At 36.0% G+C, this 288,358-nt stretch overlaps 2 protein-coding genes, 1 long non-coding RNA gene and 3 other non-coding genes across 14 annotated transcripts; 3 read left to right on the plus strand and 3 right to left on the minus strand.

Annotated features, from left to right (window-relative positions):
• Positions 1 to 18,913: 18,913 nt before the first annotated feature.
• LOC124962979 (uncharacterized) lies at positions 18,914 to 54,282 on the minus strand. Its single transcript, XR_007104624.1, has 3 exons — positions 53,976 to 54,282; positions 31,405 to 31,463; positions 18,914 to 19,532 (listed from the first exon to the last, which is right to left on the minus strand). It is a non-coding gene; the product is annotated as an uncharacterized LOC124962979 (long non-coding RNA).
• An 832-nt stretch (positions 54,283 to 55,114) lies between these two features.
• Positions 55,115 to 153,344, plus strand: Vps54 (VPS54 subunit of GARP complex). 6 transcript variants are annotated; one of them, XM_047522267.1, is made up of 23 exons: positions 55,115 to 55,248; positions 75,511 to 75,666; positions 77,200 to 77,441; positions 79,195 to 79,273; positions 82,077 to 82,111; positions 84,877 to 85,008; positions 88,912 to 89,297; positions 108,042 to 108,168; positions 109,096 to 109,203; positions 111,280 to 111,335; positions 114,742 to 114,838; positions 123,036 to 123,376; positions 126,263 to 126,392; positions 127,192 to 127,373; positions 128,155 to 128,267; positions 131,272 to 131,329; positions 137,399 to 137,504; positions 138,400 to 138,487; positions 139,048 to 139,169; positions 139,280 to 139,360; positions 148,174 to 148,281; positions 150,070 to 150,164; positions 152,711 to 153,344. In XM_047522267.1, exons 2-23 carry the CDS (start codon positions 75,531 to 75,533, stop codon positions 152,814 to 152,816), a joined length of 2,928 nt encoding a protein of 975 aa, XP_047378223.1. In that variant the 5' UTR covers positions 55,115 to 55,248; positions 75,511 to 75,530; the 3' UTR covers positions 152,817 to 153,344. The 6 variants fall into 6 exon arrangements, 5 of the variants coding, with proteins under 5 accessions (XP_047378223.1, XP_047378224.1, XP_047378225.1 ...); XM_047522268.1 differs by having other exon boundaries at positions 77,236 to 77,441; XM_047522269.1 differs by lacking the exon at positions 79,195 to 79,273 and having other exon boundaries at positions 77,397 to 77,441.
• Positions 57,835 to 57,908, minus strand: Trnap-cgg (transfer RNA proline (anticodon CGG)). The gene has a single exon. It is a non-coding gene; the product is annotated as a tRNA-Pro (tRNA).
• Positions 127,695 to 127,798, plus strand: LOC124963787 (U6 spliceosomal RNA). Its single transcript, XR_007104823.1, has one exon. It is a non-coding gene; the product is annotated as a U6 spliceosomal RNA (small nuclear RNA).
• A 1,256-nt stretch (positions 153,345 to 154,600) lies between the features above and the next one.
• Ugp2 (UDP-glucose pyrophosphorylase 2) lies at positions 154,601 to 206,417 on the minus strand. 4 transcript variants are annotated; one of them, XM_047522274.1, is made up of 10 exons: positions 206,242 to 206,417; positions 191,677 to 191,804; positions 190,715 to 190,822; positions 164,430 to 164,615; positions 163,104 to 163,237; positions 161,454 to 161,751; positions 160,330 to 160,527; positions 159,516 to 159,758; positions 156,794 to 156,898; positions 154,601 to 155,073 (listed from the first exon to the last, which is right to left on the minus strand). In XM_047522274.1, exons 2-10 carry the CDS (start codon positions 191,788 to 191,790, stop codon positions 154,966 to 154,968), a joined length of 1,494 nt encoding a protein of 497 aa, XP_047378230.1. In that variant the 5' UTR covers positions 191,791 to 191,804; positions 206,242 to 206,417; the 3' UTR covers positions 154,601 to 154,965. The 4 variants fall into 4 exon arrangements, with proteins under 4 accessions (XP_047378230.1, XP_047378229.1, XP_047378232.1 ...); XM_047522273.1 differs by lacking the exon at positions 206,242 to 206,417 and adding an exon at positions 205,260 to 205,765; XM_047522276.1 differs by lacking the exon at positions 206,242 to 206,417 and adding an exon at positions 205,026 to 205,047.
• On the plus strand, positions 182,296 to 182,369 carry Trnaa-cgc (transfer RNA alanine (anticodon CGC)). Its single transcript has one exon. It is a non-coding gene; the product is annotated as a tRNA-Ala (tRNA).
• Positions 206,418 to 288,358: the final 81,941 nt, after the last annotated feature.

A 288,358-nucleotide genomic window follows, 5' to 3' on the forward strand; every position in this document is an offset into this window, starting at 1 on the left:
AGGATTCTCCTCTCTTGAATGAAGGACTATGTGAGAGAATGAAATAACAGGAGACAAAAGTTTGATCTTTCATAAAACCTAAGGAGAATCTGAAAAGGCAGAGGATGTCTTGCATACAGTTAGCCTGCAGTTAAATATTCATTGAATATTTGAGCAGATTAGAGCTGGACCCTTCATGCTTCATGTGCTAAAGAGCTGTTTCTAATTTTCTTGCAACCTTGAGATCACAGAATAGGTGACAGAACTCTACTTTCGAGTAGAATAAGAAAGTAATAAGTGTCCTGGCTATCGGTTGTGATAAACTTCTCTCTCCTTGTTCTTGGGACCCTTGGGCAAACTTCAAAGAGGAGGCCCATTGGCACCTTGACTTGGAAGCCAAGAGTTGGTTTGAATTTGATCTTTTTCTCTGCATGAACATCACAATTTACAGTGCTCTGTTAAAATTAGCAGTAATTTTTAAACATTAACTAAAGATGTCTGGAGAAAGGAATTCTTTCTTTTCACTCACAGTGAGAGTGGTTGTTACACTGAATATCACATAATTATCTGACTAGTCAGACATGTTTATCCACTATGAAAGGTAAGCATGTATTGAATACTGAATACCTACTTTGGATTCATTTACTCAATAAAAATATATTGAACTAAGTGAGAGGCACTGGAGATACAAAGATTGATAAAATAAACATGGTTTCTACCCTCATGATGCTGAAAATTTAATAGTAAATAATTACAATATAGTATAGTATAGTAAGGGCTAGGACAGAAGTAAAGATCCTTTGGGAGCACTTAGGAGGAGCACTGAACAAACTCAGAGAAGTCAGAGAAGGGGCTCTAGACAGAAGCAATATGAATCAGGGTCTGAAGGAAGAAGGAGGCAGTCATGGGTGGAGGCAGGGTGGCAAGGGGTATGATGGGAAAAGGACTCCCAGCAGAGATCACAACTTAGCTAGCGGAGTCAGCACCAATGGAGAGTAGTGCATATTTGAGAAACCAAAATTGAATGTGTCTAAGTGGAGAGTAAAAGGAAGGGAATGGCAAGAAAAGGGGCCAGAGATGCAGGCAGGAGATAGGGTCTTTTGTTAGCTTGAATCAAGATTTTGAGCTTTAACCTAAGGGCAGTTGGGAATTAAGGAATGTCAAGATCAGGTATTTAATTTTATAAGATTGTTCTGGATGCTGTGGAGAATCAGTCTGCAAGTCTGCCCAAGAGAGAGAAGGGAGAGGGAATGGTGGGCAGACCTGAAACATATTTTAATACCTTTAAGAGTACACTTGGGGGGCTGGGGTTATAGCTCAGTGGTAGAGTGCTTGCCTAGCACATGTGAAGAACTGGGTTCAATCCTTGGCAGCACCACATAAAAATAAAGTAAAAGGGTTTTTTTTGTTTTTTTTAAAGAGTACACTTGGGGCTGGGGAGATAGTTCAGTTGGTAGAGTGCTTGCCTTGTAAGCACAAGGCCCTGGGTTCGATCCCCAGCACTACAAAAAAAAAAAAAAAAAAAAGAGTAAAGAGTACACTTGGTAGGACTATGTGGTTGGTTGGATGAAAGAAGAACCGTGATTCTGACTTGGATAGCTAGATAGGTTTTTTATAATAGGAAAGGGGAGGAGGATGCATACAGTTTGAGATCATTATGAGATATCCATGATGATGTTTGGTCGGCAGTTGGATATATGCATTTAGAGCCCCCAAAAGAGATCTGCCTTAGAAATATGAATTTAGGGATCATTCAAGCCTAAGATCCTACAAGTGAGTGAAATCTCCTAGGAAGCCATAACCTAGAAGGACAGAGATTAACAGGAGTAGGGTAGAAGAAGAAAAGCCCATAACAAAGAGTGAGAGAAATATGGGAACCTGGAGATGGGGGAGGTATCAAATCAGAAGAGATCAATGGCCCAGAAGCCAAGAGAAAAGAATGCTTTAAGGAGACATGATCTACAATGTTATATTGACTATGGAGAAAAGTAAGTTAGGGCCTGAGAAATGTCCATTGGATTTAACTACAAAGAAAGTGTTATGACCCTCATAAGAAGAAACCATATTTCAAAGATTTTGTGAAGATCCTTAATTAAGGACAAAGAAGTGTACTCAACAAAGTCAAGTAGATTGACTATAGTCAAAAAGAAAAGGAGAAGGAGAGGGTGACGAAAAGGAGAGAAGGGAAGGAAGGAAGAGAAAAACTGGAAGAGGATGCAAAGTAGAATGAAAGGGTTGGTTGATTGGTTGGTTAGTTCTGTTTTGCAGATGAGAGCTACTTGAGGATGTTTGAAAGCTGAAAGGAAGCAGGAATAGGGGAGAGAAATCATGGGTAGAGAGTAGTCCCTGAATAGGACGGAGGAGAGAGAATAGGAAGAAACAAAATGGTGGGATAGAGTAATCTTGGAGGTGGACAGTGGAGGGACCCCCCCCCCCCCAATCTAAAGGTAAGTCCTTATCTAAAGTTTTCTTTTATTTTCCATCTGAGATAAACAGAGGTCAATGCTAAGAAGGAAGGTGGGAGAAAGAAGAGTGTAAAGTCTGAGGAGCATGAAGAAGGCCAAAAGTGTTTACTGGAAAAAAATTGTAGAGACTACTGGGCAGCCCTGAGGCCCAGTTGAGGTTGGAGAACATACTTGATATTGGCACTGACCTGCTTAATCATGTGCTTTAGGATCCCCAATATAAAGATGGATAGATTGACTTCTTATTATACCAGTTATGTTTGCCTACAAATGACAGAAAATTCCAAATAACAGTTGCTTAAACATGAAAGAAGTTGATTACTCTCTTACATAAAAATCCAGGTAGATGAATAAGGCTGGAATAGAACTTCATGGTATTAGGAATCCAGATTCTTTCTAGTCCCTTTCTTTGCCATCCTCAGGACTTGGTTTTTGTGTCATGGTTCAATGTGTTTTATTCGGCCCCATTTATTTTGTTTGGATTCCAGCTATCAGGAAGAAGTAAGTACTAGGAGAAGGGCGTATGCCAGTTCTACTTAAATCCATTGACCTAAGCTTAGTCCCGTGGGGAGGCTGACAAATGTAGTCTTTCTTTTTAGTACCAAGGATTAAATCCAGGGGTGTTTAACCATTGAACAACATCCCAAGCCCTTTTTATTTTGAGACGGGTTCTCACTAAGTAGCAAGGACCTTGCTAAGTTGCTGAAGCTTGCTTTGAACTTGTGATCTTCCTGCATCAGCCTCCCAAGCCACTGGTATTACAGATGTGCACCTCTGTACCCAGCATAAATACAGTTTTTATTATGAATGACCATGTATTCAGTTAAATTTCTGAGCCCCTATTTTCAAGGGATCTAATGGTAGATAACAGAGTCAAAGCCACAGTAGGGTTTGTCAGGATAAATGCAACAGAATAGGAGTACAAAGTAAACAATATTGTTAAGAGGTTAGCTAAGGTAATAAATAATAGTCTGAGTTGGGATTTAAGTAAAGACAGGATTAAATAAAGATTAGAGAGGAGCTAAGTGAGCTAGTCATTTTTTTTTCCAGATATCCATCATATCCCATAAATGTGACTTTCGTACTTCAGGGAAAACTGAACCCCCAGCCTCAGGAATGTGTGATTATGGTCTAAGCCAGTGTTTCTTTACAGGGGCAATATTGGCATTTGGGGAAAGCCAATGGGACCATCCTGTGCATTGCAAGACATTTGATGCTCCTAGTCTCCCTACTGCCATCCCCTAATGCCAGTGGCACTCCTACTAGTCATAACATTTGCATATACAATCATGTATCATATAATGATGTTTCAGCCAACGACAGGCTACAAATATGATGTTGGTTATACTTTATATCCTAGTATGAGTGGCTAGTGTGTAGTGTCCTAAACCATTGCTATAGTTTGTTGAATGTCCCCCAAAGGCCCATGTGCTAAAGGCTCGGTCACCAGGGCAGTGTTATTGGGAGATGTTTTGGACCTTTAGAAGTTGGGACCTTATGGGTGGTCCTTAGTCATTGGGTATGATCTCAAAGGGGATTGTGGGACTCCAATCTCTTTGTCTTCCATTTCCTGGTCTGTGACATGAGCGGTTTGCTCCACCATGTGCTCCTGCCATGATCTACCACCCCCACCAAATACTCAAAGCATGATATTGGACTGGAACCTTTATAATCATGAGCCAAAATAACACTATTCTCTTTATAAGTCGATTCAAGTATTTCATGGAGAGCTAACTAATACAACCACCTAGGTTTGTGTAAGTACATTCTGTGATGTTCGCATAACAACGAAATTGGTGTTTCTCAGAACTACCCCCATTGTTAAGTAATTCATGACTGTAGGAAGGAAATCATACTGCTCCCAGTTAAGAACAAGTATCTAAATTAATCATGGCAATCCCAGCTCCCTTGCTATTGTGATTGACTTAAGGGTGGATAATTAAGTCCAGAGCTAAGGGAATTAGCATGCGGCATTCCCTTAGTCACCACGACTGATTCAGGCTCCTCCATTTAATGAAAGGTCAGGTTTTTGTTTGATGGTTAAAGACTCACTCCTTCTCAGCCCCTCTGAATATAATGAAGAAGCAGGTAGGCCTAGTTGCTGCTGACATCCAACCTCCAGGACCACTAGGGGAGCCAATCCCAGAATGAAGCTGACACTGAGGGTGACAGAGTGGAGAGACAAAGACACAGCGTCCTTGGTAAGTCTGAATTGTAACCAACCCCAAGGTCCTTGCCACTGTGAACATTTTTAGTTATTTGAGCCAATAAATCCCCTTAGTGTTTAAAAGAGTTAGACTGGAGTTTCCTGTTACCTGCAAATGAAAACATACTCATTAATAAAAGAGGGAACTGAGAGTGGTCGAATCAAAGTAGTGAAATACACACAGTGGGTTATGGAAATGAGAGTAAGGGATATCACCAACAAATGAAGGGGCTTAGATCTTGGGTAGAAACTGAGGGAAACAGGGAGAAGAGGTATGCTGAGTTTGGCTGGATGCAAGAGTTTACAAAAATTAGTCTCTGTTCTCTTGGACTGGGAGTTGAAGGTAATCAGAACAGTTCTGGCATTGTGCTCAGATAACTCAATGAGCTTTATATTACTCCAGTGTGTGGAAGAAGAAACTTGAAACCCACCCAAGGACCTCAAGCTAGTTGCTGGCAGAAGTAAGTCCTATTGAGTTCGACCCCAGAAACCAAGTTCCTTCCACTACCTCCCCATTGCTGTGTGATGCCAGAGTGGGGACAAATACCCTTATCAATCCTTCCCATGATTCAATCCAGGACAACAAGAAAGACTGATTCAGTGGGCTTGTTTTCCCATGTAGAAAGGATAGCTCATCTGCAGGATACGCAGTACTGTGCTTGGGCTAGTTGGAGAGGCAAGACAGCTTATAGAACAAACATTAACAGAGGTGAAAGGAATAACCAAAAGGTACACCAAGGAGAAGAAATCAAAGATTCTGGTGAGATGAAAAGTATTTCATTTTAATTGTTAAGCATTGAATATCAGATTATGTGCATCTGCTTTTTTTCATTTCAGAAACTTATTTTTCCTGTTTTAATTTCTTTTTTACATAGTTAATGCATGCACATAGAACAAACGCAAAAGGTACATAAGGTATTCTATGAAATATATACTTACCTTCCTCCTCTGTCACCCTTCCTAGAGGTAATCACTATTGACTGAATTGATCCCCCTCCTCCTGTCCCCTTCCTCCCATCTCTTCATCTTAGGCAGAGGTACACCAAGCTGACTTCTCTTCATCTGGTAACAATACAGACTTTCCGAATGTGGCAGGGTTTTCAACCCATTTCTGTACCCACTAAAAATCAATTATGCAAAAACAAAGTCACCTTATTATTTATGATGACTTCTTGCTGGAAAGTCCCCATTCCACATGCAGGTGGAAAGACTTGGTCTTGCCAATTAAAGATATCTGAGTCTTTTTAGAAACTGGGAACTTTGTCTCGTGGGAAATCACTCAATCTTTCAAGGTTTCTCCCTCACCCAAGGGTTCTCCTCCCTCCTTCCTTTTCCCAAGATGTCATTTAGGTGCAGGAAAATCTATTTGCCGTTCTCTAGGTCCTCCCACCTCCCTTGTTGAAGAAATTGTTCTCTCTGGCCTTTGAGCCAACACTGATTTCAGTTTCTGATGGCCCCATCCCTGGCCCCAGCCCTAAGGGGTGAACAGCATAAGCCTCGCACCTCCTTGGCTCAAGGCCAGGCCTCTTCCAGCCTGTTCATCCTGTCAGCCTCCATCATTCTCCCACTGGCTCTCCTCAGACCATGCTCAGACCCCAAGGAACTGGAAGCATGATCTCAAGGACTGTCCTTGTCCGATCACAGCAATTCTGCTTCTCTGTAGTTGCCTCAGTTCCAAATGGAAAGTGGGATACACACTTTTTCTTCAGGATGCTGTCTCCACTCATCTGGGGCAATCCTGTGCTTCTACTCCCCAAATAGCCTAATTTCCTGCCTGTTGCTTTAACTTTTATCTTCCTTTCCAGTTTGGGAAAATGGCTCTGAGATCATATCCTGTGTTCTTCTTGGCTGTACCTATGATCTACTCAGGGGCAGTCCTCCAGATCTTCTTCACTGGTGTGTACACATGCATTTTTTTTTTCTTTCAACCAGAGTGTGACTTTTGCCAACTAAAATTACTTGATTTCAAGCTATTGTTTTGCTATTAATTTTTTTGATCCTATTTTGAGACTCTAAGTGATGATTTACCCATTCTTGGCTGGGTTTTCTGTCTCCATGATGCAATGCCCGCCATTGAATCAATGGGTGGGGAGCCATGAGGACAAGGGTTTACTGGGAAGGCAAATATATTGGTTTAATATCTCACAGGTGTTATCTCTGTTATATCAGTATAATGTTTCCAGTGCCAGCAGAAGAGAAGCCAAAGTCAGCATGGTAAATGCTACTGAATTTTCAAGTGCTAATACAGGTACATCCACTGCATGTGAAAACTTCACGTCCTTAAAATTTGTCACCTGGACAGCTATACTCTGTCCCGGATCTCTCCACTTCTTTATTCGACCTTCCTGCAGTCCATTTCCCACAAAGTAGGCAGATTCTTTATTAAGTATAAATCAGATCCTATTGAGGCAGGAGAAAGGGTTAAAACAGGCAGAAATTGGGCTCCTTCAAAGTGAGGTCTCTGTGTATCAGGATTGAGAAACTACAGACGCAAGCCAGGCCTTGTCAAGGTCAGGCTGACTCCTATATAGGCAGAGAGAGAGAAAGAGAGAGAGAGAGAGAGAGAGAGAGAGAGAGAGAGAGAGAGAGAGAGAGAGAGAGAGAGAGAGAGAAAGAAAGAACTAATCAATGCCTAGTACCCAGACCCCCACCAAAAATACAGTACATTGGACCAAAGTGGGCACAAAGAGCTCCTGGACACTGAGTGCCTTACCCAGCATTGGGTAGGGGGATAATTTCCTTCTCCCTGTAGATCCATATAAACCCCTAGACAATTCCCACTCTCTGGTATCCCTCTCTTGGGACCCTTCCCCTTTGGGAGCTCTGCTTTCTATTACTCTAATAAATTCTGTTACTTTGCTCTCATCCTGTGTCTGTGGATTTCATTTTTTGAATTCACAAGACAAACAACCCAACCTCATGCTTCATGTACATTATAACTTCCCAGTTTTTCATCATTCTTTGATCTGGCTCTGCCTCTCTCATCCTTGCTCTTATTTAGCCTTGTTTCTTCTTCTCCTTCTAAGCCTTTCCTCTTACTGTGCTCAGCCCGCCTTTCTGTCCTCAGACATATGAGGCTCATTTCTGCCACAGGTCCTTTGCACTTACTGTTTCTTTGATCGCAGATTGTCACTCTCCTGCTTCCTTCTCAGTCTTCAGTTCCCAACTTTGAGGTCACCAATTAGTCACACCACCCCCTGGTAACATCTGCCATATTGTTCCATTTTATCTTCTTCATAGTCCTTAGTTACTGAAATTGCATTATTTGGCTTGTTCGCATGTTTACTAGCTGTCCCCTCCTCACTTGGAATGCAATCACCTTAAATAGGGACTCCGTTTGTCTTCTGTAGCACTATGTTTCTTTCCTGGCATATAGTAAACACTCAGTAAATATTTGTGGATTAAAATCAATGAATTTCAACCAGTGGCAAAAAGAAGGAACTGTGCAGGGGAAAACCCATGGCCTCACATATGCTAAGCAAGAATTCAAGTGCTGAGCTGCGTCCCCGGCTAAAAACATATTTTTTAGATCCACAAGCACTAGTGTATACCACTTTATTTCTGTGTTAGAGAATACTAATTTCTATGTAAAGGAATCATAAGACAAATCTGCCTTCTAGTGAGAAATTTGGCTGTAAGACAGAACTAGCATCTATAATTATGCCACAGAAAAAAATCAGCTTTTTTCAAATAATCAAGTCAGATCAAAGTATAAATTGTTAGCTTTCTTTGCCAGGTACACAATTTGAATGATTTGCATGTGTGTTGGTCTGAGTTTAACCTGCTGCAGATCACCAGCTATTTTAGGGTCCCATGATTGCTGCAAGTTGTTTACTTGATTTCTTTCATTTTAAGTGAAGTAGAGGAGGGAGGGCTGATCAGAGGGAAGATGCAAAAAGAGATGCAATGTTGATGGTTTTTCAGGCATACTATCAAACAATCACCAACAAATTTTAGGTATTTCTTGTACATTCAAGACTAAAAGCTAAGCTGTCCTTGATATGTGCTTTCAAAAAAGTGAGTAAATGGTACACTGGAAAGTCCTGAGCAGCTGCACAAACCCTGAGACAAGGGTTTAGATTCTGCAGTGAGCCATGTTTTTCAAAAGATGGAGGAAAATAGTCCTCATTCTGATCGGAATAGATGAAGTCAAACATCCTTCTCCAACCCCCGTGTCAGTGTCCACAGTTTCTGCCACCAGGGTTTCATCTTTTTATTCTGGAGTTCCCTTTTAAAATGTACACATTCCTGACAACATATTACACTGATTCATGAAGACATTGAAGTTAATTAGATCCATATTCCTCCCAGTGGGAGAAATTACTAATAACAAGAGCCCTGAAAGAAAGAAAAAAAGAGAGAAAGAGAGATACATTGGGAGAAGTGCTTTCTGAACCTAGAATGGGTCCAGTACAATAAAGTATAATACAGTAGTTGACAAATCACTTTGGATAATAATATTGTGAGGCCAATGATTTTTGTGAGTAAATTTTGTTATGTGAACTAATTAATCTGAGAAAATGGATTTTTTTTAAACTTCAAGTGTTACTAGGTAAAGTGAATTTTGATTGATTTTTTTTCCAGTTAGGGTCCCAGTGAGGAGAAGGAACTCAAAGTATAAATGCCACTGATAGTGGGTTGAATTTCACCCAGAAATGACCACATGTGGGCTGGGGCTGTAACTCAGTGGCAGAGTACTTGCCTCGCATGTGTGAGGCACTGGGTTTGATCCTCAGCACCACATAAAAATAAACAAATAAAATAAAAACATGCTGTCCATCTACAACTTCAAAAAAAAAATTTTTTTTAAAGAAATACCAACACATACTAATAATGATTATGACCATCATCATAATAACTAACATGTAAAGGGCATTCACTATGTGCCTGCACTGTTCTAAGCTCTAGCATGCTGGCAACAGGCCAGAGAATGAATAGCAAAAAGCCAAAAATACTAGCAAGGTCAGTTAGAAAATTACTCCAGAAGCTCAGGCATGAGATGATCCTGGAGTGTGGCAGGGAGATACTGACTTACTGATGCCCTCATCAAAGAGGGTTGTCTAACCTCTTCAACCACCAAGCAGTCTGCACCAAAATAGTCATTCAGTTCACTAACAGAGACACAGTTCTCTCTGTAAGAAAGTTTTATTATTTGTGAAGTTCTTCCAATGTGGCTGGTACTCTTTTAAACAATGTTAGGGACAGCCAATAATAATGTCACAAATTTTTCATATCTTATAACCTCTTATAAAGCTACAAAAGGATAATGCTAATAGAGACATAGGTAGAATATATTTGAGACTTTAGAGTAGGAAAGAACTTTGTAAATCAGGCCAAAAAATAAGCCATAAGATAAAATGTTGACAGATTTGACTGTACCAAGATTAAGAATTTCTGTTCGATGAAGACCATCACAGACAAATTCAAGTAGATAGAGGACAGACTGAAAGGAACATTTAGAAGATATAGCAAACCAACAAGGAATTAAAGCCTAGCGTGTATAAGGAGCTCCTGTAAATCAGATAAGGCACCTGACGGAAATACAAAAATATGAAAACTCAGTTCTCAGAAATGGAAACGTAATACCTACGAAGGATTAAAGAGAAGTTCATTGTCAGTAGTAAACAGAGGAATACAAATAAAAAGTCTTTGAGATAGCACCATACATCCCATAGATTTGTAAAAATTAGAAATTTGGGCAATCTTGACAGTCTTGGCAAAGCTGTAAGAAACAAGAATCCTCTTGTGCTGATGGTGGGACAGTACATAGATACAGCTATTCCAGAGAGCTCTGAACAATATGTAATTGTGTGTACATGTGTGTGTGTGTGTATGTGTGTGCATATACACAACCTACCACCCAGGAATGCCTCTTCACACAGGTTCATGAGGAGATCTGTACAAATATGTCTCCTGCAGAGTTAGTGCTGATACAAAAGAGTTAGAGACTGTCTGGAGGATCCAAAACTAGGGGAATGGATATGTTAAAAGTACTAGACACATAATATAGAATCTTATGCAGCAGAGAGAAGACATGAGCTAGTTGAGCTAGACATGAATAGAACTTAAAAACAACTCTGCATAAAATATCAAGAAAAGACTGAAAGCCATTGAACATTACAGAATTTAAACATATACATTCATAAAATAACATTATATTAAAAAACAAGAATTTGTGCATATCCAATCACATATTTAAATATGTTAGAATGGTTACCAAGGCTGACAATGATGGGGGTGGGGGTAGGAATAACAAGGTAAAATAAAACAAAAAAAGGCCTGGTATGAATAATCATGTAGCATGATCTGACAAGGAGAATTAACTTCAAGTTTTTGCAGCTGAAAAAAAAATGTAAAAAAAGGTCTAACCCCAACTTTCTCTCTTGAATTTTGTTCATCCCACAAATGAGAGGTGATGCCTGCTTTTTGAGATCATTCACATAAACAGTTGTGTGAGCAGCAACTCAAAGCTCATCCATCTAGCTGGTACTTCCAAGTCTCAGGACACTTGAGCAAAACACACATCTACGAAAGTCAAAGGGTGAAAATAAAAGAGAGTGGAGGATATGCTTGTAAACTGAACTCCATAAACCAAGCTCAAATGCAGTCTTATTTATGAAACTAGAAGTGCAACATGAGATCAAGAATAAACATGTCACAGTGTCACATCAGTGACCCTAACTTGGTTATTTCCATCAAACGAAAAGTTATTTGAAATATTATCCAAATATGAAGAGCAGAAAACAGGAGACAAATAGGTAGCTCCAGGCCATTTGCAAAACCAATTTAGTTGGTAAAAGTGGATTCTTTGATATCATCAGGCAATATAAAATGCCTGTTTGTGTGTGTGTGCACATGTATAAATTTTTAAAATTGATTGATCTCAGGATTTTGTTTGCTTCAAATTGCTCTCAACCAAACAGGAAACACAAAAGAGTCTGGTTTGATTCCAGGACTCTTCCTTTTTAAGGCTGCCAGGTCTGTACTCTTGCAGGGAATCAGAGTGAACCACGTTGAATATTTCTGTTTCTGAGAGGGCCTCTCTGACCCGAGTCCTTGCAGCTGCATGCTCCACCTGTAGAATGAGTCTGTTACCCTTTTCCAGTTCATTCTTCCTTTTCAGCTGACTGCCTGGGCAGATGACTGCTGGGAATTCACATTATCTTTTATTTTCCATAACTTCAGGCTTATAACCACCTCACTTAAATTACTCTCTAAGCAGGAACTGGTTTTAAATGGAAGCCTGAGTGGTGGGGGTGGGCAGTGGTTCTTGATTCTTTGGTTCTATACTATCTTCCTCTGGGTTACCTCTTGTGCTTAAAATTGCTTTCCTTACCATTAAAATGAACGATTCCTTAAACTTTACTCAAGATACTTAGATATTTGAAAACATTTTTAGCTGATTTCTCTCTCTCTCTCTCTCTCTCTTTTTTTTTTTTTTTTTTGGTGTGTGTGTGTGTGTGTGTGTGTGTGTGGTTCTGGGGATCAAACTCAGGTCCTTGCACATGCTAGTAAGCACTCTACTACTGGGCCAAAAACCCTGGTTACTACTATCTTACTTGGCTATCCTTTCACAGTGAATCCTCCTGCAGGTTTTACTAAAAGTATATCCTTTAGACACACACCAAATTTAATTAAAGAAATCTAATTTTAAAATGTATAGAAACTTCAAAGTACATAACTTTTTTAAAAGCACATAAAGATATACTCAACTGAAACTACTAATCTAAAACTAGTTAGAAAAAATCTTGAATTTTGTAAGAGAAAAGAACCTTAGCAATTACCAGTTCTCAATTTCCTCCTTTTTAGACACCATAATTCTAACAGAGGATAAAGGCTGTGAGAGTCCCAGCCTTTCCCTGTTTTATTATCTAGCAGACAGCACCTCACTTTGAAGTGTTCAACACAATATCGGACCATGAACACAAAATAACTGAGTCCTGATCTACAGAGAATCACCGAGCTCCTAGACATTGTTTAGCATCCTTTTCAACCTTATAACAAAATTCTATATTTCCTGTGCTATTGGTTGAAGTGTCTAGCGCTCAATTATAAGTATTTTCATTGACTATTAGCATCAAATAATATTTATAACATTTACTACATTATTGAAAGACTAGTAACAAAACCCAATTCACAATTTTTAGGAAACAATGACTGACTTTGAATTTTTAATTTTACTATACATAGTCATGTAGAAAAGTTGCCAAACACAGATTAACAGAAAAATTTTCATAATCTCACCAGCGAGAGAAAATAGCACGTACTCATATACATTAATCTTCATTTTCATCTTAAGCGAAAATTTTACTTTGAAATTTTCACCCAAATAGACTTGTTTCTCCTAAGGTGAGCTTCTGAGAAACCAACTTCCCTTGTGCAGACAACAGATTCTGCTCTGGGGGAAGGAAGTGGCTCACATCCTGGCTAGCAGGATCATTGTTACTCTATGGAATTGGAAAAAAGCTTTCTTCAGTCAGAAAGACAATTATGTGATAGGAAGTCTAAGAGTTGGGTCTGTCTTGGAGCAGAGTGGCTCAAAAGCAAATTTTACTCACAGAGAGTGAGCTAGACATTTTCCTTGCCTTTAATTATTACATTCCAGAAAGATATGGGTTTGAATTCTAACTGTTCCTTATGCTACATACCCATGGCTAAATTACTAAAGCCCTTCTCTGCACCAGTTTCCTCATCCATTGAATAGGAACAATAATAGTACTCATCTCACTGGGTCCTTGCAAAGATTAATGAGTTGTTGACAACAGATAGTGTCTGACCTGAAGTAAAAAGGTTTCAACCAATGTTGGCCACATCAATGTGGGTTAGCGTGAGGATTATAAGAAATGATTTGTAACCCCTGCCCCACTTAGGAGTTATTAGTACAATAATTCATGTAACAGGAGGGTTTGTTCTAAACTGTTGACCTTTTGCTTGGCAACAAGTGGTTTTCACCTCTAGTCCAGTGCTATTTGGTAGAGCTTCTGTCAGTAATTGTACAATACAATATAGTAGAGCTTTTGAAATGTGACTTATGCAACTGAGGAATTGAATTTTTCATTTTAATTTTATTTAAGTCTTACTAATTTCATTAGTCAGAGCTATTCTCTTGACTTCTTTCTGCTTTTCTCCTTGTCTAATCACCACATTTCCTTCAGGCACTAAGTAACACCATCTGTAGGGACTTTAGTAAATATCTCCTCTTTACTCTAGGTTTTAAATGACATGATTTTCTCTGTAGCACTTCCTTGATATGTGAGAAGTACAATCGTACCATTAAGAAAGCAAGAAACAGCCTGGTGCCGTGGCATATGCCTGTAATCCCATCTACTCAGAAGACTGAGACAGGAGGATTGCAAATTCAAGACCAGCCTGGGCAACTTAGTGAGACCCTGTCTCAAAATAAAAAACAAAAGAACTGGGGGTGTTGGGATGTGGCTCAGTGGTAGAGTGCTTCTGGATTCAATCCCCAGTACCACAAAAAAAGGAAAGAAAAAAAAAAAAAGTAGAAACAAAGTGGATATATTTCCAAGGTAAAGTTTCTCTACTAAATATGACCTTCCACCAAGCACTTTGCAAATGTGTATGCACATAATTTAATTTTTTAAATGGCAACTTAGTTTTTAAAGTGGTTTTATGGATTCGGAATGAAAAGGGGACAACTTCTACTATCAAATTTCCTATCTTGGAATACATGGCAGGGTAATTCTTTTTATTTTTATTTTTTATTTTTTCAATATTTTTTGTACTAGGGATTGAAACTAGAGCCTCAAGAATGCTAGGTAAACTCTCTACCACTGAGTAATACTCCCAGCCCCAGCATGGTAGTTCCTGATTTGCTCCTTTCTGTGTGTTGGTGATAGTTCTGTGCCTTCCTGTAGACTCATGCTCAGAGCCTGTTCTGAGCCTCAAACTGACACCTTTGCCCACTATGCCCAGTGGTGTCTGAACTTGACCAGACTTGCCAAGAGAGCCACTGAGCTCCTAAGAGCTAGCAGTATGGGATTGACCCTGGAAGCAAGCTCACACTCCCCTTTTCCAGGTCCAGGTACCTGCTTCTCTTTCCCTCTGTGATAAAGCCAATCTCTAACTTCGGATCCTAGATAAATCACCTGACACTTATGTCAGGGTAAAGCTATAAAATTCAACTATGAAACCAAAGCCAATTTTGCATTAGCTCTTCCTTCTCTCCCGGGGAAAGGCTGCCATCTGCTGTAACACATTTGCATTGGACTTTTCCAAGATCACTGAACAACCACTTCCTCCGAATAAAACTAATGTAGGCACAACACCACCAGCCTTCATCTTTGCGTGTCAGAAGTATAAACAGGAGGCAAAGCAGGAGGTACTAGCCAAGGGCAAGAGGTAAACTCATCATAAGAGTGATGCCCAGAATGCACTGGCTTCACTGCAACTGAACATGAAAGCATCCTTAATTCCATACTCATATTCAGGGCAGCACCTCTAAGCCTTAATCCTGACTTCTTACAAGAACCCCAGGTTGTTCCTTAGAGGCCAGGATCAGCACTGTGCCCATCTCATTAGATAAAAACTCTGTTCTCTGTGTTCTTGGTGGGGTTAGTGTGCCCCAAGAAAAGGATGAATATTTTCACGGCTCAGCAAAATAAAACTGAAGGAGTTTGGGACATGCTAAAATATGCCCTGCTGGTATGTCAATTATTTTGAGCTGAAAGGGTTTAAAAGACAGCAAATGAAGGGAGAAACTGCATTTTTCTGTCTCCCTGATCCTCCTTATCTGTCAATAGACACATCTTCCAAAAGGAACTCAGTTGTCATAAATCCGCCCCCTAGGAATTTCCCCAACCAGCAAAGATTGATTATAGGAGAGGACACTAGGAAGTACACCACACCAACACAAACTTTGTCACAAACTACCGTCTCTCTCATCTGTTCTTCTTAGGGTCCCTTTGTCTTTCCCCAAATCATTTACTTTCCCCTTTATCCCTTCTCTCCATCCCTCTGTGAAGTCATTATAGAAGCTCCCAAATCTGCTCTCTTCAGGTCTTCACATTTTTTTTCCTCTGATGTTCCCATGCAGATGATAAATACCTTTCTCCTGATCATCTGCCTGCTGACAGTTTATTTCATAGACTTAGTTATGCAATCTAGGAGGGCAACGGGAAAATCTGTACCTCCCCTACAAAATCATGACTGAAGTACTGGCATAGGCCCATCACTTTATTCCCCTGACCCCTCTCCTCTCTTCTCCACTTTCTACTCCTATCGTTGAGGCATTCATCACCTCCCAGCTGCCTGGGAGGTGCTTCCCTCTACACACAGATCTCTAAGATCAGGTTTTGCCTACCATTATCTTCTTCCAAGGGTGTTCCCGCCCTTACCCCATCTCCCTCTATGCCTTTGTATCTGTGCCTTTGTAACTTACCAAACTTAAAGTATGATGTAGGGATTCTTTTTGCCCGTTCTGTAATCTGTCATCTTCAGAGAGGAGCACATAGCAAACATTTTTTTGTGTAAGTAAATTACTTGTAATCAATGATCAGGATTGAAAATATAGGGTCAGACATTAAGGCAGTTTTGATATAAACAAAATCTGATTATACATATTACCAAATCGATTTCTAAAGAAATTTTACTTAATTACAATGTCAACAGATAAATAACACATTTTTCCATTGATATATCTTTTAAATCTTGTTAATTAACAAGAGGTCAAGGTGTGGCAACAGTATTACTGAAATCAAAGGACATGGAAAGTCTGAATTAATATGGAGAGTGTGGGTCACATTTTGGCTTGTTTTTAAAGTCCATATTTGACAATAGTGTGATTTTTTATTTCCTTAAGTCCTCATTCTAACTTTGGGGGCAGAACATGTAATAGAATCAGATTCAAATATTGTAGCAGTTTGAATTTATTGGAATTAGCTCAAAGGACTAATGTGTCACGGAATTTCTTATAAGGTGAAGCATAAGCTAAAGAGGAAGGAAAAGGAATCCTTAGCTACTCAAAGTGTGGTTCCTAAACCAGCTGCATCAGCATCACCTGGGAGCTTGTTACAAATGCAGGGGGTGGGGCGGGGACATGACCAGGGACAGGAAGGGAAGAAACCAGCCCAGACCTATTGAATCTGAATCTGCAGTTTAACAAGAGTACCAGGTGATTCTTCTGCACATTGAATTTGAGAAGCAGTGCTCTAGATAGAGAAAATTCCTACCGCCAGTTGTCTATGGGCTTTTGCAGAAAAGAGAACCCAACATGAATTTCAAAAAGATAGCAAAAAGCCTTTGTAATTTTAATTTGGCTGGTTCTGTTACAAACATAGCTTGAGAATGTAGCCTGACTTTTTTAAAAAGTCAAATGTATTATGAAGAGTTTTACTTAATTTTATTTTTTATTTTGAGACAGGATCTTGCTGAGTTGCTCAGGCTGGCCTCGGACATGCTATCCTCCTGCTTCAGCCTCCCAAGTCACTGGGATTACAGACGTGTACCACCACACTCAGTAAGAGTTTTAAATATGTTTAGTTAGTGTCTCACAGCAACTCAGATTCATATCTTTTTTTAAAATATTTTTTAGATGTTGCTAGACCTTTATTTTATTCATTTATTTATATGTGGTGTTGAGAATCAAACCCATGGCTTCACACATGCTAGGCAAGCACTCTACCACTGAGCCACAACCCTACTCCCAGACTCATATTTCAAGTAAGATTTCATTTAAATCATCCTAGCAGATTATGGATTATCTGATTTCTAAAATCCTCTAAAGACAATTTTTCAAAAATGCTAAAATTCCTCCTGCCACCAATTAAAATAATTTATGCTTCTATGAGATTTCCTTCTTGGAAGCAAGGAACTTATTTTAGATTTTCTCCTAGCTCTTTGATCCACTCACATCAGAATCAAGTTACTGTTAAAAATGGGTAACTTTTAAAAATGCAAAGATTTGGGCCTTGACACGGTCCTCTGAATCAGAATCTCTGGAAGTGGGGCTTAAGAATCTGCATTTTAAATAAGTTGACAAGTTGATTCTAATTTACAACCAAGTTTTAGAACCATAAAATAACTGAACCGTTCTTTTTTATTTTATTTTATTTTTTTACAGCTGCATTTTGTTTCATTGTACACAAATGGGGTACAACTTTTTGTTTCTATGGTTATGCATGATGTAGATTCATACCATTTGTGTAATCATACATGTACATAGGGTAATGATGTCTGTCTCATTCCACCGTCTTTCATATCCCTGCCCCTACTCCCTCTCATTTCCCTCTATGTAATCTAAAGTTCCTCCATTCTTCTCTCACCCCACTACCCCTTCACCCTCATTATATATCATCATCCACTTATCAGGGAAAACATTCAGCCTTTGGTTTTTTGGGATTGGCTTATTTCACTTAGCATGATATTCTCCAATTTCATCCATTTACTGGCAAATGCCATAACATTCTTCTTTATGGCTGAGTAATATTCCACTGTGTATATATACCACAGTTTCTTTATCCATTTATCTGTTGAAGTGCATCTCTTAGCCTTGGATGAACTATGGTGTCACCTAGAAATCTTAAAAACAAATAAAAACACTGATACCTGGTTTCTATTCATCCAAAAGTTTTCATGTAATCAACCTGGGTATGTAGCCTGGCATCGAGAACCACCGAGGTGCTTCACTGTACTAGTCATCCACTTTTTGCATGGAAAGAAAAGTGGCCCCAGGTTAGCATATGAACAGAATTATAAGCAGTGGCAAGGGTTTGGCCAGCTGGTCTGGGCCTGGAAGACAAAATGCTGTAGATAGGGGCAAGTTTTTCTAGGGTAGGGTGGCCATGTGAGAGGAAATACAAAGTGGGTATGAAAGTTGCATGTTAACACCCACCAGAGAGTTTCTGCCACAGACGTGGCCCCAAACAACCAGGAGGCAAAATGACTTGACTGACTGATTTTCACTACCCTCCGTCATCTGCTTCTGGCGATCTCGTAGATAGAACAGCATACCAGGGTGGAAGCTTTGCAAGGTTCCAAAAGCATGGACTCCCCAGGAGCTCCCCTGAAGAACTGGTTAAAAATGTATCATAGCCCTGCATCTCCTTCCATCCATTTTTGCCTCTGTCTCTTCCCTTCAACAGGTGTTGATCCCAAGAGCACCTCCCAATAAACTGCCTACATTATGATCTCTTTCTCAGCGTCTATGTCCTGCAGGCCCAGGAAGCAAGGTCCAGGGCTACAGCAGTTGAAAAAAGATGCAAGGCACAGTTGGGATAGCACACATTCTTTATTTGGAGGTGGAAGTCGCCCCTCACCAGTCCCATCTTGCTCCCCGAGTCCGTTCATAGGTCTTTTTTATGTGTAGGCCAGACAAAGAAGGCTCATTGCCAACAGGTTACATAAGTGGGCACATGCTCATAAGCAAATGTTTTTGATCTTGAGTACATATTCTGAATCCAAGCGTTCATAACCTTGACTACATACTAAAATATAACTGGCCAGAAGCCTCGGGGAGGGAGCCTAACTATAGCTCTCTTGGGCCTGCTCAACAACCCATCCTTTTAGGATTCCTTGCCAAACAATCTACATGATCGAGGTCTTCAGCAATGATCCTTCAGTGAGGAAGGCAGAGCTCTACATTTACAGGCCACAACAACAGTATAAACTGTAATAACACACAAACAGAAAACAAGCCCCGCCACCTAGGATTACCAAAAACCATTGCCAATTTAATCCCATATTGAAGTGGTAATGAATGCCTTTCTCAGCCATGTCCAATTGCCCATGGATGTAGTCTGGATTCACTAGGGCAGTCCAGCAGCAAAACTCATAGGCACTTTGGTGCACACCCAGCAGGAAGAGGTGTTTATACTCTGGTGTAGGTGTGTGCCCAGTTCACAATGGTATTTGCAAGGACACACCTATAAATAAAAGAACAAAGCAGTTACAGGCACTAGTATGGGTAAATCTTGTCCATCCAGGGGAATACATGCCAGCTTTGAATCCCAGGAAAGCACAGTGGCCACCTGTGGCAGCTTCCCTGGGCAGTGAAACCACACTCATACAGCTTGGTCCTACACTTCAGCAGGCTCTGTGTGTATCAGCACTGGAGAACTCATAATTGGCTAAAGGGAAATAACAAATATTATTGGTAGGATCCAGAGCTTTCACTAGTCACCCACTTTATCACAAGTAGATCATGTTTCAAACCTTTTCTCCATGGGTATAACAGGGTTACCCAACAAAGGTGGAGAGCCTTTATTGTCCAGGACCAAATCTAATCCACAGTTTTCCCTATATTCAATTCTTTGGGAGCAAGCAAAAGAACATCCCTTGTTTCCTAAACCCAGACTTAAGTACAACATCCTTTGTTGTCCCCTGGACCTGTATTAAGACTGCTCTGCAGTGCAACAAAGCCTCCATAGGAGATGATCCCCCTCATTGGGGATGTTCATTCAGGGCTCTCAGAACTACCCACAGATGCTATGCCCACCCCTTCATAGAAAGCGGGTTGCCTGCAACCTTAAGTCCTTGCTTAAGCAGGCCATTGTATCTGTCTATCATGCCTGCAGCCAATGGGTGATATGGGACATGCAGCTTCTGTGGAATCCGTAACTGAGTTGCCTTTGGCTGCACATCTTGACCCATGAAATGGGTGCCTTGATCACTCTCTATTATGGTGGGCTGGCAGGACAAGGTTGTTAACACTGTCAGGGTATGAATCGCAGTGTGCTGATTTGCCTGACAACTGGGCCAGGCAAACAACAAGCCTGTAGACATATTATTATTGTCAGGATGTCCAGTTGGGGTCCAGGTCCTTGATGTCCTGAACAAAGAATTGAGAAACACATGCACAAGTAACAGGCAAAGTACAGATTTATTGAAGGTGATGGTAGCACTCCATTAAATAGAGCATAATGGGCTGAGCAAGAGAGAGGTTCAAGGCCCTATGTCTGAAATTAGTGTCTTATAGTCTGGGCTGTGAGGCATTCTCTTCCCTAAACGGAACTGATTGAAGACCTTACCCCATTTCCTCCCACTTGTTACCCTATGATACCTGATTAGAATATTGTCCAATTTTCCCCATTGGTTACTTTAGAAAAACCTAATTAGAATACTCCCCAATTCACCCCCATTGGTCATTTTAAAATACTGAACTGTATTTTAAATGTGTGGGAATTGTCATGGTAATGGGACTTATGGAAAACAGGGACAGGATTCCTCTCTGTCTTGTCCTCCAGTAGCATCTTTCTAAACCCTGCCTCCATGTCTTGGCATCCTGAACTCCTACCTGAACTCCTACAGTATCAGTTGCTGTCAGGACAAACATGGTCCCCTCTGCAATATAGGGCCAATGTCAAACTGCCATTGTGTGAAGGGGACACATCCATGCATTACCTGGCCATCCATGGCTCCAAGGCATCAGGGTGTGGATACTCCTGAGTACAAACCACACACGCCTGGCAGGCATCTACCAGAACATTCCATGTTAAACCCAGACCCCATTGTTTGACTCCATCCCACATAGTTTTCACACCTGCATGCTGTGGGCAGTGGTGTAACCAAGCCACCAGGTTGGTGGGAGGTACCCACTCTAACCACCACACCCTAGCCAAAGGATCTGTTTCATCATTTCCTGGGCTTTTGGGGCATGCATGGTCAGTAACCTGCCCTATATTCACCTATTCCTGGTGGCCTGGCTTCCAGAGCTCTTGCCACAGAACTTGCCCCCAATACACAACACAACTGTCCTGCATATCACAGTGGGGATACCTCATTTGCTATTGCCATTTAGCTCAGCCCACTGGCTATTTTGTCTTTTACCAATATCAAACCAGACAGTGTCTTCACACAGCCAGCTCTATACAACTGGAGTTATCAGTGCCAAACACTGAACAATATACTCGCCTCATTTCCAAGGTATGGGTTTGTTTATCGTTCACCTACATAGATAACAAACCCTAGAATCTCCTGAGGTCTCTTGTCCCCAGCCAGCTCCTAACACATCTGAGTCGCAAGGTTGTGCAGGGTCAATAACATGAGGCACATAGGATGTCTTACACCCGTGTCAGCTCCTGGCACCCGTAAATCTCACAGGCATAACAATAAAGTGGCCAGGGGCTTTCTTGGCCTTTGTCCAAATTATTTTCACAAGTCCACCAACTCTGCTTGACAGGCAGAACATGGTGAACTTAGTTACCTGGCCCAGCCCTACTGGCAGCTGTCTATTGAGCCAGCAGCTGCTGCTCTTTCATTTTCTGCTTTATCACTGGCTGAGCTTTCAGGTGTTAATCCTCCTCCCCCTCTCCCCTCCTTTTCCTCCTCCCCCTCCCCCCTCCTCCTCAGACTTCATTAGGACTATAGGAGAGGCCTCTGCACTACTATTTTTAAGGTACGGAGATCCTCCTCTAGTGACTGTACTCTGACTTCCAAGGCCTCTTTCTTAACTTAGAACTCCCTCATCTCTCCTAAAGCTGCACAGGTTTTTCTTCCTTTTTTCTTTTCTTTTCTTTTTCTTTTTTTTTTCTTTCAGAGTTATAAGAAACATTCATCCCGAGGGCCATGTGCGTGGCTCCTCAGCCTCTTTCTCCATCCAGTCTATACCGCCACTGCCACCTTTCTCACTGACTGTGGGCCAGTGCCTGGGCTTCACTGCTCAATTCACAGCCCACCTCACCAGGTCCATGTTCATTTGTAGGTCAATCAGAAAAATTCGACCCTCTTGTCCTATTGCATAGTGAGTGCACACTTTCATAGATAGGAGCTAACAGCATGTAAAGCCTTCTCTATGCTCACAGGGAACCCATCCACCATATTCCAACTCTCTACAGAAGTTCATACTAATAGGACCATGGCACAGCTGCGTGGTGTTCACAGGTCCCTCCCCTCCACCTCCATCTAGCAGGGTTGAGGCACCTGTCACTTGCAGAAAATCCCATTGACTAGGCCTGTTGTCCTGTGGCAATTGTGGCTCAGGCCCAGGAAGCAAGGCAGTTGAAAGATTTGAGGCACAGTTGGGATAGCAGACATTCTTTATTTGGAGGCAGTAGTAGATCCTCGCCAGCCCCATTTTGCTCCCTGAGTTCTTCCATGAGCTTTTTTTATGTGCAGGCCAAAGAAGACATATTACCAACAGGTTACATAAGTGGGAACATGCTTACTAGCAAATGTTTATGACCTTGAGTACATACACTGAATCAGGGTGTTCATGACCTTGGATACTACTAAAAACATAGTCTGTTGGAGGCCTCAGTGAGAAGCTTAACTATAGCCACTTTGGGCCTGCCCTACAGCCTATTTGCCAGAAACCCAATTCGCAACAATTGATCACGTCAAGTGTTGTTGATGATGATGATGATGTGGTCTGGTTGTATCTCTCATACACTGCTTGTGGGGTTGTACTTGGTACCACCATTTTAGAGAACTAACAGAAACTTGCTAAAACTGAACATAGGCATACCCTATGATCCAACTGCAATTTCTAGGTATATATAGAACAGATATGCAGATATATGTGCAGATATGTGTAGCAGTACTATTTGCAATAGGCAAAAAAATGGAAATAATCCAACTATCAATGTTACAACTGAAAACTTTTGGAATATTCATACAATAAGAAATAATGTATAAATTCTCTATAGTATGTAAATAACCCATATACCAGAGTAAAATTACTGCTACACATGGTGATATGGATAAATCTTACTAGAATAATGTTGAGTAAAGTGAATCTGACACCAAACTATATACTATTCATATATGTAAGTTGTGAAGTAATTCTATGTATATAAAGTTCAAAACCAGGCAAACCTAATTCAAGCTGATAGAAGTAGAGAGAGTACTTAACTTTGATAGTGACTTGGAAAGGACAAAAGGGGGAGTATTGGTAACATGATTTTTTTCACATTATTTTTCTACTTATTCTTTTTAGACATACATGACAGCAGAGTGTATTTTGACACATTATACATACATAGGTACAACTCAATTCTAATTAGGATCCCATTCTTGTGGTTTTATATGATGTGGAGTTACACTGATTGTGTATTCATATATGAACACAGGAAACTTATGTCTGATTCATTCAACTATCTTTTCTATTCCCAACCCCTCTCTTCCCTTCATTCCCCTTTGTCTAATCCAATTAACTTTTATCCCCCCCTACCACACACACTTATTGTGTATAAGGTCTTCATATCAGAAAGAACATTCAGCCTTTGGTTTTTTGGGATTGACTTATTTCACTTAGCACAATAGTCTCCAATCCCATCCATTTACTGGCAAATGCCATAATTTCACTCTTCTTTATGGGTGAGTAATATTCCATCATGTATATGTGACACATTTTCTTTATCTATTCATCTGTTGAAGGGCACCTAGGTTGGTTCCATAGCTTGACTATTGTGAATTGAGATGCTGTAAACATTGATGTGGCTGCATCACTGTAGTCTGCTGATTTTAAGTCTTTTGGGTATATGCCAAGGAGTGGGATAACTGGGTCAAATGGTGGTTCCATTCCAAGTTTTCTAAGGAATATCCATACTGTTTTCCAGAATGGTTGCACCCATTTGCAGTCCCACCAGCAATGTATGAGTGTACCTTTTTCCCCACATCCTTGCCAACATTTATTTTTGCTTGTATTCTTGATAGTTGCCATTCTGACTGGAGTGAGATGAAATCTCAGTATAGTTTTAATTGCATTTCCCTAATTGTTAGAGATATTGAACATTTTTTCATATATTTTTTGACCATTTGTATTTCTTCTATGAAGTGCCTATTCAGCTCCTTTGCCCATTTATTAATTGGGTTATTTGGCTTTTGGTGTTAAGTTTTTTCAGTTCTTTATGTATCCTGGAAATTAACGTTCTGAGGTACAGGTGGCAAAGATTTTCTCCCATTCTGTAGGCTCTCGTTTTGTATTCTTGATTGTTTCTTTTGCTGTAAAGAAGCTTTTTAGTTAATGTTGTAATTCTTGATGAGTGTGGTTACATGAATTGGGCCAGTTATTTATCTGTTTATTTTTGATACAGGAGATTGAACCCAGGAGCGCTTAACCACTGAGTCACATCCCCACCCTTTTTACATTTTATTTAAAGACAGGGTCTTGCTGAGTTGCTTAGGCCTTTCCAAGTTGCTGAGGATGACTTTGAACTCACGATACTCCTGCCTCAACCTTCTGAGCTGCAGGGATTACAGGTGTGCACCACTGCACCCAGCATTAGACCATCTATTTTAATGTATTAATTATATGCCAATAAAAAGTCTTTATCTTTCAGAAAAAACACACTAAAGTATTAAAGAGTGAAATGATATGATACTCTGGATTTTCTTTAAAAATTCTGAAAAAAATAATTAGGTGTGTGATAAATAGATGAAAGTTTATTATTCTGTTCTCTCTACTTTTTTGTATGTGAATCTTTTTATCGTAAAATTTAAGAGAAAAAACAAACTATTAGTGAATTTTTAGTCTTAGGGTGGAGAAGGCATAAATACCAGGAGTCATAAATGAAAAATATGATGTTGGCTTCAGCCCTCTTAACTCCCTGCCTTCACTATAAAGGCCAAGGAGTGAAATGCTGGCATTGCTCATCCCTGGGCACTGAGCCCATCCACATGACCTAACACTGATGGATGAACAATGGAATCATGGAAAACTTTTTTTAAAATGCTAATACATGGTTTCCACCCCTCTACCCAAAAGACTTTTAGTTAATTGACTCAGGGTATATAGCCTGGCACTAAGAACCAATCATACTCTGTTGGAGTGCATATGCAAAACAAATGAAAATAACAATGAAGTGCCATCCATTTTTTACCTCTTATATTGCTAAAGATTAAAAAGTTAATCAACACCTAATTAATACCAAGCTTTGTTGACAGTTCAAGGATGCAGTCATTCTCCTATACTATTGGTAGAAATATGTTTATATAAAATTGTTTAGAAGAATAATTTGGAAATATCTCTCAAAATTTTCCTGAAAACAAAATCAACACTTGAAAGATAGGAGTAGGCAGAGATGGGCATGGAAATCAAAAAAGGGTCAAATTTAACTAATTCGACTAAATATGGAGAAAAGTATCAAACATTACTAGGGGCATTAATAGAAATAGGAAGTCATGAGGCACTCATTTGGGCAAGTGGATAAATAATTCAATTTGGGATATGTTATGTTTTCTGTTACTTCATGCTGAAGGCAATTTTTCAATCCCTTTAGGTCCAGAATCTAGATCTTAGTACGTGTGTTTATAAAGAAGATTTGTAATTCCATGAAGTTTTAATCAATAGAGAGAAAACAGAAAATGCCACTTATCCTCAGCTACAAGTAGGACCTACTCAAAGGACTACTTGAAATAATAGTGAGAAACTTTTTCTTCTTGCCTAGCCTAGTAGGTTTGTAAAATAACCTACGTTAGCAAAGATGTAAAGAAATGGGTACTGTCATACTGCTGGTGAGACTGTAAATAGTTACAACTTCAGGAAGATGATTTTACATTATTTAACAAAAAACTTTAAAAAAAAGTTAGATCTTTAGATCCAGCAATCCCAATTCTATCTGAAAAAGTATAAGCAAATATTTAGAATTTTTTATTAAAACAATATATACACATAGTATTTTAAATTATTCTAAAAACCATCTAGCCTCTGCTCCATCTCTTACCCATACTTCTTTCTACTCTGCCACTTCCACAAAAGTTTTAGTCGTTATACCTACTATTTTATCTCTTTGAGTTTAAATAATTTGCTCATTCAATCTTTTCTTGATTTATCAATTTATGATATTGCCGCCAGACACAGTGGCACATGCCTGAAATCCCAGCAGTTTGGGAGGCTCAGGCAGGAGGATCATGAGTTCAAAGCCAGACTCAGCAACTTAGTGAGCCCTAAGCAATTCAGTGAGAACCTGTCTCTAAAATAAAACACAAAAAAAGGACTGAGGATGTGGCTCAGTGGTTGAGTGTCCCTGAGTTCAGCCCCCAGTACCCCTCCAAAAAAAGATATTGTCTGTTGACATCCTGTTATGGTAGTTGAGGTTGTAGCTCTTTCAGTCAGTCTCCACCTCTACTTCACTTCCCCACATCCTCTCACTATAGTTTTATCATAATCTTTTTGTGTCACATGGCAGGAATTTTTGGCAAAAACATCATCGGGCAACAATGTTTTGATTAATTTGGTAGTTAATATTTATATAATTATGACAAGTTTTCTAAACATCAAAGGGCTAACAATATTTTATCCAAATCTTGAAACACAAAACTAACAGTTCTATTCCCCCAACTCAGGACTCCCATACCCTCTGTCTCCCCTACCTCCTTTTTTTCTTTTTTATTTATTTAATTTTTTTCCCCTTTGGTACCAGGTACTCAGAGGTACTCAACCACTGAGTCACATCCCCAGCACCTTTTATTTTTTATTTTGAGACAGGGTCTTGCTAAATTGCTGAGGTTGACTTTGAACTTGGGATTCTCATGCTTCAGCCCCTGTCCCATTTTTACTGTGTTGAAAATCTAACCCAGGTCCTACCTTGGCAAGAGCTATATCTCTAGACCCTTTCTGTCCTCTTGACCTAATCAGGACTGGTGTCTCCCTAGGCTTGGGACGTGGTTGTCATTAAAGAATTTCCCTCACCACCTTCTATGTGACTCCCCCATTTCTTGGACCCCATCTTCTTTCTTGGTTTATTCTCACATATTCTTGAAATAGTAATTTCCTAAGAAAGGGTATGTAAAGGTAATATTTTGAGTCTTTGAATCTCTGAAAATGTATATATTTTATTAGTGATTTGGCTGGATATAGAATTCTTAGCTAAACATAATTTCACTTCAGAATGTTGCCCTCTAGAATTCTGTGACACTTGAGAAACCTGAAGTTACTGTTTTCCCACTCTTTCAATATAATCATTTTCTTTTGTTTGGAAGCTTCTGGTCTTTATTCCTAGTGCTCTGCTTCATAATCATGTGCTTTGTTTATTGGGTTGGATATTATGACCTAGAGACCTAGAGTGGCTTTTTTTTTTTTGCTGAGCTGGGGAGCGGACCCACGGCCTTGTGCTTGTGAGGTGAGCACTCTACCAACTGAGCTATCTCCCCAGCTCCCGGAGTGGCTTTTTAAACAAAAATTACACTAACAGGTGATTGTAAAGGTACAGAGCAGTTCTCATACATTATTGATGGGATGCAAAATGGTACAGCCACATTGCAAAACAGTTGGCAGTTTTAATGGAGTTAAATACACATTCACCATATGACCAAATAATTGTACTCCTAGGAATTTACCTAAGAAAAATGAAAGTCTATGTTCATACAAATATCTGAATATGCATGTGTTCATAATATCCTGAACCAGCCAGGCCTTGTGGGACACACCTGTAATCCTAGTGACTCAGGAGACCCAGGCAGGAGGATTCCAAGTTCAAAGCAAATCTCAGAAAATCAGCAAGACCCTGTCTCAAAATTTAAAAAATAAAAGTAATAAAAAGACTGGGGATGTGGCTCAGTGGTCGAGTGCCCCTGGGTACAATTCCCTGTACAACAATATGTTTTTTAAATAATATCCCAAGCCAGGGAATAATCTAAATCTCCCTGTACCTCCATGCCATGAACTCTATCAGCAATGAAAAGAAATTAACTATTGATACATATAACAATATCAAGAGTCTCAAATGCATTATGCTAAGTGAAAAAAGCCAGACTAGAACTATATACTATCTAATTTCATTTATATGACATTCTAGAAAGACAGGAAAAAGATTGATGGTTGCCACTGGGTCAGAGGTGAGGGGATAGGCTAATAAACAGATGGAATGAGGGAATTTCTTGGGTGATGGTACTTTCTGTCCCTTGGTTATGTGATTCTGCACATTTGTCAAACGGTATAATGCTATATACTAAAAAATGCAACTTCTTGTGTATAAATATTTTTAAAGCACAAACATATTTTTAAAAAAAACCCTAAAGACCCTCATGTGTAGAATGCAGAGATAAATCATAAATCTTTTGCACAAGATCTAGTAGGGAAACTAACCACAACAGTATACATCCATATTACACAGCAGAAAATGACTAGTTCTGCATGAAAAGTATAAAAGACTGCTTCTTTTTAAAATTTTTTTTTAGTTGTAGATAGACACAATTAGCTTTATTTATTTTTATGTAGTGCTGAGGATCAAACCCAGTGCCTCACATGCACTAGGCAAGTGCTCTACCACTGAGGCATAACCCCAGCCTAGACCACTTTTTCTTGGTAGTGAGGTCAGAGATTGCTGCCAGGATTAAACTGCATTTTGAAGAGTCAACTTTGATCATGGAAAGGTGGGAAGAGTCCAGGGAAAGCAATCCAACCAAAGGAGAAAAACACAACAAAACAAAATGAAACTTAAGAGAATTTTTCTTATAAATAATACAGAAATAGGGGAAATCACTATAAACATATCAGCTATTATCCATCAGCATCATCATTTATTATTTGTATGTTAGCTGACGGATCAGTCACTTTGTTCAACATGCTAATTTGCTTATAGCCTTATTTATTCTAAAGCCATTACATTCTTCCAGCAGAATCTTGAGTGTTAGCCCAAAAAAGATCTTGGGTTCTAATCACCTGAAAATTAATTATGCGAATTTGTCATTAAATGCTAAAATGTGTGATTACTCAGTTAAAATCAAATCTTAAGCTGGGCATGGTGGTGCATGCCTGTAATCCCAGCAACTCAGGAGGATGAAGCAGGAGGATCACAAGTTCAAAGCCAGACTCAGCAACTTAGTGAGGCCCTAAGCAACTTAAAGAGACCCTGTCTCTAAATAAAATATAAAAAAAGGGCTGGGGATGTGAGTCAGTAGTTAAGCACCCCTGGGTTCAATCCCAGTACCAAAAACAAAACAAAACAGGACAAAAAAACAAAAAACCATATATCTTATGTCAGTTTTTTTCTCCATGACCTCTTTGTCATTGTAAATAATAAAATGCCACATTAAATCATATTTCTCTGTTATTCGCATTAATATTAAAATTTATTTTAAATTATCTTATTCCTGTATTGTTCAACCAGATAAAATGGAAGAACAAATCAATTTTCATGAGCCTTCTGTAATTGCAATCTTCAATACCTCAATCATACCCCTTAATACTCTTTCTCTTTTTGCAGGCTAAATAATCACTTAGAGTCAGTTGCTGCAGTGAAACTTGAAACCTGATCTTTGAGGAAGCCTGCAATCTAGCAGAAAACAAGGCACACCAGAATCTTCTGCTTCAATTGCATGTTAAGGAGTCCAGTCTCTTTTTAAAAATACTCTTACACTTGTAGTTAGTTTAGTTCTACAATATAATTAATTCCTTAAACAACTTTGCAAAGTTTTTTTTTTTTTTTTAAGAATATTATACATTCCTACCTACCCACAACTGCTAGATGGTTCACTATGGTCTTACAATATAATGCTGCTTCACCATAATTTATGGGAAATGACATGTGTGGGTTAAAGGAATTTTCTAGTGACAATTTTATCTTTTGATCTCATTGCATGATTCAGAATTCTGAGTTGTTTCATTTCTGAAAATCATGCTGTTATTGAGAACAGGACATGGGTGGCTAGTTGCTGTTTCGATACTATTTTGTTGCCATTATCAATTGTCTTTATGCTAAGAGCAAATCCTTCCTTGCTCTTCTTCTCCCATCCCCACCTTAAATGTGTGTGTAACTGAAGATGCTAATTAATGACCACTGATTAGGTTCTAGTTAATTTGGGGCTTTACTGTCAGATCAGATAACCTCTGCTCTAAAAACACCTGGAATAAATTCCCTTATTATTCTTCTCACTAGTCCTTCTACACTGAAAAAAAAAAAAAAAAAAAAAGAAAGAAAGAAAGAGTGCACAAAGTCATATTTCCCAACTACTTGTGAAAACATTGTTAACAGCTATCACAGGTGCCTCTCTTCTTAAATTTGCCAACTTGATATTTAGTAGTTTTGAATGTACCAGATCCCTTTGATTATCAAAAGAGAACACAGGGACTGGGGTTATGCCTCAGTGGTAGAGCACTTGCCTAGCGCATGTGAGGCACTGAGTTTGATCCTCAGTACCACATAAAAATAAATAAATAAAAATAACGGTGTCCACTTACAACTAAAAAATATTAAAAAAAAAAAGAGAGAGAGAGAACAAAGCCTACAGGATATGAAGGAGGAAGGCAAATCTAATAATGATTTCACAGTCCTAGGCCCTAGTCAGTGGGACAAATGGATGGTGTACCAAAAAGGTACCACTGCCACCATTAGTTCATTCAGCAGTTTTTTTTTAAAGTCAACCATATGCAGATAACCATACTATAGTCCAATAGTCCAATATGGAAACTAAGAAGCCCACTAGTAGCTTGAACAGAACCATTATGTCATAAATGCCATGTTCATGGTTCAGGAGATAAATGACATGACATTTCAGAGGAGGAAGATGTCACTTTTGCTTACATGATAAGAGAACATTTCCTAAAAGAGATGACATTTGAGATTGAAGAGGGGATAAGATTTTAGCAGGCAGAGTTGTTGGAATGCAGCAAAAATAAAGAGATAGGAAAGCCCAGGTCTGCTCAGGGCTGTGAAGAAAGAAAGGTAAACATCTACAGAAAGGCAGATAAAATATCCAATTAGGGTATCCAACCTAGGGTTTAACATGTATTCCAAATAAATGAACACTTTTGACCAAAGTAGTGGTCAGGAGCCCAGGTTTAGCATCATATTTGAGCCTGAATCCTGATTCCATTTACCAAGTGTGATCTAAGCAAGTCACTCTGCTTTGCCTTACCTCTCCAAGCTTCAGGTTGAGCGTCTCTATCTCACAGGTGTTATCACAATTAAAAGTGACTGGAAAAAAAAAAAAAAAGTGACTGGAACATATAGCACTCACTCATTCAGAAAACATTCATTGACCCTCCACCGTGTATGCCCCAGACACTGAACTTTGTACTGGTGATACAGAGATAAAGGCAAAAGCCCTGCCCTCAAGGAACCCATGGTTAAAACAGGCAAGTACACAGAAAATCACAATACAGTATAAGTGAGCTAAGGGTCAGAGGAGCTTAATAACTCCAATCAGGGAAGGGGATGGTAAAGAAATCCTACCAGAGGAGGTAGACCCAGATGCATCTGAAAGGAGACATAAAGGTAGGTAGAAACAAAACTTATTTTCCAAGGTCTGATTTTTAAAAATTGTTTATTTTTTAAAATTATATATTATTTTTATAAAATTATATATATTTTTAGTTGTTGATGGATCTTTATTCATTTATTTATATGTGGTGCTGAGAATCAAACTCAGTGCCTCCACATGCTAGATAAGTGCTTCCACCACTGAGCCACAACCCCAGCCCAAGTTCTGATTTTCAAAACAACTTAATCCTTATGATACATTGTAGTTTGCAACAGAAACAAACATTTAAAACTCCAAGGATTTTTGTTGTTATTGTTATTTTTCATTCATTGATTGATTATTTGGGGGCTACTTCAAGTTCAGAAAAATAGGAGTGAAGTAGGGAGAGTATTGACTGAAAAAGAGAAGAGCTTTGCACTTATAATAGCAGTGCGGGAGGTGAGCAAATCAAATCCGTAATACGGTATGTAAGGAATTAAAGGGAAATGGCAAATCTGGGTTCTCACTCGCAGGAGACCTGTTAGAGACATTTCTTGTGTGTTCAGCTCACATTTATTCCTTCTTCTAAAATGGGGCCACAGTTTTGTTTTGCTTCTGAAGAATCATCTTTCTCCATTCTAATTTTTTTGTGTTCTGATGCAATTGACCCCATTTGATTTTGACTTCAGGGCCTGGCTGTGATTCAGAGCTGGCCAATTAGGGCCTCACATTGATCCAGGTGACTGAATCAGGAATCTATGTATGACCCAGTCAGAACCAGTGAGAAGCAATCTGGGACTTTGCTGAGCTTGTAAGATAAGTATGCCTTGGCTTCTACTGGTTTGAATATGGGAAGTTATAGATGAGGAGCTCACTTGAAAACTGAGACTGAAGCCACCCAGTGGAAGAAAACAGGAATCCCTACAGGAGACTATAAAGCCCATGAATACAGGAAGCTTGGTTTTATTCTTAAATCTTTTTTATTGACACATCACTCACTCACATAGAGAAAAGATATGCACAGTACAGATGTTTGGGTCAAAAGTCATCATTAAGTGATAATCCATTTATTATCACCAAGATGAAAAAATATTACCCTCTTGACTCCCTCCCAATCACCATACTCTGTCCTCTGAACTATTAACAACATAGTTTTGACAGTTTTTGAATTTATGTAAATGTGTATCTGGCTTCTGTCACTCAACATTATTGTAAATGTCTTGGTGAACTTATACTTGCATTTTTATTGGCTATATTCCTAAAAGGAGAATCGATAGATCATAGAGTATCTGTAGATTTAGCTTTAGATGACACTGTCAAGTTATTTTCCAAAGTGTACTAATTTACTCTTCTACTCTAATCTATATTTGTTGCTCCTCATTCTAGGCAACATTTGGTATTTTCAGTCTTTTAAATGTGGATGTGCAGTGTATCATGTTGCATTTGCCTAATTATGAATGAGACTGAATACCTTTTCATGTTTACTGGCAATATGTATATCCTTTTTCATGAAGTGCCTATTTGAGTGTCTGGAGAATTTTTTATTGAATCACCCATTTTTTCTTTTTTGATTTGTAGGAGGTCTTAATACTTTTATCTTCTGAAATATTTAATGTATAAATCCTTTTTAGCTGCATGTGATGCAAATAACTTCCCCCACTCTGTGGCTTGCCTTTCCATTCTCTTAATGCTGTCATTTGATGAACAAATATTCCTAATTTTAATGCATTCAAATGCACCCAACTTTTCCCTTATGGTGGTTATTTTGTGTCCTAGAGTAAAATATTCCTTCTATGTTATCATCTATAAGTTTCATTATTTTCCCTTTAACATTTAGGTCTACAATTCATACGGACTTAATTTTTTTTTTGTGCAGAGTATAAAGTAGGGATCAAGTTTTATGAGTCATCACTATTTATTTGAAAAGACCAATACTTTTTTACTGCTCTGCAGTCATGTTTTTCATAAATCAAGTGTTTATACATTCATGGGTATGTTTCAAAACTCTCTATTGTCTTTGATGAGTCTATTTGCCTATCTTCATATTAACACTTTTTTATGTTAATACCATGCCATATTATATTGTAGTTTTATAAGAAAATTTGATGACAAGTAATCTTCCCACCTTTTAAGAAGAGCATTGTGGCTATTTTTGACTGCATGCATTTTCATGTACATTTTAGAATCAGGTTGCAGTTGTCCCCACACACATACACACAAAACCAGATGGGACTTTCAGTGGGATTGCATTGAGCCTATAGATTTATTTGGGGAGAGTAACCTATTTATAGCACTGACACTTTCAATCCATAAACACAGCATACATATCCATTTACTTAGATTGTCTTCAATTTCTTGTTCTATGGTTTCTATATAAAGGAATCTTGCACTCTTTCATTGGGTTTATTTTATAGGTATTTAGTATTTTTTGTAATTGTAACTGGCAACTTAAAGTTTTTAAAATTTTTTGTTGCTAGTAAATTAAAAAATTAAATTTTTGTATGTTGATTTTATGTATTATTGTTCTATTGCTGCGTAGCAAATTATCACAAACTTAGTATCTTAAAGAACACAAATTTATTCTCTCAGTTTCTAGGAGTCAGTAGTATGGGAACAGATTACCTCTGTCAGATATCTGCTCAGAATCTCACTGAACTGAAATCAAGGTGTCAGGAGTGACTGTGATCTAATCTTGGGCTCAGAATCCTCTTCCAAAGCTCACTGGTTATTGGTGCAATTTGAGACCTTACAGTTGTAGAACTGAGGTTCCTCTTTCATGTTGGTTATCATTTGGCACCTATAAGCCAGGAATTGAGCCTTTGCAAAAACAGACCATGCTGAAACACTGATCTCAGACTTTCAGCCTTTAGAACGATGAAAAATAAATTTCTATTGTTTAAGTCACTCATATTATGGTAGTTTGTTATGGCAGCTCAAGCTGAGACATTTGTCTACAACTCTTAGTTTTTGCTGACACCACTTTGGTCTAACATCTAGACCACTTGGATACTCTTAACTGCTGGTGCCACAATTTCTCATGGTCACCCTCATTGATTCATTCTCCACAGAGTGGTCTAATTGATCTTTTAAAAAACATGCTCGTGACATCTTGCCCAAAGCCCTATTATATCTTATAATAAAGTTCAAACTTCAATATGATCTAAAGCTCCCCTGTGGTCTGGTTTGGGTCTACTTGTCTCCTTACATGCTGGTCACACTTGTCCTTTCCCTGTTCCCTCTGCTCACCGAGCTCCCTCATGCCTCAAAACCACTTTCTGGGAGTGGTTTCCTCTGCCTGGGACTCTGTATCACTACTACCCTCTTCCCTTGCCAACTGTTCTTTCTTCAATTTAAATGCTGCTTCTTTGGGCAAGTGTTCTCCATTCACCTACATGAAATTACACTCATCCTTAGAAGCTTTCATCACTGTTACCTTTCCATGACACATATCCTACGGCTGTCAAACAATTCCTATAATTGTTTTAATGTCTCTCATCTCAGTTTGTGAGTTCCCTAGGAACATGAACTGAATCAGTCTTGCTTACAGCTGGTATGTAGGACCCAGAAAGTCCTTGATAAATATTCATCAGATATTCTGGATTTCTATTTGAGAATGAGAATGTGTGCCAGAGGGGTAAGGAATACTACTGCAGGAACGTTTTTTCTAACTCTTCATTATGATAAGAGATTTAGAGTCAGAATCAGAATGCTGATTCCACTATTAAGAGGAATCATGATTTTGACAAAAATTTGCCTTATTCTGGGGGTAAGTAGTGAGTGATTGAAGTAGTCTCTAAGACACTGGGGCAAAAATCAGATATTTTTAGGAAGACAGTAAAGAATAAGTTGGTCAGAGCAGAGAGCATTTCCCTCTCAGATGCCATTAGCCAGAGATATGTGCTGACATCCTGGAATGGAAGCAGCACTCATTGGCACGAAGCAGTGAGCCAACTTAATCATAAAGACAAAGCCATTTATACAAGCTTTTTGTTTGCTCACTGATTTGATATATGCTTCTTATAGAGATTTGTGGGGGGAAAATCCTGACAGTAGTCTGACCTTCCATTTGTTATAGATATAGAAATACTTAGGCTTTATAAATGTGTCTCTTAAGCTCATTTTACCTCTTTTTTTAAAAAATATTTTTAGTTATAGACAGACACAATACGTTTATTTATTTTTATGTGGTACTGAAAATTGAACTCAGTGCCTCACATGTACTAGGCAAGTGCTTCACCACTGAACTACAACCCCAGCCTCTCATTTTATCTTTTTTTTTAAATTTTGCTATGCATACTGATTTGCAAAATAAGTTGAGATAAACTTAGAAGAATAGAAATAGGCTTTTACATATTTATAAAGGAGAAATTCATGAAAATAAGCTATACATTTTCTAAAAAACTGGATTCTTGCAACCAAATATGGGAACTGTCACTTGGATTTGAGAACTAGTAAAGAGGACTTAAAATACCAAATTAATCTACATCATTATTTCCTGAGTTATTAAATCCTTGTTAGCAAGCAAAATCTTCCCTACAAGATTTTTTTTTAACAAATGATGAGATGCTTCATATATCACATTTTATTGAAAGTCCTAACTTTTCCTTGGGAGTTGGGAAAGGACCCTGATAATTTTTGGAGTCAAATAATGTGAATGTTCACCAAATATAGTTTTCTACTTTTTCAGTAATTTGTTGAGGTAGCATTCTCTCAGTGGAGTGTGGGACAAAGAACACCGGACCAAAAGTCCTTAAACCTGGTTTCTGATTGGAAATTGACTTTTTTTTATTTTAATTTTTTGTAGTTGTAGATAGACAGAATGCCCTTATTTTATTTGTTTATTTTTATGTGGCACTGAGGACTGAACCCAGTGCCTTAGATGTGCGAGACAAGCGCTCTGTCACTGAGCTACAAGCCCCAGCCCCCTGGAAATTGACATTGAAATGTTATTTTTCTCAGCCTTTTGGACCTTCTTTTACTCAACTATTCCAAAAGTCTGATTTCAATGTTCTCCTTCTTTTATTATTTTTATATTATATAGAGCCTTAAAAGCTAATAAATGAAAGTATAGAAGAGAAATATGTGGTTCTAAATCTAAAGTTAGATTTTTGGAAGTAAGACTTCCAAATTGAAATGCGATTCAGATTGAGAGCTTGTTGTTGTTGTTGTTGATTTATTTACTATAGCTCAGGAATTCACAGAAGTAAAAAAATAAGAATAGAAAATGCAGATATTTTATTGCTTGGTGGAGCAGGAACCCAAATGATTAGTAGCTTGAGAATTAAATGATCTTTATAACACATTTAGGTATCCCAGGAAAGTCATTATGTAATTGCAATTCATTGTTATACTAATCTTTTATTTGAATATGTTGTGAAGTTTTCCTGGTTTCACAATGCTCAGTATTGTTTTGTCTATTTTGCTTGTAAAATATTCCCACACTGTTTGATATTTTTTCTCTATTTACACTTAAATAGTGGAGTAAGAATTTGTATTCATACTGCTTAGGAAGTTCTTTCTGAGCAATGACAGGTGTTAAGTCACATATACCATAGCAATCAGGTATAAAGGGGTTCTTGTGGAAATCCCTTGAGAGGCTTTAACTTTCCTTGTTTTTTTTTTTTGGGTGCTGGGGATCGAACCCAGGGCCTTATGCTTACAAGGCAAGCACTCTATCGACTGAGCTATCTCCCCAGCCCTTTAACTTTCCTTGGATACCTAAATGCATATAATTCTCAGGCCACTGATCAGATTAGTTCCAATTCCACTCTATATTTTGTTTTTCTGGAAAGGTATGGCTTTTAAATTATTCATAATTTTCTTAGAGAAATTTTATATGAATTTTCCTTTTTCTAGAGAAGTTTTAAGTGAAAAAATTTGTTTCTATAAATGTTTGACTCTTCTGTCTTGACAGTTCTACTTATAGAATTGCATATTTTAAAAATAATTTCAAGTGGTTATTACATCAAATATTCCAATTGTATATAGAGTGTTTGCCTAGCATGCCCTGGGTTTGGTTCCCTGTACTGAAAAGACTATCATCTTTATCACAAATCTTATGAATGAATAGTGATTTGTCAAAATCTTGAGCCCTATAATATCATTAGCAAGTTGTTTTCAAGTCACTAGACTAATCTATGGAAGAAAGTAGTTTATATTCAGAAGAGCCAGTATGTCTTTATTGTTTATTCATTATTTCAGGCAGTATTTATTGAGCATCTTGCATCAAGCATGGTCCAGGTGTTGGGGGTAAAGTGTTAAACATAAGAAAACAACTCCCTACCTTGGTGTGCATTCATATGGGGAAAGACAGACAATAAGTATGTAATACACCGTGGGTGAGATAATAATAAAAAACTAAGGTGTAAAGCATACAAAGCATGGTGCTGCAATGAGAAATATGGGTGTCAAAAATGCCTCACCAAGAAGGTGAGGTGGAGGCTGGGGTTGTAGGTCAGTGGTAGAGCACTTGCCTAGTACCTGTGAGGCACTGGGTTTGATCCTTAGCACCACATAAAAATAAATAAATAAAATAAAGTATCGTATCATCTAAACTAAAAAAAAAAATTAATAAAAACAAATAAAAAAAAAAAGAAGAAGGTGAGGTAGTTTTTTTTGTTGTTGTTGTTGTAGGGGATTGAACCCAGGGCCTTGGGCAGGATCAGCAAGTGCTCTGCTACATCCCAGTAACCCCTTACCCCATCCACCCCTGCTTTTTTTTTTTTTTTTTTTTTTTAAAGACAAACTCTCCCTAGACTACCCAGGCCATTCTTGAACTTGCAATCCTGTCTCAACCTCCCAAGTAGCTGGGATTACAGGTGTGTACCTCAACTACATCAAGCAGAAGGTGAAATTTGAATAAAGACCAGAAGGGATTAACCATGTGGATATCTGCGGGGGTGGTGGATGAGATATAAGGCAGAAAGATGAGCAAATGCAAATACTCTTAGGCAAGAGCATGCCTGGCATGTCCCAGGAAGAGTGAGGAGCCCAATGTAACCTAGTAGCAGAGTGGAAAATGGAGGAACAGGAGATGCAGCCAGAGAGGTACCAGAGAGGTAAAAAGTGAGATGGGAGCTTCTGAAAGATTTTAAGCAGAGAAATTACATGATATGACTTAAGTTTTAACAGGATCGAGCTATTGTGTTAACAATAGACAGGTAAACTGGGCATGGTGGGGGACACCTGTAAACCCAGAGACTCAGAGAGTTCAAAGCCAGTCTCAGCAAAAGCAAGGTGCTAAGCAACTCAGTGAGACCCTGTCTCTAAATAAAATACCAAATAGGGCTGGGGATATGGCTCAGTGATCGAGTGCCCCTGAGTTCAATCCCTGGTACTGCCTTGCCGCAAAAAAAATCGCTGGTACTCCCCCAACCCGACCACCCCCCACCCCCACCCCCCCAAAAAAGAATAGACTGGTAAGGGACAAAGGCAGAAACAGAAAGGGGATGTGTTACGAGTTTTTGCAATAATCCAGGCAAGTAGAATCATTGCACTGCACAACTCCAGGAAGCACCATTCACCCTACCTTTTCTGTGAATGGTGCTTCCTGCAATGAGCAGAGTTAATTATAACCCAACAGCTGCAGTTAAGAGTCCCTGCAGGCAAGATGACTTGGTTCAGGGTGGTACTATATGAGAGGTGAGAAGTGTTTACTTTAGATATATTTTGCAGGTAGAACTAATAGGATTTGCTGACCCATTAGATGTGGTATATGAAAGAGTCAAGAAGGATTTCATCAAGGTCATCCATTAATTTCTTAAATTATTTATATTTTTTAAACCAAAAACATTTAATAAAGAGGATTAATTAATATTTATTTCTAATTCAATAAGCATTATCAAAAGTCTGTTATGTACTATATTGTTCCAGATTCCATAGGGAATCTTTTAAAAAGTACAATGGCAACAATAACAGAAAATCCTATCCTGGAAATATTTATAATTTAGTTTGTTAGAGAAAGTCTTCATAGATCAAAGAACTAAATACTGTGAAAAGCAACATAAAGCAAAAATATGATAATGATTAGCAAAATGATATATAAATAATTCTCTAGGGAAATGGTCCAATTTTATTTTATTTTTAAATACTGAGGCTTAAACCCAGAGACACTTTACCTCTGAGCTACATTCCCAGTCCTTTTTTTTTTTTTTTTAAACTTTTGAGACAGGTTCTCACTAAATTGCTGAAGTTCTCATTAAGTTGTGGAGGCTGGTCTACCAACCTGGGAACCTCCTCCCTCAGCCTCCCTGGGATTAAACCCAGGTTTTTTAGTATGCTAGGCAACCACTCTACCACTAAGCCACATCCTCACTCCTTCTGAGAACTTAAGATCTTGTGGTTTCATATGCCTTACTTCACCCACTTCATTCATAGCTATATCTCTCCACTTCCTATTTCATTGGGTTTGCTAATATAGCCTTTCTAATAGTAATGAGATAGTAAAGATTATAATAGTGATTATGATCATTACCACTTAAGTACTATGAGTTAGGTGCTAAGCTATGGCATTTAAGTAAATTTTAAACATAATCCTCACAGCTCTCCTATCAAGTGGGTACTATCATATCCATAAAGAACTCAGCTTTCGAGAGCTGAAGTAACATGCCCAAGGTTACTTAGCTAGAAAGAGGCAGAGCTGGGATGCAACCCAGAGCTCAGGAATAATATTATGCCATAACATGTTCTTTTGTAGCTTATGCATACTGAATATGATTGAGGGAAAAAGTAAAGTTAATCAGCAATGTTTTCTAAATTCTCAAGGACTCTATGTCTAATAATTATCTTTCTGATGTTATGGATTTATCATTTTATTAATTTTGCCAACCTCAAGTTGAACATGACATTTACAATAATATCAGTCTTGCTTTGTCATTGTTATTGCTATTCTGTTTTGTTTTTTATTTTAGGCTTTTTGTGGTGCTAAAGATCTAACCCAGGGCCTTGTGTTTGCTAGGCAAAAGCTGTACTACTGAGCCACACCTCCATCCCTCAGTCTTGTTTTAAAAGGTATTGAATCTAGAGTTGTGGGTTTTTAAAAAAATTTTTAGTTGTTGATGGACACAATACCTTTATTTTATTTATTTATGTGGTTCCGAGGATCAAACCCAGTGCCTCATGCATGCAAGGTAAGTGCTGTACCACTGAACTGCAACCCAAGCCCATAGAGCTGGTTTTGAATGACCTTCAACACCATTGTATAACACACACACACACACACACACACACACACACACACACACACATACACCAACCCTGGACACAGAATAAATAAGAAGTTAAGAGGTTTGAAATGCTAATGGGGACTTCTAATGGATCAAGACCAAAATAAAAGAAAACAGGAAAGGGTTGGGGGGCCTGTAGGAGAAAAAAACTAACAAGTGCTTATTGAGCATTTCATGTTATCAGTTATTACTCTATTATGAGCCTTATTTTACATGGGAGAAAAATAAAGCATAAAGAGGTTATTTCCTCAGTGGGCACGGTAGCACTCATCTGTAAGGCAGGAGAATTGCAAGTTCCAAACCAGCCTCAGTAATTTACTAAGGAGGCTAAGGCAGGAGAATTGCAAGTTCCAAACCAGCCTCAGTAATTTACTAAGAAGACCCTAAGCAACTTATTGAGACCTTGCTTTAGAATAAAAAATGAAAAGAACTGGGGATATGGTTCAGTGGTAAAGTACCTGTGGGTTCAACCCCTGGTACCAAACAGGCGGGGAGAGGTTATTGCCTTTATTCACAGATAAAGAAACTAAAAGTGAAGGACTGATGGGTGGGGTAGCACACACCTGTAATCCCAGCGGTGGCAGAGGCTGAGGCAGGAGGATTGTGAATTCAAAGTCAGTCTCAGCAATTTATCAAGGCCCTAAGCAACTCAGCAAGACCCTCTCTCTAATAAAATACAAAAATGGGCTGGAGAATGTGGCTCAAGTTGTTAAGTGCCTCTGGGGGTTAATCCCTGGTACCAAAAAAAAAAAAAGAGTGAAAGACTAAGATAATCAAAGTCACATAGCTAGAGTATCAGAGTTGAGTTGAAATCCAAGGTTAGCCAAAAACCTGTGACATTAGTCATTGCAGGTAATAGACAAAATTGAGCATAGCCCCCCACAATTCCTACCTCGTGGTGTTCGCACATTTGTATAATCCCCTCTCCCTGGTGTTCGCACATTTGTATAATCCCCTCTCCCTGAGTTTGAGTGAAATTTATAATCTGCACAGACTAAGGCAAAGATGAAAGGATATCACTGTTTGGCTAGCAGATTTAGAGATGTTGGAAACACTCCTCATTGGGTTGCTGAAGAAGTAGCTATGTTGGAAAGACCCATAGGGCATGTGCCTGCAGGTGGCCTCTAGGAGCTGAGGGCAACCTCTGGCTCCTAAGAAGCCAGGACTTTCAGACCTACAAATGAAAGAAAATAAATTATGCCAATAATCCGGGTGAACTTGGAAGGAGATTCTTCCCCAGTCAAGCTTTCAGATGGGAGTATACTTTTGACTGTTGCTTTTGCTTTGTTTTTCTTTGCAGTGCTGGGGATTGAACCCAGGGCCTCACACCCAGGGCCCCACATATGCTAGGCAAGCTCTCTACTGCTGAGTCACATCCCCAGCCCTTGACTGGGCCTGAATTACAAACTTGTGAGATTTTAGACCCAACACAGGCTAAATTATGCTTACACTACTGACTCACAGAAACTGTAACATAATAAATGTGTTGTTTTAAATTGCTAAGTTAGTAGCAATTTGTACATACCAACAGAAAACTAATACACCATTCTACCTTGATTTTCCCTATGTTTGAAGTACAGTAAATTCTTAGTAAATGGTAGTTCCTATTATTATGATAATCAAACAGAAATTTGGCAATATCAGAGTCAAAGAGAAAGAAATTTCAGAGTTAAATAATTGCTTCCAAAGCAATCAAGCAGCTCATGTAGAAGAGAGAAACAGATGGCATATTGAAAACAGAATTATTGAGTGTATTGTTATCAACTGAAATATTTTAGAATTCCCAGTAGTGCTTATAGCCACATTTAGTTTTAATATCTTACACTATACTAAATGTAAACTGGAAAGTTCCATCTTAAGATAGTCCTACATTATATATAAGGGAACATCAAAACATAGTTTCATGTTAATCATACTGTTACAAATTATGTTTTAAAACATTGTATCATTTAAAAATAGCTTAAATATGATAGATAAAACAATTCAAGACATTGAATCAAAAAACCAAACCCTAATGAAACAACTATCAGCATAAAACTTTTAGTTCATGAATACATGTAGATTTTGCTTACCAAAGATTATGTATACTAAATGTATAAAATAATTATACGTATTTGGCTGAGGAATAGGTTAGAGAACTTGAATGAGTTTCCATCTGATAGATTCAAGGTTTGTTGTGAAAAAAAGAGGGGCTAGTACTTACTAAATTTAGATCTTACTAAATTACAAAATGATTTTTCTATTTGTTCTTTGTATCAGTACCTTCTTTGTCCTCTGTATTTACACTGGCACATGGTTATATAGTTTCATCAGTAGTTTCTGTCAAATGAATCATTAAAAATGGTAGTGTTAAAAAAAATGGCAGTGTTTGGGCTAGGGGTGTAGTTCAGTGATAAAGCACTTAGCATGTGTGAGGCTATGGTTTCAATGACCAATATTGCAAAAAAATTGAGCAGATGATTGAGCAGATGTGTTAACTTCACTACTGTCATACAAATATGTACCAAACATATAGTAAAAATATTCATAGGCCCTTTATAGTATTATAGCATTAAAAATCATGCTATTCTCCCTCAAATGAGAATATATGACTCTGGGGATTATTGTCTTTGATGATTATTAACAGATATAATACATATGCCAACTACAGAAGTATAGTATTAGTAATGCAGCAACTAAATATTTTCTTCATATTTGCTTCTCGTGAGGTCAGTGATAGAATCTTCTATCAGTTTTTCTTAACTTTTATGTCATCCATAATTTCTGGAAATGAATACTAATAATATATCTATCCATATTTATTTGTAATTTGGCATTTCTTTTTACTATTGGAACAATTCAAGTGATAGTAATTGAACCTATTATTTTGAAATTTATCTACCTTTAAATAAAATTGTCTAATTTACACATTTTTTTCTGTTTTGCAAACCTTGTCAACATTTGCTTTTCTGTTTAGATTCAAGATTATGAATTGTTTGTGGAAAGGTAAAAGTAGCTGGGCCTAATGGCCCATGCTTGGAATTCCAGTGATTCAGGAGGCTGAGTCAGGAAGATTGAAAATTCAAGGCTAGCCTGAGCAACTTAGCAAGACCCTGTCTCAAAAAAACGAAAGAAAAAAAAAAAAAAAAAAGAAAGAAAGAAAGAAAAGTAAAACATTGTGCTAGAACTAAGTTCAATACTCAGCATGCATTTTCTTCCTATGGTATGTTATCAACAAATGGATAATGAGGAAGCAAACCGGTTTGTCTTGTTCTAGTGTCTTGGACACATGCAAGGATTCGAGTGCAAACTAGAACAACTTGGAATCACTTTGGAACCCTACCTTGTTCTAAAAGTGATTCCAAGTTGTTCTAGTTTGCACTCACATTTATACATGTATAATTTTTGTGTCTGGTCACGTTGGGGATTGAACCAAGGGACTGTGCATGTTAGGCAAGCAGTCTACTGCTGAGCTACATATCCAGTTATTAAAAAACAAAACAAACAAACAACAACAACAAAAACACATTATCTTGAAACAAGATCTCACTTGGCCTTGAACTATGTTAGGGTAATCCAAGGCAGCTGGATGCGGGCAGGGCATCAAGCAGCCGGTGTGTGCCAAAGAACAACCATTCAGGCACTGACAGATAAACCCTAATGACTTCTCTAACTGCCGGACATTCGGCAAAGTCCCCAGTCAATCCTAGAAGGGCACGAGTCCCTGCAGGGTCTGCAGCCAACCCCAGGAGGACACTAAACCCTCAGGCCTTCTCCCTCCTATCCCGGACTACAAAAACGCAGCCCGCCAGAGCTGCGGTGCGACTTCCAGGGCCCTTCACTCTCGCTGACTGGTGAACCTGGCCTGAGAACCGGCCCAATAAATTTCTTTTTTAATCATTTCTGGCCTATCTGTCCTTCGGTTACCTCCATCTGATCTTACAAACTAGTGATCCTCCTGCCTCAGTCTCCTCAGCCTCCTGAGTAGCAGGCAATGTAAGCGTGCACTAAACCCAACTTCACAGTGCTTTTTAAAAAGTCAAACCAGGCAGGCTTAAGGCAGATTTTGAACTATTGTTGACTTCCTGATAAGGTTCAAAATAGTAAGTAGCTTAATACATTTCTTAGTATAATCTATGAACTAATTCTAGACATTAAGTGAAATTATTTTCGTCTTTGGCCTTAGGTGAAATTTGGTCAATCCTTTCTTTAGTATTTTCTTTTCTTTCTTTCTTTCTTTCTTTTTTAAACCAGGGATTGAACCCAGGGACCCTTAACCACTGAGCCATATCCCCAGCCCTCTTTTGTATTTTATTAAGAGATAGGGTCTTGCTGAGTTGCTTAGGGTCTCACTAAGTTGCTGAGGCTAACCTAGAACTTGCTCCCACCTCAGCTTCCCAAGCAGCTGGGATTACAGGCATACACCACTGCACCCAGCTAAAATGAAAATACTTATGCTTAAAAAAATTTTAAAACTATTAAATTGACAATTACATAAAATTATGGAATATAATAGGATATTTAGATGCGTGTATACATTGAGGAATGATTGAATCAAACTAATAATCTGTCACTTTGATTTATTTTTTATGGCAAGAACATTTAAAATCTACTTTTATCAGTTTTGAAATACACATTGTTATTAACTATGGTAACTATGCTCTGCAACAGGTCCCTAAAATTTATTCCTTCTAACTGAAACTTTGCAGTTCCTCCACCCCCCCACACACCCCCAGACTCTGATAACCATCATTTGGTTCGGCTTCCATGTAAATTCATCTGGTTTTATAAGAGATAAAAGCAGGGACTTAAAAAAACTTTTAAATTATTTTATAGATATATTTTCTTCATACTGGGAGTTTTCTCAAAAGCAGGGACTTAAAAAAACTTTTAAATTATTTTATAGATATATTTTCTTCATACTGGGAGTTTTCTCACAAGAACTGTGAAGGGTTATGGAAAACAGTATTCCTATAAGACAGCTCCCCAAGAAAATGGAGGGACGGTGTGGTGTGGCTCGGAAGTTGGGAGGGGAAATTGGTCAAACATTAAACTTCTCCCAGTGCATTCCTGATAACAACGGGCCCTTAAAAGAAAGGGGCGGATCCGGAATGCCAGGCCCTAACCCTTGACCTTCCCCCACGTCAAATTAGTCCTGAATGACTATGGGCAAGATTTGAGTACTCATCCCTCCGGTCTGGTTTTAACCTGTACAACTAGCCCCTGAAGGTGCACGGTTTCCAATGATTATAACATCCTCATTGTACCCTATAAAACCAAAATCCCCTCTGTAACTGACATCCATTTTCCCCATGCGGAAAATGGGTACCATAGGGCGAAGGAATAAAGGCTTCTCTGAATCTGTTGAGGTTTACCTCCTGTTCTTTTGCACTTATGAACTGAATTTAGAAAATTATAATGTATGACTTTCCTCTCAGTTATTTTTGTCCTTTACATCCCCCAATTTTACCTCTTTGGTGAGTAAACCGCAGAGTTATGTTTGCAGTTTTCAAAAGTGACTTCTTAGAAGTGAAACTTGCACCAGTTTTTGTTTCGTTTTGTTTTGTTTTTTTCAATCTCCAACTGCAGGAGTTACATTTTGACTTTTGATTTGTTAAAAACATACTGAGTGTCTGATAAATGCTTGGAACTTGTTTTTAGGGAAAGAAATACTGTTGAAATGGAACAAAATCTTAAACTTAAGGCATAGTTTGAGGCCTTTTTAAAAATATTCTAAGACATTCCCCTTATGTGAATTGTATTTTGTTTAGTTTAAGATTGAAAACCCTCTGAAACCAGGAAGAATGTTAAGAAACAGAACTAGAATAAATTTTTTATTTACATACTCCAAGTTTCTATCTTCAAATAGCAGGAATAACTGATTTTAATGCCAGGGAAGTGTAATGGGTGCCTGGGAGAAAGGCCTGGAACTTGGGGAACACTTGCAAAGGCCTCAGAGAAACAATGTACTATTTTCAGATTGGGTGGGTGGTTGTTGTTAGAGGGTAAACTTGAACATTTGAAGGGCATGTATTTGGGAAATTGAACAGCATTTCCTCTGAGGGGGTGAAAGGAATCTTGTGGAATAATGTGCTTAAATAGATGTTGGATGATTTAGGGAAGATTAGAGTAAATTGGTCTGTAAAGTGGGCAAGGATCATGCAGAGGGATTGTATCCCAGACCCCACGAAGGTGGAAGGTGGCAACTGGGTGTTCTAGACCACAACACGGGGTGGTGTTACTGGAGGACGGTCAAGATGATGTCCAGATCCTTGGCATTGGGAACAAAGAATTGAGCAAGACATACAAGAGAAGCAGCTACAAGCCTAGATTTATTGAAAGTGAAAGTACACTCTGTAAAACAGAGGAGGCCCAGTAAGAGAGAATGGCTCAAGGCCCCAAGACCAGGCTTTTTTCTGCCTTCAGTAGGAGATTTACAGAAGGGGTGGTACTTGGTCTTACTCCTCTTCCTTTGGTCTTACTGATGCCCAGGGTGGGGGATTCCATAGAAATATGGGTGATCCTATTCATGCTGAGGGTGGGTGTTCCCATAGCAATGTGGGTGACTCAAGTAGTTACATAATCTTGAGACCTGGTCTATATCTTGGCATATTCTACCATCTTGTTATCCCTAACCTCCTGCCTCATTTCCCCCAAAGAGACATTATCCCAAAATTCTTTAGAGGCAGCGGAGGGCCTGGAGATCTTGTTTTCTGTAGTTGCTTCAGGCTGATGGTGGACTCTTGTCCCTACTTCATTGGGTATGATGAAACTCTTGCCCTGTCTGATCAGGATGAGACAGCAGAATGCCTCTAGTATCTGAGATGTAGTGGGATCAGGCTATGAAATAAGAGATTGATACTGAGCCTGTAGGATCATTTGGGCATGGACAGCCTGCAGTCTGGAAGAAACAAATTTAGTCCTTAATAGTGAATGACCAAGATAATGATTATAGGAGGAGCCATAAAAGGGAGTAGTGCGTAAGAAGCCAGGAATGGTCACCCCACACCCCTTATGATTGACCCTGCATATTAGTGGCTCTAATATTTGTTTGGTTTTGTTATACTTGGCCAGATTTAGTAATACAAAAGTAGCATTCTTTTTTCAGGTACAGGCAAGTTCCACTTTCAGCAGAAGGCAGTACGTCTAAGATCCTCTGTTTTAAAATGCCATACTGGCCAGTGAGTCAAGTTGCTCTTGTAGGAGTTTTAGGGTTTTTTTCATGTGGACAAGAGCCACTGCAGAGTCCTAGGAAAGTTGTGTCTTCTGTCTGAGGAAGGTTCTCCCTACCGTAGTCCCGGTGGCTGCCGTGAGGCCAGTGAGGACCATGGTTAAGGGGACTAGAAAGGGGGGCCATATTTTTATTAAAATATTTTTTATTCCTACAGACACACTTTGATTCACTGTACACAAATGGGGTACAACTTTTCGTTTCTATGGTTGTACACAATGTAGATTCACATCATTCATGTAATCATACATATATATAGGGTAACACTGTTTCATTCTGTTTTTCCATCCCTATCCCTTCCCACCCCTTTTTCCTCTACACCATCCGAAGTTCCTTCATTCTTCTCTTCCCCCCATCACCCCCCCCCCGTCATTATATATTGTCACGTACTTATCAGAGAAAACATTCGGCCTTTGGTTTTTTGGGCTTGACCTATTTCACTTAGCATGATATTTTCCAACTTCATCCATTTATCAGCAAATGCCATAATTTTATTCTTCTTTATGACTGAGTAATATTCCATTGTGTATATATACCACAGTTTCTTTATCCATTCATCAATTGAAGGGCATCTAGGTTGGTTCCACAATCTAGCTATTGTGAATTGAACTGCTGTGAACATTGATGTGGCTACATCACTGTAGTATGCTGATTTTGAGTCCTTTGGGTATAAACCAAGGAGTGGGATAGCTGGGTCAAATGGTGGGTCCATTCCAAGCTTTCTGAGGAATCTCCATACTGCTTTCCAGAGTGACTGCACCAATTTGCAACTCCACCACAATGCATGAGTGTGCCTTTTCCCCCACATCCATGCCAACACTTACTATTGCTTGTGTTCTTGATAATAGCCATTCTAACTGGAGTTAGATGAAATCTTAGGGTGGTTTTAATTTGCATTTCTCTAATTACTAGGGATGATGAGCACTTTTTCATATATTTGTCAATCACCTGTATATCTTCTTCTGTGAAGTGTCTGCCCATTTCCTTAGCCCATTTATTGATTGGGTTCTTTGTATTTTGGGTGTAAAGTTTTTAAAGTTCTTTATAAACTTTGGAGATGAGTGCTCTGTCTGAAGTGTGTGTGGAAAAGATTTTCTCCCACTCTGTAGGCTCTCTTTTCACATTATTGTTTTCTGTGCTGAGAAAAAACTTTTTAGTTTGAATCTATCCCATTTATTGATTCTTGCTTCTATTTCCTGTGCTATGAGGGTCTTGTTAAGGAAGTTTGGTCCTAAGCCAAAGTGATGGAGATTTGAGCCTACTTTTTCTTTTAATTGGTGAAGGGTCTCAGGTCTAATTCCTAGATCCTTGATCCATTTCTAGTTGAGTTTTGTACAAGGTGAGAGATAGGGTTTAGTTTCATTTTACTGCATATGGATTTCCAGTTTTCCCAGCACCATTTGTTGAACAGGCTATCTTTTCTCCATTGTAAGTTTTTGGCAACTTTGTCTAGAATGAGGTTACTGTACTTATGTGGGTATGTCTCTGTGTCTTCTATCCTGTACCACTGATCTACCTATTTTGGTGCCAGTACCATGCCGTTTTTGTTACTTTGCTCTACAGTAGAGTTTAAGGACTAGTATAGTGATACCTCCTGCATCACTCTTCCTTGCCCAGGATTGCTTTGGCTATTCTGGGTCTTTTGTTCTTCCAGATGAATTTCATGATTGCTTTTTCTGTATCTATAAGAAATGTCATGGGGATTTTAGTTGGAATTGCGTTAAATCTGTATAGGGCCTTTGGAAATGTGGTCATTTTTTTTCTAGATGATTTACTGGTTTTTTAATCGATACGTAAAATTATACATATTTACTGGGATTTATGTGATGTTTCAATGAATGTCTATATTGTTGACTGTTCAATCAGTGTAAGCATATGTATCTCTTCAAACATTTATCACTGTGGTGAAAACATTAACAATTATTTATTTTAGTTTTTTGAAATATATGGTACGATGAATTTTTTTTAACTCATTTTTATTGTAAACAAATGGGATACATCTTGTTTCTCTGTTTGAGTATGGCCATGTTGATAATATTAATTCTGACTATCCAAGAACATGGGAGATCTTTCCATCTTCTAAGGTCTTCCTCAATTTCTTTCTTCAATGTTTTGTAGTTTTCATTGTAGAGATCTTTCACCTCTTTGGTTAGATTGATTCCCAAGTATTTTATTTTATTTTTTTGAGGCTATTGCGAATGGATAGATAAAATTTTTGAAGGTAGTTATTTTCCCTGCAGATTCTATTTGGCCCCCAAGAGCTCTAAGAAGTATTCCATAAGGGTGGTTGTTTAACTTGGAAGGTATATGAGCAATGTTGGGGATCTAAGGTTCTGACAGGATGAGCTTTAGGGTGGGAAAATTTACAGAATATACAGGTTGGTCAATGGGATTATGAATTAAGTGGGAGAAGAGTGTGCCTTTAGGTGGTAGGTGGTCCTGGGTACCAGTAGAATTGTTTTTATATGCCATAGTCTGTTCATTGTTTGAAGGGTAGTAATGGCTGCAACAACCCAAGGGTCATAGTCAGTAGTAGCGTGTTGATTGAATTTTGTGGAAATACTTCCCCGTAGTTGTCACATGGCTGGTACAGGGTACCCCCACATGTGAGAGGATATACATAACCACCAAGACTAGTTAAGTTTTAGGGTTCATGCAGTAGTGTTTTCCAAATGTAGGTTCTCATTGGCCAGGGTTGGGATAAAAATGGGGAAAGGAACAATAAAACTTAATATTGTAGCAGCGCTCTGGGGAAAGTAATCCTATATTAAAGAGACAGTAAAGGACCTTATTCTTGAGAATACAGCCTCAAAAACAGCAGAACCATGAACACAATACACAGAGGAAGATAAACCCTAGACTGAAGTCCACCAGAATTACCAGGGGACCAGAAGTTATTTACTTATCTTTCAGGTAGCTGCTTCTTGAAGAGTCTAAAATTTCCCATTTGTTTACAGAACAAGGTCTCCTCTGACTGATCCAGGATTGGGTCTGGATCTATGCAGGGAGGGGTAACACCTTCACTATTTTTTTTTTTTTTTTTTTTTGTATCTACTCTTATTTTTTTGTTGTTCTCTTTAGCTATACATGACAGTACAATGTATTTTTTTAATGGAAGAAAGCTCTAATTTTTTATTTTCAAATTATAGAAATAATATATTAATACACCGTAGAAGATTCACGTGATAAATATCTAAAGCAAAGTGTGAAACCCTCCTTGTGTGCCTTTTTCCGTTCCTGGGTTCCTTTTGCAAAGTCAAGCACTGTCAATAATTGTATATGTATCCTCAACACCTTTTAAAGTAGAATGTATTTGACATATTATACATACATGGAGTAAACTTCCCATTCTTCTGGTTGCACATGATGTGGAATTACATTAGTCATATGAACATAGAAAACTCATGTCTGTCTGACTCATTCAGCTATCTTTTCTATTCCCATTCCCCCTTCCTTCCCTTCATTCCCCTTGATCTAATCCAAAGTACTTCTATTCTTCCCTCCCCTCCCCTGCTTATTGTGAGTTAGCATTCGTATATCAGAGAGAACATTTGGCTTTTGGATTTTGGGGACTGGCTTATTTCACTTAACATGTTAATCTCCAATTCCATCCATTTTACCAGCAAATGCCATAATTTCATTCTTCTTTATGGCTGTGTAAAATTCCATTGTGTATAGGTACCACATTTTCTTTATTCATTCATCTTTTGAAGGGCACCTAGGTTGGTTCCATAGCTTATCTATTGTGAAGTGAGCTGCTATAGACATTGATGTGGCCGCATCACTATAGTATACTGTCCTATATAAGTGTCCTACTTAAGTGTCCTACACTTAAGTCCTTTGGGTATACGCCAAAGAGTGGGATAACTGGGTCAAATGGTGGTTCCATTCCGAGTTTTTGGAGGAATCTCCATACTGTTTTCCAGAATAGTTGCACCAATTTGCAGTCCTACAAGCAATGTAAGAGTGTATCTTTTCCCCCACATCCTCACCAACATTTATTGTTACTTGTATCTTGATAATTACCATCTCAGTGGAGTGAGATGAACTCTCAGTGTAATTTTAATTTGCGTTTCTTTATTTGCTGGAGATGTTGAACATTTTTTCATTTATTTGTTGGCTGATTGTATTTCTTCTTCTGTGAAGTATCTGTTCAATTCCTTGGCCCATTTATTGACTGAGTTATTTGGGTTTTTTGGTGTTAAGTTTTTTGAGTTCTTTTATATCCTGGAGATTAATGCTCTATCTGAGGTGCAGGTGGCAAAGATTTTCTCCCACTCTGTAGGCTCTCTGTTTATGTTCTTGTTTCTTTTGCTGTGAAGAAGCATTTAATCTGATACCAGTCCATTTATTGACTTTTGATTTTACTTCTTGCACTTTAGGATTCTTGTTGAAGAATTCAGTTTATAAACCAACATGGTGGAAATTTGGGCCTACTTTTTCTTCTAACAGGTGCAGGATCTCTGGTCTAATGCTAGGTCCCTGATCCACTTTGAGTTGAGTTTTGTGCAGGGTGAGAGGGGTCTAATTTAATTTTGTTACATATGGATTTCCAGTTTTTTTCTGGGGTGCTTTTTAAAAGAATTTTTGTTGTTGTTATAGATGAACACAATATTTTTATTTTATTTATTTTTATGTGGTGCTGAGGATCAATCCAGTGCCTCACGGGTGCTAGGCAAGTACTCTACCACTGAGCTACAACCTCAACCTTGCAGTGCTTTCTTAACCATAAGGATAAGGCAGAATTTTTTCCAAGGGTGGTGGTCAACAATAATGGTGGGGACTCCTAGAGGTATTTCCGGATTTAGGGCATCCTTAAAGCTATTTCCTGAGTCCAGTGAAATTTGGCTTCCCTACACGAGAGGCTAAGGTGGACCCAGCCTGGTTTATCAGCCAGGGACTGCTTGGCTGTATTCCAGCAATCCAAATCCTGTTTCCACTTTTCATCAAATTAAAGTAATAAAATGAACAGCAATTTTCATCTGGTCTGGTCCGTGTTTTAGTATGCGAGAAAGAAACCACCATAGCCAGTAGGCCCCAAGTGTCTAAGAGAGGTAGCAAGGTGCTAATAGTGCAAAAGGGGCAGTCTGTTTCCAAGAGGAAGTCTTGAGCACATTTCAGGAGAAGAGGAATTGGGAGTTTTGAAGTAGAAGTATGTAGGAGGCAAGAGAAGAAAGAGTATGGAATCAGGGCTGGGCTTAATGCCCACAACAGAAAGGGAGGTCTGACATTATTTGCCCTGGATAGCTACAGGGTTGAGGTAGTTGGATGTGTTTTTACTATGTGCCTATGATGGTGAGCTTTGTCTGGAGTCTGGTACAGGTTAATTCTGACTGTGGCTCACAACTAGGTTATCCTGTCACAGGAGTCTTAAAGTGGCAGGCACCCTACTGGCTCTTAACTGCCCATCTGGTGCCTAATGAGAGTGTGGCCTTAGGCAGATCACTGGGAGAAACAGGTGAAGTAGCATTAATACAGAAGTAATGAGGAAAAGAAGACCTTCTGCCCCATTGGGCAAATGACAGACGAGCTCCCTTTCCCCTGGATCTCAGAGTCATCCCAGAAAGTCACCCTGGGATATCACAATTATCTGGGGGATGGGGTCTTCCATTCCAGGGTCTAGCAGAGTCTCTGGTTCTCCATCCTATTGGGCTAAAGATTTTCCACTGTCTCTGATAGAAGTGCCTTCTGATTGTCCTCGGGGGAAACTGTCAATAGCTCCTCAGTCGGGTTACCATCAGAGATTCTGATAGAAAAACAGATAAAGCAGAACAGTGAAACATTAAGGCCTGAGAGGGTTTCAGGGGGCTTACCTTCTAGTTGGCTTGCCAAAACTGTTACGGGAGGAAGGTCAAGTCAATGTCCAAGTTTTTGGGGTCTGCAACAAAGAATTGAGCAAGACACACAGAAGACGCGGCGTGAGCTAGATTTATGAAAGTCAGAGTACACTCCATAAAACCTGCAGCAAAGTGGGAGAGAATGGCTCAAGGATCCAAGAGCAGGAGACCAGTGTTTCATATCTGCCTTCCCTAGGGATTTCCAGAAGGGGTGGCACTTGGCCTTATTCCATTTCCCTTGGTCCTATTGATGTCCAGAACGGGAGTTCCCATAGCAACATGGGTGGTCCTATTAAGCACAGGGCTGGGGAGTTCCCATAGCAACTGTGGGTGGTCCTATTGAACCCAGGTGTGGAGGGGGTGTTCCCATAGCAACTATGGGTGGTCCTATTGAGCCCAGGGCGGGAGTTCTCTTGGCAACGTGGGTGACGCAAGCAGGTATATAGTCCTGTGACCCGGCCGACATCTTGGCATATTCCGCCATCTTGTCATCCTTAACTTCCTGCCTCAGTTGGGGGGAAGGGTCGTGGGGAAAAGTAGAGTTCAGCGAGGATTTTTGTCTTTGTGTGTAGTACTATTAGAGGAGGCGCAGAGGAGCCGCGCGGGGTATTCCCCGCCCGGGGGAAACGCGGCTGCGCCCGCGGAGGGCGCGCCGGCCCGCGCCGCGGCCCCTCACCGAGGCTCCGGCGCTCCCCCCCCCCCCCCCCCCCGGTCCGGGCCACGGTCCTCCCGCCCCGGCGGAACCGCGCGGTGGATTGTGGGCTGGGGGCTGCGGCGGCCTCGCGGCAGCCTCCGGCGCGATCTCCCCGGACCCTGCCGGGTCGGGCCGGCGGGGTGAGGAGAAGCAGTGGAGCAGGAATCAGAAGCCCCAGGGGCAGTGGTCGCTGCGCGGCAGCGGCGGCAGCGGCGGCTCCCCTGGAGGCCGGGGATGTGGGAGAGGCGGTGGCAGCAGCGGCGGAGGCGGTGCTGCGGACCCGGGGGAAACTGCTGGCTGACAGGACACCCGGGAGAGACGTGAGGGAGCCGCCGCTGCCGCCTCTTATCCCGAGCGGAGCTGGGCTCAGAGAGGGCGGCCCTGTGCTCCCCCGGCTGACGGGCCAGCAGGCGCGAGGCGGAGGCGGGAAGCCGGGTTCGGCCCGGCTGGGCTCCGGGTGGCAGCGGCCGCGGAGCAGCCTCGGTGCGACGTGGAGGGCCGGAGGCGGCGGCGATGCACTAGGCCTCGCTGTGGGGCGGCTGCCCGGGACCGCAGGTAGGTGTCAGGCCAGCCCCCCGCTGCCCACTGCGTTCCGGGGCCCTGGCTCACCCCGACCTACTGCGGAGAGTGGGACCGAGACCCCACCCTCTCTGTCTCCTCCCTGGCCCGAAGCTGACAAGAGTTTCGGTCACCAGTGACCGGCGCCGAAGCTTCCATTCTCCCTTCCGCCACCTTCTCTTCCTTGTCATTCTCCCTTGGGGATCCGGGCCAGTAGCTCTGCTCCTCTCCTGTCGGCGGCCGCAGACGCTGAACTCGCCCCTTTCCAGGATCCCGACTCTGGAACTTCCATCACTCCTCATAGATACTGATTCCAAACTTTTCTTCCAGCCCGGCCCTTAGCCCTTTTTGGAGCCTACTGGGATAATTTTTATTTTTCTGTTTTAAAATTTCTCCCAGCTCTGGGGAAAACTCAAGACTAATTCGATGTTTTGCAGTTAGGTAATTTAGCTCGCAATAATTGGTTCAGTGGTTAATTTTCTTCAGTTGTACTTCTTTCTATCCCTGCATGATAACAAAGGTAGGCCATCCCTGCCTTCCCTTCGTCGTTTGGGAACTTTTGCCTGACCATTATAATTAGCCACTGCTCTGCCCATGTGTTGAGTTCAGGATGGTATTTTTAGAATTTTGACCGACCAGAGTTACAAAAAAAAAATTTTTTTTAGAATTCCCTTTTAGAACTTTGGTTTTTTGTATTTTATAGAGGTTCCACTTTTGAAGAATTGTTTTTGTTTCTAATTGGCTCTACTTCTGATTTGTCAAACCCAGGGCAGTCTTAAAAGTAAATGCTTACTTGGCAAGTGACATCTCGGTAAATTATTTGTAGTATACCGAAATATATATTGTTATAACTTTACCTGTAGATCTTGATGGACAGTCACTTTTATAAATGATGGGGAGTTCTAATTGATTACTGAGCAGTTATGATGAAACAGTTGGAATGATGGGATTTGTTTGACTCTATCTGTAAATCAGAGTCTGATTTCCTAGAAATGGGTATTGTTGGTTCATAGTGATCATTGTTCCTGATAAGTGGATAGATCAATATATGTAAATGATAATTTGGTCTATGGGTTAGATGTTTGCAGTTTTATTGTGATTTGGCTATTTTAAAATGTTCTGGTAACTTTAGAATTATTACATTTCCAGTCTGTTCACTATAAAACTGTAAAGCCTATGCTTTGTTGGAGATACTCATGTATCTTGTTACTGTAGAAGTATTGTTACTACTGCTTTTAACTTTTTGAAATGTTTTTCATTGTTTTCAAAATCATGACAGATAAAATCATCCAGTTTACAAGAAAAGATGATTAAATTTGCATATATTTGTTTTCCGAAAAAGTTACCATTTATTTCTGGATAAAATAATGTTTTTATGTCACAATTCAAATCAAATCTTATATAACCCATGAAATGGCAAACTGCAGAATTTGTTCTTAATCACACTCCTTTTTCCATCAATAAAAGTTGATTGAAATTCGTTTTTCCTACTTTTAGCTTTTTCTTCTTTTTTTCCTTTTTGGTCCTAGTGATTTATCCCAGGACCTTACACGTGGTAGGCAAGTGCTAGTAGCTTTGAACAGCTTTTCTGAGTTATAATTAACAACATATCATAAAGTATACCTATGTAAAATGTGATTCAGTGGGTTTTAGCATATTTACTGAGTTCTCTGATCAGCACCGTAATCGAATTTTAGAAGTTTCATCACCTACTACCCCCCAAAAGCCTGGTACCCATTAGCATTTACTCCCCATTCTCCTCATACCACCTGCAGCTCTAGGCATCCACTAATCTACTTTTTATCTCAATATTTGCCTAATGTGACCCTTTCATACAAATGTCATTAACTCAAAATTTCTTGGAGTTATGCTTTTAGAAATCAATTTACTTGTTTTAAATTATTTATTTGGGTCAGGGAATAAGCAATTGATCACCCAGTATTTAAAGCGATATTGTAAACAACAGATAAACTGTTTGGTCATCATAAATATGAAGTTTGAAGAAAGAAAAAAGTATAAATGACTTTGGTGACCTCAAGAGGTAGTTTGGTCCACTGGGGGTAAGTTAAAGTTGGAGGAGGGGTTTTGCCATTGAATATTAGGGTATCAAGTTGGAAAAGACCTTAAAGGTCATCAGTTTACTTCCTGCTTACTTCACAAGTTGTTGGCAGGAACCAGATGAGGAAATCTGAAGGGTAGAAACTTGAATTTCCAGGATGCAATGTGTCCATGTAAAACAAGAAATGGGGAGTGTGATTAGGGGTGGGTTGGTTGGTAGAATTGTTTAGATTCTCATGTGTATTTGACATTTTGCTAGCAGAGCTTGGAAAGAACCGACTTCTTCCAGCTTTGAGGACAAGGGGGTAACTAAAGTATCCATGTAAATGAAATACTTTATGTAAGTGTCACAAATGTATTATTTAGATAGCTTCTTGTACTATTAACATTTTTTAAAATCCAAATTTTAAAAATATATATTTTTTTAAAAATTGTAATTAACAAATGATTGAAATCTTTTTCAAAGATCCAGAACCCTAACATGGTTCTCCAAGGTCAGTTTTGCCTCCCAAGGAACTTTTTTTTTTGCGGTACTGGGGATTGAACCCAGGGCCTTGTGCTTCCGAGGCAAGCACTCTACCAACTGAGCTATATCCCCAGCCCCCAAGGAACTTTTGACTGTGTGTGGAAACATTTTTGGTTGTTAGAACTGAAGGGAGTAACTATTGGCATCTAGCTAGGGGTGTTGCTAACTATTGTACAAAAGTAAAAGACATACCCCATCCACATAACAAAGAATTATCTGACTCAAAATGTCAATAGTGCTGTTATAAATCTGTTGTTTCTATGATTCTGGTAAAGGCTGGAGATGGTGTTCGTGACCTTCACCCGGTGAAAAAATAGTCTCCACTTAACACTTGAAATCCTCTAGCAACTGGGCTGGGAGGGTAAGGGAAGTCTATTTATGATGTAATGCATATTCTTCACTCTGTAGTTGTCTTCAAATCTGAAGAAAAATACAGCTTAATATTACTACTATGGCAGCTTAATATTACTACAGATTTGAGCTACTGTTATGTTTTGAATTATTGGTTATTGTTGCATAGGTTTTTCAAATTCGAAAAAATCTGATAGTATCTTCTTTAGCCAGACTAATTCCCCTCCACCCCCAATCCACCTGCAGCTTCAACTGCCAAGAAAGAAGTTAGCTAAGTGTTTTAATTAACTAATACATGTGTGCTTGTGCATATATATGTTGTGAATATCCAGAAAAGTTCAAAGTTTATACTCAAATCTCATCTTAATTCCCCAACAGGCCCCACTTTTGATTCTTATTTAATGTTTTTAACAAGTTTAATTTGGTGATGAAAAGTGATTGACAGTTGGGATCAGTTTTGCTACTTAGGATCCATTTCTTAGAGAAGTCACAGTCTTTCTGATCCTTGGTTTCTCATCTATAAAATAATGGTAGTAATGATTCCTGTATTACAAGATTATTATAGGAATTAAATGAGTTAATGTGTAGTAAGATGATATGTTAACTATGTTATATACCATATGTATTACTTATTTCAGAAGAATCAAATTAAAAAGCAATATTGAAATTGCCAAAGATGAGAATTGAGAGATAGCAAGGTGGGGAGGTGGGGAACCATGACTGATCACAGTTTTTTTTTTTTTTTATGCTGGGGATTGAACCTAGGGCTTTGTGCATGCAAGGCAAGCACTCTACCAACTAAGCTTAATCCCTAACCCTAATGACAGCTCTTAAGGAGAAGGATATATTACTAAGGATATAATACTAAGTATATATTTCCATCTGTCTGTCCATAATAAGTTTATAGAAGAATTAGCATATCACTATAATCCTTAATACAAGTGCAAACTGACGACTTTCAGTAGTACCTGAGGTTTTCACTCTTATAATAACTGATTAATATAAATGGTGAAATTAAGTTATCAAGGAAGGGTTAACTCGACCAGGCAAGGTGGTGCACACCTGTAATCCCAGCACCTTGGGAGGCTGAGGCAGGAGGATTGCAAGTTCAAAACCCGCCTCAGCAACTTAGTGAGGCCTTGCTCAAAACTTAAAAAAAGAGCTGGAGATGTGGTATAGTGGTTAAGCATCTCTGGATTCAATCCCTAGTACCAAAAAAAAAAAAAAAAAAAAAGCGGGGGGGGGGTTTAACTGTGTTTTAAAATATGTATTTGAGAAGACATTTTCATGTTTTTGAAATGTTATTTCAGAATTTCAGAGTTTTTTTGGGGGAAGAGTAAGCTATAGTTATTTGGACTAATTACTTTTTTGAGAACAATTCCTTTTGTTTGCATTTAGTATGCATGACTTCTTTTGTATTTGAAGGATTATTTTGTGGTTTTTCTAACCAGTGATAATTGCTCTTCAAATGGGAGAATTTAACTGAAGAAATAGGAGTTTTAAGCCTCCCATCATTTGTAAAATTCTCATCCTGTTAGATTTGTTTCTTTTTCTATTATTTTCAACATCTCTTCTTGCAGAGAGTTACTTTGATTATTCTGTATGTTCAGTAATCCATAGTTGTGCTGTAGCATTTAGAGTTCATTTGATTAAAATACTTAATGGGGAATTTTATATAGTTTTGTTAACTGGTCAGCTTTCCTTAATCATATAAAAGTAAGGTAAAAAAGTAGACAAAGCTCTAACTATTCAGTAAGATTCTTTCAGGGAGTAGCTTAAAGGTGGAATAGTTTGCGATAATATTCAGAGTAAGCCATGTGGTGGTATTGGTAGGTATTTTTCTTAATACAATGGACTTTAAAAATTGGATTTTAGAAAATGGAGTAAAATTTTCATGGCCAAAATAATCACGTGGATTTGGAGAATTTTATGTTCAATAGTTGACTTTTTTAATTCAAAGGAAGTTTAAGGAGTAGGTATTTGCATATGAACATTATGGTGACGCATCATATTTTATGAGGTGTTCTTCTATAGAGTGAACAAAGTATAATTTTGAAATCATAAAAATTATGTCAAGAAAGTTCATACCCTGAACTTGTTTAAATTTTTTTTTGTCGTTGCAATTTGATTAAATGCAAGAGCATGTTGGGGGCTGGATTGTAAATGGGGTTTATGCCAGAGATTTTAGACCTAATGAGAGTAACTTAAATGAATATGAATTTTAGAAAAAGTGATTCCGAAGTTGAATGAGATTAGGACCAAGGAAGAACTTATGGTACAAGATTCTAATAACAATAATCTTCATATAAAGTCCTTAACTGTAGCATGTCAAGTGACATGGAGAATTGAGGGAAGGATTTGTGGTGTGTTTGGAGGTAGAATCCATAGGACAGTCTGACCTCGTATAGAAATTGAAAAACATGGAAATGTGAGGGAGTCACATTGACTCCAGAGTTCCTCCTAGTTTGGGAGACTACATAGATGGTGTTGCAGTTAATTAAGTTGGAGAAGGTTTAAAATTTTGGCAGGCGGAGGAGATGGATGAAGATGGCAGATAATGAATTAAGTTTTATATATTTTGAATTTTAGGTATCTATGAAACCTGTAGTTAAAGGTGCCCAGTAGGCAGTTAGAATGGAGTATGGGACACTGAAAAAAGATTATGACTGGAGAAACATCTGAAATCTTGGTTTTCTCCCACTCCTCTAACACTGAGACAGTTTTAATGTACCTTTCACCTAGATTATTGCAAATTTCCTATCTGGTCTTCTAGTCTTGCTCTCCTTCAGTACATTTTCTGTGCTATTATCTGGTTTTTCTAAAGGGTAAATCTGATTATATCATTCCTCTGCTTAAATTATTTGTGACTTTCATCATCCTGATAAAATACATATTCTTTATTCCTTTAACAGATTTGTAAATTCCTTTAGTTCTTTTTCTGCATTACCTTTCTAGCCTTAATGACAACTTACCCATTCTCCAAGTATATAATTTTCTCAGGCATATTGAATTATTTGTGGTTTCTGACAGTATGCTTTGTTATGGTTTGGATTTTAAATGTCCCCCAAGAGCTCATATGTTGAAGGCTTTGTCCTCAGCTGATAGAGCTATTGGGAGGTGGTGGAAAGTTTAAAAGGTGAGGCCTATTAGGAGGAGGTAGGTCCTCGGGAGTGAGCCCCTGAAGGCTATGTTGGGACCCTGGCTCCTTCCTCTCCTTTTTCACTTTGCTTCCTAATTGCCATGAGGTTGGCAGTTTTACTTCATCATGAGTTCCCATCGTGATATTCTTCCTCACCCAAAGACCCAAAGCACTGTGGCCAAGTGATCATGGACTAAAACTCTGAAACTGTGAGCCAAAATAGACCCACTGCCTCCCTCTTTTTGTGAATTTCCTCCTTTGAAAAATAGAGTCCATTTGTTCCAGAGTATTCTCCACATTCTGTATGGTCTCTTACCTTACAGTTAGATTCTGTGAGACATTTCTGGCAAGACCACCACAAAAATGATGTGTGATCCTCCTACTGCATTATAGTATGTATCAGCAGGCGCATCATATCAGGCTGCCCTCTGCCCCCATTGGTAATGCACACTTGTCCCTTTGGTAAAGGTGGGGCCTGACAATTCTCTATTGTTTAATAAATAAGTAATAGGGTGATACTTAATGGTCATGTAGGTATTCTGTGCCCTAACCTTTTTTCCTTTTTGGTGGTCCTGTTGCTTGAATCCAGGACCTTGAGACTGCTAGGGAAGTGCTCTGCTGTTGAGCTGTATTCCCAGACCCTAACAACTTTTTTTTTTTTGTAAACAAATGGGATACATCTTGTTTCTCTGTTTGGACATGAAGTAGAGGCATACCATTTGTGTAATCATACATTTACCTAGGGTAATAGTTTTTGATTCATTCTGTTATTTTATTCTGCCCCCTCGCCCCTCTTTTCCCTCTATACAGTCCCTCCTTCCTCCCTTCTTGCCCCCCTCCTATCCTCCCTTACCAGTGAGATCATTTGTCCTTTGGTTTTTTTGAGATTGGCTTATCTCACTTAGCATGATATTCTCCAATTTCATCCATTTGCCTGCAAATGCCATAATTTTATTATTTTTTATGGCCGAGTAATATTCCATTGTATATATATACCACAGTTTCTTTATCCATTCATCCATTGAAGGGCATCTAGGTTGGTTCCACAATCTAGCTATTATGATTAAGCTGCTATAAACATTGATGTGGCTGTGTCACTGTAGTGTGCTGATTTTAAGTCCTTTGGGTATAGGCCAAGGAGTGGGATAGCTGGGTCAAATGGTGGTTCCATTCCAAGTTTTCTAAGGAATCTCTGCTTCCAGAGTGGCTGCACTAATTTGCAGCCCCATCAGCAATGTATGAGTGTACCTTTTTCCTCACATCCTCATCAACACCTATTGTTGCTAGTATTCTTGATAATCGCCATTCTAATTGGGGTGAGATGGAATCTTAGGGTAGTTTTGATTTGCCCCAACAACTTTTTAACCAATGGTTTTGGCATACACTAATGATCCTTGCTTGAATAAAGCATCACTTGGAGGATTACAAATGGTTCTCCTCCCCACCCCCCCTGCACCCCCCGCACCCCCGCACCCCCCACGGTGCTGGGGATTGAACCCAGGGCCTTGTGCTTGCAAGGCAAGCACTCAACCAACAGAGCTATATCCTCAGCCCCATATGGTTATTTTCTAACTCCCATTCCTTATACATTTATTGCTTTTATTGACTTTTGAAAGGTCAGGTTAGATGAAAATTGAATAAAGGTTTGCTAATGAAGGGGAGGAAGAATGCTCTCTGAAGGAGATAGGGTTGAAGGAAAGAAGTTTAATTTGGTACTTTTTTTGTTTGTTTGGTTGATGAAGGTATTGAAGATAGGGAATAATGAATAGAGTAAGGTCCCAGAGGAAATGGGAATAGGTGAAGTTAAGAATAGTCAATTAACTCTGAAAACAGTAGATACCGATATTCTGCTTCAAAAATTTGGGAGTTGTGTACAGGTGAGAATTAAGTACATTTGAATATGGGAGAGAAGTCATCTGAAAATTTGCTTTAAGAAGTTACTTTTGAGCTTAGAATTTGATGGAGGTTGGGTAGGGAACAGGAGGAGGGTAATAAAAATGTTACATATACTGAGTGGAATGGGAAAGGGAAATGTTTCAAAATAAAGGATTACAGAGCAATATAAGCTTTCATCCGAGATTATAACTCAAATTTATAATTAGCACATTTTATAGTTTTCTCTGGCAGTGTTTTACAGGCAAGAATAAAGCAAAGAAAGATTGTATTGAAAATGGATGAGGGTGAAGAGAATTGAAGATGCAGAGGAGTCTGTTGAAGTAATTGACCGTGGGATTCAGGCCAAGTAGAGAAACTAGTAAGGCAGAACTAGGCTAAGACCCAAACAATGGAGAGGAATGTAGAGGTAATGCCAAACTCATTGATTCAAATACTCATTTATTGTTGGTTTGGGGTTATAGTAATAATGGACCTTGTTACTTTTTTCTTTTAACATTTTACTATTTTTATTCTTGAACTGTTTACTGACTTAATGCAGATATTTCTAGCTATTTTACTTTATTTTTCCTAAAATGAAAATTCCTTGAAAGCATCATACTTATTCTTACTTAACATTTATTGAGTACTTATTTAGATTATTTGAAGACTTGCCCATTAGGGATCTAGGTATAAAATATATTTAATTAATAGACTGTTAACACTAGATTATTTCTATTTTGAAAAAAGCAAGGTAGAGAGCTGTTCCAAAACTGGATAAGTCTGTGTTGTTTTTATCTTTGGGAATATATTAATACATGATTTCTTCTAGCAATTATTTTCAAAGCAGAACAGAGTATACAGATTTTATTTTAACTTTACTTTTATGTAGGCATTTTAATAACTATCTAATGGTTTGTGTATTTGAAATGTATTTTTGTTCTTCAGTAAATAAATGAGTGATTTTAGGATTTACTTGTTCATCTTTGACCAGGATACCAAAAACACAATACCAGTGTGAATCTGGCTTACTTTATTGACAAAAATTTCACAAGTAATATATCCATGGCCCAAAGGGGTAAAGGTATCTATACTATTTTTGTTTTTCATTGAAATTTTTACATGCTAGACACAGTGAGACCTCTGACCCTGAATTCCTGAATTAATTTCAAGGACTTATATAAAACTACAAGTACTGGGGGAAAATTACATTTATTTTGAATAATACTTAGATTTTGAAATTAAATGTTATTTAATGAGCATATTTGTAATTTTTATTCCTTATAAGGATGTCATATGAAATAGCCCTTATTTTATAGGTTATTTAAAAATATTTAAATCTAATGTTAAAAATGGTTATAATTTTTATCTTCCTAGCCAGCATTATATTTTGCTGTTCCTTGTTATCACTAAATCAAAAGTAAGTAAGCAACTTTAGGAAGTATATGCATTCAGTTTCTGACAAGACTCAGGGTCAAATGTCACATGGGGATGTGAGGAAAAAGCAAAGTAAGTTACTAAAACTTTGTTCTTATTTCTGGGTTCCTTTAACTTTTTCCATATTTCTTTAATGCTCAAGATGAGTATACAAATAATTATATGACTGCCTAAATTGGTTTGTATTTCTTAAAAGCTCAGATTGTTATTTAAGTTTAAATTTTAGCTTTATTATTTTTTGGATTTAATTTATATATTTTTTATTCTAATTTGTTATACATGCCAGTAGAATGCATTTTGACACACCATACATAGATGGGAGTATAACTTCTTATTCATCTGGTTGTACATGATGTGGAGTTACACAGGTCATGCAATCATATATGCACATAGGGTAATAATGTCCCATCCATTCTATTATTCCTACCCCATCCCTCTCCTTCTCCCTTCCCTTCACTCCCCTCTGTTTAGTCCAGATTACCTCTATTCTTATCCCCACCATTGTGAATTAGCATCCACATATCAGTTAGCTTCTTTATTGACTCATGAGCAATATGTGATAAGCAATTAAAAAAATTCTTAAGTACTTTAAAATTATGATTATTTTGTTATGTGATAAATCTTAAATAGTGTTGAGAAGTATATTATGTCTAGGTTGTATGAAAGAAAATTAACTACCATTTACTAGAGATTGGCTCTTAAAATTCTAAAAATATAGAAATGCTCTTAGAACATGAGGTATTGGAAGTCTTTTGTAGGCAAACAGCAGGAAACCAACAGAAGGGTGAGATTAAAGAGAAACTATAGTTAGAAGTTTTTCTATGGTAAAAAAGAAACCCTCTTTTTATCAAATTGACCTTTGGTAGGACACTCCAGTATGGTTGTTTATGTATTTTTTTGTGGCATATATCAGTTCTTTCTAATTTGGGGAAATAAAGTTTGCTATTTTTTGTTTGCTTTTATTGTTAATGCAGTTAAGTATTGATTTTTCTTTTTTTTTATTAAATTTAAATCCGAAATTGTATTAAAAGAAGTTCTCTTTGTCCAGCTCCATTGTGGAAAAACTTCCCACTTTGTCCCCATTGTCTCGTTACAAATAGACATGTTATGTGATCATTTATAAGTCAGTTTGGAATTCAGAGAACATGTTTCCTGTTGAAAGCACTAAGATGATGGCCCATAGTAGCCCTTTTATCCCACATTCTGGACGAATAATTATCCCTTTACTAAGAAAAATGTAGTAAGTTACATTGATGAAAATGTATAGTACCTTTTTTCTTAAGTGATAGTTATAGTCTTATAAAATGCTTATCACAGATGTTAATTCTTCCTATCATTTAATAGAATATGTCAGTAATTGATCTGATAAGGGAGGAAAGAAGAAAAAAGAACTGGATTTCAGTAATGGGTGAAAGGCAATAGCGAAATAATTTAGATTTTTTTTTGAAGAGGTCATATGGTACAGAAAAAAGAGTAGGATTTTGAGTCAGAAAATCTGAATTCAAATCCTATCTTCACAATTATCTAAATGTTCTGTGTTTTTCATCTGTTTGCTGTAGATCAATGATGCATTCATGAACTAAGTCATTCAGAAATATTTTTCTTCCTAGATTGTTTTGAAGACCATCAAAACAATCTGAATGGAATCAAGCAATTATGAACTATATATAGTGTTTAGCCCAATATTATTGATTACTACTCTTGTCTTTATGTTGCTCCCCTCTCTGCCATCTTTCTCTTTCATTGATAATGTATTTTCATTTCTCTGTTGACTGTAACTTCGGAAAACCATCAGAATTAGTCATGGGAGTGAGGCAATCTGTAGTTTTACCCAAGTTCCAGCTGGTCCTCCCTGCCGGCCCATGCTCCAGATGAGGACATTGGGCACAGGAATACGATTAGGCAACTAGCTCTTCTAGGTCAGTTTGCTTATTTTCTCACTGTTGCCTGACAAAAGTCTTTGTTTCTCAAGATGGAGCACAAGACCAAGGTGCCTCATAGTCCCTGGACTTGATATTCTTTCTTTTTTTCTCTACCTTTCCTTTTCTAGCTTAATCATCACTTTCCAATACCCACCCCTCCCATCCCCATCCACACCCCTTGCCACACAGGCTCAGTCACTGTTCTCTGCTTTGAGTACTTTTCTCAAAGTAAATTGTATCTGCCCTTATTGGTTTGCTGCTTCCCACCTCCCTTTTTCTTACCTATTCCCTCCTCTCCAAAACTAGGACTAAACAAAAAACAAAAAAAGACACCAAAAGCGACAGCCCAGGATCCTAAAGATAAAATTGATTTTAAAAATTTGGCATAGTCCAAATGTTAATCCTAGATGTTTATAATATTAATAGTAGTTGTAATTGCTTATTGTCTTAATATGTACTAAGTATTATGCCATGAGCTTACGTAAGTTTTTTCATTTAACTCTTACAACATTCCTATGAGGAAGATGTCGTTGGTGTTCCATTATACAAATGAGGAAACTGAGACATGTGAAGGTTAAAAAGTTGTCAAAAGTCATAAAACTTACAAATGACAGATTTAACTACCTGTAGATAGTATTCCTAAACAGTATATTATGTTGTGCTTTAAGAAACGTAGAGATCTAGAATTAAATTTTAGGAAGTCAAGTAATGTTATACAAATAAAATATATTTGGGACTTAGGTTTTATTTTATTTTGAACACATATAAACTTACATGAGACATTGTGAGTGGCTTCTGTGTCCTAACCTCCATGCCACAGTATTTGTTCATTCTGTGACCGTTCATGGAATTTATTGAATGCTCAGACTATGTTTGATATAGTATAGGACAGTAAATGACATAAGTATAAGTTTACAATATAGTGGAGGAAATGGGGAACAAGCAGGTAAATAAATCACTTGTAATTTGAGAAAATAAAGATTTATAAACTATAATGCTGTGATAGAAAATGGGGGTATGTGTTGGGTTGGGAATGAAGGGAAAGAATATGTTTAGAAACAGTAGTCAGGAAAGAGTGGTTATTCTAGGCAGAGCTATAACCACTGTTAACATTTTGCTGTATATTTTTCTGTACATTATATCGTTATAAAAGTTTTTTTAATCAAAATGAGATTGTACTATGTGTTCTGTTTTATTAAGTCATGGTTGAGTCTCTTGAAAAATGACTGAACATTTTATTTTTAATTTCCTCACTTTCTATTCCAGTTCAGCCTCTGCAGTCTGGCTTTCACCCCCATAACTGGAGTTGACATTGTTTTCTGATATAACTGATGAATTCCTACTTGCCAAATCCAAAGGAGCTTTTCTTTCCTTATTATTTTGTTTGTACATTCTGGGTGGATATTTCTCTCCTGCTCTTTCCTCTCACTCTCTTGGATGTTTTTTCTTTTATTGCAAACTTTTTTTTTTTTTTTTTTTTTTTTTTGGTACTGGGGATTGAACCCAGGGCCTTGTACATGCTGAGCATATGCTTGCTCTATCACTGAGCTACACCCCTCCAATACCACAAATTTTTATTACTGCCCCCTTCTTTCTTTTTTGTGTTACTGGGGTTCGACAGGGCGTTCTGCATGCTAGGCAAGCACTCTACCACTGAGCTACCCTTCCCAGTCCTTCATCATTTTTTTTTTTTTTTTTTCATTTATTTCTTTAGAAATGTTTGAGTCTTTTTGGGTTCTGTACTTGGCCCTCATCTCTTACAAATACTCTCACAGAATGATGTATTTGGCACCCAAATTTTAAAGTATATAACGACTCACCACAATCTTGTGGGTAAAGTCCAAACTTATTTGTAAGGTATCATCCAGTTTAAGTTTAACCTTCACTAATTTGCTATAAGGATTGATATCAGCACTTCCAGTCAGTCCATATATCCATTTCAGATGGTTACATTTCATATAAGCAAATAAGCACAAAGGGAGTAACACTGGTATCCTTCACTTAGTTCATCCTGTGATGTTATTATATAGTTTACATGAGTAGTTAAGTGGGTTTACAGATTGTCATCTGGTTTTAATTAAAGGGAAACCTTGAGTGAAAGGTGATACTAATAATGGAAGCACAAGTAAATAAAGTGCAAAACTAGGTCTTCTTCCTACCTATAGACCTCATTAGGCTTATAAATAATAACTTCTTAAGAGTTGTCAAACTTAATTTTGCTGTGTGTTGGATTTTTTAAAAATATTTTTTAGTTATAGATGGATACAATACCTTTATTTTATTTATTTATTTTTATGTGGTGCTTAGGATCGAATCAAGTGCCTCACATGTGCTAGGCAAGCACTTTTCCACTGAGCCACAACCCCAGCCCTGGATTTGTTTTTTAACAGCAACCAAAAAAGTTCCAAATCTGCTGATCTTTTGAAAGACAACATGTGACTGACTGTAGGATTTGGTCAAAGAGCTAAGTAAACAAAGAACAATGCACTTTCTCTGTTCCTTCCAAGTGTTTTATATCTTTTTTTTTTTGTTTGTTTTGTTTTTTAAGAGATAGGGTCTCATTATGTTGCCCAGGTTTTACCCAAACATTTGAGCTCAAGCGATCCTCCCATCTCGGCCTCTCCATAGTTGGGACTATAGGTGTGTGCCATTATTGCCCAACTTATTTTAATCTTAAACAGAAAATAGTTAATTTTCTAAAGACACTTGTGCTGTGGTGAATGTATTTTGAAAATAGATGTTTGGAAATAATCATGTGATTTTGTTGCTGAAAATGATACACTTTAAAAAAATAAAACAAATGAAATTTTCTAACCTACTTAAAAACCCTCCAGATAATTGGTTTAGAAATTGTAATCAGTGATGTGGTGATGTATTTTTTCCCTTTGGTTCCATATACACTTGTATGATACTCTTTTTACCTACAGCAGGCTTTAAACCCAGGCATTAAAATAAATGGAATTGAGAACCATATCTTTGAATCACTAGTTCATAAAGTATTAAGATTTTTGGACTGGGGATATAGCTATGTATATATATATATGATTTTTAATAATGCATAACGTCAAATTGTTATCAATTAAAATTGGAGTAAAAGGATTTTATACATTAACTAATATAGGAATATTTTAAAAAGTCCTCTTTCTCATCTTTTAAATTTACATTTAAGTTTTATATTGTACATAATGTAATAAGATAGTGGTATGCTATATAATTTTTAAATGATATTTGCTTAAATATTTTTGCTTAAAAGATTTTAAGTTCATGGGTATATGATCAATATGTTTGTAGATTGCTGGTACAGATAATAAGCATTCAAAGTTCAAAGGAAGGCTAGTTCTCTTTAGGTGATAAAAACAAAGATTCATGGTAGAGGTAGGTGTAAGTCTGAGGCTGAACTTGTATAGTTTAATAATAGTGCTTTTTATATATTGTTCCTGATTCAGAGTTCACAAAGTAATTCACTTTCATAGGAGAACATTTGAAAAATGTAGAAAAACACAGGCTAACAAAAATTTAAAATGCTTTTAATTCTGTCCTTTGAACTTAACTACTATTAATATTGTGGTTAATACCTTACAATTTTTTTGCTAGTACATATACTTATTTTAAGTTAGAAAATCAGGATCATACTTTATTGCTTTGAAAACTTTCTACTTAACAATATATTACAAACATTTTTATGTAATTAAATACCCTGCAATTCTATTTAAATATTTTAAATTATATTTAAAAATATGCAAAATATATTAATACACATAACATGCCATCTTAACTGTTTAAGTGCCTGTTAAGTAATGTTAAGTATATTTACATTGTTATGTACCCAGTCTCCAAAACTTTTTTTTTTTTTTTTCTTTTTTTTTTTTTCTTTTTTTTTTTGGCAGTGCTGGGGATTGAACCCAGGGATGCTTGGGAGGTAAGCACTCTACCAACTGAGCTATATCCCCAGCCCCTCCAAAACTTTTTCATCTTGTAAAACTGAAACTCAGTAACCATTAAATAATGACTCCCCATTTTCCCCTTCTCCCAGCGCCTGGCAACCATCATTCTTTTAGTCTATATGAATTTGACTATTAGATACCTCATGTAAGTGGAATCATACAATATTTGTCATTTTGTTTGACTTATTTCACTTAGCATCTTGTTCTCAGGGTTCATCCATATTGTGGCATATGTCAGAATTTCTTTACTTTTTGCTGTTGCCTGTAATACCAGCTACTTGGGAGGCAGAAAAAGGAGGATTGCAAGTTATAGGCCAACCTGGACAATTAATTGAGACCCTGTTTAAGTAGAATAAAAGGACGAGGAATGTAGCTGAGCAATAGAATGCTTGCTTAGCGTACACAAGGCCCTGGGTTCAGTCCCCAGTAAACCAAAAGAAAAAAGGAAAAGAATTTCCTTCCTTTTTAAGGCTAAATAATATTCTATTTCATGTATATACTGCATTTTGTTTATCCATTCATCTGTGAACACTTCAGTTGTTTCTGTTCCTTAGCGATTTCAAATAGTGCTGCTATGAAGTTAGGTGGACAAATATATTTTTGAGATACTGTTTTCAATTACTTGGGGGTATATACCAAGAAGTGGAATTGCTGGATCATACAGTAATTGTTTTTCATTTTCTTAGGAGCTATATATTTTTTCCATAGTAGCTGTATGATTTTACATTCCAACCAATAATGTTCAGAGTTCCAATTTCCACATCCTTGCCAATACTAGTTATTTTCTCATTGTAGCCATTCTGATCTGCATGAGGTCTGCAATTCTATTTTTAGTGGCAGTATAATCCATTATTTGGTTGTATTGTAGTTTATTAACCATTTTTTTTTTCCTTTTAGAAGAAAAGCATCAATTATTCAGGGAACTTTATTTTTAAGTGATAGACAGTTTTCATTTACCCAAACATGCATAATCCAACCTGAATATAAAACACACTCAGTTGTCAAATTACACATAAAATACAAAGGGAATGCAATTTTACATATGTGAAATAGTTGCTGGCTATAGCAATTTAACAAAAATATTGTACATTAAAAAACAAAAGCCACCTTAAAGCCAATTATCTATAGTAAACCAAGGGCAAGTTTGATATGGAATGATTTGATTCAAGCAAAGAGTAAAGCACCTTCTATGAATTTAGAGCAATAACTTTCATTTTTAAAGTTATAATAAAATAGAATTAGGTAACCAAGACTTGTTTAAAAGAAGAAAACAAGTACAGGGATTGATTTACTGGATGAGAAAGGCAGGTAACAGTTCAGCTAAAAATCTGCTGGTCCAAGGTTGGCCAATTCCTTTCCTATGGGAGCAGTTAAGTTCCTTGACACCCTTAACCACTCAATCCCTCTTATATGAGGGTATGTCTAAAGTCCCTATGAGGTTTGCACTGTGTATATATTAGGTAGCATATTTCCCTTCTGTTTCTTTTAAAACAACTTATTTTAAAAGAGATATTCTGAGATGATTAACAAAGCAAACATAACTTTCTATCAATTCTTTAATAGACATGCTGCTCAGGCTTTTTGCACCAAGTTATGACTAAGTATGGCCAAGACTTGCAGTTTTCAATAGTACTTGAAAACCTCAAATCTGCCTTAATCATTCTTATTTAAAAGTTGGTTTCAACTTTTTCACTCTTAAAAATAATTCTGGGATTGTTTATATTTGGTTTATATTTTCAAATATGGGGTGTATTTGTTAGGATATAAAATCTAGAAATGAAACAATTTAAAATCACTTTTGAAGGGAGAAGAGGTATTAGGTAGCATGATGGTATAAACATTCTAGGACAAAGCATCCAGGATAGCATGATAAATTAGAGAGACAATTAGACCAGTCGGTCTAAAGTAGAGCTTATCCACAAATAATAGAAAATAAGACTAAAAAGAAGATTGTAAAACCTTCAAATACCAGCTTAGGAAGTTTGGGATTTGTCTCGGAGGTAATAAATAATCACTAAAGATTTTTGAGGGACTGGGGACATACAGTTCAGTTGTAGAAAGTTAGCCTAGTCTATACAAGGTTGTGTGTTCAATCTGTAGCACTGCAAAAAAGAAAAAAAAAAAAAAAGGGGGGGGGTTTAGACTGGAAGCAGAGACCCCAGTTAGGATACCATAGTATGACAGAAGCATGATAGAGGGTAGGTAAATTTAGATTTTTAAAGTAGGTTACCACTTATGATACATAGGAGGAGGTAAATAAAATGACTAGTTATGTATCTGTAATGTTAATCACTCTAGTAAGAACTTCTGTGTGTATTAAAAATAGTAGACAAAAGAAAAAAAGACTTACCTATAATAAACAATCTCACTGAAAATCCAGTTTCCTATAAGTGTTTTTGTAATACTGATATTCTCTGTAATAGTAACTATTAGAGTGTAGAAGGAAGGGAAGAAATTTTTGCATACTATTTGGGTAATGCCTGTGATAAGTTTCAGCTATCTTTTTATCAGACTTTATCAGGAATTCTGGTTTCTATGAGTAATATTCTGCAACATAAAAATTTGAACTCTATGGTTTTTCTACATTTGAAGTTGTATATAATGCCATCTTGAGGTAAATTAAAACAGTTACAAATGGAACGTTCTTTTGTTGGATAATTGTCCTTTTGTTATATTTTGCAATATTTGTAATATTTGACAAATGTGTAAAATGTCTTTTCCCTCAATTTTTATTGTGAAAAATTTCAAACCTTTAGAAAAACGAAAGCATAGAAGGTACAGTACTCACATACATTTCACTTACTGTTTTAAACATTTTGCCATATTTACTTAATGTGTATTCTTTGCTGAATTGTTTGAAAGTAAGTTGCAGATAATGACATCACCCTTCACTTAAATACTTCATTATTCTTGTGCTAATCGTAAGGACATTTCTTGTAGTCTCAACACCACTAATACATCTAAAAATAATCCCAAAATATCTAACATTCAGTCCATATTCAAGATTTTCCAATTTCCCCAAGAATGTATTAAAGTCAGTTTATTCTTTTGAACCAGGATTCAGTTAAGTCTAACAAATTAGCTTAGCTTTGCCTTGTTATTTAATCTAGAAGAACTCCTTGCTGAACTGAAGAAATAGCCCACTTTGGAGGGCACTTTCTCAAATCCCCAGCTCCTCGAAGGGGAAAAACAACAAAAACAACAAAAAAAATCTCCTCGCTTTATTAAAACAACTAAGTGACCAGGCCAGTTTTCTTATAGAATGCCTCATATTTTCACTTTGTCTGATTGTTTCCTCCATATTTTGGGTTAAACCTTTCTCTCTCAGTCCTGTTTCCTGTAAACTGGAACGTAGGTCTAGAGCTGGAAGGTGTGTAACCTGGGGTTCACAGATTGCACAGTCTGTGCTATTTTCTTAGCAGCTTTTTTTCATATAGCCAGAGTAAATGTTTGGTTGTTTCCTTTGCATTGAAAGTACTGAGGTAGATATGCAAGGAAGTCTGATAAATGTAATTTTTCAGCAGTCCTGAGGAACGTTAAGAGTAGTCATGAGGTGCTGGGGTTGTGGCTCAGTGGAATAGCACTTGCCTAGCATGTGTGAAGCACTGGGCTTGATCCTCAGCACCACATAAAAAATAAAGGTGTCCATCTACAACTAAAAAGATATTTTAAAACATTTTTTTAAAAAGTAGATGAGCTATTTGTCATGGGTTCTACTTACCTTGTATCGCTCTGCTTCTTATTTCCTACTTTTATTTTTCTATTCACCATATATCCTAATTTGGCTCTTTCTTTCTAACTTGTTGAAGCATATAATATTTCTGGGCCTTGCTATACTTATCTCTAGTATGAGGTAACTTAGATTAAGTGATCTCTAAACATTTCATTAAGAAAATAATAAAATAATACAGTGTCTTCACTATCTAGTTGCAGTATTGCTTCATTTATGAAGTCTGACTCTCTGACCTATATTTTGTTGTTTTGTCCCACAAGTTCTTTCAGAATGCATTAAAAAAAACCTAAATATAGTTTCCTTTTGTGTAGATAAAGTATAAGTTTACATAGTTATTTTGGTTGCTTAATGTAATTGTAAGCTCCTTGAAGAATGCCACTTCTTTTCCTTTATGATTTAATTACTAATGATTTTATAATCAATATGTTACTGTATGGCAGTCACATAGTAAAAGTAACTATAATGGTAATTACTTACATCTGAATACTAACTTGGAGGCAGGTATTATTTTAAATGCTTTATATATACCCATTCCTGTAATTGTTGACAAGGTGTTTATGAAATGGAATCTTTCCCCCTTCCATTTCACAGATAAGGAAAGGCATAGAAGGATTAAGTAAATTTTCTTTTGGTTATTCTGTTGGTGAATGATATGACCCCAGGTAGACAGAGACTACCTGGGGAAACTTAGGCACTGAGCGGGGCATGGTGGCACACACCTACAATCCCAGTGTCTTTGGGGCAGTTGAGGCAGGATGATCACAAGTTCAAAGCAATCTCAGCAGTTTAACAAGGCCCTGTCTCAAAAAAAAAAAAAAAAAAAGTAAAAAAAAAAAAAGTTCTGGGGATGTGGCTTGATATTTGAGAGCCCCTGGGTTCAATCCTCAGTACAAAAGGGGAGAAAATAATAATAATAAAAAAGTACTTAACCATTTTGCTGTAAATGTATCATTACTATATACTTGTTGAATGAATGGAATATTTTCATCCTTAATAACACTGGGTACAGTATTGGTATAAATTTGAATTTGGGTAAAAAGCTAAGGATGTTTTACCTGGGAGAATTTTTTTTTTTTTTTTTCTTCGAACAAGGACTAATACCTTAGCAAACTAAATATTTTGAATAACTTTCACAGTATACAAACTGCATGCTTACATATGCTTTGAGGGATTTTGTAAAACATTTCTGTTTTTGAAAGAAAACTTTATGAAATGCACATAACAGATTTGGGTTTGTATGAAGTATCAATTATTATTTGTTTCTTACTCATTTTTAGTTGAGTGGTGATTTTATGCAATGGCTTCAAGCCACAGTTCTTCACCAGTGCCTCAAGGAAGCAGCAGTGATGTTTTCTTTAAAAAAGAGGTAGATCCAACAAAACACATTCGACCTGTGCAGTCACTGCCAGATGTGTGTCCCAAGGAACCCACAGGTAAAGCTTTTTATTTTTTCCTTTTTGAGGATTTTTTACTGATAATTTATACTATCTTTAAATTAGCAGTCATGTTTCATAAAATTACCTGAAAGAGTAGAATTTTTAATGTTAAAAATTAAGATAGATAAATAATGTGGAAATAAGTTGATAGTGGAATTGGATTGTAGTCCTTTTCATGAATTGTCATAAAATAAGTTACCTATATCTGCTGAAAAAGTGTTGAAAATGAAAGTTCAGATTGAAAGTTGTTTAGTTAAAACAGTACAATCAGTCCTTATTATTTGCAGATTCTGTATTTGTTTATTCTCCCTAAAATTTATTTGTAACCCCTCAAATCAATACTAGTGATACTTTTGTTATTATTTGCAGTCTTGTGCAGAGAACTTTGAAAAATTAGAAGCTGGACAATGGTCGTGCACACCTGTAACCTTGTAATCCCAGCAATTGGGAGTCTGAGGCAGGAGGATCACAATTTTGAGGCTAGCCTGGGCAATTTAATGAGAATTTGTCCCAAAATAAGAAGATCTGGGGTTGTAGCTCAGTGGTAGAGTGCATAGCGTGTATAAGTCCCTAGGCTCAATCCCCAATATTGAAAAAAAGAAGAAAAAAAAAGAAAAGAAAAAGAAAAAAGAAAAATTTGAGCTGCCTGGATACATGCACAGAGCAATATTTCATGTTTTGCATTTTTGTGCTTTTTCTTGGTGATTTTGCTGTTTAAATCAGCCCCCAGGCATATGCTGAAGTGCTGTCTAGAGTTCATAAACACAAGTAGGCTGTGTTTTACCTTATAAGAAAAATGCATGTGTAGAAAATACATGTGTAGAATAAGCTTCATTCAACCATGAGTTACGGTGCTGTTAGCCATGAGTTAAATGTTATTGAATCAGTGCTATATAGTGTAAAGTGTTTTTAAACAGAAACATGCACAAAATGAATTGGTTGATGAAAATGTTGTGACCTGAGGTTCATAAGAACTTAACTCTTTAATTTTCTAGGAGCAGTAGTTCAATATTTGTTAATTAAGTGTTCACAGTGACTTTGTACAAGAAAACTGCTGCAAATAATGAGAATTCACTGCCACAGCAACATTATATCACCTGATTACAAGTCAAAGAATGTTTGAACCAAGAGTGCTTGCCATAGTACAATAGAATAAAGGCCTAGCTCTTAAAAAAAAGAGGGGGGGGCGGAGGTCGGTATTTTCAATTTTGAAAAAAATGATAGAGGAATTATAAAGAAAGGAATTAATGATTTTTTTTTTTTTTAACACCTACTCTACCTGGCAACTACAGCCCTCAAATTTTGCATATCCTTTATCTTGTGCATGTTTTTCTTCCTTTTGATAATTAATTGCTTCTGGAAGATGAAGATTATTTAATCAGATTTTTTTTTTTTTTTTTAACTAATTTACCATGGAAGAGAGCATTTGGTTGGTTTGTGCAAAGTCGATTCTAAGCATTTTTTTTTTCTAGGATATATTTGCGAACAACAGAACCAACTTTACCAGGTTTTCTTGTTTACTTTTTGCAGGTGATTCAAATAGTTTATGTGTTACCCCATCTCTAGTTACAGATCAAAATAGATGGACTATATATCATTCCAAAGTAAATCTCCCAGCAGCACTAAATGATCCTAGATTAGCAAAAAGAGAATCTGACTTCTTCACAAAAACATGGGGATTGGACTTTGTGGATACCGAAGTCATACCTTCATTCTACCTCCCACAGATCAACAAGGAACATTTTACAGTATATCAACAGGAAATCTCTCAGGTAATATCTAATCTTAAAATTAGTTATAGTCAGGTAAAAAATAATAGAGTTTTAGTTTGATTTATTGTAAATTTTTGACCAATAATCTTTGAACCTATGATGGTATTATTTTTTATTCAGAAAAATACTCCTGTTTTGGGTTATGTTTAATTTTTTTCTTAGATATATTTGTTTTACTGTAGTGAGTTTTCAGAATTACACATCCTTGTTGGTGCTAAGGTTAGTATGAAACCTACCCTACCTACTAAGGAGAAAATGGTTCTATTAGACCTATAAAGTTTAGATCATTTGTGAGATTTAAGAAATTAGGAGTAGCCAGGTATGGTGGCACATTCTGTAATCCCAGAGACTTGGGAGACTAAGGTAAGAGGAGCTCAAGTTCAAAGCCAGCTTTAGCAATTTAGCAAAACCCTAAGCAATTTAGTAAGATCCTGTCTCAAAATAAAAAGGGCCGGGGATGTAGCTCAGTGATTAAGTATCCTGGGTTCAATTCCCAGAACCCAAAAAAAGAAAGGAAGAAATTAGGAGTAGAACGATTCCTGTGACCCTCATTTTTCACAGACAGTTTAGTAGTTAGCTCTAGCAGATTGCCTTAACATATCCAGACATAATTATAACTTAGTATGTTGCTTTAAACCTGATCTGAAACAAAAACTGAGGGTAGTGCTGAGTTTGAGATGGCCTATTACTCATTTTTAGATTGTTAGAAAGTGACTATTAGCAATATAATACTGGTTGCCATTTCAGTCTTTTTTACAGGGAATACACACACATTTTATATTTTTTTGAAATGGGATCTCACTGTGTGGCTTAGAATCTTCTGGGCTCAAGTGATCCTTTTGCCTCAGTCTTCCCAGTAGCCTGGAATATAGGCATGTGCCATTGTACCTGACCCAAAATTCATTTATATTTCTATAAGTAGTCCTTCTTATACTCTTTCATTTACAAGTCTAATTTGAATTTAGCTGATTTTATTTTACTTGATTACTTTTTATGGTTTGGTGATAGGCTAAATGTGGCTTTATATTGGCATTAATGAATATAGTATCTGATTCTTTTTAGGGCTATCATATGTTTTTATACAGAATCTACAAATTCCAAATTTAAATAAGATGCCATTACATATCTATTAGAATTACAAAACTCCAAAACACTTACAGTGCCAAATATTGGCAAGGACATGGAACAATAGGAACTCTCATTTATTGCTAGTTGGCATGCAAAATGGTGCAGCTTCTTTGGAAAATAGTCTTGTAGTCACTGACACTGAACACTAGTAGCCAAGTGGTTTTTTTTGTCAACATACTTGCCATTCCCAGGTGTCCTTTCAGTGGCACCTTTGAAAAGATAACAATGTTATAAAGTGGACATTCAGCCTTAGTTCAGAGTGAGATTTTTTTTTAACTCAAATTGGCAGCGATTAATTTCTGTCTTTTTATCTGGTTTTATGTAGGTTTTGGGGTTTTCTTTCTTGATCTAAAACTAGTTATCCTAATTGATTTCTGTTATGTGAATAAAGATTTTCTGTTTGCTTTCTTCATTCCGTATATGGAGATTTTACTATAATTATATAGTTGTAGGTATATAGTTGTTATTTTTATTTAAGTTTAGGGCACTAGTGATTTCATATATTTAAAATTATAGAACTCATTTGCTTATATTTTAGTATTCTGCTGTGAAACATTTTTATACTTTGAATAATCACATTTCTGTATAGCATTGATTACTTATTTAACTATTGTCTTTTGATTAGAGAGAGAAGATACATGAGAGATGCAAGAATATTTGTCCTCCTAAAGATACCTTTGACAGGACTCTTTTACATACTCATGGTATGAAAATGTACTATTTGCAGATAGTAAAGCATAGCATAAATATTAATGAACAAAATCTTAATTCTGGAACCTTGGTTGATGTCATATCTATAATTTTTATTTATAGTAAAATTTTTGTAGCCTATTTTCTGAAAACTTTTAAGAGAAAAATTGTGGGTCTGACATTAATAGCATGGTGCTTTGTATTTTGCTTGTTGCTCAAAAATAGATTCATTAAGAAATATTCTCAGTCCTGTAGAAGCTGATCTCTTGAATGAGGTTAAAGAAATAAACCAGTCGTTACAGCATTTGTATATTAAACAGTAAGTTTGGTGTGGTGGTAAATTTTTACACCTAACATTACTAACTCAAAAGGCATAGTTGATGATGATTACCTGTATTTTAAACTAGTTAGTGTGAAACAGTTATGTGGGGAAAAAACATTCCAGGAAAAGGGAATAGTTTAGACAAAGCCATAGAATTGAGAGAACATAACATGTTCAAAGAGTGCAAGAGCCTCGTATGTTTGCTGTACTGAGAGTAAGAGATGCAGCTGAAGCAGTAGGCAGGGGTCAGAAGAGCCTTATATGCTATGCTCAGGAATTTTACTTTTTCTAAAGGCAGTATAGTGCTACAAATTTTTTTTAACCACACATGATCAGATTTATAATTATACTTACCACTGTGAAAACAGTTGTGGCTAATGAATTTTCAGATGATAATAAGACTGGAGGCAATGAGACAGTTGGAGTCTTAAGTGGTAATACAAATGAGAAATGATGCCCCAATAACAGTTACAATGAAAATGAAAGGGGATTAGATCTTTGAGAGAGATACCTCAGAAATTTAGATACAGGTTTTAATGGCCAAAATGATTCCAGATTTCTTGTTTGGGCAACTCTAGGTGAGAGGTTCAAGTCAACACAAAAGGCAGTATATAGCAGGAGAAATTTTGGAAGCAGTGGAGGCTAATTTGTTGCAGAGTTGCAGTGAAGGACATGTCTGATTGGCGACCTACAGCTCAGGAAAGAGAAATGTAGGATGAAATATAGGTATGATGAACACTATCATAGACGGTGTGCTGGACAGTAGTATGGTAGCTGAATCTAAGGGCATGAATGGGATCTCCCAGGGAGGATGTGAATAGTGAGAAGGACTGATGATGGAATGCTATGAAACTATCATGTTTAAGGAGCAGATAGTAAATAAGGTACTTGTGAAGGAAACAAAAAAGTGGTCAAAGAAGTTGGAAATGAAAGGCCATGAGAGTTTCAGTGAAGTGAGAATGATTAGTCCGCAGCGTGAGAATACCTCAGGGATAGATCTTTTTGCACACTGAGAAGTCTCTTAGGATTTGGCAGTTAGGGGATGTTAGGGAGAGCATTTGAAATGGAGTAGTGGTTACAAAAACTACTGTCTCTTGAGTCCAAGAGAAAGAAATACGACTACTGGTAGGGATATGGAAAGTTTGAGATAGGGCTTTGATTAGAGAGAACAGAGTGAAAGAATGTGTTTTTAAGGCCAGGACTAGCAAGAGAGGCGTTACATAGCCCCTAACATGAGTACTTTACATTTTGTACCTTAGTTGACTCCCTTGCTTCAACCTAGTCCTAGCCTTGAGGTTTTATCTTTATCTTTTTCTTTTTAAATGGAAGAGAACTGAGAGCATAATTATATGCAGAGATATAAGAATTAATAGCAAAGAAGTTGAAGATATGGAAGGGAGGGTAATTGATGAAGAAAGCTCATAGAAAAAGCAGGAGGAGATGGAGTCCAAGTATAGAAAAGTTAATTTTGGGAATGAAAGGGGACCATGCACAGTAGCCTATAATCCCAGCAACTCAGGAGGCTGAGTCAGGAGGATCACAAGTTCAAGACTAGCTTCGGTAACATAGCAAGGCCCCAAGCAACTTAGTGAGACCCTGTCTCAAATGAAAAAATAAAAAGGGTACGACCCTGAGTTCAGTCCCTGGTACAGAATAAAAAGGCAGGGTACTTCATCTGACATTGGATCAGTTGGATGAAAGTAGTTTCCTTGGTAAATAAGTTTGTAGGTGATACAAATGAAGATGTCTGAGAAGAAAATTAATATGGTATAGAAAAGTAGTCCTGCTAGGTGTGGTGGCACATGTCTGTAATCCCAGTGGCTTGGGAGGCTGAGGCAGGAGGATCTCGAGTTCAAAGTCAGCCTCAGCAACTTACTGAGGCCCTAAGCAACTCAGTGAGACCCTGTCTCTAAGTAAAATACAAAAAAGGGGAGAGGGATATGGCTCAGTGGTTAAGCGCCTCCAGGTTCAATCCCTGTAACCCTGCCCCCCCCAAAAAAAAAGGTAGTCTTTGATCATAAATTCTGGATGGGAGGGTGGATATTTTAAATGATAAAAACAATATTTCTGTTGTAGAATTTAATTCATTTTCTAAAACTACAAAACTACCATACTTAATTTTACCAAAACTTAATATGAGAGCATCAACCTTTCTCTCCCATTTCAAAAAAGAATTTGAAATGTATTATTCAGCTGAATGTTTGATTATAAATTTTTGCTGCTAAATCTTTGATTCAAATTATTTGGAACATGTGTTTTACTCAGTGCTTTACCTACTTGCCTATTAACTAGGCATGGTAGGTTGATTGATGGATACTTGATGAAGGAAGAGACCTAAGTAGTTATTTGGTTGTGACTCAGTACAACACTAGAGACCTAAGTAGTTATTTGGTTGTGACTCAGTACAACACTGAATCTGTCAAAATATATTTTATGGAGGTAAAATGAAAACAAGTTTAAAAAAATTGTATTTTCCCATTTTCTTTTTTTCATAGATAAATCCAGGACAGATCTGGAGCAAGTACCTAAGGTAAAAGCATAAAAATGAAAGTACCGCTTTTTAACTTATGGTCTTTAATTTTGACTATTAAGAAGCTTTCATTTGACTGTTTTTTGACAGTTGGGCCACTTTGCCTCTTTTGGGACTTTGTTGCACCACTTTTCTTGTTTCTCACTCTCTCTCTCTTTTTTTTTTTTAATGAAAAATATATTTGACTAAAGTTGTATATATTTATGATATTCTTTTCTCTTTTGCATCATGAATTTCTACCTCATCAGTGGAACCTATAAATTTGTCCAAGTCTATTCTGAAAAATAATTTTGTTGAATTTACTACCCCTACAAATTATTAAGAGATTTTCTTTGTGTGATAAATTTTGTAGATTTGTGTAATGGGTACTTTATTTTCTGGAAAGAGTCCATTGCTTCCATCAGGTTCTCAAAAGAGGCCTGTGACAATTGCTCTTAAGGATGAGAAAGACAGAAAAATGAACAACGGAAAAAGGAATAGGGCGATAATTTTTAAAGTTCTTTGACTTCTATAAAATAAAATCAATACTCTGTCATTTAAAGGCCTTCAAGATTTGCTTCAATCAGTCATACTGCTAACTTTTGCCTACTAATTTTTACTTATTTTTTATTTCTGTCAGACTGTTTTTTGCTTGCTCTGTTTTCCTTACATTGTTCCCTCAGTCTGGAGGAATTTTTCCTCCTCTTTCCATACCTACTTCTGTAGTTTTCAGCTAAAATGGCAACTTTGTGTAATTTCTTGTTCTTCTCAAGTAAAGAAAATTGACCCCTTTGCCAAATTCCCATAACATTTTATCTAGGACCCCCTCCCTAGATACTCTTTTCCTTGCAGGATATTTATACATTTGTCCCTCAGGGTTCCTCATATATTGAATATAACTGACATATATCTTCCTGTAATCTTTAAATCATCTCTAGATTACGTATAATACCTAATACAGTATAAATAGTTGTTATGCTTTATTGTTTAGTGATAATGACAAAGAAAAAAAGGCTATACACGTATAGTACAGATGCATTTTCAACTATTCTTGATCTTCATTTCGTTGAATTTGCTAATGTGGTATCCAGGGATATAGAGGGTCAATTGTATGTGTATTTTATCACATTCTTTGGCCTGAAGATCCTTGAGCTAAGGATCTGTGTAGTAATTTATCTTTGTTTCTCCCTGTGCTTAACATAAGGGACAACTGCTAGATATTTATTGAATTAAAAAATACTTTTTTTTTTTTAATATTTTTTTAGTTGTCAGTGAACCTTTATTTTATTTATTTATTTATTTATTTATATGCGGTGCTGAGAATTGAACCCAGTGCCTCACACATGCCAGGCAAGTGCTCTACCACTGAGCCACAACCTCAGGCCAATAAATACTTTTAATTATAATACTAAAGCAGGGATTAGAAAATTTACTCCTGTCTCTGATTAGATTTTCCCTGTCATAATCATGCTAGTTTTTTGAGTATTTGTGAAATGAATCAGTAGATTAGATACAGCAAAGATATTAATAAATTGGTTAAATTATGTTTTGTGCCTGGTGTTAGGGATACAGTGACTAATGAGTATAAATCTAACCTTATAGGAACATAGATCTCTGGGGAGAGATATACATGTTACTTTGTATACATGTTTATGCTGTGTTCAGAGGTGGGGGTGATTAATCTGTGTCATACACAGATATATTTGCTCTTTTGATTGGTTCATGTTCTCCAAGGAGATAAGCAAGAAAGGGTGTTCTAGGCCAAAGGAAGCACAAAGATACTTAGGCATAGGAAGATATGGAAAGTTTTTGAGTACTGTTAGAATGTAATGTGTAAGTAGTGAAGGGGATTGACAAAATACAAAGAACTATTTGGGTCTTTTTTTTTTTTTTTTTTTAATAAGATGAATTTTAGACACCATTTTTAATTGGTCTGTGGGTCTTGAGAATCCACTGAGAGTTTTAAACAGGGAAGTTAATACAATTGATATTTTAAAAGGGTACTTTTTTTTTTTTTATGGTGCTGGGGATTGAACCCAGGGCCTTGTGCTTGCAAGGCAAGCACTCTACCCACTGAGCTATCTCCCCAGCCCAAAAGGGTACTTGTGATAGTAATACAGGAGATAGATAAGGGAGGGACATCAGTTATGTAGCTACTTACTGTAAACCAGAGAAAATGAAGAGCTGAACTGATATGCTAAGGAGACAGAGGAGAGAAGGGTTTCATTGTATATTTAGCAAATTCAATTGGTAAGTCTTATTGAGTAGCTGGATATTGTGTGGAAAGGAAGAGAACAGTCTTTGTAGAATTGAATTTTAGTTTTAAAGTTGAGTGTGTTTATTCTAAAAACTAATTTTGAAAAAAAAATTGCACAGGAGAAAATAGAAATAAAATTAGAGAAATTGAAAAAAATAAGAGAAATGGACATATTACATTAAAAAATTATTGGGGGAAATCACATGGATCTTTTAGGTATGGTACCTCCCTTTGTTATATCCCTAGTGGGACTGTATTAGTGAGTTTGATCATGTGGTAATGGAATGACTATCTCCATTGGTAAAGGCAAACAAATAAGCGTTATCTTTTTATGAGCATTTTAAACTTGTTGAAACATTGTGTATATATTCTGACCAAATTTTTTTGGTAAATAATTCAGCCTATTATCGTTTGCTTTTTCTGTTCATGCTCAAGATCCAAGTTGATTTTTGCTTAGTGGTCTTATAATGTTAGAAGGGATAATAAAGAAAATGTTCATCTAATTGAGGAAAATGCTTTCTTTTAATAGATTTTTATGAAACCAGATTTTGCCTTGGATGATTCCTTAACTTTTAATTCAGTTTTACCATGGTCTCATTTTAATACTGCTGGTGGAAAAGGAAATCGTGATGCAGCTTCCTCAAAGTTGCTTCAAGAAAAGGTAATTTCTCTTTTTCCATGTAGAATCTTTATTTTGGGTAAGTGGTACTGTTTATGAATTCAGATTTAGTTACTTAGTAAACTCTGCTTCTTTTAGGTTTTCTCTTTATCTGTAACGCTGGGTGTCAAACGTCAAATGTTGCACATACTAGGAAAGTTCATTTTTGTTGTTACTGTTAACGTAGGCCTTTTTGTCTTAACTGATAAACTAATAGCATTTGGGTTCATTGGAATAAAAGTTATGCTTGTGGAAAAGGACAGACTTCCTATTTATTTGCTTTTCATCTGAAATAGTAGTCATGGAATTTTAATGGAAAGGATATGTTAGATGACACAGTGAATGAAATTGCTTGCATTTATCCCAAATGGTTATTATGTATCTGCTAAATTTTTCAGAATGATTTGAAGTCCAGAAACCTAACTTTTCCTGAGGTACTATTTTTTTTCCCTCATTTTCATCATAAGGATGATTATTTTGAAGCAGAATGTCTTAGTTTAAAAAAATATAATATTCCTATTATAATTCTAGCTTTACAAAAGCCTTTCCTTTTGCATATTAGTAATTAATCGGTTTTTAAATTTTTTAGTATTCTATATTTCAGAAATCAACATCTTGAAAGTCATTTAAAAATTAGAACTTTAAACATAACCTATTAAGAATTTCTAAAACTTGAATGATTGTAAAAACTTTTGACCTCTTCTTTCTGAGCACTTGGTTTAGAACCTTTCTTGAACTGATTCTTAAAATGAGAAACCACTTTGTTTCACTATAGAGACATTACTTGACAGTCTGAAAGTTTTTCTAGGGAAGGTCCATTCCTCAGTAACTGAAGAAAAGACTTAACTTGGGGAGAAGAAGAAAAGAAATGTGGGAAAAGAATCGTGGATATTTCTTTTTCACAATTAAAAATGAAAATGAGCTCAGTTTTTCTTTGACAACATTTTACCAATAAAGGTTTTCTTTTCTTTTCTTTTTTTTTTTGCGGTACTGGGGATCAAACTCAGGACCTTGTGCTTGCAAGGCAAGCACTCCACCAGCTGAGCTATCTCCCCAGCCCAAAGGTTTTCTTTTGAGTAGGAAATTCATAAATCTGATGAAAGTGCTGGATTTACTGACATGAGCTTACTCCCAGACTGAGTTTTTACAGTCCCAAGTCTATTCCCTAGTAGAATATAACGTTAACACCAATGACAAATGCCAATAAAAATCTCAATCTACACAGATACTTTTAGGAATACTTTAAACATTGTTTCTTTCAAGCATTTGTTGAAATATTTGTATTTCATAAATATTTATATTTCCTAATATTTGTGAAAGTATTATGCCTTTGAAAAGAGTAGATCAGTGGATTTCCAAAAACCTTTGAAATTGAAATGAAATATTTTTCTCATCCTGAGTGTTTAAAGTGGCTAAAGTAATGGAAACATTTTAAAATTTGTGCATCACAGAACCAGGTTTGCAGTATTTACATTCTGACTCCTTTTCATTCTGCTCTGTTGTTAGGAGTGGAAGACAATTCTAAGACAGCATTTTCAAGCTCCCATTATGGACAACAGTTGATTTATCTTGCTAGATTTACAGAGGAGGTGCTACAACCAGAATTAAAGAAATCTGGATCCTATATTGTGCTACCCAAAGTGCTGGTCTGTGATGAGATAAGGAGTTTTCACCAGAATGCAAATCACATTGTTTTCTTTATTAAGAATCTTCCTATTAAGCAAGAAGAAGAAAAAAGGACTGGGGATGCAGTTTAGTGGTAGAGCACTTGCCTAGTATGTGTGAGATCCCAAGTTCAAGCCCTTGAACAACAATGATGATGATGATGATGATGATGATGATGATGATGAGTGCTTACTGATATAGTTGATTTGCATTCTGGCAAAATTCCTTATTTTATCATGGATCTGTGAAATAGTCTAAGATTGGCAGCAGCATATAAACCACAATCTGAGTAGCACTGTCCTAAAGGAGCTATGCAAAATGGATTTATTCTTCTGAAAATTGAGTCTACTTGAACTTACAGTTTACCCTTCTACATTCGTGCTAATGTTACTTTTTAGGTAAATAAATGAACAGCTCTATTGGAGATGAAAAGAACAAGAGTCAAAGAGCTTAAACCCAAGATGTAATCTATGGAAATTTTCTTGTCTGCAATCTATTGAATATTATAATAGATTACTAAAAGAATGTTATTGAAGATATAAGTGATGCTGTTTTAAGGAAATAGTCTTGGTTACTAAATAATTTCTTCTAATTATTTAAATCCTAAATGTTGGAGTTGATCAATCTTTTAATACTAAGAGAGATTCAGAGATAGTACCTAGAGTCTGAGCCATAATTTAAAAAAACTAAAAGTTAAAAAAAAGTGGGAGAGTGTTCTTGGGTTGTGGTTCAGTGGTAATGCACTTGCCTAGTGCATGTGGGGCACTGAGTTTGATCCTCAGCACCACATAAAAATAAATAAAATAAAGGCATGCAGTCCATCTACAACTACACGATATTATTATTATTATTATTTTTTAAATGGGAGAGATGGGGCTGGGACTGTAGCTCAGTGGCAAAACGCTCACCTAGCATGTATGAGTCTCTGGTTTCAATCCTCAACATCACATAAAAATAAGTAAGGCATGCTGTCCATCTACAACTACAAAAAAATAAAAAATAAAATCAATTAAAAAAAAGAAGAAAAATGGAATGATAATATAGCCCCAAAAGGCACATGCAGCTAGAAAGCAAGAAAGGACAAATTAAGTTTTAGACATCGAAATTTGAAATTTCTAAAGCCTGTTTAATATATGACTTAGAATCATAGTGTTAAAATATACATGAGCTAAGTGTTTAAGGAATTTGTTAATCTTTTAGGAGAACGGTGTATTGAAAACAAAAATTTTACAAATTGATAGAAGAATCATATCAATTTGTAAAATAAACCTTGGAAGAAGATCCAGGGAGAGATAGTGGCCAAATTAGTTGTTATATTGTATATTGTGTGCATGTATGAATGTGTAACTGATTCTATCAGTATATACAGTTAGAATTGCATCAATAAAAAAAATGTGAGGCGGGGGGCGGGGAGGAAAAAGATCCAAGCCAGGGCTGCAGTTGTAGCTCAGTGATTGAGTGCTTGCCTAGCATGTGTTAGGCACTGGGTTTGATTCTCAACACCACATAAAAATAAGAGTCCATCAACAACTGAAAAAAAAAAAAAAATTAAAAATAAAATGATCGAAGTCAATTCTGGTATTTTCTATAATTTGGGTCTGAATTGCCAATCTGTCTTTCATGGATTTTTTAGCATTTTGAAGCAGCGTGATATAGTAGAAAGGGCTTCAGTTTTAGAATCTGACAGACTTGAGTTCATCTTTAGTTGTTTTGCCACTTCCTGATTACATGATTTAATTCAAGTGATTTAATGTCTCTGTTTCCTCATCTGTAAAATAAGAATAATTATACTTATATCCAAAGGTTATTCAAATTAGAAAAACTAGGAAAATACCTTTTCCCTATACATAGAAGGAAATCAGTCAATGGAAACTATATATCATTTACTTAGATATATGTGATATTTGTGAACATCATCTTTTCTCAAATCTTACAACTCCTAAACCTAGAATTATAACCTGAGATAGTTTTGGGGTTCTCTTATCTTTAAGAGTGTTTGGTGGGTTGTGTTTGGGAGGACAGAGAAAAGTAAATTGCCTGCTTTTTCATATTCATTTATTATTCTTGGGACTTCACTTTCATCTCTTCGTCATGTTGTGCCTGATTCCAAGGATCCAATAATCAAAGAAATCACACCATGGAATTGAAAATACATGTAGAAATCTTTTATTATTTTCATTTTCAAAAAGTATTTGGATACTTACAATACTCCATAATTTTTTTTTCCTTCCCTTTTAAAAGCTGAGCCATTATCTGGACATTGTGGAAGTAAACATTGCTCACCAGATCTCTCTACGTTCAGAAGCATTTTTTCATGCAATGACCTCTCAACATGAATTGCAGGACTACCTCAAGAAAACTTCCCAAGCTGTAAAAATGCTTCGAGATAAAATTGCACAGATTGATAAAGTAATGTGTGAAGGATCACTACACATTTTAAGACTGGCACTTACCAGAAATAATTGTGTTAAAGTATACAATAAACTGAAGTTAATGGCCACTGTACACCAAACTCAGCCTACAGTGCAGGTGTTACTATCTACTTCTGAATTTGTTGGAGCGTTGGACTTAATAGCAACAACACAGGAGGTTCTACAGCAGGAACTTCAGGGCATTCACAGCTTTCGGTATGTCTATTAAGCCATTAGAAATAATATTAGAAAACATTAAAGGATAAATATTAGCATGTAATGTTAAAAGTGTGAATGTATTCAGAGTAAAATGTGTATATTTTTCTTCATATGAATTTGTTACTCTGATTTTAGGTATTCGCAAAACAAAAACCATAAGGAATAGTATTTACAGAGACATTTTGATAAGAAAACTTAAAATTTCTTTTTTATTTTTTATAATTTTTTAAAAATATTGTTTTAGTTGTCAATGGATCTTTTATTTTCTAATTTATGTATGGTGTTGAGTATTGAACCCATGGCCTCACACGTCATGCAAGCGCTCTACCACTGAGCCACAACTCCAGCCCCACAAACTTAAAATTTCTAGTAGAAAAAAATAAGTAAAAGACCAGTCACAACGATGAAAATAACATTTTGAAAATATTGAAGTGCTTTGTTTCAAGATAGTACATGAAGGTGGAGAGGTGAATATCAGTATGTTTAAAATTAATTTTTAAAAAGCTTTTTAAATAGTTTTTTGTTGCTGGATTTGTTTTTTGTGTTACTCTTGAACTCGGGGACCCTCTAACACTGAACTATATTCCTAACCTTTTTTATTTATCACTGAAATTGCCCAGGGTGGTCTTGAATTTTTAATCCTCTTGCCTCAGCCTCCCACATTGTGAGATTACAGGTATACACCAGTGTTCCTTGGCTTTTAATGAGTGTTTTTTATTTTAAAAATTTTTTGTTTTTAGTTATATATGAACCCAGTACCTTTATGTATTTATGTGGTTCTGAGGATTGAAGCCATTGCCTTACCCACGAGAGGCAAGCACTCTACCACTGAGCTACAACCCCTGCCCTAAATGAGTTTTAAATTGAATAATTATGTGTTTTTTTTTTTTTTTTTTTTTTTTTTTTTCCTTGGCAGTACTTGGTATTGAACCCATGGGTATTCAACCTCTGAGTTACATCCCCAGCCCTTTTTATTCTGAGACAGTCTCACAGAGTTTCTGAGGTGACCTTGAACTTGCAGTCTTCCTCCCTAGCCTTCGAAGTCGCTTGGATTATAGGCATGCACCACTAATTTTAAGTCTGTTTTTCATGTTGCCAGAAATACCATGAGGTGATGAGAAAGACTCAGCTTTTTCTAGGTTTTTGCTTTGAAGATACTTTTAAGAGACTGGGGTTGTAGCTCAGTGTAGAGCGCTTGCCTAGCATGTGTGAGGTACTGGGTTCAATTCTCAGCACCACATATAAACAAAGTAAAGGTCTACTGACAACTGAAAAAATATATATAAACAATTTGATTTTGAATTTACACATAGGAAAAAATACCTTTAAGATTTGGGTTTTAGATACTATGTGAAATTGTCAGGTTTTTCTTATAGACAAATTAGAAGTCATCAAAATTTTATTGAGTCAAGCAGATGTTCATTGTTGTAGAAGTTCCTAGATTCTGGAAAATCCATCCAAACTGGTACTAAGTGACTACAGATAAGTTTTATAGAGGATGTGCTCTATAACTTAATAGATACTTAGTATATTCCAGAAAAGTTTGCTTCAGAGTAACTTTAAATTCAATTATAAATTCTTACTGACCAGGGTTATGTAGTTGGAATATATATTTAGAAAGCATTTTTTAAACTTAGACCAAATTTAAATAGTTGATTTATTTTATTTAAGAACTTGAGTCAAGTGAGCACCTGTTCCAGGTCAGGCATATAATAATGCATCTGTAGGCAGAATACTGGATCTGTAGTCATGGACAAAGCTGAGATACTTTCTGCTTTGACATTTTCTATATTTTGGCAGTGGGAGGGAGACAGACACATTACTGAGCACTAATAATGCAATACAGTACAATATATTGATGAACCTATAGAGATTGCTGTAAAACTCTAATTTTAGAGTGGAACCTAATCCAGAATTATATAGAAGATTTGAGTCACAAATCTCTTAGGGAATTTATTGAAAGGTATAAGAAAAAAGACTTTTCCTAAGAGCATCTGTATATAAAATTTTTACAATCAATTTTGGGAAATTCATCCTTCGAAGACTACTTTGATTTCACAGCCCAAAACCCAAGGTGACTAAAGGATTTCTAATTTCCCTTTCACCTTTGAATTTAAAATCTTTCTCTCTTTGTAATATGTGTGTGATATTTTTTTAAATCATGGAATAATCAGTTTTATCATTACTTTAGAAAAATAGACTTCTATAATGACAAAAGCTGTTTTTCACTTGTTGCTTGCTCTATAATACTGTGTTGATGAATATTGTTGTCAGTATCCTCTGGATAGTATGGAACTGAGAAATAGAATCAAAGGTTGAATGCTTGTATGCTAAACACAGTTTCTGAACCAGTTCTTATTTTTGTCCCAAACATAGTTTTGTTTTTCTTGATAAAAGGAAATAAAAGGTCATATAGTTTTACTTCCTTGATTTATAAATTTGCTTAATAGAAGTATAGTTACACAAAGCTATCTGGGAAAAATTTTAAGAACAGAGTTGGATATTTATTACTGATAGTTTATGATTTATTGGACTACAGAAAGAAAATTTTATAATTGTGTCTTTATTCTGAGTTCAAGAGCTTACATTTATTGATTGAATAATTGAATGAAAGAATGAAGTGCTGGGATTCAAACCCAGGGCCTTGCTCATGCTAAGCACCTACTTCATTACTGAGCTATATCCCTAGCTCCTATTCTTCCTTTCTTCCTTCCCCCTTTTCTTCCCTCCTTCCCTCCATCCCTTTCTCCTTCCTTCCCTTCAAGAATTTTTTATTTTCCTCAGAACCTACACATATAAAGAATGTTGATTCTTCATGTAAAACATTTCTGTAAAGCTGCTGATCAAATGATGGTTATGTTATGGTTATAACTGTATAAAAGTTTGGTATTAGAACTTGACTTTTTCTTTGTACCTTAAAGGACAGAATATCTTCATTTAAACACATAATACATACACACACATACACACAATTTTAGGGCCAGGGGTTTAGTTCAATGGACAGGCCCTTCTACAACATGCATCTCTGTAAAGCTGCCTCAAATGTCAGTTTCAAATAACTATATAAACATCTAATATCAGAACTTGACACTCTAACTTTAGATAAACATCTCCATGTACAAATGATTTTTTAAAAAATGTATTCTAAAAACATTTTTTTGAATGAAGGAAGAATACTGACTCATACTTGAAGGATTTTAAAATGGGGTTATTGTGGGGCTAGGGCTGTGGATCAGTGGCAGAGTGCTTGCCTAGCAAGTATGAGGCACTGGGTTTGATTAGCAGCACTGCATATAAATAAATAAATAAATAGGTCTAATGGGAACTAAAAGAATATTAAAATAATAAAATGGGGTTATTGTGATACAGATTTTTTGAGATGTCTGTCAAATTCTATCTGATGATTTCCTTCATATTTTCTTTTGCTATAATGTTGTTAAATATCAGCATTATTTTCTTGTATAGCATCACAGATATTTTACAGGTCATTTAACCTTATTTGGAAACAAAAGAATTAGTTCTGGATCATTTATATTTTTATTTACTCAATGAGGAGGATTGTGTAGTATAGGTTTCTTGTCTACTATAAGTAGTAGTGACATAAACTGTTTTCTTTTGCTCACTAAAATAATTATGCTCTCCTCAGGGATAAAAGGTATTCTACTTGCATTTCACCTGCCTTTTTTTTTTTTTTTTTCCTTCTTCTTCTTCATACCTGAAACCAAATTTTAGAAATTTTGGGGGGGCTTATCTTCGAAAAGATAGGAAATCTTTCCCTTAGTAGAACCACCAAAGAACTCTATTAGATTAAATTAATAGTCTATTTTATGAATCTTAGTCAATGTTTTGCTTTTGAATGTCTTTGTGTATTGATTTAAAAGAAAACTTTTATACCAAGATCTTCCAATGATCAAATTACCATAAATACAAATCTTTTTTTTTTTTTTTAATTTGTATGTGTTTGTATACAATTTTTCCGTGTTTCTTCTAGTTCAGTGGCCGTAAATAATGCTTATGAATGTTTTCTTTATTCTCATTTTTTTTTAATTGTAAACAAATGGGATACATGTTGTTTCTCTGTTTGTACATGGCATAAAGGCATACCATTTGTGTAATCATAAATTTACATAGGGTAATGTTGTTTGATTCATTCTGTTATTTTTTCCCTTCCCCCCCACCCCTCTTTTCCCTCTATACATTCCTTTCTTCCTCCATTCTTGCCCCCCTCCCTAACCCTAACCCTAACCCTAACTCTAACCCTAACACTAACCCCTCCCACCCCCCATTATGTGTCATCATCCACTTATTAGCGATATCATTCGTCCTTTGGTTTTTTGAGATTGGCTTATCTCACTTAGCATGATATTCTCCAATTTCATCCATTAGCCTGCAAATGCCATAATTTTATCATTCTTTATGGCTAAGTAATATTTCATTGTGTATATATATATACCACAGTTTCTTTATCCATTCATCAATTGAAGGACATCTAGGTTGGTTCCACAATCTGGCTATTGTTAACTGAGCAGCTATGAACATTGATGTGGCTGTATCTCTGTAATATGCTGATTTTAAGTCCTTTGGGTATAGGCCAAGGAGTGGGATAGCTGGGTCAAATGGTGGTTCCATTCCAAGTTTTCTAAGGAGTCTCCACACTGCTTTCCAGAGTGGCTGCACTAATTTGCAGCCCCACCAGCAATGTATGAGTGTACCTTTCTCCCCACATCCTCGCCAACACCTGTTGTTGCTTGGTTTCGTTTTTTTTTTTTGTTATTTCCATAATCCCACAGTGCTGGGGATTCGAACCCTGGCCTCCAGCATGAGAGGCAGGCTCTCTACTAGGTGGGCTATATGGCCTGCACTCTGCTTGTATTCTTGATAATCACCATTCTAATTGGGGTGAGATGGAATCTTAGGGTGGTTTTGATTTGCATTTCTCTTATTGCTAAAGATGTTGAACATTTTTCCATATGTTTGTTGATTGCTTGTAGATCTTCTTCTGTGAAGTGTCTATTCATTTCCTTAGCCCATTTGTCGATTGGATTATTTGCATTCTTGGTGTAGAGTTTTTTGAGTTCTTTATAGATTCTGGAGATTAGTACTCTATATGAAGTATGATTGGCAAAGATTTTCTCCCACTCTGTAGGCTCTTTCTTTGCATTGCTGATAGTTTCCTTTGCTGAGAGAAAGCTTTTTAGTTTGAATCTATCCCAGTTATTGATTCTTGCTTTTATTTCTTGTGCTATGGGAGTCCTGTTGAGGAAGTCTGGTCCTAAGCCAACATGTTGAAGCTCTGGACCTACTTTTTCTTCTATAAGATGCAAGGTCTCTGGTCTGATTCCGAGGTCCTTAATCCATTTTGAGTTTAGTTTCGTGCATGGTGAGAGATATGGGTTTAGTTTCATTCTGTTGCATATGGATTTCCAATTCTCCCAGCACCATTTGTTGAAGAAGCTATCTTTTCTCCATTGCATATTTTTGGCCCCTTTGTCTAGTATGAGAAAATTGTATTTATTTGGGTTTGTGTCCGTGTCCTCTATTCTGTACCATTGATCCACCTTTCTATTTTGGTACCAATACCATGCCGTTTTTGTTACTATTGCTTTGTTAGTAGAGTTGAAGATCTGGTATTGCAATACCCCCTGCTTCACTCTTTCTGCCAAGGATTGCTTTAGCTATTCTGGGTTTTTTATTCTTCCAGATGAATTTCATAATTGCTTGCTCTATTTCTGTAAGGTACATCATTGGGATTTTAATTGGAATTGCATTGAATCTGTATAGCACTTTTGGTAGTATGGCCATTTTGACAATATTAATTCTTCCTATCCAAGAACATGGGTGATCTTTCCATCTTCTGAGGTGTTCTTTAATTTCTTTCTTTAGTGTTCTGTAGTTCTCACTGTAGAGGTCTTTCACCTCTTTTGTGAGATTGATTCCCAAGTATTTTATTTTTTTCGATGCTATTGTGAATGGGGTAGTTTTCCTAATTTCTCTTTCTGAAGATTCATCGCTTATGTATAAAAATGCCTTAGATTTATGTGCATTGATCTTATATCCTGCTACTTTACTGAATTCACTTATGAGATCTAAAAGTTTTCTGGTGGAATTTCCTGGTTCATCATCAGCAAATAGGGATAGTTTGAATTCTTCTTTTCCTATTCGTATCCCTTTAATTTCTTTGGACTGTCTAATTGCTCTGGCTAGAGTTTCAAGGATGATATTGAAAAGAAGTGGTGAAAGAGGGCATCCGTGCCTTGTTCCAATTTTTAGGGGGAATGCTTTCAGTTTTTCACCATTTAGAATGATATTAGCCATGGGCTTAGTGTAGATGGCCTTTACAATGTTAAGGAATGTTCCCACTATCCCTATTTTTTCTAGTGTTTTGAGTATGAAGGGGTGCTGTATTTTATCAAATGCTTTTTCTGCATCTATTGAAATAATCATGTGATTCTTGACTTTAAGTCTATTGATATGGTGAATTACATTTATTGATTTCCTGATGTTGAACCAACCTTGCATCCCTGGGATGAAATCCACTTGATCGTGGTGCACTATCTTTTTAATATGTTTTTGTATGCGATTTGCTAAAATTTTGTTGAGAATTTTTGCGTTGATGTTCATTAAGGATATTGGTCTGAAATTTTCTTTCCTCGATGTGTCTCTGTCTGGTTTAGGTATCAGGGTAATATTGGCTTCATAGAATGAGTTTGGGAGGGTTCCCTCCTCTTCTATTTTATGGAATACTTTGAGGAGTATTGGAATGAGCTCTTCTTTAAAGGTTTTGTAGAACTCGGCTGAGAACCCATCTGGTCCTGGACTTTTCTTTGTTGGTAGGCTTTTGATGACTTCTTCTATTTAATTACTTGAAATTGGTCTATTTAAATTGTGTATGTCCTCCTCCTTCAGTTTAGGCAATTCATATGTCTCTAGAAACCTGTTGATGTCTTCGAAATTTTTTATTTTGTTGGAGTATAGATTTTCAAAATAGCTTCTAATTATGTTTTGTATTTCAGTCGTGTCTGTTGTGATATTTCCTTGTTCATTCCCAATTTTAGTGATTTGGGTTTTCTCTCGTCTTCTCTTTGTTAGTGTGGCTAAAGGTTTATCAATTTTGTTTATTTTTTCGAAGAACCAACTATTTATTTTGTCAGTTTTTTGTATTGTTTCTTTTGTTTCAATTTCGTTGATTTCAGCTCTGAGTTTAACTATTTCCTGTCTTCTACTACTTTTGGTGCTGGTCTGTTCTTCTTTTTCTATGGCTTTGAGCTGTAGTGTTAGGTCGTTTATTTGTTGAGTGTTACTTCTGTTATCGAATGCGCTCCATGAAATAAACTTTCCTCTAAGTACTGCTTTCATAGTGTCCCAGAGATTTTGATATGATGTTTCTTTGTTCTCATTTACCTCTAAGAATTTTTTAATTTCCTTCCTAATATCTTCTGTTATCCATTCATCATATAATAGCATATTGTTTAATCTCCAGGTGTTGGAGTAGTTTCTGTTTTTTACTCTTTCATTTATTTCTAACTTCAATCCATTATGATCTGATAGAATACAAGGTAGTGTCTCTATCTTCTTGTATTTGCTAACATTAGCATTGTGGCATAATATATGGTCTATTTTAGAGAAGGATCCATGTGCTGCTGAGAAGAAAGTGTATTCGCTCTTGGTTGGATATAAATGTCTGTTAAGTCTAAATTATTGATTGTGTTATTGAGATCTATGGTTTCTTTGTTCAATTTTTGTTTGGAAGATCTGTCCAGTGGTGAGAGAGGCGTGTTAAAATCACCTAGTATTACTGTGTTACGGTCTATTTGGTTTCTAAAATTGAGAAGAATTTGTTTGACATACATGGATGAGCCATGTTTGGGGCATAGATGTTTATGATTGTTATATCTTGCTGATTTATGCTTCCCTTAAGCAGTATGAAATGTCCTTCTTTATCCCTTCTGACTAACTTTGGCTTGAAGTCCACATTATCTGAAATGAGGATGGATACTCCAACTTTTTTGCTGAGTCCATGTGCATGGTATGTTTTTCCCCATCCTTTCACCTTTAGTCTATGGGTATCTCTTTCTATGAGGTGAGTCTCTTGCAGGCAACATATTGTTGGATCTTTCTTTTTAATCCAATCTGCCAGTCTATGTCTTTTGATTGATGAATTCAGGCCATTAACATTCAGGGTTATTATTGAGATATGATTTGTATTCCCAGTCATTTGGTTCATTTTTTAAATTTTATTTATTTATTTATTTTTTGACACAACTTGGTTCCCCTTTTATTTGACAGTTCCTTTAGGATAATTCCTCCCTTTGCTGATTTGCTTCTTTGTTTTTCATCTCTTCCTCATGGAATATTTTGCTGACAATGTTTTGTAATGCTGGCTTTCTTTTTGTAAATTCTTTTAGCTTTTGTTTATCATGGAATGATTTTATTTCATCGTCAAATTTGAAGGTAAGTTTTGCTGGGTATAAGATTCTTGGTTGGCATCCGTTTCCTTACAGAGCTTGAAAAATGTTGTTCCAGGCCCTTCTAGCTTTTGGGGTCTGGATTGAAAAATCTGCTGATATCTGTATTGGTTTCCCTCCGAATGTAATTTGGTTCTTTTCTCTCACAGCCTTTAAAATTCCGTCTTTATTTTGTATGTTAGGTATTTTCGTTATAATGTGCCTTGGTGTGGGTCTGTTGTAATTTTGTGTATTTGGAGTCCTATAATCCTCTTGAACTTGATTTTCCATTTCATTCTTCAGATTTGGGAAATTTCTGATATTATTTCATTGAATAAATTGTTCATTTCTTTGGTTTGTTTCTCTAAGCCTTCCTCAATCCCAATAATTCTCAAATTTGGCCTTTTCATGATATCCCATAGTTCTTGGAGATTCTGTTCATGATTTCTTACCATCTTTTCTGTTTGTTCAACTTTGTTTTCAAGGTTAAATATTTTTTCTTCAATATCTGAGGTTCTGTCTTCCAGGTGTTCTATCCTATTGGTTATGCTTTCTATGGAGTTCTTAATTTGGTTTATTGTTTCCTTCATTTCAAGGATTTCTGTTTGGTTTTTTTTCAATATCTCTAACTCTTTATTGAAATGATCTTTTGCTTCCTGTATTTGCTCTTTTAAGTGTTGATTGGTGCGATCATTCAGTGCCTGCATTTGCTCTTTCATCTCATCATTCAATGCCTGCATTTGCTCTTTCCTCTCATCGTTTGCTTCCCTGATCATTTTAATTATGTACATTCTGAACTCCCTTTCTGTCATTTCTTCTGCCATGCCCACATTGGATTTTATTGATGTAACATCTAGATTTGTTTGGGGCATTTTCTTCCCTTGTTTTCTCGTATTGTTCAGGAATCAGTGGGTCATTAAGACATTGCAGATTTCCTCTATTGACTTATAATGTCCCTGAAGATTGCTAGTATATCCCCTCTTATCCTTCAGTAGCCTGAAGTCTTGGAGGAAGTTGATAATGTGGTGCTCCACAAGGAAGCTGCCTCTCTAGGGTTGGTGACCCTAAGGTGGGGTATATTCCCTGATAGTGGGCAGAGGTGCCTCCTCTTGTTGACCAATGATCATCCAAAGGGGAACTAGGCTGCGGGCTGAGGCAAGGCCTGTTTGTGCCTGTGTCTCTGGTTTTATCGTCCCTGTGGGAAAACCTCACCCGGTGGGGAGGTCTCACTGGTCAGTTCCCCTCCTAGAGGTTCCCCTCAATCTACAAGTACTGCCTGGACTGGGCTGTCTTCCTCTGCAACGTTCCCAGGGGCCCAGACCTACCTCCTGGGCCTGGGAGCCTCACCCTTCGCAGCCAAGCCTCCTTAGGCTGTCTCTCCTCAGAGAATCTGCCCCCAGTTCTGGAAACTTCACTCCACCCCTAGGCGTGTCTCTGTGTGGCTCTTCCAGCAAGAAGCCGGTCCTGGCACCCTGCTCTGCACCTAACCACCTGGCTATGCGGCCCATCCTCTGAGCCGCAACTTGGAGCCCCGTACAATAGCTCAGAGACCCACCACACACCTCCTCCTCCGGACAGCTGCCTGGTTTCTGTCGCTGTCACTAGGAGTTCAAACAACTCACTTCGCGTCTCCTCCTCCTGCCAACCGCCCGTAGCCCTTGGCAGTCACTCGGAGTCCAAGTGACCCACCCTGTTCCTCCTCCTCCTCGGGGTAGCCCCCCGGGTGTTCAGGAGTGGTTGCTTTGAGTCCAAACAACTCACCACTCGCCTCCTCCTCTGGCAACCGCCTGTGGCTCTGATGCAGTCACTCCTAGACCAAGCGACCTGCTGCGCTTCTCCTCTTCCTCCGGGCAACCCCCGGTGTTCAGAAGCAATCGATCTGAGTCCAAACAGCTCGCCACGCAACTCCTCCTCAGGCAGCCGCCCGGAGCCCCAGTGGTCGCTCCGAGTCCAAGCGCCGTACTGAGCAGCCACCTCTACGATGTTCCCAGTTGTCCGTGTTTACCGCTCCAGTGGGAGGAGGGGCGTCTCGCCGGGCAACTCTACTTCACAAAGTTCCCTGCGTTCCGGGGCTACCTCCCCATCCGGGATGCCTCCCCAACAGGAGAGACTCACCCGGCGGCTTTGAGTTGGTCCCAAGTCTCTCACTATCTCCTCTTTTGAATTCTGCGTCCTGGAGCAACATGAAATGCAGCCGCCCTCTAGTCCGCCATCTTGAAACCACTCTCTCATTTTTTGTTGTAGTTTTTGACCTTAAAATTATTTTCTGTATAAGTTTTGGTTTTTAAGTTTTGAATTTCAGAACACACTATTTGTATTCTCTAAGGAAATCTTAAAACATTCTACTGCATTTTATTGTCCTTTATGTGTGTTTGTTTTTAAGTCTTTTCCTTTGGACTTCAAATGTCTTGGACAAGAGCTATGTCATGCACCTTAATACGTATTTTTGAAGTCTGTGAATATATTAGCCAATATATTAGCAAATGTATTTTGGTACTTTGTACCATGTTCTTTTTTTTTTTTTGGCAATACTAGGGATTGAAACTAGAGCTTTGTGCCTGCCACCTTAGCACTGTACCACTGAGCTACACCCCCAGCCCTTTTTAATTTTTTTTTTGAGAATAGGGCCTCGATATATTGTTCAGACTGGCTTCTAATTTGCCATCCTTCTGCCTGAGTAGCTGACTTTACCAGTTACATCCCCAGACTCCCCAACACCTTTTTTTTTTTTTTAACTGAAAAATATTCAGTTAATTATAGGCTCCCACTTATGGTTTCATCTTCAGTTGAGTTTTTTGTTACCAAGTATTACATTTAACCACTGAGCCATATACTCAACTCCCCACCTCTTTTATAAATTTTTATTTTTGAGACAGTGTCTTAGTAAGTTGTTCAGTGCCTTACTAATATGTTGAGGCTGGCTTTGAACTTCAGATCCTCTTGCCTTGACCTCCTGAGTCACTGGGATTACAAGTTCATGCTTCCATACCCAGCAATATTTTTAAATATCGGTTATATCAAAAGATATTCAGCCTGAATTTTATCCTGAAATAATCTCTTAAAATTTAAATTTCAAACATTATAGTAAGAAAACATTCACATTATATGCTTTGGGATGAAGCCAAGAGATCAATTTCTGCTGATTGATAAAAGTAGAATTACTGAAATGTTTATTGATAGGTTTCTCTAATAAAAACAGCACAAAGGTAGTCACAAATACAAAGAGAATAATTAGAACAAGGAAGACTAGAAGAATCTTATCAAACATAGTTCTGGCTTTTGTGTATAAGGATTTGTTTGAACAAATCTGTGTGTGTTATCAGGTGCCTGCAGTGTTATAACATATTTTTCAATATCGAGATTTGTATCTCTTCTTGGTTGTTAATCAGAATTTAAGAATGCATAAAAATGAAACTACTCGAGTTATTTAAGATGATAGCTGAGATCAACTGTAACCTTACATTTGAGAAGTTATGCTGAAATGACAAAGAATTTCATTATTTTGATGCTCAGATGTTAGTAGATGTAATTATGTGGGCTTCCTGCCATAATCCTTTCAGTTTGTTGAAGACATACCCAGAGGTAACACCTGAGAGTTAACTTCTAAGCTGTGGTAAAAAGGAATCTGATTTTCTTGAAAACAACCTGAAGAGCAAACCATGTTGATGTTATATGTAAATTTATTTATTTTTATTTTTAAAAATATTTTTAGATGTTGATAGAACTTTATTTTATGCATTTGTCTATATGTAGACAAATATGTAGACTATATGTAGACAAATTGAACCCAGTGCCTCACACATGCTAGGCAAGTACTCTACCACTGAGCCACAACCCCAGCCCCTGTATATTTATATCTTACCTCATTGCTGTTCTTTGTGTGTATATATACACACACACATATATATATATATCTATAGATATATATATACATGCATGATACACACACACACACACACACACACACACACACACACACACACACACACATGTATAAACTTGTGATTCTCCTGCCTCAGGCTCCCAAGTTGCTGGGATTATAGGTATATACCACTCACTGCACCTGGCTTCAATATGTACTTTAGGAAGAAGGATTTTTTTTTTTTTTTTTTTTGTGGTGCTGTGGATTGAACTCAGGGCCTTGTGCTTGTGAGACCACCAGCACTCTACCAACTGAGCTCTATCCCCAGCCCCAGGAAGAAGGATTTTTTTTTTTATTGTAAACAAATGGGATACATGTTGTTTCTCTTATTTGTACATGGAGTCAAGGCATACCATTTATGTAATCCTAAATTTACATAGGGTAATGTTGTTTGATTCATTGTTATTTTTTTTCCCTTCCCCCCCCACCCCTTCCACCCCTCTTTTCCCTCTATACAGTCCTTCCTCCATTCTTACCACCCTCCTTATCTCTAACCCTAAACCTAACCCTAAGCCTAATGCTAACCCCTCCCACCCCCCATTATATGTCCTCATCCGCTTATTAGCGAGATCATTCGTCCTTTAGTTTTTTGAGATTGGCTTATCTCACTTAGCATGATATTCTCCAATTTCATCCATTTGCCTGCAAATGCCATAATTTTATCATTGGAAGAAGGATTTTTAAGAAAGTAAAATCATTTACATTTTCGAATAGCTGGTCAATGTTCGAATTTCCCTGTTTGTCTCAAAATTCTTGTTAACAGTTTGTTGGAATCAGGATCCAAATAATATCTATACAGTGTAATGTCTCAAGTGTCTTTTGATGTATAGTTCTCCATTCTTATTTTCTCCCCTTCAAAATGTTGAAGAACTTGGGTTATTTGTCTTGCACACTGTCTGGATTTTGCCAACTATGTCCCCATATTGCACATGTTCTTCTACCTGTTTTCTGTATTTGGAAGTTATATTTAAAGGCTTGATTAGATTTCAGTTTTACTCTCTGATAGGAGTACCTAATATGTAGTGTTGTATATTCAGCCAAGAAGCATGTATTTGGTTTTATTTCATTTTATTATTAAATGCCATGTGATGTTTAGTGCCTAGATTTATCATTCATTATGGGTTATTAGTGATTTTTTCCCCGTAACAATTACAGTTGACCCTTGAACAACATGTGTTTGAATTTTGTGGAGCCAGTTACATGGAGGGTTTTATTCTTTTTGTTTGTGTGTGTGTGTGTGTGTGTGTGTGTGTGTGTGATTTGTGACAATTTGAGAAAACTCAAGGTTCTGTGTAATCTAGATGTACCAAAAAAATTTTAAAAATGCTAAGCATGTGGTGAATGAGTTAAATATATGTAGACAATAGTCTTCTATCATTTACTACCCTAAATGTACACGATTCTATCATAAGAACTTAAAAGTCAAAATTTATGGACATGAACCTACTACATGGTACCAGTAACAGTTAAAGGAAATGTAAACAAATGTAAAGATGCAGTATTTAATTCTAAGTGTATAAAATTAATTATAACAATACTATAAGAACACAGTGGCAGCCTCCTATTGCTGTTGTGGTGAGCTCAAGTGTTGCAAGTGTCCTTTTAAAACACTGTAACTGGGCTGGGGAGATAGCTCAGTCAGTAGAGTGCTTGCCTTGTAAGCACGAGGCCCTGGGTTTGATTCCCAGTACCGCAAAAAAAAAAAAACAAAAAAAAAAAACAAAAAAAATACTAACTATAATCATCTCCATGTCTGCAATCTTTTCTCTCCAGTAAATTGATTATCAAGTGATCTGTCAGTGGTTCTGATGTAATTTTCACTGTATTTAATATATATAATACAGAAAATGTGTGTTAATAGGCAGTTTATGTTATTGGTAATATTTTTGATTAATAGCAGGCTATCAGTAGTTAATTTTTAGGAAGTCAAAAGTTTACAGACTTTTGGCCAGACATGGTGGTGCATGCCTGTAATCAAGTGACTTGCAAGGTTTAAGCAGGAGGATCATAAGTTTGAGACCATCCTCAGCAACTTAGCAGGGCCCTAAGCAACTTAGTGAGACCCTTTCTTAAAATAGAAAATAAAAAAGGACTGGGCATGTGGGTAGAACATCCTAGTTTCATCCCCAGTAATCTCCCCACCCCCAAATAGAGGTTTTTGAATTTTTTTATTGTGTGGTTGGGGGTGACTCCTAAGCCCCTAAGTTATTCAAATGTCCACTGTATTTGGTTACCCTGAATAATAGATCTTATAAGGATGGGCTGGAGAAATGATAGATTTCTTTACTAGCAGTTGGTAAAATAACGAATTGAAAATTTAGCATCATCCAAAGGTGATCCAAAGGTGACTGATGAATTTTTAAAAATTATTATAAATACATGGATTTATATGCATTTGAAGCATTTAAATCTTATGTTGTTTTTATTTTTATAGAGGCTTAAATTGTCCTAAGTTCTACATGTTCATTCTTGAGTCCTTTTGACATGATTCCATAAATCCTTTGGTGGCTTTCTTGCTTGGTGCTTTGACAACATATTCATATTATACATTTTCTGTCACAAAGCGGTAATTTGCCATTGTTTTATCTTCTCTAAGAAGGTTTAGTTTCTTTTAGTGGGAAAGAGTATTTAGAAATCCATCTGAAAAAAAAAAAAAAAAAGAAATCCATCTGAGTACTAGAAATATTCTTGCTACTGAATCAGTATCCTTATTTTAAACTTTGGTGGTTGGACAGACCTAGAAAATAATTTTCCATTCTTATTTTTTGAGGTATTTTATATCAATTTAATGTTTTGGTGCAGAGATTGAAACCAGGGCCTTATGCTAAACATGCTACTACAACAGAGCCATACCCTCCCAACCCCTAATATTTCTTTTTTAAGGGGAGGGTGGAAAGAGTCTAGACTGATACTTCCAATTTACATTGAGTCCTGTAGGGTTTTACTTCTTCCATCTTACAGTCTGAGAATTGTAGTACCAAATGATACCAACATAATTCCTCATTTCTTTTATCACATAGCACATATAGAATGCTCTCAGAACTAACAATTATTATAGTAGTCCCCTCTCCCCTGCTTATCTGTGGGGGATATGTTCCAAGACCCTCAGTGGGTGCCTGAAACTACAGATAGTACTGAACCCAATATATACTGGTTTTTTCCATATATGTTTGTGTGTGTGTGTGTGTGTGTGTGTGTGTGTGTATGTATGAGAACTTTATTGTTTATGTGTATGTACAATAGTTTGATTTATAAATTAGGCATAGTAAATAATAACTAGTAATAAAAAGTTATAACAATATACTATAACAAAAGCTATGTGAATATAGGTTTTTTTCTCAGAGTATCTTATTGTTGTATTCACCTTTCTTGTGATGACATGAGATATTAATAATACTTAGGTGATAATGTGAAGTAAGGTGAATTATGTAGTCTTTGTGATAGATCATTAAGTTACTACATGAGAGTTACTTGAACACAAGCATTGTGATACTGCAGTCATTTTGTAAGCAGGACCAGCAACTAAGGGATCGTGGGTGCTTAGTATGGATAGACTGGACAAAGGGATGATTCATGTCCCAAAGCAGGATAGAGTAGGACAATGTGAGGTTTCATCATACTACTCAGAATGGTACACAGTTTAACAAGGTATGAGTTATTTATTTCTGGAATTTTCCATTTAATATTTTTGGATCCCAACTGGCCACAACTAACTTAAACCATGAAAAACAAACCTGAAGATAAGGAGACTACTATACTGTAGTATAGGATTTCTCCTCAGGATAACTTTCCATGTGGGGTGAACAGTTACATTCCTGTTTTTAATTCACATGAAATAATTCAACTTCATATGTATGGATTTGTAGCTTGGTATATAGTTCATATTTCATCACAATTTTTAAGGATTCACTTTTATAAATTAATATTTTATAACTATGGTGGTTACATATTCAATAATAAAATCTATAAAGCAAAGGATATTTAGAGAAATTTATATTCTATCAGGGTTCCTAGCCTCCTCCTTTCTATCCCCTGTCATAAGTTTCTCTTTATTTATTTTGATACTAGGGAGTGAACCTAGGGGTACTTATCAACTGCCCACATACCTAGACCCCCTCCCCCCCTTTTCATTTTGAGACATGATCTTGCTGAGTTGCTGAGGCTGCCTTTGAACTTGTTCTCCTCCTCCCTCAGCCTCCCGAGCCACTGGGGTTACAGTTGTGTGCCATTGCACCTGCCTCAGAAGTCTCTATTTAAAAAATGTTTTAATTTTTATTTCTCCATCCATCCGTTTATCAGTCTCCCCTCCCATCTTAGATGAGCATTAGCATATTGTACATACTTTTCTTCACCTTATTATTTTTGCCTTACAATATACCCTGGATCTTATACCATTCTTTATTGCATGTGTTGTGAATTGGAGATATCACTCTATGAGGATAAAACTTGACTGTTGAATAGTGGGAAAAAAATCTTGGATATTACAACTGTTTGTGGTTCTCCAAAGAGCCACAGTATACAAGCAGATATACGATATACATGGGATTAAACTTTCATAAGGGTGTATATGTATAATAAAAGAAGTTAAGAAACTGCTCTATAGAGAATAGAGCATTTCTCAGTTCTTCAAAAGTGTATACTTTTGGGGGCTGGGGTTGTGGCTCAGTGGTAGAGCACTTGCCTAGCATGTGTGAGGCACTGGGTTTGATTCTCAGCACCGCATATAAATAAATGAATAAAAATTAAAATCTACCAACATCTAAAAAAAATAAAATAAGTTCTTTTTTTTTTAAGTGTTTACTTTTTATTTAAGAACGTATAACTAGTCCCCTGTTGGTCAACATTTGGGTTGTTTCCATTCCTTTACGATTACCAACAGTACTACAGTTAACTTGTGTTCTGTATTTTTACTGGTGCATCTTAGAGATAAGATTCCAAAAAGTCAGATTCCTAGGTCAAATGGTAATTGCCTACTTAATTTTGGTAGATATTGCCAAATTCCTGTTAAGGTAAATGTTCTAGTTTGTACTAGAGAATGTGTTCTAAATTGGTTTATTGTGAGGTATTGATGCTATTTATAAGAAGCTTATCAATTTTCTAAATAACTATAAGAAATATAATATTCTATTGCAAATGAAAACTTTCCCATTATTTTGCTTATCAGATTGTATCAAAATTATTGCTCTCCTTACTTACTAGTTGTTTATAAAAGAACAATAGTACATCTGCCCAAAAGATCAAATGGTCATAACTAATTTTTTTTTTTTTATTATTGGTACCACAGATTGAACCCAAGGACATTTAGCCACTAAGCACATCCCCAGCCTGTAACTTACTTTTTAAATTTTTGTTCTATGTCCAGTCATTTTCAGTAAAGACCATTGCTAACATAAAGGACTTTTTTTTTCAAATAAATGTTGCACATATATTTTTAAACACTTAAGAAATTTTATATATAATATTAAGTTTAATATTTAAAATGAAATATTTAAATGTTTTCACATTAGCCAAAAGATAGAACTTTTCATTATTTATTTATTTATTATGGTAGGGATTGAAACAGGGCCCTTGTACATACTAGGCAGGTACTCTATCACTGAATTTATATCCCCAGTACATGATAGAACTTTAAAAATAGTTACAAAATATTTTTAACTGATAAATAAGAACAAAAAATTAAACTAAAAGAAGTTTTTCCCCCTGAGGGATACAGATTTTGCACTGGCCTATTTCACTTAAGTTTTTCGAGTACTTTAAGTTGAGTAAGCTGTCTAGATTTCTTCAGCTCACTGTTTTTATGAAGCTATTAGATCATGTGGCAAAAATCCCTTGGTATGTGAAAGTACTTCTTACATTTTCAATCATTTAACTCAATGACTTTCAGTTTAATGATCTGAAGGTTGGTGTATAATAACTCAAATTGATGATAATAGATTGAAACAGTCGACCTATTGTCCTTCAGATAATTTTTATGCACCTAAAACAGGGGTTGGCACATAGTAGGCACTCAAATTTGTTGAATAAATAAATTACTATGGAGCTGCCACCATTGATGTGTAGCAAATGGTTAATGAAGAAAGGAGTTAGAATATCTGACTATTTTACGTGTGAAAACCAGTCTTAAAATTTACCAGGTAACCAAGTTTTCTAGAACACATTAAACTGTTTAGAGGTTAGAGATTAAAAAAATAGAATTCTAAGATTAAATGAAATTATGGCAGTTGTATTGGGGTATTTAAGGTCTTCATTTTATTAAAGCATTATATTATTGCACAGGTACTCTCAGCTAGAATAGTTTTCATACTAGTTCTCTAAAAATTGGAATGAATTTATAATTTTTAAAATTAATATGGATAGCATTTTTCTCTTTTGTAGGCATTTGGGATCACAACTTTGTGAATTAGAAAAACTGATAGATAAAATGATGATTGCAGAATTTTCTACTTACTCTCACAGTGACTTAAATAGACCACTGGAAGATGATTGTCAAGTTTTAGAAGAGGTATGTGTTTTTGAACTATAGAATGAAATCGATGTCAATGCTAAGTATTAATTACTAACAGCCTTAGTTTAGAACACTTTCTTCAGATTTTAATGAGCAAAATTACCTTGAATTTCAGGGTCTGTCAAACCTATGAAGTCCATTATTAGTACAAATAAGTGTTCAGTTTCTTACGATATTTGAGAATGAAATTATTTTATAGCTTATATAGAAACAATTAAAATGAAGTCTTTCTAGCTTATAAATGAAGTTCAAAATACAGATACAAGATGAATGAATTTATAATCCATGTGTGCATTCATTTACTGACTTTCATCTTTTGTTAAAGGTAATCATATAATATGATAATAAAGTTCATTGAATGCCTATTGTGTATGTTTCATGTATATACATATGATATACATATGTCATATCAAGGCTACACTTACCTGGTAACTTTAGTGCTAATCATTGCCAAAAACTAGTTTTAAAAAATATCTAAAAGTTTCTGACTAATAATAGCCCAAGTAGTTAAGGAGATGTACATGTTAGAGTTTGACTTTCCAGTTAAGTGTTCACCTCGTCAATCTAGTGTTCTAGAACATGAATCTAAAAGCACAGGGCTCAGGAAGTATTTATTGGTTATCCAGGTTTAAGAATATTTTCTTTTTATGGAAACTAGGCCAAAAATATCCTTATATTGGTTTGCTCCAAATCGGCTTCATTTGATCCCATGTAGTGGAATTGAATTTGTCTGTTTTAGAACATTGGCTCCTAAAATCTGATGACAAGATTGCTGTGGGAGGAATTTTTCAGACTCAAGAAATACTACATTCAGGATAGAGATCTGAGAATCATCAAAAATCTTTGATGCTGAGTATTTCTATCTCTAAATAATATTTCAAATTTAAAAATATGAAATTACATATTTTTCTTTCATTTTAATAGGAAAGACTAGTATCTCTTGTATTTGGACTTTTAAAACAAAGAAAACTTAATTTTTTAGAAATCTATGGTGAAGAAATGATTATTACAGCGAAGAATATCATTAAGCAGGTAATTGTGCATATTTCTTTGATACATGGTCAGGAATTCTTGTGAAGTTTATGTTGTCTAGTAATACATGCAGTATGCATTATAATGGTAATACTTGCTCTTTTATGTAAAAGTTGAAAATATGGAAAAATATAAGAAAGAAAAACAGCCTTACCAGCCAAGATTATAATTTAAAGAATGCTTCTATTTGTAGATCATTAATTGAATTTTTAGATTGTTTGTTATAATGATTTACATGATTTTTTATTTATTTATATTTATTTATATGTGATGCTGAGAATCGAACCCTGTGCCTCACACATGCGTAGGCAAGTGCTCTACCACTGAGCTACAACCCCAGTCCTATACATGATTTTGAACATACATTTCAGTTAGAATCAACTTAAGCATTTTCTTGTATTATGCAAGTCTTCAGAGGCATTAGTTTTAATAATTACATAAAATTCCATTACATTTATGTTGAATAAACTTACTTAGCATTTCTTATATGTAGAATATTTAAGTTGGTTTCAGTTTGTTATTATAAATAACACTGAAAACATCTTTGGTATAAAGTTAATTTGTTTTTCATATTTGAGACTGTTTTCTTGGACGGATTCTTGAAAGTAGAGTTAGTGATCAGAGTGAAAAGCATTTTTAAGTAGTTTAATACATAGAACTGAATTGCTACCTAAAAAAACTTTTACCAATTTTTACACTGTCAGCAGACAAATGCTTTTCTTTTTACCCTGATCTCTAAGAATTATAACTAAAATTCGTATATTTTTTAGTTTTTCCTGATCTTTATTTTTGTTTTACTCAGATAAATCTCAATCACTGAAGTTCAATTTTTCTATGTGTGAAAAGGTTGATATAATTTCAAATGTGTTTATATGTTTAGGTTGAATGCACTTATATGAATATGAGGGTTTTTGGGTTTTTGGTTTTTGTTGGCATAGTACTGGGATTTAAACCCAAGGGTGCTCTACCGCTGAGCTACATCCCCATTCCTTTTTATTTTTGCTAAATTTTGCTCAGGCTGGCCTTGAACTTGGGATCTTTCTACCTCAACCTTGCTGGGATTACAGGCATGCACTGCCATGCTCAGCCATATGAGAATTTTTAATGGGAATATAAAATAAGCAAAAGAAAATGTAGTTACCCTCTCTTTTTTACTTCTTAAACACTGAGACACTGAATTTTTAAATTGGTATAAGCACTTTGGAAAATTGTTGACAGTGTCTAAGTATACACATAATACAACCTAGTATTTCTATTCCTAGGCATTCACCCTTAAGGAATACTTACATAAATTCACCAAAACACAGTAGAGAATATTCATGGCAATGCTATTTGTAATAAAAACTGGAAATATCCCAAATTCCATCATCAGTAAAAAGGATAAATAGAATTATGGTATATTTCTACAATGGAATACTATGCAGCAATGAGAATGAATAAATAACTCAGAACTATGTAAATGAATATTACATAATGTGAAGCAAAGAAACAGTAGTGACTAGGCAGAGAGCAGGAGAGGGGCAACTTGGTACTGGCAGTGTTCAGTTTCGTGAGCTGAATTCTGGTTGAACAGATGTACTCCATACTGCACTGAAAGCATAATTTCTATGATTTTTCATATATGTGTTTTTAAAAAATTAACTATTTTAATCCACATGTTTCTCTTGAATTTTAAGCATTTATTGTTACCGTTTTAAACTTTTTTTGTTGCTTGTATTGCAAAGAAATGCAAATCTCCAATATGCATTTCTTTGGGGATTTTTATATGAAACTTATGCATCGTTTATAAGCATTACAGTTCAATTTTGCTGGTGTATGATTTTGAACAGTTTTAAATAGTAGGACATTTTAACTATTGCAGTTTAAGCATACTCTGAAATAATTATTTAATGGGGTAAGGGTCATGGCTGAAGTTTTTCAGATATCTTGAGGTGTGTATAAGAGAGATAAGAAATGTCTGTTGAAAGATTATTGTAGTTAGTGAGTTCTTTTTGATGTACAAATGGAACTTGGAGTACTTGGGAGTCTAAAGACAATTAATTGAATTGTGTTTGTTTTTTCTTAAATCCCTTGCAGTGTGTGATTAATAAGGTTTCACAAATAGAAGAAATAGACACAGATGTTGTTATGAAGTAAGTATTATATATAGGTTGGGGGTTATCAGTCAGGGAAATGGTGACACATACAAATTAGGGTAATTTAAGAGGATTTAGTCAAGGAATTTTTTTAAAAATATTTTTTTAGATGTTGATAGACCTTTATTTTATTCATTCATTTATATGTGGTGCTGAGAATCGAAACCATGCCTCACACATGGTAGGCAAGTACTCTACCACTGAGCCACAACTTCACCCGCTAGTTAAGAATTTTTTAACCAAGGTATGGGGCAGGATATAAGAAAATCACAAGTGATACTGTAGTACCTTTAAAAGACAAGTAAAGAGCAGTTACTGGAATTCAGGAGAAAGACAGTAGGAGTTGAGAAAAAGCTCTGTCCCTGAGTAGAGGAAACAGTTGTCTTGAGGTAACTCTTCAGGGAGGAAACTGGAAGAGACTAAGTGTACAGTAAAGTAGTCTGCCCTTATTTGTGGGCACATGCATTCCAAGATCCCTAGTGGATGCCTGAAACTACAGATAATACTGAAGCCTTTAGTGGTACAGTCACAGAGCACTGGAGTCTCTGGGGAATCTCTGCAGGGATATTCCTCAGATTCAGTGCATGGATCTCTCTTGAAAATGGGTCCCAATGGTCCAGAGTGATGAACAAGTTCAGATTCCCAGCCTTCAGTGAAGTCAGCCCAGAGGCCCACAACTCTGGTTAGAAAGTGCTATGGTTTGGAAGTGATTTGTCTCCCAAAGGTTCATATGTTGGACACTTGGTCCCCAGGATGGAAGTGTTGGGTGATAGTGTGAACCTTTACGAGATGTGGTCTACTGGGAGATCCTTAGATTACTGGGGGAAATGCCCTTGGAAGAGATTAAGGTGGCTCTCATGGGACCTCTGAGCTCTGTCTCAAGACTTCTTATAAGTGTGAATTCAACCCCTGAATTGCTCTCTGGCTTTCTGTTCTGAGATGTGGTCTCTTCTTCCCATACTTACTCTCACCACTGTGAAACCGTCCATCATTATTCCCTCACCAAAGGCTGAACCAATCTGAAACTCCAGAAATGTGAACCAGATAAACCTCTTTACTTCATATAGGTAACCTAGCTCAGGTATTTTTATAGTCATAAAAAAATGGACTAACAGAGGACCTGAGAGAGGTGTAAGAATCTCCATTGTAGTAAGGGTGAATGAAGTAATGTGAATCAACATACCTACTCTACCCATCCATCAACCCATCCAACCACTAGAGACTGCTCAAAATATTAGGAACATTTGTTAAAGGTCCCTTAAGACTCACCTAAATCTCTTCCAAGGCCATTTCTCCCAGTGGCTAAAGACCTCCCATTAGACTCCACCTCTTAAAGATTCCATACTGTCCCTTAATACCATCACCCTGGGGTCCAGGTTTTAGGTTCATATAGCTATATACCTGTTTTTTCCTATGTGCCCCATTTAACCTGTCCTTCCATATTTATACCCTGATGCCTCCTTTGCATGACTACTCTGGTGCTTTGGAGCCATTATTAAGTAAAATAAAGGTTACTTAAACATAAACTGTGTGAGCCAAGACATTGAATCTGATAAATGAGATGGCTACTAAGTGACTAATGGGAAGGTATCATTTACAGGATGGATAGACTGGACCAAGAGATGATTCATGGGTGGGAAGGATTGGAATGGTACAGGTATCATACTACTTGGGATGGCATACAGTTTAAAACGTAATGATTTGCTTATTTCTGAAAATGTTCATTTAATATTTTTGGACTGTGGACTGCAGGTAACTAAAACTGCAGAACATGTAACTGCAGATAAGGGTGATGACTGTTTTGTTCTTTCAGCCTTTCTAAGGGTTCCTCATTGGCCAAGCCCATTAGGTTGGCCTCACAGGGCAGAGAAGAGAGTGGGAGATGGATAGAAGGTAGATCCAAAGTGGGGAAATTGAAGATAATCATTTCAGCTGAATAGCAAGCATTAAGTTTAACTTATTCAGCTGTGTAATTGAAACCAGACTTCTTATTGGCTTTGAGGAGTTTGAGAATTTGATTTTGAATTGCCTATCTGTAATTTTTGGTTTTTGCCCTTGGAAGTTCCTACTCTTTTATTTTGAGAACAGTGATAAGTATTTTATGACTGAACTGCTCATTCGTAGGAATATCTAAACTTTATTAATATTGGCCTAAGATATGAATCACAGTATAAGGACAACTGTAAAGTTTTTCTGGGCCAAGCTCACAGAATGAAGATTGTAAAAACTCAATTTCAGAATTAATTATAGCGACTCTATTAAAGAAAGGTCTGTTAATATGTTAATAGGTGGAAAACTTACGAGTCATTGATACTCTGTTAGAAACCCCACAGACATGGAGATTTGGTGATTTCATTTTCTTCTTTTGTAGTGAATTTTCTCAACTTCAGTAGAGAATTTTAATATACCTAGTATAGGCATATTTTTTGAGAATGAACTCCTGGCTTCAGCAGCATTCATTATAAATTTAGAGTATGGGACTGGGGTTGTGGCTCAGTGGTAGAGCACTGACCTAGCAGGTGTAAGGCACTGGGTTCAATTCTCAGCACCACATATAAATAAATAAAATAAAGGTTAATCAACAACTAAAAGTACATATTAAAAAATTTAGAGTAATAAGTCATTTTAGTACTATGAAATATCTTTGTGGATTTGTTTTGCACTGATCTGTTTTATTTTTAAAGTTATTGATTGCTGTGAGCTATCAAATAATAAATAGAGGCTCATAGTTACACAGCATATTTTAAAAGTACCATGCATTGCTTTAAGCACTTTTTATTAACTCATTTAATATCTACAAAGCTATATAAGGGAGATTTTATTACTTTTCCCATGTTAAGATGAAAAAATGGGAGCATGAGGACTGATCACTAGGCAGGTATATAGCTAATAATTCCAGTAAGCTGCTGAAAGTTTGAATCATGGCAGTATGGCTTCAGAGCCCATGTTCTTAACCGTCATGTTATATTATTTCTCAGATGTAGAAAAATACTTTGTAGTTAGAAAAGCACTTTGTAGTTAGAAAAGCAGGTCATTAAATTTGTTGAGGGAGATGTTACATTTCTATTTTTATTCCAGAAGATAGTCTTAACCTTTTACCAAAATTGGTTTATTTCTCTATGGTTTATTCCTTCAATGGTCACAGAATATGTTCACATTGAATTGATATATGATAAAGTTTATGTTAGCATACTTATTTACACTAATCTTAAAGCTTTTTAAGTAAGTAGGAATTGTTCTGTTAATTGACCTCTTCAACTCAAAGTTCTGTGTTAGAGATCTAGCTAAAATTGCATTTTATTCTTGTTACTATATAGTATTTAGTAACATTTCTTCCCATTTGTAGATGTTATCATATTGGTCCAGAGACGATCATTGTTTTTCTTCAATTATTTTTTTCTAGGCTTGCAGATCAGATGAGAATGTTGAATTTTCCTCAGTGGTTTGATCTATTGAAGGATATTTTTTCTAAGTTTAAAATTTTCCTACAGAGAGTTAAGGTAAGCTTACATATTAGTTTGTTCAGAATATCCCTAAAATTTTTCTTTCTCTGTGTATGTATATGTGTATATAATTGAGCTACAATAAAATATCATTAACTTGTTTTTCTAATTTTTCTAAAGAGGCTTGGTTTTAAATAAGAATTGAAATGCCCAGTATTTTGGCAATTCTTAAACTTTGAATGATTTTTTTCTACATTAAAAAGAAATATTATAGAGCTTACTTGGCATTAAATATTAATTAATAATTTTTCCTCCTGTGATTTTTTTTTTCCCCCCTTTGGTTCTGGGAATAAAACCCAAGGGTGCTTTACCACTCAGCTGCATTTCCAGTCCTTTTTGTTTTTTGTTTTGAGACAGGGCCTCACAGAGTTTGCCTAGGCTGGCCTGGAATTTGTGGTCCTCCTTCCTCAGCCTTCCTAGTACTGCTGGGATCACAGACCTGTGCTGCCACACTGGTCTCCTCTTGTGGTTTTATGATGTCAGATCCTTCTAGATTATACAGAGGTTCAATATTGTGAAACACTAAAAAACTCATCCCAAACCACTAATTTTTCTAGAAATTTAATGTTGATATAATACTATTTTTTAGCATATTGTTCATATTCAAATTATCTCACTGTTATTGTAGGTTTTTGTTTCTTTTTTTAATTCTAAGGTTCAATCAAACAGTATATATTACATGTCTCTTTAGCCAGACCATTTAATTTTATTTATTTATTTTATTTATTTATTTTTATTTTTATTTTTTGAATCATTGTACACAAATGGGGTACAACTTTTATTTTATTTTTATTATAAACAAATGGGATACATGTTGTTTCTGTTTGTACATGAAGTAAAGACATACCATTTGTTTAATCATATAAAGATAAGAACACATGCCATAAAATTTTTTTTTTAAAGGAAAATTGTCACAGACTATAATACATATTGTTTGGAATCACTGTATTAGCATTCTGTCACTGTGGCAAAATACCTGAGAAAAAAACCAAATGAGTAAAGATACATTTTGGTTCATGGTTTCAGTCCTTAGTTGCTTGGCCCCATTCCTGCGGGCTGGATGAGGTATAATGTTGTGGCAGGGAGGGTATGATGAAGTGTAGCTGTTCACTACCACCTCATGGTTGCCAAAAGCAGAAAGTGTAGGGTTGAGGAAGGGGCTGGGGACAAAATATAGTCTCCAAAGAAATGCCCCCAAGAACCCACTCCTTCCACCACATAGTTTTCACCACCTTCAGTAGTTAATTTGGATCCATCAGTGGGTTAATCCATTGATAAAATTAGAGCCCTCATGATCCAGTCACTTCCCAAAGCCTCGCCTCTGAAAATTTCTAAAATAGGGACTGTATTAGTTAACTTTAATGTCACTGTGACCAAAATACTTGACAAGAACAGTGTAGAGGAGTAAAAGTTTATTTTGGCTCATGGTTTCAGAGGTTCAGTTCATGGTCACCTGACTGTATTGCCCTGGGCCCAAAGTGAGGCAGCACATCATAGGGGAAAGATGTGGCAGAGAGAAGCAAGCTGCTCCCCTCATACTATCAGGAAAACAGACAGGGAGGAAGGGATAAGGCGCCACAGGAAAGAAAGATGCTCACCTCTAAGTGACCCACCGCCTCCAACTATGCCCCACCCTAGTACAGTCACTAACTAATCAGTCCATTCAAACTAGGATTGAATGATCACGTTACAGCTTTCATAACCTAATTATTTTATCTCTGAATATTCTGGCATTAACAGGAGCTTTAGGGGAAACCTTACATGTACTTATAACAGGGACCAAGCCTTAAACACATGAGCTTTTGTGGTATATTCTAGATCCAAACTTTAGAAATCACTAATATGTCATAACTGTGTTTTAATAACAATATGGTCATTAAAAATTACTTAATGTCATACTTAAAGGAGCCATTTGTGAAGTTTGATATTGAGTTATTAAGTGATGGTGTTGTGTTGTATGTGCTAGTTAACATCCCTAGCATCTCATGAGTATTAGTTAAATCATCTTGGGTGCTTTGGTACTTCTCTACCACTTGAATTTTCTTTACTGACATTGGAGCAATGCTGAGTTACATGTAGAAGCTCTTCAGTCAGGATCAGACAAGTTTTATAGAATGTTCATAATTTAAATGCTTGAGACTGGTAGGATCAAACTGTAGATCCTACCCATTGATAGTGAAAGACAGCAAGTGTGGATCTATGAATTATTTAAGAACTTGACAATGTTTTTACTTTTTTCTTAGGTTTTATGACCTTGTCACACACATCTGTTATTACATATTTGGATATATAGAACTCCTAAATTGAATAGTGTAGAATTGACCAACTTTTTTCCTATAATTTTTAAAGTAATGCTTCCACTTTTACATTATGTTAAAACTAAGTAGAATTATTATTTGATATATGTACAACATAGGAACTCTGATTTATCATAGTTGTAATTTCTTGTTTTCATATTTGAGCTGCTTAAACTAGTAATTATGTAGAACATCTTTGAAGATGCCTTGTAACCTTCAAATATAATTCTTTTTCCCTTAAAATGTTTGTGATTCTATAAGGAAATATTTCACTGAAAAATAATGTTAATTACATAATTTCGAGCTGGTTTTTTTTTTTTTTTTTTTTTTTTTTTTTTCTCCCCCTTCTTCTTCCCTTTTTTCTTTTTCTTTGCAGCACTGGGAATTAAACCCAGGGCAGCTCTACCACTATGTCTCCAACCCTTTTTAGATTTTATTTTGAGACAGGATCTCACCAAGTTGCCCAGGCTGGCCTCAGATGGGTACATTATAATATTAAATGAAAAGACAAGATATGAGACCTACTTATATGTGATTTCAGTTGTGTCAAAAATATTTTTTATCCTGTTCATAAAACAAAGAGCTTATATTTTTGGTGGTTATTTTAGGTGGTTGAATTACATGTCATTTAAAACTTTTATTTTGTTTTCCATAAATTTTTTTTTTGAGAGGCATTATTTTTACAATTAGAAAAAGGTTTTTGCTTTTTAGTAGTGTTTACTGTGTTACAGGAATAACCTATAGTATTTGATTTTCTTGTTTAATTTCTAAGGGTAAATAATTTGCTATCTATGTTCTTGGTTTTCTCAAAAACAACATATTTTAGTATTAAAGTAAATGATATTTTTAAAAGACATTAAAGCATCAGAATATTTTAGTAGCTTTTTTGAATGGATAAATAATGAAAAGATTAGGGTTTGAAAATTTTCCTTTGAGCAATTATTAATGAGTTGAGGATCTATATTGCTGTTAGGTTTTAGTATTATTTTTTTATTTTAGTAAGATGAACATAACACAAAATTTAACTATTAAGTATACAGTTCTGAGGCATTGCACTCATTCACCTTGTGCAGCCATAACTACCATTCATCCACAGAACATTAAACAGTTTAATTAAACTATTAAACAGTGCCCTGTTTTCCCCCTTGCCCCTGGAAACCACCATTCTACTTTCTGACCGTACTGTTTAACTAATACAAGTAACTCATATAGGTGGAGTCATATAATATATATCCTTTTGTGACTGGCTTATTTCATTTAGCCTAATGTCTTCAAATGGTCATTCATGTTGTAGCATGTATTAGAATTCCCTTCCTTTTTAAGGCCAAATGCCATTTTATTATACAGCTATACTACATTTAGTTTATTCATTCATCTGCCATTTGATTTACTAACACCTTTTGGCTGTTGTGAGTAATGCTGTCATGAACATAGACATATAAATATCTCTTCGAGTGCCTGTTATTAGTTCTTTTGGGAATATACCCAGAAATGGAATTGCTGGATCATATTGTAATTCTGTTTTTTTGAGGAACTAAAACTGTTTTCCATAGCATTTTACATTTTACATTCCTGCTAACTGCACAGTATTTCTGTTTTCTCTACATTCTTGCTAACACTTGTTATTTTCTGATTTGAACCATCTTAATGGGTTTGTGGTGGTATTTCACCGTGGTTTAATTTGCATTTCTGTAATGATGAGTGATGTTGAGTATCATGTGCTTATTTTATGCCTTCTTTGGAGAAATGACTTTGCCTTTTATTTAATTGGGTTATTTGTTTTCTTGTTGAGCTGTAAGAGTTCTTTATATATCCTGGATATTAACCTCTTATCAGATACATGATTTACAAATACTTTATCCAGTTCCATGAGTTGTCTTTTCACTCTGTTAATGGTACCTTTCTTTCTTTTCTTTTTCTTTTTTTTTTTTTTTTTTTTTTGATACCAGGGATTGAACCCAGGGGTGGTTAACCACCTAGGCACATCCCCAGCTTCCCCGCTTTTTTTTTTTCTCCTTATAATTTGTTAGAGACAGGGTCTTGTTGAGTTGCTTAGGTCCTCATAATTTGTTGAGGAGACTGACTTTGAACTTGCAATTTTCTTGCTTCAGCCTCAGCCTCTCAAATCACTGGGATTACAGGCGCGTGCCACCATGCCCATCTGTTAATGGTATCTTTTGATGCCATAAAAAGTTTTTGTTTTGGTATTGTATAATTTATCTGATTTTTTCTTTTGTTGCCTGTGCATTTGACATATCCAAAAATATCAATTCTAGCCCAGTGTCTTGAAACTTTTCCCCTGTATTTTCTATTAAGAATTTTATAACATTAGGTATTATGTTTAGATCTTTTATCTATTTCGAATTAATTTTTCTTTTTTCTTTTTTTTTTTTTCTGATACTAGAGATTATACCCAGGGATGCTTTGCCACTGAGCTATATATATCCCCAGTTCTTTTTATTCTTTTTATTTTTTAATATTTTTTTGGATGTTGATAAACATTTTATTTTATTCATTTATTTATATGTGGTGCTGAGAATCAAACCCGGTGCCTCACACATGCTAGGCAAGCGCTGTACCACTGAGCCACAACCCCAGCCCCTATTTTATTTTTAAGACAGGGTCTTGTTAATTAGGGGAGGCTGGCCTCAAACTTTGTGATTGTCCTGCATTTGCCTCCCAAATCTTTGGGATTAAAGGTATGCTCCACTTGTATCCAGTTTAAATTAGTTTTTCTATGTGGTTACCCTAAGTGCCTTTTGTGTTGTTTTTAACAAAATATCTGAACCTGGGTACTTTGTAAAGAAAAGAGGTTTACTGAACTTTGAAGGTTCGAGAGCATGGTGTATCTGCTTGAATCTCATGCTGGATAGCATCACAATGGTGGGAATATGTTAAAGGATTTTTCATTTTTAATGGTTCTGGGATCAAAACCAGAGCCTATGTATGTATGCTAGGCAAGTGCTCCCCACTGAGCCACATCCATAGCCCAAGTGGTTGAATATGTGAGGAAGAAGTCATAAGGTGAGATAGAGGAAGCAAGGAGCCAGGCTCATCTCTTTATAACTAATTGTTATAACTTAAGTCCCTACCAGACTTGACCCATTCCTGCAAAACATTGTTAGGGTGATGATCCCTTCTTGAGTGTGGAGTCCTTGAGACCTGATTTTCTTCCACTTGGATCTACTTTTTCTTTTTTTACACATTTTATTCAGATAGATGCTGATCACACATGGTCTAAGAACACTCAAATAATATATTAGATATAACAAGATATTAAATATTTGTCTTCAAACATAGCGAACTCTGCCTTGGGTGCCTGTGACCTCTCTGATACAAAACCATATCCATAATTAAATGGCCATATAACCATTCAGTACAGCTTCTTTAACTGTGAGCTCTTTGAAGCTACCAGTTTGAATACTATTAACCATTTTTTTCAGGTTCTGATAGATATAAGGATCTCAACAGGAATTAGAGGAACCAGCTCAAGCTTGACATAGTGCCAGAATGTGAACTGTTAAGGCTTTGAGTAAGTCTCAGCAGTTTTTACCAGCATTGGGTCCCTCTCCACAAGGCTACAGACAAATAGGGCAAACATTCTAGGATGGAAAGTTTGTTTCCTTAGTATCTGGCAGAATTTCATCTATTGAATCTAATATATATTGTCAAATGTTTTTTGGAGACCAGTTTTCTGGCATCCTTAAGCGTAAATGGCCCTGGGCTTGGGGAAAATAGTCCCCAAATGTTTAGAACTATAGATATTGTAAAAACCCTAATACTGATTACATGGAAAATTTACTGTTTCAGTTGAGATATTGTCAGTCCAAAGGGACAAAGTATTCAAACCAAATGAGTTTAAAGAATAAAGCCTAGGTAACTAAAAATAGCCCTAGAGTAGATGGACTTTATGCATATTTTTTGTCTTGGTCTCAAGCTTAATTTCTCTGTTGTCAAACTTTGTCTTCCTTTTTCTTGTTGTTTCCATCAGTTCCAGATCTGCCATATTTGCACACTATACCACCTAGAACAAGATTTTTCTTCTCAGTCATCAAATGAAAGTTCTTGGCTTTAATTAATTGAACTAATTTAATTTAGGTCACATGCCCAGTCATTGTGGTCAGGAAAATAATATGTATTGAGTTAGTTTAGGTCTGGATTTTCTTGTGTGAACTAATCATGAGGCAGGGAGGTTGAGAATACACTGAATGAAGTTGGAAAGTGGGTTCAGTTTTGCATGACTGCTATACCATAGGGAGATATAGATAGAGGAGATGTTGGTTACAAAAGACCTTGTCCCTCATCATGGTCTTGTTATTAAGAAAATAAATTTTTTAAAAAAGCTGCTAGAAAGAAAGCAAGATAGAAGAAACAAAAGAAAGAAAGATTGGAGAAATCTGCACATGAAAGGTTGGACAGTAATGGGACTTACAAGCAGCAGTGGTGGACTGTTGTAAACAGCAAATTTGTGACAATACAGAAATTAGCAATAATTGAAGGGGGGAAAAAAGACACTGGTACTAAAATTCTTGAAGGCTGTATCTGCTGTATACTCTGTGAGATAATGTATCACTTCAGAGTGCTTTCATTTCCAAGTAATGGGAGACACAACTCAGTGTCTCAAACTATTAAGAGAATGTATTAGCTTATATAACTGAAAAAATACGGAGGTAACTCAGCATTTAAGTGCTTAATAGATTGGTGATGTCATCAGGTCTTTGTTTTTCTGCAGTTCTCAGTCTGTCTACCTTTAAGTTCAGACCCTAGTATTTCCAAGTGTTTTATTAACTTGGACCCTATGCTGACTTTGGAGTTGTGAAGTTGGAGTTTGCTTCTCTAGAACCATGTAGAAAAAGAAATCAAGGTTTTAAGAAAGGGAGCAAGAAATTATTAGAATGCAACATTGAATGTTAAATTGGGCAAAATAGTCCTTTATTGGTTAAGTTCATAAAGATTATAATCAATATTTATTGAGAACTTATTTAACAGGCACTATTCTAGGTTTTAGGCTTATAATAGCTCATAGACCTAACATAGCAGAAGAACTAGGACAAATAAATTAAAAAGATAATTTTAGATAATAGTAGATCTTCTTTTTTAAAAAACAAATAGATAATAGGGTAGAGCTGCTGGGAAGAGAGTCAGGGAAGGCCTTTTGGAGAAAAGTTACTATTTATGCCAGAAACTGAGTGATGAGAAGTATGCAAAACCAAACTTCACACATCATTCTGCACAGAACCAGAAGGGAAGGCACTGAGATGGGAACCATCTTGGAATATTAGAAGAATAGAAAGAGAACCAGAATATCCACAATATAGTGTATAGGTGAGAGAAGGGATGAGATGAGATGAGATGAGAGATGGGCATAGCCTAGGTGGGTAAGGAATAAGAAGAATAATAAGCAGGCATATGAACTAATATGATTCTCATATTTATGATATACTGATGTAGCCCACATAAGAGGCTAGAGAAATATATATTTTAAGAATTCCACTTAAAAAAATAACTAAGCCAGGTTTGGTGGCACACACCTATAATCCCAGTGGTTTGGGAGGCTGAGGCAGGAGTATTCCAAGTTCAAGGCCAACCTCAGCAACTTAGGCTGTAAGCTACTTGGTGAGATGTAATTAAGTGATAAAGTGCCTCTGGGTTCAATCCCCAATGCCAAAAGAAAACAATATATAGCACTAAGCTTTAGTGAACCTAATTTTTCCTGAGCAGCTTTTTGTTGTTGTTGTTGTTTTTGTTTATTTGTTTTAACAAATCACTATTACTGTGTAATAAAAAATTGGTCTGGTATGCGTGACCTTGACTCATTTATGGTAGATGTTCAAAATTAGCGCACAGAATTCACAAGATATTATAAATTCTTCACAAATATATCCTGTTTTTTTTAGGCAACATTGAATATCATTCACAATGTTGTTCTCTCAGTTCTTGACAAAAACCAAAGGACTCGAGAATTGGAAGAGATTTCACAGCAGAAGAATGCTGCAAAAGATAATTCATTGGACACAGAGGTGGCTTATTTAATCCATGAAGGCATGTTTATAAGTGATGCATTCAGTGAGGGCGAATTAATGCCTATAGTAGTTGATGCTACCTCACAAAGAAATGCCTCTCCAAATAGCGAGCCCTGCAGCAGTGATTCGGTATCTGAACCAGAATGTACTACTGATTCTTCATCTAGCAAAGAGCAGACATCGTCGTCTGCTACTCCAGGAGGTGTGGATATTATGTGAGTATGGTGACTGTTGCCCAATTGACAAGATTTTTTACATCATTTTATTAATGGTTTCAGTAAGATTGAATATTCATTTGACTAAAAAAAAAAAACAAACATTTGTCTTAGAATTTAACAAAAATATTAATTTTATTAAACATGTCTCTGAAAATGCAGGGAAGGTATAGATGTGAGATGCAGAGGTAATGGAGAAATTACACAATATTAAGGCAATAAAGGAACTTTAATTTATTAACTTATTTAATTGAATGCCCTTATTTCAGTGATATGGTTATGATGCCCTGAGAGCTTAGTCACTAGTGGCAGAATTTGTTCTGGAATCCAAGTCAGTTATTGCTTTGGTCATTTTTCTTTGTTTTTTTCCTCACCTTTGTATTTATATATAGCGAAGATCTGTTGATACACAACTTTTGGTTTTTCAAGGACATGAATTTCCAAGTTCAGTACACTGTCTTTTTAAACATTATTTTAAAAACTTATTTTGAAATTCACATTTACAGAAAAGTTGTCATGATAGTACAAAACACTCATATATTCATCATACAGATTACCCAATTAAGAGTTTATCACATTGCCTTCTGTCTCCCTCCTTTCTTCTTTTTCCCTCCCCCCTCTTTGTCTCTCATGTTAATGTTTTTCTGAATCATTTGACAGTGGGTTGTAGGAATGATGCCCCATTATCTCAGATATTACAGTATGTATTTCCTGAACATGAGTACTCTTCTGCATAATCATATTATACCAATTAAATACAAGAAAACATTGATATGTTATTACCATCTAATCCATAGACCATATTCAAAGTTCATGAGGTATCCCAGTAATCTGTCTAAATGCTCAGACAGAACAAAGCTAATAAAATTTTCTGGCCTAAGAGGATAGTTTGAATTTGGATATTATTAAGAATAATAAGACTTAGTACTTTTGCTCATCTTTACATAAATCAACCTATGGTCTAGGAGTTTATAGAAGTCGCAGTTACAGCATTAAGCTGGCTATAACACCCCTTCCTACCAAAACAAATCTCTGAACTATGTATAAATATATATGTATATGTATTTTTTCTTTTTTCGGCTAATATTTTCACATTTACTAGGCAGGGCATAGTCTAAAATTGCTATTCAAAGAGAGATAAAAACTTAATAGGGAAATGTACTTAAATAATAGAAAATTTTGTTTCAGCCATGTAACATTCCAGAGATAGGAGAGCCTCACTTGAAAAGGCAGCTTTCCCATCCTCAGCATGTTGCTTCCATTTGTGTCTAAGGCTCTATTCTAGCTTTTTCCCTACCCCCCACCCCACCCCTACCCCTACCCCGCCCAGTATTAAGGATTGAATCCAGGGGCACTTTACCGCTAAGCTACATCCTCATCCCTTTTAAAATTTTATTTTTTTTTATTTTTATTTTTATTTTTATTTTTATTTTTGCAGTGCTGGGGATTAAACCCAGGGTCTTGTGCTTGCAAGGCAAGCACTCTACCAACTGAACCATCTCCCCAGCCCCTAAAATTTTATTTTGAGACAGGATTTTGCTAAGTTTTCAGGAGGGTCAAACTTGGGACCCTCTTGCCTTAGCCTCCCAAGTAGCTGGGATTACAGATGTGCATTACTACTTCTGGCTCTATTTCAGCTTTTATCATCTTATCTGCATTCCTAATTAGCAAGAAGACAACAAGGGGAATAGCCTCCTTTTTTTTTTGTTCTTAACTTTTTAATTGGAGTATAATGCAAATATGGGAAAATGCACCAATTAATGTGTTTATCTCAAATAATACCACAGAAACATTGGTGTAACCACCATGCAGGTCAAGAAGTAGAATATTCTCAACTCTTCCAAAAACCCTTGCCACTATGCTACTGCTTCAAGGAAACCTTTAATAAAACTATTGGTTTTTCTAATTTGTAAACTTTATGTAAGTGGTATCATATATATAATAGTCTTTTGTGTGGGAATTGAACAATACAGTTTCTGAGAGTACTTTAAGAATATTTATGTGTTATTTTAAAGCATTAGTAAATGAATGTACTGATATCGAAAATTTGAAGGATAGTAATAATTTACCTTAATACCTTAACACAGAGTGGCGGTTTGCTTCATATTAACATACATCAGAGCCTCTTTGAAAATTGTTGTAACTTGAAGAATGGGAGAAAAACATTAGGACATTTTAGTTGGCTCATGGCAAAACTAAACTGAACATGAAATCATTGGTCTTTATGTGTATATCCTTGGGAGAAAATGTTTAAAAACCAAGCCTTACATTTCCCTTCAAAATTGAAAAACATGTATTACATCTTATAAATTGTAATCCCTCCAGTTCCTAGCAGTTAAATTCAGTAAATGCTCAGTCATTAAGTAAATATGACTTAAAATATTATATCATTCATAATTATGAGTGAAAAGAGGGTCACTTGTCATGATATAACATTCCTTCTTTCTTCTGCTATGTCTTCCCTAAGTGCCTGTGTACAACCACTGCCCTGCCATAGCTACCATCTTGTACCTAGGCCAAAAAAATTTTTTTTGCTCTACTGCCTGCAGATTTCCAGTCAGAATATCAACTAAGTATTGGAAATACTACAGAGAAAAAACTATTATGTAAGATTTGGTTTAAATATATATTACATATTACTTAAATATATATGTATAATATATATTTAGGTATATATTATCTAAGCATGATTAAGGATGTTCTACTATCATAAATTTTGAAGTTTACTATTTAGGTTTCATTTTCTGAAGCATTGCTAAAATTTGGCATGTCACAGAATCTTCCTCAAATGTGAATTTTCAAGTGTTTTATCCTTTTTTGTTGATAATATCACCTATGGAGAACTGTGTTAACTGTTTTCCCTAAATCTCATTTTATCATTTTCAGAATTAGTGAAGACATGAAATTAACTGACTTAGAACTGGGGAAGCTGGCAAATAATATCCAAGAGTTACTGTATAGTGCCTCAGATATATGTCATGATCGAGCCGTCAAATTTCTCATGTCAAGAGCAAAGGTATTTTTGTAATACTTTGTATATTTTATATTTATATGTGGGATAGTTAGGTTAGAGATCCAGAATTATATCTTTGGTTATATCTGTACTTTCCCTATAATGCATTTTATAGTTTTAACAATAAAGTTAATGGTATTATTGGTGTGTTCTAGTAGGGAAATGCTAAGATGTAAAATAATTAAAGAAATAGGAAATATTGAAGTATTATTTTCAAATGAATAATTAAAGGACTTACTATAAAATTAACACCTTAATAGTTAATTTGAATATAAGATGCTGTTTTATATCTGCATATGTATACATGTGATCAAACAATAAAATTAAACTCCAGGATGGTGAAAAATTTATATTATGACCTGAATTCATTTGAGTCACTGTATTAGTTTTAAAGGAATCAGAATTAAATTTAAGACATCTTAAGCTTTCATGTTCAGTTGTTAGATCTGAAATATTGGGGAATTTTCATTTAAAATGATAAAAATTAAATTTTATTAATTACAAAAGGAGTGAATATGATGTAATTATATATTATGGAAAAGATAATTAATATTAAAATTTATTACACTTAGTTGGTTGTTGGTTTTTTTTCTTGTTGTTGTTGTTTTTTTCCTCCAGTGCTGGGGACTGAACCCAGGGCCTTGTGCTTGCAAAGCAAGCACTCTACCAACTGAGCTATATCCCCAGCCCTAAACTTAGTTGATTTTATAGCTCATCCATATTTGGCTTTATATTAACTTCCATCATGACTTTTGCGTTTTTGTTTTGTTTTATTTTGTTTTTTGGTTTTTTTTAAATTTAGGATGGTTTTCTTGAGAAGTTAAATTCCACGGAATTCATTACACTTTCTAGATCAATGGAAACATTCATTTTAGAGACAGAACAGATCTGTGGAAGAAAAAGTACATCATTACTTGGAGCACTTCAAAGCCAAGCTAATAAATTTGTAAATAGATTTCATGAAGAGAGAAAAACCAAGCTCAGGTATCATTACTGTGCAATTTTTTTCTTTAGAAAACACAACTATATTTTAAAAATAAATTAATCCACTAGCTTAATTTTTTTTTTAATTAAAGACAAATTATGGAGTTAAAATTACATTTTCACTTTCCAAAATGGAGTTAGAATGCTTACTTATATAAAAGTGCTTATCAGGAAGAACCTCACTCAGTAGGTCTCGACTTCTTTCTTAACTCAAAGTTAAGTAAATTATGTTTCATCACTCTTGGTTAGGCTGAGGTATAAGTGTTTTCTGAAAATATTGGTATTCTTTATGAATGATTACAGTTTATTAAGGTGTTCAGCACTTTTAAAATCTCAAGTATTCACTAAAATTGGAATGACATAGAAGATTAGCATGGCTCCTGTGCAAGGATGACATGCATATTTGTGAAGCGTTCTATATTTTTGTAGAAAATTACCTTATACAGTTGACAAGGTACTGACTACTCATTGGGAAGATATCAGAACAAGGTTTAATAGAAGTCCTTGAAAAATTAAGCCAACAAATAGAAAACAGCAGTTAAATTCAACAGAAGAGTAATGGACTCTGATGAAGATGATGATTACTGAAACAATTCTAGTACAGAAGTTAAGATCTGTTTAAATGTTTACTTTGTTAATTGTTATGCCTTTAAAAAAATAAACTTGTTATTCAGAATTTAAAAAATACTTAGGTATTCAGCTAAGCTCTTCTTCCTTATCAACCAAGGAAGATGATGTTGAAATATTATTAAAGTTTACTTTTCGTTGATCTTTTGAACAGCCTTCTCTTAGACAATGAGCGCTGGAAACAAGCTGATGTTCCTGCAGAATTTCAGGATCTTGTTGATTCTATATCAGATGGAAAGATTGCTTTACCTGAAAAAAAATCAGGGGGTATGTGTATTCTTCACACACTTTCTTCCATTTTTTATTGTTTGTTTATTTTGTATGAATGTTTAATATTACCTTAATCGACAATGCCTATTGAAAAACCTAGAACTAAAACTTCCAATTAAATATTTAATAGGAAAAATATTTATTGTAATTTATAATAATAATTTCAAATATTATTGAATGTAACCATATGCTAGACGCTGGATGATGTGCTTTACATCCAGTAAACACTAATTACTTCATGTCATATTGAGCAAAGATAACAGTTATGATTCTGTTTTAAAGAAGCTAAATTTAATGAATAAAACAAAAAATATGTAAATAAGCACATTAAAAAAAATGTGAAGAACTATGGTAAAAGAAAAAAGAATGACCAGAGAGATAGGAAGAAATTTATAAAAATCGAAGTAAAAAAATTAAAGGTTCAATGAGAAAATGTCTCTGATTGTCAAATACCAGTTGGGTTTCATATGAAATAGATGGAATAGCTAGGAGATTCGTTTGCATACAAGTTAAAATAGAGTCATCTGTGATGAAAATGTAAATTGCTTTATATTATTACATTCTGAAATTATGAACTTGATACTTTTAATGGAGAAAGCAATTGCATTATTTCAAATTTTACGCATTTTAATGAAAGTTTAATGTTTTTACATAGATACATTTTCAAATTGTATACTTCACATTTGCATAACACAACTTTGCTACAAGAGACTGAGTAAAACACAGTGACCATTGATTTGACATGCAGTTCAGTGGTGTGATAGTGTCAGAGTGCAGTTCAGTGCTAAGGGAGGCTAGACAAATGTAGCCCACTTTATCAATAAGTTTGATTGTGAAGGAAAAGTGAGTGAAGTGGTAGCTAGAGAGACTGACAAATTAGATTGTTTCCTTAATCCACTCAGAGTTGAGAGAAGAGGATGTTTTATTTGTTTTGGGTGGGGGGAAGCTGAATTATATTTTCATGCTTAACACATATAAGAAGCAACTTGATTTTGAATAAGAGTGAGAAAAGATGAGCTACAAGGCAAGGTGCCTGAGTTGAATCCAGAATTCAAGAGAAAGCCTATCTCTTTTACCACTATGACAAGAGGGAAGGGATCAAGGGTTGGTTTTAGATAGATTAGTTCATATAGGACAGAGAGAGGAATTGAAGGAATGATGTAAATTTCTGTTATCTGCTGACTGTTTTAACTAGGTAACCATGTCAGGTTGCAATTTTTAATTGATTATATGATACTAGCAAAATAAAAACCTTCATGTAGCCAAAGCAAAAGAAAAATAAAACTCTGAACATACTCACTAGCTATAGTTATAAGACTTATCACTCATCTTGCAGGCTGTATTTCATTGACATCTTATTATGGGAGAAGCTATCTTTGCTAGATAGCTTGGACATGTTTTCTGTCCCTGAAAGCTCAGTCTTTTAATTTCGCTGTTAAACAGAATTATTTTTTAAATTAAAATTTTAAAATGTAGAATGATTGAATTAAATGTTGTCCTTTTTTCCTGCAAAGTGAACTATTTTCAATGCCTTATTGTAGAATTCTGGTAGTGTGAGGTTTCTCTTAAATACCTTTCTTTCTCCTCAACTCTCACCCTTGTACTAGCATAGCTATACTATTAGAAGTTCATTACTATTTTACTAGTTCTTATTAAGTTAAGGATCCTGGGTTAGTATTTATTCATTCACCATACATTTATTTAGTCATTAAGTACACTCCTAGCATTGCAGAAATGAAGGTTAGTGAAGAGCAGCTATACTGATTGAGTTTTTATTTGGTGCTAGACACTGTTTTAAGTACTTTACATGTGCCATGTCATTTACAGGTCCATGAACTGGATACTGGTAATATTACCACTTAATAAATATGGAAACTGAGGCACAAAGGTTTTAAGTAACTTAGAGTTACATAGCTAGGAGGTGGTAGAGTAGGATTCATATTCAGGAATACTGTCATTTGGGTTCTTAGTCTTTCTCCTTTACTGGGTTCCAAAGCAGTCCTTGCCCTAAAAAAGATTTATAATCCAAAGGACATATTGAATTGTGTGTAGAAATTTTATCACAATGGACTTCTTTGCATGAAAGAAAAGAGATAGTTCACTTTTTTTTGTCCAGCAGTCAGAGGGACTTGAATGGTAGGGAAGCAATGATTTGCCTGTAGCAATTAATTCATTTGGCTGATCCAGGATGATAATCCAGTCTCCTGTTCTTTTCACCTCAAAATGCTGAATTTTGTTATATAATAATAATAAGTGTCACACTGAAAATAACTTCCAGGTTGAAATCTTAAGAACTAAGTACATAGCTGGGTACAGTGGTGCATGCCTATAATCCCAGTGATTCAGGAGGCTAAGGCAGGAGGATTGCAAGTGCAAGACCTGCCTCAGCAACTTAGTGACAACCTGTCTCAAGATAAAAAACACTGGAGATGTAGCTCCAGTGCTAAAGTGCTCCTGGGTTCAATTCCCAGTACCAGAAAGAGAAGAAAAGGGAAAAAAAATTAAAATACAGAAAATATATAATCTGTCCATTAAATTTAGAAATTAACCCAAACTCTAAGAATGATAATGACAGTAATAAAGAGAGCCTGTTGAAAAACTAGTTCTGCCTTTACAAACTAATAATAACTTTGTTTTTTAACTACTTACTGATCTACCATGTCAGGCCTAGAGGATGGGGAGTTTGTCATCCTTATCCCTATCATTAACAACAGTCCTGAAGCATTTCATGGATACAGATTGAGAGGGACTCAGAAAAGTTAAGTAATTGACCTAAGGTAAATGATAATTGGCAATACCCAGAATAAAACCAAATCTAACTCCAAACCCAGTGTACTTATTTACTCTACCAAATCACTTCTGACGAAGCGTGTGTTTATTTCCAGAAATGAGATAGTTCCAGGCCTGAAATCAGAACTGTTGTTTTCAGTGGTTTTTCCTTCAGTATGTTGTTTAATCATGTACCCCTTTTTGTTTATTTGCTTTACTCCTTTACCTACAGAAGAAAGAAAACCAGCTGAAGTTCTCATTGTCGAGGGACAACAATATGCTGTTGTTGGGTGAGTAGTGTATTTTCTTTATTAGTTGAGTCGATTATTTGAAACATAAATCTTCTATTTTCCTCTTGAAGTGAATGAGGAATTTTGGATCAACAATTTTAAATTCTAATGAAGTATTTAAAGGAAACTTTTTTTTTTTTTTTTTTTTTTTTTTTTTTGTGGTGCTGGGGATTGAACCCAGGGCCTAGTGCATGCGAGGCAAGCACTCTACCAACTGAGCTATATCCCCAGCCCTAAAGGAAATTTTATGGATTCCTTTTTATTTTTATTTATTTATTTATTTTGGGTGCTGGGGATCGAACCTAGGGCCTTGTGCTTGCAAGGCAAGCACTTTACCGACTGAGCTATCTCCCCAGCCCCTCCTTTTTATTTTCTATGTTCTGTAGTGTGGTAAGTGTGCTTTATCACTGGGTTAATAAAAAAGGCCTTGATTTTTTTTCTCATGTAATAAGAAATGTAGACAGTCCATGGGTGATGTAGTGACTCCTTGGTGTTATCATTATAGGTTCTTGCCATCATCTTTTATTCAGCTTTCTTAGTGTGTACAGTAGCATGATACTTTAACTCATGAGCGCTGGAGATTTCAAAAGGTGAAAAGTAGTTCTATTCTTACTATTGTAAAAATTAAACAGGTAATGCTGTAAAGCATTTAGCACAGTCTTTTTGTTTTGTTTTGTTTTTATACCAGGGATTGAACCCAAGGGTACTTAACCACTGAGCCACATCCCCAGCCCTTTTTTTATATTTTATTTTGAAACAGGGTCTTGCTAAGTTGCTTAGGGCCTCATTAAGTTGCTGAGACTGGCTTCGAACTTGGAATCCTTCTATATCAACCTCCTGAGCCACTAGGATTACAACTATATGCCACCATATGTGACCAATTTAGCACGGTTCTAATATATTGGTGGTTATTTTTTTATAATTTCAGTTGTTATATCTTTTACTAATAAACATCTCTAATTCAAGTTAACAAAGAAATATATAAATTCCAACATTGTGTCTGGCATGACAGGCCTTTTATTAAATTGATAATTAAATATTATCTTGTAACCAATTTAAAAATATCTTAATGTTCTTTAATAGCACTTTGTAGATTAAGTATTTTCATATATCTGATCTCATTTGATCTTTATTATCACTTTGTGAAATAGACTTGTCAGGGATTATGGTTTCCTTTCTGAGTTACCAGAATTGAAGCTTAGAAGGTTAAGTGGTTAACAACATGGCCCAAATGAAGTCAGAATTAGAATTTAGGTCTAACTCACAATATCTAGACCATCATTCTTTTTCATCACTTTTCTTTGCTTCTCATCACAAAAATTATCTGAAATAGCTGCCCCTTCCAGGAAGAAAGGAACTCTATGTGCCTTATCATGGTACTATGAGATAACTGTACTTATGTGGGTATGTCTCGTGTCTTCTATCCTGTACCATTGATCTACCTGTTTGTTTTGGCGCCAATACCATGCCGTTTTTTGTTACTGTTGCTCTATAGTAGAGTTTAAGGTCTGGTATTGTGATACCGCCTGCATCCACTCTTCCTGCCCAGGATTGCTTTGGCTATTCTGGGTCTTTTGTTCTTCCAGATGAATTTCATGATTGCTTTCTCTATTTCTATGAGGAATGTCATTGGGATTTTAATTGGACTTGTGTTAAATCTGTATAGCACCTTTGGAAGTATGACCATTTTGACAATATTAATTGTGCCTATTCAAGAACATGGGAGATCTTTCCATCTTCTGAGGTCTTCCTCAATTTCTTTCTTCAGTGTTTTGTAGTTTTCATTGTAGAGATCTTTCACCTCTTTGGTTAGATTGATTCCCAAGTTTTTTTTTTTTTGAGACTATTGCGAATGGAGTTGTTTTCTTCATTTCCCTTTCAGATGTTTCATCGCTTATGTATAAAAATGCTTTAGATTTATGTGTGTTGATTTTATAATCTGCTGTTTTGCTGAATTCATTGATGAGGTCTAGAAGTTTTCTGGAGGAGTTTTTTGGATCCTCTAAATAGAGAATCATGTCATCATTAAATAGAGCTTAAGTTCCTCTTTTCCTATTCGTATCCCTTTAATTTCTTTAGTCTGTCTAATTGCTCTGGCTAGTATTTCCAGGATGATGTTGAATAGAAGTGGTGAAAGAGGGCTTCCCTGTCTTGTTCCCATTTTTAAAGGGAATGGTTTCAGTTTTTCTGCATTAAGAATGATGTTGGCCATGGGCTTAGCATGAATAGCCTTTACAATGTTCAGGTATGTTCCTACTATCCCTATTTTTTCTAGTGTTTCCAGCATGAAGGGGTGTTGTTTGTTGGATGCTTTTTCTGCATCAATTGAAATAACCATATGGTTCTTATCCTAAGTCTGTTGACGTGATGGATTACGTTTATTGATTTATGAATGGTAAACCATCCTTGCATTCCAGGGATGAACCCCACTTGATTGTGGTACACAATTTTCTTAATATGCTTTTGGATACAGTTTGCCAGTATTTTGTTAAGGATCTTTGCATCTATTTTCATCAATGATATTGGTCTAAAATTTTCTTTCCTTGATGTGTCTTTGCCTGGTTTGGGTATGAGGGTGATATTAGCTTCATAGAATGAGTTTGGTAGGGTTCCCTCCTTTTCTTGTTCCTGGAATATTTTGAGAAATATTGGAATGAGTTCTTCTTTGAAGGTCTTGTAGAACTCGGCTGAGAATCCATCTGGTCCTGGGCTTCTTTTCTTGTATGGTAGGCTTTTGATGCTTCTTCTATTTCATTGCTTGATATTGATCTGTTTAAATTGTATATGTCCCTCTGGTTCAGTTTGGGAGGAGCATATGTCTCTAGAAATTTGTCTATGTCTTTTGTATTTCCTATTTTGTTGGAATTGGTGTCTGTTGTGATATTTCCTTTTTCATCACGAATTTTAGTAATTCGAATTTTCTCTCTCCTGTTTGTTAGTGTGGCTAAGGGTTTGTCTATTTTGTTTACTTTTTCAAAGAACCAACTTTTTTTTTTTGTCAATTTTTTGAATTGTTTCTTTTGTTTCAGTTTCATTGACTTCAGCTCTGATTTTAATGATTTCCTGTCTTCTACTTTTGCTGTAATTCTGTTCTTCTTTTTCTAGAGCTTTGAGCTAGAATGTTAGGTCATTTAGTTGTTGACTTTTTATTCTTTTCTTGAATGCACTCTATGCAATGAATGCACTCTATGCATTTAGTAGTGCTTTCATAGTGTCCCAGAGATTTTGATATGTTGTATCGTCATTCTCATTTACCTCTAAGAATTTTTTTATATCCTCCCTGATGTTTTCTGTTATCCATATTTCATTCAGTAGCATATTATTTAGTCTCCAGGTGTTGGAGTAATTTCTGTTTTTTATTTTATCATTGATTTCTAATTTCATTCCATTATGATCTGATAGAACACAAGGCAGTATCATTATTTTTTTGCATTTCCTAAGGGCTGCTTTGTGGCATAACATATGGGCTATTTTCGAGAAGGTTCCATGTACTGCTGAGAAGAAAGTGAATTTGCTCGTTGATGGATGGAATATTCTATATATGTCTGTTCAGTCTAGGTTATTGATTGTGTTACTGAGTTCTATGGTTTCTTTGTTTAGTTTTTGTTTGGAAGATCTATCCAGTGGTGGCAGCAGTGTGTTAAAGTCACCCAGAATTATTATGTTGTGGTCTATGTGATTCCTGGAATTGAGAAGGATTTGTTTGATCTACATGGATGCACTGTTGTTTGGGGCATAAATATTTAAAATCATTATATCTTCCTGATTTATGGTTCCCTTAAGCAGTATGAAATGTCCTTCTTTATTCCTTCTGACTAACTTTGGCTCAAAGTCCACTTTATCTGAAATAAGGATGGAAACCCCCGCTTGTTTTTACTGAGTCCATGTGCGTGGTAGGTTTTTTCCCATCCTTTCACCTTTAGTCTGTGGATGTCTTTTTCTATGAGATGAGTCTCTTGAAGGCAGCATATTGTTGGGTCTTTCTTTTTAATCCATTCTGCCAGTCTGTGTCTTTCGATTGATGAGTTTGGGCCATTAACGTTCAGGATTGTTATTGAGATATGATTTGTATTGCCAGTCATTTTGGCTTATTGTTGGTTTTTAACTTGGCTTGGTTTCTCCTTTGAATGGATTTTTCTTTAAGGTAGTTCCTCCCTTTGCTGACCTACATTGTTGTTTTTCATTTCCTCCTCATGGAATAGTTTGCTGAGAATATTCTGTAGTGCAGGCTTTCTATTTGTAAATTCTTTTAACTTTCGTTTATCATGGAAGGATTTTATTTCATCTTCAAATCTGAAGGTTGGTTTTGCTGGGTATAGGATTCTTGGTTGGCAACCAAGTTATTTTAGAGCTTGAAATATGTTGTTCCAGGCCCTTCTAGCTTTTAGAGTCTGGGCTGAGAAATCTGCTGATATCTGTATTGGTTTCCCCCTATATGTAATCTGATGCTTTTCTCTCGCAGCCTTCAAAATCCTATCTTTATTTTGTATGTTAGACATTTTCATTATAATGTGCCTTGGTGTGGATCTGTTGTGATTTTGTGCATTTGGTGTTCTGTAAGCCTCTTGTATTTGATTTTCCATTTCATTCTTCAGGTTTGGGAAATTTTCTGATATTATTTCATTGAATAGGTTGTTCATTCCTTTGGTTTGTATCTCTGTGCCTTCCTCAATCCCAATAATTCTTAAATTTGATCTTTTCATGATGTCTCATAGTTCTTGGAGATTTTGTTCATGATTTCTTACCATCTTTTCTGTTTGGGCAACTTTATTTTCAAGATTAAATATTTTGTCTTCATTGTCTGAGGTTCTGTCTTCCAAGTGGTCTAGTCTTTTGGTGATGCTTTCCATTGAGTTTATTTGGTTTATTGTTTCCTTCATTTCAAGGATTTCCATTTGGGTTTTTTGGTTGTTGTTTTTTTGTTTGTTTGTTTGTTTTGAGACTCTCTGTTTCTTTGTTGTAATGATCTTTTGCTTCCTGCAGTTGCTCTTTCAACTGCTTATTGGTATTATCATTCATTGCCTGCATTTGCTCTCTTATCTCATCCTTTGCTTCACAAGTCATCTTAATAATGTATAATCTGAAGTCCTTTTCTGACATTTCTTCTACCGTACTGTCATTGGATTCTATTAATATAGAATCTAGATTTGTTTGGATCATTTTCTTACCTTGTTTTTTCGTGTTGTTCATGTATCTTCCCCTCTAGCAGTGCAGATCTGGGGTATTGCAGTTTCCCACCTATAAGCTTATAGTGACTCTATAGATTTCCAAATCTTTTCTTTAAGGGGGAAATCAGTATTATCAGGGCTCAGTTCCGACAGTATGCAACCCTAGACCAAATAGCCCTTATGAGGACATTAACAATATTGTCATAATAAACAGAATGAGTTCAATTATTATCTTCAGTAAAACAAATAGATTTGCAATAAGGTTTGCAATTTCTAATGGAGGACAACGAGGATGCAGAGGAGTGTAGAATGTAGGTGTTAATGGAATAAGAAAAGAATATATAGAAGTTCTAGATCATAGAAAGAGTGAGAGTGTAATCAAAAGAAATTGGTTGTCAGCATGCGAAAAAGGAGAAAGAGACTCTGAGGGAACAGTTAAACAAAAGGAAAAGAGAGCAAGAAAAGTAAAGAAATAAAAAGTTAAAAATTTTAAATAAGGAGAAACAAGAACATCTACACTATAAGTCATATAGTATTCAAACCTCCCAGTCTTCAGTAGCCTGATGTATGAGACTTTCTTAATAAGAATACCAGAAACCATGTACTGTGCCTACAGCACAAAATCTGACAAGCCACTTATTCTCACTGTCATGTAAGCACTGACTCTAATTACACAACTCTGATAATAAGTGCCTCCTTAAATCTTGCACCATCAGTGCTTCTCTTCGTTTACATTAGGCCAGAACCTGTTGCACTTTTAGGTGAAACACATAATTTAGCAGTTATCAAGATCAGCATATCCTTAGCGATGCATTGAACTGATAATTTGATTTCTTTATATGCCAGATCAGCTTGAATTTTTTTATTTTGATTTCCTATGGGACATTTTCTTTTCTTATAGCACTGTATTGCTGTTAATAAGAATTATCCTTGAATATTGCCAATGTGTGGATAACATCCCATCTGTTACTACTGACATGCTTACTCGTCTGTCAGATTTATTGAAGGTGTGTATGACTTTACCTTTTTATAGAAAAATATTTAGAAGAATTAACCCATTAGGATATAATTAATCTTTCAACTTGAAGACATTTCAAGACCAAGTTATATTTAAGACATTAATTTTGTGATATTTAATCATGGTTGCATCACATGTTACTAGAGAAAGGACTGCCTGCTTCCTTCTCACTCTACATTTAGTGATTCCTCATTACACTCATAGAGTTGTTAATGACATTGGAGACAGGAGATGATTTGTTCGTTAGGTGCTGAACATGACTGAGGCCACTTAGGTCAAAAAACCTGGACTGGTTTCAAATGTGCATGGAAGGAATTCACTGAACATTACAAAATTCATCTCACTAAGGTTAGAGATTTTTCTTACATCATTCTTTCCGAACAATTGATGTAAAATGAAAATGTGATAGTTTTATTCAGCCATTTCATATTGACAGATATTTTAAATTATGAGTATATTGGAAAAGCTTTATTTTTTCAAACCTATATTCTATCAATATTGTCCTGAACTTGAGTTTTAGTCCGGAAATATATTATTCTTTTGAAAATAGGATATTTGAATAAGAATGACTGAAACTAAATTAGTGTTGTGAATGCAAATTAAAGATGAATTTCTGAAAACTAATTTTTAGAATTTCAAATTTTTGTCTATCAGAAGTAAATATTATCATTTAGAATTCCGATTTTCCTTTTCCCCCATTATTGCATAAATAGATCCTAATTGCTTCTACTAGAAAATTCATTTGGTCCTTGAATGAGAGGAAAGAAGAATGTATTTTTAGGATAGTTAACACATTATCAGGGTAGAAAGACTGCTTTTAATAAATTGTTGAGTTTGGGTTTTTTGTTTTTTGTTTTTTTGTTTTCCCCTTCTTCCTTTCTTAGTACTTCAATTCAAGAAGTTGCCAGTTAGTTCTTGGAGCTGGTGCATTGCAAGTTGTTGGACTAAAAACAATAACTACAAAAAATTTGGGTATGGATTCTTGTATTTTATTCAGATGTTGAGGTTATAATGATGTCACTCTTCTTACCATGTTTTTATCATACCTGTTAGTTTCATGGCTCTAACCAAAGGCTATGAAAGTGGCAAATGCTACATCACTCTTTATGTGTTATCATAATTGAAAAACTAATCTGGAGAAATTATATAAGAAATTTCCACTCTTAACAAGTATAAATTATTTGGAAGCTGCTGCACTCTAAACAATACTAAATAATATGTAATGTGTAAGAAGTACTTTGGGCTGAAAGGTATCTGAATGTCAGAAGAGAATAAATTGTCTTCTTATTGTCCTCATACTTGTACTGCTGAGAACTCAAGTCCATTGAGAAAGCAGCATATTCATTGAATTATTCAGTACCAGATTATTTTCTTAAGAAAAATGAAATGGGTTGCGTTTGCCATGGTACTCTTCATTTATGAAATAAACTGGGGTCTTTATGAAATTAATGAGCATTTTAAACTTAATTGCATATGTAATTAAAATCTAAACAGTTTTTTTCTCCATTTGTATCCACTCCCTGAATCTTTAGCTCTTTCTTCACGATGTTTGCAGTTAATTGTGCACTACATTCCTGTGATCCGGGCTCATTTTGAAGCTCGACTACCACCTAAGCAATATAACATGCTTAGGCATTTTGATCATATCACTAAGGTATTTTACATGTATTTTCTATTGAAGTTCACAAATTTAATTCCTTAATTGTTAAATATTTTTGTATGTGTCTTAGGAACTGTAAAGTACAATATTATTTCTCGTTGCAGGATTACCATGACCACATTGCTGAAATATCAGCTAAGCTTGTAGCGATAATGGATAGCTTATTTGACAAGCTATTATCAAAGGTAATAATTTGTGAAAATCATTAGACTTTGCTTAAAAGCATTGTGACTATTCATTTTATAGAGGATCTTTTATATTACACATAAGTTAAAATGTGATAATAGTCTAAATTTTTAAAAGATATATACCAGTTAAATGGGTAGGATTTATAAATAGTTTTTCAGGAAAATGTGTCCATTAGCTTTGACCAGCACTAGAGTGGTCATAGATGTGTAACAAATCAACTCCCCCAGAGTTTAGAAAACAACTCAATAAAACGTTAAAGATTTCCCAAATAGTTGATGTGCATCTTCTAAAGGGCAGGGATAGAGAGAGTAAGGTAGATGTTTCGGGGTGGTAGAAATCCTGCACAGAAGCATTTTTATGTTGGCTTCATTGACAAATGTATACCTTCTTCAAAACAATGGTTTGAAAGCCTTCCAGAGAGATTTTTAAGGACAAGGATCAGTAAGAAAAAAGTAAATAAATTATTTGAAATAAAGTATGTGACTTTATTTTCCAAGCTAAAAATGCTCTGAAAGTCTGAGGTGCTGTATTGTTTCCCTCAGAAACAATTTCAATGTTTGTTTCTTTTCATTCCCATAGGTCATTCCATAAGGAATTATCAATTATACTGGGAGGGTATCTTCTGGAAAATGTCATTTAATTAGCCCCACTCACTTTTGCCCTATCCTTCACTCTTTCCTTTTCCTAAGTTCTTAAATGCATGTCTTTGGGTGAAAGCAGAACTTTCATAACTTGGAAGTTTGAAGGTTTATTTAATGTATACTTTATGCCCAAGATCATACTTAGAATAAATAACCTTAGTAGGCAAGGAACTTTGATTTGCTTCTTCTTGTACTTGCATCTTTAAGATTTTGAAATGCCAGGGACAGCAGACATGTAAAAATCATAAAAGGGCAAGATAAAGTGACTCCCATTCACACATACATAGGCATGTGCCTAATCCTTTGAAAATGACAGTGAGAGAGAAGTACTTGGGAAACAGTACTTCAGTTGTTTACTAGTTCTTAAATTTTGGTCATAAGACACCTTCACATTAATGAAAATAATTTATCCCAAAGAGCTTTTTGTTTTTATCTGGTTTGTACTTTTTTTTTTTTTTTTTTTTTTTTTATTGTAAACAAATGGGATACATGTTGTTTCTGTTTGTACATGGAGTAACAGCATACCATTTGCATATTCATACATTTACATAGAGTAATGATGTTTGATTCATTCCGTTATTTTTTCCCTTCCCCCCACCCCTCCCACCTCTCTTTTCTCTCTATACAGTCCCTCCTTCCTCCATTCTTACCCCCTCCCACCCCCCAATATGTGTCATCATCTGCTTATCAGTGAGATCATTTGTCTTTTGGATTTTTGAGATTGGCTTATCTCACTTAACATGATATTCTCCAATTTCATCCATTTGCCTGCAAATGCCATAATTTTGTCATTCTTTATAGCTGAGTAATTTTCCATTGTATATATATACCACAGTTTCTTTATCCATTCATCAATTGAAGGGCATCTAGGTTGGTTCCACAGTCTGGCTATTGTGAATTGAGCAGCTATGAACATTGATGTGGCTGTATCTCTATGCTGATTTTAAGTCCTTTGGGTATAGGCCAAGGAGTGGGATAGCTGGGTCAAATGGTGGTTCCATTCCAAGTTTTCTAAGGAATCGCCACACTGCTTTGCAGAGTGGCTGCACTAATTTGCAGCCCCACCAGCAATGTATGAGTGTACCTTTTTCCCCACATCCTCTCCAACACCTATTGTTGCTTGTATTCTTGATAATCACCATTCTAATTGGGGTGAGATGGAATCTTAGTGTAGTTTTGATTTGCATTTCTCTTATTACTAAAGATGGTGAACATTTTTTCATGTTTGTTGATTGCTTATAGATCTTCTGTGAAGCGTCTATTCATATCCTTAGCCCATTTGTTGATTGGGTTATTTGTATTCTTGGTGTAGAGTTTTTTGAGTTCTTTATAGATTCTGGAAATTAGTGCTTTATCTGAAGTATGAGTGGCAAAGATATTCTCCCACTCTGTAGGCTCTCTCTTCACATTGCTGATAGTTTCCTTTGCTGAGAGAAAGCTATTTAGTTTGAATTTATCCCAGTTATTGATTCTTGCTTTTATTTCTTGTGCTATGGGAGTCCTGTTAAGGAAGTCTGATCCTAAGCCAACAAGGTGAAGATTTGGACCTACTTTTTCTTCTATAAGATTGCAGGGTCTCTTTCTGATTTCAAGGTCCTTGATCCATTGTGAGTTGTTTTTTGTGCAGGGTGAGAGATAGGGGTTTAGTTTCATTCTGTTGCATATGGATTTCCAGTTTTCCCAGCACCATTTGTTGAAGAAGCTATCTTTTCTCCATTGCATATTTTTGGCCCCTTTGTCTAGTATGAGAAAATGGTATTTATTTGGGTTTGTGTCTGTGTCCTCTATTCTGTACCATTGATCTACCTGTCTATTTTGGTGCCAATACCATGCCGTTTTTGTTACTATTGCTTTGTAGTATAGTTGAAGTTCTGGTATTGCGATACCCCCTGTTTCATTCTTCCTGCTAAGGATTGCTTTAGCTATTCTGGGTTTTTTATTCTTCCAGATGAATTTCATGATTGCTTGCTCTATTTCTGTAAGGTACATCATTGGGATTTTAATTGGAATTGCATTGAATCTGTATAGCACTTTAGGTAGTATGGCCATTTTGACAATATTAATTCTGCCTATCCAAGAACATGGGAGATCTTTCCATCTTCTAAGGTCTTCCTTAATTTCTTTCTTCAATGTTTTGTAGTTTTCATTGTAGAGATCTTTTACCTCTTTGGTTAGATTGATTTCCAAGTATTTTATTTTTTTTGAGGCTATTGGAAATGGAGTTGTTTTCCTCATTTCCCTTTCAGCTGTTTCGTCGCTTGCATATAAAAATGCTTTAGATTTATGCATGTTGATTTTATAGCCTGCTATTTTGCTGAATTCATTGATGAGGTCTAGAAGTTTTCTGGAGGAGTTTTTTGGATCCTCTAAATATAGAATCATGTCATCAGCAAATAGTGACAGCTTAAGTTCCTCTTTTCCTATTCGTATCCCTTTAATTTCTTTGGTCTGCCTAATTGCTCTAGCTAGAGTTTCGAGGACAATGTTGAATAGAAGTGGTGAAAGAAGACATCCCTATCTTGTTCCCATTTTTAAAGGGAATGGTTTCAGTTTTTCTGCATTAAGAATGATGTTGGCCATGGGCTTAGCATAAATAGCCTTTACAATGTTCAGGTATGTTTCTACTATCCCTATTTTTTCTAGTGTTTTGAGCATGAAGGGGTATTGTATTTTGTTGAACGCTTTTTCTGCGTCAATTGAAATAACCATATGATTCTTATCCTTAAGTCTATTGACATGATGTATTACGTTTATTGATTTACGAATGTTGTTGTATTTATCGTTAAGTATCATATTAGAATGTAAAGCCAAATTTTTTTCAAGAGTTGATTCTTTTTTTTTTTTTTTTTTTTTTTTTTTTTTTTTTTTTTTAAATATACCTTTATTTTTTTTTTCTGTGGTGCTAAGGATTGAACCCAAGTGCTTCACACATGCTAGGCAAGCACTCTACTGCTGAGCCACAACCCCAGCCCTAAAGCTCAGAAATCCTAAAACAATGTACATATACATCTTCCATTAGTTTTCAGGATCGTGATATTACAAGTCAACTAAAAACTGATGCAGTCATGAGGAAATAGGAGTAAAAAAGATAACAAACATCTTAGTGCTTTTATGGAAATTATTTTTACTTCCCAGATTCTCTGAAAGGGTCTGTGACTCCTAGGAGTTACCAGACCACAGTTTGAGAGTCTGAGTGGTTAACTGAAGTTACTTTACATTTTACTTTTAAGAATATAAAGGAATTTATAGGGATCCACAAATGTATCTTACTGTATATGACTTAGTTTTCTAGTTTTGTATGGGAAAAAATCTTATTTAGAAATTCATTCTTTCCTTCATGATCAAGTACAAGCTAAACTTAGAAGCAATTCAGTTCCACCATTTTGCTTTTCTGATATGTTACTGAATTTTGTTACAAGAAAAACATATCTGTCCTCAAGAAATTTACCATCTTAACAAGACAGAGGACTATAAACTGCTAACATTGTAGGATAAAGTAAATGTTAAATAGTAGAACTAGTAGTAGGCTGTGGAATATAATGAAGTAAAACTGAAAAATCTGCCCATACTCTTAAAACCCTGACTTGAATCTGTCATTTTGGTCATATGTGGGAGTTTTAAAAAAGAATCATGACTGACTAGACTTAAAGGACTTTGTGTTCATATTCACCTAAACTTAAGTTATGAATGTTTTAGAATTTTTTACTAAAATATTTTATTTCATCCCTAATTTTTTAAAGAATTTTAAAATTAAGAACACAAACCTTCCATAACCACCATACCTAAGAAAATTAATAATCTTCCAATATCATCTAACATCTCTTCTCATATTTGAAACTTAACAGTTGTCCCAAAATATCTTTGTATGATGATTTGTTTGGACAAAGACTTCTGTGTGATTTATTTATTGCATTTGGTTAAGTCCTTTTAAGTTTTCTGTAAACTAGAATATTCCCCTCCCCTTTTCTTTTGTTTCTGTTTTGTTTTTAATATCAATTACTTGAAGAATGTTGTCTGGCTTTTATAGCAGTGTTCTCTCTGCTGTCTTTGCCACTGATGGCTGCTCCTGTTACCTGGCATGCACATTTTCCTTATATTAAGTCCCTTCTTGCCACTCCTGTTCAGTTTGCTTTCCTGTGTTCCCAGGAGTTTAATCCTGTGTTTAATTCATACCAAAATAACAGGGTTTGCCTTTCAATTTTTAAAGATAAGATAAGGGCAGACGAAGTTGAGATGAAGAGATCTCCGAGAACAAGCATGAGCAAACGTGTTGTTAGAAATCACAAGCGAGTAATTCAGGATTTTAGAGTCAGGTAGACCTAAATTCAGATACCATGTATGATACACAATTGTCATTGAAGGACCTTGGGCAAATTATTATTTTTTTTAAGCTTCTGTTTCCAGTTCTAAATGGAAGTAATAGTAGAGTTTACCTCATAATGTTGTAATGGCAATTAATGTGATAATGTATGTGGAGGGCTTTTCTTTTATCAGACATCCAACTATAAGCAAGTCCTGGTAAATATTGGCTGCTAATATTTTACTATTGTTAATAACAAAGGTAGCATTTCTATTTAGGGTGAATAGAAGGTAGTAGCTCTATTTAGGGTGCATTGGGTGATATGTTGGGCAGATAGTGGAGATCTGTGGCTATTAGTAAAAAGCTAAGCTATTTAAATCAGGTTTATTGGTATAATTTACACTCAGTAAAATTTACCCTTGCTAAATATATTGTTTGATGACTAACAAATATGTAGAGTAGTGGAACTACTACAATTGATATAAAAAATATAAGTAAACATTCTTTTTTTTTTTTTTTTTTAACTTTTGACTTTTGAATTTATTCTTTTTCTTAAGTAAACATTCTTTTGGGCACTTTTAGTTTAATTTTGCCTTTTCCAAAATATCCTTTAAATGGCTGTTGGGCCAGCCTCCTTTCTTTTTTTAGATGAATGCCTTTGGAATTCATGGATCTATCTCTTTGCTGTCCTTCTTGCCATATATGAGACTACAGTTCTAGATGTTCTTCATTGTCACCATTACTTTCTAGTGTCTTCCTGATTTTTAATGTTAGTCTCTAATAGGTGTGTAAGAGTGATGTCTCATTGTTGTTTGTTTGTTTGTTTTTGTTTTGTTTAGTACTGGGAATTGAACCCCGGGCCTTACATATGCTAGGCAAGCACTCTATGACTTAAGCTATACCCCCAGCACTGCATCGTGGATTTAGCTTACATAATGACTAACAAGTTAAACATCGTTTCATGTGTTTATTTACCATTCATATCTTTACTTAGTAAAATGTCTTTGTTTTTGTTTTTTTTTTTTTTTTTTTGCTTTGCTTATTTTAAAAAATTGGGTTATCTTCTTACTGAGTGTGAGTTTTTTAAATATATCTTTGCTAGAAGTCCTTTATCAGATATGTGGTTTGTGTATTTTCTCCAAACCTATGACTTTTTATTTTGTTAAAAGTGCCTTATAAAGAACAATTTTTTATTTTGATCAAATTCATTTTATCTCCCCCCCCCATGCTTCTTGTATTCTAGCCTAAGGAGTATTTGTATAACCCAAGCTACAAAGATATTCTACAGTATTTTCTTCTAGAATTTATTGTTGTTGTTGTGTTTAGTTTCTTTTGGTATTAGGGATTGAACTCAGGAACACATTACCACTGAGCTATATCCCCAACCCTTTTATTTAAAAGTTTCTTATTTTGTGACAGGATCTCACTAAGTTGTTTAGGACTTCACTAACTTGCTGAGTCTAGTCTTGAACTTGGGATCCTCCTGTCTCAGCCTCCTGAACCACTGGGATTACAGATGTGCGTTACCACACCTGGCTTCTAGAATTTTAACCGTTTGGGGTTTTCTATTTAAGTTTATGTTCCATAACTCTTTTTGGCTTTTTTTTTTTTTTTTTTTTAATTGAACTAATACCTGGACTAACTAAAATGTAATGGCATTTTTTCAGGTTATAGTAAGTATTAAAGGCCTTCCATAGAGCAGTGTTTCTTGACTGAGGCAATTTTGTCCATGTTCCCAGAAGGCAACATTCAGAAATGTTGAGCACAATTTTGGTTGTCATAACTTGGGTAGAGGGAGTGAGGTGCTACTGCCAACTAGTGAGTAGAGACCAGGCTACTAAATATGTAAGACAGTACCCATAACAAAAATTAACCTAAAGTCCAATAGTGTAGAGGTTTAAAAACTGACCTAAAGTACAAACTCCTGTACAAAAAAATTTGAAAATACAATTTATGGGGCTTTGCTGTTGATCTGAAACAAGGAAGAGTAAAAACTGAGTTGGATATTTCAAGTCTGTGTGACCAGGAGGTATAGCAGCCCTCATGGAAACAAAGAGGAAAAGCAGGATGGGGCAAGCTTATGATAATTCCATTTTTGAATGGAACAGCTAGGAAATGTGGGATTTAAACCCAAGAAAATGTTTCAGGACTAGAAATAAGTAGAAGGGACAAGATTGGATGAAACTGAAGAGAGAAAAGAGGGGATGATAAGGGAGTTAAATAATGAAGAAGCCTTGTATTTAGATGACCAGAGTCTGAAGAAGAGTAAGGTCAAGAGGGGAAGAGCCAGGAGAGCATAGTGCTCCATGAGGACAGGGTTTAAAGTTGAGGGTGCTTGAAATACTATAGAGTAATGAGGAAGGAGGGCTAGGAAAGTTACTGAATTTGGAAGAAAGAATGTCTTCAGTTATTTTTTTCTCCCCTCTGAAAGAAATTTCAGAAGAGTATTATAGTAAGGGAAGGTAGTTTGGGTGGTGGCAGGACCCAGATTTTCAGGGTTGAGAGTAAAGAAGTAGTGTCAAGTTTAGGTGACTGAAGAATTGTGACAGTGATAAAAGGGGATAAAATAGTATCTTTAGAGAAAGAGGAGTGAAGGAAGGTTTTGGGGTGTAAGTGTTTAGGGCTGCCATATCAAATCAACACAAACTTAAGTGTCTTAAAACAACAGAAACTTGTTCTTTCACAGTTCTGGAGACGGGGTGGGGGTACGGGGGGGAATCAACTGGTCAGCTAAGATGTGCTTCTCTAAAATCTCTAGGGAAGAATCCATCCCTCCTCTTTTCAGATTCTGGCAGTTGCTGTCAGTCCCTGGCATTCCTTGGCTTGAAGCTGCATCACACCAGTATCTGCCTCTGTCTTCACGTGGTTGTGTGCCTTCTATGTATCTCCATATCTGAATTTTCCTGTTTAATAAAGACACCAGGCAGTGAACTTAGGGCCCATTCTAATGGGTATGACCTCATGAAGTACCAGGTAGACATGAATTTTGAGGGGATGTTATTCAACCCACTACCGAGGGATGATTAAGAAGTTACTCACTAGAATGGGTTTTAAAAAAAAGTAATAAATTTTGGTGAGGATATAGATACATTGGAGTCATCATACATGGGGCAGCCACTTTGGAAAATAGTTTGGCATTTCCTTGTAAGATTAAACATGGAGTTAACCATATGACCCGGTAATTCCACACTATGTATATAAACAAAAAAGATGAAAATACTTGTCCCCACAAAAACTTGTACACAAATGTTCATAACACTATTCATAATAACCAAAACGTAGAAACAACCTAAATGTCCATCAGTTGAAAAATAGATAAAATATGGTCTATTCATACAATGGGAAATTAGCCATAAAAAGAAATGAAGTACTGATATACACTATAGCATGAATGAAATGTAAAAGGTTTGTTGTGTACAACCAGAGAAATGAAAATTGTACCCCATTTGTGTACAGGGAATTAAAATGCATTCTGCTGCCATGTATAACTAAATAGAACAATTTAAAAAAAAAAAAGATTAAGTGAAAGAAACCAGTCATAAATGGTAACATATTTTATGACTCTATTTATATGAAAGAGCCAAGATTTGGAGGAGCTGGGACTTGAACCCAAGCAACCAGTTTTAAGATTGGAAGTGGCCTCCGTTCTTAGTCATGAGGGTGTTTTAGTTAACCATAAAATAGATTAAGATACTGAATAAAAGGTTCTCAAGATTTGTATGAGGAGTACAAATCACAGTTGAAATATAAGCTTGAGCCCTATACCAGAGGCAGGTGTGTGGAGGGGGAGAAAACATTTGTCTCACGGAATAGTGGAGACACCATACCTTCAGATGACCTAAACATTACTCTTATTTCTCCTTGCCAGTATGAAGTGAAAGCTCCTGTTCCTTCTGCCTGTTTCAGGAATATTTGTAAGCAAATGGCAAAAATGCATGAAGCTATATTTGATCTTCTTCCAGAAGAACAAACACAGGTGAGTAGTAATTCCCTCCAACTATTTTTGTATATATGGCATGTAATACCATGCAGACTGGGATTTTTTACATGTTTTTTGCACAGTTAAGCTTAGTTCATATTCCGATAAGATTTTTAACTTTTTTTTAGGTTGTTGATTTAACCAGTGGAACATGGATAAAATTTTCTAATTTCAAAGTGATCGGTGATAGCTGTTAGGTGAGAGCTATAGCTTTACTATATGATCAGTAATTCTAAAAAGCAGGTTTTCCATTTTTGTCCATTATGAGATCCCAGATGCTACTTAAATCACTCGTTACATTATTACGGAGTTGGCATTTATCAGTGAATAACATAATGTTACTGCAATTGTAATCCAAAATGGATTGGAAAGAATTAGTGATGGAGTTAATAAGATTAATACATGTAACTAAATCATTCTGCTTTATCATGAATATTTGTATGGGAGGAAAAACAGCAAAATGGGGAAGGAAGTCTTTGGCACCTCTCACCTGTGAAGTTATCTATGCTCTACCCCTGTTGCATTGCTCTGGTAATATAAAAGTATTATCCCAGAGTTCATTTCACTCTTCAGCAATCCTCCCTTACCTCTATACTCCTTGTTTCCTTCACCTGGAACTTCAGAGGTTCCAGCATTCCTTTTTTCCCAGTCTCCTTCCCTTCCCTTTAACTTTTTACCTTTATACCAGGTAGTCTCAGTCTAGTGGTATAATGATAGTGTTATAATACAAGCCTAGTTGTTGTATATCAAGTGAATTTAATTTCCACTGGGAATTTTGTTATTTAGACAAGTTTGTTTACTTTGTTTTTGCTCTGAGTGCATGGGAGTGGTGTTTGGGAGTAGAGAGTAGCTTTCCTAGTGTCTCTTGCCTACTATTGCTCCTACTGATGGCCTCTCTCATGCCACCCCCGACTTCCATCCTGTATTATTTATTACCACTTCACTTAAAGTATCAACCTCATGACTATCATCTAACTCCTTTGGAGATCAGAGTACTGAGGGAGAGCCATAAGATATGAGTACCCACTAGTTCTCTTTTTTTCCTTCTGGTCACTTCCTAGCTGACCCTTCCTTTTCATTCCATATGTAAGAACCCCCACATCTGATATTTTGACCTTCTAGATTTGCCATCTGAATTTAGCCAGGCCAGGGAGGTGCATATATAGTTACTTCATTTGTTTCTATTAGTGTCATAACTTAAAGAATACTTCTGTCAAGTCTGGGCAAAAGTTACAGGTTTTATATCATTATTGCCACTTGAATATCCATAATTATACAAAATTTCCACTGGTGGTTCTATTTCCCATAGAAAATATTATTCTACTAAATCATTTCCATAAATCAGTTTCATACAATTTTAGGTCAGATATTTCTCAAAGAAATATTGGACAATTCATTAGGTCTGCATGCAAGAATAATGAAATGCTTTGAAATGATTTTGTTAGAAGCATAAAGGTATCTTTGTCTCTATCATTGTGTTTTTTTAAATCAAGTTTATATATTACAAAACTTTCTGCTACCTTTTGTTCTTTTTACTTTTTGTTGGAAGAACAGTCTTATTGCTAAAAGAAGTACTGCCAAGAAGGGGAAAAAGTTTTTGTCCCACTAAGGAGAAAAATCATAATGAAATAAGCAATTACTTATTTTTCAGAGGAGCATTTTAAAAGTATATGTCAAAACAAGGTTTTGTTTTAATACTTTCTTCAAATAATATTGATAACTCATATACTTATGTCTTCCATTTCAGGAGAACTTTTAAGAAACACAATTTTCTTTCTTTTCCAGATGTTATTTTTAAGAATTAATACAAGTTATAAACTTCACTTGAAAAAGCAGTTATCTCACTTAAATGTGATAAATGATGGAGGACCTCAAAATGGGTATGATTTTTAATATATTTTTATCACATATTATGATATTGAATTATTTTAGTGATTTATTTTTATCTTTATCATACTGGGGACCAAAGTTGTAAAATCAACATTTTTGCTTTTTTCCCCTATGAAGATGCTGCCCTGTCTCTCTTTCTGTTAAAGTAGTTTATGAAAGATAGGTTCTTTATATGTTTTGAGGCATTTGGAGTTAGTGTGTAGCCTTCCTTTTCCAGACAGGACTCAGTTCTACTCACTCTGTGACTGTGTGAAGGTCATTCAATTTATGTGACTCACTTATAAAATGACAAGGATAAAATCTGCCTTAATTCTTTCATATAATTATGAAAAGTAGTGTATAAGTGACACAGTATGTTATATTGTAAAGTGTTGAGCAAATTTTATATATTACCATTGGAATGCTATAGTGTAAAAAAAAGAAAACAGTATTTAGAATAAGAAAACATGGGTCTATTGAAATAGTGTAGTATAAAAAAGAAAACAGGGTCTAGAATCTAAAAACTTAGGTTAAATACTAGTTCTGCCACTTTTTAGCTGGATAATGTTGGGTAAATTCACTTCTGTGTGCCTTAAATTTTTTCTATTTAAAATTAGAAATAATGATACTAGGTGCTGTGCAGGAGTGATATTGGCCAAGTTACATTGTTAATAGTGTGTGCATATGAAATATATAACAACAAATCCCACCATTATGTACAATTAATTATAATGCACCAATTAAAAAATGGGGGGAGAGGAAACCATTTACTGGTGGTAGAGAATCTCTTAGGTGCTATCTAAATATTATTCATTACCAGTTTTCTTATGCAGCTGTGAAGGCCATTTATAAATTGGCTGGTTGATATTATGTAAACTTGGAATTATGAGGTATAGAACACTCCCTTTTAAAGAATTTGGATTGTGAGTGGTTTAGGGAGACACTATTTTCTTAGCAGTTTATTCTATTAATTATTATTATGGCTAAAATTATGAAAGGCTGGAATAATAAGAGTTTTTATTTTAAATATGCCCAGCTCTCCGATTTCTAAAGTGATGTTTTTCTTATGGGTCACTTCAGTGTCAGTAGAATTGAACAGGTGAGCATTAATCATCTGCTTTTCTTAGTGAGAATAAACTGTCCTCTGTGCCAGACCAAGCTATGTACTTTGTGGGTATTATCTTAGACTAACCTTAGAAGACTGTTGATTGTTAGAATATTAACTAATGATTGAAAATACATCATTCAATATTTTTTTGAGTTTCAAACTATATTTATGAGTTTCATTTGTCATTTATTGTACTCCTGATTGTAAGATAAAGATACCTTAAGTAACTGAATCCTAAATCAACATGTGATTACTACTGAGTACACTGAGACAAAGTTAAGCTGAATATCTCATATGGAGTAGTATTTTATTCATTTTTCACAACAAGGAATCCCATAGTATCTTGATTAAGCTACTGAAATGCACTCATTACTTTACAATTCCATTTATTTGCCCATTTGTAAAGTGCAAAGATCCCCCCCGCCCCAAAATCAATTACACTTGCCAAATCACCCATTTGTCCTAAGACTCTGATTGCCATACTGGGAAATAATTTTGTATAAAGATCCTTTAGGATTTTGAGGTATTTTATGGTTATATCATTGCTTCACAAACATTAATTTCACAATTTAAAAATCTGCTGTCTGGGCTTGTGGTGTAGCACTTGCCTAGAAGGTATATGAACCTTGGGTTTGCTCCACAGCAGCCCCCACACCCCCCAATTTCATACCTACTTCGAGGGGAAAAAAACGAGACTGGTTAAACAAAGTAGTATCAGCAAAAATCAGTATTTGTAACTTTAAAAAGGAATGATTGATTGTGTGTGTGTGTATGAGAGTCAGTCACAGGGTATATAGTTCTTAATTAAATAGTTGAGTGTTTATAAAGGAAGTTCTTTCAGGTATAGGCATTAATGTGACAGATCAAGTACAGAAAGGTGTGATTCTTTTTCATTGTGTTGTTGTATTATCAGTATCAAGGGGTTTTTATTGTTCTGCAGTTCTGGGGATTGAGTTCAGGGCCTTGTGCATATTAGGCAAGAGCTCTACCACCAAAGCTGCATCCCCAGCCCTTGGTATGAAGTTTTATATCCAGTAGTACCAGCTTCTATTTTACTCCTTAGATAATGCTCAGGAAACCTGGCCTTTCCTTCCCTTGAATATACTATTTTAGTCACATCCGTATATACTCTAGTGACAACCAATCAAAAATAGTTTGTTTTCTCATTTAATTCATGCTCTTTTAAGATAAATCCAATATTACTGGGTAGAGTTTATAATGAACCTGACTGTAATATGCATTCATTTATATTTTCCCAAACATTTTTTTTTTAAATAAAGCATTAAATGGTTAACTTTATGATAGCAAGAATCCTGGTAAGAGAAATATTGATATTTATCCCTAGGAATTTTAAATAGTATTATAGCAGCTGGCAAAGGAATCTGAGAGCATTGCTCATTTATCTGGATAGAAAGTGTGAAATTTAAAAATTTTCTCTTCAATGTTTAGGTTGGTCACAGCAGATGTAGCTTTTTACACTGGAAATCTTCAAGCCTTAAAAGGTCTTAAAGATTTGGACCTAAATATGGCAGAGATCTGGGAACAGAAGAGGTGACAACTTACTGGAAAACTGGGTAATTCATCTGACCATGGGACATGTGTTTCTGAAGAAAATCTGAATGCCTGTGTTTCAAGAACCTGGAACCCAAAGTGAACTGAGATGGGAGAAAGGGAAAAGGAAAGTATCAGTGTTGGGAAACTGGATTCAGTGGGATCTACAAGGAATGCCATTTTTGTGCATTCTTAAGTGAGGAGTAACTGATCAGGTGTCTATAACATTTTTCATTCTTTCTGGAAACAGACTCAGGTTTCTTTGGACCAAATCCAAAAGAACACATAGCTGTAACACAGCTGTAGTTGACTAGAATGCTCTGTATACTTTATATTAAAAAATGCTTTGCATTTCTTCCAGTGCAATGAAATTCATATGGTGTCCCACCTTATTTAATGATGGTACAATTTAAAATATTAAAATCTTAGTCAACCTCTGTAGAACGTTTTCTCTATGAAAGTAAAGCTGTTTGAAAAAATTATTTTTTTACAGATCTTTCTATAAAAAATAAACATCTTTTGATTGCTTGGATTTAGGAATTCAGTTTTTGTTTTAGTGACCAATGTCAAGTTTCAGGCTTTGTGTTACATATTTAATCTTTCTACTACCACCATATGTCAACTGGGTAAAGCCTTCTCGAAAAGTCTAAATACATGAAAGGCTAATTACGAGTAATAATAAGATATTGGCATTTATGCAACTAACTTAAATACTTTCCAGGAGTGGAATACAGATGGCTACAGTTTAATACCTGTATTTTTATAAAAGTACCTATGAAGGGTTTGGGTTCCCCTCCAACAGGTAAGAATATGTATTCATGTAATATGCCTACTTATAAGTTCTCATTTTAACATTTAGATAACATGAAGTATGGTCCCCTTGGATTCTTGTTTTTAAGTTACTTTCAATGTGTATATGAACAAAGACCAGGGAGAAACAGAAATTTTAAAATATGGGCTGCTGTTTTAGGGCTAGAAATATAAGGTATTAAAGACTTTTATGATGCCTACCTTCAAAATTAAAAATTAGAATCAGCAGCACTCTGGAAGTGAAAGTGCCTGTGCCTCACCTCACACCAAGACTCTTGCCTAACCCTGTCAGAGTGCCTAATCTTGTGATTATGTACAATGAAATAGTCTTATTTTGTGCTTTTCAGTTTTTTCAAAAGGAAAGCTTGTTTTCTTTCCTTTATCATTACAAAGGTATGTCATTGGTTCTTACACTCTTGTCTAAAATAAAGGTGTAAAAAAAAAAATCAGACTTTAAAAGACAACTTTTTTTTTTTTTAATTATGGAAGAATTGGGAAGAATGACTTGATTCTTAAAGACATAAGTTGAACTACCAGTAGACCTTATTTGTAAAGGTTATTCTTGAACATTTTCCAGTGACGTGAAGTTTTTCCCTCACCCCATTTATCCCACCATACTAGAGTATAAGGATCTGAAAGAAATGCTCTACCTCTGCCCACCCCAACCATTTAGCTGGGGAAAGAAACACCACTTTGTTTCAGTAAATGGAGAGAGAGTCTGTGGAAAGCATGGCAGGCATCCCAGTCTTAAAACTAGATGAAAGTACTAAATATCTTCCATTTCCTATGGAAATAAGAATGTGTTTAAGATTCTTAGAAATGCAAAAATCTGGACTTGGTAGAAACTAGCTGGTGAGTACTTAAATAATTCCAAAAGCAAACCCTCCAACCTATATAATAGTATCTGTTTAGCAAGAACAAACCATTTTATTTTGCTATTCCATAAAATTAGCATTAAAAAGTTCAATAATACATGAGTATGGCTTTACCACTTTATTTTTGAAATCACAGGCAATTCAAAGTGACCGTCACTGAGGCTTCTGTTAAAAAAAAAAAAAAAAAAAAACTTCCAACAGAACTGCCCCAGTTTTAGGATTAAACAATATTGCACTTTAAGATGAACTTTCAGGATCCTCTTCAAAGAGGGAAAGTATTGCTCCATCTGTTTTTCTTAGACTAAAAGCATATTGCAGAAAACTCTAAAAATCGACACTGCAGGGTACAGTAACATAGTCAAGTACCTGCCTACTTTAGAATCCTAGAGGACATTTCAATATAAGAAATTATTTAGCCCATAATTTAGCCCATAATTAGTATAAAGTGTATATACAGTATTCTTCTTTTCAGTGGTCCAATATGCGAAGGTTTCCAGATACAATCTTGTTCTCTAATACTGCTCCAGGTGGGATGTCAATTCTGTCACCATGGTTTGCAATGATGATAACTGTTCCCTGACAGGGAAAACAGAGAGCTAAGAATATACTTGCAACTGCAACGCAATTATCTTAGAATTATCAGGATTATACAACTCCTTTTACAATGGAGTAATTGTAATTATAAACAATATTAAACATAAAAAGCAAGTAACATTAAGGAAAATTGTGATGTGTCCTTCTGTCACAATCCTGGCCATAGTTCTAGATTCCCTGCCTCCTTATCAGAGGTGGTGCCAAGAATGGGAAGTATACCCAGTGCCATAGCAGAACTGGCTTTTTTGAAGGCCTACTTGCAAGGTCGCCAGCATTATCCAATACCCAAAAAGCAAGTAACAGGTGCCAGGCCTGGTGGCACACACCTGTAATCCCAGTGGCTTGAGAGGCTGAGGAAGGAGGATCGTGAGTTCAAAGCCAGCCCTAGCAACTTAGCAAGGTACTTAACTCCACGAGTTGTTTGGCAGGCAGCGGGGAAGAAGGGCTGGGGTTGTAGCTCAGTGATAGAGCACTTGTCTTGCATGTTGCAAGGGCCTGGCTTTGATCTCCAGCACAGAAAAGATTGCTTGATTTATATTTTCATACAGTTTTGTGTTGTTTTTGGTACTGGGGATTGAAACTAGAGGTGCTCTACCTCTAAGGTACATTCCCCAGCCCTTTTTTAAATTGTGTTTTGAGATAGGGAGGGCCTAAGCAAGTTAGACCTAACTTGCTGAGGCTGGTCTTGAACTTGGAATCCTCCCGCCTCAACCTCCCAAGTCACTGTGATTACAAGGCATTGTGCCACTGTGCCCAGCTGGTTGTGGCTTTTTGTTGGTGTTTAAAGGAATGGTTGTACTGATTAAGTTTTCATGTCTTGAGATTTTAAATTAGGTAGTGTAAGCAATAAATTCAATATAAGTGAGTTTTTGTTTTTCCAAGATCTTCATTTAAGCAAGTAGCTTTAAGCGAAAGAACACATGACAAAATAGGTATGGCATTAAAAAAAAAAAAAAATACTTATTAGGAAAAAAAGTCTTAAGTGGTAGCTTTAACCCATAAAGTCTCAAGTTTTCAATTCAGTGAATACTTCAATGAAACTGGTACAAGTACATTAAAATCAGAAATCATAATCTATAGCTTATGAATAATATCACTAATCATTCACCTATTTTCTCAATAGAACTCTGAAAATATAAATATTTCAAAATCACCATAGATGGTCTCTTGCTCAAGTGTTTGTGGGTATCCCATATGTGGGATCACAGGGCATAATGGGTTAATACTTACACCATATTCCCCTCCTATTTCTTACACTAGGCTAGAATACTAAGTACTATAGTATGTAAACATTGTTATACTTGTTTAAAGATTATACACATTATGCTTAGACTATTCAGTATATATGAAGTCACTTTTAAAATGTCATTCAAAAGTCAACTTTAGAGAGCTAATGCTAATGGTGATCCTGTTTTAAAGATTTTAACATTTTGATGTGCGTCACTAGTGTTTGCTTTCCCATTTGAATGCTATATTCCACAAAATTCTTATAAAATTATGTTGGTATTTTAACCAGATATATATCTGGTTATACTACTACTAAATACTATAGTAACTTATTTCATATCTGTATCTACACACTTTAAAAGATTATATCTGTTTCAGTCTAAAAAGTACCCCAGCAGAGGTAAATTTAGGACTAGAAGACAATACCTACTTATAAAGCTATAAGTAATATGATTTTCATCATTAACATACATACCTTTAATGAAACATTTTTGCCAAATGTCACATCCCCTGAAACCGTGAGGTGATCCAATTCAAGCATATCTGGTATACTTTCAAATCTTCTTAGATAATCTTGAACCTTTAAGTTGATACAAAAAATATTTCAAAAATGGTTTCATAGGAGCCAGGCATGGTGGTACATGCCTGTAGTCCCAGCAGCTCAGGAGGCAGGAGGATTGCAAGTTCAAAGCCAGCCTCAGTAACTTAGCTCGGCCCTGAGCAACGCAGCAAGATTGTCTCTAAATAAAATATAAGAAGAGCTGGGGGTATGACTCAGTGTTTAAGCACCCCAGGGTTCAATCCCTGGTACCAAATTAAGAATTATACTAACAAAACGGTGTAACTGAAGCTCAGGTTTTCTGAGCTATATAAATAGAAGCACCTATTTATTAAGCTCTCACTATAAAATCCTATGCAGGAGAGTCCAGTAGATATGACCCTTGTCCTTAAAAAAATCAAGCAATTTATAAAACAGCTGAGCCAGTCAGATGTGTGTGTTTGTGTGTGTTGTTTTGTTTTAAGATAACCAAACCAGCCATCATGCTTAAAAGCCAGATAAGTAGTAGTTCACACAGCCTGGATATATTGGGGAAAAAGAATGAACAAGCATGGTTTGAAGCATTCCAGACTGGAAATGGGTTTTATGGGATGGGTAGAATTCATAAGCCACTTGTGAACAAAAACACAAATCACCATTATCCCTATCTTTGTCTCTTGGGGGATGTTAACGGGGAACTGAACCCAGGAGTGCTTTACCACTGTTCTACATTCCCAGCCCTTCACCCCTAGCCCTTTTTATTTTTTTGAGACAGGCCCTTGCTTAGGCACTGAGGCTGGCCTTGAACTTGTGGTCTTCCTGTCTCAGCCTCCCCAGGTGCTAGAATTACAGGTGTGTGCCACTGCACCCAGCTTTTATCTTTGCCTTTTATTTCTTTGGATGTATAAGCACTAAAGATTGTTCTGTGTGACCTCATTTCCTATTTTGCTGAGAAAACAGATACAATCAGAAACCTTCCTTTATATTCAACCATCACGATCTTGCCTCTTAGCCCATTACCCTTTTCTCCTAGTACTGGGGTTGGACAATTTCTACTGACTTAAAGCCAACCTCTCCACTGTGTATTAGGTTCCTTCTTATGGCTTATTTAAAAAATACTGTTTCAAGAAGTCTCTCTACAATGTTTTTCCCCTCCTGACTGCATCAGTTCCCATCAATATATAAGTATATTTACTTACATATGTGTATGTGTGTGTTTATCTTTGCAGTATTGGGGATTGAATCCTAGCCCTTTATTAAAACTTCAAGACAGGGTCTCATTTAATTGCCCAGGCTGGCCTCAAACTGGTGATCCTTCTGTCTCAGCCAACCAAATAGCCGGGATTACAAGCATATGCCACTATACTTAGCAATTCTCCCATATTTTAAAAAAAAAAAACAAAACCTCTTTAATCTTATATCCCCTTCTACCTTCTGTTTCTCTTTAAGGCAAAACTTTTGAATGAGCTGTCAATATTCATATCTCCAATCTTGTCCTATTCTCTCAATCTATTCCCATCAGACTCCCAAACTTCCATATTGATAAATACAATGGTCAATTCTTATACTCATCTTACTTGAATCGGCAGCATGAATGCTTATTCCCTCTTTTTCCTTTTTTTTTTTTTTTTTTGGTGGGGGGTGGTTTACTGGGGATTGAACTTGAACTCCAGGGCACTCGGCCACTGAGTCACATCCCCAGCCCTGTTTTATATTTATTTAGAGACAAGGTCTCACTTAGTTGCTTAGTGCCTCGCTTTTGCTGAGGCTGGCTTTGAACTCACGATCCTCCTGTCTCAGCCTCCAGAGCCACTGGGATTACAGGTGTGTACTACTCTGCCTGGCCTACTTCCTCTTGAAACATTCTTTTTCATTTGACTTTCAGGACACTCATACACTTTTCTATTCAAGTCCTCATTTGTAGTCCATACCAGGTGGCACTAAACCACATCCAGGACTACAACAGACTTGGATGATATAGCAGGACACTAAGGTTAGCCACACAGACTCACCCTATGGCTTCATTAACCTGAACATTTTGTGATTAAATTTTCAAGGTTCCACTTATTAGAGTAAGGTTTTGCTAGACTTATTCCCTTTGCCTAGAAGGTTTTTGGCCCAGATACCTGCCTAATACACTCACTTAACTTCTTAGTTGGGCTGTCCGTGGCCATCCAATCAATGTAAAATTACATTCTCCCCACACATATTTCCTATTCTTGCGTTATATTTCTTCACAGATTTTTTGCTGCTTAGAATATTGTATATTTTATTTATTTGCTTATTTTCTTCCTTCTCCACTACAATGTAAGTCTTCCATGAAAACAAGGATTTTATTAGTCTCTTTTGTTTACTGCTAAATCCCCCCACCTAGAATACTATCCAACACATGAGAAGAGCTCAATAAATATCTGTTAAGCCAGAATTAAAATCTTTTTCCATTGATGAAAGCAGTACTACTCATGGGAGGGACATAAGGTAAAATGTCCCCACATTTAAACATTCTCTACAGTGAATCAATTTTCAAAAAGTACATCTTTATCTTCTATAATCGATTCCTTTAAATGACATCAAAGATAGAGGAATACAGCAGGTCAGTAGTGTAGACTTAACTCCATAAGTGTATCACATCTTTATAATCAGCTTTCTGGTTACATACCTTTGTAAAAGAACTGCCTAATTTAACCAAGGGCACTGTAGGAAACTCCCGCTTTTCACTCATTGTCAAAGATCCTGCATTAAGGCTATAGAGGTTTGACATCACAAGCAAGAGATCTGATGTGGTTTTGACAGGCAGAAAACGGCTCCTTGGAACATTAATACCTAAAGAATTCTCAAAACTTTTAATTGCAGCCCCTACTGCAGTTTCTAACTGAATGACATTCAGGCCTCCATCCAAAGTCTGTAAAAAAATAAAGGGGGGGGGGGCACAGATTTTAGGCACCTGCAACTTACAAATTGGTTCCATGCATGATGGTTAATATTTGGGAAGGGATTACTCTCAGAGAACCAACGAGGGAGATATAATTTCAAGAACTGACATTTATCAAGCACCTATTATATGCCAAGGTCTTAACAACCTATGTGATATTTTTTTGGTCTCATAACTCTGGTTATGTAGTAATATTCCCATTATACCATAAAGAACCCAGGATTCCAGAAACTCATATAAGCTGCATATGGCCAAATGGCTGATAGTGTCAGAGCAATAACCAAAACATAGGTGGGTCTTTTACTACTTTTGAGCCCACTGCTCATGCCACTACAACAGGCCAAGGTCAAATAAAGGCACACTACAGAAATGAATGCAGACTCTGGAGGACAGAACCAGGAACCTAGAGTCTCACGAGGCAAAGAGAAGAGACCAAAGGAATAGATAGGCTGGTGGGAGTAGGCAATGAGGTCCATATATATAGCCTATTATGATCTTCACTCAGCACCAGGAGGCCCAATGAGACCCAACTTTTGCTTACCTTTGGATTCACAATGATTTCCATGTCAATGGCATTCTGTTCCTGCAGTCTTTTAACTGCTGCAAGAGAAATCCATAGGTTGTTTGTATTGAATATTTTAAATTTTGATACAGACTTGAACTCATCCACGTGTGCTTTTGGCACTTGAGCGATTTCCACCAATCTCAGTTTGCCTTCATACTGAGTGAGTGTCCCACCCTAGAAAAGCAGAAAATAATGAGTGCTTCCACATCTTTCCCCATCAGAACCACACCATCCTGCTTAATTTTATAGAAAAGACATTGATGGTACAATCTCCCAGAATACAAAGTGACACATTTTAAAGGTAGAACCACCATCTTGTCCACAATTAAAATCCTAGAAGCAGGTCAGAATCCTCACTTGCCTAAGGTCTGCTATAGAAAGAGCCTTTCCTCTTGTTCTCACTATAAGGGGAGCAGAGACAAATGCACAACTAGATAAGTGCCCTCAGGCTGAAGATGTTCTTTCATCCACTAGAACATTCCAGTGTAGAAAGAGGGAGACATTTCCAAGGGGCTTAGAATCCAGGTCAAGGACAGACTGCTTTAATATTTACATACTGCTTCCTTTTCTGTGGGTAAGTAGTAAAATCTGTGCCATTTCATCTAAGGCCAAATTTCATGACCATCAAACAGGCCAGGTTAAACAAATTTGTGATGTGCACCAAAAGAACGGCACATTTTTACAAGTACTACAAAGATATTACAGTGATAAAACTTAATAAATATATTCTGTAAGAAAGTTTTCATTAGTGGGACAATGAAATAAATAAGTTCCAGACAGGACTATTAATGTCTGAACAAACTTAATGAAAATGTTTTCACATTTCAGTTTTATTTCATAAATACTTACGGAACATTTCAGTTAAAATCACAGATTATCCAAAAAGGATGGTTCTAATATCATTAACTTTGGATTTATGATTCACATTGTTATGTTAGAACCTGAATTACTCCACAGAATACCATCTCACTCTGTCTTACAATGTCAAGTGGATAAGTGTTCTGCTTAAAATAGAAACTTTAAAATTAGAAAGAAAAAGCCTTAAGTATATAACCTATGAATGTGAAAACTAAATCCCAATGCTTCCCCTCAGTATTTACCTTCACATCCGCACGTGTTTTGTTTGTGACTTCCATAACGAATTCACAGCGTTTTCCATTGGGTGGGTTCATTAGATGATTAAGAATATAAAGATCTACTGTGGCACCCAGATTATCTATGTTAGACACAAAAATATACTCTTTGCCTTCTCCTATAAATGTATCGAGCAAACCAGAGTTGTAGAAACTGGCGTAGATATCACCATGACCTGGAGGGTACCAAGCTTCTGTATTTTCCCCTGAGTAAGATACATCCTTTGCTACAGGAAGTAAAGATTCTTTATTAATCCTCGGGTACCTTAAAAAAAGAAAAAGTTCTTTTTGCATTATCAACCCTGTAGAGCATTCCAGACCTTCAAGCAAAACAATGTATTAATGTTAAAGATCCCTTCTTTTTCAGTGTTTCAATAGTTAATTATAAGTGAACCCACTTAGGAAAATCTCGGTGTTGTTCAAAATCTGTTTTTTAGCTAGTGATAGCTGCTGGAAAAAAAAGTTTTCCATGGTCATATAGATGGTAAGACACCTCAAATTTTTAAGATATTAATGTTTTATAACTCCTAAAGAGGAGGCATATATTAAATAAATGATGTTCTCAAGCTTTTTGGATATAGGATGGTTGTTTTCCATTAAGACCTATCTAGGGGAAACTGCCCATTCTTACAGATATATTCAGGAGTGGTTCTCTTTCTTCCTCAGAAAATCAACAGCAGGTCATTAGCACCCTTCCCATCATCAATGAGCACATGAGTAAAAACTGGCAATAGGGAGAGGAAGGCAGGAGAAATCAGGACAACAGAGTGAAGAAAAACAGAACCCATCTGTGACCTTAAGCTTCCACGGTTAAATGGATTAAAAAACAACCTAAAAACTTTAGATGTATCCCTTTGTCATAAGTTTATGTAGACTCGTGTCTATTCTTAAGTGGAAACCTTATCTCCCCAGTTGCCTGGGGTTTATCACAATTCTTCATCTGAATTCCTTTCTACTCACTCCACGTTCCCCAAAGTTGATGGTTTTCTCCAGAATTTATTAAAATTATCCCCAGGCCTAACTCAAGATGAAGAGATTTTCACAGAAGTGAAGGTTATCAATACTGTAGAATGTAGAAAGCCTTCCACAGATCTAGCTGAAGCCCAAATATACCCTCAGAAAGCAAAGATCTATAAGCTAACCTCAAATATTCTGGACATGGAAGAGAATCTTAAACAGACCTTAAAGAACTGGAAATTACAGAACTGTAAAAGTGACTAACAATCATAGCTATTAATAAATGACTTTTTTTTTTTTTTTTTTTTTTTTTTTTTTTTTTTTTTTGCAGTGCTGGGGATCGAACCCAGGGCCTTGTACTTACAAGGCAAGTAAGTACTCTACCAACTGAGCTATCTCCCCAGCCCCTAAATGTTCAACTTTTAAAGGTATCAAGCACTTGCAATATATGGTCTTTGGCATATGCACATCTTCAGACTACTATTACAAAGCACAGAAATCCTTTCCTGGACTGGGGTTGTAGCTCAGTGGTAGAGCACTTGTCTAGCACTGGGTTCAATTTTCAGCACTGCATATGAATAAATAAAGATCCACTGACAACTTTTTTAAATTCTTTCCCAAGAGTAATACTCCCTACAGTCATTTTTTTACTCCTTTTACCTGCTTTGATTGAAAGTGTAGATTTTCACACGACAATGATTGTACTTTTGTAGTATTTTTTTTGTATCTTCATCCGTATTAAAAGAGTTCATTAAAACAAGAGGAACATCCGTGTTGTAGGTTTTGTTCAAGTGCTAGGGAGGAAAATGGCAATCAGATTACCCAGATTTGTTTCCTTTGCTTATGTAAAACTAATTCTTCATGGTTAATCACAAAATAACCTCATCTGTATATACATCCAAATACATCCAAATATATACATTTGATATAAGTAACTGCTTTGCAACAGTCAGACACTTTGCTAAGCAGTTCACCATGTGCTCCCTCAATAAATCACAACAGAACTACTGATTGCACTTTATTGCCAATTATAAACTTAAGCCCAGCTTGGTGCCCCCAGGCAGCCAACTCTCAAAGGGTGTGCACAGCCAAGGTGCTCTGAGGCCTTACTGAATATACAAATGCTAAGTAAGCATTTACTCTTATGTTTCAAGTTCTGTGGGGATCAAAGTACAGATGTTACAAAGATCTGGCTTGCTGTTCTCAGAATGGTCAAAAATTCTGAATCACACCTCACCTGAAATCTTTTCAATCTCTCAGAAGAGCTAAGAGACAACATAGGGAGAGAAAATAGGTTCTTAGAAGTCAGACTATCTATGTTCAAATGTTGATTCTGGATTAACTAGTAAGGAAGCTTGGGAAATAAAGTCATGGTTTCCTCATCTGTAAAATGGGGATGATAACTACTTAACTCAGTTGTTGAGAGGAACAAATAGATCAATTCTTAGGAAGAGCTTGGAGTACTTGGTACACAGTAAGGGCTGGATAAATTTTAGCCACTGCTACTGCTAATGTCCTGACTAGTTGCTAGCATCATACTAGACAACAGATACAGAGAAGGGAAAGATAGGGACACTGCCTCTGAAGAGCTTACAGTCTGATTAATGACTGTCATAAGAGGAATGCCAAGAACACTTCTCAGCATTCATGACATCCAACTAGTTATGCATTATCTTCTCCAACTTACCAAAAGGGGTTAATAAAGCTAGATCAACCCAGTCATCACAAAGGCTGTTAGCCAAAAGAAAGGAGGTGGAAGGCAGCAGATCAAAGGATAATCTGAATAGACCTGGAGATTTCACCAACCACAAATGCTTTAAGATCAAAAGTTTTTATATCATCCTAAGGATGTGACCTTAAACCTTTTTTTAACACTATTAAAGAGACTAAAGATAGCAAGCTCTTTGATTAGCTCAAATTCACATCTGCTGCATTTATAACCTAAAAACTATTTTAGTATCTCATCAGAAAGGCTGTGTTACTCACTTCAATTTGCTGAACAGTCAAATCCAAAAAGGTATTCTCATTCCTCACACCAATCAGACTTTTAGGGCCTTTGCACCCCATGCTGGTTCCCAAACCACCATTGAGTTTCACCACCACCAGCTTGTTCAACACAGAAGATATATTATCAGGCAAGCCCCTGGCCTTTATCTTTTCATAGGGTTGAATCTGAAAGGAAAAATAAAATTATAGGAGTAATTCAGATAGCTTCATGAGATGTTAAAACAAATCAATGCTGGGATTACTTCCATCTTTCTTTAAAAGTTTTGGTTTCTCTGTGAAAAGTTTCACCCCCATTTCCTTTAATATCACCAGACCCTTCTGGTGACAACTTCCCTTGCACGAAGTAGTAGTTGAGTGGTTCATTTACACTGTAATGAAGTATAAGAAAGGGAAAAAGTTGTCTATAAACAATTGTCTGGCTGATGGGAACATCCAAGTTTCTTGGACTAAAAATTTCCAATTTGCCTCAACAAAGCAAATAAGATACACAAAGTTCATCAAAATCTATTTCTGGTGCACTATGATCTACTTCAATTCTGATGGATGTTTACAATTATACATTATTCTACCATAGAAGGCAAAAACCAAAACATACTTGTTCTTTGCCATTCTCCTTCATTCAGTCCTAAGTTTGATCTTCAGAAGATGATGGCATAGGTATGCACAGAATTCCTTAAGAATTTAACTCTTAATTGTCACTATAAAAGCCCACACTGGAAAATTAAGTCTTCTCATTGTTCCGGGAAATACCCCGTTAAAAGAACAAGGGCTGGACTGGAGAAAATCCCCAGATCTCCTCCTCCCTAGCATTCTCAACTATTTCTGTGAGCAGAGAGCCTTAAACTTTTAACTTCTCCCTCACGGGAAAGGAACAATGACTCTTAGAAGCAGAGAGTCATTTTTGTTGTTCTAAACAGGCACAGATAAGTCTTAGCATCTTATAGCAAGAATAAAAGCTTTTAAAAGATCACAACATATTTTCAACTTATGTGACATTTTTGTCACATATTTTCAATTTATGTCACATATGTTGCTTTAATGGAACAGATCCTCAAATGAACTCTTCAGTTACATCATGGTATAAGACAGATTAACACATGAGTGGACAAAAAAATAAAGCCAACTAGTAGGTGCTCTGTGAACTACTAGCTGTTATTTATTCTGCTACCTAGGGTTGTGTATGTGTGGATGAGAGGCGCAGGGGGCAGGTGACATTTGTGATTGGGAAAGGTCTTGATAGGCTCACACTCCAGTGATCTAAGCCTATGGAACAAGAATCTCTTTATACTTGGTCAGACAAACATACACATATCATACATAGACTCTTCACAATTCTTGTTCTTAACAACTCTTTCCACAAAAACTAGTCTGTAACTTTTATTTCTTACAAACTTTAATATACTGTATTAACTGCAAGTGTGGACTAATACACTGTGTAACCTGGTATAAATACTGAGGAACACAAAGCATTTTCAAAGCTCTCTACTGGTTATCCCCACGCCCATTATCTATCACTCATGCTGCATTATTTCCTAATGTGACAGACAGTGTTCCTGGTAAATGCTGCTAAGTTGCCATCAGCAGTGATTCCCATTCATGAATCAAAAGAAGGGCTGATGACTGAAAAAGACAGGACTGTGGGCACTCCATCAGGTGCTACCTGAACACTGGTATGAACTGCCAAGGGCAAGGACAGGGAGGTGGGTAAGAGCAAAGACCATACTAGTCGCTTCTCTGGCACCACTTGGTTTTGGTGAGGACAACGCAGGGGCAATGACGCTTTGGACCCCAACACACATTACAAAGTGCCCATGGCCCAGTGGAAGATATTCCTTGAAAATGTTTACACTACCATGATCATTTGTTTAGTATTCCAAAGAAACTGGTAATACTATTTTGGAGAAAAAGTCCCAATTTAAGTGTTATACTCTACTAAAGAGAAGATGACAACTGGAACCTTCTGTCACTTCATGTAAGAGGGTAGTTTATTATTCTTTCTAGTCAAGCTGCTGGAATCAACTGGTTAGTAAAGGGAATGAATACCACTGTGATATTATGGCTTCACGTGGTCTACACTATGTTAGGAGAATTTCTTGGGCACATTATATTTACTCATTAGCAAATGGGACCAAGTCATTATTTTCCAATCATTTTGTAGGAGTCAAATAATTCCATTTAGCAGTTTCTTTTCACTTCACAGCAAAAATCAAATATTTATAGAGATCTCACAGGGGTGTGAAAATCAATTTAAACAAAACCCCTTAATTCTTTTTTTTTTTTTTTTGAGTTTTTTTTTTTTTTTATTGTAAACAAATGGGATACATGTTGTTTCTCTGTCTGTACATGGCGTAAAGGCATACCATTTGTGTAATCATAAATTTACATAGGGTAATGTTGTTTGATTCATTCTGCCATTTTTTCCCTTACCCCCACCCCTCCCTCTATACAGTCCTTCCTTCCTCCATTCCTGCCCCCCTCCCTAAACCCAACTCCAACCCCAACACTAACCCCTCCCACCCCCCATTATGTGTCATCATCCACTTATTAGCGATATCATTCTTCCTTTGGTTTTTTGAGATTGGCTTATCTCACTTAGCATGATATTCTCCAGTTTCATCCATTTGCCTGCAAATGCCATAATTTTATCATTCTTTATGGCCGAGTAATATTCCATTGTGTATATGTACCACATTTTCTTTATCCATTCATCAATTGAAGGACATCTAGGTTGGTTCCACAATCTGGCTATTGTGAACTGAGCAGCTATGAACATTGATGTGGCTGTATCCCTTAATTCTTACATTCATTTTAAGTAATGTTAATAGCTCAAATTCTCTGACCTATTTAATGCTTTAAATATGCTCTTTTAAAAAAATACATAGAAGCAAGGTTTTTTCCTACACATGGTAAGTGTGTTTTCTAATTCCACCTAAAATTTTAACTGTGAAACATCATAAATCCTCATAAAATAGACATACACAGCTGGAATAACATTACCAAAAAGGCATTCTTCCATAACTTAGAAGCCTTCATGCAACCGTCCCTGATCACATTCCTTTTCTATCTCCCTGGATAAACAACATTTGAACTATGTATGTATACCTAATAACAATAAGTCACTTAATTTGCCTCTAAAATTTTAAATAAACTGAATCAGATTATCAAGTAGGTACAATATCAGCAATTCAAACAAAGCATTATCACTGGGATGTGGTGTCAATATTTGAATAAACATTATCTAGAAGTATCATGAAGCAAAAAATTCCACATACCATTAATATCAATTGAAGCATAAATGCTTATTTTCAGAGTACAAAAGTGCTATAATAACTAATGATTTTGAATGTTACTATTTTATGTATAATAAATTTCCAAGTATTTGTTAGTTAAATTAGGAATCAATGACAATACACATAAAAAATTCATTACATAAATTACTTAGCTGCCTTTAAGAAACTATTTCCTTTTGAGCTAGCAACTGTTTACACATTTAAATAATAACGCCAGGAAGAGTAATCAAAATTAGATTACATCTTTTTTTTTTAAATAATGTTACTGTATTTTTTATACCTTTATTTTATTTATTTTTATGTGGTGCTGAGGGTTGAACCCACACATGCTAGGCAAGCGCTCTACCACTGAGCCACAACCACGGCCCCTAGATTACTTCTTAATTCTAAACTTTAAAGAACTGTGTGCTATACCAACATTCACAGCATAATACAAAGAGTTTTAGGACACATTTAATTGTTAGCTTTTTTTTTTTTTTTTTTTTTTTTTTACATAAGGGAGTTTATTAAGCAAAAAAATGTCTCCCTTCAGGGTAAGAGAGAAAATGAGAGGAAAAGAGAAAGGGTGCACGCTAGAGAGAGTGGAAAATCGAGGAAAGAGAAAGAAAAGTCCTAGGAGAGAGGAAGCAAGAGAAAAGATCTAATTGTTAGCTATTTAATTCCATTTAGGTCTATTTCTTCAAGAAAGAAATACCAATAGAAATTTTCACCTCCAGCGAAGATGAATTAAAAACCAAATAACCTTGTTTCTTTAAAATTTTATAAGAAAAAGAACTTCAAAATCATGTATATTTATCACAAATTATCTTTAATCCACACATAGGAATGTAGTTTACAAGGAAAAGTACTTAAGAGTTACGTAAATATATTTTGTATTCCACAAACTTCAAAATGTGTATTAGAATTCTTTTTTATATATTTTTGTTATTTTTAGTCATAAATGACAGTAGAGTCTATTTTGACATATTTATACAAACATGGAGTATATCTTATTCTGATTAGAATTCCAGTGTTGCACATAGCAAAGTTATTAGGAAGACAATTCCTTATAAATGAGGTTGCAGAGGCTAAACAAATAAATTTAAAACATGTAAAAGTTATTTTTGTAGCCTGCCAACCTTTTAAAATAGTTGAAAACAGGATTCTTAAGGTTTATTCAAGTTCTTAGTCCTAGGTACAAGGTTCCTTATAGAAACATATTACTAGAAAGCTTTATTCTAAACTTGTTACAAAAATTAAATGTGCTGCTGCTTCTTATACTTAAGTCATGTAAACACACTACATGTAAGCTGGAAAGCACAATACATGATGAATTCAACTCTGCTAAAAATATAATATCTGACTGAAAAAATATACAATGAAAAACAAAGTATTGCACAAATGTCAGTGACAAATGGGGTGAGAGAATGATTTAGGAATAAGGAACACTCATTCAGACTTTTCAATTACTTGGTGTGAGTTGAGAAATGGTGAGCCACTTTCATCATTCTGCCTCAAAGATGAGCCACTAGAGAACATTTACTTACATGAGCTGTCCACGAGATGGAATAGCAGTTAAATTTTACGTGGGCTGCATGAACAAAAAGTCCCAAAACTGAGCTTGGAGGTAACAAAACCAACATATCAGAACCTCCTAATAACTGGTATTGGCTTATTAGTTCATTTGCTAGAACCTACTAAAAATACCCACTATACACTCTGATATGCACAGACTTTACAAGATACAGCTTTGAACTGGGCATCGTGGTGCACACCTGTAATCCCAGCTACCTAGGAAATCTAAAGGAGGAGGACAACAAGCTTCCGCCTGGGAAAACTTAGTAAGAAACTCTCAAAATAAATAATAAAAAGGGCTGGGATGTATATCAGTGGTGGAGTACTTGTCTAGAATGCATGAGGCCGTGGATTTAAAAAAAAAAAAAAAAAGATACAGTTGGGAAAATATTCCACTTTGCTGAAATTGGAGTTCATTCAATAAAAACCAAGATACAGATGGAAATTCACAGACATTCTTGTCTTGTCTTGAGAGCCATGATTTCATTGCCAAATTTCTAGATCCAAAGAATCTAAAATCTGATTGTGAGAAGCAACAAGTGCATGCAACTGTATATTTAAAAGCACAAAATAAAGCAATATAAGTGGGGAAAACTCATAAATCATCTGGAAGCATGGAGAAAACTTTAGTTTGTGGAATAATGGCATCATAACTATTAATACAATTTAAAAGTTCAGGATACTAAGGACAGCATCAATTCAGTAGGTTACTGTTAGAAAGGAAAACTTGAGGTCATGGCAATTATATCCCAATACTAGTAAAGAGTTGAAAATATCTTGTTCTTTCACCAACTTCAGTTGACTCCTTAAGACCATGCTGAGGAATTATTGTTCTTACAATATAGTATCAATTATTATTTTTAAGCTTAGGTACTAAATTTATAAAGAAAACTTAAATGATTGTGATTTTCTTTTCTTGTATTCCGAAAACTTATTCCATAATGATAAAATAAGATTTCAGCCTCATACTGATTTTAACATTAAGCCTTTTGGCCTTCAGCCAAAAGATGTTTTAAATGTATTTCTAGTTTTAATACAAATCTCCCAAAGGCTGGTTTCTTGAGAATCTAAGTTTGAATTTAAAATGTAATTCTGAATATTTTGCTCATATTTCCACATATTTGGTGTGGAATAAAATGAGGTATTTCACATATAACATTAAAATTCCAAAAGTGAGTTAATAAAAACACTTGGCCCCAGTAAGCCTATAGAAGAAAGATTTATTCACCACCATTGCCTGAATTCTCTGTTAAGTGTTGTTGCCTTAATTAAAAGGGCATAAACACTGCCCCACCTCTTCAAATGCCAAGGAACCCTTGTTATTTATGTGGTGCTTTCAGTTACACCAACTTGTCTAACTCTTAAAACAGCTCATTAAATATGGATTCTGCTAAAGAATTTGTTCACAAGAATAGGAATCTGAAAAGAACTATAAAAGGAAGAAGAAAGCAACAAGATATGAAGAGGGGAGAAATGTTCAGAGTGGTGAGGTTAATGCTGCTCTTGGAAACCTCCAGTGAAGATCTTTGACTTGTGTTTCATAACTTAGACCCACATGCATACACAAAGAAAAGAGACAGTTTGATCAACTATTTGATTCCAGGTCAAGACATTTCATGTCTAAAGCTGATTACAGATTAAATTAGGCAGTAAGCATGGCTTTCTGTCACATAAAATCACCTTGTATTTCAACAAAAGTGCTCTCTGTTGGTGATACTGTCCACACTCCACCAGGGAACCTAACCAAGCAGTCCCACAGAGCTGAGTTTAGATTAACAAGTCAAGGGGATGCATGTTACAAAGTTGCTCAGCAACCCCTGAAGTTACTGGACACGCCTTGTCCCAGAGACATTTTTAGACTGTCTACCACTTTCCTTTTTACCTCCCCCAGGAGAATGCACAAAGACATTAACTCAGGCAAAAATGAATGGTATTTGCAAACAACAGGGAGTACCTCGCACTGCCAGATACAATCACAATGTTACCCTGACTGAACCACTTTAGTCAGTCACTAAGTACAATCTTTGTGTTTTCAATCCTGATCACCCTGTCCCTCATTTTCCCCAGACATGAATAGAATTCAGTGTTCTTAGAAGACCTCTTCTGCAGCTAAACAGACAGTGGGCCAACCTCCAGAGGTGAGGTGGGGCAAGCTCCAAGAGGAAAAATATTCAGGACAAGCCAAGCCACTCATGTTCTCTTTTTACCAGAAGAGAATTAATCAAATATCTGACTTCCCCTGAGGAATGACTGAAAGAAAGCAGTTGGCAATCTACTAAAGAATATAATTTAAAAACATTCTGCCCTCTAGTATTCAATCTAGTTTTCTTGCAGAAATGAAAAGAAGATCTTTTAAAAACTGTCTGCCATGATCTGTATCTTGCCAAGTCTGTTCACAACTTAGTTTCCAGTTAGAAGAAAAGCCAAATTCATTACACAGTCATGGACACACTGTTCCCATTAGCAATAGTATAACCCAGTTCTGGGTAGCATATTTGTGCTATTCCTGGAGACAGTGCCAAGTACCCAAAGCAAGCTAACAGTACCTGCCCTGTTATGGTTCACAAGGGTATGATTATTGCAATCTGAAAGAATTTTTTTTCAACAAAAGCAAGTTTGCCTGAAAGAAAATGAGCTGTGTAAACAGTAAAACAAATTAGGAATGATGCTCCATATGTACAGATAGTGTTCCAAGAACACTGGCTTATTCACAAAACCCTTATGCACAGTGTTTGTGTGCCAAGTTCTGTACTAGGCACTTTCACAAATTTTCCTCATTTCACATTTATTAAGGTAATGACCAGAATCTGGGTCATTTAAATGATCTTATAGGATCAATTTAATAACAGAAAAATCATACCCAGATTTTTTCATTACAGAAAAACTGGTAAATTATATACATGCAATATTATCACATGGTCCACTAACATGAGGGTTAATACGCCCTCAACAACCAAGATGGGCTCAACTTGTATTTTACAGGACAAAATCAGATCCTTAGACCCTCCCTGTATCTCCTCCTTACTTCCTTCCCTTCCTTCTGGCTATAGGAAGACCTGATCCCCATCCAAAGGCAACCTCTGCCAGGGCCCATATCTCAAGGACTTCTTTTTATCAATCATTCAGTCTCTGTCTACTCTTATCTCAACCTATCCTCCTACTTTTTTTTTCCATTAGCACCTCTACATTCACCTCCCCTACATCTCCCCTGCTACAGTCTGGTATTCTCCTCTATCGCTGAATGAACTGCTCTCAACACAGCATCAACAACCTCCTAATTGCTAAGTCCTATCAACAACACAAATGCTTCTCTTACCTGCATTCACAGGTGTATTTGACACAAATGACCAGTCCCTAAAATCTTGAAATGCTCTCTTCCCTTTGACTTCTGAAACCCTCCTCTATCCTCCTCCTTGTTTTGCCTGCTCCTTGCAAAGTTCATTCTAGGTAGAACTTATTGGAGCCACACAGTAGGCTCCAATCCCATGGCTTCATCACTCCCATCTCTGTGGCACCAAGACACCCAGTTCCTAAGCCAGGAGCCTGATCATATCTGATCAATCACCAAGTCCTTCAGTCTCATGAAATCATCTCACTGCCATGATCAGTATCTCACTCATCTCACTGCAGCAATCTTCATGGTCTTCTTACTTCCCTAAAACCCACCCTCCAACTGTCAAGTGGTGATTGTCTTTAAAAAATAAAATGAAACAAACGAACAACAACAACAAAAAAATCAGGTTTTTGAGCATGTTTCTCTGTTATATCTTTCACATGGCCTAGGAGAGATTATTAGCAGCCTCCCCCAACATCATTGTTTTCCCTCCACTTTAGAACCCCATTTTCAGCTGGGCATACCACCATCCAAAATAAAACTACATTTCCCAGCCACCCTTGCAGCTGTTTGTGCCAAAGTTCTGCTCATTGTGATTAACTCCAAGTGAACTGAAAGATTTCCAGGAAGTCTCTGTGAAAAGGCAGGGGGCATGCCCATCTCCCTCCTGCTGTTTGGAATAAAGACATGATGACTAGAGTTTATTCTAGTGGCCATCTGGGGCCATAAGGTGATATGCTAAGAATGGAAAAGCAGCACAACAGAGAAGCCCAGATTCCTGATGACTCTCAAGCTACCATACTAACTGGATTTACCTTACTCCAGATTTATTGTTACTGCATTTCTATATTATGTGTAACTGAATTTATTCCTAACTGGAAGATATGATTTGTAAGGTCCTTAATGATTTGGTTCTTTTTACCTTCTGCTTTCCTTTCCTAGTCCCCTAATACTTTGCTCAAGAAACATGAAGCACTGGATTCTCTAACATACCACGTCATCTCTATCTTGTAGGTTTCTGCATTTTTACCACCTCATGCAAATTCACCAACAACCTTTTCTTCATCCTTAGACTCTGTCGGTATGTTTACTTCACTACACTGGAAATTTCATCACAGAAAATAAAAATAATCTTTGTAAGAAATTTCAATGAGAAGGCTTCCATTTGACTTGAATAAAGAAGCTGACACCATGATGTGGTTTGACATGGTTATATGCATGTCACCCTCCCCCGTGCTAGGGATTGAACCCAGGGCCTTGTGCTTGCGAGGTAAGCATCCTTGCATGTCACGTTTAATTGCCATTCCATTTTTGTTTTTCAGGACAAATTAAAGGATTTAATATTATCAACATGTTAAAAACCAGTCATCTGTAACATGCTGCTATAATGAGAACAACCAGTTTTTGGGTTACTGATATAAGGAATTTCAACAGCAAGCTTAAAGATTCCTTAAAACACAAAAATTGAGATAGAGATTTGATGCAAACATACTACATCTGAGAAAAATACTCTTCTTGTGAATGTTAATACTCAGCTAAATATAATCACTGGCACTGTGACTTGAGTCAGGCTTTTAAATCTGGATTAGGCCAACCAGGGTGAAGGCTTCCAATGGAGGAAGGAATGGGAGTCAAAGTTGGGATAACTTGAAATTCCAGGGATAATAAAGAGATCTGTTTTGGGGAAGCAGAGTTACATATCAAAACAACAGGAAAATATTGTTTTAATTAAAATATTGTTTCAAAAATTATGCATCAGCACCTCACGGTGAGTTCAAACTTTTTTTTTTTTTACCAAGGCCCAGTCTGAAAAATGCATATAAATGAGAATTTAGAGAGCCAAGACATACTTGCTGAGCGCAAGGATATGGCTTTGCATTTTGTTCAGGGTCTCTACTAAATTGTAGGGACTTCAGAAATAGTCTCTTTTTAAAAAGATATTGCTTATTTATAATAAATGATTTTAGTTAAAAGAGTTGACCAGATAAAAGCTTATAAGCAGTGCACTGACTTTCAGGTTTTACCTCTCAAATACTCCTGAGAAAACAGTAAGACAAAAGCAGCTTTCCTCACTTTCTAAAAACTCATTTTCAGAGGTTTTTCAGACTTTTCTACATGAAATACACAGGCAATACTGCAGCTAACGGACAAACTGAGGGACTGCTTCCCACTTAAACCAAATTGGAGGAAAACTTAGAATGATCTGCTATAAACTATAAGGCAAAATGCAGCTGAAAACTGAATGGAGGGGCCAGAATTGTAGCTTAGTGGTACAGTGCTTGCCTAGCATGTGTGAGGCACTGGGTTCGATTCTCAGCACCACATATAAGTAAATAAATAAAATAAAGGTCCATCAACAACTAAAAAAAAATATTTTTTTAAAAAACTGAATTGAGCAGGGGTCCTTTGCTAAGTGGAGGATGAAGTGTGATTATCCACTTGAAGTTCCTGTTACATCATGAATGCAATTCAGTTTGGGGAAAATAGTTTAATGAGGCTCTCTCAAAAAAAAAAAAAAAAAATTATACTTTGTATCACAAACAAAACAGTGATTACAATGTCCAGTGCCACCAAGCAACTTTCATTCTGTCCCATACTATGGAAAGTGAATCCAAGGCAGGGCGGACATCCAGGTTGGTGAACTGGTAGTCCTTATTGACTTTGTCACCATCACAGTAATCTATCACATATCTAATTCTGTGCTACAAGAGTTGATAATCCAATCGTGCCTGTCAAACGGCAACACATACCCCATTCCAGGAACAAATTCTTGCCCTTGGTGAATACTCATTTTGCTTTCCCTCCAAATCGGATCAATGATGGACCACAAGAACACTCCTCAGCATGAAGGGTTTCCCACTTCAAAATGTCTCTCCAAGTCTACGCACTGTTCTGATTGTGAATTCTAATATACATATCTTTCTGACTAATATCCTCATCATTCCACTTCCACTCTTTCCTTAACACTGCATTCCAGAACATCTGTTCAGAAGGATAAACCCTCTTTCTCTGAATCTGCTCGTGGAATGGATGACTCTTCTCTGACAGTAGACAACACGAACGGTTGTTCTGGAGCTGGTATTTGATTAGGTGGTGGTATCAAATTTGAAGGATCCAGATTCTCCTTATTTTTAGCAGCAACTCCTATAATGGGACACTCCACATACTGATATGCACGATCTTGGTGGGCTCTCACAGGCTGGACCAGAGGATTCCCCACTCACTGGATAGCCTTTCATTTTCCCTTCATGCATTGGGCATCCTGAAGGTGGTAATACTGTCTGATGATCTGAAGCACTTGAGGTCTGAACTGGAACAGCAGGAACAGAGGCTGACAAACCCATGGTTGGAATCAGTGTTGACTCCAAATAATTTTAGATTCTCAGCTGATTCCGTCCCCAGACCGCTCCAGGAGGCTGGCCCCACCTCTCACCTCACTGCCCCAAGGACAGTGACCTGCTACCTTCCTGCCTTCCTCTCACTGGGTCACTGCTATTGCCTGCCACTCCATTTTTACTTCTTTTTAATGGTCACAAATGCTAACAACTCTAACTCAACAGCTAACACAACTTGCTGGAGTTTTTTGTCTTGTTTAAAAAAATTTTTTTTAGATGTAGATGGACACAATATCCTTATTTTTATGTGGTATCAAGGATTGAATCCAGTGTTTCACATGTGCTAGGCAAGTGATCTATCACTGAGCTTCAACCCCAACCCACTTGCTTGCTGTTTTTAAGAAAACTAGAAGCTCAAAGCTGAAATGTTCATGAATTTCCTGTTTTGAAACTGACATTTTAAAAGTAAGGTCATCTTTACAGAAGTTTATGCCACTTATGCAGGATTATGCAATCTTTGATGCAAGGCTCGTAGATGCAGAAGAGGATGAATTATAGTAATATGTGAAGTTCACTCCCCCCGCCACAGCAGGATCAGAAAGACATTAATGATGCGACACAGTACCAACAATTCTCTCCCAGCACAAGTTTTGTGTCACTGAGACATTTTATCATTTAAAAAATATCATCAGAAGAGATTCACAAATAATTCTTTGAGGGTACCAGCATGCAACAGTGAACAAAAAATAGCAGCTAACTGCACTGAATAATGTCTGAAATCTCAAGGACATGCTAAAGGGTAAATGATGTACTAACTATTTCCTCCATGACCTGATCCAATAAATTAAATTGATTTCAGCATGAATAGTATCATTTGACAAAAAGACAGCTCTAAAACAGATGGGGTAGTACAGCAGTTGATAGAGAACACTGGCTCTAATGCCAGGCTGCCTGGGTTTGGACCTTGGACTCCACTATCTATTACAGTAAAATATTTAACTGCTTTGAGACTTTTTAATTAACTTCATTGATTTGTTATGAAGATAAATGAGATCATGTAGATAAAGTGCTTAGCAAAGTACCTAGATCATAGTAAGCACTCAGATATTGGCTGGTACATCACTGAGAAGTACACACTTCTCCCCACCCATCCCACTCTTCAACAGTTTAAAAACCAGGATCCATTATACAACTAATGGAGTCTTATAATTAATTGGTTGTAGTTTTTTATTAGTAGTGTGTAAAACTTACAGTCAGTGGCCCAAAATGGAAGTAATATGTTATCAAATTTCTGCTCCAATCACAAACAAGCTGAATAAACATTTTCCCACAGTTTCACCCAAAGTCTCTTTTAAGTCATGCAGAACTTGAAGATATTAAGACAAGAGATAAACTGTAGGGCAATCAGCACCTGTTTTCACAACACAGGTTTTATTGGAACACAGAAATACTCATTAGTTTATGTATAGTATATGGCTGTTTCATGCCACCATAGCTGAGTTGAGTAGTTATGACAAAGATTGTATGGCCTAAGTCTAAAATATTTACACTCTTTGGCCTTTTAAAATTTTGCCAAGTACTGGTTTAAGACAGTCTTCTAAGAAAAATCCAAGCTTTGATAATATTTTGCCTTTTTAAACCATGTTTCTCCTAAAATGACTCCAGGCTGCCTGAGATTTCTCAGAAGAGCCAAAGAAAACAGGATCTCCCTTGGGCTATACATTGACTTTATACTTCCACTGGCAAGAACACTTCCATAGTATAATCCCTTAGGCTTTTTTGTCTTGTCATATTTGTCCAGGAAAGCAAAGCCAAGGATATGTAACAGGTAACAAAAAAATCAGGCACCTTTCAAAACAACAGAAAGAAAATCTGAGACCTAAAAAAGTCTTTTATCTACTTATGAGTTATTCACAGTAGTCTCCATAAAGATGGAGAGCAGACTACAGTATTTGCATCCTGCTGGGAGAAGAAGGGTTCGAGGAAAATGGGAAGCTGTTCTTTAGTGGGTATAGAGTTTGTTTTTCAGGATTAAGAAAAAAGCTCTAAAGATTTGTTGCACCAGAATGTGAATATACTTAACACTACTGAAATATAATGGTTAAGATGGAAAATTTTATGGAATATGTATTTACAATTTTTTTAAGTGCATGTGTATAGGTACACATATATGTCCCATTAAGGAATCCAAGAGCCACAGCAAAAATAAACTAAATAAATATACTGAGTATGTACCAAATTAGCCAGTGACAAATACATATACATACTTAGAACTAAAGATAAAAATACAAAAAATACATACATATTATATAGAATTTTAAAAAGAAACAATCATCTGTAGTCTTAATTCAATTCTACTGTTTTTGTTGTGCCCAGCATACTACCTGACATCTAGGAGCTATATAATATTTGTTGACTATAACAAAAATAGCAAACATTTGTTGAGCCTTTATCAGACTGTCTAACACATAATAAATGTTTTTACATACATTCTCAAAAATCTTCACTAAAATCCTACACAATAGGTTACTTTTATTATTTATTTTTTTTATGAGTGAGAAAACGGAGACTTAAAACAGTTAAAAAACCGGCTCAGTGTTATATTGCTAAGAAGTAACACAGTTAGGATTTAAATCTCAAAGAGTTTGTGCTTTCTACCTCACTGCATTACTACCAAACTGGAAAAAAAAAAAGTGTTAAATACACTGAAGAATAAATTCAATATGCATATGTAGCTGCTCTGTGTTAATATTTCATTGATTTACACCAAACACATGGTAGTTTCTTAGTTTCTATTGACCATGCAGGCAATTGGGATTATTATAGCTCACTATCATAAAATTAGGGATTTTAAACCTATAAAAATTTGTATAATACACAAAAGTGTATAGACATTAAATGGCAGCTCTGATAAAGGGTATTAAAAAAATACCAGAGAAAATTAAAAGTAGCCATTTCTCCAATTGCAACCAAGAACCACAAGAAATCTGGATTTCCTATGTACATTGTGTTTTAGAATTTAAAAATTAGAGCACAGCCAATCCCTACTTGTCTCCTAAAAATACACCTCATAAGTCTTCTATAAGACTTAGGAATTCCGATCTCCTGTTTTCCTGCATCTTCTTAGTTCAGTCAGAATTCTCTCTCCTGAGAGATCATGTCTGAGTTTACAGACATGGCCCCTACTTATTTTGCCTAAAAAAGCAAAATGATACATTTCTATTTTTTGCTCCAGGAATACTATAAAAACTGTAGTTCTTGGAGCAACTGTTTTATTCTCTCATACCTTTAAGCCTTTGTACATCATGTTCTGTTAAACCTGAAATGTCCGCCTCTGATTCTCTGGGCAAAGTCTTACATATACTTAAGAGTCTTAGCTCTAAAGTCACCTCTTTATCCTCAACTTGCTTAAGACTGCTCCAACCCACCAGCTGCTCCTTTTGCTACATTTAAAACATTCTAGGGACTGGGGATGTAGCTCAGTGGTAAAGCAATGATCTAGCATGCCTAAGGCCTAGGTTTGATCCTCAATACTACAAAACCAAAACAAACAGAATAAAACATTCTAGAAGGTACAGTCAATTTTTGAAAAAGTAAGTTCAAGTGGTCACATCAGCAGTATATATATGAAAAACATAAGTTCAAGCACAAATCATAAAAATGTTTTAGATATATGAACTATTTATAACCACTTACAAGTAAACACACATTTGTTAACAAAGATCTTTTCTTTAGATATAGTATGGACCAAGAACATACACTTGTAAAATAATCAGCATGCAGAAGAATCATTCTGGATTTATGCAGTTTTCCCAACCTTTCACAGTGGCCTCACCAACACCTAAATCAACACTTGGGGTGGGGGATGAACCCAACACTCATACGAGCACACATGCTTCCACTGAGCTACACTCCAGCCACTTCAACTTTTTTTTTCCTCTACTCATCTTTATCCAATTTTTCTAAAGCACTACAATCAGCTTCTACAGAAGTAATTTTTTAAATTTTATTTTTACAGACTGCATTTTGATTTGTTGTACACAAATGGGGTACAACCCTTCATTTCTATGGTTGTATACAATGTGGATTCACACCATTTGTGTAATCATACATGTACACAGGGTAATAATGTCTGTCTCATTCCACCATCTTTCCTTCCCCTGCCCCCCCATTTCTCTCTACACAATTACATAGAAGTAATTTTTAAAGCATCATTTCACTTTTTTTTAAAATAAAATGTAATCACATTATTTCATTAAAATAAAGATAAATGGAATAAATAGGTTTGGGAACGAACATAGTGACTTTTGGTGAGCAGACCACTCACTTTGGTTAGAGAACTTACACCTGGATCAGAAGTAGACCCAAGAATTCAAAGAGAATGGAGATATCAGTTAATATCTCTAGGTGGAAGTCGATTATTTAAGTGTCTCCTCAACCACCATCATAGTTATTACTCATTCTGCATAATAAGCATATCTTTGTGCAAACATCTCCCCACTAAACCAAAAGTTCAAAACTGATTTGCTATTACATCCATGTGCTACTGATTCCTTTAGTCCTATAGGCAGCTGGGCAGACCTTGAGACAGCAATAGCCTCTACCTGCAAAACCATCTCTTGCATTTTGCCTTTACATGGGAAAGGTTGGGATATATTACAAAATTGTAAGTTCTTAAAAGTGGTTAGCCTTTATTTTTGCATTTCCAATAATTAAAATTAAATAGTGGGCATTTAATAGATTTGTAGAATAAAAGTAACTTCCATAGCATTGTGTAAAGACTACACATAAACTAGAAAAAAAAAGACTTTGGTGGGGCAGACTTGTGGCTCAGTGGTAGAGCACTTGCCCAGCACATGTGAGGCACTGGGTTCAATCCTAAGCACCACATAAAAATAAATAAACAAATAAAATTTAAAAAAAAAAAGAAAAGAAAAAAGACTTTGGCCAGGGAAATGCGACTATGGAGGGCAAGCCAAAGCAGTGACAAGAAATTAGTCTTTTAAATCATTTATCAACAGATGTATATTTTCTTTCTTCTACTAGAATGCAGTTCCATGATTATTAAACCTTTATCTATCTCATTCACTGGTATCTCACTGCCTAGATGCCTACCATACAGCAGCTATTCAATAAATATTACCTGTTAAATGTAGTGTTGTTAAGACTTCAAGAAGTGTTTTTGGCTCAATGGGAAGGACTGGAATGGTTCTACTCAAAATACATGGAGAAATGATGGAAAGGCCATAAAGACTTTCAAGTTCTTTTCAAACACTGATGGCAACACACCATAGTGCTTAAGAGACTGGGTTTAGGCAAATCTGGGCCTAAACTCCAGCTACCAAGCTAAGGAAACTTACATGGGTAATTCAATCCCTCTCAGGCTCAGTCTCTCATTGTGAAATAAGAATAATAGCTCTAGAATTGTTTGAGGATCATATTTAAGGAAATACACTGGAGAAAAATGCTTGGCACATTATTGCTGAATAAATGTTTACTGCTATTAATATTATTATAGTTGTTGATAAGCACATAAAATATGCCACAATTGTGTACACTAGAGATATAGAGCTCCTTTATTGTTACTAAAGGATACCCAAGAACAGGTCTTTGAGATTTGACAACCTACACAGTTCATATCAGGACTCCATCTTGTTACTCTGAACTTCAGTTTCCTCTTTTGTAAAATGAGAATAAGGCTTATTTTCCAGCTCTGTTGGGAATATTAAATGAGATCATGAACATAAAGCATTTAGTACAATGCTTGATTTATAAAGCACCCTAACACTGGTGATAATCATCAACTATAAAATGGAGTTTTACATACACAGGTCTTTACAATTTTTTTTTTTTTTTTAAATAATGCTGGGCTGGGATGTAGCTCAGAGGTAGAACACTTGCCTAGCATGAGCAAGGCCCTGGGTTTGATCCCCAGCAATGCCCCAAAAAATTCATTAAATAAAATTTAAAACACTTAACCCTTTGCTTCATTAAAAGCAAAAATCAAAACAAAAACAAAACCTTACAAATGGTGTTTCATGCTTTCTTGAAATAAAAGAATACCTTCTAATCTCCCAAGGGCTTTAGAACATGTACAATGAAGATACCAGTCTTCAATGAGCCCATCTATACATAGAAATCTGTTAAATGGCCTGCTTTTACCCTCTCCCACATTTAATCTAGTCATAGATAACCTTCTGACACTTTCATGTTTCTTCTAAGCTATCTTTTATGTATTTTCAGTTTGAACTTTGAAAAATATTCTATCAGTACCTTCAATAATTATCTGTGCTGCTTTTCACTCAGAAGGTTTTAAAATGGGATATAGGGGCTGGGGATATAGCTCAGATGGTAGAGTGTTTGCCTCGCAAGCACAAGGCCCTGGGTTCAATCCCCAGTACCGCAAAAAAAAAAAAAAAAAAAAAAAAAAAAAAAAAAATGGGATATAGGTAACAAAAATTAATTCTGGTAGCTCTAACATTTCTAGTTAAAAGCAACTTTTTTCAGTTAATCAAACTACTCTAAAATTATTTATTTAAAAACACAAATCACTTTTATTTATTCAGTTATATGTTTATCTACTTACAGAACTATTTCTTACTCTTTATATCTTTGCCATTCAAACTCTCAATCCTACCACCCTCCCATTAAAATTGTAGCAATTTCCAAAATGCTGAAGAGATACTCTCTCCCAAAAACTAAACCTTGTGACCTAGATGATAGAAGATAACAAAAGAATTCTCAAAAAAATAGATGACAGGGCTGGGGAGATAGCTCAGTTGGTAGAGTGCCTGCCTCGCAAGCACAAGGCCCTGGGTTCAATCCCCAGCACCGCAAAAAAAAAAAAAAAAGCAAAAAAACAGATGATGAAAACAAGAAATAAAAAACAAGAAATAAAAAATGTGTATAGATGGCAAATGATCCTACAAAGTAAAAGGTAAATGTGAAGACATGCTACCAAATACTCCCTAAACCTTACTGTACAGTTTTTAATAGAAATGACTGCAATAGACGAAAATAATACATACAGATGGAAAAGAATTCAAACACTATAAATAGTTATCTTTTAACATCCTTTCATAGACGTCAGAGCTGAGGTCATAAAACGACTCAACTTTGTGAGGCATTTGGCCTGCTGTATCCTTATCAGCTAGGGTATAGTTTTAAAAGAACATTCCACTGAGTATGGATTAGAAAGGACAAAGGTAGCTGACCCAAGGTGTTGGAAAGAATGTTAGAAGAATGGAAGGTCCTAATGCCAGCTTGTTTATATTACAATCTACCAGCTCTTTATTAAAATCACCTTGCATCTTTCCTATACACCAAACTTCCTATTGGCCTATCTGTGAACATGAAAGGCTGCAGAATAACTGTACTAATCCTAAATACCCTAAATAAAAACGAGGTCTCTAACAATCCTGTTTATACCATGTGCTAGCTTTAAACTGAGGTATCAAACTGCCAGTGATTAAAGTAGTGTAAAGTACATTGTTAGTTTAATTATATAATTCGTATTGTGGGAGCAGCCCTGGAGAAAAGAAGGTGGGGGGGGGAGAGAGAAAAGGGCAGAGGCTGTAAAAATAAAGTTCTATGGAAGATTAAAGGGCAAATGAGGGTAGACAAAAGGCTAGGAGAAAGGTACAGATGATAAAAGTGAGGGTGGAAGCTAGGCTGACCTCTTCCTTAGAAGCCAGAATGAAGGAAAGGTAGTATTTTAGTAAGATACATACTTACTTAGCTTGTGTTTTTAAGAGAAGAGGCAAAGTAGGAATCAGAGAACTATAAAGAAGAAGTACATTTTAAAAGGGGCATAAGGGAAATGTTAAGGGTGATGGCGAAGTTCTGGATGTTGATTGTGGAGGCAAACTACTATATACATTTGCCAAGACTCATAAAAATGTATACTTTACTATATGTAAATTACACCTCAATAATTCTGACATTTTAAAAAGTTATTAACAGCTAAAATGCTGATTAACCTTATAAAGTTCATTTATCACCATTAAAAACAAAGACAACAGTCATCTTTTAAGTAATTTACCATGTCTTACAATGATGCAATATCTAATAGTTGTTTGAGGTATACAAAGAATGGTTTTAATAAACAAAATTTATAGTTCCAATTTTCCACCATTGGTGTCTCTCTCAAGTGGAAACTGCAATTTCTAACACTGCTCCAGGGCAACCCATCCAGAGAAGGTGGAGGTTCTCAATGAGTGGACAGTAGCAGCGATGGCAGACAGAGACTCAGTGTCTGGTTCTCTCAGGACCTTTCTTCTGGCTCTAGACACAAAGAAGCAACACATCCGCCATATGTTCCGTCACCAGGAAACAAGCTACATGCTTTCAAGCTTATTACTTTTAGATTCTACTATTCTCACAGCTTTCTTCTCTTTGATTATCCTTCTATTATCAGAGAAGTCTTGCCTTAAGGTAACTTCAGTAGCCTACCTTAGTGCCAGGAAGTCTTTCCTGAACCCCCATGCCATTTAGAGTCTCCCACAGTACCCTTTGGACTCATCTTGCTGTTCTGAAGTCATCCGTTTCTGGATCCATTTCCTCCAAAAACATGGGGCTAAAAAAAAATGCTAAAAGAGACCAAGAGCTGGGCATGGTGGTGCATGCCTCTAATTCTAGTGACTCAGGAGGCTGAGGCAGGAGGATTGTGAGTTCAAAGACAGCCTCAGCAACTTAGAAAGGCACTTAGCAACTCAGCGAGAAAATGTCTCTAAATAAAGTATTTTTTAAAAGGGTCGGGAATGTTAGTGTTTAAGCACCCCTAGGTTCAATCCCTGGTACCGAAAAAAAAAGAGAGAGAGATCAAGACTTGTTTTTATAGTCCTAGCATACAGCTAGTGCCTGGCAGGGAGAAGGCACGTGGTAAATGTTTCCTGAATAAGATTCTAAGACAATAGTTCTTAACATTTATAGGTTATACCCCTTTGAGAATCTGATGAAAGCCAAGGAATCTACTCTGAAAAAAAAAATGAATATTTATACAATTTTACCTATGATTTTAAGAAATCTTTGAAGGACCTGAAATTCCTAAAAAGATCTCCCATAAATATTCTAGTTTTATCTGGCATAAATATTCTAGTTTTATCTTGGCTATAAAATGGGACTAGTAGATAGTCAGTTGTTCCAAGTCTGATCTAGAACAAAGGATCAGTAAAAGATCCCCCAAGAAATTTCAGGGCAGAAAGATGAGAGGCAGTCATGGACCACCCATCTTGCCTTACATAAAAATTCTCCCAGCATCATTCTTAAAGGTTCAGGGTCTCCTTAATAAGTAAAGACAGTGGGAATTCCCTCTCCCTCACATTTGTCCCAAAAATGAAGATGTAGGATAGGAGAACCTCACAAATATATCTTTCTCATCCAATTATAAAATATAAACTACTCAGATAAAAGATAGACTTTGAGGAGTATAATGCTCAAATTTTCTCTATGAAGGGCCAGAAGTCCTGTGTCACATAAGAGAAGGTTTACAAATACTCTCCATGATGTAGGGGGTAGAGTAGAAGGAATGGCAATGTTCAAAGAACAGTATTTCCACCTATACCCACTCTGTGATTTTTTCCCAAAGACGATGATTCTATGGGACTGGAGTGTCCCCAACTCTGAGCAGAAGGCAGCAATTAGAGACACTGGTCCAACAATAATACTTGGGAGTCTCTCAAATCAAACATGGAATTGCCATTTGAGTTTTAGATATTTGCCATTACTATTTATAAAGTAAAATTACAAATAAGGAACCAGGATGGAATTAAGGATCACAGACCAACTCAGCTCTTTAATCAGGTCACTATTCCTGAAACAAAGGTTCTACACAGAAAGACATGTGAAAGAAGGTAGTCCTAGGGAAGAAGAAAAAAAAAATTAGAGACTGTTCAATTCATTATGGAATCAAGAGATAGGGAATTAAAGCTTTAGTAATATTTGTTGAATATATATTTGCTTAGATTAGTATTTTCATGCATTATCATTTTAAAATTTTACATCAAGGAAAACATGAAACTCTCTGGTATTATTGAGCCATGTCCTCAGGGTCATTTCCTTAAATGTCAGTGTTTCCTTTTTGTGACATACTTTACATTTGGGATTTTATTTTATTTCTACATACACACAAAACAAGTCTCTAATGGCATTACAACACAATTAGAAAATCTGCATATGCTCAAAGCAAACCAGGCTCTGTCCTATTATGTCAGATCTTTGGCCAAGAAAACACTCAAATTTTAGATATATGGTGTAACTTCAGAAGAAAAAAAAAATGTGTATTTGTATTCTGCACACCTACATTAACTTTCTCAGAATGCCTTATCCTTCAAACATACACATTTAATGTTTTTGTACTGACAGACTAAAGTAAGAAAAACATTTAATGGAACAAAAACTAAAAAAAAGTGAATTGGAGCTAAATATCACTCTGATGTTATGACATTCTCTTCAAGCCAATTCTCTACCCTATACAACTCCTTTCCATTCACTAATACTCCCTTGTACATAAATACTCTCTTGTACATAAATGAAAAAGTCTTCTTTAAATATTATCTTTCATATAAATGTGAAAGAATCATCAGCAGAGGTGAGTACCAGCCATATGATAACAGGTTTTAAATTAAGGCTCAGAAGAATCAATCAGTTCCAGTCCCTTCTGAACAGGCTATACAGTTTCTCCTCTCTTTGATCTATTTCTCAACCTTCTCCAACCCCAATACAGAAGCTTGGCCAGGATGAAGACACTGTCACAGATTTTCTGTGAAACAATGAAATGAAACTGCATGGTCCTTCCTTATTCCAATTCGAAATACACACACACACACACACACACACACACACACACACACACATACACACATTTTTCCAGCACTAGAGACTGAATTTGGCCTTTGCACATGCTAGAGAAGCACCCCATCACTGAGTTACATCCCTACTCCTTTTTAAATTTTAAGACGGGTCTTGCTAAGTTGCTCAGGCTGGCCTCCATTTTACAATCCTCCATTTTACAAGTCTCCCTACTCGGTATCACAGGTATATGCCTGCTTAATATATATTTTTAACTTTCTTTTATGTGTGTAGCTAAATATCAAATTTAACACAATAGAACACTTATTTATCTAACATTCACAAAGTTAGGGCAGAGTATTATCCATAATTCCATAAACATGTTTGTTCAACATAATTCAATATGGACTAAATGGATTTTTTTTCAAAACACATTTATGTGCTCGCTTAGAACTAAGATGAAGTATTCAACACAGCAAGCAAAAATGAGTAAAATATGATATCATAAAATTTCAATGCCAATCTAAGTATGCCCTTCAATCTAATATTTATGAAAAAAATATTTTTACCTGAAAAGTATTCTTTTCAATCAACAAGTGAGGTTAGTTTTCTGAGAGCCAAAGAAGTTAAAAAAAAAAAAAAAAAAAAAAAAAACTACTGAAGATCTTCTGAAAATAAATACACTAAAATAGGGTCAACAAACTTTTTCCATAGAGTCAGATAATAAATATTTTAGTTGTAAAAGGTCATACTGTCTCCATGGTAACTATTCAGCTCTGCCTTTGTAACAGGACAGCAGCTACAACATATGGATAAATGAATGTGGCTGTATTCCAATTAAAATTATTTACAAACTAGGTGTCTGATTCTGGCAATTTGCCAATATACAAAAATACAGATCCTCTGTAATAGTGTGTATGTGCACACCTTTGATGCAAGACTGACATTAAAAATGTCATTCTAAATTGTGGTTCTTCACAGTAATATCTATTTGACCAGAAAGATAAAATATCATCTACAGTTAAGGGGGGGGAAACTATGTTCACTAAATAAAATTGTATTTTGCTTGTTATTTCCGCAATCTCACAGATAAAATTATATTTTGAAATGAAAATATACCTCAATTTCTAAGACCTAAGAAAGAAAATCTATTGGGGAGAAGAAAGAGAAAGGCATGAGAAGCAAGGTGAAGAAACAATAACCCATTATTTGTGTTCTCAGAACTATTTGCAAAAGCTGGTAACAAACTGCAAATGAGACACCTGCACTTATGAAGTTTATGACATAGTTGAAGAGCAAACATTTTTTGCCTCTATATTCCAAAACCATCAACATTATAGGCATTTGGGATTACAAGCCATTTTTTTCTCCTTCTGGTAATGGTGATCAAACCCAGGGCCTTGTGCATGCAAGGCATGTGCTCTACCACTGAGCTGTACTCTGGCTCTATGAACACATTTTTTTTTAGAATATTTTTTTAGATGTTGATGGACCTTTATTTTATTCATTTATTTACATGTGGTGCTGGGAATCAAACCCAGAGCCTCACGTATGCCTGGCAAGCGCTCCACCACTAAGCCACAACCCCAACCCTATGAACACATTTTTAAAAGATGTTCAAAACCTAGGCTTCAAAATAAAAATATTTTTAATGAAGACTTATACTTTTATAGACACAAAAGACTACACAAAATCATTAAATGCAGAATATATTTTCTATTTTCCCTTTTTCCTATATCAGTTCTGTATCCCCAGTAGTAACTATGGCTTACTACATGGGCATAGCCTTCTGGAAGAATTTATCAGAACCTTCTTGGGGAGTAAGGTAGGAGGTACTGAACTGGAAAAATCCCAAGGTAATTATGATTCATCTACTTCTTTATGCATCTTCCAATCCCCAATTCAAGAACCCCTACTACATATCATGATCTCTCAAAATACACTAGGACAGTTTTTTCCCACTGGCAAAAAATGAACCTTGAACCTTAAACAACACTGAATATAACAAATAATGTGTGCTTTTCTTCAACATAGGCTTTCACTTCAAAAGATTAAGTTTGTATAAGAGAAAACAAAAAATTGTCAGGTCCGCAAGCAAGAATTAAGAAGTGGGAAAAACCACACCTCTAGACCCAAGTCCATCCTTAACTAGATTAGTGAGGCTACGTCAATTAGGAATGATAACTAAGCAAAAAGGATAAGGATTTAAAGTGGCAAAATAAAAAGTACCTAAATTTATTTTATTATAATTTAGGCCTGCTCCCAAACAGTTTTAAAAATATAACTGAATCTATATTTAGTTCCTTTTAAAAACAATGTAACCTATCTAGAACAATTCTCTCATTACTCTTTTTTGGAAGAAAATATTATTTCTATTATTTAAAAGAAGAAAAATAAATCACCAAGGAAATAAAAGACCAAAAGACCTAAAATCAAAGACCAAGGAAATCAAAGATCTAAAAAAAAGCATACTAAATGTAATTGTCAACTATATAGGAAAGAGTCATTTTCTAAATTTTAAAAGTTTAAGAACTGAAAGAGGGCTGGAGTTGTGGCTCAGGGGCTGGGGCTGTGGCCCAGTAGTAAAGCACTTGCCTAGCATGTATAAGGCACTGGGTTCGACACTCAGCACCACATAAAAAAATAATAAAGTTATTGGGTTCACCTACAATTAAAAATATTTTTTAAAAAAGAGAACTGAAAGACGTATGGGAATAAATGTCTTCCTAACTGGAAATCATATTTAAGATTTTTCTCATTAGGAAAAAATATAAGACGGTCTCCATTTAGCTTAAGCTGTCATAGATGGTACATACATGAGTGAGTTGACCTATGTTCCAATAAAACTTTGCAAACACAGGCAGTAGACTTTAGTCAGTAGTTTTCTCTAACCAACCCTGTTTTTAAACCTATGTAAGATTACCAACGTATAAAAGAGAAACTACATACAATTATTTGACTTTTATCAAGTCTTTTCTACTATGGTGAAAAGTGCTACAAGTAGCAGAGGTCAAAAGAGGTGACAGGAAGAAAAGTCAATATGTTAACAAAACCTATTTCTTATACAATAACTTCATTTAGACTATCCATTTAACAAACATTTGCTCAGTACACATGCCCCCCGGCTCAAGATCTAGTAAAGAAGACAATACATTCACAAATATCTACTACTACTTAGGCTGGGTAAGTGCCACATCATGGTAGATATAATTACCAATTGTAAAATGTTTCACAGTTTAACATATTCCACATATATTGTCCTAACACAATTTCATAAGAAACCTCTGAAGTACATAAAGCACTTGGAATTATTCTCATTTTACACAAAACTGATAAAGCTGCAGAACTAGGATTTAAATCTCTAGTATTACCATTCCATTACTCCTCTGTGTGGCCTTCTGCTAGGGGCCAGCAACAGAAGTACAGGCATTTGGATTGTTCCTCCAAGAATGAGAAAGATTTAATGGGTGAAAACACTCTGGCGTTCCAAGAAAACAATATATACAGAAGTCCAGGAGCAAGAGAATACAATAAGTGAAAAGAATGCTAGTTTGGTTCATGTGAGGCAGATAAGATGAAGTAAGGATAGAAAGATGAATTGAAAGCATGGGGGAGGGCTGTAAATTCTAAGTGTCTAAGTGACCCTGAGCAATAAAAAAAATCAAACGACTTAGAAGAAAGAGGAAACCAACAAGAAACTCTTACTGTATGTTTTATACTAAACACACATTGCAAAAGAATGACCTCCTTTATAAGGATGTTAAGTTATAAGGGAATGCTACAGGGAGATTAGACTTTCAGAAGTTCTCAGTAACTCTAAAAAGTCTAAAAGGAACAGATTGCAAAGCAATTCCCACGTTTGATGTAATGATTCTTACAAGTCCTCTACACTACCACGCCGCCGAATGCAAACCAACATGCAAAATTACCTTAAATTTTCTCACATTTTTACCTAAAACTTACAGAATCTTCTGGCGGTCTCTGAATTTTCCCCCAATCCACAGAAGGTCCCTTTTCTTGTAAAAATCTGTGAAACAGCTTCCGAAATCCATCAAGGTCTTTTTTAGTGTGCTATAAAAATAGAAGTCCTTGTTACACTAGCAGAATGCTTAATATTTAATGAAAACAGATATTAATGATACATTTTAAATACCTTTAAATGAAATTCTTATACTATTAGAATTTGGAGTAGAGCAGAGACTTTTTTTACACCCAATTTAAAACAAAAAGGATTCAAAAAAAAAAAAAAAAAGCTAATAGGAGCCACATTTAATGGAATACAAACGAAAAACCTTCTCTGCCTCCCAGCAGTATCATATAACTCAAACACCATTTGGTTCAAGAGAAATTAACTGGTTCTCTATATTACTCACCAATGTCTGTCTTTATTTCCCAGTGGAAATTAATCTTTGCCAAAAGAACAAAAAGAAACACAGCTAACCTCAAGACATGAAGTAAAAAACTGAAATTTAGAAAACAAAAAGGATAACATTGACTTTTAAGTATAAAAGTAAATAACTCTCAATTCTGGGAAAGTTCTATGATAGCTGTCAAAGTAGCATTGGTTCTATTAAAATTGGCTTTTTGGAAAAGGCATTGGAGATATATGGTTTATAAACTAACTTCTCACAATTCCCATTAAGGACCAGTATCCAGTTCTCCACCAATGATATCAAAACACAGAGTAATTAAAGTATTTATCTTGTTCAGATTGTTTTAGTGACCTTGGAAATTTCCTAGATTGAAATAAAAAAGAAGATTTAATAGTTTTGCTACGGGCAAAGGCTGAAAATCCTTAACTGTTAAACAAGGCTACCTTTTTCGTTTGTTATCATACATTCTACACTTATTTCCAGCTAGACAATCAGCAGAAGCAACAACTAAGAATTACATAGAGGAAGCAAAAAACACTGTAATGTCCTTACCTCAAACTCATGTGAGGGTGCTGTGGTAAGTATTTTTTCTAATTCCTTTTTCACAGATAATTCTAGCTCTTGTCGAATGACTTCTTGGAACTGAGAGGCACCATCTTGAGACATTGCTTTGCTAAGATCTGAAACAAAATATAAAACCACCAAGTGAAAAATCAGACAGTCATTCAAACAGTTGGGAAGCTACAATGGATCTATTTCTGATGTTTCAGAAAATGAAAGGGCTCAATCCTTTGTATGATATTCCAGCAGGGTCACTAAATTAGGACTACATGATACATGATAATATGGTCTAAAATTTGATTGTAGTATACCAGAGTGTAAGTGGTAAACTAATCATTTTGAGTTTGGTTTAAAAACAAAAAAAGGTAAAAGTAAAAAGATTTATTCACATTTGAGCACATAGTTTCATTTCTATTAATGTTTCCCTAATAGCCATCAAAACTGGAAAAAGTAACCCAATTGGGATGACATTAATAAGGGTTTTTTGTTTTGTTTTGTTTTTCAGTACTGGGGTGATTTACTACTGAGTTACATCCCCAGATCTTTTTGAGACAGGGTCTTGTTAAGTTGCTTAGAGCCTTGCTAAGTTGCTGAGACTGGCCTTGAACTTGCCATCCTCCTGTCTCAGCCTCTGAGTTGCTGGGATTACAAGTATGCATCACTGCATCCAGCTAATAAAGGCATTATTTATAGAATACGTCCTTACAGAAATGCTGCCTCAATAAGAGAGCTGAAGTAGTTTAGCAATTTCACAGAAGCAAAAAGACTCCTCCCTTCTCCTCTCCAGTTCAGATGAAAAATTTAAGAGATTCTTTCCATTTTAGAAGGGGAACCACTCCAGTTTCTTATTCCCTACTAAAGAAGAACTTCTTGGGAGACACTGGCAATTCCAAGGTGCCTCTATTTTCATTCATCAACATTTTCACTTTAAAAGGAGAAGGGCACAAGGCTGCCTGACTGCTTCTGGTCCCCAATTTCAGCCAAGACTTTTCTTATTGCTTTTCTGTGTCAGAATAGACTATTAGGGCTTTTGGCATACATTTTAGGGCAACTCCATGACAGATGGAACTCAAAAAGGCAACAGAAATGCCTATTAGATTAATACAAACAAAAATAGAAAAATACATAAAAAGAAAACACCCCAGGCCCAAATAACTTTTAAGAAAAATGCCAACACAAGTTGTTTTATAGACTTTTATCTCTAATCATCCTGTCTACTTATAAAATAAGGGACAATCCAATTATTGTCTACCCCTCCCCATTTCAGTTAGTGATGTCTACAAATACTGATTAATTTAGCAGAATCATAGCTCCATAAGGCTAAAAATTTTGTCCCCTTGCACATTCCCACACTACAAATTATTTTATTTTCTGGGCAGAAGGAGGAAACATTTATATAGGCAGAATTAAAGCCAACACAATCAGTATTTTAAAGATATTTTTGAGAACAGACATTAGTAAGCTACATAACTCCTGGGGTAATTTACTTAATGTAGACAGCCTCTACCTCCCCCAAGTATGTAAAAACATTAACAAATGACATAGTTAACATGGATCTTGAAAAATATTTAATAGATACTTTTTAGATGTTGATGGACCTTTATTTTACTCATTTATTTATATGCGATGCTGGGAATCGAACCCAGTGCCTCACACATGCTAGGCATGCACTCTACCCACTGAGCCACGATCCCAGCCCTAATAGATACTTTTCATCATATTAAAACCCAAGAGAAAAAAAAATCCAAGGAAAAGTGGTGACAGTACACAATTCAACCTTTCAATAGCCATCTTCTATGTTCTTTTTGTTAGCATAAACCACAACACAACTAAGTCTATAGAGTCCAGTAAAACTACCAAAATGATCCAAGCTGTGGTTCATAAATAACTTCTCTGGGAGCTAATAAGCACTATACTTCATGTGTGTTCCGTAAACAACCAAAAGATATGTTCTGACAATAATAATTTGATTACAATCTGTAAAAACCCATGATAATGGATTAGCACATTTGCATAAGTTATGACAAATAATTAAAAGCTACTACAATATGGTTAAAAGTAGAGTTAACGAGACATCATCCACACATTTATCCCTTGAGAGACTTGGTGGTAATTTAAAATTTGTCACAGGTTCATCTCCCACCCTGATGCCTCATGTGTACCTGGGATAACTCTTCCTCTATCTCTAAGTCAATTATCATAATATTTGGAAAATCATTTGGAAGAAAAATCTAAATATAGGGAAGAAAAACCTCTATGTTAAAAAACACATGAATCACTTGATTCTGGATCACATATCAATTAAAATAAATCAAGGAATAACTGTACAATGATTTTTTATTTATTTATTTATTTTTAGTTGTAGATGGACACAATACCTTTATTTTACTTATTCATTTTATGTGGTGCTGAGGATTGAACCCAGTGCCTCACATGTGCAAGGCAAGCATTCTTACCACTGACCCACAATCCCAGCCCACAATGATTTTTAAACTAAGGTTTTTCATTAGACTTGAAGACATTTATAGGTTTGTTGCTTTATTGCTGAAGCTACATGTGAAGGCCAGCATTAAGTCACATTCCTAAAAAATAGTGATGGAAACATTTAGCTTACTTAAACCCTGGGAATATGCCAGACAAGATAAAACTAAATGTACTGCAAAGTTTAAAAAATAACTAAAGTAGCTATCTGAGATTTGGCTAAATGAGGACAGTTAAAAACAACTTTAGAGGCTCCCTGTGCAGGACAATAGACTAAGGTGAAAACACATAGAACCAACTATGTCACTGTTCTCTTAGGCAAGCTTAGAATGACTGGCTGAATAAAAAAGCATGACTTTATGACTTCTGCCAGTAAATGGATGAATCACTTATCATGCTAAATGAAACAGCCAATTCCAAAAATCCAAAGGTCAAATGTTCTCATATGTGGATGCTAACACACAGTGGGGGAGGAGGAGATAAAGTTCAATGGATTAGACAAAGGGGAATGATGGAAGGGAGGGGGGATGGGAATAGGAAAGACAGTAGAGTGAATTAGACATAACTTTCCTAAGTTCATATAGGAATACATCACCAGTGAAACTCCACATCATATATAACAACAATAATGGTATCCTAATTAGAACAAATTATACTCCTTGTATGTATGTCAAAATATACTCCACTATTATGTATATCTAAAAAGAATTTTTTAAAAAATGGCTAGCTGAAAGACCCACATTAAAACTATCTGTGGGCTGGGGATATAGCTCAGTTGGTTGAGTGCTTGCCTCTCAAGCACAAGGCCCTGGGTTCAAATCCCCAGTACCACAAAAAAAAAAAAAAAAAAAAAAAAAAAAACTATCTGTGATCTTTGCCAATCATAGCAGGTCCAATCTTCAGATACAGCTTTAAAAAATCCCAAATAAGTCAGGCATGGCAGCACTTGCCTGTAATCCCACTGACTTGGATAGCTAAGACAGGAGAATCCCAAATTCCAGGCCAGTCCAGGAAACTTGGCAAGACTGTCTCAAAATAAATACAAACAGGGTGGGGATATAGCTTCAGTGATAGTGTCTCCCTGAGTTCCATCCCCAGTACCAAGTGGGGTGGAGGAGATTACAATTAAAAAAGAAACATTCCTAACCTTTATTTTTCTTATTTGTTCCATAAGCACCAAATGTACAACAGTTCATTCTTTCTACACCGTTTACAAATAAAATCAGCTTATATAACAACAAAAAAACCCATAACAAGCATGTCACCCCTTCAATCCCATTCTATTCCTGTTTCACTCCCCCTGCCCTAGGCAAAGTGCTACTATGAAGTTCTGTTTCTAGTGATTAAAGAATAAGGAAGGCCTTTTTAGGAATAAAGAATATTAAAGAATAAAGAATAAGAAAGAGCGCTTAAGCAACAAGAGTAACTATCTTAAGCAACTGGATACAAATCAGAGGCACAGAACCATTTCCCTGTGCATCTTCCTTAACCATCCTGACTTTTTAAAGATCTGGAATTTCTGGTAGAAAAAAAGGGGCAGAATTTAGAAACTTTCTTGGATTTAACATTCTCAGGTTACACTTCTGGCAATGACAGTTGTGTTTCCAAGGGAAGGTCAACTAAAGGATGCCCTGAATAATGCAAGATTTCAAACCTCATAAAATGTTTTTGTCCCTCCTCACTTCCTAGCAAAATATAATTGATTCTCCATGACTTAAGAAAGTGGATTAGAAGCCAAACATTTTATTACCTTAGAATAAATCAAAATATTTTTAGAGATGAAAGGGAGCAACTAATCTACCCTCCTCATTTTACAGATGAAGAAACTGAGGCTGAAAATAGATGACCTATCCAAGGTCACAGAGCAGGCTAATGTTGGTGCTCTGAAAGAAAGATTTTTTTTTTTTTCCCCCTGAGCCCCACATACCACAATGAGTAAAAATACCCTTTTCATTTTTTTTGCCCTGGTTTGGCCCTCTGTAATTTTTGACATAGAATCTCTAAAGACCACTCTACTTCAAAAGCATTTATAGCAGATTTTTTTCTTATATCCAACCAACAGATCTAACTCCCCATCACATAAAACTGGGTTTACTAGAATTACCTTGGTTGATTTCATCACACTTCAGTCAATTCATATAAAACAGGCAATAATTATTTTTACCACCCTTTTTCCTCTCCCCCCCAAAAAAATTTCCTAATTCTTCTTTGTTCACAGAACTAAAATTTCAACATCACAGACTTTCTGCTTTCCAACTGTGGGGGTGTGGGGTGGAAGGAAGACCCAGTACGAAAAAACAGAGGAAGAAAGAGGAGACACTGACATTCAATCTGACAAGAGATTCTTTTTGTTTCTTAATTCAGGTATTTGATTCCATGCATTTCAGCAACTAAGATAAGTGTGTAAGTATATGCAATACCCTTCCCTGACAATCTAATACTACAACAAACAAATAACTTCACCTTCTGAAGTACAAAGCTAGTTGCAGGATATAGAGTACATGGAGAAGCGACAGAAAAACACTAAAGGCAACAAAGGGTAGTAGAGCCACACCCAGGCCACCTCTCACCACTCAAAAGATCTGATTAGTCCCAACCTTTCTTGGAAATCCACACTGAGAGGTTCTTAAAGTCAGAGAATTAGAAAGCCCACTTAATCTTAAACCAGGAAATGACTTGTGATTCAAATAAACATAACACTTTAGGAGTGTAATGGCAACTGGAAATAGTCATGAATAAAACTTGAGGAATATGCTAACTAGGTTTACAATTAGCTTCTTCTTGGCTCACTTCAGTCCTTCGAACTCAATTACATGTAAATATTCTCCCTGGAAAAATTCTTCTTTGGTTTCTATTAACCAATATTATCCTACATCTTTTTTTACTTCTCTGACAACCAGGTCTCAGTTTCCACAACTGGCTCCCCATTTCTTCTCCTACTCCCTGGGTTTCCTAAGATTCTGTCCCCAGACCATTTTTTTTTTCTCAATTTTTCCCCCCACCAATGTTCTTATTGATGACTCTCAAAATATGTGCCTCCCATCCCAACCTTTCTCCCTGAGCTCCAGGTTCACATTCCCTACCACTTCCTAAATCTTTTGCACCTGGATACCCTGCTGGGTACCTCAAACGCGGCTTTGTTTGTCCAGAACAAGACTCATCATTCAACCTAAATTTCTCTTCTTGCTCCCCACAGCACTAACATTTTCCTAGTCACCCAGGTTGAAACCTTGATCAAACAGTTGGTTCTTCCCTGCTTTCCCTATGCATTATAGCCAATTACCAAAAATTCTAATTAAATCATAATTCCATTCACTGCTCTTCATTTCCATTACTACTACTTAAATACTTCTAGCATTTTCACTCTCCTTGTCATGACAAAACCATTTTCTAACTAGTCTGCCTACTGCTCTAATCTGGTGGTGTCATAATAGAATGAACTGATCCCCTTATCAAATCACTTCTCTTCCTCATTTGATGGGATTCTCATGGACTACTGAAAAAATACAAATTCCTAATCCAGGCATGCCTTAAAAGCAAGGTTGAAGTACCTTTTCCAGTAACCAAACCTGATGAAAGTGCTATATAATGACCACCAAAGGCTGCAATTTCCTACTCCATTTGTGACTTCTAGAACAGTGTTTCAAAAACTTTAATTTGCATACAAAACATCTGAAGGGCTTGTTAAAACACAGATTCCTAGGCAAGCTCCCAGAGATGCTGACTCAGTAGGTGTGAGGTGGGGAGAATACACATTTCTAATAAGCATACACTGCCAGTACTGCTTTGAGTAGCTCTGATAAAGATTATATTCCATTTATCTTAATGTTTATAGTTGCCAACTTTTTCTGCCCCAGTACCCTGTCACCTACTATATACCCCAAAGACCATGTGTTTCAGAGATGGCATCAGGCCCAGGTTGGTCTAAAGCCCTCCCAGTGATTGGTTTAAGCATGAAACAGTATGATTCTGGACAGGAGCCACAAAGTCATAGTTAATAAAGTACTTTGGAGAAACAAGTTCCTCACTGAAAAAGAAGAGATATAGGAGGAAAGAAATGAGAAAAGTCCACATAAATGCTTAATAAATGCACTGAAAATGCACATTGTTTACCTTATTAAAAACACTGTCACAATTGACGCATAAACCAGACTTCCTATTAATAATTAAGATTAACCTTGCTCTCAAACAATAGAATTAGTTCTTAAAAATCTCAAAAAGAGGGCTGGGTTCGCTCCTCAGCACCACATAAAAATAAATAAAATAAATGTATTGTGTCCATCTACAATTAAAAATATTTTTTAGTGCCTTTACGCCATGTACAAACAAAGAAACAAAATGTATCCCATTTGTTTACAATAAAAAAAAAGTGAAAAAAAATATTTTTTAGAATCTCAGAAAGAAAGAAAACATCATTTTTGGAAAACAACATTCAGAAGAGGTTTGTTAAATAATTATTAAGTTTAATGGATGATAGGAAAGTCACATCAAGGGTCCTATCACGAACTTGTTTATTGAGAAGGGAAAGAGGTCTAACATAAAATCACCACCAAGGACTAAAAAATGAATTGGTAGCTCTGTAACTAAATTTATGTGCATTCAGATAAAATTTTTAAGTTTGAAAAGGCTTTAAAGTCAGTGAGTCCAGTTTCTTATGGTGGGGAAGAGGAAACAGGGGGTCAGAGAAGCTGATTTGCCTAAGGACAACAGTAGCAGTGCCAAGCTGGAATCCAAGCCCTGTTGCCTGGTGCCTGCTTCTCCTTTTACTGGCAGAAGGTCTCTCCTCTAACAATTTACAGTGTGTTTACCACTCCAGGTGTATGCCACCAAATATGAATGAAAACTCAACTATGATTATTATGTGAAGTTATTATGTGACATGAAGTTAAGCATGTGACATTAAAATTACAAATCAGAATAAACATTGTCTTATTGCATCTTATGCTCAACTTTTCCTTAAACACCTTTTGTTTTCTGAGCAATGAAAAAAAAAAATCAAAGAAAGCTTTTCTGCAGTCTATAAATATTTTATTACAAAGGCTAAGTATTTTACCATTGGCACAAATGAATCCAAAACAGTGCATATATCTTTGTTATCCATTTGCCTATACTTTTTAGAAGTTTTCAAATTCTAAGCAAAAGTATAACCCAAATGATATACCACATTAGTCTTTGCCAGGGGAGCAACTAGAGAAAAACACAAACTCAATCACTTTGCCTTCAGGTCATTGTGGCCAAGGAGCAAGTGGAGCTAGTGTCAAAAAGCATTTCCACTACATTAGTATTCTACAATTTAGAGACTAGCAAGTGAAAAAGTAGACTAAGCATATTATGACTATTTCAGGACCATGAGTACAGTGGATTTTTGTTTGTTTGTTTTAAGATGAAAGTGAAATCAAAGAGAATAGGAAACACTCTTGACTTACACAGGAAAAAACAATCTACACGTTTTGGGAAATATGAAACATTGTGTTGTTTATGTGAGTTAACAACCAACTTCTACATGGTTCTCAAAAACAATCCTCAATTGTCAAAATGGTTTGGGGGCACAATCAATTTCTTCTGGCAATGACTAAGAAAAATAAACAATAGAACTATTGGCAGAGGCAGAATTTGAATCCCAGACAATTCTTTACAACAAACTAAAGGAGATGCCTGCATCACCAATCAAGAGTACGGGAAATGGCTTTTAAATGGACTATTATTTCCTTTCTCACAAAAGTTGCCTAATCAAAAAACAAAGTTTAATTTTCTTTCAATAGCTTAGCAAGCCAACATTCCAAGAATTTACTAAGTTATTAATAGAAAGATACAAACCCAGCAGAATTTTAGAGATCTACAAAATATGGTTCCAATTAATAGTCACTGTGCCTGGGGCAAATCACCAAATTACTAAGACCAAGATGTCTATAATTCCAACAGTATTACTTCAAGTTCAAAATGATATTTTAGAGAGGAAATTAGAGGTTATATCAAAAAGAACAACAGTCTTTAGAACAACTCCAGTGTCTAAAGAATCCAAAGCAATCAAAAAGATAGTAAATAAATCATATTTCCAAGCCCATTTTAAATTCCAAACCCACAAAGAACCTCCCCTAAAGTATTTTTTTTTTAATATTGTTGGAATTTACTCCAATGTTATAAATGGAATGATATAAATACCATTTCTCCAATGGTATAAATGATATCATGATGAACAGCTTATAGGAACTCTCATTTCAACAGATAAGAGTTTAACTTTCAAGTGTTGGTTTATATTAACTTTCCAGTAAGGAGTAAGTCTGAGAACTCATGATACCCACACTTCTGCAAAAAGTACCAAATGCAACTTGGTGGAAACTGGAAAATTATGTATCCTTGTATTTTTTACCTAGAACATTTTAAAATGAGGTCAACTAAATAGTCCTCACACAATCTAAGTATCCCATTATTTTAATTATAAAAGTTGCTACAATTCATGGTCTTGTGAATTACTATTGTTTAAAAAAAATTAAAAAAAAAAAAAAAACCTACCGTCAAAACTTTCCAGTGTATCTTCAGAATACAGAAATGGAACTTCCAAGAAGTGAACAAGTTAATATTTATTTCTGTGATGCTCCTTGTTATTTTTTTCTTTAGAAGGCTTTTACAAATGAAAATTACCCACCTTATTAGAAGAAAGAGTTAGTAAGAACAATCAAAATTTACCAAGAGACCACGCGGTCCATGTTGGAAAACAGTCTATAAAATTTTCATCAGCTCAACTTTGAATTTCTTTTAATTTTCCATTAAACATTCTCACTAGGAATTTAACTACTTTCCTCTCTCTAGCAACATAATAAATCCTTAAGTACAAATTCAAAAACTGAAGGGTATGTCTTAGTCATTATTTTGCTGGTGCTAGTCCTGACTCAAATCCATGCCACAGTTCCCCTGAATTAAAATTCTCCTAGTCATCTAAATTATCAGCAACAGGCTAAATTTGGTTTTAGGATTTGAGAAGAACCAGGCTAAGGCCTGACCTCAACCATCACACCCCAAAATGCTTCTCATCCTTGTATTCATCTGAGCCCCTTTCAGTTATAATTAGCTCAGTAATCTTCCCTGGATAGTGGCCATCTACCAAGCAGGAATTATCAAAAGTGTCATAAAAAGAATTCCAGCAAATGGGACAGTTAACAGCCTTTAGATATTTTTTAAGTGACAGAGGTACTGAAATGGTTTTCACTGAAATATAGGAAAGTACCTCAATTTCAGAACAATAAGGGACATTTTTACAGAACTTAGATAGATAATGGTACTTCAAAATAGCTTTTAAAAATGCCTATAATATTATATTTATAAGTATATAATATAGCATAAGCTGGTTAGACAACATCAGTTCCTTCACTGTAAGTTTAAAAACATTTGAAGAGATAACTCTCAGAACTTTTTAAAAGCAAAACTGCAAATGGCATCCACTGACAAACCTGGCAGAAAACCACAACTGTTGATGACCTCTAGTACCTCTGAATGTGACAAGCTAGAAAAGAGATACTGCTCACATTTATTTAGAATAACTGGAGGCCCTGCAACAATCCCTGGGGCAGAAAAAAACTGGAGCTGGAGAAGAAATTTCACAGGCAGGCAAAGGGTGACCTGAAGACAGAATACAACAACTAGGAATTAGGTGGCAGATTCAGTTAAGAAGGGTCTTCCTGTGAGAAAGAACCTTAGGCATCTTAGGGATACAACCTTGGGGAGATGGCCAAAGAATAAAATACTTAGGACTCTCCTGTCTAACAACATTAAGAATCTTTATTAACAGAACATTTCCAGCTAACAGTTTATGGTCAGAGTTCTTGAGGATAGAAACATGTAGCTTTCCCATAAAGTACATTGCTTGGATTTAGAGGAAAAGATTCAAGCCAAGTGTAGCAACCTCATGCTCTATGACATTCAAAAACACATTTACACAACACATAGTTAATACACAGATCTGATAAACTTTTCAATTGCCCACCACAAGGATACACCAGAAATTCCTATAGTGTACCGCACACAGTAAGTACTAAAATTTTTGTTGACTAGGTTGAAATAAAAATTCTCACCAATTTTAATTGACACTATCCACACTTTACCCTACCTATCCTCCCCTCCTAACTGCACTTTTTCTTTCTTTTTAAAATTATCAACTCCCAAGTGCCAAGGTCTGAATGCTGAACCTGGAATAGGAAAATAAGAGCTGTCATACCTGCATTACTGTTTATTTCTGCTGATGACATATGGTCATATTTCTGGTAGCAATGCTGATAGGCCACCAACATCTTTTTAGGAAAAAAAAAAAAGTAGAATTCCCTGGCCAGCTAATGTGCCTAGTACATTCACATGATCAACTCATTTCAGCTTCTCAATAACCCTGAGGCATAGCATTAATTCTGAGTTAGTTTGTTTTTGGTGCTGGGGATTGTACCCAGTAACTTGGGCATGCTGAACATGTGCTCTACCACTGAGCTATGCTCCAAACCCAATACCCACTTTTTATATAGGAAGAAACTGAAGTTCAGAAAAGTCCTATCAAAGATCACCAGTTAGTAACAGGACTCAAACATAAGTTCATACACTTACATCTTTTTCAACATTTATGTAATCTAAGAGGTGTTATAAAAGTACAACCAAAAATGTAGGCTAACCTATTAAGTAGTACATGGGAAGTACTGAGTTGTAGGTTTCTCTTTTGTTGCCTAGACAAATTCTTTTAGAGCATCCACTACTTATAAAACACTACATTTCCCCAACAATATAAAATTATCTTTGCCCACACAAAACTGTCTACTTGGAGAAACAGGCCATTTCTATAGTTTTTAATGTAAGAAGCAACAAAAAGATGTTGGAAAGGACAAGGGTTTTAGATGCATTCATATGAAATTTCAGTGCTTCTTACTGGATGTGAACTTTGGATACAACATATAACTTTCCTCAGCTGTAATATGGTGATAAAATTCTATTTCTTAGGGCTCTTAAGTTTAAAGGAGACAAAGCATGAAAGTGGTTGGAGTCTAATATTTGTTAACTCTTTCCCCTACGAAATTACATGAGCTAAGTACCAATGAGCAGAAATATTAATAAGTTCTGCAGCAGAAATCAAAGAATTTGATTTGCTTCTAAAAAATTCAAAACCAAAAATCCCAAACCCTGACACTTGATTACTGATGTGTGGAGACAGCTGTGTAATTAGCCAATTAGGGCTAGCCAATTAGGTATCATTTATAACAGCAGCAGTTAAACATATAGAAGGCTCATACCTGAAACACAAAATTTAAATAGTAAACAGGAGCACAATAATGTTTAAAAAGCATGTTTGGGGGGTCATCTTTTTATACCAAACTGCCAGTTTAAAAAGGTAACTACCATTTAATGTAAAAGTGGATGGCAAGTAAATGCAATGTGGTATCTTGGATTGAATCACGGGAACAGTAACCTGAATAAAGTTTATAGTTTAGATAATGCATGTTATGTTAATTTCTTAGTTTAACTGACAAAAGTACAACTATTCTATAGATGTAGAAGAAATCTGAAATTAAAAGCTTATTTTAAAAAGGTGGATGACAAAGCAATGACAGATACACACACACACACAGCCACAGTTAGAGAGGCTGTTAATGTGCACAGATTCTGTAAGCTATTTTAAAACATCTTGAGTTTAATGATATTCCTAACTTTTAAAGAGAAGCGACTTGCCTTTTTCCTAGCATTCTTGCAAATTACTGAGTTCATTATTATTTTGTGTGTGTATGTGTGTGTGTGTGTGGGGGGGTGCTGAGAATTGAACCCAGGGCCTTGTGCTTGCAAGGCAAGCACTCTACCAACTGAGCTATATCCCCCAGGCCCAAAATACTGAGTTTAGGATGCTGAATATTGTCACTGTTACAATTAGTAAAAGTTTCAAAGTTATCTCTGCCTTTCTAATCTTGAATAAGACATTTATTCAATCAGAACATAAAGAAGCATCTCTCACCACATATAAAGTATACTATGAATTTGAAACTAAAGACAAGTGACACTTCTGAGTTTAGTGCTAAAGGCAGGCATAAGGTCCCATCTGTTTCCATAATACAGACTCTTTTAATCTATTACCCAAAACTTAAAGAAGAGTTAATAAAGTGATGTAGAACTCACTAGGGAATTTTTATTTCTGAGGGCAAATGATGGGCATTAGGAACACAACTTTTTAAATAAAGTACATCGACTTTTGTTGAGAATTACATTAAGTTGTTGTGAACTTTACTAGCTGTGTTCATCAAGATGGCTGTTACTTTCACAAACTGGGATCTGCAAAGAAAGGGTTTACTTGCATACCAGAAGGCAAATCCTGTATTACAAATTGGTGACAGAGGTTTAAGGCAGCACTAATTTCAATGTGCACACTATACACACACAATCGTACGTACAAACAATGTTACTTACTGCTCAGTTCAGTTGATGGGCATTTTCTAAACTTTAATATACATGTGATTTAGAGGGCAATTTTCAAATTCCAAAGAAATCTTAATGATCTTTTCATATTTCAAAGGTAAAAATAAACACAGCAATGCAGCAAAGTCATTTCTTCAGCTGAAATGACCTCCAGCTTCTATGGACTACTCCCGGTTTCGCAATAAATGAATCTGAGACTCAACCCACGTACACACAAGCAGCAGAAGCAGGGAACTCTAAAGCTTTCTCAAGTCCTTACAAACCCACCTGCCTTCCACTACCCTACAAGTTCCCTTTCCCGTCAGTCCCACACATAGGTACCTTCACATCGACCCCCAAAAGAGAATAAGGAAAAGGGAACAGCAAACGAAATCCTGTTTTAAATCATTTGCGGCCACAATCGGAGGAGCCAGAGTACTACTAACCTGATTTCAGGGAGGCAGAACTAAAACCAACAAGACACCGGGCATAGTATACGTATCTGAACCACCAACCCAGCAAGCAGGAAAGGCAGCTCAGATGTCAATTTAACGAAAAGGTTCTGGCAAACGGTATCTCAAATGAACAATTCCACTTCCAAACCACCCACCAACCTCTCGACTGCCGAGTACCCATATTCGACTGAAGCAATACGGGAGATAAGAAGCAGCATGCCTTACCTTGTACAAATCTCGACATTTTAGTGTTTTATTAAAATACTCTGGCTTATAATTTTTTAAAAAAAATTTCTAGAGGAGTCACGCTATAGGGCAGGTCTCTCTTCCTCCTCCCTGCTTTTACCAACCGACGTGTTCTTGCTCCTCGAATGTTTGGATATTTAAGGGAGTATTCATTCAAAGCGATTAAAAAACAAAAATCAAAAAAAAAAAAAAAAAAACTACTAGGAAAACCTTCCCTAAATCCAAAGGGCGGAAACTTGGTGCGACCGAGTCTACCTAGAACTCGTGCCTATACTGCGCTCCTGACACAAATGAGGGCCAGCTGGAGACTCCCGGAAAAGGTAAAAACCACACGAACTTAAATTTCATCAATGAAAGAGGCGGACCCAGAGCAGATATTTCACCGCCCCTCAGTCTCCACGCCCTCTGGGGCTGGACTGCAGCAGACACCAAGGGCTGCACCCCCGCTGGCCCCCTCCCCAGCGCCGCCGTTCAGCCCCGGGCGGATTCCCCGGAAAACCTCGGCCAGCAGTGGCTCCGGCCCCAGCAGGGGTCAGGGAGGCGCGTGAGGGAGGCAAAGCGGGACGATGCAACCATTTTTACCAGCCCATAAATATCCCGGGACCAGGAGGCGCGTGAATTCCGCACTTGGGCAAGCCAACTGGCCCAGGCCTCTTGCTACCCGCCTTCTGGCCCGGAGCAGCGAAAGCGGCTGAGGCTTTTCCCGGAGGCCGAAGGCTACGCTGCCCCTCCCCCAACGGACACTAAGAGACCACCGGCGAGCGGCGACCTGTGCACCCGCCTTGGACTCCCGGGGAGGGGGCCCTTCTCATGCATATTCTTATCCCGAATTTGGCCGCTGGGACCACACAGCGGGTGAGGAACAGGGTTCTCCACCTCTCGGAGAGGGAAGCTCACCCCACCCCCCAGGGGTCACCAGAAGTCCAACTCCGCCCCTCCGCAAGCCGCCAGCAAGACCCACCTTCCAGTATTCCTTCAGCAGCTGGGAAATTGGGGGCGTTTATGGCGCCCCGGGAAGAAGGCTCACAGGCTGAATGTCACCTCTGAAGCACCCTCCGCTCTCTCTTTTCCCTCACACATGCACACCCTGAGCCCTTCCCTGAAGTCGCAGCCCAGTTGACCCCCTCTACCCACCCGAGCGCAGGCTCCCGGCCCCGAAGCCCCCACTTTCTCTCAAACACCTCCCCTCCCCCTCCATTCGCAGCAGCCCCCCTCAATGCGGAAATGTACCTACAGAGCAGACCGACAGACGCAACTGCCAGTCGGGAGCCGAGGTTAACGCAGGGCCTGGCCAATGAGACTTGCGGAGGTGGCAGGGGGCGGGGCATTTGCAGACTGAGGAAGCCCGGCGTGGGCGGGCGCTGAAGCAGGCGCGGGAATTCTGCGCGTGGAATCCGCACCTGCAGTGGTGGTAGGGCAAAGGCTATTTGCCCAGTAACACTTCTGTCTTCTACGTATACTTCAGCAACGGAGAGAATGTAAGCACCAGTGGTTATTTTTGCAGTTAGTAAAAAAGGCTCCTTAGCAAGGATGAAGAAACTTGGGAGGATGGAGCTAGAACTTGCCAAAACAGCTTCTCCAAGAGAGAACCCGGTCCTTCTCTAGACCCTAACTCTGCTCACCACCTCTGGTTTGAGAAGGATGAAGATGCGTTCAGAATAAGCAGCGGGATGTGTACGGCCTAACAAGAGGAGGGCTTTAGGAGTCAAGGCTTCCTCACCAGAATCACCACTATCCCCCTTACCCTGATTCTACGCTTGCAGAGATAGGTTTGTGATAAGCCTTTACTTTTCTGATTAATGTGGAAATGGCTCAAGTTATCATCCAAGAGATGCTTTCCTTTTGGTAGATCCTTTAGTCCTCAAAGGAAAGAGGATATTAAATGATGGAACTTTGACACTAACTTGGGGACTACCACAGGGAGCTCCAATGTGAATTGGTATGGCCAACCCCACCAACATGTAATACCCAGTGTGCCTGTCAGTGGGTGTATCTCAGGCTTAACATTTACACTTAATGATGCAGACAACCCTCATGAAGACCGATGAATTTGTCAGCGTCCGCTCTTTAAGTGTCTCCAATAAATCAAGTACTTCCAAACGAATTTGAGGATTTGGGTAACGTTATTCAACCAAGGTAAAGTGAGAAATTTTTAAATGATTCATTCTCTAAACAAAGGTACTTCATTTTTTTTTTTAGTTCCACACATTCATATGGAAATGTTATTAAAACAACACAAAACAAGACCAGTGATCATTGTGTTTCTTAATGAGGAATCCAAAAAGATTACATCCAAAATCTCTCCATTATAAAACTAATTGCCCCCAAATAAGACCAATGAAGTATCTAAACTTCAGATGCCTACAATTTAATAACAGCATTGGAGACTGGAGATCTTACTTAGAATCTCTACTTCTTTTGTTAACAGTACAGAAATTATTCTGTCCTTGAAAGAACTGTATTTATCCATCAAGTAAAATAGTACCAAAAATTCAGGGGCCCCCCCAGGATTACTTAACCTGCAAAAAATAAGAGACAAGGAAGAGTCTTTGAATATACAAAGTTTACTAGAAGAATGATCAGTTATTTTCTACCTTCACAGATGATTAAGGGAAATGAAATGTTTTTTGTTTGTTTGTTTGTTTTTGTTTTTTCCACATAAGGGAGTTTATTAAGCAAAGTGTCTCCCTGCAGGGTAAGAGAGAAAATGAGAGGGAAAGAAAGGGAACAAGAAAGGGCGCATGCTAGAGAGAGTGGAAAAGTGAGAAGGATAGAGAAAGTGAGTTGGAGAGAGAGAAGCATGAAGGAGGAAATGGTTTTTAACTGCAACAAAAGCAGTTGGTAATTCTCAAGAATGACATCTTAATTTATGAGTGATTATATATTGAGATATAGTACCTCATTCAGTGCCTCAAGAAATCTCTGAAAAAGTAACTATCCATCTTCAGTGTTTAAAATCTATAAATACTCAGAGCAGTAGTTCTCTAGAAGTCATATTGCCAAATATTACTTTCAAATAATACCCTGCAAATGGAATTTCTTTATACAGAAACTTAAATTTTGAACACTTGAGCTCTTTGTAAAAGAGCTTCCCACTCCCACAACTAGGAAATACTTCACTGGATGATCATGAGGGGATAGGGAAGAAAACTGAAAACTAATTCTTCAAGACCTTGGAGCCATGGCATGCTTTAGAGGCAATGGCTTATTTCTCCTTATACAATTCATCCCCTGAAAAATTGCCTATTCTGTGTATGTCTCCCTACGTATGTCTGTAAGTGTCTTTAATTCTTTTTTTTTTTTTTCATATATATTATTGTGTAATATCTCTTCAGGGTACATCATGATGTCTGTATTGTTAGAAATCTAAAGTGGTTAGATTTACAGATTAAACATTTGCAGAAGCCTGGGTTGGGGTAATCTAAAGAAGGATGAAGAGGGAAGGCTGGGAAGAAGAGTGTGCAGGAATAAGGTGTTGGAATGAGATGAATTGCAAACTAAAAAGAAGACTGGAAGCCAGTTTTTCTCTGGGACCATATGCTACCATCCAAGGATGATATAAATTCTGCCTCTAATTTTCTTCATTCCTTCTTTCTACTTTCCCATAGCAACTTGAGAAAATTCAGTTTGGTTTAACCAGTCTGGTGTCCTGGGATGTAATACAACCTCACCATATCTTTTTCCTTTTCTCTATACAGGAACTTTCTATCAACAACAAGAAAACAATGTGTGTTGTCAGATTTCTAAGCATTCTTTTTTGTGCCTCTTTAGATTTAGTGCTTAATATAGTGGCAAATAGCAAGCAGTTCATAAGTGTATATTGAATGACCAGTTTAGTGCTACTAAATCTTTTTAACTCAATATTATATCCTGCTCTCTACTCTCTGAGAACCATAAATAAAATAAGAAATTTTTGGAGGTAAAGCTTTTTGAGTTTCAGTTATTTCCTCCTAGAATAGAAACCTGAACCAAAGTATAAGAATACAATAATAACAGCAAATACAATGCCTTGGTGACTTTACAGTAAGTTTTACTAATTCTCCACCATTAGCATTATCTAATAAGGGGTGGTTTAGAAACTAAAGTACGGAATAAATATACAAGTAAGCCATATGTGTAGTCTTTTATTTTTTCCCTATCTACCATTCCCCATCCTCTCAAGAAAATAAAGCAGTACTTTATTTTTTTGAGGAAATATGTCATATACATAAAATTTTCTATGTCATGCCCAAAGTTTTGAGCCAACAGACCAGGCAACAATTATCCCCTGGACTGCTGCCCACACTCAATATTGGCTCTATCTAAATCCTAGGCCACCCACATGAAAGAATCAAAAGGGGCTACTGTTGGGTCAGCAGATGCCAGAGTCTGACTAGATTTAACAATAGGGTACTTCACTTGAATCAGAAGGTAATCAAACAGGGCTAACTGTAAAAGATATCAAATTATACCTATGAGATGGACTGCTGATGAATGAGTGATCTAAAAATGAATGGGATTTCCAAATACTTGAGGAAGAAAAAGACTACATTCTTTCCTGTTGCCAACCCCTGTTGGTAATGAATCAGGAAGTTTGCTGAAACAAGTTGTGAATTTAAATTGTGACATGTCCTTTCATTTGTTCACAGTGTGATTTTTAAATTATATTTGAAAGTTGTATAACTTTTATATCAGAATAGTATCAATTATTTCAAGTAACTGAACTTTTTTTTTTTAATGTTATTTCATATTACAGATAGCTATATGAAGAGTTGATAAGCCTTACTTCTTAGTGGTTTTAAGTCATTAGACTTAAAAGAATGCAGTTTAACCATAGTACACATTATCTCATTCACAATTATCAATAATTTTCCTCCAAATTCTCCTTTAAGAGTTGAAGAAGGGCCAGGCTCGGTGGTGCACACCTGTAATCCCAGCGACTCGGGAGCCTGAGCCAGGAGGATGGAGAGTTCAAAGTCAGCCTCAGCAACATTGAGGCCCTAAGCAACTCAGTGAGACCCTGATTCTAAATAAAATACAAAATAGGGTTGTGAATGTGGCTCAGTGGTCGAGTGTCCCTGAATTCAATCCCCGATACCAAAAAAAAAAAAAAAAAAAAAAAGGTGAAGAAAGCAGATCCTTACTATGTCATCTCATGGTTCTGATCTGCATGCTCTCCAGGGGAAAGTGTTGGTGAGAAGTGGTGATGTCATTGTTTTGTCTCAATCATGTGCCAAACTATATCTCCAGACCCCCTTCAATTATAGAGGAAAAGGATTCTTTCCCTTTAGTTAATAGGCCAGGAATAAACATAAAGAAACATAAACTTTTTAACAAGCATGGATCATTACATGAACATAGTTTAGAAATACAAAAAGAAAACTCAACAAGAAATAACAGCGGGCTGGGGTTGTGACTCAGTTGTAGAGTGCTTGCCTAGCATATGTGAGGCACTGGGTTCAATTCTCAACACCACATATAAATAAATTAATAAAATAAAGGTATATCAACATCTAAAAAGTATTTTAAAAAAGAAATAACACATATCTTATTAAAGTCCTAAGACAAAACAAATATTCTGCTTTACTTTAGTGATGTATGTACAGATGATGAATTTTCTTAATATTGATTTTGAAATTCTCATAGAGAAAAGTTGTGGAATAGACAAGATTTCAGTTTAATCCTATCTTTTCTTCCTCTTTCAACTATATTCAAGATTCCCTGTTGTGCTTCCCATCAAATGACTTTTGATGGTTTTCCAAATATCTTTGCCTCTGGTCTAGCTTATTAAGTTTCCTGCCAGTGCCACCGCTGGAAAGGAAAGTATAAAGAACTTCTGTTTCCTAACTTAGTCTTAGGAAATTTATTTTAAGCATTTTACACCTACCACCGTAACTAAATATTACAGAGAAGATTCTCAGTACTGTTCTTTGGATGAAGCTTTGATAATTAAGTAATTATATGACATTAAATGAATAATATGATTAGAAAATAAAAGTAATGATGTTTCCTCTCTAGAATGAAAAACAGGAGGAATGTCATATTTACAGAAAAGATCACAGAAAAAAATGTGATATATTCATGTCAAGTTCTGGTGCTATTTTAAATTAAATTTTAATTTTTTTATTTCACTAAAGGTACACACCTTTTTTTTTTTTTTAATTCCAAATACAGTAGTACTGAATTGCCCACAAGGAAGAGCCTTATTCTTTTGCCCTGCTTGTCTTTAATTCAACTCTGTTCCCCAGAGGCAACCATTTTTCATCTGATAGTTGCCTCTATATTTCTAAATGTTTATATTGCATTATGCTTCTTAAATTACATTTATTTGGTTTCTGGATTTTAGTCATTATGTTCTGACTTCCTGTTATGATAGATAAGGACTTAGCTCATATCCCCAGTTCTTCTTTTCTATATTTCTACTAGTTCTCTAAACTTGTAAAGCTATATTTCCTAAACTTTTCTTCACTGTGACACAGAGAATAAATGATGAAATTTATATGGCATCCTGGGATAACCTAGAGAGAATTTTCAGACTTTTATGTTGGGCTCATAAAGAATTATTTGGTTTGTAAATGTATATAATATTATGAAAATAAAAATGAATGCAAATAAGGAAAATATTAAATATTAAATTTACATAAAATTTTGAAATAAAATCTTTTCAAGTATTTAAATGGGAAATTTGAACTTGTTTGCAAGAACATAACCTTTTTAAATTCAATTTTATGCTTGAATAGTTAGTTATACAGTTTCTGATCAAGTTTTCCAACAATAATCTTTTCAAATATTTGGTAGTCACTATGGTAGGCTAAATAACAACCTCCAACGATATCTAGTTTCATATCCCTGAATTTTTGAATATCATCCTCTATGGTAGTGGGAATTTCAAAAATGTGATTAGGGATATTCAGATGAAGAGATTATCTTGGACTGTCTGGGTGGACCACAAATGTAATCACAAGTCACTCATAAATATAGGCAGAGGAGATTTGAAGACAGGAAGAAACAGTGAGATGGTGCAAGCAGGGAGAGAAAAGGCCATGTCATGCTGGGCCATGAGCCAAGGAATGAGGATGTCTTCCCTAAACTAGAGAAGACAATGGAGTCTCCCTGAGAGCCTCCACAGGTAGTACAACCCTGCAGACACTAATTTACATCAAGAAAAACCTATTTTGGATTGATAAGAGCATGGGTATATGTTATAAGCCATCCATGGTCATATTTATGTGTAAGAAACTAATACTCTTACTATTCATGAGAAATTTTGCACAAATAGGTGATAAAAATTTGTAAAAATCCTTTCTTTTGAAACCATTCAAAACTGTATGATGACTGAAATTATATTCAGAGTTCAACAACCCTCTCTTTTTGATTGGCAAATGCAATGGTAAAATTGAGTATGATAAGGCAAATGGATTTTTAATCTAATTGAACTGTTTTCAAGAAAGTGTTTTAAAATAATGATGAAGCTTTCATTTGTAAAATATGCATTCATTGTTGGATTAGTCAGACCAAAATACTTTGGATGCCCCTAAAAGGATATGTCAACCAGAAATAATCAGAAGTATCTGATGTTGGTGAGGTTAGAGTTTCAGAGCTACCAGAGCTGCACCATCCAGGAGGTACAAGAAGTTGGTAATGTGCTGAGCACAGCTAAGGAAGGTAATCTGTTATCTGGACATCTTGCTCCAGAAACCAGCTCCCAAGCATATTCTATTCATCTTGGATAACACACCTGTGGAACTTTTGGATGTTTTTCATTGTCTACTCCACTTGTGGAGACTTTGCTCCTCTTTGGTCACCCTCCAAGATGCTCTGATAACAGTTGCTAGCTGCTAGAGGAATCCAGGCCAGGTGCTCCCAAATTGCCTGCCCCCAAGGCCTGAAAGGATTAATTAGGCTTCACAGCTATAAGCCATTCATTCAAAAATACCATTAGAAGTTTCTGATCTGTATTCCCCTTCCCACCACTGGCTGGGCAGCACATGAGAGAGAAAGAAAGAGGGTAAAACTTGGAGCAGAAAGTACTGCCAGAAGACAGGCCATTCTCAGTCATCTGTGACTTTCATCCAGAGTTTTACAGAGAAAGCATTAGAGGTTAACAGCCTACTAAAATTCTAGCTTTGCACAGATCAGGACAGTAACAAATTAAAATCAGATTATTCAAATAATAGAAATAAACTTATTGAAGACTGTCAGTATTAGAAGCATCACAGACCAATTTAGAGAATTTTAGCTTTTTGATATGTAGACCTTCCTAACAGACCAGCATGGGATAGAGATCAGATAAAGTCACAAATAGAGTAATAGAATAATGAAAGATAAAAGGATACAGATAGACCAAAACTTTCTTTAAGCCCATGTTAGACTGAGGGTTGTACCAGTTTCTTAGTGTGAAGGAATAAATACCAAAGTTGCACTGATAATTAATTATTTTAAATTTTTGTATTCATATATTTTTACATATGCATGTTGACATATATTTACATATGTTCATAAATTCCAAAAAGAACTTGAGGGCAAGATATATATGTTCTTGAGGCAAAGTTGTGTATGTTCCTGATTAAATTATTTGCTTAGTAAAATGGTAAAAGTATAATTTATTCTGTAGTGGAAATTCAGGGTAGTCATTCTCATCTAAACCTTTTTGTTGTCTTTAGATATGGAATATTATGTAATACTTTTTAAATGACTCTTTTTCAATCTAGTGAATCCAAGTGATAGTCTGGATTCTGGGTCCAGGAAGATTTAGAAAATAAGCAAAGTTTCTTGTTGTAGATGATGTTCTCGGTTAGGTATGTGTACATTATATGATCGATCTCTAAAGCTGTAAACACTCAGCACAGTATCAACTTCTTGTACCTCCTGGATGGTGCAGCTCTGGTAGCTCTGAAACTTAGCAGAATCCCTACATAATATATACCATCATCTAAGTATTTGCTTATTTATTGGTGTTTTTTTTTTTCTTTTTCAGGTACTCACAAGGCAAAAGAGTATACTGGAAAAAACAATTTGTAAAGTAGGTCTATTTTTTAAATTGTGAATTCTGTCACTTAGAACCTTTGTTATCTTGGTTAAGTTACTTGGCTAACTTTATGAGCCTTAGTTTCCTCACATAAAAATGAAGATAATGATTAATAACCTATCTTACCTCTTATGTAGTTATTACAAAGATCATCTCACTCAGTGTTGGCAGAGAATGTGAACTCAACTAATGATTCACCATATTGTCCTATCATAATATTAACCTCAGGTTTTTATCATTTCTTGATTTATTGTTGTTACTTTTTCAATATTTACCTCCACAGACTGTAAGCTCTTTGAGGGTAAGCACCATGTCTATCTTTGTATTTCTAGAGCAAATCACAGTGCTTGGCACATAATAGGCAACCAAAAGAAATTTGTTAAATGAGTTATCAAGTGAGATACTTATAAATGAACTTTTTTCAAAAAATTGTTTTAGTTGTAGATGGACATAATACCTTTATTTTATTTATTTATTTTTATGTGGTGCTGAAGACGGAACCCAGTGACTCATGTGTGCTAGGCAAGTGCTCTACCACTACCCTAGACCACAAATGAACTTTAATAATGTAGACTGTTACATAGGTATGTGATATTAGAGGTTCCCCATTATTTCTACAGGAACCAATAGAAATGACAAATAATCAACTTACAAATTTACTTTTGTAACACTAAAGGAGGATTTCTAAACAAGACCCGCTACAACAGCTTATTTGGAAAGATGGTCACAGTTTTTCCCATCCCTGTCTTAGCTCTTTTGCAATGTGATTTTGTCACTCCTCCCATTAAGAAGTGGAGTCTGGGCTGGACAGGTGATTTTCTTTGTCCAGTAGTATGCTACAGAAGTGATGTTGAATGACTTGTAAGCCGTGGCTTCAAGCTTTTCATCTTTCAGTCTCTTCCCCTGGAATACTTACTGCCCTGAGACTGCTGCAGGAAAGAGCCAATGTTAACCTACCAGAAATGACAGGCCACATGAAATAAAGATAAGTTTTTCCATTTGAGGCCCTTCAGAGCAAATAGTACGAATTGACAGATGTGTTGGGACCCATCTTAGTCTATCTACTTCCAGTCAAACTGCTTAATGGCTCAAACTGGCCACATGAAGACCCATGTAAGACCAGTAGAAGAATGGCCCAGCTTGCTATGTTTAGTACTGTGTATTGTTACATAGTAAAAGATAACTAAAATACTCTAATATACCATAATTGTAGTGTCAAAGAAAAGCAAACCACACTCATTTATTCTTTGCTTAGCCCTAGAACTGCCCTTAATCTTTTCTCACTGGGACTATATTTTTTAAACCCATACATTTCTCACCTCTAAACTCTATTTTTCAAACCCTTTGGAGGAGGAAGAAGTTTCCTTGTATCACTTTCCTTGTCACACTTATAGATCTGCTTTTCAGCTAGAGTTTTTGAGATTCTCCAAATGGAATAAAATAGTGCCTGATTTTAAAATATATTTTTACACAAAATGTAAAATAAGTTGCTTTGAATATGCACTATATATACAAGAATATTCCAGTGTTTTAATTATAAAAAATGAAAATACAACTCAAATGCCACTAATAGTAGAGTAGTTAAATTATGATATATTTAATATAAAAGGATATTATTAATCTTTAAAAGATGTGATGGCAACATATATAATGACAAGTAAAGTTACTACTCTTTGCATCCTAAGTGGGGGGAAAAGATTGTGTGTGTGCGTGCGTGTGTGTGTGTCCTCTTTTTGTAAAAAGAGTTTGCTTCTTTCCTCTCTACCCCAACTCTTAAAATTGACAATACATCCCACAAACTCTTGCTACTAGAGTCTTTCTATCCAAACATTGATTTCTTAGGTGGAACATTAACACAATGGCTTATACTTTATAATAATTATCTTTAATGGAATTATTTGGCTAATGAGAAATTTCTATTTCCTTTTTAGCCCAAATGGACAGGGTAAACATTAATTTGCTTCCCATACTGCACCCTATTATCTCTTTTTATTTCTTCTCTCTGTATTTAAAGTAGTACTGGGCAGATCAATAGTGGGCCATTTAAAAATATCCAGCAATTGAGGTTCATGTTGGTCAAGTGTTCTTGTAAGGAGTGATTTTCAACTTCCGTATCTTACCTGGTTTTGGAAGTAGGGAACATAAGGAAAAGGTACTGTACTGTGGCTTAAAACAATGTTGATAATTTCTTTTTTCACTACCCTTCATCACTCTTCTACTCCTAAACACTGGGAATAGATGGGGGAGGGGTTTGGGGTATGGTTGGAAGCAGTAAATCTTCAATTTGTTGAGACTCTCTCTTTAAAATGAGAGATACTTACCACCTATCTGTACTAGGTTTGACTTACCACCAATTCTAGAGCAATGGAATAATTCCCATTAAGTTCTGTGATCTGTCACATAGAGGTTCCAGAAAGTAGAAAACGGAAAAACTCAAGTGGTAGAAATAAATAGAAAATATATACATACATACATATATTGTTAGGTCAGAATTTGGGCAACTGTAGGAGGGAGAGCAGAGCAACTGAGACAAAGACCATTGCGCCAAAGGGTGATCAATCAAAAGGACAAGAAAACTCCACTGACCCTTAACTCCACCTGCTGACCCTTAACTCCCTCTGTAACTCAGCAGGACCCCCGCCCATTCCAGCCTATAAAGACCCTGGGCAGCCAGGGCCAGGCTCGATTGCACAATTTTCTCCGGCTCCTTACCCTGACCTGTACCCTGGGGTGCTGGGAATTTTGCCCAAGAGCCAAATTCCAATAAAGCTTGCTTCGGCCGCTTTCTGTTTGATTTTATTTGTCTGCTAGCTGTGCCCCCGAGCTTACATATATAAAGTACATATTTTATATATGAAGAATATATATGAACAAAAATCCAAGTTTTCAGGTGAATTGTACCCATAAAAATCTAAAACTGAATGTGGTGTTTTAGTCAGTTTTTTCTCTGCTATGACTAAATGATCTGACCAGCACAATTATAGAAGAGGAAAGTTTTATTTGAGGGTTCACCGTTTCTGATGTCTGAGTTCACAGAAGGCCAGCTCCATTCCTGGGGATTCCAGGTGAGTCAGAACATCATGGCAGAAGAGCATGGCAGAGGGAAACTGCTCACATCATCTGGAACCAGAGAGAGAGAGAGAGAGAGACACTACTTTCCATAGCCATACCCCTAATGAACTCTCCCTCCAGCCCTACCTGCCTCCATTTACCACTCAGTTAATCCCATCAGGGATCAATTCACTGATTAGTTTAAGACTCTTAAAACCCAATCATTTCTCCTCTGAACCTTCTTACATTGTCTTGACACATGAGCTTTTGGGGGACACCTCACATCCAAACCATAACAGAGGAAACTATTTTCCTTATTACATTCTTATGAAATTTCAAAACAGAGTTTTACCCTATTTATTTATTTAAAATTACTTCTTGAACACCTATCATGTGCTGGGCATTATGCCAAGCCCTAAGTCTATAATAGTAAATTTGACCAAGAAGTTACTGTCCTGAGTGGGAATGACCAGGATAACTTTTAAACTTAAAGAATTAAAAGTTGGATGAAAAATCTATAAAGGAGTGCCATAATCTAGAATAACAAGGGAGCATTAATATGACCATTAAGGTGGTCAAGAACAGCTTCTCTCTAAGAGGTGCCATTTGAATCACGGCCTATTGGGGGCTAAAATCCAACCCAAACTGCTTTCCAGAAGAATAACTTTTTCCAATTCACATATAGCCCTGAATGTGTAAGCTAAAACCTGAAGGATGAAAAAGAATCAGCCATATGTAGACCTGAGGAAAAAGTACACCAGGCAGAATAGCAAGTACAGAGACTCTGAGCATTATGTATTCTGGGAGATGACAAGAAGTTGGAGTAGGGAAATGTTAGTGGAGAATGACAAACAGCAAGAAATGAATTTGGATAGTAGGAAGAAATCAGACCCAGAGGGCTGGCTGTGTAGGTTTTGGATTTTATTCTAAATGCACTGGGAAACAACCTAAACATTTTAAGCAGGGAACTGACATGCTCTAATTTACATTTTTAATTTCGAATGTGGAAATAACAGGAATTGATGCCGGATTAGATGCTGGATTAGATGAATTAATTGCTTAAGGAAATGTTTCAGCAAAATGAAAAGAAACTCAAGCTATGAGGAGTGAATGAAAGGGAAGAGTCAAGAACAGTCAATCACAGGGCTTTTTATTGAGATGGTAAAGGCTGAGGGAGATCCAGATGTAAGAGAAAAACATTTTGTTCATTTTAAGTTTGAAATGCCTAGGAGACATACAAGAGAGATGTCAAGTATTTAAAGATGTGAGTTTAGAGCTCAGAAATAGAGTCTACCCTATTGATATAAATTTAGAAATTGTCAACAGATGGTTTTTAAAGCATGAAAACAGATAAGATCATTCAGGGAGAAGACAGAGTAGAAAAGAAGGTACGGAAACTCCAATATTTAGAAATCACATAGTAAAGGCAGAAATGTGTAAAGGAGAATAAGAAAGTGAAGGCAATTATTAAAGAAAGTCAGGATAATATGTGATATAGAGCTAGGAGAAGAGAGTAGCAAAAATGGCCAGTTATGAGAATTCTGTTAACCTAAGGAAGAAAAAGAGAGTCAACCAAATAGAAGTTGTAAATTACCTTTTCAAGAGTGATAGGGAGGCTGGGTGTGGTGGCGCATGCCTGTAATCCCAGTGCCCCAGGAGAATGGAATATTCCAGGCCAGTTTCAACAATTTATCGAGGCCCTAAGCAATTTAACTAGACCCTGTCTCAAAATAAAAAATAAAAAGGACTGGGGATGTTGTTCAGTGATTAAGTGCCCCTGAGTTGAAAAAAATTCTCCCTCAGAAAGTGTATTAAGTCCCAGGTTTTCAATTCTGTGAATATTGCAATGAAGTTGACACAAGTACACTAAAATAGGTTGGAAATTATAATCTACAGCTTTATATGTTATTTTATTAATTATTTTCAATTGACATTATTATAATATAATTATATTATTATTACAAATTTATATTATGTAATTTATTATATATTACATATTATATACTATATTTAAGTTTTTATAGGTGTGCCACATCTGGGAAAATGGGACAAAATAGGTTAATAACATGTTTTACATTTCCCTATTCACAGTGCATTTTTACAACTTGATTCTACAGTGCATATGGTTTGCAAAGTGATGATACTGAAAAAAAAATCTTCAATTTTCAAAATAAAGTTAAAGACAAAATGAAGAAGACACTTATTCTAACAGATAAGATATTATAAATACTGACAATGTAAAATTAGCTAACAATAGTTGAAAAATGGAAGGAAAAGAAAGAATGCAAATTTGTTAATCTTACATACTGGAGCGGTTAAGAGTCACTTTCTAAAGTGGGTGCACCAAGAAATAGAGGTTTAAGTATATTCTTTAGAGCAATAAAATTTCAAAATGTGTAGTCAATAAAAAAAAAAGTCAGATATAGAACCAAAAAATGGCAGTGGCAGTGTATGTGTACTATTTTAAACTATGGATATAGCTATCAGAAGTACTAGAAATAGTTTGATATGTGCTATCATTAGAGCAGTGTTTTTCTAATGGTGGGAGAGAAATCAATTTGGTGGGTTGCAACTTATATTAGAAGGAGAAAAAGAAGGAAAAAAGAAATGTCATATTGAGATGTGTGAGTGGGGTTAAGGAAAATATGTGAAACATTTTTCAGCTTTACACATATATGTAAAATGTATTTCCTACTTGGATCCTGATCAATGAAGGAGAAGCTGGACTGGATTGATAGTGGCTAGGCTACATTTTTATCTTTCATTTTCCTACTCAATTGTACTGCTTGAATTTTAAAACTCATGCATGTATTACTCTTTTCAATAACTTAAAATATGTATTTGGTTTTTAATATGGAAAAACACAAATTCACAAACTTCCATAGTACAAGTAGTATATTTCCTTACAAAAGTGAATATTAGGCCATTTTCTTCAGAAACAAAAATCACAGGCCCCTTTAACATTACTGAGCAAGGAAGGAAAGTTCATTTTTAAAGATTACATAAGAGAGGGAAGGCAGGGGCAGGGGCAGGAGTTTAAGACATTAAGAATCCAGGCAATGGATTTAAAAGGAAGAAGACAAGAGAAATCAAAAAGTTTAATGATTTCCTTTATGACAACAGTATTTAAACTTTTTGATTTGTCTTGAATCAAGAAGAATTTTTAGCTTATTGATTCCATGTCATAATAGTATTTCATCTGATAGTGAACATATTTGGTCCATCTATCACATATATAGAGAGAAAACTCATCTGCCTAAAAAGGAGAGAATAAAGCATAGAGGAGGGGCCATTCACTAATGAAATCAACAAATATTTAAGTATTATATACCATTATAGGTACTAGGGGTGCAGCAATGAGTAAAACAGTCTCTGTCTTGGGGATCCATATACTTGGTACAGGGAGAAAAATGAGCAAATAAATATTTAATACAATGTCAACCTAAAATTTTATATACAGTTAAACCAAATATCGAGACTCTCTACTAGAAGAGTAGTATTTAATTACTTCATAATTAAATAATACCACAAGAAAGGAATGAGATACAAAAAAATAGAATAGTGATGGGAGAGGTAAGTACATGGGAAAATCTAAATTAGCATTAATTATATAAAGCAATGATAATAATAATGACTCTTGGTGAGGTATAAAAATAACATGTAGCTGAAATACTAATGTTAATAGCATGTATGATGGAATAAGATGATCTCAGGAGAAGTATCCTAAGTTATTGTTGTATTCAAGATCAAGGTGTACACATTTATCAGTTTTAGATGCTCATGTTAAGGACATCCCTAAGAGAATATATGTGGAATGTGTTATTCCTAAATGCAATAGACAGAGGAAAAAGTATATGAAAGTTTATGTAATGCAATAGATAGGAGCAAAAGAAAAAGAACAGATTTTTAAAGTAAAACAAAATTTTTAAAAAACTTAAAAGAGAAAATAAGCATGAAATAATATGATAGAAATAAATCCAAATGTATTAGTAAACACCATCAATGTATATAGGCTAAGCTGTTGAAGGAAAGATTATGAGATTGGTTAAAAAATAATAAAATGTACCTTAATGGAATTTATAGGAAATATATCTAACATAAGGACACAGAAGGGTTGTAGGTAAAAGAAGAACTTTTATAGTAAGAAAAAATAAATAAATAAAAGTTATAGGATTGAAATAGAAAATATAAAATTATTATTCATATATATGATTGTCATACAAAATACATACATACAAAAATCTAAAGAATTCTACCTATAAATCATGAAAGCAGAGAATTTGCCAAAATGTCCAATATAAGATTAAAATAAAGAATTTAAATTTAAAATATACATTAGGAAAGCAAGATTTTAAGAGAAACTTTTTACAATAGCAACAAAAATATAACATCCTTCAAAACATTACAGAGAAACTTATGAAACTTTAATGAAAAATACAGCATGTTCTTGGATAGAAAGAGTCAATATTATATAGAAGACAAGTTTCTCAAAATTGATCTATCTATTCAAATTAGCTTCAGTTGAAATCTTAGCTGGATTTGTTTAACTTGACAAGTTTGACAGAATTTATATGGAAAACCAAAGATGCAAGAACAGCCAAAATACTTCTCAAGAAAAAAGGAGAAAATTTTGCTCTGCCAAATGACAAGATTTCTTATGAAACACATTGGCAGTGACCTAGGGACAAAAATATTGACTAATAGAAACAGAACAGACTCAAGAAACTGATACATATAAATATATATATATATATATATATATATATATATATATATATATACACATCTATATATATGGTGGCTTGATTTATATGAGATGGCTATAAGAGATCATTAGCAAAAGATAGGTTTCAACAAATGGCACTAGCCTTTGAACTGCTTGTGTTTAGTGTTCTTGTTTATGATATCATAAATTTCTACATTGTTTAAATAACTGTAACTTAGATTTTTCTGTCATTTGTAGCCCAAAGAATCCTTGATACAGGTCCTAGCATTCTTGCAACCAAGGACACAGATTAAAATGGTCAAATCAGATGTGAGGTAACAACAGAGAAGAGACTCTTACTCTTCTCTAAACTTGAATCTGAGTGAAGGTGTGCTGAAACTTCTGGGTACTACCACATGGAGCCTGGAAATTAAATCAACAGAGTGAAAGGCAGAGTGGGAGATGGAGAGAAATGGAGTCTTGATGACAGGGTTTGAACCCTTTAATTGAGACCCATTTTCTGCTCTCTACCCATGGACTTTTCAATTATTTAACCCATTATCTCATCATGCTATATAGAGGACATCTATAAAAAACTTAAATTGAGTGACAAATATACCACTTATGATCACTTTGAAATAACTATTATGTTTCCAGAGTTCAGTTTTTGGAGAAAAGTAAGAAGTGACTGATTAGAGCATTTTAGATCATTTTAAAATACATATATATATATATATACATATATATGTGTGTTCATTTATGTTATGTAAGCTCTAGATTATGATTTCCAAACCATTTTAATGCATCTGTGCCAATTTTATTGAAATATTTGCAGAATTTAAAACCTGGGCCTTAGTGGCTTAGGCCAGTAAATTTGTTTTTTATTTGTTTGAGACATTTAGGTTGACTTGACTGAAATGATCTTGCTAGAGATGGTAGACTCAAGTCACATTCTCAGAGAGATTGTTATCATAGAAACCACAATCATACAGTAAATTTCTTAAAATGTTGTTGTCTATAAAGATAAAGCCCATGTGCTACCAATGTCTACATGAGTCCACGAAACTGTTATGCAGTTTTGATGGAAACATTTGCATCACAGTAATATTTTTATCTTTTAAGAATTCTAAGAAATACAAAGAATTTTCTATGAATGTTTTGTTCAGTAGAAACAAAGCTAAAGGGCTAAAAAGGGGAAAATGATGTAGGATTAGAAGGGAGGCTGAGTTTTGTTAGCCAAGTAACAATTGTGCCGGGGACTGTACAAAATTATCTCTAGCCTCATCCTCTAGGTTTATGCAAATATTTTTAACAAATCGCACAAACTGTTTAATATTCTGTTATTTCATTCACTAAAGAATTTTGCTAGAATAACTTACAAAGAAGGGAGATTCAAGAGTCTGAAAGCCAAGAGACACAAGACATTATGTTTTGTGTTTTAAGAAGAATTTCAAAATAGGAGAGACCAGCTGAGTGTGGTGGTGCATACCTATAATCTCATTGACCCATGAGGCTGAGATGGGGGAATGAAGGATCACAAGTTCAAGGCCATCCTTGGATCTAAGCAACTTAGAGAGACACTGTCTCAAAGTAAAAAATAAAAAGGACTCAGTGGTAAAGCACCCCTAGGTTAAATATCTAAAAGTGAAATAAATACCAAATGAATTTGTGACCAACAAAATGACCTATAGAAGTAGTTCTCAAAATTCATTTTAGCATTGAAAATGTCAATATGTAAATTAGACAAGGGAATTTGTTAGTATAGGTTTTTTTTAAAAGTTTAATTGTATAACATTTACTTATTAAACAGAGGAGGGATGCTCTTTTAATAACCACACAAAAATATTAAGATCAGGAGCTGTGTATGACAGTTCCACTCTTACCAACATTAATATCTATTTCTCTATTTATTACAGTTTTGCAGGTATAAGATAAGTATTTGCAAAAATCGTGATTTTCAGAATACTTTTCAGGCGGAAGTTGTAGCTCAGTGGTAGAGCACTTTCCTAGCATGTATGAGACACTGGGTTCGATTCTCAGTACCACATATAAATAAATAAAATAAACTTTTTCATTGACAACTAAAAAAATAATTTTCAATTAAACTCAGAAGGCTGAGAAAGGAGGAGTAGATTTTTGAAATTTTTTATTTCAAGGTTAAACCTCTAAGAATGTCTATTAATGGAATTAATTATTTTAAGTAGAAAAGTTAGAGAAGGAAGAACTGTTACAAGGATTGCTTTAAATACCTATAATAGAGCTGGGGCTGTAGCTCAGTGGCAGAGTGCTTGCCTGGCACAAGTGAGGCACTGGCTTCTATCCTCAGCACCACATAAAAATAAACAAATAAAATAAAGTCATGCTGTCCATCTAAAACTCCAAAAATAAATTTTAAAAAATGTAACTTAAAAAATACCTATAATAGGATAAAATATTGTGTTTTATATGCATGGCTAATTTGCCTTAACAGAGAATTTCCCAGACTGATACTTCTGAACTTTTAAGTGGCATTTAATTGAGTAAGATGTATGTGTGGTAGATTTGTGCTCATTTATATAGTTTTATGTCAATAAACCCCTGCTGCTTTGTCTTAATTTTTTAAAATAAAAGGATAGTAAAGTACTGAACTTTTAATATACATTCATAAGAAATTCAAATAAGCACACAAAGATGTGGGATTTGGAACTCATAAAGACTATTCATAAAAATGCTGATTCTCTTTCTGGATATTTGGTAAGTTATGGCAATTCTGGCCACTTTGGAGTTAATTGTGGTATGTACCTTGCATTGGTCAGTGAAACATAAGCAGGAGTAATATACATCGCTTTAGGGCAGATGTTTCAAGAGCAAATGCCAGTGTATAGTTCTCTATTTCCTTCTCCCTGCCAGTTATCAAAGAAGCACGTTGAGATGGATCTCCATCAAGTTCAATTCCTGAGTGACAAAGAACAGAAGCCCTGCCAATCTGCACTGGACATGTATAAGAGATCATATATAAGTGGAAGAAGAGAGCAGAGAGAGTGGGACAGACTTGCAGAGAAAATCAGAGATGCCTGGAGGGAAAGATAAAAGAGAGCAGTTGATCCTAGAACTCTCACTTCCCAGCTCCCATGGGTTCTAATACTAACCCCCACATTATCCTGTGGAGCATGATAGAACTTCCTATCTTTAAGCAACAACTACTTAGCAAGGTAAAGTGAATAATTGCCAAATGTCACACACTAGCAAAGCAAATACCTTTGACAGTTCTGCTCCTCCTCCTCCCTCTTCTCTTGCCCCTCCCCCTTCCTTACTAGTCCATCATCCTAAAAGTTTTACCTAGGGATGATTATCCATTCACTTTTTATTTTTCCATTTATTCTCTTTTTCTCATTGGCATGATTCTCATTTATGTTGCACAAAATATTTATACCAACTAAAGTGAACTATAAATATAAGAGCAAATAAGTGAATACACAAATTATCATTCATTCTAAGAGTAAGATTTTTTACCTATAACACAATTGATTTAGTTTTTATTTATTTTTACAGTGCTGGAACCTGGTGCATGCTGGGCAAGTGCTCTACCACTTAGCTACATCACTAGCCCTTAGACTTTATTTGATATACAGTATAAATGTAGACTTAGTTAATTCTTTTTTCCAAAACGGTTTACTAATTATCCTGGCATGCTATTGGATACTCTTTCCTTTTCCCACTAAGATGTTATACTTTTTTAGTTTTATTAGTATTATTTTCTGGTGCTGGGAATTTAACTCATGGGTAGTTAATCACTGTTCCACATTCCCAGCCCTTTTTATTTTTCGATTTTGATACAGGGTCTCACTGAGTTTCTTAGGGTCTTACCTAAGTTGCTAACTGGTTTTAAACTTGTGATCCTCCTGTGTCGGTCTCCTGAGTTGCTGGAATTATAGCCTTGCACACCCAGCTCATCATTATTTTTGACCAAATACAGTTGAGTCTTTATTTCAAAGTATCCGTTTTACATTTATCTGTTTATTTGCTCCAAGATGACCTTTTTTTTTTTTTTTCTTTTTTCTCCCCGCCAACCCAGTAATGCTGGGGATTGAACCCAGGGCTTTGCATCCTAAGCAAATATAGCTCTACCAACTGAGCTATATTCCCAGCCCCCATCCAGGGTGACTTTTGAAAAGATAAATTGAATATAACAAAATTTGGTTATCAAGATACTCCTTAATGGGCTGGTACTATAGCTCAGTGGCAGAACATTTGCCTAGCATGTGTGAGGCACTGGGTTTGATCCTTAGCACCACATTAAAAAAAAAAAAATTAAAAATAAAAATACAAAATAAAATAAAGGCATCCTGTCCATCTACAACTACAAAAAAAAAAAAAAAAATGTTTAAAAAGAGAGATACCCCTTAAGTTTTACTGCTATGTATTTAGGGCGAAAGTGTCAAAATGTCTATGATGTCTGCAACTGACTTTCAGTTGGTTCTGGAAAAGACAGAGAAAGAAGGTGAATAACAAAATGTTAATATGGTCAATCTAGTGTTCATCCTACTAGTCTTTTAACTTTTATGTATGTTTGAAAAGGGTTTTGGAGGGTTAATTTTTTTTTTTACAGTTTTCCTTAATGAAAATTTAAAAACTGAGGTATAACTTCCATATAGTGAAGTAAGTTTTGAAATTTTACAGAATAAAAGTGTAGGAAATTAAAAGCAATACAGTTTAGGAGCCAGATTCCATGGCACACTCCTGTAATCCCAGTAGCTTGGGAGACTGAGGCAGAAGGATCACGAGTTTAAAGCCAACCTCAGGCAACTCAGTGAGACCCTGTCTCTAAATAAAACACAAAATAGGGCTGGTAATGTAGCTTAGTGGCCTGAATTCAATCCCTGGCATCCCCATCCCACCCCAAAAAAGCAATACAGTTCAAGTGAGGTCTGAGATTTGGTTCAATGTTTAAGACAAAACATTGGTATCAAAGTTTTTGCTGTATCATTTTATAAAAGATTTGGGCTGAGAGTGTTCTATTGTACTATTGATCAATTGTAGAGAGTTTGCCTAACATGAGTGAAGCTCTAGGATTAATCCCCAGCAACACACACACACACACACACACACACACACACACACACGTGTACTATTGGTTTTGTTTTGTTTTAACAGGGTCCATAGGAGATGGGTTAATAAAAACAAAAGCAGATCTGATTGAATAATTTCCTTTATCACTCATTTTTTGGGACTTTTGTGAGATAAAAACTATTTTAAACTAAAAAATTCTGAAAGTTCTACATTATTATAATAAAGTGAAGTCCAGATTATTGTGTACATACTAATACTTTGAAACATTTAGAATAAATTTCTGATGCTGAATTTTAATATAAAAATACTACAAACTCAAATTTCTTTGAATTATATAACAATAAAGGCCCGTGTTTTGTTAGCATTTCCTGTGACTCCTTATAGTACAAAATTATTATCCTAACCACCTTTGTGTACTATGGCAATTAAAATCATTCATATGGGGGCTGGGGAGATAGCTCAGTCGGTAGAGTGCTTGCCTTGCAGGCACAAGGCCCTGGGTTCGATCCCCAGCACCGCAAAAAAAAAAAAAAAAAAATCATTCATATGTGACTATTAATATTACCCCCCATATTTTCCCTTTGAGATTCAGATTCATTGATCCACAAGCCCCAAATATTTTTTATTTTCTTTCTTTCTTTTTTTTTTTTTTTTGGTACTGGGGATTGAACTCAGGGGCACTTGACCACTGTGCCACATCTCTACCCTATTTTTTATATTTTATTTAGAGACAGGGTCTCACTGAGTTGCTCAGCAACTCGTTTTTGCTGAGGCTGGCTTTGAATTCTCTATCCTCCTGCCTCAGTCTCCAGAGCTGTTGGGATTACAAGCGAGAGTGCCACTGTACCCGGCCCAAGTCTTTTTTCTCCCTTCTTTAAATAAAATATTTGTTTTTACAGTATATCCCAGCAACCATAATTCCTCTGTCCTTACACAAAAGCAATTTGGATTTTTTTGTCCTATGGTAATCATTGAGCTCCTGAAAAGTACTGGAAACCTAGCTTTACTACTTATCTTCATACCTAATTAGTATTTGTGTGTTTCTGAAATCCTTTAATATTCTAAATTTTGAACTTTTATTTTGAACTTTGAGCTTTTGGCTAGGGCCTTTAGTTTTAGTTCATTTTCAGTAACTCTTCCATTTTTATATAACAATTTTAGAACAGAATTTATGAGTAATGTTGAATCAATCACATGGAAATAGCAATAGACGGAGTCTGGCTTCTGAGGGCTGTCATACCTCAACCTAACTTGACTTTTTGTCCACAATTGGTCACTATGTCCACCCTCTGTACTGTTGACATTGTTGCCCAAACACAAATCTGATTTTGTCATTCTTCCATGACTCCCAACCATCTACAGGTAAAATCAAAACTCCTTACAGCCAAAAAAAAAAAAAAGAAAGAAAAAAGAAAAGAAAATAAGATAAAAGAACCTTCCACCATCTGGCCTCACCATTCTCATTTGCACCCCTCTCAGAATGAATACTGACACTGGAGCCACACAGAGGTACCTGTCAATCTCAACAATTTCCCTGCCAATGCTTTTGCACTGCTCTGTCATCTCCATTTAGAATGTCCTTCTTCTCCCCACCTCCTCACCCCAATTCCTTGTATCCCTGAAGAACTAACCCAAAGTTTACCTCCTTAACCACACCTCCATGTTCAGAGATCCTGGCCAAATCAGTCACCTCCTCCTCTAGGGACTAGATAATCATTATCTAGTGGGACAGAGTGACAAGGAAATAAATACTCAAGCCCATGGTCAAAAAGACTAAGAACTCCTCGAGGACAAAGACAGTGTTGTTTATTCTCTTCTGGGTCCCCCACAGCATCTATACCAAATCACACAATAAATAAATGTTGAATTGAATTTAACTGGATCATATGAAAATAGTTTAATAATTGCATTTTCACATCTAAAATAGTAATTATGTTTCTTTGTAAAGCTATCAGTTCATAATTTGATCTTTAAAAAACCCTTATGCTGGACATAGTAGCTACACCCATAGTTCTAGCCACTGAGAAGGCTGAGGTAGGAGTATTGTAAGTTCAAGGTCAGTATGAGCAACATAGCAAGACCCTGACTTTCCACTCCCACTTCCAAAACAAAGAAGAGAAATAAAAACCTCCCAAAGTGGTTACTAAAGTTTTGCATATAAATGTATATCCCATAATTTTTAATACAGTTCAGTTAAATTTATACAGGTTTTTTGTTTGTTTTTTACCTCTGCGTAGCTCATAGAACCTATTTAAACGTCTCTGGGTAATTTGAACGGATATAAATCATAAAAATTATAGCCAAGCAGGTTCACACCTATAACCCCAGCAACTCAGGAAGTTGAGGCAGGAGAATCACAAGTTCAAAACCAGCCTGGGAAATTTAGTCCCTGTCTCAAAAAAAAAAAAAAAAAGATGGGGGGATGTGGCTCAGAGGTAGAGTGTCCCAGGGTTCAATCCCAAGTACCCTCCCTGCCACCCCCAAAAAAGAAAGTATGTAAATTGTAAAAATAATTAGAATGGCTAGCTGAGATACAAACATTAAAGAATAAGATGGTGCTTAAAAGAAAAAAAAACTTGCGCGAAAGAAACATGTTTTTTTGTGGAAAGCAAAACCCTGAAATATTTAATGAGGCATTGCAAAATAAACCTCTCCACCCCGTCCCCAGGGAGACAGAGTCAAGGTTCAGACTAGACTTTGTTTAGAAACGTTGGAACCATGTGTTCAAAGAATGAGAGAGGTTTGTCAAGACTCGCTGCCAAAGCACATCACAAGCTTAACATGTGCTTACTGCTTGCTCTAAAAAACTAGTGTCCATGAACTAGGCAGCTGCTAGCACTTGGGGTACCTTCTAGCTAGTTAAGTCTCAAACTGGGTCACATCTTCACTTCTGAAAGAAGTTCCAGAAACTTTCTGCTGTCTTTGTCTCTCAGATTATTTGTCAGTTCTATTTTATAAAATAGTCATGACTAAAATGGGTAAATATGAAAATAAATATATTATTTGTAAACATTAAAATGTTCCTAACTAAGCTATACACTTCCCTGAAAAACTTCTCATCTCATGTATTCTATTTCTGTTTTAATAACAATCTTTGCAAATGTCCATCTCAAAAAAGTTGAAGTCTTAGAAGTAACAGCTAACATGTAGTAAAGTGCTCGGACGTGTCAGGCACTTTTTTTTTTTTTTTTTAGTCTCCTTTAACTCTCACAGGAATTTCTGAGAGGAAAAAAATGACTTGAACACATTTCCCTGACCTCTCCCTCCCCAACCCCAATTCCTTACTGAAGCAAAATTCAAGGACAAAAACAACTACCAAAAACCTCTCTGGAGGTAATCTGTGCTTCTGAGGACAATTGTGAGTTTTCCAGAGGAGAAGATAGGTGTGGGATATATAAGGTCTGTAACCTGGGAATGCTGACTCCTGTCTCAGTAGAAAAGGGGCCCACACAGATGCAGTCATTCTCTTTCCAAGTGTCTTAGGATAAAGTATCTCTCTCATACTTGGACAGTCTGAGAACAAAGAAGTTCCTTCAGTGAAGGGGACTCAATTTGTCAACTTGTCTGGCTTTGGGCTAGAATATAGTTCTTGATATGTCCCAGAACCAGAAGCAATGACATAGTGACAGCAGAAAGTTTCAAACAACGTAGTTGTTCCATTTCCCTCTTTATATGAGGGAAATCGTACTGTGTATATTCTTTTTGGCCCTGCTGGTTTTGCTTAACATCATGATTGTGACATTTATCCATATTATGTGTAGTCATTGTTCATTTCATTGCTATGTAGTGTTGCATTGAATGAATAATAAACATTTTATTTATCCTGGAATCATTTTCTTTATTTATGCTTTCACTCTCCTAATTCAGACCTTCATTAAATGACTTCTTAGTTCTTTAATTATCCTGGTAGCCCCTAACTATTCTGCTTATCTCCAGGCTCTCCCCTACCGCTGCCAAAGGAAGCTTTCTGAAGGTCAACACTGATCATGTCTATCCTGTTAAAAGACATTATAAGAGAAGAAGAAAAAAGACTGAGAGGTAGACAGTGACCACATTATTCAGGGTATTGGGAACTATTTTAGTGATTGAGTGTTTTATTCTAAGGGCTGTTGTTATGAGCAAGTTATGCTATTAACATAGGCTGGACACATGTCCACAATATTGGAATTTATTGAGTAACAATAAATTCACAAGCTACATCACTTTCATTGACTTTAATTCACCAAGTACTCATAGTTCACTTGGTAGCCATGAGCAGGGTAATCACAGGTTCTTTAATTGCATTCCAATCTTAATGACTAAGATCTGTAACACTCAAATCACACCTCACACTTTACCCAATGATATATGGTTACAGAACAGTGAAGAAAGGGCCAAGGTGGCTATAGTGTTTCAAAAGGCTGCACTGAGAGCTAAGGCAGACAGCAGATATAAATGCAAAAGTGTCACTGCAGGTGGTCAGATAAGATTTTGAACTAGCTAAGAACTTGTTCAGGGTGCAGTGTTCAGGGCACAGAACTTGTTCCAGGTGAGGGTCCTCGAGATGACAGGCAGTTTCAAAGTGGACTTCATCAAGCAAGGAGATTAAGCTGAGTCAAAGCCCTGGGGATGAAGTTGGGAGTTGTCATCTGTTGCTCTTGTGAGGAGTTTACTAGATGGTCTAAGATGGCAGGTTGGTATGTGTTGCTGTGCCACCATCTTCAGTGCCTCTCCTTTTATGTATCTCAGGTGACAGGCGTGCATCATTCAGTGATGTGGTGTGTTTTTTAAGCTCACAGGCCTGGTTTCTCTGATGTGTGTTTGATATGCTCGTGTATCCATGTGCTTCTAATTTAATTTGATAAATTTGCAGGTGGTCATTTTTTATTAGCATAATTTATTTATGAGTTTGTGCCTTATGATTGTGCTGTGAGCCTGGGGTGGTTGTTATTAATTATTGTTATTTTGATAAATTCTGTATGTCTAATTTCTGGTGGTTATTCTATTTGTTCAGACAAGTCCCCAAATCATTCTGCCTTTGCACTCGGATTCAAAGTAGAGTGATTCAGTGCTAGACACTGCTGTTCTGTATAATGTGGAGTAACTCAGAGATGGGCACAGTCTGCTTTCCACACAATAATGAAAAGTTCTTTCTGACTGATGGTTTTGACTTTTTTCAAAGTTCAGAGGATGCCGACTTCAGAGTTCCCAAACCATCTGATTGGTTGGTTGATGACTGTGCCCATGAGAACCTAACCAAGTTTTCTAGGCCCTTATTATGCTCTGGCCCACAGGTCCTTGGGATTATAACTGAACACAATGGGTTCACCCCTGGATGAGTACAAAGTCAATAAGCACAACCAAGAGATAAAGAGTGAAAAGATATATCACTTGCACCAGTAAGGGAAGCACTGAGTATAATTCCCAAAGCAGTGTCTCTCCCAGAACAAAAAAAAAGCAAGGGGCTTTTTTTGTGGGGAAACACATGGAAAGTCTTGTCATCATGTGTGGAAAATTTCCTGAGCATGCTGAATTCAAGGTCATACTTCTTTATACATCTCATGTTGAAAATGGTGGGCAGGAACAGACCTTGAGTGGGTAATTTAGCATTATAATGAGACTATAATAAGCAATATAATATATTATTATAATTATATATAATATTAATATAATATAATATAATATAATATATAATTAATATAATATTGCAATATAATAAGCAATATAATAGTCATCTAGAAGTGTAGATCAGAATAACTGAGCGTTTTTGGTTTGTTCCTTGCAGTTTTCTCTGGAGGGCTTTACCTGAAACAAAAAAGCAACAGCCATTTAAGGGGGCAGCAGTTTTTCCCTCCATCTTCCATCCCACGAGTATAGGAATTTGTCCCTAAAGTTCCTGCTGCACGGCTAATAGGATCCTGTCAGCAGCTGGTTAAGTTCTCTCAACCCTGGTCCCATAGGCTGCCAATTCTCTCTTTCATTTCTCTGTTATCAACTGTTAAGTGATGAGTATGTCTCACAGGAGGGGCTTATAAGTTAGTGCCCTTATGGATAAAATGCCAAGACTTTTGATAGTGTAATAGTGAACAATTACACGAAAAATGTCACATGAAATAAAAAATGAAATAATGAACAGAGAATCCTAAGATTTAGTTCAAAATCTCACCTGAGTGCTCGGGCTTTTCAAGTGTCTTGACAACATCTCTGATTCATACCACCATCAAGTGTAATGAGAATCACATGATGTTAAAGCAAGAGTTATAGACATAAATTACAGACTATTGTTTTAGTGTAGGGGTTGCTGAACTTTTTCTGTAATAGGCCAGATAGTAGATCTTTTCAACTTTGCAGGGTATAGCATGTCTTTCAACTTCTCTCACTTTGCAAGGTGAGAACAGTCTCAGTTGTGCCTAGCAGTGGTCACATAAAATTGTATTGGTGGTGGCCAAGATTTGGGTCAGAACCTATAGTTTCCTAATCCCTGCCTTAGTTTCCAATTTCAGTTCTCATTGCTGTTAATTGTTTGAGTTTTTCCATCCATATTTTTTTATTAATATCTAATTTACACTCAATGAAATGCAGCAGCTCTTAAATGCAGTATTTGATGAGTTTTTGACAAATGATTCACCAATGTGATCAACATCCTGGTCAAGATTTAGAACACTCCCATTGCCTCAGGAAGTGCCTTCTAGTCAGTCACCATCCCTGCCCCCAGAGCTTAATCACTGTTCTGATGTCTATGCCCACAGATTTCATTTTGCCTATTCTTAAACTTCATTTAAATAAAATATCACACTATCTGCATGTCTTAATATGTCTTTCACTTTTTGTAGATGTTTCAGCCTCACAGTCTTTGAATACCTGTTCAAGATTCACTCATTTGTGAGATTCACCTATGTTATTGAGGATACCAGTATTTTAAGTTTACTCTTTATTGCTGGGTAGTATTTTATTGTATGAATATACCACCGTTTTATGAATACATCTGTATTAGTTTCCTAGGGCTACCTTAACAAATTACCACAAGTCTGGTATTTAAAATAACATCTTACATTTCTGGAAGTCAGAAGCCTAAAATCAAGGTATTGGCAGGGCTGTGCTCCCTCTGAAGATCCTAGGGGAGATCTTTCCTTGCCTGTTCCAGCTTCTGGTGGCTCCAGGTGTTTCTTGGCTGTGGCAGCATAACTCCATTCTCTGTCTTCACACAGCCTGCTTCTCAGTGTCTCTGTGTCTACCTTCTCCTCTATATGGACAGTGTCATTGGACTTAACACCCATCCTATTCAAGGATGATCCCATCTCAAGATCCTTAATTAAATCTACACAGATCCTTTCCCCAAATAAGGTCACATTCACAGGTTCCAAATGGACACATCTTTAGAGAGCCACCATTCAACCCAATGTAGAATCACATTTTAGCAAGTCTCCTAATAACACCATCTCAACTATTTCTTTTTTTCCCTTTTCTTTTTCTATTTTGAATAAAGCTGTTCTTAATATTCTTATACAAGGCTTTTTGTAGATATATTTTCAGCCTCACAGTCTTTGATTGTCAGTTCAAATTATTTTTATATAAAATGTGATTTTCTTTTTAGTAATAACTACCCATGGTAACATTTTTCATTTTGGCAGGAATTTAAGAACTGATCAATCTGCATATATATATCTCAAATATTTTGTATAAGTGAAAACCTAATAATGTCAAGAGATGGGATATGAAATTCTACTAGGTCTCTTCATTTTTGTTTCTTAAGACACTATTAAGAAACAAGTTTCAGCCTTGCTTTTATTTAACTTCTTTAAATAACAATGCTTGATTAAAGTGAAAGCAAAACAAAACAAAACAAAGCTTGTTTTCATACTGTCATTCCTATTATTTTCTTATGTTACTTGATGAGTGCTTGTGACCATTATTTCTAATACATTTGATACATCTATCTCATTTGGGAATGACTGACACTGACCATTCCACTGGCATGAAACTTAAATGCAGCTCCTCAATAAAAACAAAACAACCATAGAAATGAAAAGATGTTCCCCATTTGTGTACAATGAATCAAAATGCAGTCTGTAAAAATTTTTAAAAATTAAAAAAAAAAAACAAAAAAAAAAACAAAACAAAAAATCAAAGCCATCCATCTGGGCTACACTCCCACCCTTCTATTCTGATAGACCCAGCTTCAACAGAACTGCTAGGATTTGGGTTGGAAGCTTTCTGCCTGACTGGCTGCCTCTCTGGCTGCCCCTCTACATTGAAAGCTTCAAGGAGGGCAGGGCCTCTCTCATGCCTCTGGTATCCTCTAGCTCCAGGCACAGCCCTGTGCTTTCTTAACCTTCCAAGTGTTTCCTGACAAAATAGTGCCTGTGGGAAAAAAATAAGGAAGGGAGTATTTTCTTTATAGTAGAGTAATTCTACTAAGGCAGAACAGTTCCAGCTAATGAAATTTCTTAGAGATAGTTTTAATAAATGGTTCCTTTTTCAATCTATTGGAAAGCCTCCAGGACAATTATTTATTACACAGGTGGTTTCTTATTGAATTTGCTTCCTTTATTCAAAAATTCTAGGAACTGGTGATTGGGTACACTACTCACTTACGAAAGCAATTTAAAATACTACCCATGTCCTGTTGATACTTGGCAAGTTGTATAGAGAAAAACAGAGTTCTCATTATGCTTTTTAGACAGCTGTAAGAAACAGTCCTATGAGTGGTTTGAATTTTTTTTAAACAGGCACAGAATAATGTAATACGCTTTATCATACTACCCTAGTCTTTTGTAAGGTCTGTAAATCAAAAATCTTACTTTACCTTTTTGAAAAGTATAGATCCAGCTTTACTGGAATAGAATTACTTTGAAAGGTTTGGGCTAATAACTTTGGAATTTTCATTAATCCTAATTTCCATTTTTACTTTATTCTGTTCCTTTAATTTTCATTTTCATCTTAGTAGTCCTATCTCTGAAATCAGAGTTGGCAAACATGCTCTCTTGAAACCCTAATTTCTTCATTTTTGACACAAGTATTCACAGGTTGAGGTTTAACAGAAGAGACCATGAAGATGATGATAACGCAGTCACATACTAGGAAGTGTAACTCATGTGTTTTTAAAGACATGTAGATGGTATTTTCAAAAACAATTTAAAATCAATATGCACTTTAACGTCATTTTATGCATAGCATTATTTACCAGATTCGTTGTATTGTTGGCCAGTTTTTTTTTTAACCTCTTCTAGTATGGAGATATTTTCAGCTATAAGTAATAGAATAACAGACAAATAGATCTGAACCTCTTGGTCTGTTTGTCTAACAGAAGAATTAGGCACTTGCATTGGTTTAGCAGTTTAATGCCAGGGCATTACTCTCTCTTCATGGTCACAAGATGAATGCAAAATCTCCAAGCATCACAGCTGTTTTCAAAGACAGTAAGCTGGAGACACTACTAGACAGAGTTTTCTACGTGACTCTTTTTTTCTTTTTATTTATTTATTTTTAAACCAGGAAAGACATCTTTCTCAAATCATCCATTTAGTGAAATGGATGACACATTTACAGAAATGTGTCACATGATTATCCCTAGCTATAAAGGAGGTTGGGGAAATGAGTACCTACTTTCAGTTCTGTAATTAAAGGGTAGCAAGGAAGAAAGGTTTTGGAATGGATTTTGGGTAAGCAAATATTGCATATACTAGGTGCTTGGTAAATACATATCAAATGACCTGTATTTTTAAACAGAGGTAAAATTCAGGTATACACCCGCATTTTTATTACCTTTCTTATTAAATTTACCTTTTCTTTTCATCATTTTCATAGCTGTACTGCTTATCAGTAAGTATTTGTTCAGTGTCTCTGATATGAAATACATTAGTATTTACTCTGTGACTGGGAAGATAATTAGGAATGACTTTATAGAAGACATTTATCCATTCACTCAAGAAATATTTGTGTCTACTATGTGCCAGACACTATTCTGGGTTTTCGAGATAATCTGTGAGCAAGACAAAGAACCCTGCCCTTGAAGGAACTTATATTCTTAACAGAGCATATTGGTATTTTAAAACATGAGTAGGATTTTCATCAATAAATATCAAAGGGAAGTGCATTTCATTCAGAGGCAACAGCATGAACACAGACATGGAAGTGGGAGTATACAAGTCATGTATGGAGAGCATAGAGTAGCTCCAGAAAGTATAGAATACATGAAGAGGACTGAAAGGGTTGGTTGGTGTCAGGTTGTGAAGGGTTATGATGGGGGAAGTGAGAGTTTTGCCAAATTTACTTGTATCTTGCAAAGTTAGTACTAAAGCTTACTAGATGGCTTCACTTGGAGAATCCACAAACACTTTGAACTTGTCATGTTTCAAATGCACTCATTCTATTTCTGTTGAAACCTTTTCTTCTCCTGTATTTCCTAACGAACTTGGTAAAAGGCACTGCTACTTCCTTAGCGTAGGCCCTCACTGTTTCACACCTGGGCTCTTGCTATTCTCTTCAGCCTATAATCTCATACTCCTTTAATCCATTCTCTCAAGCCACTTTGAATGTTACTTTCTCTCCTAAAATTTAAGTAATCCACAAGTCAGGGGAGTGGAGGGGTACAGAATATGGAATATCTATAAACTTGGGGAGTAGGGGACTATAGATTTATATTTGTATTAGTTTTCTATTGCTGGGTAACACATTTTTAGAGACTTAAAACAACATGCATTTGTTATTTCTGTTTAGGAAAGTGTGGACAGGGCCGTGTCCTCATCTGGAGGCTTGACTGGGGAAGAATCTGCTCTCAAGTTCACTCTGTTTGTTAGCAAAATGCATTGCCCATGGTTGTAGGGGTGAGGGTCTGGGCTTCTTTCTGACTACTGGCTGGAAGCTGTCCTTAGCATCCAGGGGCCATCTGTACTTTTAGAGGCTACCTATAATCTGTTGCCACATAGACTTTTCTAACTTGGCTGATTACCTGATCAGAATAGCAAGGACAGTCTCTAGACTGAGTCTGCTAACAAGACAGAGCAATGCAATTATGGGAGGGACACCCATCACCTTAGCAACATTTTATCAGTAACAAGCAAGTTACAGGTCTGCCCACACTCAGAGAGGTGTGGATAGCAAAGTTGTGAACACCAGAAGGCAAAGATCATGGGGAACCACCTTAGAGTTTGTTTGTCACGATGTAATCACAGTCTTTTCTGTCCTTAGGATCTGCTCTATGAGTGCAGTCTCAACTGATCTTGGAATGAAATTGAGTTTCTACCAAAACAAATAAACAAACAAACCCAACCAAAGTATTTGTGAGTTAGTATTTTACAGTATTTTTCCAGCTTTTCTCACCTCTATCCCGTTTCCCTATGGTTATCTAGGAAATTCCTTCTTCCCCTGGAAAGCACAACAGTTTAAAACTTTTCTATCTTTACTCACAACCATATGACTAAATCTCTGCAGGGGCTAAAAAGAACAAATTTAATTCATTCTCTTTAGAAAGTAGTTGGGATTAAAATAGGAAAGTCCCCCCCGCCCCTCCCCCCCCGTTATATCCAAATTGGATCCTATTTCTTCTCTGCTTAAAAAACCCTGTGATGTTTTCCTATTGCTCCATGATAGGTAGAAGAAACATGGAATAAATTCAAATTGTCAAATATGAAATGTCAGACCGCCCTCCATCCCAATTTGGCTCTTACCTGATTTCTGGCTATTTCCCACTTTGTACTCTAGAATCTAAGTTTTAGGAAATTGTTTTAGAAGTCGTTTCATGATTTAGAAATTTGACTCCTACTCTTCTTTCTCCCCACAGTCTTCTTCCTATCTTCCTGTCACTCCCCTCCTTAGACATCTACTGCAATGCTGTTTCCCCTGTGACATATTTCCTGTTTCTTTTGTAACCCCGCAGCACCTGTATGGGCTGATATTAATATTTGTAACATGTACATTTGTTTACAGGTCTGTCTCTCTCTTTTTTTAAAATTAGTTATACATATAGTAGAATGCATTTTGACATATCATATATAAATGGAGAATAACTTCTTATTCTTTTGGTTATACCTGATGTAGAATTACACCATATTCACATAGGGTAAAAATGTTGAATTCATTCCACTGTCCTTCCCACTCCCATACCTGCTCCCCTCCCTTCATTACCTTCTGTCTAATCCAAAGTACTTCTATTCTTCCCTAGTACCCCCTTATTATGAATTAGCATCCACATATCAGAGAAAATATTTTGCTTTTGGTTCTTTGGGATTGACTTATTTCACTTAGCATGATATTCTCCAACTCCATTCATTTACTTCATCTGTTGAAGGGCACCTAGGTTGGTTCTATAGCTTAGCTATTGTGAATTGAACTGCTATAAACATTGATGTGGTTGCATCACTACAGTATGCTGAATTTAAGCCGTTTGGGTTTAAATCAAAGAGTGGGATGACTGGGTTAAATGGTGGTTCCATTCCAGGATTTCTGAGGAATATCCATATTGCTTTCCCTAGTGATTGCACCAATTTGCAGCCTCACCAGCAACGTATGAGTGGACATTTTTTCTGCACATCCTTGCCAACATTTATTGTTGCTTGTATTCTTGATCATTGTCATTCTTACTGGAGTGAGATGCACTCTCAGTGTAGTTTTAATATGAATTTCTCTAATTGCTAGAGATGTAGAATATGTTTTCATTTATTTGTTGCCCATTCATATTTCTTTTTCTGTGAAATGTCTGTTTAGTTCCTTTTCCCATTATTGATTGGGTTATTTATTTTCCTTTGTTGTGAAGATTTTTAGTTTGATTTCATCCCATTTATTTATTCTTAATTTTACTTCTTGTGCTTTAGGGGTCTTGTTAAGGAAGTCAGTTCCTAAGCTGACATGGTGGAGATTTGGGCCTACTTTTTCTTCTATTAGGCTGAGGGTCTCTGTTCTAGTGTCTAAGTCCTTGATCCACTTTGAGTTGAATTTTATGCAGTGTGAGAGACAGGGGTTTAATTTCATTTTGCTGCACATGGATTTCCAGATTTCCCAGAGCCATTTGTTGAAGAGGCTATCTTTTCTCCAATGGTTGTTTTTGATTACAGGCCTGTATCTTTTTATGAAACTGTAAACCTCTCAAAGAAGTTATCCTATCTTAGAGACGTATGAGTCAAAACAGTAGGAGAGAGGTGATGGCCAAAGCACATAAAGTAATTAACAGATAAGACGGTATTTGAAGGGCCGGGGTTGTGTCTCAAGTTGTGAACGCTTGCCTAACACATACAAGGCACTGGGTTTGATCCTCAGCACCACATAAAATAAATAAATAAATAAATAAATAAATAAATAAAATAAAGACATTGTGTCCACCTACAACTAAATAATTTTTTTTAAAAAAAAGATGGTATTTAAAGTTAAGGGAGTGGATGAGATCATCCAGAATAGAAGAGAGATCAAAGCAGCATAGAAACCTTAATTAGAATGCTCAGTGAAGTATAAAACGAACTTTGTGTTTGCAATTTCCCAGGTCTTTAGGTATTGTTTATAGATGGCTTATTTTTTTAAATTATCTTTTTGTCTTGACAAAATAGATTAGTCAAATGTTGCAGAGTAGTTTGGATTCTCACTACAGTATAAATAGGATATATTGTGGATAAAAAAATTTCATTTAAGAAAAAATATTTCTCATGAAGAAATTAAAGGAAACAGATTAAATACCCTCTATATTTTGTCATTTGAGCAACTAGAATATTCTTTCAGGATCATGTTAGTATAATTTTAGTAAATTCCTGTCCAAAATATCATAACATATAAGCTCACAACCTCATAACCACAGGTATTTTATTGAAATGATGAGCTTTGAGTGAATTAAAGGTCTTAATGTTCTGGAATGAAAGTTCAGTTTCCTCAGATTATATGTAGTCATGCCTTTTAATAATTCAACAAGCACACTGAGTACCTATCATATGGATCTGTTATTGCCTTTGTTGGTTTGATTATTTTCTGACAGATGGCTTCCATAAGATATCTGCGAACTTTATTAATTTAGTGTAATGTTGCTTCTTGAGATTTATTTTTTGGCTTTAAAAGTACTATAATTCAGAACTGAATTACAAGCAAAACTCATCTTCTTTGTTTTAATCTTAAGTTTCTTTCACATAAAGCAATTCTGTTTCCAGTATTCCTTCCTGCAGAATGTTTTTTGTTAAAATTATTCAGAATTTGAGGTGTGAGACAAATTGTTGTGATAAGACTTGGAGAAAGAAATGATTCTTACAGTAGTTTTAAACCTTTTTTTTTTTTTTACTGATATGTTTGTAAGAGATTAGAAGTCTTTTATATTTTTTTTTCTTTTTTAATTTTTAAAATTTTATTGCTTCTAATTAGTTGCACGTGTCAGTAGAATCCATTTATACATTTGGAAAGATCATACATAAATAAGTGTAATCTCTCATTTTTCTGATTATACATATTGCAGGATCACATCAGTTAGGCATACATGTACCTTAGGAATAATGTCTGTTTCAGTCTACTATCACTCCTTGCCCCAAACCTGTTACCCTCCCTTCACTCCCCTCTACCTAATGTAACACAACTCTATTCTTCCAAATCCCCCCTTGTTATAAATTAGCTTCCACATATCAGAGAAAACATTTGGTTTTCGATTATATATATTATTAAGAATAGAGTTCTGTATTAATAATTTATGGTACATTCCTATTAAACTGCTTTCAAATTATTTTGAAATGAAATGGAGGATTTTATTTACCAGAATCTCTATGGCATTGCTTCTCATAAATGCTGGGAAGTGGTGTGCTTCTTCCTACTCTTTGTGTTCCCATGTGGAGGGACTTCCCAGAATAGTGGTCCTCTGGCCTCTTACCCAAGCTGGTTGGTAACTGACAGTCATTAATCCACAGATCATACTTAGGTAGAGTTAACCTATAAACATGACCATTGATACCTAAGCCAAGCTGAGTCAGTTTCAAATTCTCCTCTAGAATCTGGTTTAGGGTCAGGGATAGGTGTGAGGAAGGGCAGAGAATGTCAGGAAACATTGACAAGTGCATTTGGCCCTCAGCCCTAACCCTCGTTCTACAAACAGCCCTATCAATAATAAAAGTGATATTTTGACCTCTAACTGCATGACTGCAATTGGGGGTCAGTGAGATCCCTTCCAGATCTGGTATGTTATGATCCTCAATGGGATTAGATGGATGAACTCACTGAGGACCAATGTTCCCAACAGAAAGTAAAATGCTTGTCAAAAAGTACATCTACTTCTTGATTTAAATTATGGTCCCTGACACTTTACTTTCTATAGGGAGAATAAAACTGAATAAATTTGACATTACTTGGGTATTTTTTCTTTTGCTTTTATCTCCAGGCAGACACACCATGCCATAAACTCTGTATATGACAAGGCTGGACCATCTGGAGACAGGTCTGAGTAAGAGAGGCATGAAGGAAGAGAGCTATTCTGCCATGAGTTTCAAGAATTCCTCCAGATCATTCTCCAGATGTTCACCAATGTTATTTTGTAAAGATGGAATCCACTCACAGTGCAACTAGAAGAAAAAGGGCACCTTTGTGGAGTTAGGATAAGAGCATCTAGCTTGCTCTGAAGGACATTTCTATGCTCCAAAAGCCTGGAACAGGAACTAAGAAAACTGCTTCTCTTTAATTTGCTTGGAAAACTATGCTACCGACCCTTCTCTGGGTATGAAGATGAGAATTGACAGATAACACTTCATAGTTGGTCACAATTGCATTGCCAAGTGAAATATTACCTAGGATAATAAACCCGTTTTTAAACAGAAACTCTCCCCAAAGGAAGCCATTTCAACTCAATGTCAGTTCTTCTTGCTCTGTTACTTGTAGTTTTTTTGGTGATAGAAGAGATTTGGAAATAGAAAACTGAAAGAACAACATGAATTTATACATAAAAGCATGACATTTAATTATCACTAATGTTAAGGACATATCTAAAATGAAACACTGAAATTATGTGTACTGGTGTTCAATCATTTAAATCCCCAAGTATGTCTGAAAATGCCTTGATGTACTTGAACACTGAGTTTCATATATGGTGAGTGAAATTAAGCAGAGTTCAGGCCCAAGCTCAACCTCCTCAGTAGGCAAGTTACTAGGAAATAATCTTTTTTCTATTTTCATGATGGTTTTGTAAAAAAAAAAAAAATAATAATAATAATAAATAAATTGTAATATCTTAATAGCAATTTCTATAGTGTGAGCTGTTAAGAATTACAAAAGAAAAAAAATAAAGAAAATAAAGAGGTAGGGGTTCCAACATATGGCAAGTGCTGGTTAATGATGTAACTCAGTACCTAAAGTTACTTAGGCAGAAAGCCAAAATTTTCAACATTTGATATGTGCTAGTTCTATATTACTCAATAATATAATATGAAAAAATGATTCTGTGGAAAAAAAATACCATACCATTTTTAGCATGTGTTTTAGTCAGTTTTAGTCAGTTTTTTCACTGCTGTGACTAAATGACCCGACCAGAACAACTGTAAAAGAGGAAAAGTTTGAGGGTTCATGGTTTCAGAGGTCTTAGTCCATAGAAAACCAGCTCCATTCCTTGGGGCTCAAGTTTAGGCTAAACATCATGGCAGGAGAGTGTGGCAAAGGGAAGCAGCTCACATCATGATCAGAAAGCCGAGAGAGAGAGAGAGAGAGAGAGAGAGAGAGAGAGAGAGAGAATCTACTGTCCAGATACAAAATATATACCCCATAGCCATGCCCCCAATGAACCATTTCCTCCAGCCATGCCTGACCCTCCAGTTACCACTCAATTATTCCCATTAGGTATTAATTCACTGATTAGGTTAAGTCTATAACTCAAACATTTCTCCTCCAAACCTTCTTGCATTGTCTCACACATGAGCTTTGGGGGGACACCTCGCATCACACCATAACAGCATGTATTCCATATATTTATTTATTTGTTTATTTAGAATAGACTTAAAATTTTTTATTTTAGTTGTTTATTTTAGTTATTTAGTTATTGATGTTTATTTTATTGTGGTGCTGAGAATCAAACCCAGTGCCTCACACATGCTAGGCAAGCGCTCTACCATTGAGTCACAACATCAGCCCCCATATATTTATTGATTGGAAATAAAATAATACTTTGCAAACTTATTCATTGTACCTAGACCAAAAATGTATATCATAAAATTTTCTATGTTATCATTGGCTTATATAGCTTTAAAAAAATAAATAAAGGTATATAGCGCTAGACGTGGTAGCACATGCTTTTAATTCCAGCAACTCAATAGGCTAAGTTAGGAGAATTGCAAATTCAAGGCCAGCCTCAGCAACTTAGTGAGGCCCACAATGATTTAGCAAGACCCTGTCTCAAAAAATGGGGGAGGGGGTGCTGGGGATATAGCTTAGTGGTTAAGTGGTGAAGCACCCCTGGGTTCAATCCCTGGTATTGAGATAAAAAATAAAAAAGCTATGTGGAGAGGAGACACATTGCGTCAGTCTAAAAGAGATCAGTAAGAGTTCTGCAAAATTATAATTCTTCTATTGTTTTTAGCACAATTTTAAGAAATTATTGTAAAATTTTAATTCTTCTATTGTTTTTAGCACAATTTGAGACATTGCTCTGAGCATGGAACATTCTACCCAAACTCTACCCAACTGAAACATCAGTTTCATACCTGTACCTGTTCAAGAAGTGAAACCTTTTCACAAGGTAATAACAAAAATGTCAGGATTTTCACTTGAACTAACCCCCTAATTTTCTCCAGATTCGTATCTGCTATAGGCAGTAATCTTTCCAATATACTTCTGAACTTCTGATTGTCTTGTTTATTTATTTATTTAATCAGGAAAATATACATAGTTTTCATTACTATGTTTGATGCTGTGGGAAGATAAATATATGAACAAAATATGGTCTCTGCCTTTAAAGAACTTAGGATCTTTTTATTCTTATATGATACCATAACAGGAGAGCTAGGTCTCAAGAAAGGCTATTTCCATTAGTCAAGATCCAGAAATGCAACTGCACTGAGCTTTGCAACTCACTGTACAAAGTATCATTCTGTCATTCAAAAAAGGGAACCCCAGAGCTTGTCAAATGACTGTGCAATAATTACCAGACCTCAATAAGAGTTTCTTAGGGTAAGTTATATGTTGCATTCAATTGTGAATGCCATTTGGATACATTCTAAAAGCCTAAAATACCTTATTTGAGAGCAGTGACTCCCATAAAGTGCCATTAGACTTTGAGATATTGGGGGCCAATAAAATGCATATAATTTTTTATTAAGAGCATAGGTCGCTTATTTTTTTCCTCTCTTTTATTCTTCTTATTTTTTTAAGCCAAGGAAGAACATTAAAAAGCAAACAAACAAAAAAAACAGCCAGGTGCCATGGCACATGCCTGTAATCCTAGTGACTCGGAAGGCTAAGGCAGGAGGATCTCAAGTTCGAAGCCAACCTCAGCAACGGTGAGTCACTAAGCAACTTAGTGAGACCCATCTCTAAATAAAATACAAAATAGGGCTTGGGATGTGACTCAGTGGTTGAGTGCCCCTGAGTTCAATCCCTGGTACCCAATGCCCCTCAAAACAAACAAACAAACAAACAAACAACAACAACAAAAAAAACCAGAACAATTTTTATTCTCATTAGACCATAAAAATAAGAACATTTTAATGAACTTCTCTCTTCCAAAATGGAGGAAAGATATGTCAGAACAGAGGGCAGTCCTTTAAACTGAATGAATTTAGCTCACCACATTGCCCTTATTTTTTTCATTTTTCCCTGAGTCAACGAAGCTGCTATAGCTTGCATCTGGAATGACCTTCAAAGGCCCATGTATTAAAGGGTTTGGTCCCCAAGCTTGGCTTTATTAGGAGGAGGGAGTCCTTTAAGAGGTGGAACCTACCAGAGGTCTTTGGGTCATTGGGGTTATACCCTTAAAGGGGATTATGGCACCTGGGTTCATCCTTTCTTTTTCCTTCCTGCCATGAGGTGAGCCATTTTGCTCTGCCATACCCTCCCACCATGTCATGCTGCCTGAGACTTAAAAACAGTAGGACCAACCAGGAACTGGAACTTCTAAAACTTTGAGACAAAGTAAACATTTTCCTTTTACAAGTTAATTACCTCAGCTATTTGTTACAGTAATGGAAAGCTGGCTAACACAGAGACTTTATTGACCAACACTCTCTGACCCATGACAGGGGTTAGGAAACTTCTGGCCAACCAGACAATTCTGGCCTTTAGTGTGTACTTTAACTAGAGCGCAATCTAAGAAAAGTTTTAAAAAATATATTTGTAAAGGATAACAAATAAAAAAGAAGTAGGAAAAGAATATGAGACAAAGACTCATATTGTGAATGGACCATGAGCTCTGAAATATTTACTATCGAACCTTTTACGGAAAAATGTTTGCAAACCTCTTGCCTATGTTACCCTAGAATTAGATCCCTTTAGAAGGGACTCTGATGCTGGTGCAAATGATTGAGGTTACTATTGAATGGTTGTCATAACTAGGGGTAGTGTCCAGGAAAGACTGGAGTCAAGGATACTTTGGTACTTTTCTAAAGCTTCCACTGACTCTGAGACCTTGGGCAAGTACTGAATCCCAGTCCTCTCACTGGTAACTTGATAATTGCTGAGGTAATTTCTAAACCTAAAACTCTGTTTCTAAGATACAACCAATCTTCTGTGCTTTATCCTTCTTTATATTTAGTTTCTCCACTTGAATCTAACAGCTAGCAAGATACTTAAATTCCTTATAAGGCTACATTTCTTGGACATCTGTGTTCACTTTGACTAAAATGAATTTTTTTCTTGATTAATTTTCTTGACTAAAGATCTCTTTTGGAATAGAAGAGACAAATGGTGTTTTCAAATATTTATCTTTTTTACAAAGAAACTCAATTTTCATTATGATTATTAATGCCTATTAATTGTACAAATTAATGGGTTTTTACTGAGACATTTCCATACATACACATACTGTGATTTGTTCATGTTCCCCCCACTTTTACCCTTTACCCTGAGTCTCTCCCTCTTCCCCACTCCCTTTCTCTTTCCTAATAGTAGCTAAAAAGTTTTATTTTAATTTTAAACATGAAAGGATCTAAAATGGCATATTCATCCAAGGTTAAACATGTTATTTACTATGAATTCTGTTTATAAAAAACCTCAGGTGTTAAAGAATCATTCTATGGCTTCCTATAAGTAGGTAATAGGTAATTATCAAGGAAAACTTAGAATAATTCAGGATAGACTTTAAATTAAACTTAAACATTCTTAATACTTCTGACCACTTATTAGTTTGAGGACAGTTGCACAGTTTTTTTTTAAAAAGCAGCTGAAGTCAATTGGACTGGAAGAATTTTAGAGCTCTCCGTATTTGCACCAAGGGAAGTTGGAAGAAAGCAGGGCCTCGATGTAAAGGCTCCATGGTAGAGGGAGTCTGGTGCTTCCAGGCAAAGGAAATGTGGATCTAATTCCTGGCTGTGAGCAGGAGGAGAACTAGAACAATACCCAATGAGGGCTGTGGGAAGTTCCCTCCTTTTCTTTAAAACACTGCCGCAGAGACCCCTTTCTGTATAGAAAGCCTTCCAAAACTAACCCTTGCTCAAACTTAGTTCTCTTCCTCAAACCTTACTTTGTAGGTGTAGTTATTTATTTTTTCAATGGGTTGGTATTCTGTTAGATAATATGTTAAGTGAGGACAAGGTTACATTTTAAATATTTTTTACTACACCTCTTCCTTCTTAATCTCAACATTTTAGGAACATCTGATAGTTTTGAGCAAATTTAAAAAAATTATTTATTGTAAATCCTTTGAATAATGCCTTACTAATTAACACCAATTTAAAAAGCCAATCTGAATTATCAACTATTTTAAGATTATACAACTTTATTCCTCTCATGTACATTATATTTATCATGTTCATTTATTCTAGAAATCAGCTTTAATGCATACACAAGAATGATCTGAAATTGGCATATGGTTTATTGAGTAATAAATAGTTTCTTTTAAAGGTTTTGATAATAATTTCTTCTCTTAACTTAAATTAACAACTACACAGTAGGCTACTCGCTACTCTACTGAAATCTCTGAGAACAAAGTATAAATATTTTATTTGTCTCTGAGAACCCATTTAACAAATCCTGGTATATAGTAGTCACTCAGTAAATGCTTATCAAATTAAGTTGAATAATTAAATGAATGAGTGGCATTATAACATTGGATATGCTATTTGCTAAATTTGAGAAAGAAAAACTTTGTCCATTTTTTTTTCGTTTTTTTTTTTTTTTTTTTTTTGGTAGTGGGGAATTGAACTCAGGGGCACTCAACCACTGAGTCACATCCCCAGCCCTATTTTGTATTTTATTTAGAGATAAGGTTTCACTAAGTTGCTTAGTGCCTTGCTTCTGGTGAGGCTGGCTTTGAACTCACAATCTTCCTGCCTCAGCCTCCCGAGCCACTGGGATTAATTACAGAGAAGCAGTGTCACAAATACATATTAGTTTGTTAGGGCTCTCATGACATAGTACCACAAATTGAGTGACTTAACAGATGTCTCAGGTGAAGATGCTAGCAGGGCTGGTTTCTTCTGAAGTCTCTCTCGTAGGCTTGAGATGACTGCCTTCTCTATATTTCTTTGCATTGTTTTCCCTCTATGTGTGTCTGTGTTCAAGTTTTCTCTTCTTATACATACACAGTCATATCAGAAGAAGGTCTACAATAATGACCCTGTTTTAACTTTATTACCTGCATAAAGACCTTATAACCAAATAAGGCCACATTCTGAGATAGTGTGATTTTAGGATTTCAACATATGAATTTTGTTGATAAGGAAAGATACAACTCAACCTAAAATAGATACTAAAATACTAGAGCCTGAATTACTATTTGTGTGGTATAACTGAATAAATGTATTCATGCTCTAAAAAATTACATTTGAATCCAGCATCCAGATTAGTGTCCAGGCTTTAGCTTCAATGAGCTGCCTCTAGGGAATTTTATATTGAAAAAATTAATCAGGTAAAAACAGCACTCAAAGGGTGAGATAGAGAGAGATCTGTAAGGATGCTTTGAACTGCAAGGAAAAGATATTCTCAATTTAGATAGAGTTAAGAAATAGGATATTTATGATTACACATGACCAGAAACCCTGAGGTAGAGAAACTCTAAGACTATTTAACTTAATGTCTAAAGGACCCTGTTTCTTTCCATTGTTTCCCTCTCCTTCGCATAAAACTCTTTCCATGATCATGTAATAGCTGTAGCAAGTGAATGCTTCATAACCCAACGTGATAAAGTTCATCATACAGAGAGAAGCTGTGACTTTCTTCTATCTTTTTGAGAAACCTTTATCAGAAGACTTTCAACAGACCTTTTCTACTGACTAGGTGCTGAGCATACCCATGTCTGTAACAGCTACCAGAAAGGGCAATGGGAGAAACTTGGTTGGGTTAAACCAGTCAGGATTTACTTCTTGGAAGCAATTGGTGTCTCCTGATGCACATGGACACATAGAAAGAGGTGGGTACCTGAACAAAAGTAGGGTTCATTCAACAGTAAAGGAAGAAGAGGAAATGGAAGCAGAGTAGACAGTCAACAGTATCATATATGGTTAGTCTAGTTTCATTCCTCCCACATATAGAAACTAAAAAATGTCTACATGAGAACATGAGACACATTCATTCCTTCCCCACAGGGAAGCAATCCAAAGTCTCAGCCAGTAATTACATCCAGCTCTAAGTCTAGGATCTCTCTGCCAGGTTTGGCCTTGGCTTCTTGTGAACCAGGGTCCCATGGCTTAAAAACAAGTCTTCCATATAAAACATATTCAAAATATGATGGTGGAAAAGGAACAAGATAACAGTTAGAACTATCACTTGAGAAGGAGAAAAAGGAAAGTGACACTGGATGGACATTGATCTGTATCTTATATCATGTCCTATTAGAAAGAAGCGAGGACTGCCCACTGAGATAGTGACGAATTCCTTGGCCAATTGATTTGTTCATCTCTGATTCTGTTTTCTAGGACCCATTGGTCTCTGTAACCCTTGGTTCTGTCCTCTGGGAACATCTTCCTTGTTCATTGCCTTCTCTGGCCAAATTTGAGACAGTATTGGAGAGTTTAATCCTTCCTGTTATTGTAAGTTTGAGGGACTTATAATAGTCTGAGATTGAACTATCACTGGGTAGGTCATTGTTGTGGCTTTTTAGGCTTAGAATTTATTTGTTATACAATTATCTTCAAAACAGTGAATTCTAATGTCTTTTCTTCTAGACAATTCCACAAACCAGGAAGTACTGCTAGAGAACCAGTTTAGATATGATCTTCGGGTCTGGCAATGCCAGTGTTCTAGTCACGGACACCTCTCTGAGATTTATCCATTTCCCCTGGTCCACATTTTGATGACCTCCGCCTCAGTGCAATTGGAAACAATGGATTCAAGTGGAGATTTGTAATCTTATCTTGGACAAAAACAAAACAAAACTAGTTACCTTTGTCTAGTGTAGATTTTTAAAAGTAGATATTTAGAAGTAATTTTGGCAAGTAAGTTTATTTCTACTACTGGCTCTCTGCTTTCAGCATAAGCCTTCTTATTTTTAGCTTTTAGTGAAAGACATGAGAAGCAGCCCACACACACCAACATTCTTTTTCTCACCATCATTTTCCCTAATACTCAAGTCACAGAAAACTTTATTTCAGGTACTAAGTAATAGTTCAGTGAACTATTTTCCAACCACTATTTCCTCATCCAGAAGAATGGCACCCTCCTCACTGTCCTCTGATCTACCACTTCCACTCATCAATTCCACAAGTTGGGGAGTGTTATTTGCAGCATTCCACATTCTGGTAGTAAATTCTTCAACAGGTTGTTTTCCAAAACAACAGCAGAATGCCTCAACTCAAAGTGTTTTAAATAGTGAGAATATTTGCTAGTCAGATGATAAGAAGGCTAAAAGTAGAGTACTCCATCAATTCAATGACGTTGAAAAGCAATACCTAACATCTCTGACTTAATATTTCATCTGTATGATTGATACAAGGGTCACCTTTAATTACAATTCAGTTCCCTTAAATTATTTTACAACCACTTCTCAAAAATTAAATATCCTGCCCACACCCCAAAAATGGTAATGTGATTGATATATACTATGTGAGTAGTAGTTTATAAAATCGAGAATTTTAAGAATTTCTTAAATTGCCAATAATATTTATAGAGTTCAGTATAGACATGGATTTACACTGGTTCCTGAAAGACTAAACATTTCACATTAAATAATTTCTATTTATAAAGTCATTTTCAGTCAGCCTGTGACTACCTGGGATACATGCTCAGGTGTTAAAATCATAGGTGTGGGAACATATATGGGGATCCTAAACTTCTATTTTGCTCACGTTTGAAGACGTTAAGTTAGGTCTTTTAATAAATCAGGAAGCTCAAACTAAAATAAATTTTATTCCAAAAATATTTTCTTTTCATTATCTTAATGTTTGTGAAGTCATTTAGGCATAACATTTCCATTAGAGGATGGCATAACATTTCCATTACAGGATTAAAATAAAAGAACATACTTCTGGAGTAGCACATGGGTCTCTATCATAGTGATTCTGTCTTTGTTTTCAGTGTTTTTTTCAATTCATGATGTCATTCATGGAAGCTTTGGAGTCTTTTTCTAAAACACAAATCTGATCATGCTGTACCTCTGCTTAAACCCATCAACAGCCACTTATAGTCCTCAGGTTTAATCCCAAACTCCTTAGCCCAGCCACAAGAGTCATCGTGAAAGACACCCATTTACTTTCCATTTCCTTCAGTGACTCACCTCTCTGCTTCCAGTCCATATTCCAGTCACTACTTGCAGTTTCCCAATCCGCCAAGCTTGATCACACTCTTTTAAGAGCACCTTTCACATCCACACTTCCAGCTCTTTTTTTTTCTTCAGGATGTTCTTCTAGGATCATCTCCAGTTTAGATGCCCCTCCAATGCAGGTCTGTATCACCCAGGATAAAAAGTGTCATTGCACTATCCATAGCATACTATGCTGAAGATGTCTATTTATTGATTCTTCTCCACTAGAGGACAATGTCTTTTTCGCCTTTGTCTTCCAGAGCTCAGTACAATACTTGGTAGTGAATAGGCCCTAAATATTTGTTGAATGAATGAATTTAGTTTTTTCCTTACTTTTGTTAGTAATTATGATAGCAATCATTTGTTAAGTAACCTTTAAATGAAGACACTATAAGAGATGTTTTATATTATTTATCTCATGTAAATTTAACAGTTGTCATAGGAGTAGGAATCATTAGCCTCATTTTACACATGAGAAAAAAAAGCTTAGAGTATTATCTAAAATTAAATGGCAGAGCTAGATCAACTCTATCAAATTCCAACTCTTTGACTTTCTTTTTTTCTTTTTTCTTTTCTTATTTATTTATTTATTTATTGTCTCTCCATTCAACACATTATGGAGATCCTTTCTAATACTCTAGGTGAAAAAATGGACAAGGGAGTTCAAGCCTCATCAGGTCATAGCCTTCAGGATCAGTGGCTCTATTCCGTGTCTAAGAGTGAGAGGTTGCCAATCTCAGTGTTACTGCAGGCAGATATTCAGTCACCAAGTAATGCTCCAAGATAAGCAGACACCATTTCCATGGCTTAGGGTTCAAAAAAGAGCCCTAGGCAGCCCTATGTTGCTGGAGGCATAGGAAATAGGATTGTCTTTTAGAGGATACGATCCAGAGGTAGCAATGTATTAACTGCTCAGCCAACTAGACTGGGGTTCCATGTAAGACTCCCTCCCACAAAGAATTGGACTACTAAGTGAAGAACTGATGTTGAAACCCAGTGATAGGCACTTAATTTGCACACAGGGTTAAGGGCTAACATCTGATCAGTCAGGCCTCATCACATCATGTCTATGGCTACAAGCCTAATTCTAAATTCCATTTATGACATTTTGAATCTTCTGATGTAATCTCTACTCTAACCCTAGTAATTGAAAATGGTATATGGGGGCATAAATGAGGACCCCAGTGACTTCCAGAATTGGTACAGCCTATCTCCCTGATGAATCAGACAGTGAGTCAAGAGGAAAAAAAATGTGCTAAGCAGCTTTCTAGGTGAGGAATTTGTGTCAAACAATTACTAAATCCATGTCTTGGAAGAGAAAGTAGCTTTCTCTGTCCTAACTTAATCCTTTCTGAATTTGCAAAAAAAAAAAAAAAGAGAGAGAGAGAGAATTCTTAGTTACATTCTGTTTTAACTTTCTTTTTTATTATGTATAAAGAGAAGCTAAAAGAATAGGTTTCAAAAATCTGAATATTTCTTTCTCTGAGCAAAAATATTTCTCCTTATTAAAAGTTCTTTTTTTGTTCTCTCTCTTGCTTTTCTCTCCCCCTGATTCACTTTCTTTCTCCTCCTCGCTTTTCACACTCCCTTTCTCTTTCCTTTCTCTTTTCTTCTCATTTTCTCTCTTACCCTGCAGGGAGATACTCTGTTTGCTTAATAAACTCCCTTATGTGAAAAAAAAAAAAAAGTTCTTCTTTTTCATCGAAGTAGCATAAAAGATTCAAATGGTCTTCCTTTTGTTGCTAAATTTCAATGAATTATTTCAAAAACCCTGTACATGTGTAGGACCTTCCTTTACTTCATCATCAGTCAGGTGGTACCTGCTTCCAAGTCTTTGCAGCCCTCTTATTCCCTCAGCAAAATCCACTTTGTCCTAACCACAAGCTCAGTTTATCCTGCTGTTCAGACCTAGTTCAGAAGAGATATAAGGGCTCTAGCCCAATTCTATGGGATTCAGCATCAAGTCACTTTTGTTGCTGGTCCAGCTGTAGGTTCTGATAAGTTTCTGTCCCATTCTCCAAGATTCACTTGTGTACCTGCTTATGGCTTCAGGTTAGTTAATAGAGGTTCTGCCTTGCTTTCTTGTGGCTGGTACCTGATTTCATATCTTCAGCAGAGTCCTGCTTTGTTATTATCATTCTTTACTCTCACCCCTTCCCAGGGACTGAAACTTGTCCCTGAATAACAGTCAGGTGGCCATTGTTTCGTTACCTACTAATGCCTATTAGTAGGTAATGAAACCTTTGAACTTCCAAACTGCTTTCCTCTAAGTTCCACATTTTCTCCTTTTAGGGGAGTATCAGAACCCAAGACATCAGCTGTTTGACTCTATCTATTGTCATTTCCTTTAGATATCATGTAGTTTTATACTTTCCCCCAGCACGCTGAGCAAGGACTATCTACTCCCATCTCTCCCAACAAGCTCTCCTGGGTTGAGGCGTGGGTCTAGTTCTAGTTCCTGGTGCCTCAGAAGCAGCTCTAGCAGGAATCAGTTCACCTAACCATGTTTCAAGGCTTTGTCTTTAGTTAAGAGAGTTTCCTAGACTTCTAGCCTTGGTGCAAGTGAAGCAATCTAGAAATTTTGAGGTTAAATATTCCTTCAGGCTGGAAATACTGTCAAGTGGGAACATGAGTAGAATAACAATATCAGGTCACAATGTGCATGTTAATTCAAGTTAAAGTATTTTAACTTGGAACTGTATATGGAACACTTCAGTCACTTCCAAACATTGATATCTTGGGACTTGATGTAATCCTACTCACATATGTTTCACATTATACAGTTTAAAGGGTAGGAAGAGTAACTATTTTCTTCAAATGAGAAACATAACACAGAGGGATACATTTCCAAACACATGAAAATTAATTTGCATACTCTTTGGAGACAGGAAGAGTTTATTAATTTCAGTACCCTTCGAGAGTGAAAACACAAATATTATTTCTTGACTGTAAAACCATCTATTAGTCTGCAGCCTCATTTTTGCTGCCTCTGCCATCTCAGCTTCCCACAGAATGGATTCGGAATTTCTGTGGCAGGTTGGTACCACCAGGATTCCAAAACTGATCAAGGATAGAGGTTGAATGAGCTAAGAACTCTTAGTACAGACTGACCAGAGTCATTAACCTTGGGTCCACAGGAACAGTGATTCTGCCAACAAAGACCTAATTTACTAGGTTCTGAGCTGAGCACAGGACAAAGGCAAATCCAGGCTTTGTATGACCTGAAGCTTGTATAATTTGGGGACCCTTGTTAAGAAAAACAATTTAAGTACAGACCCAAACTGGGTACAATAGTGAATAGAGAAAAGAAATTGTAACAAATTAAAGTTTCTAAAAGCTACAAATATCACTGAATTTATAAAACCCAGAAAAATGACATAATATTTTTAACTTTTCTGACATCTCCATAATATCTCCCTATGTTTTTGTCTTAATCATCTTTCCATATTACAATATTATAAATATTTTTCTATAGAAATAAAACAGAGGAGAGTCCCTAGCAGGACTGATCAAAATAAGTTTTTTATTGACAGTTTTTAAAAGTTTCTCTCAGCCTTGGCAGTCTTTATCAGTCATGTCATTTAACTTTTTTAAGATTTGAGAAAATCTCTATAAAGTTTCTTTCAAATACAACCAGTAGAATTTAAGAAATTTCAAATCTTTAAAAAAATTTTTTTTCAAATCTTAATCTGAATTGTCACTGATATCCTCATAGTAGTGAGTCTTATATTACTTTTTTGAATATTTCATATCAAGTTAGCAAGCAATTTTAATCTTTTATCAGTGTATTCATAGTATTTTGAGATACTGCTAAGGGTTGTTCCCCACAAATACAGAGATCATTATGACCATTCTGTTTTATCTGATTCTCATTTAAAGATGGAAAAGTGTATAGTTGTTTAGGCAGTTTTTTGTTGTTGTGACCAAAATATTTATCAAGAATAACTTAAAGAAAAACTGTGGTGCTCATGGTTTCAGAGGTCTCAGGTCAAGGTCATTGCTCTGAGCCTGAGATGAGGCAGAACGTCATGGCAGAAAGGCATGACAGAGGAAATCTGCTCAACTCATGGTAGCCTGTCAGCAAAGAGAAAGAAAAAGGAGGGAAGGGGCCAGGGACTAGATAATCCTTCTAGGGCATGCCCCCAGAGACCTACTGCCTCCAACTTGGTTTCATCTCCGTTGTTCATTCAACTGTCAATGGTTTAATCCCTCAAAATCTTTGCCTATAAACCCCACCTTTGAACCTTATTGTATTGAGGACCAAGTTTCCAACACATGAGTTTTTGGGGGACATTTCAGATCCAACTATAAGAATAATGCACTTATAATTATAAAAGAGTTGTTGTCAAGTTCATTCCATGCAGAAGAGAATTTTCATTTTGTTTACCATTGAACAGAAATAAATTCTCCACTTGTAATTCTAGGATACACATATAATGACCAGATGAGCTTCTGGATCTATAAATTTCATAGTTAGCCTCTATTCCACTTCTCATATAATTTTATGCTGTCTTCTACAGGACATGTTCATATAATACAACCTCTGGCCACCTTGCCTTTGAGTCATGACTCATCCAATGTCATGGATGAGTTTAGTCAGAGGTGATTACAAACCCATGAACATTCCCGCTAAACCCAAACTAGATGTGTCTCCAACTGAACAGTCCCTGAACTGAATATACTTGCAGTGATTCCCACCATGTGCCATACGGAGATGTATGAGCAGCTCAGCAGGGGGCAGGGAGGTTATGTGGACTATGACCACACTTAAAATATCTTACTTTTGCAAATTTTACAAATGCTTTTGACCATGTGAACACAGTGCTAGGGTTCTCCTAGGTTCGTACAAGTGAAGGACATCAAGGCTTAAACTCCATTAGCTTCATAAGAAATTTATTTCCAACACCAGACATAAAACTGCGAAACAGACATAGTCTCTGCCCCATGCCCGCCCCACCTTTTTTTCTGGGATTTGGGGATATATGCGGTAATGTATTCAAGGAATTAGACTTCCATATTTGTGATTCATCTTTGCATCCACTGTAATATTAGAAAGTGTCCTTATACCAACATCTGGACTCCTGTATTGAGCTCCAGAATTGCAGTTCCTTTCCTTCCCACCACTTCTCCCTGCCTACTTTTCTCTCTTTTTTTTTTTTTTTTTTTTTGTCTTTGTCTGCTTGTTGTTGTATAAGGATCTGTGTCTAGGGTCTGAATGGTCAGGATTATAAACATGTTGTATAGACAGATGTGTATGATATTGAAATCTGGTGATGCCAGAAGCAGAAAGCAATATGATTGTACAGTAAAAGAAAGAAATGGGATTTGAAAATGTGAGAATAGGTGAAAAGAGAATTTGTGCAAAACTAAACCTTCTTTTTTGAAAACCATTTGTAGAATTGGTGCAATAAAAAGTAAGAGGACAAGATTTTTTTTTCTTTCTTTTTTAATCAGTTGTATATACTGAATATGGCAGTTTGTTTCTTTTGGTGAAAACAAAAATATCCTTTAATATTCACATTGATTATAATGAATAATGATGCAAGTGAATAAAATAGAACCCCATCTGTATTTAACATTAGAAAGAAAGGAAGTCTTCAAGTGAGTTCTGGAAGAAGACCTAAAAATGTGCTCTAGGTTGTGACTGCGAACAGTTTTCACAGGTCTCCCACTACTGCTAAGTCTGTAAGGACTGAACCATATGTTTCTCTCAAGTGTAAAGATATGAAGTTGGAGATTTTACTAAGAAAAATTCTGTTTACCATTATGTCTGTTGATTAGATTCTTTACTGGAAAAGTGCATTGGCTAATGCCCTGCTAGTCATGCTATCAGTGAAATATTCCTCATTTATGTTTTTATAGTACTTGACTATACTGAAACATCATGGTCTGGAAAATTATATGACTTGTTCATTCCTGTGATTTTAAGAGCTGTGTAATTATTCTAGGTACAGAATTTTGCAACATACAACTGTGGATGTGCTAGATATTATCAGTTCTTTTTTTTTTTTTTCTTGATATCTCCCCAGTCCTATTTATTTATTTTTATTTATTTATTTATTTATTTATTTATTTATTTTTTGCGGTACTGGGGATCGAGCTCAGGGCCTTGTGCTTGCAAGGCAAGCACTCTACCAGTTGATTTATTTATTTTTGAGACAGGGTCTCTCTAGTTCCTTAGGGCCTTGCTAAGTTGCTGAGGCTGGCCTTGAACTTATGATACTCCACTTCAGCCTCTCAAGTCACTGGACTCACAGGCATGTAACCTGTGCCTGGCAATGAGTTCTTTCTAAGGTTAAAAGAAAAAGAAATGAATGATATCACCCTCAATTTTACTAATTGCATTGACAGTATTTTGGTTCCAGAATTTAATACTTATTTATACTTGTCAATTTTTTAATTAGTAGAAGTTGGATAGTAGTCCTTAAATTTACCTTGAATTGATGTTAGCTTGTTATATGTTTTAAAGTAGTCTGTTCTGAAACAGTCAATGAAAGTAAATCACATTTTTTTTTGTAATTTCAGTGCCTTTAATTAGTGCTCTTTAATCTTAATTTAAAAAATCACTTTGGTATGAGATAAAATAAATCTTCCCCAATAAATACATATTTCATCTTTTTGCCCAATAGTTTTTAACAATAGTTATAGGTAGAGAAACTTCTCTATTTTTCCACTCTACTTGCTTAAACATACTTGCTTTGACCCTTGGCAAGATTACAAAAAAGGTAACATTTGTCTTGGGTGCCTGTCTCTTCTCTCCCCAAGGCACCCTTGGCCATAGGGGCCCATCTCAGGCATTCTAGATTTTTTCTTTCAGTTCCTCATACCTCATTCTGAAAGATTATGGGTATCATAATGTTTTTCCCAGCTTAACTTTACCTGTTTTGTGTTTATTTTCCTTAAAATCCTAGAATATGCTAGTTCAATAATTTTTCAAAAAAAAGTTAATGCAGTTGTAGTGAAGGATTAGAATAATCATGGGTCAGAGAATCTAAGAATCTACTAGAAATCGTCCCGTTCCTCATCTATATTTTCTTGATCGTTCATTCATGATGCATGTGTTTATTGAGTGCCTTTTGTATGCCAGAAATGTTCAAGGCACTTGGAATATACCGAGTAACAAAGTATAAAATGTCCTGTGCTTGTGGTGCTCACATTTGTACAATTTTTATATCTCTTGAGAGCATGAATCATCTTTTTCATTTTGTAAGTTATAATATTTTTGCAAACAGTTTGGATTTTTTTAAGTCTATTTCCAATGGTCATACTTTATGTCATATCTGTACTATTTGATGAAATACATGTTAGTGTCTTGAATGTCACCATTTAAGCCTTTATGTGGCCAGTCAGTGACTCGCTTCCCCACATTGAAAACAAAGTGAGAGGCTGACACTTAAAGGTCACTGTTTTCATGGAGGTAGATCAGAATTTAATGAGGCTGTGCTTAACATTCATATGGCACTGGCAGTATCATGAACAAATCCTAGGCATTAAAATCCCTTTAAGACTCCTGTAACTTTGGGTTAAAATATTTACTTAGGCTAAGTGAGATAAGCCAATCTCAAAAAACCAAAGGAAGAATGATCTCGCTGATAAGTGGATGATGACACATAATGGGGCGTGGGAGGGGTTAGTTTTAGGGTTAGAGTTAGGGTTAGGGAGGGGGGCAAGAATGGGGGAAGGAAGGACTGTATAGAAGGAAAAGAGGGGTGGGAGGGGTGGGGGGAAGGGAAAAAATAATAGAATGAATCAACCAACATTACCCTATGTAAATTTATGATTACACAAATGGTATGCCTTTACTCCATGTACAAACAGAGAAACAACATTTATCCCATTTGTTTACAAAAAAAAAAAAAAATTTACTTAGTTGCCCTCTTCAAAACTACATGAGAGGGCCCTGGACTGTAGGTCAGTGGTAGAGTGGTGCCTAGCAAGGGTGAAGCACCACATAAAAATAAATAAATAAAATAAAGGTATTGTGTCCATCTACAACTAAAAAAAATGTTTTTAAAAAACTGCATGGGAAAAAGGGGAGGAAAAAGGAGGAAGGATCATGATCTAAAATCAAATTCCAAGCATGTATGAGTTTGTTGGGATGAACCTACTTACTATGTAAAACTATAAAGCTCTAATTAAAAAGGAAGAAGAAGAAAAATAGCATGGGTCCATTCTCCTCAAGACATTCCATAATGGAACTTGTAAAACAAAATCCAAACACTTCACTTTTTCTTTTTTCCTTTCTGCCTTCCTTTTGCTGTGCTGAAGATTGAACCCAGGGCCTCATGCAGGCCAGGCAAGAGTTCTAGAAGAGTCCCAACCCTTCACTTTCTCCTTAATTGAATATTATATACAGAAAGAAAATGATGGGAGCACAGATATTTTGAATAAGGAGTTTATCTGAGGGGTGGTGAGCGATGGGGGGGGGGTGAATTCTTTGAAAATGTTAGCAAAGGTCAGTGTGGTTAATCTTGTTTTCAAAATAGGAAGCTGTGCTACCAAATGTGTAAAGACTGTTTTTCCTAATACAAATGTCTACATTGTTATCATGATCGTTCTGTCTTAGTATGTTCTCTTTAAAATGTTCTTCCGCCCCACCCCACAACACAGTCATATAAAAGCCTGGTGTTAAGCAAACCAAGTTTCTCTAGGTGATAGAATTTAAAACTTGTAAGGCTCAGGTTAAGAGACAGAAAATAAACTTAAGGAGATTCTAGTGGTTCTTTTGCTTTAGTAAGTTGAATAATGAATGCATCTGGAGGGTGCCTAATTTTCAGCTAAATAACAACAAAATATAGAATAAGATAAGGAGAACAGAGAAATACAATCAACATTTCCTGAAATGCAGCACTTTAGAAAAAAAATTATGTGCAGGAGTATCATATTAAGAACTTTATTAAAATAGAAAAGTGAATGAATATATAATAATTATATATAATTAATATTATCTAATTATATAATATTATATAATATTATAAATTATAAATATATAAATTATATTATAAACATTATATAAATTATATAATATTATATAATTATATAATAATTATAATATGTAATTTATATAATTTATATATAATATAAATATTATATAAATATATATAATTTATATAATTTATATATAATATAAATATTATATTATATAATATTTATGGATTCTTAATTCATAAATGCCAACCTAGCATCCCTTCAAAATACTGGTTGAAAATTTTTAAAAGACACTCTACCCTTCTTTAATAATGAATGAGTTCAGCTCTCCATACCAGAGAGAAGAGAAAATTGTGAGTGTGAAATCAAGCTAAGTAGCCATCGAGGTTTGTACACAAGAATGAGAGGGGTAGCAGGGAGCAAAGAGGAGATAATTCCTCCTGTGTGAAAAGAACCCAGAAACAGAAAAAAAAAAAAAAAAAGAAAGAAAGAGAGAGAGATTTTTCTCTCCTTTGTGACTACAGAACACATTTTCACTACCTTTGACTAGGAAAAGTAGAATGTATTTAAATATTTTTCCTATGGAGGAGAAAGAAACAACTCAATGAAATTGGAGACCAAATCTGATAGAGGGCTGGGGTTGTGGTTCAGTGGCAGAGTGCTTGCCTAGCACATGCGAGGTGCTGGGTTCAATCCTCAGCACCACATAAAAATAAATAAATAAATAAAGTTATAAAAAATCTGATGGAGAAATAGGTTTTTAAGAAATATTTTTAAATGTAAAAGAGATAGTTTTATTTATTTAACAATAATTATCACTTATTGAACCCTCATATGAAAGATCAGCCAAACTCACGTACATCGTCTCATTTAATCTTTACAACTTTGAGAGGCAATTTAATTATTTTGTGTGGTCTGTATTAAGAAATTGAGGTATTTAGAGGTTAAGAAACTCATCAACACATCAGGTTTCATCATACCCAGTTTTACCAGTTTTAAAGCCTGTGTCCAAAATATAACACGGTTCCTTGCATAGTTTCAATACTATGATTTAAATTTTCAATTTATAAGAATATAATCATCTTGAAACATCTTTGGTTGCTAAAATTTGTGTTGGGTAATTAGGCCTAAATTTTGAGATGTTTCTTCACTGTCTTTCCTTATTGCAGCAAGATTTGTAAGGGTTCCCTTTAGAAGCTGCTCATTTTTTTTTAAGAAGTAGAGTTTTTTTTAGTAGTGCAGAATTTAAAAAAGAAAATCATCTTGAGGAGTTGTTGTCACATGAGGGTCACTTATATTTTCAATCTTTACTCTTTGTGCTAGTGGAAAAATGAGAAATTTTTGAACTTATAAAAATGCAGGTACATTTCATGATTTTCAAAATGAATTTCTTGTGGCAGCTAACCTAAGACAGTTATTTAGTCCTAGGCCTGTAGTGGTCTTTGGGGCTCTTCTAGGAGACTTTCTTGAGTGCCCTTCTAACTGCAACAGAGATCCTTTCCTGGGATCTTCTTGCTGACGCGCAGCTTCTCCAAGCAGTGTGAGTTATCTATGGCCCACACAGTCTTGGCTTTTTCTGCTTCACTGCATTACAAACTTCTTTGTTCATTCATTCAACAAAGACTTATCAAGCACAAACTTTGTCTCCCATGTCTCAGGCACTGTGATTGATACTGGATAGGCAATGAGCAGGAAAAAAACATGGTCACTGCCTTTCCAGAGATACAGAGGAGAGTAATTACTGATCCAAATCAACAAAAGCTACACAAACAAACTGCAAACACTGCAAATGTGATTGTCATTGGGACACAGAGGGTTCCAAAGAGGTTCCCAAAGGAAGGTAGACTTGGAATCAGGCAAGGAATTTAAGAACAGGTCAAAGTGAGACAGGTTGATTTTCATTAAGAGAAGTAAGGAGCATACAGTATAAAAGACAGGATAGGATGTGGACGTTGGAGAGTTACACGCTGGCTTCCCCTTGGCATGGCATGTTTAAAATCTACAGTATGTGATCTAAGATCTAAGGTATTTTTAGTTCTCTTTTGTGTAAGTGACTTGACATGTTAATCACTACCTACTAAGGGTTGTTTTCTTTTCTTCTTTATTTTGATGGGAAATCTCTATTAACTTCCCCATCTGGAAGATTTTCTAGTTTTGCTTAGTGAACTTAAGCACTACTATATTTGTGCAATGCTGAGGGTTTTTTCAGGAATGTGACATATGGATGAAATAATCAGATCCCAAAAATATAAATTATGGAAAAATCTATTTGTTGAGTAAAAACATTATTGGTTCTCTTATTTCTTTAGATATAGGTCAGAAAAGAGGTTATTTATGGATTTGCAGATAAGATATGATAGTTTATTTAATATGTTGTTTGTGATCAAGATATGTGGAAGTGGAATTTAAATGTGAACTTTAAATCACATGAGAATGGAATTTAAACATTAAATCAAGGCCACTCTTGTTTTGTCCCATATTTTTCTTTTCTATGTATCCTTATGTCTTCTATTTTACCTCATTATGATTGACAAAAATGTATATATTTAATGTATACATCAAAATGTTTTGATATAATTACACATTTTAAAGTAATTACCATAATCACTCTAACTAATATTCATCACCTTACCTAGTTACATTTTTATTTTTGGAGTGTATGGTGACAACTACTCTCTCCACAAATTGCATGTACAATACATTATTATTGACTTTAGTTACCACACTGTAAACCAGATCTTAAGAATTGACTCATAAATGGAAGTTTAAACTCTTTGACAAAGAGCTCTGCTTTCTCTCCAGTCCCCCAGCCTCTGGTAAACTCTTCATTTTCCAGAATTTGATTTTTTTTTCCAGATACCACATATAAATGAGATCATGCAGTATTTTTGGTTGTTTTGAGTCTGGCTTATTTCACTTAGCATAATTTCCTCCAGGTTCAACTATGTTATCTCAAATAAAAAAAATTTTAAGAATAAACAATATTCTGTTATATATTACACTTAAATTTTTCCTTTTTATTATAATTAATGCATACTAATTGTACAAATGGGTTTTACTGTGACATTTACATACATGCCTTGATCCTGTCCGCCTTCTGTTCCCTCTTGCCCCTACCCCTTCCCTGATAATCTCTCACCTTCCTTCATAACCCCTCTTCTAATTTCACATCTTTGTTATGGTTGTTGTATACACGTTAGAAAAGAACAAGCAAAACTTATCTGTGTCTGGCTTATTTTGCTTAATATATTGTTCTCTACTTCCATCCATTTTCTTGAAAATGACAGGATTTCATTCTTCTTTATGGTGGAATAATACTCCATTGTGCATATACACTGTATTTTCTTTATCCATTTTTCTGTCCATGGGCAACTAGACTGATTGTGTATCTTAGCTATTGTGAGTAGTGCCACCATACACAGGCATATACAGGTTTCTCTCTTGTATGCTGATTTAATTTTCTTTGAATATACAAACATAATAGCTAGATCATGGTGGTTCTACTTTTAGTTTTTTGAGGGACTGCTATACTGTTCTCCATAGTGACTGTACTAATTTACATTCCCATCAAAAGTATACAAGGGTTCTTCATAGCCTTTCCAGCATTCATTATTTCTAAAATATTTTTTTGTAATAGCCATCTGACTGGGGTGAGATGGAATCTCAATGCACTTTTGATTTACATTTGTCTGATGGCTAATACACATTGAACATTTTTTCATAAAATTATTGGCCATTTGTACTTCATTGGAGAAGTGTCTGTTTAGTTCATTACTCATTTTTTAAAAATATTTTTTAGATGTTAACAGACCTCTATTTTATCCATTTTATTTATATGCAGTGCTGAGAATTGAACCCAGTGCCTCACACATGCTAGGCAAGTGTTCTACCACTGAGCCTCAACCCCAGCCCTCATTACTCACTCTTTGATTGGGTTACTTATTCTTTTGTTGAGTTTTGTGAGTTCTTTATATATTCTGGACATTAATCCTCTGTCAGATGAATAGCTGGCAGAGATTTTCTCCCATTTTGTAGGTTGTCTCTTCACTCTGCTGATTGTTTCCTTTGCTACTCAGAAACTTTTTAATTTGATGTAATTCCTTTTGTCAATTCTTGCTGACTTCTTCATAAGGAAGTGACACTTAGCTGCAGTTTGAAGCATGAATCAACAGGAAAGAGAAATTTCTGGGCTAACTATCCAATTCTCTCTACATTTCCAGTTTAAATGCTGAGGGAATGTGATTTGCCCTGGGTCACCCTTACACACACACGCACACACGCGCACACACACACACACACACACACACACACACAGAGTCTATGTCATGCCATAGGTTACTTGTGCACTGACTGGCCATTGTGTTGCCTTGGGGTAGGTGCCCACCTGTAATCCAGAGAGGGCAGAGTCCTGTGGTTCATATGGGGTATCCCCTCAGCAGTATCTAGCCAAGTAGCAATTTCATTTACTGGAGTCACAACTGCAATAATACCTCTAAGAAGTTTTCCTAGTTCCTCCTCTACTCTCTACTCATGTCTTATACCTGCTTCTACTGTTGCACTTACTCACAGATTGTTTTGTTCTTATTGTTTTCAAATCTGTCTGCCTGCCAAGTAGACTTCATTTCTTTTTTCTTTTTTTGCGGTACTGGGGATCGAACCCAGGGCCTCATGCTTGCAAGGCAAGCACTCTACCGACTGAGCTGTCTCTCCAGCCCAGACTTCATTTCTTGAGGACAGAGAATGTCTTATTTACCTCTGTTTTCCTAGCATGGCAACTTAACAGTGTTTAGAGTGGGCATTCAATAATGGTGCTGAATGGATGAATGAATGGAAGGACAAACTGCAGCCCCTTTCTCAAGAATGCATGAAGTAAAGGACAGGAAAGTTTTGTTTTTTTTTTTTTTCTTTTTGGATCTTTTTTTTTTTTTAATTTAGTTTTTATTTTTACAGACTGCATTTTGATTCATTGTACACAAATGGGGTACAACTTTTCGTGTCTATGGTTGTACACAATGTAGATTCACACCATTCGTGTAATCTTACATATACATAGGGTAATATGTCTGTCTCATTCTACTATCTTTCCTTCCCCCACCCACTCCAGTCCCATTTTCCTCTACACCATCCAAAATTCTTCATTCTTCTCTTCCCTGCCCTGCCACTTCCCCTCGGTATGTATTGTCATCCCCTTATCAGAGAAAATATTTTGTCCTTTGGTTTTTCTGAGCTTGGCCTATTTCACTTAGCATGATATTCTCCAACTCCATCCATTTACTAGCAAATGCCATAATTTTATTCTTCTTTATACCACATCATTTGAAGGGCATCTCAGTTGGTTTCACAATCTAGCTATTGTGAGAGTTATTACTACTGGGAAAAGTTAAATGTACCCGTTCTTTGGACATTTGCTTATCTTCTTTACACCACTTACCCTGTCAATGTGGGTGATACTTGGGGCATGATTCTCAGTAGTAACACTATCCCTGTTAAATGAAAAAATTCCAGGTGGGAAAGGAAGAAGAGACAGACAAGTTTTTGATTGATGTGCATAAAGTATCTTGTAGAGAGCCTGGCATATGTAAGCATTTAAACATAATGATATTCTGTCCCTTCCTCCTGCTTCTCTTCCCAAGTTACTCCACATCTGTCCCATTCAACATTTTTGGGAACACACATTTGACACATGCTTCACGGATGGCCATGCATGAGGGAAAATATTTGCCACTTATGGAATGCCTGTGCTCAGTAAATATCTACACAGTGTTTTAGGACCAGCCCAAGTTCTGGTGTTTAAACTGGAATTGAGTATGGAAATACTCTAGGAAATAAACAGTGGGATCTTATGGCCCCTTCCAGGGGTACAGCTTTGAAATTATACTGGAGAAAATAGCACTAATTAAACTGAAGTTCTCAAAAGCAATACCCTGCTCTCAAATAAAATCTGTATCAGACTTGGTTTGTTGATTTTCTAATGTAGGCTTGATTCTAACTGTGGATCAAGATCCCATCCATTTCTGAAGTGGTTTTCTTTGTGGAAGGAGGACTACAAAGTGTCTACTTGGCCTGGTTTTCAGGTCTCACATGCTGTTTTGTTTTATTTTGTTCTTTTTTCAAGTCTAAAGGGCTCCATTACACTGGAGTATAAGTACCTATTTATTTTCTTTATTGCTTCCATTCTGCCTGAAGTTAGTTACCATAATAAATGTTCTCCAAGCTGTGCATATATTATCCATCAGTGCTAGGGAACAAAGAAAGATGCATTGTCCTGAGAAGACCGCTGTTGTTAAACAAAGCAGCAGGTGTCTTGAATCAGACCTCATAGGCTGATTAAAATGCTGTGATTCTCCTCCTGAGATTGCTGTCTGTTTATTACACTTCAGTCTTTATTTCTGATTAGACCAACTATATCCTTGGGAATTCTGTATTTAGAAGGAAAAACATTTAAGAGGAAAAATACCTACTTCTCTCTATTTGAGGATAATGATATTCAGCCTGATTCACCAACAGAGTAACCTTCTGGTGAAGAGCAAAATAATCCTTCTCTTTCATCCAGATTATATTCTGGCCACAGTCCTCCATGACCCACCAGAGAAGCCTTTCCGTTGGCTTCTTTGAGTGATTAGAAATTTGTCTCAAGGTAGAGGGATGAACACAATGTTCATTTATTCAACAAAAATGAATTGAGTCAGTCCTCCTTTGAGCCAGGCACTAGACACAGGACTGGATACATCATTGGCTGCCAGTTAGTTTTTGGCATCACACATGTGGAACTTATGCAGGACAGAAACAAACAGCTGTGCATAGCTGAGACCATGAGTGCTGGGCACAGACTTGGAACTAAGAATAAAGACAGTTTCCTAGGTTGTATGGAACCTATAAAACAGCTGTGGGAGAGTTGTAGACAGGTGGGGAGAAATTGTAAGCAAAAGGGAAGGAGAGACACGGTCTCTTGAAAACAGCATATTTAATACTACATTTTATTTTAAAAATGAAAATATAGCTTCATAATACAAACCACAGAAAGGAAAGCTTGAATAAAAATGTGAGACTATTAGTACTATGCAGAAGATGCAGGGATTCTCAGAATCAAGGGTGGAGTTGAGTATTGCAACACTTAATGTTTATTTAAAAGAGAACATGGATTTTTGAAAGGCTGAGAAATGCTGCTCGAGCTGTTGGTAGAACCAAATCTGTGAAGAGAATGCACGACAGCTGAACTGCATGTTCAAGAGCAGTGTTTACACAAAGCATAACGGCAACACCCTGGCACACAGGGACCAAGAGTAGAGAAGAGAGAAGGCCATCCCAGAGGTAGGGACAGTTTAGCTGGTTCTTGATAGATGGGCAGGAATCCAAGTAGAGAAGGGAGAGAGGATTTCAAGGCCAAGGAAAAACCATGTCCAAGTTGGTTCTTAATGAAGACTAATATGGTGGTTCTCAAAGTGTGATCTGAGGACCCTTAGATTTCTGAATTCCTTTCAAGGGGTCTATAGGATCAAAATTATTTTAATAACAATAATGCATTATTTTCTTTTTTCATTATTATTCTCTCACAAGTATACAGTATAGCAGTTAATTTAACATATTAAAACAAAAATGAATGAGATATTCTTTGTTCTATTAAAACTTACATGAAAATAAATTTTAAGTGTAAAACGTTACTTTTCTCAACATTCTGTTTTAAAAATTACTGCTCATTCATTGAGTTAACAATTTACTCATCTCTATATGTTAGAAATAACATAAAATGTGTTATTTATTCTAAATAATAATGGATTTTAAATGAATTCATACATCAATATTTTAAAATTATTACAATTTTAACACTAAAAATATTGATATGTATAACCAAAAACAAAAGCTCATTAGTGTCCTCAATAATTTTGAAAGTGTAAGAGATCTTCAGACTCAGTGGACTGATAATATTGATTTATCAGTGATGCTATTGATCAAAGAAAAGATTAAAAAGAAAGCATGGATCTCTAATGTCAGAAATAAAGTGGAAATATCACTATCCACTCTATGGGCACTAAAAGGATAAAATGATATGAGCACCTTTATGTTAATTCATCTGAAATTTTAAATAATTGACAAATTCTCAGAAATATGATACTTACTAAAACAACACAAAAAGAAATAAAAATATGAATAGTTTATAACTATGTAAACATTTACTCTACAATTTAAAACCTTCCTCTGGCATACGTAAAACCTCTAGGCTTAGAGGTTAAAGAAGAAATAACATCTCACTTACATTACTATTTAAAGAACAGGATAAGAGGGGAAACTTGCCAACTTATTTAGTGAACCACATAACCTGGTACCAAAGCTCGCAAGTACAAAATAAGAAAGAAACACAAGCCAATCTCTTCCATGAAAGATGCAAAAATCTTAGACAAAATATTAGTAAACTTAATTCAGTCATGCATAATAGGAGAATATACCAGAAATGTAATGTTAATATTATATTTAAAAATCAATCAATAAAATTCATGACATTAATAGGTATTAATTATTTGCTCAACTCATGAATGAGAGGCCAGGATGAAAATCACTGACTTAGCGGCTGTGTTTGTAAATCTCTGCAAGCAGAGAATGCTCACCTTTTGGGAGCTAGAAACTGCTTTGTTAACAGGAATAATACCTGCCCTGTCCTCCTCTGATCCCCCACAATCATTATGGGGGATAATTCTTGATTCCCTACTGTGCCATGCTATGCACTGTGCCAGGTGCCAGGAAGCTGCTTTAGACAAGAGGGACATGTTTGTCTTCTGGAGCTAAGGATGGCCAGAGGTGCCGTGCTCACCCAAAGAGGTTCTGCCTAAATATCTGATGGGAAAACAGGTCCTGGTGTAGCTGTGAGATTTATGATTCTTCAAGCTGCTCCTTCCTGGTGAGTTTTCTGCTAGGGAAAGCACAGACATGGTGGCAACTTTCCTACAACAGAGGACTTAATGTCGTGAGGGGTTTCCTGTGCAGATGTACAAAACACATGCAGCCCGGAATTGAGGTAAAAGTGTGCTTTAGCTTTGGTTTCTGAACCTTGATGTAGATTCTAGAATAATTCTAGAGTTTCTGGAAGGGATTAAATCCATATCTTTGGGACAATGTTTCATAGATACCTGAGACAAGTGACCTGGCTACATTAATGGCCCAGTGCTCTGAGCTAGAAGGAAAACCAGACATCTGCCTCATCTATTTATCAAACCCCTCAAGTCCCCATTTCTTTTTAAATCCCACAGCCTTCCAACTGGGAGGGACCCTGCCTTGCCTGTGGCTAGATGTGGTCTCTGGTAGGATGCTGAGCCTGGCATGTATGGGGAAGCAGACAGCTACTGGTTTTCTCCCAGGCCCCTTTACTAAAGCCCACTCACCTCAAGTTCAAGCTCCTTCCATTTCAAAACATTTGCACGGCTGTGCCTCTGGTCCCTACTCTTTTGCCTTCCCAACACCTCATCCCACGGGTTCTCAGCTAAAATGTCATCTCCTCAGGAAAGTCTTCCCTTGTCCCTCCAGGCAGGCTTAAATACTGCCATTGCCTACTGAACTAATCCTTTATATCCTTTATTATAATTTTTAGTTATGTAGTCAAATTTTATGTTATTATTATTGTTATTATTGGTACAGGGGTTTGAACCCAGAGACTATGTTTAGACTGTAAAATTTGGGGGGACAAGAACATACATATGTATTTCTGTCTTGGTGACCATTATATTCTGTGTGTAACAAAAGTCTGGCACTTTTCACTTTTCACAATATTTGTTGAAATGACTACTCCTTAACTAAGTAGCTTTTCAGATTTCAAATTTTACTACTCCACGCATCCCACCTAGACAAGAGTCCCCAAAGAATATTGTCAGGAGTAGAATCTGAATGGCAAATACAAAACTGGGCTCCCAAAGACCAAACCCCTCTGGGGATTCCTCAGCTTTTGTTTCTAGCCGGATTCTTTCTCCATGCTCTTCCCTGAAGATGGATTTTCACCTTGGAGGCATTTGGTACTTTCTTTAAATGAACTTGAGCTCCCATTCCTCAGCACAAATTCCTCATCAAGAGAGTCAAAGTTGGAAAGAGGTATTTCCTAGACTGCTGCTATGTAGTGTTTGTGAGTTTTTTTTTTTTTTTTTCACTTTCCAAAACATTTATATATTTTGTACTTTTCATTTTGATCACTTCCATATCTCATAATGGTCTGGTTTTTGGTAACTTACAATTACTTAAGTTTGAAAACCTTAAATATGCTTCAAAACTCTGTTGATATTTTGATCTTCCAGGGTCAACCCAGACAGCTTTCAGAACTGGAAGTCAGGATGGCATTACTCTCAGGATCACAGACTGGCCCCTGGCTGGTCCTACAAATTCTATTGTTAAAGTTACTATTTCATATTTTGTAGTGAAAAATACTTTTCATGTTATTTCTCTTTTAGAGCTGATAAAATGGGCACTTAAAGCCAAGGATTAAATAATTCTCAGGATGACTGCTTAATGGTCTGAAGTTTCATTTTGGTGTAATGAAGACATTTTGAAACTAAAAGAGGTGATTGTACAACATGGTGAATGCACTCAATGCCACTGAATTGTGGGATTTTAAATGGTTAATTTTGTGTAATGTGAATTTTATCTCAATAAAAAGCAATAATTCTCAGGATATACAGAATTTCTCTTATAAGAAGACGTCCAGAAATTTTAGTGGGTTATCACTGAGGTCATAGAATTCCCTAGATTGCTGGCCATCTGTGACTCCCCACCCCCCCCAGCTACCATTTGAAGCCAGCTGGATTTAATCTATTACCTAAAGATTCTATTCTTAAAATCAGCTTCTAGCAGCAAATTATTGGCACAGAAAAATAGCCATAAAGAAAGAAAATGAAAATAACTCCTGACTAATCTCTGAATATATCCTTTTTAGAGATATTTTTCTATATAATTTTATTAATCACAATACTTCTTTGGTATTACATTTCAGAATTATGAGATAGGTCTTCCTTTCATAAAGTTTTAATCATACTAAATTAACATGTGCATTTTGAATGAATCTCATGAGCCATATTCTCGCTGCAAATGAATTCATTTATTCAGCTAACAAAGGTTTCTTGAGTATTTTCTGTGAATACAAAGATGCATAAGGCATATCCTCACTCAAATATTTATACTCTAATAATCACATTAAACATGTAGATGATTGTGTTTCAAACATAGAAGGAGCTATGTTAGAAATGAAAGTGAACTTGAAGCCATAAAGACCTTGTTTGTCATGATCATTGCTGTAGCCCAGCATATACCACAGGTTTGGTGCACTGGAGAAACTGATCAAATTTTTTTGATGTGAATAAAACGTCTTCATTGTTTTATCTGGTTTTTATATGGTCCAGCATTGGCTCAAACCAGAAATGCCTAATTTATTGGTTGTGATAGTTCTTACCTTCCTCTGCATGCAAATGTCATTTCCATGTCACATTTTCATATTGTCAGATTTTTAATTTGGCCTGCTCACACAAGTGGGCAGAGGGTCCCCAAGGAAAAACCCTGTGGAAAAAGGCATTCACTGTCCTTAGCATGCTCCTTGCTCCCTTCTATCACCCTCCTCTCTGTTCTCCCATAATTCAGACTCCCACATCTGCCTCTACTCTCTACCTGGGCATTTGGACTTAATAGTCTGGTTTGGGCTGTTTGTCCTAGTTTGGTTCATGATGCTCCTCACTTAAGGCAATTTCCAGCATCTCAAGCCTGCCTGAATGAACCTTGACTAGAAAAGGATGGCAGTCTTACAGTGGCCATCAAGAACTGTTTTACTAGTATCCCTATTTGTTTGATGCATGTACTTTAAAAGAAATATTGGTATCATTGCCCAGGGTTTAGCAACTAAGGCCCCAGCTCAAAATAAGATGTATTAGTACCATATATTGTAAGACAGCCACTAAAGAAGAAGACAATGTACCTTTTTCAATTTTTTCCTAAAACAGACTGAGCCCACTGATTTTTTTTTTTGTTGTTGTTGTTGTTGTTGTCAATGGACCTTCATTTTACTTAGTTATTTGTGGTGCTGAGAATTGAACCCAGTGCTTCATACATGCTAGGCAAGTGTTCTACCACTGAGCCACAACTCCAGCCCCCCACTGATTTTTCCCCAGTTATTACTTTTTCCATCTGATCCCATCCTTAAGTTGTTAGGAAGTTCCTAGCAGGAAGAATATCAAGTTTACAGAGCTAGCTTGCTTTGTCATACAGAGGCAGATACGGGTTGCATGGATTTGAAACTCCTAGGATTAAAGTGGTATTCCTTTGAGAAAATCACAAATGCAAGTGAGAGGTGCTGAAGTTTTTGTCTTACTAGCTTTGTGGCACCCCTGCCCTCATAGCATGCCTTCCACCCATTCCTAGGTTCACCTTAAGAATCTGGAGTCTTCTTAAAAATTACAGAACTTCTCTTACCATGAAATCTGAAAATCATATGCTGAGTGATCATATGTTTTTGACATGGGAAAGGGTAAACTTGTGTTGAATTGCTCAAGATTTTAGTGTTTTTCTCTCTCCTTTGTCTTCTACTGTTTCTCTGTCACAGAGAGTCACTTATGGCCCCTCTGGGAGGCCTCTTTGCTAAATCAACCCTAGACTTGAAAACTATTGCCAGTTAAGTGATGCTGGACTGTCAAGTTCTACTTCAAGTCACCTTCTACATGGAAAAAAATTTTCCTCTTTCTTTGATTATTGAAGTCTCTCGTTTATTGATTTTATCCCTATTTGAGAAGCAATGCAACTCTATACAAATTGAAAACATAAATAAATGTAATAATGCATTAAGAAAAAAGATAGAAATTTTTCAAGATAAAGTATAATACAATGAAATATTTTATGTGCATACACACATATATATGCAGTCCTCTACTTTGACGAATCTCACCTCTCATTCAACACTGTATGGCACAAGTAAGTTCTAGACCTTCTGTAATGAATGATCAAGTACACATGATTGGAAATAGAATGTTAATATCATCAATTTATCAGTGTTATCTCAGGTTGGTTGATGTACTTGTAAAGCTCCTTTAAGAACTCGGTCCCAAGGTTGCACACACCTGTAATCCCACTGAGGCAGGAGGCTGAGACAGGAGGATTGCAAGCTTGAGGTTAATTTTGGGCAATTTAGTGTGACCCTGCTTCAAAATAAAAAATAAAACAAACAAGGGCTGGGAATGTAGCCCCTGGAAGAGTTCCCCTCTGGGTTCAAACATCAGAACCTCACATGCACGCAGGCAGGCACCCACCCACGCAGGATGTGGTTTCAATTAATTAATAAGGTTTGGGCTTATATATTAAGGACAGGTTGCCTTTTACCCCTAGTAAGAAACAACTCCCTGTCTCAGAGGCTTAATTACAACAAATGTTTATTTCTTTTTCATCTTGCATGCAGAACCCAGATCAGCAAGGGAGTCTGTTCATTTGAACAACTAAGGACCCAGAATCAAAAGGCTCTACAATGCATTTCTGTGATCACTACAGTAGGAGAGAATAGAAACATTTGAATAATGTACTGAGTCAAAGAATTTTGTCTGAAAGAGACATCTATCATTTATACTCACATTTCATTGGTCAAAGCAAGTTACCTGTCCATGTCTAACTTCAAGGGCAGGGAAGTGACATCCTGTCATATTCCTGGAAGAAGAACTGGGGTATTTACAATAACCCTAACAGGTACCCCCTTTTTAAAAAAAATTTTTTTAGTTGTAGATGAACACAATGTCTTTATTTTATTTATTTATGTAATGCTGAGGATCAAACCCAGTGCCCCACACATGCAAGGAAAGCACTCTACCACTGAGCCACATCTCCAGCCCATGGGTGCCCTCTTTTTGATTTGATCCACATGTATTTGATTTACTCTGTTTCAGAGATGTGAAATATAATTACCCACTCCCTAAGTGAGAAAGCCCCCTAATCCCATGCAAGATGACATCAAGTTCATAATCTGTGGCCTCTGGGTAAGTATGGTAGTTTCCAATCATGCTGCCACTTTTCTAGATACTACCCACACCTGTGAAATAAAAAAAATAAATTACCTACTTTCTCTCACTCAATATCTAGTGATGGTACAGAAACAGGACAATTGTAATAAATGTTTTTCTAGGGAGAAATGGGAAATACACAGCAAATTTGGGTTTGTAGGGATTCTGAGATCCTACTACAGAGAACTTTTGAGGGCCCTCTACCTGTGGTTAAGGATTGTTACCTGATTAAGCTCTGACTTTGAGAAGTTTTTCTTGCTCATTGTTCTCTGTGGCCCCTGAGTATACCTTCTGAAAGATTCTTTTTCATTTTCCTCCTTGGCCAAATCTGAAGTCGACATTGAGAAATATGCCATCTTTCAGGACTGAGCAGTTTTAATATACGTATACATGTACACACAGATACAGATAACCAGTTTAGACTAAACTTTTCCTCTGTGTGCCTAACAAAGCACAAAACAGACAACATTGTACTACCCCCAACTCCTACCACACAAGTATAACCAATAATGTCACATGCACATCCTGTTGCAATTAATTGCATAGGCCCCCTGCAAGCACTAGAGAATGTTTTTGGATGTATGATCTTAGGCAAGTTACCTGACGTCTCTGAGTTTTTCCATCTGTGAAATTCTATTGTTTAACTAAGAGGATTAAAGAACAAATGAAACCTTTATGTACCATATAAATTATAAATGTTTGCTAAGTGCATTCACATTTTTATCCCTTCTTAAGCCCACACAAAAATTTAAAGAGGAGGTTATTAGAATTCCTATTTTATATGAAAAAACTAGAACTTAAAGGGACTACATGACTTGCCCAAGATTTCCCAACTAATACATTACAGAATGAAACTTTATGTCCTGTGTACTTTCTACTTCCACTACAACCACTCCTTGTTTTGGGGTCAAAATTATTAAATTTTGGGCTGGGGTTGTGGCTCAGTGTTAGGGCACTTGCATGTGTGAGGCACTGGGTTCAATTCTCAGCACCACATGTAAATAAATGAATAAAATAAAGGTCCATCAACATCTAAAAACAATCTTTTTTAAAAAAAGGTCATTTAAAAATTATTAAATTTTATAGATATGTGTATGTTTTTTCATAAGCCAAGTTGTCAAAGTGATGATATTAGTGACATGAATTTTGCTGTCTGCTTTACACTTTTCTGTGTTATAAAGTACCAATAGATCCTGAAAGAGGGATACAGTCTCCTTAAATTGTTATTGTAACAAGACAATATGCAATAATTCAGAGAATCCAGAAATTTTACCCAGTACCACTTCTGTTATTTCAACCAAGCATAATCCAAGTAAGCAAACTTACTATAAAAATAGTAGATATATGCTATCCTCAGTGGAAATTTGGAAAACTAGTTCTGAGTTGTGAAATATTTAGGACAAAACAATATTTTGAATTTCAATTCATTGCTGCAGAACATGAGTCAAAACTAAAACAGAATAATGTTTGGGACAAATTAGGAAGAAAAATATCCTCCACGTGAGGTTCATGTTACAACAAACAAATGATCTCTTCCTCGTTAAGCAGAACTAATTAAAAACACCTTTTAATTGAATATTTTATCTTTTATCTAAAGTTTTACTGTTTTTATAGGAAATTCAAGGAGAATTATCTAGTCTCTAACTTAATCATACGTAGGAAGCATTTCCCTGATGGAGATATTCCTGAGAAGGGGTAGGATATTTTGTTCCTTTGTTTCTAGTTTGGTAGGTAGTAAGTGTGCAAATTATATTTTCCCTGATATATGTGTTTTGAATTTAACTAATAAACATTAGTATTTTTTTGCAGTATTTTTTAAAATCAGCTAGTTACTTGAAGTACATTGGAAACCTTTGCTGAATCCACAACTATAATGTTAGGTTTCTTTTTCAACAAGTATTAGAATTTCTAAGCTTTTGCCTGTGAGATGTTCTAGGCAAGAACAATTTCATGAAATCAGAAAAAAAAAATGTTAAACATAGTGTAGGTTTTCCAGGTGCAATGGCACATGTCTGTAATCACAGCTACCCAGGAGGCCAAAGCAGGAGGATTACAAGTTAAGAGTTCAGACTGAGCAATTTAGTGAGACTCCGTCTCAAAACAAAGGATAAAAAGAGGGGCTGGGGTTATAGCTCAGTGGTAGAGCTACCTGGCACATGTGAGGCACTGGGTTTGATCCTCAGCATCACATAAAAATAAATACATAAAATAAAGGTATTGTGTCCATCTACAACTAAAAAATATTTTTGAAAAAGCTTACATTTAAAATAAAAGTAAATAAAAAGAACTGGGGATTAGCTAACTAATGCAAGGGTATTCAATTCCAAGTACAAATAAAAAGGAATTATGAAGGTTTGAAACACATAGCTGTAAATGTGCTAAGATCAACTTTTATTTATCAAATATTTATTTATCAGAATATAAATATTTATTCCCACCTCAAAAACATCTGAGCTGGGCATGGTGGTGCACACCTGTAATTCCAGTGGCTCAGGAGGCTGAGGCAGGAGAATCTCGAGTTCAAAATCCACCTCAGTAACAGCAAGGCACTATGCATCTCAGTGAGACCCTGTCTCTAAATAAAATACAAAAAAATAGAATAGGGCTCGGGATGTGTCTCAGTGGCTGAGTGCCCCTGAGTTCAATCCCCAATACCAAAAAAAAAAAAAAAAACCCAAAAATCAAACAAACAAACAAACAAATTCACCCAAGACATCAAAGTTCTAAACATTCAGTAAAAGAATGACCTGGAAATAAATCCACCTCTTTCCTGTCATTGGAGTCTAAAAAGACAATAGATAGACTTGACATTTAGCATAGAAACAAAGAGGTTAAAAAAATTGTAAAGAATTTGGAATTATAACCCAGGTATGGTGATTCTCACCCAGAATCCCAGCTACTAAGGAGGCTGAGGCAGGAGGATGGCAAGTTCAAGGCCAATGTAGGCAATATAGTGAGGGTTGGGGATATAGCTCAGTGGTAGAGGGCCCTTGGGTTTAATCCCTAGTACCAAATAAATAAATAAATAAATAAATAAATAAATAAATAAATAAATCTGGAATTACAAGATGAGCCTCACACAGGATCATAACAAATTCTCAGAATTTTAAAAATTTAGAGTACCTTTTACTTGTAGCACTCGCATATGGCCAGTCAAAAACAAATATACATTTAATCTAGAGCATCCCACCATCATCTCAGACTTCATGAAGTTCCAAGAAATGAATTGCTCACAAGAAGAAAGAATAACAAAACACATAAGTTAAAAAAAGGCACCATGTGTGATAAATAGCAGAAACCAGAATTACCAGGAATAGGTCCACACATATTTCAAACACAAAATATAAAATTTAAATGTTTACTATTTTAAAAAATAAAGGATAAGATTCAAAGTGTTTGCCAGGCATAAAATATTACCAAAACATATCCAGTTATGGGTAGGAAGGATAGCATATTATGACCAAATGAGGTTTATCCTAGTCATTCAACATTGGTTTAACTCTAGATTAATTAATTCAATTCACCACATTACTAGACTAAAGAAGAAAATATATATGATAATCTCAGATGCAGAAAAGGTGTTTGATAAAATTTAACATTCATTCAGAATAAGAACTTATAGCTAACTAGGAATAAAAGGAATTTCCTTTTTCTAATTTAAAAATAAATAAAACTTTCCTGTGCCCTGGTACATGCTTGTAATTCCAGCTACTTGTGAGAAAGAAGTAGGAGTTCAAAGTCAGTCTGGGGAACACAGTGAGACCCCATCTCAAACAAAATGGCACAACTGAACAAATGAAAATAGAACATTATGAAATGTGATTAAAACTTAAATGCAAGTATAAAATAGGACTAAAAATAGCCAAGACACTCTTTGAAGGATTAGTGAGTATGGGGGACTTGCTCTATTAGATTTTAAGACATTAAAAAGCTATGCCTTAACAGGAGGAACTAGCCTAAAGGAATAGCCAAATAGAGGAGAAACCAAATCATGTCAAAAAACAAAAATGAGTCAAATGACTGGGAATACAAATCATATCACAATAATAACCCTGAATGTTAATGGCCTGAACTCATCAATCAAAAGACATAGACTGGCAGATTGGATTAAAAAGAAAAATCCAACAATATGCTGCCTGCAAGAGACTCATCTCATAGAAAGAGATACCCATAGACTAAAGGTGAAAGGATGGGAAAAAACATACCATGCACATGGACACAGCAAAAAAGCTGGAGTATCCATCCTCATTTCAGATAATGTGGACTTCAAGCCAAAACTAGTCAGAAGTGATAAAGAAGGACATTACATACTGCTTAAGGGAAGCATAAATCAGCAAGACATAACAATCATAAATATCCATGCCCCGAACATTGGCTCATCCATGTACATCAAACAAATCCTTCTTAATTCCAGAAATCAAATAGACCACAACACAATAATACTAGGCGATTTTAACACACCTCTCTCACCACTGGATAGATCCTCCAAACAAAAATTGAATAAAGAAACCATAGATCTCAATAACACAATCAACAATTTAGACTTAACCGACATATATAGAATATACCATCCAACAAAGAACGAATACACTTTCTTCTCAGCAGCACATGGATCCTTCTCTAAAATAGACCATATTTTATGCCACAAAGCTACTGTTAGCAAATACAAAAAGATAGAGATACTACCTTGTATTCTATCAGTTCATAATGGATTAAAATTAGAAATAAATGACAGAATAAAAAACAGAGACGTCTCCAATACCTGGAGATTGAATAATACGCTATTATATGATGAATGGATAACAGAAGATATCAGGAGGGAAATAAAAAATTCTTAGAAGTAAACGAGAACAAAGACACATCATATCAAAATCTCTGGGACACTATGAAAGCAGTACTTAGAGGAAGATTTATTTCATGGGACACATTCAACAAAAGAAGTAGAAATCAACAAATAAACGACTTAACACTACAGCTCAAAGTCCTAGAAAAAGAAAAACAGACCAACATCAAAAGTAGTAGAAGATAGGAAATACTTAAAATCAGAGCCAAAATCAACAAAATTGAAACAAAAGAAACAATCGGAAAAATTAACAAAATAAATACTTGGTTCTTAGAAAAAATAAACAAAATTGATAAACCCTTAGCCACACTAACAAAGAGAAAGAGGGAGAAAACTCAAATTACTAAAATTCGGAATGAACAAGGAAATATCACAACAGACACGAGTGAAATACAAAACATAATTAGAAGCTATTTTGAAAATCTATACTCCAATAAAACAGAAAACCTCGAAGATATCAACAAGTTTCTAGAGACATATGAATTACCTAAATTGAATGAGGAGGATATACACAACTTAAATAAATCAATTTCAAGCAATGAAATAGAAGAGGTCATCAAAACCTACCAACAAAGAAAAGTCCGGGACTAGATGGGTTCTCAGCCGAGTTCTATAAAACCTTTAAAGAAGAGCTCATTCCAATACTCCTCAAAGTATTCCATGAAATAGAAAAGGAGGGAACCCTCCCAAACTCATTCTATGAAGCCAATATCACCCTGATACCTAAACCTGACAGAGACACATCCAGGAAAGAAAATTTCAGACCAATATCCTTAATGAACATCGACACAAAAATTCTCAACAAAATTTTAGAAAATTGCATACAAAAATATATTAAAAAGATAGTTCACCATGATCAAGTGGGTTTTATCCCAGGGATGCAAGTTGGTTCAACATCCAGAAATCAATAAATGTCATTCACCATATCAACAGACTTAAAGTTAAGAATCACATGATTATTTCAATAGATGTAGAAAAAGCATTTGATAAAATACAGCATCTCTTCATGCTCGAAACACTAGAAAAAAAATGGGATAGTGGGAACATTCCTTAGCATTGTAAAGGCCATCTACGCTAAGCCCATGGCCAATATCATTCTAAATGGTGAAAAACTGAAAGCATTCCCCCTAAAAACTGGAACGAGGCAGGGATGCCCTCTTTCACCACTTCTATTCAACATCATCTTTGAAACTCTAGCCAGAGCAATTAGACAAACCAAAGAAATCAAAGGGATACAAATTGGAAAAGAAGAACTCAAACTATCCCTGTTCGCTGATGACATGATTGTATATTTAGAGGAACCTGGAAATTCCACCAGAAAACTTTTAGAACTCATAAGTGAATTCAGTAAAATAGCAGGTTACAAGATCAATGCTCATAAATCCGATGCATTTTTATACATAAGTGATGAATCTTCAGAAAGAGAAATTAGGAAAACTACCCCATTCACAATAGCATCGAAAAAAATAAAATACTTAGGAATCAATTTCACAAGAGAGGTGAAAGACCTCTACAATGAGAACTACAGAACACTAAAGAAAGAAATTAAAGAAAACCTTAGAAGATGGAAAGATCTCCCATGTTCTTGGATAGGCAGAATTAATATTGTCAAAATGGCCATACTACCAAAAGTGCTATACAGATTCAATGCAATTCCAATTAAAATCCCAATGATGTACCTTACAGAAATAGAGCAAACAATTATGAAGTTCATCTGGAAGAATAAAAAACCCAGAATAGCTAAAGCAATCCTCAGCAGAAAGAGCGAAGCAGGGGGTATCGCAATACCAGATCTTCAACTCTATTACAAAGCAATAGTAACAAAAACGGCATGGTATTGGTACCAAAATAGACAGGTAGATCAATGGTACAGAATAGAGGACATGGACACAAACCCAAATAAATACCATTTTCTCATATTAGACAAAGGGGCCAAAAATATGCAATGGAGAAAAGATAGCCTCTTCAACAAATGATGCTGGGAAGACTGGAAAACCATATGCAACAGAATGAAATTAAACCCCTATCTCTCACCCTGCACAAAACTCAACTCAAAATGGACCAAGACCTCGGAATCAGACAAGAGACCCTGCATCTTATAGAAGAAAAAGTAGGTCCAAATCTTCACCTTGTTGGCTTAGGATCAGACTTCCTTAACAGGACTCCCATAGCACAAGAAATAAAAACAAGAATCAATAACTGGGATAGATTCAAACTAAAAAGCTTTCTCTCAGCAAAGGAAACTATCAGTAATGTGAAGAGAGAGCCTACAGAGTGGGAGAATATCTTTGCCACTCATACTTCAGATAGAGCGCTAATTTCCAGAATATATAAAGAACTCAAAAAACTTTACACCAAGAATAGAAATAACCCGATCAACAAATGGGCTAAGGATATGAACAGACACTTCACAGAAGAAGATCTACAAGCAATCAACAAACATGAAAAAATGTTCACCATCTTTAGTAATAAGAGAAATGCAAATCAAAACTACCCTAAGATTCCATCTCACCCCAATTAGAATGGCGATTATCAAGAACATAAGCAACAATAGGTGTTGGCGAGGATGTGGGGAAAAAGGTACACTCATACATTGCTGGTGGGGTTGCAAATTAGCACAGCCACTCTGGAAAGCAGTATGGAGATTCCTCAGAAAGCTTGGAATGGAACCACCATTTGACCCAACTATCCCACTCCTTGGCCTATACCCAAAGGACTTAAAATCAGCATACTGCAGAGATATAGCCACATCAATGTTCATTGCTGCTCAATTCACCATAGCCAGATTGTGGAACCTACCTAGATGTCCTTCAATTGATGAGTGGATAAAGAAACTGTGGCATATATATACAATGGAATATTACTCAGCCATAAAGAATGATAAAATTATGGCATTTGCAGGCAAATGGATGAAATTGGAGAATATCATGCTAAGTGAGATAAGCCAATCTCAAAAAACCAAAGGAAGAATGATCTCGCTGATAAGTGGATGATGACACATAATGGGGCGTGGGAGGGGTTAGTTTTAGGGTTAGAGTTAGGGTTAGGGAGGGGGGCAAGAATGGAGGAAGGAAGGACTGTATAGAGGGAAAAGAGGGGTGGGAGGGGTGGGGGGGAAGGGGAAAAAATAACAGAATGAATCAAACAACATTACCCTATGTAAATTTATGATTACACAAATGGTATGCCTTTACGCCATGTACAAACAGAGAAACAACATGTATCCCATTTGTTTACAATAATAAAAAAAAAAACGGAAAAAAAATTAAAAAAAAAATGATAAAATTATGGCATTTGCAGGCAAATGGATGAAATTGGACAATATCATGCTAAGTGAGATAAGCCAATCTCAAAAAACTAAAGGACGAATGATATCGCTGATAAGCAGATGAGGACATATAATGGGAGGTGGGAGGGATTAGTGTTAGGGTTAGGGTTAGGTTTAGGGTTAGGGATAAGGAGGGTGGTAAAAATGGAGGAAGGAAGAACTGTATAGAGGGAAAGAGGGGTGGGAGGGGGGCGGGAGGGGTGTGGGGGAAGGGAAAAAAATAACAGAATGAATCAAACAACATTACCCTATGTAAATTTATGATTACACAAATGGTATGCCTTGACTCCATGTACAAACAGAGAAACAACATGTATCCCATTTGTTTACAATAAAAAAAAAAGCTATGCCTTTTAGGATTGTAGAGTATTAACAAATAGGTCAATAGAATAGAAAAAAAAATCCCCCAACATAATATGAATAATACTAATATAATATAAATACTTGGTATGTGATAGAACTGCTTTTTCAGATATCAGGAAAAGGATGGTTTTTTCAAAAAGTGGGACTGGATAAAGATTTCCATATGGGAAAAACATTACATTAGATCTCTATCCCCATACTACAGATAAAATAAAAATTTAGGAAAATTAAAGATAAAAGTCAGAGGCAAAACTAAAGTCTTAAAAGATAATAAAAACCAACCTAGGTGCCATTCAACAGATGAAAGGATAAAGAAAATGTATATATACACAATGGAATATTACTCTGCCATAAATAAGAATGGCAGTAAAATGGATGGAATTGGTGACTATCATGCTATGTGAAATAATCCAATCCCCAAAACAAAGGCTGGATGTTCTCTCTGATGTGAGGATGCTAACACACAATAAGCGGGAGATAGGGAGAATAGAAGTTCATTCGACTGGACAAAGAAGAATGAAGGGAAGGGAGGGGGAATGGAAATAGGAAAGACAGTAGAATGAATCAGACATAACTTTCCTATGTTCGTATATGAATACATGACCAGTGTAACTCCACATCTTGCACAGTCACAAGAAGTTATACTCCATGTTATGTATGTCAAAATACATTCTACTGTCATATAAATAACTAAAAAGAACAAATAGAAAAATTTAAAAAGATAATACAGAAAAATATTTTCAGGGCAATAGAGTACTTAAAGATTTCTTAAAGCACAAAAAGACAAACAGAAGAAAACATTGAAAACTTAAGATGCATTAAAATTAAGATTTTCTGATCATCAAAATATACCATAAAACAGTGCAAAGAAAACTTACAAACTAGAAGATATTTGCAGCACATGTTAGGAAAGTCTAATATAGACTATATAAGAACTGCCACAAATCAGTAGGAAAATGACAAAATGCTCAGTGGATAAATGGACAAGAGATTTCACAAAAGAAGGAACTCAAATGGCTCACAAACATATGAAAGCATGTTCAACCTCATTTGTTATCAAGGAAACACAAGTATAATGAGATACCATTTCATACCCATCAGATTAACAAAATTTAAAAATAGAGAATACCATGTGTTGACGAGCGTTTGTATTGATGGGAACTCAGCTGTGCTGGTGGGAGTATAAACAGGCACAGAAATTTGAAAAATAGCACTAACTCATAAAGCTGAATAGAGGCATACTTTACAACACAGGAATTCTACTCCTGAGTATGTTCCCCAATTATCTTCTCATGGTCATCAGGAGGCATACAGGAGAATATCCATAGGAGCAACATTATTAATTGCCCCTGTATTGGTCAAGATTCTCCAGAGAAATAGAACAAATTGTGTGTGTGTGTGTGTGTGTGTGTGTGTGTGTGTGTGTGTGTAGTTTGAAAAGGATTTATTTTAAGGAATTGGCTCATGCAACTGTGAAGGCTTGGTGAGTCCCATATCCTATGGACAATGCCAGAAGGCTGGAGGCTAAAAAAAAATTGTTGCAGTTCAAGTCTAAAGGCAGTCTGCTTGTGAACCAAGAAGAGCTAATATTGCAGATGAAGTCTGAAGGCGTTCTGTTGGCAGAATTAGTATTCTCTTTTGCTCAGGGGAAGTCAGCTTTTTGTTCTATTAGGCCTTCAACTTGTTTGGATGAGGCTCACGTATACTATGGAGGGCAGTCTGCTTTACTCAAAGTTCACCAATTTAAATGCAAATCTCAAACAACAACAACCTCACAGAGGCATCCAGAATAAGGCTTGACCAATTATCTGGGCACCATGGTCCAGCCAAATTGACACTTAAAATTAAATATCACAGCCCCAAACTAGAAACAAATTAGATGGATCTAAATGTCCATCTGTGTTAGGCTGGATGAGTAAGTTGTGGCTTACATACACAATGGAAATACTAAATTACTATTGTGATAAGTAGAATTCCCAGTTGGCCACCATGATCTCCACTCCCATTGTTAAACTATATAATCACAGGCAGAGTCTGTGACTTCCCTTTCACTAGTGAAATATGGCTAAACTACGGGATGTTATTTTCTTGATTATTTATATTATATGCCAAAGGTAATGGGATATCACTCCTATGATTATGCTTCTGTCTATATATGGGTGTGTTTCTACATATATACACCTATGTACATAAATCTGAACAGATTCTTCTTTCCTGTTGAACTTGAAGAGCAAGTTACCATGAATTCTAAAGCTGTAAGAAAATGAGCTCTGCCAATAACCTGAAGGAGCTTGGAAGCAGATCCTTCCTGTTTTGCTTTCTGGCCGATATCTTCATTGCAGGCAGTGATGCCCTGAGCAAAGGACCCAATTAAGTAATACCTGGACTCTTGACCTGTAGAAACTGTGAGATAATAAATGTGGGATATTTTAAGTCATTACATTTGTTATATTTTTTACAAAGCATAGGAAACAAACTATACAGAAATAAAAATCAACAAACTAGAGCTATGTGTATCAACATAGATGAATTTTATAAACATCATGTTGAGCAAAAGAAGCAAGTAATAAATAATACAAATGGTCTGCTGGAGAATAGGTAAAACCCAAGCAATATGTAATTTAGGGAGGATGTATACATGGTAAAAGTATAAAGAAAAGCAAATGAAAAAATATCACAAAAGATAGGAGTGCGGGTTACTTTTAGAAGAGAGTACAGGAGGACCCACACAGAAATTCTAAGCTATTAACAATTTTCTATTTCAGAACTAAAGTTTACTCTATAATTGTTACTTAAATGTATGCTTAAATTAGTTTCTGCATATATATATATATGTATGTATGTTACATATTTCGCAATGAAGATAACATGATATCAAAAACAACCTAATTTTTAAAATATACAAAGAGCAATCCTGTGTTATTACCACTTCCTCTTCATTCCAGTGTCCTTCTCATCCATCTGGCTTAGATTGACCTAATTAAAATCTTTTTTTCCCCCAGTATTGGGGATTGAAACTACAGTCTCCCCCTAACTAGGCAAGCACTCTACCACTGAGCTACATCCCTAGGATTTAAATTCAAATCTTAATGCTGTCACTTCCTCACTATATTATCTTAGTCATAATGCAGAGCTATCAGGCCAATATCAAAATTTCTAGGCTTTACAAATGAAAGGAGGTACAGTAAAACACCAGTTGAAAAACATTACCTTGTCTAAGTAAAAAAAGCCAAAATGATGAGTTTTAACTATACACATACATATTATGTATTTATTTTTAAATTTAAAGATGATAGTAGTCATCAGTGTAGAGAAACTGATATGCATGTTTCTGGTAGCATTTCAAATTGATATAATCTTTCTTTTTGGTAGCCAGGTTTGAACCCAGGGGTACTTAGCCACTGACCCACATCCCCAGCCCTTTTTATATTTTTTCAATTTTGAGACAGGATCTCACTAAGTTGCTTAGGGTCTTGCTAAGTTGTTGAGGATGACTTCGAACTCACAACCTTCCTGCCTCAGCCTCCCAATCCACTGGGCTTACAGCCCTGTGCCACCACTGCTGGTGATACAATATTTCAATGGTATAGTTTTAACTATAATGGAAATATGAAATGAGATATCAACGCATTGTTCTTTTTTGACAAAGCATTCTACTTTTGGGAATTTAAGGATATTTAAGAAAATATTGGAGAAGTCAGAATCAAGCATTTGTGTAAAATAACATTTAAGGAAGAAATATTTTTTAAGATAAAACTTGACACAATTCAAAATGCTTTTTCTTCTCAAATTACCAAATTAGAGCACATAAATAATGAAAATAACATGATGAATGTATGCCTTGTGTGGACATATGGATAATATATCAAATCAACATCAAATAAACAGAAACAACCAGAAATAAACATAAATTCACATGGTATTTGTGTAATTAAAAATATCTGTAGTAGCACTGAAAATATCAGAAAAAATTAATATAAATAGTTGTGTTAGGATAATGTTCAATGAAGTGATGATGATTTTTTAAAGTAAGTACATATTAAATGTGCAGGAATATATTACATGATGGAATTCCAGGCAGTGTTACAGACAGATGGTGGAACTATTTGCATGTGGGACGGGGAAAAGGGGGGGCTAGAATCTCACCACATGGAAAGTTTCTCTAATCAGAGAGTTTACTCTGGGTCATACAGGCTGTGGGGCTGAAAGAGAACCAAACAGAAGATTTCTCAAAGGGGGGAAATACTGAAAAGACTATAATTAGAAAAATGTGATTATAAATTAATTTCCCTTTAGGATATGAGCTTCTTTCTTTTTATTCTGTTTCTTGTATTTTTTTTTCTACAGTAATTGCAAAACAATGATTTACTTGAGTATATGAGAGAGGACAACAGTTTTCTAGGGTGAGTCTGAGTCTTGCATGTCTTGGGACAACAAATTTGTTTGATTTCAGCATTAAGAGATGTATGAAAAGCCTAACAATGAAAATTGGACATTATGTTTCCTAGAGTAATGTCCAGGTGTTTTGATGGCAACGGTGCTAAGGTGATTCTGTTCTGAGAGTCTTTGTTCTGTCCTGAGAGTCCTGTCTCACTACTGAAGCCAAACGAGGTATGATCTATCATTTCAAACCAGGTCATCATAAAACAGAGCCAGAGATTGGGCGGTAAGTGATGGCCCACACTTGTAATCCCAGCAGCTTGGGTGGTTGAGGCAGGAGGATCATAAATTCAAAGCTAGCCTCAGCAAATTAGCAAGGCCCTAAGCAACTCAGTGAGAGTTGCTAAATAAAATACAAAAATGATCTGAGGATGTGGGTCAGTGGTTAAGTGCCCCTGGGTTCACTTCCTATTACAAAAAAAAAAAAAAAAATGCCTAAGAGCAAGAGGAGAGGGCTACAGGGCTATTGCAACTTTTGGATTATGCAGATTTGAAATAGGAAAGAACGTACCATCTCCCTAATCTGAACCATAAAGTACCAGAGTTTTGCTTTAACAAG

This window comes from Sciurus carolinensis, chromosome 13 (assembly GCF_902686445.1).
Source record: "Sciurus carolinensis chromosome 13, mSciCar1.2, whole genome shotgun sequence".
Taxonomy (NCBI): domain Eukaryota; kingdom Metazoa; phylum Chordata; class Mammalia; order Rodentia; family Sciuridae; genus Sciurus; species Sciurus carolinensis.

Excerpts from the sequence above, each read along its gene's own strand:
- Vps54 (XM_047522267.1), top strand. The coding sequence starts at position 75,531 with ATGGCTTCAAGCCACAGTTCTTCACCAGTGCCTCAAGGAAGCAGCAGT. Across the intron at positions 137,505-138,399 it reads GTCTGTCAGATTTATTGAAG|TACTTCAATTCAAGAAGTTG; the intron begins GTGTGTATGACT and ends TTCCTTTCTTAG. Across the intron at positions 139,170-139,279 it reads ATTTTGATCATATCACTAAG|GATTACCATGACCACATTGC; the intron begins GTATTTTACATG and ends TTCTCGTTGCAG.
- Ugp2 (XM_047522273.1), bottom strand. Across the intron at positions 190,823-191,676 it reads CACCCTCACATGAGTTTGAG|CACACTAAAAAAGACCTTGA; the intron begins GTAAGGACATTA and ends CTATTTTTATAG. Across the intron at positions 159,759-160,329 it reads AAATCATTGTGAATCCAAAG|ACTTTGGATGGAGGCCTGAA; the intron begins GTAAGCAAAAGT and ends ATTTTTTTACAG.